General features: G+C 41.8%; 1 protein-coding gene across 4 annotated transcripts; it reads right to left on the reverse strand.

Annotated features, from left to right (window-relative positions):
• Positions 1 to 3958: 3958 nt before the first annotated feature.
• Positions 3959 to 231890, reverse strand: FBN1 (fibrillin 1). 4 transcript variants are annotated; one of them, XM_037054582.1, is made up of 66 exons: positions 231743 to 231890; positions 230772 to 231115; positions 200138 to 200220; positions 197837 to 197935; positions 185958 to 186053; positions 182665 to 182760; positions 127351 to 127548; positions 123837 to 123962; positions 116484 to 116609; positions 111022 to 111180; positions 106958 to 107137; positions 106179 to 106319; positions 104307 to 104426; positions 100926 to 101051; positions 98613 to 98735; positions 95279 to 95401; positions 94061 to 94216; positions 90461 to 90514; positions 88776 to 88901; positions 87195 to 87320; positions 86503 to 86622; positions 86275 to 86412; positions 85349 to 85399; positions 83578 to 83703; positions 81289 to 81516; positions 79272 to 79397; positions 79030 to 79158; positions 78104 to 78229; positions 77867 to 77992; positions 76550 to 76672; positions 75352 to 75477; positions 73255 to 73380; positions 65365 to 65487; positions 65092 to 65214; positions 62586 to 62711; positions 60709 to 60831; positions 58830 to 58952; positions 58108 to 58272; positions 56069 to 56137; positions 55846 to 55971; positions 54531 to 54653; positions 53719 to 53877; positions 50737 to 50808; positions 47153 to 47278; positions 44067 to 44189; positions 40056 to 40181; positions 37970 to 38086; positions 36785 to 36913; positions 36052 to 36171; positions 33552 to 33677; positions 29650 to 29799; positions 29210 to 29275; positions 28822 to 28938; positions 26944 to 27063; positions 25094 to 25216; positions 24406 to 24537; positions 22078 to 22203; positions 21305 to 21511; positions 19346 to 19471; positions 18742 to 18864; positions 15823 to 15939; positions 15432 to 15560; positions 14117 to 14236; positions 9454 to 9685; positions 6519 to 6693; positions 4865 to 5254 (listed from the first exon to the last, which is right to left on the reverse strand). In XM_037054582.1, the coding sequence occupies exons 2-66, from the start codon at positions 230933 to 230935 to the stop codon at positions 4865 to 4867; spliced, it is 8619 nt and encodes a 2872-aa protein (XP_036910477.1). In that variant the 5' UTR covers positions 230936 to 231115; positions 231743 to 231890. The 4 variants fall into 4 exon arrangements, with proteins under 4 accessions (XP_036910478.1, XP_036910479.1, XP_036910480.1 ...); XM_037054583.1 differs by lacking the exon at positions 231743 to 231890 and having other exon boundaries at positions 3959 to 5254; positions 230772 to 230935; XM_037054584.1 differs by lacking the exons at positions 76550 to 76672; positions 77867 to 77992; positions 78104 to 78229 and having other exon boundaries at positions 3959 to 5254; positions 231743 to 231889.
• Between the last annotated feature and the right edge of the window lie 56468 nt (positions 231891 to 288358).

Genomic DNA, 288358 nt, shown 5'->3' on the forward strand with positions numbered 1-288358 from the left:
TCTTTGAGGCGAGAGGCCTATGGCAAGACAACTTAACTTGGGAACAATGAACATTATAATTACTCAGGACTAAGGTGAGGTTCAGAGGGACTCTGCTCACAAGTGCTTTTCAAATGAGAGGCGTTAGTTTAAAAATATCTACAGCTGTCTGTCTGTCTATCCATTTATCTATCGATCATCTGTCTATCGCAGGCCACACTGATCCCTGTGAGCACGTAGGGAAGGTGCTGTTATTAATCCCAAAATACTGATGAGGAGAACAAGGCTCAGAGACATCAAGGAGTTGCCCTCAACAAATAACTTAGAAAGGGAACTAAGGCTTGAACACAGAGTTCTGACCTCAGAGTTCCCACAGTACCAGGACGCAGGACCGGGTGCTCCCAAGGACCTTGGGACCAGACTGAACCCTCAGCAAACTTTCTTAACAAGACAAGAAGAAGTCAAAATTCTGTGAACCAGAAATCACAGACCCTGGGGGGAAAATACCTGAGACTGAGAGCATCAGCCTTTAGGAATGGTGCCCCAGCTTCCACATCCTTTCTCAGGGGATGTGAGGCCAGTGTGGGTGGGCATGACCAGGAACTGTTTGCTCCTGGGAAGCTGGATCTGCAGGGGACTGACTCTCAGGCCTACTGCTTTATGTGAATAACTCACAAAAGACCCTGCTAGGGTCGACCTACAATCACATGGGAAGCAGTGGGTCTTGGAGACGCTTGTAACCCTACCTGGAATCGCTGGAGCTGGAGGCCAGGACTGCCCTAGAGAAGAACAGTGAATATGCTGACAAGGTACAGCATATTGGTGTAGCTGAAGGCAGAAAGGCTGAACACACGATGGCAGTTTTACGTGGTCTCGTAGCAGGAAGAACACACAGACACAAACCCAGACCAGCCTGCCGGGCCTCTGAAATGCTGACATGTCAAGTCCCATGAATCTTTCCTAACAGGCCTGACCCTCTACCTAGCAGAGCTGTTGGGGACACCCAGAGCAGACCTCACCTTGCAGGCCCAACAACACAGGCCTGTGACCTCTTTCTGTAGGTAGCTGGTGTGACTATTGTCAGGGTGTTTTCAAATGTCTCCATTTCCAGGAGAAGCCAGAGCGAATCATTTGGGTTTGATTCAATTCTCCCCCAGAGAGAATTTTACGTTAAAAACGAAGATCTCTCCTGATTTCTGCAGCTCCCAGCACAGCTGCGAGGCCCACGTCAGGTGGGGTACGGAAGTCGCCCGGGGAACTACTGAACAGAGTGCTGCTCTCTGCTGAAAGGTTCTACCTTGCTGCTGCTCAACTTCGAACCTGAGGTCAGATTTTAGAAACACCGAGTGCAATACCTTCTAGCTGACACTACTACCAACCCCTAAGAGGCCAGAGGGAGAAGAGAGAAGTTAATGCTGCATTTATTCATGAAATGGGAATAGTCACAGGGATCAAAAATAACAATGCATATTCCTTTATGTGGGACAAAAATGACAATGCAAAGCAGAGAGTGGAGCTATGACTTCATTCAGCAAAAGGACGCAGCTTCCACTGGCCACGGGTGAAAATGAAACTGACATCCATTTGTAGGGGCCACAATCCAGGCTTGAATCAAGGATGCAAAACAGCCCATGTCCTAAAGAGAGGTTTACGATGTTGTTTGCCAAAAAACCCATTTTGGATTCATTAGCAGTTAGTAGAAATAACAGATTTTGTGACATTGCCAGGTCCTGCCAAATGTATGCAGGATGTCAAACGTACAAGGCCATCATGTTTACACAGACATTTGTGAGAAAGTCAGAACCTTTCATTGAGACCCAGCCCTGGAAGTGAACCCAGTCATGGATACATATGGAAATTTGCAAAACAAAATTCACGGCCTTCTTTTTCTAATTCTAAACTCAGAGTAATACTGAGAACCCTCTCCCAATGGCACATAATGTTAGGCTCACCTTGGGTTTCAAAAAGTATAACGAAGCAATTTAGTTTGCTTTTTTTTCTTTTTTGAAACAAAAGTGTTATTTAAAATTGGCAAGGGGGAAATAGGTATCTCCAGCTATGTAGGTGAAAACTAATCCTTCTCCTAGTTATAATCTGCTAGCATTTAAAAACAATGTCCTTACACCATTTAATCATTACATTTCTGAAATAACCCCTAAGAACTATAGTTAAATCAGAGTAAAGTACATTCTGTGGACAAAGTTGATAGTGATTTTAAAGTTTCTGAGTTTATAGGTATATGACTCTCAGTGTATAATATAGTCTCAACTTAATTGTCCTTTATTTTGGCTCATCTAATTTACAAACATGATTTCTGAAGTTTAACAGTATTTGTAATGGCAATGTCCAAAGCAATTTTGGCTGAGTAAAGTGCTATTTGTTGAACAAAAATGTAGTTGTTTGTGCAAGTTTAACATTGCACAGGGCCAGCTGAGTTCATTTCAACCCTACTTACAAAAGAGCTGTTGGCAAATGAAATGGGTTGGGGGGTAGAGACAAGACGCTTTCAAGCTTCTGAGTGATTTACAAAACCAAGGTCTTCAACCATAGAAAGTAAAACCAAGAGGTGACAAACAATGAAAAGGTACAGGTTTAAGTCTCGGGATTAAAAGGGTTCCAATAAGAGGAATATTTACAATGGAACAATAAGGAAAATGTTTTGTTACAGTCAGAAACATGGAAAATATGCCGTTGAAAATTGTTGGCTCTGAAATAAATAAAAGCCAGACTGAGACTATTAAAAATATCAAAGTGATCTACTATGTGCCAACTCTATTTTCTTCTGTTGTTTGTTATAAAGAAAATCCGTTATTGAACATAATGCAGTTTTGGTTAAATTATCAAAGACATTTTCCATCTATGCAAACTGTCGTTTACCATATGCTGTATATTCTCTAACAATTTCAGTGCACTTCCATCATAGAACCGTAAGCACAGAGTTAGAAGGAAATTTTGAGTCATGACTTGAACTTCCTGACCAAGGTACAAATCCTTTCCAAAATAGTCATTTGACTCATCTCTGTTGAGCACCTATTATGAGCAAGATTTTCTGGATGGCAAAATAAGCGATACGAAAAATACTTGAAGATGTTCAAATAGAAGAAACCATCCTTGACCATCGGCTGACATCACACGTGGAACAAAACCCTTCCACTAGTGACAGGGAAGTCCCCACATTGCCAGGTAGCTCCTTAGCTAGGCACGTACGTGCTAGCCTGGGCTCTACACCAACTGACTCTGGTTTTGTCTTCTGGGAGATCCCCGCTCCATCTTCTTCAGCTTAGCTCTTCGCAGACCTTGAGAGGGCTTGTCTGTGTCCTGCATATTGCGATCTCGTCCACCTTTATTTTCATCACCCTTTACTTTACTGGCCTTCCAGATTTTAAAAATCATTTCATATCATTTGAACGAGCTTGGTTGTTAAATACTCAATATTGCGCTTAAACCTGCATTTTCAAGACACAACATTCAGAAAACAAGAGGTATAGCCTTCCATTGGATTCAATTTGGAATTATCCCTTTGTAATTAGACCAGCGTTGACGAACAACAGATGTTTAGCGGGAAAGGAGGGATGGAACACCTACGCTTGCCAGCACTGTGTGTATATTTGAGAGAAAGGGGCATGATAAATCTTGTGTAATGAAATGCATGTGCTCTAAGACAACGACTAAACTTGATATTCTAAAGCACTTAAGTCTAATAGTTTAAAAGTCACCAGAGCAATTAGACCATGTTTTAGAAATAATGCTACAATCTAAATTACTTATTGGTGAGAAATAATGTTGTCCTTAGTGAACTATAAAACAAGAGAGTGACTCAGATTTGTTAAATTGGCTTATAGAGGTTATACCTTTGGCGCTGTTAGCAGCTGCAAGTAACAGGCACAAGACAATTCAAATTCAGGAGACTTTCTCTAGCCTCCCAGTGGCCCCTCCAATCCCACATCCATGCAAGAACACAAAGCCAAGGGGGACACTAAAAAAAGAAGAGACTGTTTTATTGTGACATGTATGACATGGACCCCTTGTTGACAAGAATGGCGGAGGGTTATCTTGGCAGGTTGCGCAGGTGTGAGGAAGGATGCACTGGTCCTCTGGCCGCTGAGGCTGTTTCCTGGTCCTCCCAGGCCTCCATGCACGCACGGGCCAGTCACAGAAACTTCAATACCACTCGGTGTACACGTTTAACAAGTCTTTGGTCTTAATAAGCACCATTACAAACCCTCATATTAAGGGCATTATTATTCTAGTTTATAAATGTTTCAATGATAAAAAATAGCACGATTACAGTATACACACTCTTAATTTACATGTAATGTATTATACTCATAACTGAGATAAGCTACTGCACTAACTTTGGTTGATTGAAATTAATGAAGTATTTGAGCGGAATACTTGGAATTTGGTTCCTAAGTTGTGTAAATATTACAGTGCATTTATGAATCTAGTTTGAGAATTTACTAGCACCAAATAGATATTAGAAATGGCCAACCTAGTACTTTTATTTGGAGAAGCAAAGTTTAAAAATCTGAAAAGAATAGAACAGTCCATCAATTGGAAGCACAACCCTGTGCGTCTGCTGGAAGGATGGCAGTGAGCATGAACAGCACCCCCCACCCCCGCCCTGGAAATACACATCCCAGTTTTCAAGAATTAACACATATGACAAGGTAGCGTAGCTACACACATGAGAAGCCTGAGAAAGTGGTTGTTTTGAAGTAGGGTAATCATCTGTACCTTGCTTTCATAATACAAGAATAGTGCTTATTTATAGCAATTGATGTGGCGAAAGACTGTACCTATGATATTAAAATTCTGATTGGGGGAAAATTCAGTTCTACCTATCTATCTTTGTTTTTTAATTATTTGGTCTCTGGATGGTGAATTAATGAAGCAAAACCTGAATTTTCATCTTCAGATTATCACCCAGTTCACCACTGAGGTAGTCTTTGTCATATTCATCTTCTAGCTGATTAAGTTCTTTCTTTTTATAAAGTGGAGTACTGCTGATCTGTAATGAGTAGGTTCCAGCCACTGGCTTCTTCTTTGTGAAGTGGAGGTAGCTGATCCCTTCCTTTTGGTTGATTTTAAAGAAGCCATTTTCATTTCCAGATTCAATCAAGTATCTGTTGTGATTCGTCAGAGTTGTAAGAGCTGGAAGGAGTTCTAGGATTCGGACCTTGTTACTGATGTGGGAAATATTGAACGAGAACATGGCGGTCTTCTCAGCATCCCAACTGGCAAGACTCACATTGGCTTCTGTCTCTGGTTGATCCTGAAAAGACACACAGCAACATGTTAACTAAAATGTGTTTGTGTCACTTTTTCCCCATAATTAAAAAACAGTGACTCGACTCTCAGACTATTACAGCTCTCTTCTTGGGTTGTATAAACTATGTTGAAAGGGCATGTTCATAAAATACTTTGTTTAAACCACAAACGTGTGAAACTGGTACACATTTATAATGTTAAAAAATATGGAACTTATGCCATATGGGACTTATGCCAGAAGGGAGGCAAGTTGGTCACTTGTATGAGGAGGCCTTTCAATTCGGGGGGGGGGGGGGGAGGGGGATGCCCGGTGGTCTCAAAGCGCTGTCTCTGGGTGGCAGCATCTGCATCGCCTGGGAATCAATTAAAAAAGCAAATCCTTGGTGCCTCCCGGGACCAATCGCCAGCACCACGAAGCCTGGGGGTGGCCCTCCGAAATCCACTTCACAAGCCTCTCCGATGATTTAGCGGCACACTCAAATTTGAGAACCCCTGTTTTAAACAATTATTTTCTTTTCCAAGACTTATCTCATTTCCCAAGCTGCAGCCGATGCATGGCAGCACCGATGCTAAGAACGAACCAGTCTATTTCAATTTTGCTCACGGATGCAAAGCCCTTTCCTCTGAAGGACACACCTACGAACCTGCTTCCTGACTCTGATGATCGGCTAATATTCAATGCTTTACACCTGGCTTCTCGCTGGCCTCCCTGGGACCAGATGGGCTGGATTCTCTGGGCCAGGAGCCAGAGGTCTGGGTGAATATCTGTGCGTTTCTGAGTTGATGGAGAGGCTGCAGCAGCCGTAGGCAAAGAAAGCCAGGCTGCCTGAGCTCCGTGTTGTTTTTGTCTAGAATCCAAGTTCCCTCACGCTCCACATGGCCCTGTTCAGGAGAGGAGTCTCTCGTTTCAGAACTTGGCGACCCTGTGCCGGGAGCACCGTGTCTCTTCCCTGTTCTGCCCACCTGCTGTCCTGCTTTAGACCTTGTCCTTTCAGTGGACTTTGGGTGGGTGTCTGACTTGCTTTTTGGTGGGACAGAGGAAATGAGCACGTAGGTGAAAACCTTCGAATGGCCACTCCCTAAAGGGCAGCAAGAAGCTCCAGAGAGCCCCACCGACTCTGGTGAAACGCAGCCTAGAGCTCAGGGGATGTCTGGATTTTCTCCCCAGAATGACGTTCCTCTCCTTGGAGCAGCTTCGGAGGAAACCACAGGAATGTGCAAGGGCTTTCGGCAGTAGGTGACATCAGGAGAAGCCACTTCTGACCCACCTCAATGTTGACAGTGTCTGTTCCATTTGCACTCCTCCGTTTCCTGCCCCGTTTGGGGTAGCCGTTGATCTTACACTCATAGCAAGACTCTGGGGAGAGTGAATTGTCATCCATTTCTCCGCTGACGGGAGGCTCTGGGCCTCCTCGGCCCATGCCCATTCCAGAAACACAGTGCCTGTAGTAGAAAGTAGCACAGACATTTGTCATTAGAAGTGGACCAGGGAGGAGGGGGTGTGAGAGTTCTGGTGAAGCCTGGAGCCTGCCTGGCGACAGTCGACCCCTGACTGTATGTCCGTTAGATGATTGGCTGGTTCCGGGAACCACACTGAAGTCCTATGGTTCACCTCCACCTCCCAGTTCCCTGAGCTCATTAATTTTTCTCTGATCTTTTAAGGCCCTGTTTTGCATATTGATTTGCCCCTTCATTCCTCAAACCTAACATGGCAGGCGGTTTGCTCTACTCATACTGGGAAAGGGACCTGGAGTGGAAGCAAGAGAAGAACAGGGGATGAGGAAAGCCCAGGTGATTTGGCAGGTTAAATAAAAATGTCTTGTTATGAAATAGGCTCCACGGGAGTGAGAAAGGTGTCACCGTTCGGTCCCTGTCCTCTTCCCAGGGAATGAGCACCGTCACCACCACTTGGCCACCCTTCCTAACTCCAGCTTCTGAGCAATCTCTCCTATTATCTGACCTCTGGCTTTGGCTGAAGCTGCTGAAGAGACCTCTAGGTGATACCTGGGGCTGACCTAGAAATACAATGTGAAGATAGGACATTACAAAACACATGCATCAGAACTTGCCCAACTGTGGGAAACTGTTTCGGGTCATTTAAAACAACTAGGGCCTTTGGCTCTGACTCATGTTAGGCTGGACAAACAAACCCATTGCCCAAGAGAGAACTAATTCAGCTGTTTTTCTTTGCCTTTCAGTTATCAAAGCCAAGTTGTAGAGGGAGGCCTGCATATTTCACAAGTACCTTGTTTTCTTATTCCGCTTACTATTTCATAGGCCACTTGGAATGTATTTACTAGGTTCCCCTTTCAAAATGTGTTGAAATATTTGAATGACTCTAAAAGAATCTTTATTTTGGGGCCCGGTACACTCTAGTGATTCATAGAGAAGCCCAAACAGTCATAAATGGGGTGGATTTCTACTGATGGGTCAAAGTATAGACAAAATATTACTTATCTCTTTTTCTGTATTAGTTGGCCTACTTTTTATAACCAATCTTCCTTTGTGCCTTTAAGATTTAATACACAATGCCAATGAGCAGAATATTTCAAGAAATATTTTCCTACACTTTACTGATTCCTACTATTCTCTGTAACTCTGCCAGGGCCCAATACATTTCCTTTCCTCTCCCTTTACCTTGCAACATGAAATGTGTAGAAACAATAAAAATGGACGAAATGAGCCCCGGCCAGGTGGCTCAGTTGGGACATCATCCCACACAACAAAAGGTTGTGGTTCGATCTCCAGTCACGGCACGTACCAAGGTTGTGGGTTTGATCACCGGTCAGGGCATGTACGAGAGGCAATCAAGATTCATCTCTCACATCAATGTTCTGCCCTCCACCCCCGCCCTGCCTCGCTCCCGCCCTTCTCTCTCTCTAGAATCCGTAACTACGTCCTTGAGTGGGAATTTTCAAGAATGGATGAAATGGATGAGCAACTGCCCATCCTGTGGGTGTCTACGCTCACACACATGATTCAGTTATAGAAGAGCAAACCTCAAATGTCCAGGCTTCAGTTCCTTTCCCAGAATCCCCCCCAGTATTTTCACATCCCTGGAACACCACTCACAGGAAGTGTGACTACAGAGCCCCACTGGCCAGAAGCCAGTGTGGAGTGTCACAGTTTTTTGCTGGGAAAATGGTTCTGGCATTGAACTTTTAAAGAATGACTGTCCTGGGAGCTGACACAGGCATCTGGGACTCTGTGCCCTGTGGCTGGCATTCTGTGTGCTTCCCACAAAGCAGTCTTTCCACCTTCCAGTCCACACAGACCCAAAATGAATCGCTGGACGTTTGTGTCCCAAAATCAAAGACCACTAAATTAACAGTCTGACAAATACACGCGTGTGACTGCTGTGAAATACAGAGGCTGGTGTGTGGGATGGATGTGTGTGTCAGGGAGTCTATGTCTGTACATATTCTTAATGTCTGTGTGTTCCTAATTAAAAAGTTAAAATTTGAATCCTTCACAGAGTAGCCAAAGCTCAGCAGACATCCAAGTCTAGATTAACTCAGCACGGAAAAGATCTAAACTTTGACAAGTTACCACCAAACATTTTAAATACGGAGTAAAGTAAAAATAGGTCTTTCCTGTCCCAACTCACATATGTACAGGGAAGTAAAGTGCTTTACCTGGAAAAATAATAACTATTTTAACTCTCAGTTTAATACTCTTTTGGTAATTTTTATGTAAGTTTAAGTCCAAAATATAAAACTTATTTTAAAACCATAAAGGACCTCACAAAACATATCTTTTTGATTTATCTTAACGGGATAAATCCATTGCGGACAAGAAGGCGTTTTAGGTTAAGACAGAATCCTGCTTGCCCAGGAAGAAAGTGAATCAACAATATACTACGCAAGCCCGGGTCTTCCGTGGGGCAGCTGCCGTGTTTCCTGAGAAACGAATCACTTTCCCACAAGGGGTGAAGATCAAGAGAATGCAATAGAGTAGTCATATACTGAGGTATTCATAGTGCAGTTTCATTATTTTGTTTGATGTTTTATCAACTTCCAGATATCTAGATGTCCCCTTTCAAATAAGATATCCTGAAACTTCTGCACAGCTAACTGGAATCAACTCAAAGATTATAAAATGTATCATTGTCCTGTATGAGAGGAGGTCTTTTTGAGTTAAGTGTACTTGACTGTATTCTAAATGAGAGAGCCCCCACTCAGGACCACACAGGGCAGCGCTTACCCTTGGCCAATTCGGAGGTAACCCGGTGGACAGCCACACAGGTAGCCACCCTCTGTGTTGGAGCAGCCGTAACTGCAGGGGGCCTGTGAGGAGCCACATTCGTTGATGTCTTGGCACCCTCCGCTGAACTGCTCGTACTGGAAGCCGGCGGGACACATGCACTTGTAGCTCCCCAGGGTGTTGTGACAGGAGGCTCCTCCGCAAATGTGAGCACTGAGGCATTCGTTTTCATCTGCAGGAAGAACCAGAAGACAAGGCGTATGTCATCTCGGCCAGAGGTTTCTAGTGAGGAGTCTGGGCCAGCCCCTTGCTGCCGGCCAGCGGGCCCTTGCTAGGCTCTCAGGAAGGTAAGGCAAGTAGAGGTGGCTGGGATGGCGAGAGGAAAAAGAGAGAAAGACATGGAAATGGACACAGGCTTTTGTCAAGCGGCCAACAAATGTGGCCGACAAGATCACATGCATCAGGTGGAGCGCAAAAGAGGATGGCATTCTGAGGACTGACGGACTCCAATTTCACCTGAAGTCAACATTCCTATGTTCTGCTCCATGTGAGCATCCCAGGGAGACCGTGGGCCTGGTTCGTAGCTAAGGTTCAGGGTTCGGGGTGGAAGGGGAGGAATCCTGCAGTTCTCTGTGCAATGGGATGACTTTCTTCAGAGCAAAGACCAACCCCATTCCTGAAGGCTGTTTTCCCAGTCCTCCTTTCTCAGGATGGGAAGGGCTGGCAAGGGCTGACGTCCTGCAGAAAGTGTCTGTCCCACTTGGACTTCCTTTTCAAAAATCTGCAAAAGCCCCCTAGTGCTTGTCCTGGGGATGAATAGTATCTTTTGGTATGTCTGCTCCCGTCTCTAAATGGGCCCCTCTGTCCTAACCAGCCTCCCGTCCAGAGAGTCTGGGCCGTGTTAAAGCTAAGGATGGCTGGAAGAGATTCGTGCGAGCTTCGTGAGCAATAATTATGAAAAACCCACGAGAGAGACAGATGGTGCAGATTGGCTACCCGCAGGGACCTGCCAAGTCTGATAGTAATAAACAGGAAAAAAAATCTGACTTTGAAAAAATAAAGTGGAAGGGAGAGAGCCTTGAGTTTCTCATTATTTCTAATTTATACTTTTTGGAAATATACAGTATATTTTTATAGACCTGCCTCAGTAGGGCAGGTTGGAAGCTTGCTGGTAAGACAGTTGTTAATTGCTGCAGCCCATTTTCGGGCATATGTTCATTTCAAAGCAGGTAGATTAGCCTTCTCTTCACTTAGCAAATATCAACACTCCCAATGAAAGGGAGGAGGAAAAAGGTGATTCATGTTTATTAGATGCCTGCTGCCTGACAGATGGGACACTAGGTGCTTCACATTCATTTCCTTTACCTCCCTAGCAATCCCGGGACATGGGAATTATAGCCCCAGTTTACAGATGAAGAAAGTGAGGCCCAGAGAGTGGCAGCAGCAGCAGCAGCGTGGAGCACACACCAGGTCTGTGTGACCACAGCAGTCGTGTGTCTTTCTTCACGCCACGATGTTTCTCAATAGACTTGCCTCCATTTAAACTGGGACTTCCTGTCTCCTTTAGCTAGCTTTACCTTATTTGCTACACACAGAAAACTTTAAATCTTAGAAATGTCTTTTCAATCATTTGTAAAGAATAAGATTGTCTCTAAAAAAATACCTGCTATTTAAATGAGGGAATAGGTGAGTGACAGTGCTGGGGGCGTGGGCCTGCACATCCAGGGCTTGGCGGCGTGGGCTTGCCGTGGTCCGTGTGACACAGCCTGCTCTTGTGTTATTCTTTATCGCTGTACCATTCTCCACACAAACAGCAGCAAACCTACTTTTGCCCACCCCCGTATACATGATATTCATATTCCCTCCCACCTTCCCTCCTTCCCCGCCTCCTTCCCTCCGTCTTTCCGGTGTGTGGTTACCGGGAGGAGTAGATACATAATAAGAAAGCCATTCATCGGCCTGCGATGGCTCAGTGCCTAGCTCTGAATCTGTTTGAGGATCCTTTGTATCCAAGGACTCTCAAGTGCCCACTCAAGGTCACTTAGACTCCACAGTCATGAAATATGCCATTGTCTGTGTTCTCTTCCCCATATTTTAAGTTAGAGATGAGGTGTGAGATGGAGACCGATGGAGACTCGGGATACCGCAGAGCAAATGAAGTGTAGAGAGGTTCGCGGCCTGGCTGTCTTCACCTTGCCCCTCCATGCCCATCTCCGGACTTTCCGCCTGCTCTGTGTCCCAGGAAGCTGTGCGTAGAGTCCCAACAGGCTCCTCTTCCTTGTCCCACGCTTTTGGTTGGGCTCGGCCCTTTGTTTCCTGTTGGGACTAGAACTGATAAAATCCCTAAGGCACAGATTTGTGTGAGGAAAGACCTGTCAATATAGAGCTTAGACTTACTCTGTTTTTTCCCCCTAAGAGGCAGAAATAGAACCAATGGTTAAAAGTTGGAGGAAAAGTTCACTCTCCATGAAAAAGACATTTCTAGGAACTCGAGTTTTCCATACAAAGACTGGCCTACCATGGGAGAAAGTGAGTACCCTTCACGATGGTATTTAAGTCAAACTTGGATGACTAAGGAGGTAAGGGAAGGGTTTGTATGTTCGGAATAAGGTCAGACTAGTCCATATATATGGCTCTTTTTAACTGTGAGCATCTATCTGTGTTACTATAAATATCTATTCCAGTCAAGAACCTTCCCCTCCCCTTTCCCGTCCTTTTCTAGTTATTTTACATTTTTCCCTCCCAGAGTATCAAATAAAGTTTAAATTATTACTTGCCTATCTGGGTTTGGACTGGTATCTTTTGGACATCTAAGATTCCCAAACCTTTTCATGCTTCTTAACCAACGTATTTGTCTGTAACTCCCAGCCAGGAGAGACTCTCCGTGGCGCCAGAGTAGAGCCCTGAGCAACGAGGGCCTGGCCTGGCCCGAGGGTGGGGAGTGGAGGGGAAGCCCAGGCGTGGTAGACCTCAACCTGTCTTACTCTCTCTCTGCAGCTCTGGTTCCATTCACGGAACCCAAACAATAAGGGCAGACAATCAACAATGCTCATTCTGAAAGTTCTGCGCACAGTGTCAAAATCTGGTAATTAAAATCCAAGACCTCCCCGAGCTGATGATGACAAAATTATTTTTTATTAAAACCAAATTGCTGGTCAGCAAGACGTGCAGTCTAAACTCCTCTAGCACTGTGGTCATTTTTGCCAATGCTACTCACTTCTGCAAAGTTGTGTCTTGTTAGGAATCAAACCAGATAAGCAAGACGCAATTCTGATCCATGGAAACACCCCAAATGATGCGTCTTTATTTGGAGTAAAGTGAAGCATCGCACTGGGGAGCAGCCACCTCCACTCCCCAGCCCAGAAACAGGAATTCTCTGGTCTGTGCCAGGAGGACTCTGTACCCAGGAGTGTGGTGGGAAGAACAGGTCACCTGAGCGCCACGGTGGCAGTGGTGCTCCATGGACAATTCCGGAGTGAAAAGCAAGTGACTGTGATGCCGGAAAGCCAGCCCTACATCAAGAAGGGAAGAGCCTCGGGGCTCTAGGTCCAGACATGTCACCCGAGAACTGGCATCAGGACAGATTACTTTCCTCCCTGGTCCTCTGGGTCCTCAACAGGAAAACAGAGAGCCTGGGCTGCTCAATGACTCAGGGGTCCCTCTACACTTACAGTGTTTGGATTCTCTGATGTGCTTTAGGAGTTACTTTCCCATGACATTGTGCAATCAAAAATGACATAATTTCCATTTAATGAGAGAGCCTGTGTGTCTCCCTTAATTTTCAAAAGAATTTAGCAATCCTGAAAAAAACTTGCTGCGTCTGCTGCTTGTCCTTTGCCCCAAAGATGTGTAGAGCTGAATGGGACCACTTCTGTGTGTTAAGGTCAAAAGTTACTCATAACAGCCACTGGCTGGCTGATATTTTTCAGTCAGAAGTAGGCTCTAGTTAGCCCCTGATGTGAAAAGAAGTCAAGTGTGGGCTAAGGACTAGTGATGCAACAGAAGGGTGGTGGGGAGGGATATTGGGAGTCAATAAATTGACTTAATTTCATTTCAAGCCCTGGTCAAGTTGCTCAGTTGGTTAGAGCATTGTCCCAATATGCCATGTTTGTGGGTTCGATCCCTGGTCAGGACACATGCATGAATCAACCAATGAATGCATAAATAAATAAAACAACAAATTGATGTTTCACTCCCTTTCTCTCTCTTTCTCTAAAAATCAATCAATAAAGCAAACTTTAGGTGTGTCAAACTCATTTTCATCGGGGGCCACATCAGCCTCATGGTTGCCTTCAAAGGGCCAAAATAATTTTAGGACTATCTACATATAACTGCTCCTTAACTGTTAAAGAGTTGAAATTATATTCAGCCCTTTGAAGGCAACTGCAAGGCTGATACAGGCCCCCGTGAACATGAGTTTAACACCCCTGCTTTAGAAGATTTATTTCAAATGTCCTGACATGTACTCTATCATTATTCTCTTTCTTACTTTGTTATTTTACAAAGCCTATAATTTTTCTCTGCTTTCAACCAGGTTAGGGCAGTTTTCAATGGTATCCATTGCTTCCATGCCAAGAGAAAGTTTTCAGAAAGAAAGCAGCATTTGGATGGATGCACAGGCACTCACAGCAGTTCCTCTTGCTAACAAGGTGAAAGTACTTGCCAACACACTGGTTCCACTGGTAGTGCTGGAGGTAGCCCTGCGGGCAGCTGCACCTGTAGCCCCCGATGATGTTCTGGCAGCCGTGCTGGCAGCGGTGGTTCCCCTCACACTCATCCACGTCTGCAAAAGGACGTAGAGCCGCCTTTAAGCCACATCCCCACTCATCTCAGAGGCACTAACTGAGGCAACTTTTTAATGCATGCTAAAGCGAAAGGCAATTTTAATAAGAAATCTGATCCCTAAAAAATTATTCTATGTGTTTTTGGTTTCTGAGCTATGTTTTTTAAAATTTATTTGTCAGTTAGAGTTGAGATGCACTATTATATTAGTTTTAGGGACACAACACAATGATTATGACTTATATAACTCATAAAGTGATCACCCCAATAAGTCTAAAACCCACTGACACCATACATCCCTGTAAGTATTTTTATTTTTTAAAAAATTATTTTTCTGCCCTGGCTGATGTGGCTCAGCGGATTGGGCGTTGGACTACGAACCAAAGGTTTGTCAGTTCTATTCCCAGTCAGGACACATGTCTGGTTTTTGGGCCAGGCCCCCAGTAGGGGGCACTCAAGAGGCAACCACACATTGATGTTTCTCTCCCTCTTTCTCCCTTTCTTCCCCTCTCTAAAAATAAATAAACAAAATCTTTAATTAAAAAATTATTCTATCACCCCAAACTGTAAAAATATATACTCTGGAGATTTTGAAAAGTCCAAGGAGAAAAAACATTCAGATATCCCTGAATGTTTTTTTATAGTAGCTTCTACAAATAAAAATGATGAAAAAGGTAATGCAAAGTACAAAGGCATTTTATGGGTAAGCTGTACAAATTCTTTATATATGCTTACTTGTGCCAGAATTAGAATCCAAAATATGTCGATAAAAAGATAAAATGTTAAAAAAATAATTTAAACTTTTACTTATATATTATCAGAAGACTTATTCCTCATATGTTTAATCCACATTGGGAGAATCCTTTTATGACTCTGAATCCAATGACCAGAAAGTTAATGAATAAAGCTCAGGAATCTAGATCTTTTTCTTGGCTAGGTCATTTCTTAATGGATTAGATTACTAACTGGGCAGAAATACCTAGGCGTTATAGACACAATCAAGCATAAGAACAAAAGATGGGATCTCTAAGGTACGGGGCCTGTGCGCACCAGGCAAAACATTCCCCGTGTTCGCTTGGGTGTCCCCCTTGTGGTCAGTGGTGATAGCGCCTAGAGGACGGTGATGAAGGTACTGATGACACACAGGTCACCTGACCAGGGCCCACCAGCTGCATCCAGCTGAGGGCCTTACCCACCCTCACAGCTGGCGCCGCTCTGATCCAGAGAGAATCCCCGCTGGCATTCGCAGGTGAAGCTCCCAGGAGTGTTCTGGCAGATGCCCTTGGAGCCACACAGGTTGATGTCAGAGGAGCACTCATTGTTATCTATAAGGGACAGAGCGGGTAAAGGAGGGTGTTAAAATTCCCCGAAGGTCTCTTTGGGTTATTAAAAGGCAGAGAGGAGGAGGATGCACGTAGAAAAGACCAAGAAAAGCCTGTGACTTTTCATATGTGCATGTTCACATGCACGTACACACATACATGTACTCCCATGTTTTGTTTTGTTGAGTTTTTGTCTTATTCCAACAGCAGAAGAACTTAAAGGCACAGCTACCTCCCACCAAGGGTCTTTTCCTCTCCCACTTACCGATGCAGGCGGTGTGGTGTTGGGTAAAGCCAGGGGGACATTTACATGTGAAGCTGCCAATGGTGTTAACGCACAGGAACTGGCAGTTGTGCTGCTTAGTTGCACACTCGTCAAGATCTACGAGAAAATGCAGGGTGGGATTGGAGTGGAGCACACAGCACAGGTACCCAGAGGCTGTCCTAGGAAGAAGCTCTGAGTTTTCACTTGTAGGTCTCAAGTGACCCTGGCCAGACCAGAGCCACAGCAAATGGCTGGGAAGAACCCAGGAGCTAAAGTCTGAAAAATATGTGGTCTCAATTTAGATTTAAAAATGTAGCTCTCTGGGGGACCCAAGGAAAATCCAAGTCCCTTAGGTTATTTCTGTCCTAAGGAATGTGGGAATTCCTTAGGAAAGAAATTTCAGATAAGTTATAGAAATTTCAGAAAAGTTACAAAAGACTAGGGATTCTCAAAAATTTCCAGAGCACTGACAAGATCTATTCAAGTTGAAATATGAAAAGAAATGTCCAGGCTGGAAATCTGTTCACTTAGTTCTTTTCTGTTTGCTGTTTTTATTCTGTTCAAATGAGGTGGTCAACCAAACCAAACAAAACGGACTTCTTTGTTTGGAGATTCTCCTTGGGATAAAACAAAATTGAGCAATCAGGAAGAACCAAAGGAAAGAAAAGTACTGATTCCGATAAGCTGATGGCACTTTAAAAAACTGCCTACAGTCTTTTTCCAACATTATTCCCCCCAAATCCTCCATAAAATCCTCGACTCTGTCTTCACTGCTGGAACCTCAAGGTTCATTCTCAGTCCCATTGCTATTCCTAACGTCTGGAGATGCAAAGTATGTCTCAACTTGTAGCTGAATTTTAACTTAAAAAAATAGCTGCAAATTCAGAGCCCTTCCTGCATTCCTCCCTCCCTTCCTCCCTCTTTCCCATCCTTTCTTACGGTCTTTTATCACTGCACACAGAGCTGTGCTTACAGCTGCAGGCCAGTGCCAGTTCCTGGCTAGAACAACACCTGGAGTGCACCTCAAGTGACAGGACCCCTCTACGTTTCTCCCAGGGATGACTTCCTTTAAAATGGAGCCAATCCTGTGCCCCCTCCATGGCTGGGGGGTGCTGTTTCTGCCTTCCTGGTTTCTGTATTACTGACAGCTGTGTGCCTCCTGCCAGCACGACCCAAGGGGCCTTGCTAGGGCACCATCCCATGCTTGCTGAAGCTCACCTGCAAACAGGTGAAGGCGACGACTCAGTGATTTCTTATGTAGCTATTTTATAGCTATCACACATTCAGAACAGCATCACTGGCTGTTCTGACTCAGTGATTTCTTATGTAGCTATTTTATAGCTATCACACATTCAGAACAGCATCACTGGCTGTTCTTACCTCCAAGAACATCTTCTCTCCCTCTTATCTGGATCCTACCCATCTCAGGGTGAAGTACTGGTCCCACATTTCCCTGGGCCCACCCTTCTGGCCTCTTTCCTCTCATTTCAATAGTACATGTATCTGCATCACTCATTTTGAAATTTAGTCACATATGTCAAGTATGCAGAAGAATTGAGACCTTACAAGAAAAATAGGAGAAAGGGACTTGTAAGTGGATCTGTAAAAAATCATATCGCTATTTTCACATTTCTAAAACCACAAAAAGAGAATTACTGATGCTTTTAATAACTTGTGAAAGAACTTAATCACTACCATACATTTAATTTTCATGTCTTATCTTTTAATTGCTATACATTTTTGAGGATTTTCTGCCCTCGTGGCTTAGAAAAGTACTACAAATTTGTTTTGCTTGTTACAGAGAGAAAATTTCCCCCTGAATTTGGTTCTTCATTTACACGAAAGTGTTCATGGCTCTGAGTTACAGCCTCACCCTGCCCACAGCGCACTGTGCAGCCGAGATGTAAAGTGAGGTCTGTGCTTGAGAAGAACAAAGCTATGGGCAGCTCTTCCGTTAAGGTAGTCAGAATTTTTGAGTAGGTCTCTCAACTTCCTCTCCCGCAAATACCAGGAGTACACACAATCCGGGCTGCACAGGAGAACCTTGGCATTGTCCATTACATCACCTTGTGTCCCCGGCTTCTTAACCCTTTCCCTTCCAGCAAGACAGGGAAGGGCACGAGGGCCCTGCTTCTCTCTACGCTCCACCTCCGCCCTCCCACCATTTAACTCCCTTTGTTTCCCTTTTCCTCCTTTAACATTTCACGTCAGGATGCTCTGTTGTTCTGCCACCTGGTCTACTTCCTCCACATCCCTCATTTTCCAAATTATCCTTCACTGTCATGCCCCTGTGCTAGTCACAAAGCATACGAAGTTCTCACTGTTGGGAAATATGGTAACAGGAGTCTGTTTACATCAACAGAATTTTGTAAGAATTCTGGGTTGGTGAGGGATTTCTGGAGAGGCTTTGGCTGTTTCTGAATTCTTCGTGAAATTTATGTCTCAGAGGAGCTCCTGAAGGGCAGCAATGGCTCTAGGTTGCAGAACAAAAGCCTAGACAAAGTGCTTACGTACTTAGGCACAATGTCCTCTGGGATCATGGCATCGATTAGTAGGAGGCTGGACTGTGCTGGAGACCTAGGCTATTTGGTTGTTGAACAGTCCCATTACACAAACGTGGTAACAGAAGGCAGAAAGGAGGCAACCAAGCAGGGATCCACCATATGCTGAACGGTGTAGAACCGGTCCTGCTGCCTCTGAGACCCTCAGGGATGGTGCCCACCGATGCCTGCTGGGCAGGCCGTGAGGATGGCTGCTGCCACTGGTCCTCTGCCATCTCCCTGGCCTCGGCCTCCCTGCCTCCAGCACGGGAGCCTCCAGGGAGGCACTGACCCCAGGGAAGCACCTCTTGCTGTGGAGTCTTCCAGCAACCTTGTGCTCAGGAGGCAGGTGAGTGGGTGAAGGCACATTCTACTTTACCTTTGCAGCTCCTCCCGTCATCCTGCAGAATGTAGCCTTTGGGGCATGAGCACTGGTAACTCCCCTCCGTGTTTTTGCAGATAAAATTGCAAGGCTTGGGAGCCTGGTTGCACTCGTTCAGATCTACGATCAAAGAGACGCAGTGTGAATGCCTGTCTAAAAGGATACATAAATACTCAATACCCATGAGGCTAGCAAAGAATTTTTGTTTTGAGAAAAAAAGTAAACTCTCTGTAGTCTTTGATCCTTGTCTTATGTTTCCCTGTGAAATTACATTGTCTTTTTAGTTTTGTTTTTTCTCTAGCTTGAGGCTTTTATTTTTGTGCCACAATCTGCAATTTCTGCTTGGGTTAATAAATCATTGGAAACACCACACGATCATGGTTCGATTCCCAGTCAGGGCACATGCCTGGGTTGTAGGCCAGGTCCCAGCAGGGGACTCACAAGAGGCAACCATACACTGATACTTATCTCTTTCCCTTTCCCTCTAAAGATAAATAAATTTTAAAAATTTTAAAAAAGGGAGCTTCCTTTAAATAAATAAATAAATAAATAAATAAATAAATAAATAAATAAATTGAGCCCTCGGAAACAGAGCACTCACCTACGCAGGCCGTCCCAGTGATGTCTGGGGTGTAGCCGGTTTTACAGATGCAGTGGTAGGACCCTCTGTCATTGATGCATTCCCCGTGTCGGCAGACATCGTGGATAACCTTGCACTCATCAATATCTGTAATTTAATAAGTAGAAATGAAAACAAGAAAGACATTAAAGTGGACAACCTTAACACGTAGGGGTCATGTCAGTGTAAGCACCAGTAACCTGCGTTACTATATTATGAACCTACGAAATTAAACCAAGAGGATGACAGCATACGGTTTACATGTAATGGTAACTGTACTGAAAGGCAAAGAACAACTGTATCAGACTGCAGTAATACACTAGCCAGGCTGGGAGAGAACTTTAAAAATGAGTTTCCTTCTAAATGGGTACTCATCCCCCCTCCCAGGGTCCACAGAACAACTGCCCCATGGAGACACATTTATTAGCTCCATGCGCATCTCATGCCACGAGGCTTGCATCCTGCTGGCTCTCCACGGGCAAATCACAGTAGTGGATCCGTTCGACAAGGAAATCCCACTTTTTTCCTGACATTGCATATACAAACTAAGAAGAAGGAAAGTTCTTCTGTACACTTTTTGTTGCATTTAAGGTTAATCCTAGAAAATACCAAATTGCAGCCTATTGGGGAAGCTGACAAAGCTCCTCTCCTTCGGTGAGGGAGGCCCAGGGCTCGAGTGGGTTCCCGGGCTGCGATCGCTGCCTGCCTAGGAAGTGAGACCCTCACTCTGCTCCACCACGGGGGAAGGGGGCGATCCATACGCACCATCCAGCACTAAAGCCACTGTCCTCCCCACCCTGACCCCTCTATCTTCTCTCTATTTGATGGGGGGCCAATACCAAGGAAGTTCTTAGCTTTTGAACTGCCAAGTAACCATTTCATACCAACAGCTGATATTTTTCCTGAATTTTTCAAGTTTACTCCAGGATACAATTTAGCACACCCTCATTGGTCTCAAGAAATGAGTCGTTCCCACCACTTCATTTTATCCTTCAAAGAACCTTCATGACTTTGCTCTGGTCATCCCATCAAACCTATGCCTTTATCACATCCTGTTCTGTTACTTTACCTTTAATCACATATTTCTAACACAAATCCTCTCTCTTCAAATCCCCTCCCCCTCCAAGGAACTCAAAATGTCTCCTTGCTCATGAAACCTCAAATGACTGCAATGACTGTTGCTAGACCTGGAAGACTTCTTCAGATCTGCCTCGGGGGCTTTGACAGCCTCCTTCCTCTCATATTAAAGCAGCTGTGCTTTTTTTGCCCTGGCCAGTGCAACTCAGTGGATTGAGTGAGGGCCTGCGAACCAAAGCGTCACTGGTTCGATTCCCAGTCAGGGCACATGCCTGGGTTGCAGGCCAGGTCCCCAGTATGGGGGCATAAGAGGCAACCACACATGATGTTTCATTCCCCCTCTTTCTCCTTCCCTTCCCCTCTCTCTAAAAATAAATAAATAAAATCTTTAAAAGAAATAAAGCAGCTGTGCTTTTTAGAGGCTGCTGTGTGTTCTGAATATCAGGATTGTGTACAGTTCAGTCCATTTTAAGAGTGAAAGTACATATCGGTGTACTAGTTAAAGAATTTAATGAACATTTACTGCAATGCTTATCTAAAAATTATATTCTGAGTAGCCAACAGCACATAACAAACTTTTGTTCAAAATGTTGAAGAGTCCTTCCAATGCGGAGGCAGGGACCCGGGCACACCCAACCGAATCAGGTGGACTAGGGGCACTTGGGCGACGTGGCCTCGATGTCTAAAATACCATAATGAAGAATTTTCGTCAGCTTCAACTGTCCCACTCAGCGTAGGTTCACACCGCAGATTCCATATTCTCCTCTGTTTTTCACAAAGCACACAAACAAATTCCCTGCAAATATTTCTGAACTGAATGAAGTCCCTGCTCCACTGGTCATAAATCAGGACAAAATGAAGTACCTGCTCCATTAGTCATAAATCCTCGGCCGTGGGGGCAGAGTTTTTTGAAAGCCACGGTCCCCTGGAAAGGGCAAATCTCGCAGTGGGGACCCCAGCCTCGCCCGCCGTCACAGCAGCATTCAGACTTGGTGACGGGGTTCCTGTTGCTTGAGCCGATCTGACACATGTTCTGGAGCACCTCCGTGAAGCAGTACCCTTCCCGGTTGTCTGGAGGGGACATCCGATGACAGAGAGGATTTTAGGGCATTTTATGAGCATAGCAAGGTACCAAAAATGTGGTCAGATAGGAAGCCCCAAAGGGATGTAACACTTTACCCTGGGCGAGAAGGAGCAAGAAGGGGAAGCTGGAAACTGCAGTGAGACAGAAAGGATGGCATCTGAGGAAACAAATACGAAATGCAGTAAGTAGGCAGAAAGGCATCGGTCTAGCCAAGGTTACAACTCTGTCTGCTCCCAGAAGCAGGGGGAATAGTCACGCTACAGAGAGAGAGAGGAACAGAGAAACACAGGGAAACATCCGGAGCACCAGGGGTTTACCAAGGCAGCCGAGAAAGACATTCCAAACCAGTGACTCAGTGATACAATTAGCAAAGGAAGAATTGAGCTACGGGGTGGTGCTAAGCCCAGTGGACGTTTGGTCATTGAGTCATCTCCAAAATATGAACATTTTGAACCTCTTCTCAAATTCTGACCATCTCTGTTAGTCCCAACAAGAGATCTGGGTTTCAAGCCCCCCCGCCGCGCGGAGGCGGCCGGCTGCTGCTGGTACGCACCAAGGCACTCGTCCTGGGCAGGGCTGGCCGTGAAGCCGTCGTTGCACTCGCAGGTGTAGCTGCCCCGGGTGTTGAGGCAGCGCCCGTTCTCGCAGATGCCCGGCTTGGTCTGACATTCATTCTCATCTGTGTGGGTTCAGCGCAGGGCCGAAAACAAGAGGAGTCATCTGACCACTTTGTACAAGCATGGATTCTTTCTTTTTTAAAAACATTTAGTTTGTGAATACTAGGTTAGCCATTCACCTGGTTCCAAATACAAAAGGTACCAGAGTGTACTCCGAAAAATCCCCCCTTTCTCCCCATCCCCCAACCACGAAACTCCCTTCCAGGAAGTCAGCTGGGCTCCTGCCAGTTTTCCAACGAGTCTTCCCAGAGGTGAACTGCACACGTACGAACAGACACACATGGCTGCCTGCGTGCCCCTCTGCCCTTAAACAACACGGCTGATGGCACCTTCATGCACTTAGAACACAGATGACAGCACTTTATGTACACTTACAGTTTTTCACTTAATAAAATTGAAAACTTTCCGTATCTGTACATAAAGAAGATTCTCAAAGGATTATTTCAAATGAAGGAAGAAAATTCTTAATTTTAAAATCAACAAGTTAAAGAAATATTGCAATACCTCATTAGTGTAATATCTGAGATAGTTGTGACCTAAGTGAGTTTGTCTAGACTAATCTTCCAATGCAATATAGATTATGTTTACTGTAACACTTTGACAACATTATTAAGAAATAATTTAGTCTCCCAGGTCTAGAGAAAAGCATTAAGGTATTCTTAGAACTATCTGATGGTTCCTAGAAAGATCACAAATAATGTGCACGGGTGGATCTCTCTAACTGTCCCAAACCCCTGAGGCGGAGATCTCAAGAAGAGAGGCGGAGAGTTGGAAGGTAACATCCAGAGAGTGTTAAAACAGGTGTGAAACCCCAATGCCCAGACCGATTAAATCAGACTCTCTGGGGTGGGTGCTGCGCTCTCCAGCGGTTCCAATGTGCAGCCAAGGATCAGAGCCGCAGATCCCGGAAGATCCGGTGTGTGATCATTAGTGCACACAGTACTTCTTCTGTGCTTTCAGTCTGCTCTTTAATCACTATTTCATTCTGTACCTTACAGAGGAAGGGGACAGTGAGGTTTTTAAGAGACTTGACTGACCACATAAAATATGGCGAGCTAATGTCAGTGATTATTAAAAAGGAAAAGGACGCATGTGGGAGTTTTCTAGTAATTTTCCCCTGTATTTTTTGTGTGTGTGTGTGTATGTCTAAAGCAGTGGTCAGGAAACTTTCTGTGGGTAATAGTAATACTATAGTATTATAGTACATAGTGTTATAGTATATTATATTATATAACATACAGTAAATGTTTCAGGCTTTGCAGGCCACGTGGTCTCTGTCGCAACTGCTCTACTCCGCTCGGCCACTGTGGCACAAAAGCAGTCACGGACAAAAAATGACTGGGTGGTCAGAGCTATGTCCCCATACAACTCTACGGAAACAGGCGGTTGGCTGGCAGGCTGGGTTTGAACCTCCGCTGTGGTTTGCCAACCCCTAGTCCAACGCTGTGGTTTCTCATGCTGGATCCACATTATAAAACCTGGGCGGGAGAGCTATAAAATACCATTGCCTGGGACCCACTCTAGACAATGCCAGATTCCCCGGAGGTAGTTCTCACTGGGTTAGTGATATTCCTGGTTCCAAGGGACCTGCCATGGAAACTCTCTGTCAGGGTACTAGTAGCAAAGTTGGGTCAATAGGTAGGAATAAATTCCAATGTGGTAAACAGAACTGACCCAAACACAAAGGAGTATAAAAAAGTGAAGGAAGGATATAAAGCAGGGGTGTCAAACTCATTTTCACCGGGGGCCACATCAGCCTCACGGTTGCCTTCAAAGGGCTGAATGTAATTTTAGGACTGTATAAATGTAACTACTCCTTAACCAGGGACAAGGAGCTCAGCACTGTTGCTGGGTAGAAACAAGGTGGCAGGCTGGATAAAACCAGGTAGAGGGCCAGACTTGGCCCACAGGACTTGTGTTCGCCACCTGTGCCATAGAGGAAATACCTGATATTCCAATCCTGGCAGCAAAACAAGCTGAGAAGGTCGGCAGAGACCAGCTCAGAGAGAGATAACGACAGCACTGGTGGAATTCCTAGATAATCACAAGGCAAAGGGACCTCCACGGGAAGTGACGTCATACAGTTAAGAGAGGTAAAATGGCTCTGGCCAAGAAGAACACAGTGCCCATCAGGGCGAATCCCCAGTCCCTTTTTCCTGTGTCCCTTCGGACCCATGCAAAGCCTCCCGCAGGGATTCTCTTACCGACACAGCCTTCTCCGTCAGGTCTCCGCTGGTACCCAGGCCCACAGATGCACATGTACATGCCGATGAGGTTCTTGCATTCCATCTGTTTTTCAGCACAGTCGTGTTTCCCCTCTTCACACTCATCCTCGTCTGCAAAAGATGTGCCACGACAATGTATAGAAGAAACCGCATTCATTTCTTGCCATTCACACATAAAACCATATTCAATAACCTATTTCCGTTTGCATTGTTGGACTCTGTGGCCTCCTAAGAGTGGGAAGATGTCTTCTAACCACCTACAAACTTGAAGAAGTTGTTCCCTAACTAACTGGTAACTTCTTCAGAAGCAGGAAGCATGCTTTTCATCCTTTTTGATGAATAGACTATCTCTGGCTCAACCTCTTCATATTGAACTACTGGAATGTGGGAAATGTCTTCTTCGTACATTCGCGATTGCAGCATGGCTGGGAGGCAATGCAGAGGGAACGAAGAGGGATCTGTCATGCAGCCCTTGACTCAGCTGGATGCCTCAAGCTACAATTTACTCGGAAAGGTAGCAGTGGTGACCCCCATTATGCCCAAGGACAACAGCAGTGTTTCCCAATTTCCAGGCCCCCTCTACTGTTAGAAGCTTTGGAGTGATACCTCCCATCACAAATACTGCGAGAGCTCCCTGTTTGGATGACCTTGAACATGGCTATCTCACCTTTGCACATCCTCCTATCTTCTCTCAGAACATATCCAGCAGGACATTTGCATTCATAGGACCCATAAGTGTTAACGCATCGGAAAGCACAGAGCAGAGGATTCTGGGCACACTCGTTTATATCTGCAGCAGAAACAATAAGAAAACAATGGATCAAGGCCATCAACCAAAAGAAGGAATCTGCTTTCACCAGCAGTTGAAATGCTCCCTTGTTATAAACATGGATGGACCAAGCAGGCTCTGGTTTTCAGTGAATTATAAAATGAGTAGGGTAAGCACATATCCCGATCCTCCCAGCTTGCTGTTCCTGTGAGATGATGAATCATTTTTAGGTCGATATGAGAAATTGTAAGTCACCCTATCCAGGGGTGTCAAACCCGTGGCCCATGGGCCGCATGCGTCTCAGGATGACTGTGAATGTGGCCCAACACAAAATTGTAAATTTACTTTAAATATTATGAGATTTATTTATGATTACATGTTCCAATGTATTTAATGTGTGGCCTAAGACAACTCTTCTTCCAGTGTGGCCCAGAGATGCCAAAAGGCTGGACACCCCTGCAAGGAAGCCTAACATTCTGGCTTTGAAGCCTTGAGTTGACTACTTGCCACTCCCAAAGTGACATGCAGTGGCAACAGTTTTACCCCATTCGGCCAAAGCAAACGCCAAGCCAGTTGTTGTCAGAACAGAGGCAGACCCTCCAACATTGCTAACCAGCTCCTTTTCCCTATAGAAGAGAGGCTTCTGTGAGCTAACATAACTCTTATGCCCAAGAAGGTAGTGTTCTGAATTATCGTACCACTTTCAGAGACACTCAGGTCACAGTGATGGCCAGGTGAGAGCCTTAAATAGATGAGAATGACTTTACTGTTAATGGAGGAAAGCGATCCCTGTGGGTATCATCGTTTGAAACCATCAGAATGTGTTTTTGGAAAATTGGGGTTAAAACAGACCATCTTGATTATCGTGTTTTTCCCTGAGCCCATGAATGCCCCCTGAGATCATCAGTGAGATCCCAGATCATGAGTTAGTGACGACCTTGAAAGATTCCCCACAACTTCAACAATGGGTGGGTCATTTCTCTAAAGAAGAATTCATGATAATACCAACTTTGCCATCTCCTTTCATCTCCCCTTCATCCTTTCCTCAGACTCGTGGTTCTTAGCTTGGGAATACACCGGAACCACCTGGACGGCTGCTGAGCCTCCTGTCTCAGAGCTGCTGACTCAAGAGGTCTGGGGTCAGGCCTACAAATTTGAATTCCTAACGAGTTCCCAGGTGATGCTGATGTAGCTGGCCCAGGGACCACCCTCTGAGAACCACTCTGCTAGACACTTCCTGGCTTTTCTTTCTTTCCATATACATTCTTCCAGGTGCACCGGCAGATACTTAGAGCATACAGGCAATCTTTTTTGCTGCAATGACTAAAGGGTGTTGGTGGTTATCTTGGTGTGCAGATGCATCTATGAATAGAAAAGGAAAAGTAGAAGAAAAAGAAAAGGAGCACACAAGATGAAAATAAAAAAGAAGAGGAAAATGGAATAGGGGAGAGAAGATAGTAAACAAGACACATGTTGTATCCAAACATTAGTAGTAAGTAGGGAGACACTACCAAGGACCCTGCATGATCTGCAGCGTAACTTGGGCCATGAGCCACTCACATCTTCTCAGATACTCCCTGCAGAGAGGAGGCCCAACAGAGAAGAAATGATGGAACGGCCCATCAGGCCCAGGTGTCCTTTATTCGATACATCCTGAGTTGGTATTTCACACTGAGAATTGCAATCAACCAACCGTTGTCTCCAAGACCAGACCATATAACCAACTATTCTGCATTTAAGAGGCTTACCTTCACAAGTCATCATTGGACCAGGCTCAAATCCCTCCTCACAGGTGCACTCGAAACCTCCAATCACATTCTTGCAGGTTCCATTTCCGCAAGGATTGCCCACAGAGCATTCGTCAGTATCTGCAAGTGACCAGGCGTGTATTCAAAACAGGATGAATTGAGACAAGATGGGCTTACACTCAGATGATAATTTTCACACTATCAGAGTACTTCCATCTGTTATGTCTTCTTTTACTCTCATTCTGTCCTTGCAAAGAAGGAAGGCACATGTGTTGTCACCACAGGCTTACAGCTGTGAAATTGGCCTTGCTGAGTGGCGGTGGCAGTGGCATTGATGGCACCTGGGCTCCCAGCCCCCACAGTGCTCCTCTCCGGGAGTTTCTCCAACCTCCCACACCATAAAGAAGTAAATCTTCTAGTGGGAACAGATGCTCAATGGGTTAAAACCACGCTTCTCTCACAAGTCAAAAGTTTCCCCTTATTTAAAGCTAGAAATTCATCTCCAGTTTGGCCTTACATTACATCATTCTCCAAGAAGCCTTAAACATGATGGATCTCGGCCAGATATAAAATAGAAGACTAAACTTACACAAAATAAGAGACCAGAGGTTAAGCAAAATTAATATACTGGATAAAATCAAGATTCAAGTAGATTTTGTTGATTCTGTTGAAACCATATGGTTTACATTAGGCAGGAGAAAGTCTAGAAAGAAATATGTTTAGGGTATGCTCTCTCTAAATAACTGTGGAGAGCGAACCAGTCTTACCAAGGAGGTCCAAAAAACATATATGCCTCCCAACCCAGCCACCCAGAATCCTCATTCTGAAGCATCTCTGGGGGAGAATATCTTTCTTTGGAAAAACTTGAGAAGTAGCATTGTATTTTGCCTACGTTGGGCACAGAAAAGTAATGGCCTATCATCAAAGGTTCTGTTTATGTTGGGTTCTGAATTCAGCAAGTGAAGACGAGAGAATACGGTAGTGAGAGCCTAGGTGAGGAGGCTCCCATGTCAACTCAGAGTAGCATTAACAAAAGAGCCAGAGAGGAAACACAGACAACTTTGCTTTGGTTCTGCTATGAAACTGTGCTTCATTCACTGTAAGGAATATTAAATCTCCTTCAAGTTAATAAAAATCACAGTCTCATTGATTTTTAGAGCTATAAGGTAATCAGAAATAATTTAGTCCATCTGCATAACATTACACTCTAAGACCTAAAGAGCTTGCTCCACTCCCGTAGCTGTCATTGTGGCCGAGACCCCCACGCCCCAAATTCTTGTGTGGAAGGGACACTTCCTAATGTACACAGACAACCTCTTAATGTTCGTGCCATTATTAATTCAGGTCTGGATTTCTTAGATAAATAATCATAACACTTGGATTCCATTTGGAGTTAGTGTGGATTAAGAAGTCACAGGTCAGCCACAGAAGGTTGATTAGAAGCTTAAAACAAAAGGGATTACAGTGGTATAGAGCCTATTACTAAGAGTGGTAAAATCTGGGTATGTTTTGTATTTTATACATCAAGAGAATAAGATTATGACTGTTGAACTTTTTTTAAATTTCAGGAAGATTTTTGTTATGATTTTGTCCTTTTCCACCATCTCTTCAAATATGTCCAATGTCTGTCTTCCCTGTTAGCCTTAAGGTCCATGCAAGGAAGGACCGTGTTGGCTTGGTTCACTGCTGTAGCCACAGAGCCTAGCAAGGTACCTGGCATGTAGTGGGGCCTCAGCTATTTCATATTGCAGATACATAATGGAATGAACAGAACTTATTTCTGTTCCATCTCAGTACTTAAACTTCCTCGTGTGAATGCTGTAAGCTTAATTTTTAAGTTGTAACCATCCCAGTGGAAGGAGCCAATGTATTACTCACCCACACATTCGTTGCCTTGTAGAATGTACCCAAAGGGACACTCGCAGCGGTAGGAGCCATCCGTGTTGATGCACTGCCCGTGCTTGCAGACATCAGGTTCTTTGCATTCATCCATATCTTAAAGGAGGAAAAAAAAGTGAATAACGAAATATTTTTTTTAAAAAAACACAGAAGTAAATTGTAATCATTTCAGTGTTAATCAATGAAGTATCTATTATAATACAATATTGTATATACAATACAGTAATGCAACTGGTTATCTAAATGAAAAGACAAAGAAGCAGCTTAATTTTTGAAGATGGGCACGAAGAAACGAGAACAACCAGAAATGAGCGAGGGTGAGTAGCTGGTCTGCAGAAAGGCTGGGAGTCTAGCACAGGCCACTCACCCACCGCCGAGTCATCAGGGCCCACGATGATCCCACTTCCATAGGGGCAGATCTGGCGGAAGGCCTCTGTGGGAGGAGACACACTCATGAACAGACAGACCAGCGGCAACAGCTACGGGCCCCTTCCCAAGCACTACGGGGCGGCCAGATGGCCACGTGCTGCACGTAACGGGAAACCATGAACGAGAGAGGCCCAGACCCCAGCGACAGGTAATGAGGCTCCGAGAGCTGGTGTGCCTACTGCTCGGGCAGCTCCGCCTCGTAACATAGTTTGGAAGAACATAACCACCTTAGCTCCTGAGATAAGATCATTTTAATGACCATGTTGGTTAGACTGAAAATTAAGTTAAATTTTCTTAGTTTCCCCAAGGCCTCTGGCCTTCCTTCACGGCCAGTGTGCACTCTGAATCGCCCAGTGAGAAATGCAGACGGGAACGTACCATCGGGCTCAGTGGGGCACAGCTCACAGGGATCTCCCCAGCCCTCTCCCTTCAAGGCACAGCAGCATTCCTGCTTGGAGTGATTTCTGGATTTGGGTGACGAACACTTTCCTCCTTCAAACTTTGCGTAACAGTAGCTCATTCGCAAATCTGCAGCAGAAAGTCAAGAGAGAAACTTCCGGTTGCTTTCTTACTAAATCGTTAATGTGTAATAGCGAATAAGAAACAAGCTGTCCTGTTAAATGCGTTCTCTTTGTTATAGTAATACTCCTCAAGTGGGTATAACGATAACTGAGCTGACATCTGTAATGTCACAGGTAACTTTTGTAGTGAAAGCTGATGGACAAATCTATGTGACTTTTACCATATTACTTCTCATTTTAGCCAGTTTTCCAAAACAACCTGATGTGAATAATGAAAATGAACACCGGGTCACATTTCAAAAATGACATTACCAGTGACTTCAGCATGGGGACATCCAGAAATGGACTCATTCACAAGATCCCTTCCCTGGTCATTCTGCTTACACGTGTTTTGGATCACACTGAGCAAGCACACAAGGTAAAGGTGAACCTTCCAGTTCTAGCACTCACTGTGGTATCACACTGTGCCATTTATTTTGTGTCCTCTAAGCCCTGGAACCAAAGTAAAACTCCAGATTCTAGGCCCAATGCAAATAAAAATGTGACAAGGCAGGGGCCCCGCATAATGGTGACTTAGTGAAGCAGCTGCTCATACAGGTGCTGTCACCCAAGTGTCTGTGGAGCTTCCTGCAGACTGTACACACACACACACACACACACACACACACACACAAAGCCTGGTTTGCTTCTCAGAGAGAAGCAAGGTAAAGAGGGGAGCAGGGAGCTGAGGGACTGAGAGGAAGAACAATCTTTCTTTCAAAGAATTTATTTTTTAATATTGATTATTTCTTGGTGACTCCAACATGGAATATGGGATCTAGTTCCTACAAAATTCTCCAACATTGCCTGACATAATTTTGGCAATGGACTTTTCCATCTCTTATGGAGCGAATTGGGTGACTCTAAAAAGTGAGCTCATCCAAGAGCCTGGAGTGTGTTTTCCCTCAAACTTGACTTCCAAAGCCCTGCACACTCCTCTCGGGTTACACACAGGCAATATCTGCAGGTTTGAAGGAAATGCTTCATATCCATTTTGCACAATTCCCCTGTTTCAGTGTTGATCTGCTCTGCTCTTGCCCATCACTGGTTCCCAGTCTCGGGTAGCAAACTGGGATAGTCACCTTTGCATTTCTGTTACGACAATTCTGCCAACCTTTACTTCATGACAAATGAGACAGTGTAAGAATAATTGAGTTGCCAAAGATCATAGCAGCAAAATTTTCTTAAATTAAAGTAAAAATGTCTATCTATCTAACCTATCTATCTGTTTTACCAGGCTCTGGTAAGTCAAATCCAGTTGGCCCCTTCAGTGAACTTGTTCGACTTCTTTAACCAACTTTTCCAGATAAATTATCTCCTCAGTTTCTAATTCTCCTGCACCTATTATGGGTAGGACCTCACAGGCACCCTTCAGTCAACTACTCTTTGGAAGGTCAGGGGCAATTAAAGACCAGCCTTGTCCTGCCAACCAAATGTTTGCTTTGCTCAGAAGCTTCAGGATTTGCCAAACTACAGTTTCCTAAAGAATGCTTTTGATTTGCTTCGATCTTCAAGTTCACTGTTACATATGAAGTTTTGAGTTTACTGGTCCTGTTTTTATTATTCATGCCTATATCTGTCTTAAGATATAATTTAGTGATCACTCATCAAAATGTCTCAACAAATATATTAAAATTTAATTCCTTCATTTGTCTTGCAACTTGTAATGTTTCTTTGAAACCTAGACACATGCATGTTCTAATACTAGTCAAAATTTTCATTCTCTCTCCCTTGTACCACTGACCCAGTTCCCCAGCCCATCCTCCCCAACACCACTCCATCACCCCAACCTCTGCAAAACAAACGCAGGCATTGCACAAAGGCCCCAACACATGAAGTCTGGGTGAGCCCAAGTGACAAATTCCCTGCACTGCACTTTGTGAGAGGCAGTGGTTCCTTTAATCTGTGACCTTCACGTGCCAAGACCCATCACATTTGTTCCTTCAAAACAGTATCTATAGTTCTGTGGCATTTTCTCATTTCATGGGCAATAGAAGCCTGACTCCTAATTTGTCATCTTCTAAGAAAAACCCCGGTCTTAATTCCCTGGCTCCAGCAAAATCTGTGCTCTGTGGGAGATTTCCATTTGCTTGTGGTGATTTTCTAGAATTGGTTTACTAACCAAAGGTGCCTCGCATTGGGAAAGAGAGCCGTGCTTGCCCACATACTTAAAGTAGGGCTTGCTAGGATGCCCGTTTACCAGTCCCTCTGCAAAGAGCCCCTAATGACCTCTGAAATTTCATCAGAACTACGGCAGCCACTTTCTCTGCTTGCGTTCCTCAATTCTGGCTCTGCCTCTTGGAGCTGAGCATGTGGCAGGGCTGCTCACAGCTGGGCCGGTTCTCCCTGCAGCGTTCGCTTGCTCTGTGACAGGCCAGCGCAAATTGAATTAATAGCCTATGAGTTTCCTCTGGCCTGCCGCATCGGCAGATTCACACCTGGTTTCTCAGGGCTTTCTTTCCAAACTCAGGCCAAGCCACAGGCACACGAAAACCAAGGAGTAGAAGTTCGATTGTATCTGGCTGGTCTGAACCACACAGACCGAGCCTCTGCTCGAATCAAGCACCACCCCACCCACAACCTCCAAACCCACATGGGCCTCTGATAGCGACCTGTAAGGTCAGACCCACCGGAGAACTCTCGGCTCTCCCCTTTCTCACCTTTCAATAGCAGGTCACTAAATCACCAGTTACAAAGTGAAAAGTCAATCCATTAGAATGACAGGAGTCTACCAAGTACTCAGGAACTGACAAGGCTTTGTCACACGCTCCATAAGACTGGTGGGGCAGGTATCACTATTGTTGTTTCAAATGAGAATATTGGGCTTACTAAAGATAAAATGTCTTGCTCCAGGCTAAAAATTGCAGGGCTGAGACTTCAAACACAATTTTTAGAATTTTAAATGATATCCATTGCCTCTCATTTGGTAACATGGAAGCAAAACAAACACTCAAACATACACACACACACACTCACACAAAGAAAAAAAACCCTGACAGAACAATAACAAACAACAAAAAGGCACTGGGGCAAGGGAGAGGGGGAAGAAATGTGTGCTTGTGTGTGTGTGTGTGTGTGTGTGTGTTCAGGAAAGTAGACAGACACACACAATTGCATTGCTCAGTGAGATCTAAGCCATTTTCTGGGACACAGCACACCGTGTTATGCTGAAAGTCAGGCTCCCTTTTGATTCTGTTTAAGTGCACACGGCCCAGCAGGAATCCTGGTCCATTCAAATCTATTCTGTTTTCTTAGAAAACTTGTAGTATAAGGGATGGGCACTACATCCTAGGAATATGTGGGTTAATCTGCATTTTTCTGTCCGAAACTCTAGGTTTTGGCCCATAGTTACCTAGGTTACCTCTTCAGAGGCAGAAACTGTGTGTCTGGTGGCTGATTCCCCCAGGCCTTGCCCTACTCAGTGGCTCGGGGCGCATCCCCAGGCACTGACCTACCGGCATCTGTGCTCTTAGTGGGGGACAGCGGTCTGAGCGCCAGGACAGTTGTTGCACAAGCAACCAGAGCTTGATGGATGAGTGTTTAACCTTAAAAGTAAAAATGAACTTTCTCACATATGGTAATCATTAGACCTCTGGGTGAATAAAAACTCTCCATCTTCTCTTTCACAAAGGACCGCAGCTTTGCCATATTTTAAAAATAAAACCACAACAAATAGACACAGGGTAATGAAAGTCTAAAGCCTTCAAAGGCCCTTCTTACCTTGGCATCTTCTTCCAGTGGAGGACAGAGAGAACCCATCTGGACACAGACATTTGAAGCTGCCTTCAGTGTTACTGCACGTGCCCAAGGCACAGATTTCTGGCTCTTCAACACATTCATCAATATCTAAAAGAATTACGTGTGTCCAACAAAGGCAAAACACAAAGAAGACACGGTCAGGTACTAAATGTAAAGTGTGGGGACACAAAGTGCACTGACTTTCAAAATTCTCCCAATTATGAGGATATTTTCCCATATCGTAATGCCATGGGTAGACTTCTAGGCTGGGTTGACTCTTAAAAAATTAGCTTTGATAGTTCTCGTTCTAAAAATGGAATTTGCAAGTACCTTCTAAGGGATGCAATGAGAAACATCTCTTACCCAGACTGATTAGAAAAGTTTGAGTAATTTCATTCTATCCTCAGCTAGGAAAGAAGCAACACACTCCAGTCTGACTTCACCCCTGCGCACTGAGCAGAAGCTCTGGAGCGTGAAGCAACACACTGAGTTACTCAGGGAGAGATCCGGGCCTTCGAACCAAATTCCTTTCCCTCCACTCATTCACAGTGCTTTGCTCAGTATCTCATGGTACAGCCCTCAAACTGTGAATTTTACGAAGACACTAACACTAAGGAAAATAATCCTATAAAGTGTGAGCTGAACAGATCACAGAAGATGCAGCTCTGATCTCTCACATGCAAGTTTGTTTTTCTGAAAACACAAAAATATCTTCCTGTAGCTTTCCTTTCATCATGCAGACAGTAGGAATCTGATACACGTGGAATTGTGTTATGGGTCCTTCAGCATCTTGGCTATTACAAAGGGGTGATCAAAGGCGGTCCAAGGTAGAGTCTGAATAGCTCAAGCAGCCACAGGCCTTAGTTGGCCTGGGACCGCACTAGCTCACGCCTGCTGACCTGGCCTCATTACTCATGATGCCCACCTCAAAACTGTGCTGGTTTGGTCAATAGGTTACATGATCACCCTATTTACGGAAAACATATAGCCCCTCTTTGCAACAGATTTATTTATCACTTCCCCTTTCAGCAGAAATTTGTCATGAAAAACTTTTTAACTATTGATTGTGACCCATATTATTTTTATGGAAATACTTCCCCCACCCCCAGGAAACCACATATCTCTTATATCTTGGGACTCTTTATTCTTATGTTTGTGCAAAGAGTTCTACCCACACCAAAGTGTATTTGCATTACACCACTACTCCCACAAGGTCCAAATAAAGGGAAGTTAGAAAATGAACTTCTTTATCTTGCCTTAACATGGTAAATACCACACAAAAGATACTTTACAAAAGTACAATGCAAAGTGACTATCTTGTACAATGGGAAGCCAACGCTTCATCACTCCATGTTATCACATGGCATTTATAACTGCATTTATACCTCCTGTGGTTCATTCACAAATCTGCACTGCTGATGATGACCGCATTCCTCTCTCCCACACTCTGCACCGCAACATCCCACCTTTCCTTAAAGGTCAACTTTGGCAAAAATGCTCATACATTTCTTTTTGGCTACTGTTATGCTGTTTTGATTCTTTCTCTTACAGTAGAAATTAACCTGTAGATGCTGACTTCCTAAGAGTGGGGACCAAGACTGTAGGGCGGGCACATTTAGGGACTATTCAGGAAGGTGTTTTTCTGTTTACACATTTCCATTCTGCTCCTTCTGGGGGAAGTGTGAGTTAATCATCGAGTGAATGAAACTGATCTTTAAAAGTAAAATAACATGTTTAATAAGTTGCATTTAGGCCTAATTTTGATCATATATTTCCATTTATAATGTTATCACTTGACTACAACTTAAATTGGATATAGAATAAAATTTCTCACAGATGATATTAAAAGTGGAGAAATTTCTCACTCATTATGGAATAAATGCAGTCCTGTTTAAAGGCAGGAGTGTGGGCTAGGTGATTTCTTAAGAATCCTTTCCACGCTAGTTATTTATAAAGTTCTGACAATTAATGTCCTTCATTTCATGCAATGATATATGTATCGAGGAAGGTAGTGCTAAAAAATTTGCTGAGAATTTCCTTGTTGTAACACATTCCCCTCTCTCTCTAGAAGTCAAACCAACATACACAAATAATACTGCCTCATGCACCAACCTTGAATGTGGTCATTTAAATATTTTTAACTGGAATCAGGAAGCTACTTTTGCTTGCAAACTACTAGCATTTAAAAACATGGAATCCGAGGTCTTTTACAAGCTGCATACACACACATTGGAAAAGAGTCAGGGTCATCTGACCATCCCTATGCCCGGAGCAAGTAACTTCAGGGATTAGCATGAGAATTAGCTGCCCTTGCCTCACCATCTAAGTATGAGGCCGTAAGTCACACCCTCTGCTCTTGGATTTGTTTTCGATTAAGTATTCCAAAATGAAGACACCAGCACACCACCACAAAAGTTTTGACTCCGACAAGTCAGTGCAGTAACCAATACCACTTATTTGCAAATACTGATATCCCTCCTACCTTCGCACTTGTCATTTTGTAGACTGTATCCAGGTGGACAAATGCATCTGTAGGACCCATCCAAGTTCTGGCAGGTGCCTGGTGCACATTTTCCAGGTTCTAGAGCACACTCATTGACATCTGCAAAGAAAAAAAGAAGGCAGAGGTTTCTACCTGCATAATTTCCATCAAACAATTAAAAGTCAAAGGAACTGGAATCAAATCAAAGAAATAAATAAAACCAATTAACGTCCACAAAACTCTATCACAGAGAAAAATTAATGACTCAATAAAAAAAGCTTTAACAGCAATCAGAACTGTGTAGCATGTAGAAAGTCAACAGATAGGAAGATTTTCAAGAGCAGCCAAAAAATCATATGAGAGCTTACTACAAAGTTATTTTGAAGACAAAAATGTAAGAAAGGGAATTACAGTCACTAATAGAACAGTTTGTCTCTCTCACAGTTTAACTGTTCTCTGTGAGTATAACAACTTCACTTTGAAAGCTGAGGGGAAAGTGGTATATGTGTTTGTACGAGTGCCCGTGTGTGTCTCTGTGTGTGCCTCTGTGTGTGTCCTGTATGTGTGTGTGTATGTGTGTGTGTGTGTGTGTGTGCAGAAGGGCAGAATTACTACCCTTCCACTCTGCCTTTTCCCTCCGGGCTTCCGGAAGGAAGGGTATGATGGACACCGAGGGCTTCTCTGAGTGGGCCCCAGGGAAGCTCTCGGAGGGTCTCTCCGAGGCGGCACTCACCCACGCAGGTCCTCCCGTCCGGAGCCACCTCGTAGCCGTCGTTGCACTGACACTGGAAGGACCCCACTGTGTTGATGCACTGGCCATTTCTGCAAAGGTTCCCATTTCCAGTTGCACATTCATCAACATCTGCCAAAAAAATATCCTTTGATAGATCCCAAAGAAAATGTCATCATCCCAGCAACGAGCAAAATCTTTAAAGGGAAAAATACTTGTTCTGAATTTCAGTGGCCTTTACTAGCTCAGCCAAACGTAAGACATTTCAATGAAAATCTAGTTTGCAATAAAAGACCTGGCTTTGCCCTGGCTGGTGTAGCTCAGTGGATTGAGCATGGGCTGCAAACCAAAGGGTTGCAGATTCAATTCCCAGTCAGGGCACATGCCTGGGTTGCAGGCCAGGTCCCCAGTAGGGGGCCATGTGAGAGGCAACCACACATTGATGTTTTTCTCTCTTTCTCCCTCCCTTCCCCTCTCTAAAAATAAATAGATAAAATCTTTCAAAAAAGACCTGGCTTTAAGCACCTGTCAAAACCTAGTAACATTACACAATTCTATTAATTAGAGGTTGACAATTCATACTAGAATTTTATATGAGTTTACCTTTATCTCCCTTTAGGTTTAATCTGAATGGCTAAAACTGAATTACTAGCACACAATACAGCTGAGAGTATTATTAAGTATTCCCATAATTAGAATTATATGAAATTAGCCTCAAGAACAATACAAATTTGATTCATTACCCTCACTTATGAGTAAGGTAGCGTGTTTTACAAAGAAGTTTTAATACATTCAATAATTTACTTCTTTTAAGAGAGGCCATAGTCAAACATGTGGACAAGCAGGCCCACATGGTTCGTAAATTATGTAATTTGTATATAAAAATCACTTTTGTATGTTTTAAAATGTAATAAATTCAATTATTTTTAAATTTATTTAATTTATAGCATAGTAGACATAAACATTATAGCTGCTAATAAACATATTAATAAAAGTAATGGATGTAGTTGCTGTATTTGAAATTTAATCAGCACATGCTCTCTAGTTGACAAACCTTTTAACCACTGTCATACATAAGATGGCCTGTGTTTGAAAACGACAGTTGGCACCCTGGGAATGATGCCAATTACAAAGAACACAAGTAAGATTGACTTCCCCTGGGGACCCACGACGACTTCGCACACGCACCTATACAGTCGTTGTTGTGAGAAAGGATGAAGCCGTGGTTGCAGCGGCAGTTGAAGGAACCAATTGTGTTTCGGCAAGTTCCATTCCCACAGGCATCTCTTTCACACTCATTTATGTCTAGTAGGAGCAAGAGACATAGAAAAACAGGATTACCACCAGACAAGGCTGCACTGTTACCTGGGCTAATGGGCACTTCAGATCTCAGAGAGTGCCAGCCCCAGGCTGAGCACTTCTTGGTGTTGGCATGAGCCCCAGCAGCAGCCACTGCCTGTGAGAATCCGGCACTGGGCAAGGTTCTAATCCTTGGGAGGAAGTCACTGCCTGGCTGGCTTGGGAAAGGAGGCAAGCTGAGGACGCGAGAACTGGACAAGAATCATTTTATTCTATTTACTTCTAGAATTCTCCACCCTTGCCACTTTTCTCAAATATTTTCACTTGTAAATGGAAAATCCTGTGCGCATCTGGGTCTTTATTTGCTGCCTGCCACCTTTGGCAAACTTGAACCTTTAAGATTCACACCCCAGTTTCCCAGAAAGCTGAGGGTCACCTGATATTACCCTGCAATCAGCAACCAAATACATGAGCTTTCTAACTCACCTGGCATTGTAGATATCTCCCCCTTTTTCCCAGTCCACCTCTAAAACTCACCAGTGCTCCCACCAAAAGTGACTTGTCGTGTTCTCCAGAATGATCCCAAGGTGACAGCACTGAATTGGGCTCCTCTCAAACACGCATAAATTGCTGTTTGTTTTTTCATTGGTCTACGACTTTTCTGTTTGACTATTTTGTAAAGCTATGTTGTCTTTACATCTCACCACAGCAGCTGACACCTTTCATACAGAGAGTAGATGTGCATTATATACTAAGGTGGAAATAAGGAATTTAAGTGAAACAAAGTTGATACTGCTGGTTTGAAAGAGTGGGGCAGAATGAGGAAGCCCAGGACGAAGGGAGGGGGAGGGAGTGGAAGGTAACACCTTAGGTTAGCCAGGGGCAGTGTTCAGAGGTAGGATGTCCTTTCCTTTCAATTTTGAACAGGAAGGTATATAGTCTATGATCCTAAATCAGGAAGCTAATGCTGACTCCAAAGTGACTCCAACTGCGTGCCTGCGGTTGCAGGTGCGTCCTTAGAGGTCGTGCTGCCAGTGATGAAGAGCTTCTGCCTGACCCCGCACTTGGGTAGGGCAGGTGCTCAGGTGGGGGGCTGCAGATAATTCCCATGAAAGAGACTGAAAGAAACTTGGGCAGGGTCACATTGACATGCAGAGGTTAGCTCCCCGGTGATGAGCAGGGCTGATTATACTCCTTTAATTTAAAACGTGTCTGCTCTGAAGAAGAGGGAACTTTATGAGAATGTTCCCTAATGGATGAATCCAATTATAGCCAAAGGCAAGCACTTTAAACATCACTCTATGGATTGTTCTTTCTCCAGCTGTGAAACTCATTCATGTTCATGAAGTCCCCAAAAGACTTAATGGATATTGCTTTAAAGTAGAAAAAGAAAGGAGGTAAAGAGAGAAAATAATTGACTACATATTTGAAGTTTATTCTAAATTAACCTCCTGATTCAGTACTGAAACCAAGGGAGAGATTTAAAGTCATGAGCTCTTTTCCTCTAGGAAAATGTTTCTTTACTTTTTAGGCCCGTGTAGGGCCTGCCAATGTGCATTTGAGTATCGGTTTAAACTACAGACTCGCCTCGAAAACCATTCACATTCAAACACTCAAAAGCTACACTCCGTTCCAACCAGGCAAACCCACATAAATATCATAAAACATACTAGGCCGTTAACATTAATAAAAAGTCATTTTTTTTTATCTAAATAGCTTTCTAAATGTATCCCTTCGTCAAAAGTTTTTCTGGACTGACAGCCAAATGAATATCAAAGAAGAAGTTTATGATGTTCAGATCACCAAAGATTAAATACCAAAGGATGTTAATGCTCCATGCCTGCTTGTGTTTTTATTTTATAAATGGCAAAGCAACTACTGAGAGGTTTAGCATTAACTACTGTATATATTCAGACGCAAATGAATCTTTCAACAGCATAGGAAGAAAACAGGGAAACGATAATCGCACACTCACCTAAACACATGGTTTGATCAGCATTTGTTTTGAAGCCAGTGTGACAAAGGCAATAAAAGCTTCCCACCGTGTCGATACACTGCCCATGGCTGCATATGTTGGGGATTTCTTGACATTCATTGCGATCTGTAGGTAAAAAGCACGTTTAGCATCTTAAGTGGAACCTTAGAAGACAAAATCAAATTGAATAACTTAGTCCTGAGTACTGCTCTCTGGACTACTCTGAGCTCTTTATAGACTAAGCCTGTAAAACAAGTACCAGCATTCTGTTTCTTTTTGCCTGAAAGTTGGTTCAAACTTATTCTCATTTACTGGGCATATCCAGAGTATGTTAACACTACATGAAAAAAATGAAAAACAGGGCGGTATCCAACAAAGGTGAGAAAGATGAGAAACTTAGAAATAGCAGGGGGCAGAAAAATCCAGGCTGGGAGATAATCCATTTAAGGATTTACCTAAAAGCATCATCACAGACTGTGGAATTAATTGAAGTATTTTGTCTGGTCAAAATTTGGTGCCTCAGATCACTGACCCCTCACGGTTTCCGCTGGAAATTTACCTCACAGTCAAATCTCATCAGTAAGATAGATTTTCTTGATGGACAACCCACACAGTCCCTCGTTCCAGTTTCACCTCATTGTTTTGTCTCATTCCTATGAACTTTCGTTCCATCTTACCCAAGTCTTCATGTCTCCACGTGGCTCCTATTAGCATTTGACAATTCTAATGATATTTCTTGCTTTTTATTTATACTCATTCAGAGGAAAACCCTGTCACCTTGTTTCTGCCAGCCTTTAAGCTCTGAACTATTTTGATCGTCAACTGAATCTCTGTTGCTCTCCTGCAATCCGGTAAATCTTCAGGGCAGAATTGATTGCACGAATCCACACATGACGTAATTTCGTGCCTACTTGTGTCTCTAATTTAATTTTTAAAGCTCTCGGGATACGTTTCAGGCAAATATAATTTTAAGAGCACTGATTCATCCTGATTTTCCTATTGTTACAAAAGAAGGCAAACAGCAGACTGCCCCCTCGGGTGTGAATGCCACAAAGCAGAACAGCACCCTGCTCTCAGCTGAATGATCCCAACTGGCCGCCTGCCTGTCTACTGAGAGGACAGCAACTGGGACGGGGCGCTTTCTGCTGCACAGAGCAGTTGTGCTCAGCAGAGACGAATCCCCTCCATTTCATCCCCTCAGGCCTCCATTTTCACAAGTGCTTTCTTCCAGGATACAGAACATTCAGAGTTGTGATGAATAAGGTCAAATACTTCATTAACAGGGGGGATTGGTGTAGAGCAGTTTAGGCTACTAAACTGTAGCATAGGCTAGCAGTAGCATAGGCTATTGCTAGCCTATGCAGAAATGCTAGTTAACTCAACAAATTAGGATTGTTCCTGCCCTGGCTGGTGTGACTCAGGGGATTGAGTGCCAGCCTGCAAACCAAAAGGTCACCATTTAGGTTCCCAGTCAGGTCACAAGCCTGGGTTGTGGGCCACGTCCCCAGTAGGCAGCATACAACAGGCAACCACACATTGATGTTTCTCTCCCTCTCTTTCTCCCTTCCCCTCTCTCTAAAAATAAATAAAATCTTCTTTAAAAAAAGTAGGATTGTTTCCATTGGAGAAAGTGGATTTAAAGTGAGCAACCTGCTCCCCGAGATAGACAGAGGAAACAGATTTTCACTGCCAAGCTTGGTGAAGGAAGCTGACTCTGAAGGAGTGTATCTTCGGGCCTATCCTGGTTGACTCAAAGCCGTGGTAGATCGTGGTAGATCCAGGAGTGTGTGAGGGGTCAGCTCTGTCTCATCTTCAGGGCCCACGGGAAACGGAGAGCATTAAGGATCTTAGAAATGGATCCCCAATCAGGAATTTTCTTTTCTACACTGCCTTCTTCATGATGATTTTTAATGAATAAAACATGGACTATGTATTTTGAGATTCTATTGGTGAAACAGGAAGTTACAATTCTCTAGAACTTAATTGTGAAGTTCAGTTTGTCTTGGGACCAGAGAACTAGGTTTCTCAAGCATCAAGATTTGAACTCCCAGGAGATTATGTCTGAGGTTGAGACAGGGGATTTAAACACGGGTTGGGCAAGTGGCAGGGAACCCACTCAGTCAGTGGAGAGAGAAGAGACCATGAGAAAGTGGCTGGAACCTGTCTCTTGTGTTCAGCTGGTTGAGAGAGGTCAGGGGGGGCTGCAGTTTGCTGTAACTGCGCAGCTCCGAAGCCCGACCTGTATCCCAGGCTTACATATCTAATTAACCGTTGTCTCGGATCTCTCAGCAACAATGCGGGTATTACGGCCAGCTATGATTTGCAGTTTGAAATGATGTACTTAGGAATTCAAATAAAAAATTCAGTTCTCATTTTAAACACAGGCAAAGAGCAGTATTTTACATTATGTCTAAAAGAATGCCATGTATAGGACAGCATTCAAAGACAAAACATTTTTAAAGATGTAAATGAAGACATCTCCAGAATGAAGTCTTTAACCTTAGAGACTAAAGAATTGCAAAATTGAAGTACATTCCCTTTCTTTGATTTCAATGAATGAGGGGAAATTGAGCTTGGGCTTCAAACAACTCACTCCTAGAACTTATGGCTGGTTAATGCCTGATGGGTTTCATTTGTTAATGTTCTACAAGAAAATATGACGGGACTGAAGGCCCAGCAGGCCCTGGCTGGACATGCTGTCTTGATGTATAAATAACTTCTTGCCTGAATGTGAAATGGTGTGAAATGACATGTTCTATATTATCAGCAATTCTTTATTTTGATTGGAATTATTTCATCCAGTTTCAAAGAAATATAAATTAAGACCAAAATGCAAGGAAATGGCCTCAATGCCAAGTTTCACCGGGGTATTGTGGCTCCTATCAGAGACGTACCAACTTTTCCTGTCATTTTTTTTAATACATGGATGAAAACAGCTCTGTTGACAAAATGCTAAACACTTGCACATGTTTCTCTAAACTCAACAAAACAAGTCTTGATTCTCTAAGTGAGTTTCTGTTCTGCTAATACACCCTCTTCCCACCAAGGTCTCATAAAACAATGCAAAATTCCCTACAGAGAGCAGTGTACTTCCTACTGCTTAATCATGGGTAGGCAAGGAACCCCAGGGAAAATCTGACCATGCTCCCTTGTGGTGTTTCATTCACAAACGCGTAACATGTCCAGGAAACTCCCTGTGAAATGAACCATGAGCAAAACAACACATTCTTCCTGACCTTTTCGCTAAATATATAATGGTTTATAATTACTCTAAAACATACAAGAAAATCATTCTGAAGTATTATTTTGCTTCTGGGCTGAAATACCAGTGTTTCAATTTGATGCAAATGGCTGGAAGGTATCATCAATAACCTTACCGTCATTTTAAGTCAAAGACACACTCCTTCTCCTCACTTCTGCCACGGCCCTGACAACAGTGAGCCACAAGAGAGATCCAGCCTCTGGAAGACACTTTCTGATTCTCCCGTAGGTCACTTCCAGCTAATAAAAGACAGTGACTAGATGCTGCCTCCCTCAGTGAGTGATTTCTCTTCTGTAAATGGTTCAGGAGGAAGAGTGGTTTTGCTGCTTCTCGTGTGTCTCTTTTGGCAGGTCAATATCGTACAGTCTAGGAGAGCGGCCCTGTCGAGATTTGGGGGTGTGTGGCTGAGGTGGCAGCAGCCTTGCATGCCTCGGGAGGATTATGTGAAATAAAATAAAAAGCATTTGGTCTTGAATACTGGTTAGGGAAGTGTGTGTGTGTGTGTGTGTGTGTGTGTGTGTGTGTGTGTGTCTATTTGTGGCAGAGTAGCAGATCGGTAACCATGACATCTAGGTACATATAAGATTTATTTATTGTTTCAAAAACAGCTCCTCTATAAAGAGGGAAAAAGGTTAAGTGTTTAGACATTTCAGCAAGTTTCCTTTTTCGTCCAGTTCAGTTACTGGAACTCAGCAGTTTAAAGGAGACCACCCACTAGGAGGGCGTGTCCGGCCAGCGGACCGACTCACCGTTGCACTGCCCGGTGGAGGTGAAGCGGTAGCCGGGTTTGCAGTCACAGCGGTAGCTGCCGGCAGTGTTGATGCACTCGGCATTGCGCTGGCACACGGGGCCGTTCTGGCACTCGTCGATATCTACCAGCAGAAGAGAATGTCATTAAACAGAGAAAAGAACCTGGTATCAAGTTCGTGGAACCTCTCACACGAAATAAATTTATATTTTCTTAGTTTGCTCCCTTCTATTGAACAATGTAAGCCTGAAAAATCACTTTCTGATTTGTCTACTTTACTAACATTTTTCTTAAATGTGAGTACCTGATCTATGACCACATGTGGCTTCTAATGACACTCGCGTCTGAAAATGGTCATGAAACTCAACTGCTATGGTGAGGACTTGACACAGGTACAGAAATGGCACCAGGACACCTTGTGTTTGCTCAGAGCTCCAGGGTCTTAGGATTTAATCGGGTGGCTGTCGTCAGGAAGGCTGAAGGACCTGGGGAGCACAGAGCACCTCCAACCTCAGTGTGCACATGAACTGCTCGGAATCTTGTTGGAAGGCAGGTTCTGACTCAGCAAGTCAGGGGAAAGGCCTGGCATTCTGCATTTCCAACAAGCTCCCTCCCAGGTGAGGCCGCTGCTCCTGGTCCACAGATGCCACTTTGAGTGCAGGGCTGTAGAGGCTCCTGCTTCAATTGCTGCCACACGGCAGTCAAGTCAGGGAAATGTAGCACATTGCACATAAAACTACTGAAAACAACCCCATTCACATTATCAAAGAAAAGAATAAAATGGATATTGTGTACTTCAAAACTGCGACTGCCCTCAGGGGGTTGTTTGTCTATATATACTTTTAAACACTTAATTTAAATTCATGTAAATGTCATTATGTAGGTCAAATTATGTAGTAAATGTAATTAAAACGGAGTTCAAGTTCATGGCGTAACAAAACTTACTGCACGGTCCAGTCTTACCATGGGGCAAAATATATGTTCATTGTTCCTGCTCCAGTGAAATAATTTGGTTCAGTCTAACTCCAGTTTGAAACAGCCTGTCACACAGGCAAGAGGCAGTTCTCAGCACCAGGATTGGGGCTTTACAAAAGTTGGCTCAGGCGAGAAAGTTCCCACAAGGGGGCGGCAAATACATCTGCCTCTTAGGCCTGTGCTTTGTGGTGGGGAAAATGTTAGAACTACTGCCAGTAGGAATTTCTGTCTTGTGTGTGTGTGTGTGTGTGTGTGTGCACGCGCGCGCGTGCACGCGTGTGCATGTGTGGTGGGGAGAGGAGCTTCTCCATGCAGCTGATACGGGAGCAGAAGTATGCTCACCTCAGGTTTTAGCACACAGCACCCCCTCACCCACCAAGTCCGCCCTGCTCGTAATTGAGGGTGTACAGAAATACTGAGGGTAGCTTGTGTCCTCGGAGAAGCCCAGTGGTGTCCCAGACAAGCATTTTGGTGAGGCAACAGACACCTAACATCTGATTATACTCGAACTTGGGAAGAGCAGACGCATAGTAGCTCCCTCTAAATCACTTCTGGAATTCATTCCAACTTCACCGTTGCTGAGCCATGCACTTAATCAGCCTTCATTTTCTGATTCTGAGAGCTGAGAGTGTGCTGGGGAGTGGCTGACCCTGGATTAAACACTCATCCTGCAGATGGATATCCTGTGAAACGGAAACCCAAAGCTGGAGCTCTTTGTAATCTCGGTAGCCACTGAATGCTGCCCTGACAGCAAAGCGGCTTACACTGGCCCAGCCGTACGCTTCCAACCCCAAGTGTGAATCAAGGTCTAGGCTGACCTGGTGGTCATGGGTGGCCTTGCCTATGGGTTCTGGCCAAGAGCTGCCACTTCAGCAAATATAAGTGCTAAAGAAGCACCTGGATAAAGGAACCACCAAAGGGATCCCTGAATGAAAGCAAAGGGGAGATGCCACAGGGCGGTGGCTGGCACCCTGAGGCCTGCATGGAAAGTAGGAAACTGTGGCTAAGAGAGGCAGCCAACCCTAGCACCTTATAACCATCTGCTGTGGGCTTCCTCTCTCTCGGCATCATGCCTCCTCCTCAGACACCTGATCCTTAACAGCCTTCCCAGTACAGGGCTGGGCCAAGGTCTGAAATGACTGTGTCCTTAGGAAGGCTCTGAATGGCCATCGCCCCACTCTCCTGCCTGGCAGGCCGAGTGAAGGACATGTGCCGATTTGGCGATAGTCACAAAAGCCTGGTGAGGAGAATTTAACAAGCATGTGCTTAGAACTATAACTTCACTCATGGTCTATAATTGTCCCCAGTCTAGGAGAAAAATATTTCGTAACATTGAAATGTTGACATATGTGCTCTAATCCATGCTCTAAGGGATAATAACACTCTCAAACATGAACAAAACCTATGCTAAAGGCTCCAAGTTCAAATATTAAATAGAAAATCCTTCCAGCCATCCTAGAACCCATGGTATATTTAATAACCAGTAATGCCGCTCCTTTTACTAAAATGTAAAAGGACACTATCTGCCCCAGACGTAGGGAAAAGATGAAGCGCTGTAAGGAATGTGCAGAATCACAGTACAGACACACGGGAAGAGGAGGTAACTTGAAAATGAAGAAAGTACCATGTGCACGCATGCCAACATTCTTCCTATAAAATCACATTTGCTGTTCTAGTCATTTGGAATTCTCTCCTGCATCTGGAATATTTGCATCAACCTTGTTTTCCCCTGGGGGCAGCAAAGGCTCCATTTGGAAGAGAACACTGATTTTGAGATTCAGCTCCAGAGGACTGCCCACCATTCATGCTCGCTCTCAGGCACCGAGAAACAAAAGCAATCGACCTGACACACCCAGGAACGCGAGGCTGTTTCGTATCAGCTGGGAAATCTAATAACACTGTGTGTGGGGGGAGGGTACACCCTGCTTCTCCCCCTGGGAGTTACTGAATTATTTTGCCTGAGATTTCATGCTGTTCCCAGTGGTGCCCTTCACTATGCTAGAGCTTGATGGATTTCTGAAATTCCAGTGTTGTGAAATCGGCCAAGCGTGTGGGCGAGGAGCTCACCAGTTAGCTCACTCCTGGACATGATACAGTGAAAACATCACTTACCTTCACAAACTAACAGCTTGTCATTATAGAAGAAACCCACTGGACATTCACATCTGAAGCTGCCAACCATGTTGATACACACTCCATTCTCACAGACACCGGGGATCTCCCGGCACTCGTCAATATCTGGAAACAGAGTAGCCACGTGTGAGCGACAGCATATGGGCGGATGGCCCCTGTGCAGGGTCAATCAGGTTTGAAAGTCAGCTACTACTAGCTCCATGTTCAACAAAGGCGTAAAATCAAAGGAGAGAAAATGTGCACACATGTGTGTGCATGAGTCTGCATGCATGTGTTAAGGGGTATGTTAGGGTGGTGTCGATGGGCATGGGGGATGTCAATGACTGTCAGATTGAACAAACTGAATCACTTTCCAGACACTCACATGTCTATCTGGATTTAGTGTCTGTCTTTTTCACATTGTTTCAAAACATCCTCTTTGTCTACGTAGGAGCCATCTTTGTACCCACTGGACGCTGCGCAGAGAGTGGAAGAGGTGACCGCTGAGAGTAGACAGCCTCCCTACCCAAAGTGCATGGTAATGTTTGACTAGGGTAGGAGAGGGGGTCTGGGAAAGAGCAGAGGGGGAGCCCACGGTCACGGCCAACTCTGATCTTTCAACTTTAACCTCAATGCCCCCTACTTCTTTCGCAAGGTTTTGGGTTCAGTATGGGGGTGTAATCTGGGTCCCAGCTGGCACTGAGGGAGGGCTGTTGTAATAGGCTGTGGCTTCCTCAGGCTAGGGGCTGGACCCAGCTGCGATACCACTGGTACAGACCCCTAGCATGCTCTCTGACAAATGTTAAGTGCCCATTAAAATTTGTTAAATTAGGACCCAGTACTTGGAAGTGGAGTTGGTGAGCATTTAAACAGAACCAAAGTAGGAGGAGAGCAGAGCCACACTCAAGTCTCAGCAGGACTGGCCAGCCAGGCAGGTCTCACTCCCACCAGCCTGGCTGGTCTAGTCTCTGTGTAACCTGCTCCCAACTCCCATTCATTCCATGTCATCTAGGACAATAACATTAATAGCAGCGTCTCACTTGCTACATGCCTGGTATGTATCCCAAGCAGTCTACATGGACTTAATGAATCATCAGTTACCCTACGAGATGGTCTCTAGGTATTACGACTACCTCCACTACGCAGATGGTAGAGCTGAGGGCTGGTCCGAGGATGGAACTTGCCAAAGACTACACAGCCAATAAGAAGCAGGGTTGGGATTTGATACCAGGAGTCCCCTAATCAGCTTTCCTGCCTCTCCAGTGTTTTCTCACACCACAGTCATAGAATCCTCACAAAACCTTTACCAGAGGTGCTTGTTATCCTGCAGAGCCTGGCCACCGGCCCGTTGGCCAACATTCATAAAACACAAGGTAGAAGGGGATGTAACGCTTTGGTCTATCTGCACCACAATCCTCTCCGGTTCACGGGGTTCCTGTTACTGCTGCTGAGGTACTTTCACTTACATACTACAGTCAGGAGCCCTTGCGAGGGACGTAGCCTAAGTCGTAAGAAGATGGCCATAGACTTAAGTGGCACCTACAAAAGATTCTGTAATTTCAGAAGCATCACAGTCTAAAGCCATGTGTTTTAAAGGAGAAATTTGACAGGCTGCAAATTTATTTTAGACCCTTTCTAAAAGGCTTGATTTTGTTTGAAGGAAAATTCATGTCTTTAATAGGAAAAAAAGCTTAAAATCTCAAAAGATATATTGCTATTTTGAATATAGGTAATAATGTTCTTAGATTTTTTCACACTTTTGTCATTTACATTGGTAAAAAATTATGCAAAGTAAGAGACAAATGTGTCTGATTGTTAAACAAACAAACAAAAATTAATCCAGACGCCATTCTTATAGTATGGGCGGAAACATGAAATACTATATTCATATTTATTTCTTTTAAATATAAGTGATGTATTATCATGTTTAACAATAACAGGCTGGGTCAAATTTCTAGCCATTGTTCGGCATAAAATAGCAAAGAGATATATTAAAAATTTATATTTTCTTTTCCTGTCTGGATTTCATTTGAACTTCAACTTGGAGAAGTTTATATTTTAAGACAAGATTAATAAACTTGCTATAGTTTTAACCCCATGCGAATGGGCTCTATATGCCAACAGGCTCAAGGCCTTTCAGAAGGAGAGTAGAAAGCTTAAATAAAACAAAGCTTCCCAGTCATCTAAATATTTTGTCACGGTGGAATCTGGTACAATAAGTGTACTGCTCACTATCACATTTCCAGCTTTCCAGAGCTAGAAGCAAAGCAAGCTGTGAGTCAGGACTGGATTCTGGTCCCAGCTCTGTTATTAATTAGCTAGGTGACCTCGGCCGAGTCCCTTCCCCTCTCTGGGCCTCTGTCTCCCCAACTGCAAAGCTAGGCGTTTGGACTGGATGATGTCTGGGACCTTTCCAGCCCTACTAGTGGGCCATGCTAATGCTGTCTCGGGTCTGACCTCTGCCAGCCTCGGAGGGCAGGCCTTGCTGGGGTACACGCCTGGTCCGACAGTGGAGACCCGCTGCTGTTAAACACGACTTATCTTCGGATCAGAGATTCAAGGGAGATGAAAATCTGTTGCAGGAAGGGGAAAAACAAAGCAGCGAGGGCCAGGTGTTTTACGCCAATGTCGTTTAGTAGTTTTTCTTTCCAAACCATGAAGTTTCTTTGGACGTTGACTAGAGACTAGACTGTGGAGCCATATGGATTTGGCACTAAGGGAGCCACGCTGATTGCTGGACCAGACCCTTGTTTTCTTAAACAAGGTCATTGGAAAGGCCGATGTGGATTTCAGTTTACTTATTAGGAATAATGTGGAACAAAGCAAGGGGTGATGTTTGCTACTCTACTCAGTTGCTCAGATCGAAGAGGGGCATCTAAGGATGCGTCTAAATCACACGGGGGGAAACTCAGAGAATGCAAGAGCTTTCTACTTTGATGTTATTTGGTTTTAAGCCACAAAGGCATTGCCTCTGTTGGCTGACCACGGTGCAGTCCTTTTGAATCCTGCACAAGCATCTGTAGCACTGTAGTGGTCCCTGCTCCAGCTACCAGATGGGGACCTCAGATTGGAAAGATACATATTTTTTAAATTTCATATCTGAAATGCCCAAAGCAGATGACCAGAGGAGATTCCATGAAGGATAAAATTGATCCATAAGAAGGGCTTTATGTGAACAACCTACACATGAGGATCAGCGTGAAAAGTCATATTAAACTCATGTCTTAGAAGGGGGGATGGGGAATACAGTCAAATCAAACGTCACTGGCCCTACTCCCAGATCTCTCTTTCTGTTGATGCCTACGCTGGTTTAACTAAGAAAGCCTGACTGCAATTTTGGGAAAGGCTTTCCAGGCCCCAGATCACGAGCAACAAATGCTGCTGCCAATGAGGCGGAGCAGCCCAGGGTGTTCGTGCCGTTCGTTTCAAACTTAGAATCAGTGTTTCAACAAAGTGAAATGACATTGTTTAATGGTTTTTCCTTCTAAGAAAAAGAAACCAAACCAAGAAAATAACAATGTGTAGACCCTTCCCTTAACACAAAGGAAAAACCAGAAAGTTCCACCAATGGCGTCATAACTTACCAACGGGTAAGCCGGTGTAAATGTCAATGACAAAGCCGGGCCTCTGACTTCCACAGAGTGTAGCAAATTCATCTGCGGTAGGCAAACAAAGGTGGGGTGAGCTGGGTGGGCACGGGGGTCAACGAAGAGCAATGATTAGGCTGAAAGAAGTTACTTTGTAAACAGTCTGGAAAAGCATCTATCTGTATTTTGAAGAATGTAAAATGAAAAATAAATCTGAAAATTGCTACAGATGTTATCATTTTGTTCTTAGGACAAATACTGAAGGAAGAGTGACCTCCTGTTGACGTAATAATGAGGGAGAAGCGGAGGTCTCCACATCACGTGACACTCATTTGTAGGAGCTTGCCTGTAGAAATGTGGTGTCTCTTTTAAACTTCACCCAAGGATCTGTTTGTTAATTTTAGAGAAGAAACGGCAGGGTGGCAAGGTGGAGAGAGAGAGAGAACCATCCATGTGAGAAAGAAACATCGATCAGCTGCTTCCTGGACATGCCCCGACTGGGGATCAAACCCGAAATCTAGGATGCACCCTGACTGGGAATAGGACCCACAACATTTTGGTAAATGAGACGACACTTCAGCCAGCTGAGTAATCTGGCCAGTGCAGGAATTTGGGTTTTTAGAAGGATGTTCACTGCTGAACTCAAGGACTGGCAAGAGAGTCTCCTATTCTGCACGAAGGGGGATGCTGACAAAAGCCACTTCCACAAATTGAGGGAGACCATAGTAAGTCTAGCCAAGTTCTTGACATCAGGTCTATTAATGGCTAACTCAGGTCAAATAACCAACTTATATCATTACTTCAGTTTAGGGGGACGGATTTCTTTGCGCGCTACCCCCCTGTTCTCTCTCTCTCCCTCCCTTGACCCTCTACCTTTCTCTCTCACACCTGAGTTCATCAAGTTGATAATGAAGAATGAACTAAATGTCATTTGCAGTCCCTTCGGAGGTTTTGTCATTCTGGACCGTGACTGTAACTGCTATAGCATGACATAAACTGAAGTTCAAGGTGGCCATTGCCTTATTGGTCGAACCCACTGAAAATTAGTCTGTGGTTTCTGAAAGTAAACACAGTGTGTTCTTCCAGCAGTGCTTTATTCCTTAACCTATGAGTATCCACTTCCAGCCAGTGTCACACCCACTGACACTGGCATCCAGACAATTGCCACGGACTCCTGAAATGTATGCAGACTTCATAGCTAATGGAAAGTATGGTTGGATTTGGCCACTATTCAACATGAGGAAGTCTTACATTTGATATCAAGAGTATGCAGATCCTCACAATTTAGACATTTCTGAAAGAAAATGATAGGTTTATCAGGGGTCTCCAAAGTGGTCTCCAGAAGAACACACAAAGATCCATTAAGATAAAAAAAGAAAACACTAGAACTTCCATCTTTGCAAAATCTAATTTAAAAACTACTTTCTGTATATTTTATAACGGAAAAGTTCATAAAAATAAATTTACTTTTCAATATAATTAAAAACAAATCTATGGAGCCATATACAGATATACTCATTCTTCCATTAAACACACACACTCGGTGTGTGCAGCTCACAGGTTGTCAGGACAATCAGACAAGATCAGCAAATTTTTTCTGATAGGGTTAAGAGTAAATATTTTAGGTTTTTCGGGCTGTGCAGTCTCTATTAGAACTACTCAACTATCTCCTGAAAGCAGTCATAGACAATATGTAAATAAATTAGTGAGCTGGATGCTAATAAAATTTTATTTACAGACACCAAAATCTGATGTTCAAATAATTTTCAGGTCAGAACGTATTATTTAAATTTTTTTCTAACCATTTAAAAATATAAAACTCATTCTTAGCTTGTGGCCCATACACAAATAGGTGGCGGGCTCGCTTTCACCCATGGGCTTTAGTTTATGAATGCTGGTCTAGCGATATCCTGCAGAATAAGGTAACTCATAATTCTAAGTGATAGTTACCACATTATTTCTGGAGTAAGCAATAGGTGAGGTGGTATATTTCACTAAAACAAATCTGTTTCATGTCTTGTCAGGTAGCACCAGACAACAGATTTACTGTACTACAGATCACTCTGGGGAAGGGAGTAGGTTCTACAGAACACTCGAATCAACACCTGCATGAGAGTTCATTCCGTCTAAACCATCATGTTAGTAAACAATGTCATCATGACAGATACAATCTATATCATCTACCATATGATATACGAACAGTGCACCAAAGTTTTCACTTCATTTACTCCAAGGATATAAATTATACTTTAAACAAAAAAAAATTATATAGATTTTTCTCTATGAGAATAGAAAAAGAAATTTCTCTCAGGTCTCAACGTCAAGAAGAGTTGCACTTCCCTTTAGTGCTGAGTGTGCTCTATGGTCATAGGGGCTCTTAGACTGGATTGTGTCTCCCTTTTTCATGTGAGCTGCTGGAGAGTTTGGAGCCAAAGTTACCGCTCATCTCTGGAAAGTGCATAGGAATTCCTGGCTTGGGTTCTGTGTATTAGCCTCGCTCCTTGCTCCAAGTTTCTTGCCCTTGTTTGCCATTTGCCTTAGGCCTTCTTATTTTACATTTGAATCTTTGTGGGCTGCCTTAAATTCTTTTTGGAATAGGACTAGTATAAATAAGTTAAAATAATAGGAATATGGTTTGCTTATCTGTCATATTTATTGCTTTGCATAATGTTTCCAGTCTCCTAGTTACATGGCAAACTCCATAACAAAGCTAACAATATTTATACTTTTGTGATATGCTGAGTCTGTAAGTCTGGTGAATGAACTAGTATAAAAATTAGAAAGCATATTCTGTAACTTAATTCTCAGCTGGAAGGACCAGGCCCAACTGTGAAATGAAATATTTGTGTTTGTGAGCTCATTTTTTCTTACAAAGATAAGTGAGGCAGCCTATTCTTCCCTGGCTGAGACTCATTTCTCCAACGATTTGTGGCTCATTTATTGGCCTATAGTTTTAGTAATGGTGAAACTAAAATTCACCTGTGCTTGGGATGGGACACTGTTCACAGGGCTTATTCCAGGCTCGGCCAATATTGTAGGAACAGCAGCACATCTTCTTGGTCATGTTGAACAAGAGCTCTCCATCACAGGTCTGGTTGTCAGCATAGTAGTTTCTGTAGCACAAACTTCTTCTCATATCTGGAAGGAAGGAAGGAGGAGGGGATCAGTGATGCCATGGGGACATCACGACAGACTTCTAAGGGGGCACTGAAGGAGCGAGTTTCTTTTGAATTGTATTGTAACTTGACTTTGTTGAGGACAAAGCCCGCTCTTACACAGCTTTTCATCTGTCTATGCCGCTGTAAGAAAAACCTTTGAGAAATGCATTCCCTGGTATTTTTTTTTTGCCACAGAACTAAGTCATTATGGAGCTGCAGCATTAATAAACTTTACATGACTCTCCACCCCGTCTCCTAGTAACAATTCTCCACTGCTATTTGGCAGTCATTTTCTCATTTCCGACTCATGATGTTTTAATACTGTAGGTCAGTGCTGTAAATATAATTGTATAAAGATACACCCAAAATCAAACAAAAGAAGTACTATGAAACCATTGTTTGGGGTTTTCCAACATTACATTTTAAAGAAAACTCCCAACCACCCACACGAGGTGGTGAGAACAGGCCAAGCTCAAGGTTTCAGGGGAGGGGTTCTCACAAAGACAGTGGCCGGGCGGCAGCACTGGGCCTGATGATCACATCACACTGAGGACTGAGAGCTGGACTTGTCTGCTCTTTCCCTCTTTGCAGATGAGGACCAACCCTGCATTATGAAGAGAAGCTCGGACTTACCCATGCAGTTATTTCCCCCATTCACTTGCATGTAGTCTGGAGGGCAAATACAGGTGTAGTTGCCAACGGTGTTGTAACACGTCCCTGGACCACAGATTCCGGGAGTTTCGCATTCATTCACATCTATAATCCAAAGCGAAAGTGGCATGTGAATATGGAAACTTCACTCTGGGCAATGGCCTGGCACTTAGTGTCACTATAAATAATGACGACAGAGGAGAAAATCCACAGGGCACTTTGAAATCCGGCTAAGAGAAACAGATGTCTAGTTCATGCACATCCTTTATCTGTGACGATATATATGTGCATTTTTTGAAAAGGAGGTTTCAGACACAGAAGCTTTGCTTTCTGGTATGAGTTCCTAATAACTGAGTCCATAACATCCCCAGAGGCTTATAGAGACAGACATGTGGAGAAAATACAACTTTCGAATGTCCTTCAGAAAGACAAGTATGTACACAGTACTGCACATGCTCACAAGAGCTTTAGATGGACATGATGTGTCCTGAAGCCATGGAGAGCTGGATTCACGTGCCTGCACTGGCCAGGGGGCATGGAGTAAGTCTTCCACACCCCTTCCCTATTTTCAAACACAGGGGTTGATTCTAGTTTTTGTGAGCTCCATGGGTCTTAGAGCTGCATCATACACACCGTGATGGCCAATTGATACTCAACAAGGTTGTCACTGCGTCACGTAATAAGCCTTTTGGAGAACCAGAGGACTATTTTTCCCCCAGAATGCAAGAAGTCTCCTCCCTAACTAGTCATGTGACTCCTCTGTGCATGTGAAAACCATCTTTCTCAGCCTGGTCTATAGTCCAAGCTCTCAGAAAGTTAAAGTGGTCAACACTCTCCTCTTCCAGTAACACAGATGCACAGGAGTCAGCACATCAGGAAACCAAAGGGGCTACCTTTAAAAGAAGTTCATCTAAATGCATTAGCACCAATGATAAGTGGTGAAGAATAGGAAGGAGGTGAGCCCAGAACTAGCCAGAATAGAGAAGTCACTGAAATGAAACCTAGGCTACTCTACATGGTTTTTCTGAGGAGCACAGAGAACCCTTCGTAGGCATAAATGGGACCATACCCAACATAACAAAACTACCCTTTTCTCAGGCGAAGAGGCAGACTCGGGGAGTACTGGCATTACGACAATAACATTACGTCAGTAATATTAGTGCAAGCTGCCGCATGTCCTATTTACCTATGTTCACATTTCGACCACTGTGTTCTATTGCTAAATTTCAGTTTTCCTGGCTTTTGAGGTCAGTTCTCAGCACTGGGAAGAACTCGTCATCCTATAAGGGCCATTTACCATCACACACTCGGGTGTCTTCATTCAGGAAGTAGCCCGTTGGACAGCGGCACTGGAAACTACCAAAGGTGTTGATGCACTTCCCGCCCTGGCACAGCCCGGGAAGCTCCTGGCACTCGTCGATATCTAGCAGAAGGAAAACAACAGTATTTCTTCAGCGCTATAAACAAACCCAAGGCAGTTCAAAATGCATGCACTTTAATGATAAAGGAGACAGAATTACCTTCCAGGATAACAGTGATGGGGTTGGGTCGAAAACCTTCTCCTCCAGGACAAAGAATTTTGTACTCAGCTGTAAAAAAAAAAAAAACAAAAAAAAAACAAAAAACAACCAACCAAAGTGAGTCCTTTTGCACATAAAATTTCTAGAAATGGTATCCTCAAGAGAAAAAGCCAACTGAAAATATCCATTTTCAGGAATCTTTGGCAGTCACCCCCACCCATCTGAAGCAGGTGCATTCCCGTATTTCCTGGTCTATTTCCTTATCCCTGTCATCACTCCTTCTTAAAGATTTTCTTTCCCTTTTTATTTTCTAACAGAGTCCTTTGCCACTTTTAGGTTTTGGTCAGTCTTGCTTTCTGGCAATTACAGCTTCCCTCAGTAATGCTAATCAGCCTGTTTCCAAAACCCTTTCCAAACAGAGCCTTAGGAAAAGCTGCTTTTTCTTGGTTTCCACGCTACTTCTCCCCTTAATGACTAGAGATCTCTGCTGTCTAACTGATAGTAATGCCGATGCCCTTGCTTTCCAAAACCAAGTTTTTACAGTGTCCCTTGATTTCCCCATTCATTCTGTCATCCAAGCATTTTATTCAAAAACCTTTATTCCAGTGCCACGCACCGGCCGTGAGATACACACAGGAACATGTGAACAAGAATGGCCAAGACCTGCTGTGCCATCCTGTGAGCATCTACAAGGATCAATTCTTTCATCGTCATCATGGTCTTCCCAAATCTGATAATCTCCCTCTTGGATTTCTGAAATTCCATGTATATACATGCATGAATTTATATTTGCATTTATTCCAGTTTTAGCTCAGAACCAGTTTTCGGTAAGCTGGACCTCTATTTGCTAATCATTATTAATCAATAAAGCTGACTCCCCCACTTAAGCATACTGGTTTGCTCCTCTCATCATCAATGAAATTAACTACTGTCCTCTTTTGCTTTTTCTCTTTTCCCTCCTTTTAAGTTCCCACCTTCACATCACGACCTTCCTCTAAGGCCCAATTAAAATATGCACAGTCATCACCACCCTCTGCCAATCAGGACTGATTTTCTTTCTGAAGAGAGAAAAGAAGTCTGCTAAGCATTCATCGCTGTGTTGAGTGCTTTACTTAGGTCATTTCATTTAATCCTGTAAGGCATTTTATGATGAGGAAACTCAGGCTTGCTAAGTAACTTGCCCAATGTTACGTGAGTGGCAAATTCCAAGGAGCCCTACTTGGAACCAGGCGTGCTGCTCCTCCCACGCAGGGCACTGAGTTTGCCCTTCTTTTCTCTCTTATTGAGGCCTACGCTGACTTATATGTTTGGGTCACATTTTACTAGACTGTATACTCTCAGAGGGCAGGATCTGGTGTAATTCATCTTTGCACACCCTAAGTATGTACTCTAGGCACTCAAAAACACTTTCAGAAAAAGTGAATAGATGACCCTTCAGCAAGGAAGAATCAATGCCTATCCCAATATACCACATAAGTAGCAACCACTGATCTTTGCCCAAGAAGCTACATCTGACTCTGAATCATAACAGCGGCCCACTAAGAAAAACTGGAAGCCTTTTCATTTTAGAAGTTGTTGTTTATGTCCTTAAAATCACATCTAGAGTTTTCTTTAAAGTCATACTGTAAGGATGGGGTCATTGCCTATCTCATATTTGTTTATAGGGACACTTAAGTCTGTCCTAGAGATTCCGAAACTAGCCAACAGATGAGAAAGGAGAGATCAATCACTGTGTTCCTGGAAAGTAAGCAGTGAAAGTGACTTGGCCCGGAAGGTGTTCTTCAACATAATGCAACCCTCTTTTCACTCAGATGGAAGTGATGTGACCTGCCCGTGGTGTAAGCCGAGTGGTGACACTTTCTGACTACCAGGTTGAGAGCAGGATCCCTCACAGAGCAGAGAGGACTGATCTCCCTTCCCTGATTGAAGGGTAGAGACCAGTGGCACCGCCCTCCCTCTGTGGTCTCTATTCTGTGATCTAGCAAGGAGAACTGGCCTGAGGTAGAATAATAATAACAAATAAGAGGATGTCCACTTACATGTGTTCACAGCAGGGCAGAGCTCACAGGGAGTACCCCAGGCTTTACCCAGGGAACAGCAGCAGGAAGCCTTGGAAACACCTACTCCAATCTCATTGGTACAGGCTGTATCTCCATTGTCTCCTCGAGGTCGAATATCCAAATAGCAATTTCCAGAGCGGGTATCTATTTACCATATACAAACAAAAAAGTGTCAGGCAGATTGTTTCTACGTGATGGTTGAAAATGTAAACCCACTTCAGAAACTCTCTCAGAAACTGTTTAAAAACCAAAATTGACTCTAAAACTCTCTAAAGCCACCGCATCATGGCTTACTGAGAAACTTAAAAGTGCCCCAACACATATACTGGAAATTTACTTAGAAAAAAGGAACCCAGAAGTATAAACCAGATTTAGGAAATGTTTACATTTTCACATTATTAATTTGTTAAGATTTGAGAATGAATATGTAATACTTTAAAAATAACAAACACCTGGCTGGTGTGGCTCAGTGGATTGAGCATTGACCTGCAAACCAAAGGGTGGCGGTTAGATTCCCAATTAGGGCACATGCCTGGGTTTTGGGCCAAGTCCCCAGTTGGGGGTGGGCACATGAGAGGCAACCACACATTGATGTTTCTCTCTCTCTCTTTCTCCCTCCCTTCCCCTCTCCAAAAATAAATAAAATATTTTAAAAAGAACAACAAACAGTATGCTTTCCTGAAAAGTGTTTAAGATCTTACCGACACAACCAACTCGAGTTGGGTTCAGCTCAAAATCGGGTGGACAATCACAGGTATAGCTGCCTGGCGTGTTGACACAGTTCCCACTGATACATGTGGTCGGATCCAGACATTCGTTAACATCTAAAACCAAACAGCAAGGGGAAGAACTGTCACCTGGGCCAACGTGGGGAGGACAGCACCATAACACAGCAGCACCACAATCCAGGGTTCCCACTGAGAATTTTTAAGAGTCACTCATTACAACACCTAGAAATACAGTCTCCCACGTCTGAAATAAAACCCCTCAGGAAGGAAGTATGTCACAGTCTTTGGTCTTGTTCCCCCTGGAACACATTTAGCATTCAGATTTGTCATCAGGAGAAAATATGACTTTGGAATGAGGAGAAATATTCCAGTTGAGGTAACAGAAAGCAAAACATTACTGTGACCTTGGCCAACCGAAAATTCAGACACAGGTTTTAAGAAAATATATTTAATATGTGTGGCTTGTTATTTCTTCAAATTAGAGCAAGATGTCTCAGGGAGCCCTTGGGAGCAGGTGGCTTCTGCTGCTTCCCCACTGGGTGTGCCGGCCTGAGAGCAGCCAAGGGTGAGCACAGGCGCGTGCTTGAGGCTTCACGTGTTTCCCCAAGCCTGCTACCAGCCTCTCCCCCATCACTGAGGCTGGGCTGAGTACTTCCCTGTCAGTTTCTAGTCCAAATATATGTACAGAATCCCAGATCTTTACGACACGTGTTTTGGCAAATTCTGACTCTGTATACAGTCTTTTGGTTTGTGTTGAACACTCGTGAAATACTCCAGAATAGGTGAACTGATTCAGAGGGGAGAGACTGAAAAATGAGGATGACACTTTTCCCTTGGGACCGGCCCCTTGAACCAGGAACCTATAGGTTCAATTACAGAAAATTACTTTGCTCCCATCTCATGTGAATTGGGAGGGACAGGGAAGAACCACAGAAATGAGATGAGACAGAGTTATGCTGATGGTGATTTGGGGCACAGAGGACAGGGTATGCTACATGGAGAGGCAACTTCTTGTGGGATGCTAGAGGCCCAGCCTGCTGTCATGATACTCTTTAGATAAATCAAGAGAAGAATGAGTGCCTAGTGCAGAGAAGTTTGGGGAATATGCCAAGGTTGTCCATGCAGCTTACGGTCATAATCTAGGAAGCCACCGCATCATGGCTTGTTCAGGTTGATGGAAACATCCCTTTCTTCCTGAGATCCTGACAAGCCCATGCAGAATGGAACTTGTTTCCTCAGTATCCCTGAATGGAAGGGTGGGCTATGATGGGCAACAGCAAATGGCTTTCAAAGTCCCCACTCAGTCCAAAGTAAACAGAGAAATAGTCTATGGGTGTTCCTATAGCTTTCCTAATGTTTTTCACATGCTCCCGGAGAGTCCCTTGCTTTACGAGAGGATGACTGACATACCAGAAATGGGCAGCTGAGTTCTAGGTACCACATTCTCTGGTGACCACTGGCAGGGCAGGGGTGGGAAGCAGTGAGTACTGTTATGGAGGACTGCAAGGACAGACCCCATGATCTCCAAAGGAAACTCTCTGAAAATGCCCCCAAGGAGGAAGGGAATGGCTGGGAAGCCTTATAACTGCAGCATCTCTGGAACATTCCTCTGGAGCCACAGCTCGATTCTAAGGTTACAAACCCTGCTCCTTCAACTGCTTTCAACTCTTTCCTCTACATCCTCATATCTAATTAGTTCCAGGTCTCAGAGATTTTATTCTGTGATACCTAATGTTTCACCTGGCCTTTTGTTTGTGATTCTATGAATATCCTAGCGGAATCCCAGCAGGCCCCAACAACCAAGTCCCCTTGGACCCTTGGGAGCACATTTTGATGCAAACAGATACCTTACCTGTGCAGTTCCCGCCACTTCTGTCCAGTTCGTAACCTATCTCACACTCACAGCGGAAGAGGCCGGGAAGGTTGTGGCAAGTTCCAAAAACACAGATGTTCGGAAGGGAGCACTCATCAATATCTTGGAAAAGGGTTAAAAAAAAGGCAGGTATTAAATTTATTTATTTTTTTTGCTAAAGACACTGAACAATGTAACCAGACAATTAATACTACCTGGAAAATGACAACTACCAGATATCAACCTGGGCGCTTCTCCTACAGACTTTTAGATGGTGCGCTACATATAGCGAAGTCTCTTGGGTGAGAGCCTAATTTCTCTCCGCCCTTATCACACACCAAGTACTAAGTGGGCTGAGCATTTTACATATATGTATATCATTTACGGTGTTTCACACAGGTCCAAATGACTTTCATGAAGTAAGGGCCAAAAAGACCTCATTGGCCTAAATTATTTTTTTTATCTATACATTCACTACTTTTGCTGTGGGTTAATATTTGAAGAATCACAAGGCTTTCTGGCAACATTCCCAATCAATTTTATAACCCCTGTAGCCCTAGTACTGTGGTGTGTGTGTGCTACTGTGGATGGAAATCTAAAAACTGCAGGCCCTCTCCCAGGCCTCCGTCCCCACCCCACATTAGCATTCTGCTGGTGTAATTGGCACGTGGGCGCATTTTCGGCCTTCAGACCAGCTTTAAATAGCCTGGACCACTCTGCCAGCGATGATTTATATTAAGAACTAACAAACAAACAAAACCTTCCCTTGTAGCATTAAGAGAAGCAGAACTTTCAATGCAACTATTTATGTTACCAGAGGTGGCACAGTACCTGTTTTCCTTGGATGCCCGGAGGAACAAAAGTAAACAAGGCATTAGGCACATGGTCAAGAGCATAATCTGGTTTCTTGACTCAGAGGAATTTTATATCAAACTTTGCATGTTTAATATAAACTGTATAAAGAACACCCAATGATTCCATAACAAAGAAAAGTATGTATAGAACTATATGAGGAAACCAGCATAACGTCATAGCTAAAGACTGATTTTAAGTTAATGTCTTATTAACAAGCAGTAACTATTAGTTAAGACATTCATCAGGATCTTGTTTACATTTCTACTGTCAATTGTTATCATTTATTTATTTCTACTGCAATCTTTTTAGTTCATTGTAGCTACTAATTCGTCTCAATGAGGGATAATGCAAGTACATTTTACAAGGGTGGCTAAAGGAAGAATCTTGCATCTCCTAGTGGGACACATCCTTGGCCAACAGGCTCTCAGGACTCTTCCTGTCTGACCGACACTTGTCAGAAAGACAGAGTCCTGAGCTGAGAGATGTCATGACATTTGGCATTATCCCGAAGGGCTTCCTACTGGACAGATGTGCAAAAGATATTTACAGACCATGTGAGACATATGTACCCAGGACACTTTTCTACATGTGGAAGAGACTGTCTACTCCGTTATTCTAAGGCCTTGGTTTCTAGAAACCAAACCAGAACAGACTCAAAGCTGTGTTTCCATATCTAAAGAGAGTCCTTCAACAGGACATCAGCAGGGGACCAGCACTTTGAGTTCCTTCCCCCAGCAATGGAGAAAAGAGTTGACCGCACGTGGCAACCTTCTCTTGCCTATGACCAAGAGGTGTATTCTTGCGCACCATCTAGCCAAGGCCAGATGTGCAGTTTATGGCCAGAGCACACTGTCTCTGCACAAAGAGAAACGAATGATCTCACTGGAAACCTAATCTCTCCACAAACGGAGGTGATGAGGTGGAAGCCAAAACACACCTAGTTAAAAGATCAAATCAGGACTGTTTAGACACCCTAATCGCCTCAGGCCTGCAGGACCCCCGGCAGCTCCTCCGTCAGTTACCTTCACAGGCTTTCCCGTCAACACTGGGCACGAAGCCCATGTCACATTCACAGCGGTACCCTCCGGGGGCGTTTAGGCACTGGCCATTGCCACACAGATTCAGATTCTCCGAGCACTCGTCGAGGTCTACAGCCGGAAAGAAATAACAGGTTACCCTTTCTCAGTCAGGAGGTTCCCCATTCCACAGATCCAACCATTTTTGCAATTGTCAGCTTGATGAGTGTCGTGGTGTTTGGTCACACTTTCTACTTGACACATTCAACCTCATTTCTTTCTCTCTCTCTCTTTTCAGTTTAAAAAGAAAAACTAGATGCTTTATTGGCTTTATTTTTTAATTTAATTTATATTTTGTTGTTTACACTATTACAGTTTATCCCAATTTTCCCCCCTCGCTCCCCTCTACCCAGTCCCCATCCTCCCTCAAGCAATCTCCATACCATGGTCTATGTCCATGGGTCCTGTATGTAAATTCTTGGGCTACTGCATTCACTATGCTGTACTTTGGATCCCCATGACTATTCTGTAACTACCAATTTGTACTTCCTAATCCCTTTACCATTTTCACCCATCCCCTGGATCCCCCTCCCATCTGGCAACCAGCAAAACGTTCTCTGTATCTATGATTCTGTTTCTGTTCTGCTTGTTCATTTATTTTGTTTTTAAATTTAATTGTTGATAGATATGTATTTATTGCCATTTTATTGTTCATATTTTTTATCTTCTTAAAGAAGACCCTTGAACATTTCACATAATACTTGTGTGGTGGTGATGAACTCTTTTAGCTTTTTCTTGTCTGGGAAGCTCTTTATCAGATGAACCCAAAGAGGAACACATTAAAACACATCATAATCAAAATGTCAAAGGTTAAATACAAAGAGAGAATCTTAAAAGCAGTAAGAGAAAAGCTTTTAGTTACAAACAAGGGAGCTCCCATAAGACTGTCAGCTGATTTCTCAAAAGAAACTTAGCAGGCTAGAAGAGATTGGCCAGAAGTATTCAAAATAATGAAAAGTAAGGACCTACTAAGTAGATTACTCTTTCCAGCAAAGCTATCGTTTAGAACTGAAGGACAGATAAAGAGCTTCCAATTTTTTTTTCTTTTTGGAATGCCAATAGTGAATATTCATTGAACATCATACTCACGTGCTAAATTATCACTAATGATGTAAAATGAATAACTTAAACAAACCATCTAACTGAGGCTTTTTCAAGCAGACTCATCCACTGTATCCATGAGGATACACCCATGACAGGAAGTAACACGCCATGGTTCGGGCCTATTTCTCAAAGTTCAGTCTCTGCTCTAATGGGCAGCAAAAGAACTAGAACGACTATAGAGAACACTAATAATTCCTGGATGCTTAATCTTACCAAGTTCTGTTAATATAATCATGGGCATTAAATGTCAAACACAAGAACCGTATGTGCCTAACACATGAAACACTCAATATTTTCTAAAAGGTGCTGGGAAGTTTATGATGAGAAAACCTCACCAGGTTAGGGAAAAAACAATTTCAAAGATAATAACACTTTCAGGGAGTTAAAAAAAAAATCCAGGCACATCCTTTAGTGGGCCTCAGCCTCTTTTATGTTTAAAGGACTTCTTGTGAGCAAAATGCACCAGATAAATGAATACTCCTAGTTATGTGAGCAGCTATGCTACTTAATGGCCAATGAGGAACGAATGTCAGTATCTTATTTAATACGAAAGTCCTTACATAAAAAGTGTTCTCTGTGTATAGATGTTCATGTAAGTGAATGTACCAGGTAGGGGTGGGCAAAAGTAGGTTTATAGTTGTGAGTACACAAAGTAGTTTATTCTGGTATTACTATTTATTATTTTAAATTATATAATATTATTAACCAACTTTTGCCTACCTCTATTTACTTGATCATAATGCTAATCATAGATATTCAAATATAAGTAGCAATTCATTCCTGTTAATTCTATCACTATCAATTATACCTAAAAAACATGTCCTTGACATATTGTAAACCTGGAAGTGAATGAATTCCCAGCAAAGCAGATACAAAACCCTTGCTTATGCCAATGTGAGATGATGGATGATGACCCGTGGGAGAAAAAGACATACTGTTGTCACAACCCAGAATACCTAATCCCTTTTCTTTTTGCAGATTCCTACAGCAACCTCACTCTCAAGTGTGGGACGGAGAACGAGTCGACAGTGAGAAAAAGGCACAAAAACATAAAGGCTAAGGATTATAAAAGGCAGTGTGTGACTCATTTTAAATTAACGGCATCATGACACACAGCGAGATATACTGAGCACTATGAACTATATACATATATAACTGGCTTCTGTGCTTTCCCTAATTGATAGTTCCCAATTTCCATTCCACGAGGATCTGGTTTCAAATAACTAATCTTTTACATTAACGTTGTCCATAACTGACCCAGCCTTCAGAAAGAATTGAGGGTCTGAAAGACAGGGCACACTTTGCTTCTCCGACTGCTGTGTACACAGCTGTCCCCACCCAAACGTACCTGTGCACGTGAAGCCGTCACCCGTGTACCCTTCCTTGCAGAGGCAGCGGTAGGAGCCCATGGTGTTCTTGCAGTCAGCGTGTTGGCTGCACATGTGGGTCCCATTGGAGCATTCGTCCAGATCTTCGGGAAACAGATCACATCGTTGTGAACAGAAAGTGTGCCATTTCTCATCAGTCATACACAAATTAAATTTTTCTTTACAGAATTCATATTTTCATATTCATAACCTCTGCCATTCCTGAGAAGCACTGTCTGTTATTCCCAACGCACCTGTGCACTTAATGCCATCTCCAATCCACCCCGGGCTGCAGCTGCATTTGAAGCTCCCTGCTGTGTTGGTGCACACGGCATGTCTGTCGCAGTTGTGCGCTCCAATCTCACATTCATTGATGTCTGAGAAGATAAGCAGCAGTTTGAAAAGGCTCAGCACAGACGCCGTTGTGGTCTTGTAAGTAATGTACAATAGCAACTCAGCAACATCAAAAGTGGACTCACTTTCACACTTCTCACAGTGTAATACAGACTGGGTTAGCAGCCACGTGCATACTCTACATATACAGAAAAGCTTCAAATTTTAATTGTAAAGAAACAACAGTGTGATGCCACTTGCTAGTATTAACTAATTATTTTCCATTATTTTATGCAAATGTCTAGTCACTGCAAAACAAAAGGAACCTTTTCCCAGTGGATGAGATTAAAAAGTGAGTTGCCTAGTGGTCTATGGTATTAACTCATGGTCACGCATTTCCACAGCCAAAATTTTTATTAAGTCAACCATACCGACAAAGGAATACAGTGGTGTTGGCCTATAAGAAAGCTTTTTTGGTTATATTCTATATATTAAATATATTTTATTCTTAAATATAAGACACTATTATTTAATTATGCTTTATTTCTTATGAAAGTTTTACTGGAGGTATTGCTAATTTAAGCATTTACAGAGAATTGTCCTTAAGGCAGTGTGAGAGCCTTCTCTTCTCTAGCTTCTTAGAGTCCTAGCATGTTGGAGACCCAAGCCTTCTTGCACAGCTCATGTGAAAATCAATCCACTGGATATTTATCTGTAAAAGGAGTGCCAGGTTAGGGTCACACTACTAAAAGACCCCACATTCTTGAAAATTCTCCCTTCTCTGCAATTTCATCCCCCAATTTAGCCAAGACAGATTGTATAATATGAAAGTGTTATAATAAAGAATATAAAGTATAAAGTGAAATATGTTTGTTTTCTGCAAAATTGTTACTTATAGTAAGATATATATATATATATTTGGTCATTGCCTCCATTTTTGGCACAGAGCTCCAAAACCTTGGCGTTTCCTAAGTGATGAGAGCCAGGAAGGTGTCGGTCATTATACGAATGAGACGGCTTTTGGACCTCATCTAAGCAGAGGGCTGCTTGCAAGGAGAACCACGCATGCCACCAGAGGTTAAAACTTGCAGTGCCACTCCCCCGACCTTAGGGCAAGTTATGGGAAGAGGGGTTGAAGGTTGAATCAGTCCAAGGCCAGTGATTTGATCACTCATACCTATGTAAGGAAGCACCCACAAAACTCCAAAAGAACAGGATTCAGAGAGCTTCCAGGTTTGGGAACACATGAAGATTCAGCAAGAATGTGCTCTCTGGGACAGAGTTCCACACCCCTTCCCCATTTCTTGCCCTACACATCTCTTCTATCTGGCTGTTCCTGAATCACATCCTTTTATAATAAACTGGTGATCTACTGAGTACAGTGGTTTCCTGACTTTGGCGAGCTGCTCTCAAAAACCAATCAAACCCAAGGAAGCAGCTGTGGAAATCTCTAATTTATAGGAATTAAGACCAATACGTCAGAAGCACAGGTAAAACCTAGACTTGGGATTGGCATTTGAAATGGGGGCAGTCTTGTGGGACTGAGTCCTTCACTATTAGAAGATAGTGTCAGAATTTAGTTGAATTACAAAACACCTAGTTAGTGATCAGAACTGGAATGGGCAACATAATCTTATTTCCTAAAATTAACCCATTATTATTAAAAGCCAGGTACTTAACCTCATAATAAAGTTCTTTAAAACTAAGAACAAGAACTCACAGTGATGGATATTATGACTTTATAGGGAAACCAACGCCTAACACAAAACTTAGGTGAAGAAGGATAATTTTAGCATACAAAATGTTGCAAGAATTTTCAGTGATTGCTTGAATAGTGGCATGAAAAAGAAACTGGGCAAGTAACTTATGTTTACCCTTTTGTTTATTTAAGAAGCCCAATGAAATAATTTGAAAGTGTTTGGAAACCTGCTGTTTGCCAAATAGTTTATCTGAAGCTCAGAAATGGTCCCAGGATCTTTGGCTTCTCCAAAACGTTTAGAACACAAAATAAAATTATAACATTTTCCTACAAAAACATTTTGCAGTATCACTAATAATCACAAAGTGAAAACATGCCGGAAAGAGTGTTCTTACAATTATAACGTATCATAGGGTAAATTTTCATGCAACCTTGGCAGCCACCTGAACCTAATGAGTTATTAAAGGCAGGTCAAGGGAAGCACACACCAGGCAGCTTTAGACTTGTGACTGGGAGCTTTAACCAACTGAATAATTGAGCATGGCACATTCCAAGGAAACAGGGAGGCAGGCTGGTCCAGGTATAACAGTGGTAAGTAGGCACGGGAATTCAAGAAAGTAAGCCTGACCTAACGGGCTACCAAGCAGGGCCATCAATACCTGTCTCTTCCTCAGAGAATCGACCCCCTCAGAGTTACTGATGCAAACCGGCACTTTAGCTGTCATTTTAATTTCTCTCCTTTATTTGTCATGATCTCTGACTTAGGTAGAAATAATGAGCTTCAACTGCCTAAGTATTGAAGCCCCCGAAAGTTATAAAATCAAGGAATTTTCTAAATGGAAAGAATTTAGAATTCCACCTACCCAATCCTCACTTTCTCAGAGGAGAATACAGAGTTTCTCAAAGGTATGGGGACTTTCGAGAGCCCCAGAGTGAGTGAGGGGCAGAGCCAGGACCACCAGTAAGGAACTCACCCTCCCCGGCCACTGCATAGTGCCCTTTGCCCCAGGCCACAGCTGCCTCCCGGGGCTGATTTGTTCAGATACATTAGGACTTTAGGACCTGTTCTATGGAGTTTTCGAAATCTTGGTTAGCTTAACAGACTGATAGACGTCTTCACTAATCTTTTCACTGAGCATAATTTTCCAAGATTATCCTAGCCTTTCAACCTAGTAATTTTGTAACCTTTCTCTTTCCTGTTTTCTAATGACCAAAGTTACCTCATTTTTATACAGATCTTCTCTATCTTCCATAAATAGTGTTGCAATTAAGGAAATTACAGGTTCTTTTAAAAGGAGAGTTTCCCTCCTTTTCTATCATTAATAATATGCTAATATAAATTTTTCATTCGAGAAAATATGTGCAATTTCACCACACTTTTTCAAGGTGAGAAAAAATTATATTTGCAAGAGGCCCTATATCGTGGGCTTTAGGACACTAGGGAGGAGCAGTTCAGGGGCCAATATTTAATTCCCCACTTGGTGAATTTTTGTATAAGCCATTGTCTCAATGACTTATACACTCAGTATGGGACAAGTGAATTAGAAAGATGTGCTCATAAAGTATAAAGACATCCCTGAATAAAAAGTTTCTGCGTGTGTGTATGACTGCACTTCATTATGAAAACAAGCAGAAGGGGAAACTGAGCCATAAAGAACACAAGCAAACAAAAATGCTGTATTCAAACACTGTAGTCTTCAATGATGTGAAGGAAACACAGCGCATGCTTGCCAAGAACATCTCTTTCTGTACAAATGTTCTCTTTCCCCCACAAGTTTGCTCCAGACAGAAAATTCCTTTTTAAGATTAAGAATAAGCACAAGCCAAGAAAAGCAAAGAAATTCAAATTTGGGGCTGATACTGTAACCTCCATAAACCCACCAAGCTCCCTCATAGACTCCAAGGTCCCGAGTGCATGGCTCTTTTGAAGGGGAAGGGTGTGGTCAGAGCAGACCCCAAGCACAGCTCTGGCTTCCTCTGACAGTTGTGCAGGGAATGGCTGTATCACCCACACGAACACCTCTATTCCCGCCACCTTGGCATCAGTCGCGTGGACCCAAACCCAGCAGAGCTCCTTGACTAGGCATTGGGGAAGAGGACATCTGAGTGGAGAGGCCAAATGTGAAGGCTGCACGGATTTCTTAATTTAGATCCACATTTGAGCCAAAACCATTTAACTGAACACCCAACGAGTTTTCATAGGCTGAGCGCCAGGGGAGGACAATTAGCAGTGATAAGAAGCTGGAAGGAAATAGGTGCAACTCCTGAGTGCAGGTGGTTTTGAAGTCTCTCGTTCTTTCTCATGGACGAGAAAGAACCAGCAACATTTCTCAACCAGCAACCCACCAGCAACATTTCTCAAGTGAGAAGCAGCCCACAGTTTGAGAAATGGAACCACCAAGAAATCCTGTTTTAACTAAGAGCAACTCTGATTTTAATGGTGTACCTTAATGACTGAATTAGCACATAGTGGGTGGGAGGGTCTTGCAAGTCAGCTTGTAAAAGCCAGGGCCCACCAAGAATGGCCCCTAGCAGCAACCTAGTTCTTCTTCCAACTGCCTGTCTGACTACAGTTAGGTAAAGTGAGCGGCAAAAGCCTTGCATGTGGGTCACAGGTTTCTGTGACCCAGCTCGCTCCCTTAAGCCAAGGACAGAGAGCTGTGTTCTAGATTTCAAACAAATGTACTTTCTCCCTCCATTAAATTGAACATTCCCCTCAATCCAAGATTTGGACAAGGCTGAAGGAGAAAAAAAATCCCCTAACATCTGTGTAGGCTGGGAATGTAAGTCAGTGGGTGGATTCTGAACACTGCTAAAGTGATTGGGGGAAAAACATGTTTATTCGTTAAAATGGAAACAATCAGCAATGACAAGGGAGCTGAAATATTTAGACAAAGCTGTAATGGAACGCAGAGAACATTTTTTTAGTTCTTATGAAGCAAAGTTCTTCCCTATAAAATAGCATGCATATTTTTATAATTCTTTTACAGGCTACTTATTTTTTAAATGTAGATATTATGTGTATTACACATATTTTACATGTATAGAAATATGTGTAGGGTATTTCTTTTGTCTGTCCTCAAAACATAGTTCCAGATCTGTTCTTCACTGTTATTGGTTGTGGACTTGTTTATCTCATTAGGCAAGATAATATCTGTGTTTGTATCAGTTGCCATTATAAAAACTTGTCTCTAATATGGCTATCACCAAGGTAACCTTCTGGTATTCTAAGTTGTGAGTGACACTAATTTTAAACTAAAAGCAGGCTAAAAGAGCCCTACTTACATGAGATTAAAAAATGTTTTGGCTCAGATTTTTAAAAACTTGTTTTTAAGTATACCAGACAAGCTGCCAATTCCTGTTTGTGGAAGTCATTATCAATCAAGTGTGATGCCCTTGGTTGTTAATAACAGTATTTACAGAGGACCTCTGTTCCTTTGCTCCCTAGTGCTTCCTCTCCTTCCACACTTCACTGCAGGCTTCTTACCCAAGGGGAACACTGCGTGACTGCAGAGCACCCTGGTGATTTCTTCCAGCTCATGAACCAGTGGGAGAATTAGGAATAAAACCCAGAGTCCCACTGCTCCGTGTGCAGACACTACACGCCGTGCTGCTGTGATGTCAAAGGGGCCATGAGACCAGTCTTCTCCCTGCAGTGCTCTCTGGGTTTCACATGGTTAAAGATCATTTTAGACTACTATTTAAAAGCAAGGGGGATGCTGGCCCTTGGGAGAAGACAGAGTACTTCTTGGACTTGAGATCTATGTTTATGCTCACATCATTTACAGAAAGATTGCTGTTCTTAAAGTAGAAGTGGTGTCATCTCATCCAGCATGGAGGACACGGCTCTCCCCACCACAGTCTCAGCGTCTGTGCAAACTTGATTAAAATCTGTGTCTAAAGCAACCTTTTAATATCCAGAGAGAGAGTTTCTTCCTTTAAACTGATTTCAAGAGTGTGTCAGTAAATAGCAGTGTAAAATTTTGCTAGACTAGAAGTTATGTCTTCAATTAAGTGGCTTCTAGACACGGTGTCTGTGTCTCATTTTATAATAACAACAGTAGCTACTATTTATTGACGAAGCTACTGAATGCCAAGCACTGTGCCAAGGGCATTATATACATTATATCTCATTTACCTAACATGAAATTAATGTCACATGAAAATTTAAGCTTTCTTCATGGTAAAAGGCCTAAAATAATTGGCTTCCGCACATGCCTCTGTTAGCTGAAATTCAGAGCATAAAAATTAGAGCAATCTCTTTTTCTTATAGGTGAAGACCATCCCATTGGGTTAACTTCTCCCTTCTTAAACATCACCGTTCTCTGGGGTGAATTTAGTGAGTCTAACTGAGCCAAACACTGCTGGTATTAGCCTCTATTCGGTAAAACACAACTTGGAACTGTCCCACCTTTCCCTTCATTCCTGCCTGACCACTGCCCTTTATTCCCAGTTCTATATTTAGACTGCAAGCTGAAAATAAAGTCCGAACCATAGATATAGTGAGTGAGCCATAGTGAGTGAACCATAGATACAGTAAGATTCATTTGAATCCTGGAGACCACACGAGGAGTCGAGACTTTAAACGCTGCGCTGTTGAGAGTGGACAGACCCTTCACCATGCTTCACATGACGTGCAGTACAGTGAGGATTAAAACATTCCAGCTTCATGCTTATTTTTATAATTTGACTAGAATCTGTCATTTTGGAACTCACAGTTATATTATTGGTGGTATTCTGTATATATGTAACTTTGAAACTTGGTATTATCACACGGTTTAAAATGATTATATACTTGGGGGTTTTCTTGAAAAATGTTGATATAATTTAGAAAAGGATCAGTACATGTACCACATTGCCAATCTGCAAATATTTTATTGCTCATTTTAAGTCATGGAGGCTTGCCAAATTGGCTGTTGGAATTAAAGTCTGTTATTTGTGTAGAAATTATGCAGTTACCTAATTCAAGCTCACCACTGGCTCCATTATGTTTTAAATTATGTTATATGCCGCAATCTATTATATTACTATATGTAATTACAGTAAAACTTTATTTATTATTCCACATACTTAACAGCATGGCCCAAGTTTGAAAATACCAACTAAATATTTGAAAACAAATTCACTCACACAGAATGACTTCTTTTATTTGACATTTAGCAGATAATCTAGAAATACTGTGAAAATATTTTCTTACTGGTATAATTAATGCTATTGGCATTAGACAAGCAAAATTACAAAGGGCTTAGTCACCACTACATAAGATTTATTAAATCCGAGGAAGAAAGACTTAATTGGGCTAATGCAACTTAACACATCAAAAATCTACTAATGGAAGGAACTAGGAGACTGATGAGAAATGAAATATATGGATCGTAAAACAGGATGTGCTTCTTTAAAAACGTAGAAGGCCTTCAGTAGAGTGGTGGCCATGGAGATTCTACAGCAGGGTTTGCTCTCATACAGTCCCGAGCCCCATAGTGACGGGACGCCTTCTGGGAAATGCGCAGTGAGACGATTTCATCACTGTACGAACATCGGAGTGCGCCATACAGACCTGGATGGTATAGCCTGCTAGTGGAATTGCATATGCTGGACTTTTACATGGTTGGCAGTGTGGTATCTGTTCACACCAGCATCACCACAAACACGGTGAGCTAAGGCGTTATCGCAGTGAAAACATTACTAAGTGACAGGAATTTTTCAGCCCCATTATAATTGTATGGGACCTCTGTTGGATGCGTGGTCCATTGACCTAAACATCAGTATGTGGCACATGACTATCAAGGAATATGAAGGTTTGGTAATTAGCATGTTAACCACTTTCATATAAAATGTGACGTTAACCTCATACAAATGTGATAGTGTTAGTTATGGTGGTAATTCATCCAATATATCTTGTTTCATAGGTAAAGAAAATACATTCTCAGTATACATCTAATCTAAAGTATGACAAATTTCAAAAAAGTGCAGGCTAAGTTAATGAAAAATGTTGTGCAAAATGCTCTATAATGTCATTAAAATGTTAATAGCTCCTAAAACTTGTATTAATCTATAATTGTGGTAGGGTCTCCTAATCATTTGTTTAATTGTCCAGTTTTTAAAAACATACCTGTACAGCCAGTTTTTCCCTTTTTGCCTGAATATCCCATATCACAGTGGCAGATAAATGAGCCTTTAGTGTTTTCACAGGATCCACTTAGACAGATGTTTGGATTCAGGTCACATTCATTAACATCTGTAAAACAGAGATATCATTAACACGTATAACCATTTATTTCTATCAGTGAGTACTTTTCCCCCAAGATAACACAACTGTGCTAAACAAATCAGAAAAGGTAAAATACTTTCACTCAAAAAAAAAGGTATCATTTGTGGAGCTCAATTCACATGTGCTTTCTACATTGCAGGCTACCCATGGACACTGGCGTCTTATCCGGGCCCTAAGCAGGAGGTCAGGTAATCAAATAAACTGACTGACTCCACGTAAGTATAGAGCCCGTTTATGTAAGTCTAGAAAACTTTTCAAAACAGTGTATTATGTTGCAAGATGAAACTTTTAATTCAATTTGCATGATGCCAACAATTTAGTTTCCATATTTTAAAAGAAAGGACAGATACACGACTAGTCTTAAGTGTAGGCAGTTACAAACTTCACATCTTCCCCAAATGAAAAAAAAATATTTTTATGACATTTACTTGAATTTCTGGGACTTCAAAAATATCCAGTAAGGGTTTTCCTAAGATATAAATGTGATACAGTTTAAATATATTCCATTTTAAATTCTTGCTTTGGGCCAAGATAGAGTAATAGGCACAGAGTCTACCCTCCCACCTGAAGCAACAACAAAAGGACAATCTAGGCAACAAAAGACAGTGATTCTCAGAGAAAGAGAACAAACTGGATGAGTTGTACAAAGGCTCAGAGGACTACAGAGGGAGAGTATAAGGCCGTGGCATGGGGAAGGGATGACGGGTGAAACCAGAGTATTGTGTGTCCTGGGTTGAGCAGATAAAGCTGAAAGTCCTGAAAGGCCCAGGTCACTGGAGGTCACAGGGCAGAGAAAAGGACAAATGGGAGCTGCAGAGAGAAAAAGCTAGAGAGATCTGCAAAAGATCCCAGACAAGTATTCAGATGAGTAATGATTAGTGGATGCACGTAAGGAAGCTACTCATAACTGGGAAAGTACCATCCGCAAGAATTCAAGGGAACGATCATCAGACTTCACAGAAGGCCTGGGATTGGGCCTATTCCCACCAGTCAGTTTGGAAAATCCCATAATTCACAGGTGTTTGAGTAACATGTCCAGAAGGGTCTTGCCTCAGTAATGGAGCAAAGTTAGCCCAAGACTAACTGCTGCTTAAAGCATAAAAGCAAGACTTTGAAAGGATCAATCTGTTTCCAAACAACTGGGTCACAAAATAAAGTTCGAGAATATTTCTAGGAATCAAAAAATATCTAGCACCTAGTAACTCAAAATTTATATTGTCTGGCATCCAATCAAAAATCACCAGGCATTCCATCAAGCAGGAAAATATGAGCCATAATGAAGAGGAAAGTCAATTTACCAAAATGACTCAGAACTGACACGGATGACAGAACTGGTAGAGCAAGCCACCAAAATAGCTATTACAACTGTGTTCTGTATGCTCAAAACGCTAGAGGAATGGCTGGACATACTAACCCGAGACACCAAAGTATAAAAAAAAAGACCTAAATCGATCTCTTGCAGATGAAAATTATAACATCTGAGATAATAGGATTAAAGGCAGATTATACACTGCAGAGGACAAGTTTAGCAAATTTGAATACACAGCAATAGAAACTCTAAAACAAATACAATCAATTCTAGAGTTTATTGCCTTTTGGCAGAAATAAATTGTGCTTGCCTTTAGTTAAACAAAAGCCTAAACTCTAGTTACAGAAAAAGGAGGACTGAGTGAACATAAGTAACGCATGGGCAAAATAAACTCTATCTGGAGTTGACCACTGGTAGCTCAGTCCACATAACATATCTGACGAGAGCATCATACCATAGTCATCAGAAAGTGGCTCTTTGAAATGCTAGTTTTGGAATATTAGCATTACATCCCCAAGTATCTTTACTATTCACATAGAATCTATCAGCTATCCAAAGTCATTTATATATAATTTAACAGTACTTGTGAATAACCAGAGAAAATGGAAAATTGTGTTTTCTTTGCTCACCTACACAAGTCTTCATGTCTTCGGATGCCATGAATCCATCATAACACAAGCACCTGTACTCTCCAGGTATGTTGGTACACTGACCACCATCACAGATATTGGGGTTATCTTCGCACTCATCAATGTCTGCAGAGAATGAAACAAACAACGGCTTGATATTGGTTCCGTTAATTCAGTGATGAAAAAGTTAACTGACCCAAGTCACATGAACTCAGCCTACTGGCATAAGATCATTAGTTCTCAAATTCAAATAAAGCTTTACATAAAATATCCCATCAGCTTATTGCAGACGAAAAGGGAGAGAACCATTTTCAAAATTCACAACCTGATGTTCAAGGTCAAGAGCCACATCCACTTAAAAGTCCATCATTTAATTCACAATTTTATCTCTGTGAATTTATCATTCAAAAATGATCATGAACCTTATATTCTCATCAAATTTAAATGCCTAAGATCTGTCATCTGTTTTACTATTATTTTGGAGTAAAAACTGGTTAATAAGCATATCTACTCAGATGCATTTTTAGTAAAAATATTTATTTTCAACATTCAGTTTATACAGTCTAATTTGCACCTAGGGCTTTTAAGGGAGATTCTTCTAAGTTCTTTTCTTAACCCAAGCCAAAATCAATACCTCTATTACCTAACTCATTTTCCATCCCTAGCTGCCTACATGGCTCTCTAGCCCAGAATGATACAACAGGAAGTGTAAATTAGACCAGCATTGCTCACATTTGAGCACACGTCCAAATCACTTCGAGGGCTTGTGAAAACAGATTACTATGTTCAACCCCCAGGAGTTTCTGGTTCAGTGGGTCAGGGGGTGGGGGGCAAGATTTTTCCTCTCTGACATATTCTCAGGTGAGGCTGGTGCTGTAGCTCCAGGCAACACACCCCAAAGAGCACAGATAGAAGCCAAGAGAGCAGCATCTTCAAAGCTCTGATCCATGGAGAAACTATTTTTACGTTCCACTTACTGAGCACGTGCCAGGTACTAGACTGAGTGCCACACAAACTCTTCCACACAGGGATCGAAACCCCATTTCATAGAAGAGACTTTCTCAAGAACCCACCAATAAAATATGTGAAAAAATGAAAATTTGGACTCAGAACTACCTAAGTCCAAAGCCCGGGCCCTGAACCACTCTTCCCAGGGACCTGTACTGAGAGATTTCACAGGAGGCTAAAACTCACTTACCAGTACATGACCTCTGGTCAGGCATGAGTGCGAATCCTGGCTGACAGCTACATTCATAGCTACCTTCGGAGTTTGTACAGAAGGTCTCACAACCACCGTTCATTATGCTGCATTCGTCAATGTCTAAGAAAAATAAAAAGAATATTACCTTTCTCTGTGTTTATGATAATGGCCTGTGTTTATAGTTTTTAGGCATGGATCAAGTAAAGCAAAAAAAAAAAATTAAGAGCATCCTCGGGCAACTGGAAGGCACTACATGGTTTGACTCCTTCAAAAAGATGAACTACATACCTACTATGTGCTAGGAATATGAATCTAATGGCGAATGAGACAGACACAAGACCGGCCTTCATAATGGCCGACTGCAGCTGGAGAGTTAGAGGGACAATTACTTCCACAACACGCAGTGCACCACACGCTCTGTGGGAGAAGTGCTCGGTGCCATGAGAACACATATGACAATGGCCACACAGGTGAAATTCTCTGGGTCACCGATTCAGTTATACACTTGACATTCAGCTTAATTAGCTGAAGTTCTAAACCTTTTCAAGAACCTGAGTTAGAGTTCTGAGTTGTCCTGGGCTACGTTTCAGAAGGATCCGGGCTGATTTATGACTCTGGGTAGAAACCATGTGAGACTTGGCAGTTCCACATGAGGTACACCCCAAACCAGGCAAAAGCTGGCAGTTTCTACAAAGTTTCACTTTGACTCTGGGCACAGTGAAGCCACGGGGCTCTCTGTGCCACTCTTTCCAGCATGACTAAACCTACAGAGGGCCAGCCACAAAGCACAAGGCCTGTCCCACAAAACCCCATCTTTGGGGAACGCCAGACCTGGCGGCCTCTATTTCAATGTAAGACATCGTGGTCTTCCTTCCAATAATTATTCTTTGAAGTAGTTAGACTGATCTAAACCCCCTAACGGCAGAGATTGCACCCTATGCTCTTTATCTTCTGCATGAGCCTCACCCGGCTTCATTTATCTCAGGTGGTTAGTAATCACTGGCTGATCTGCCCAGCTATACACGTGCATAAACAAAACAGGCACTGCCACTCACCATCAAAGCAGCATGTGTCAAATCACAGTTGTTAAAGCTAAAACAGTCCACATCTCTCATTTAACTGTTCTTTAAACACACAAGGGAGGTGAGGCCCGAAGATTGTGAGCCACTGGGAAAAGAATTTCGCTTACAAGGGAATAAGAAAGATTAAGTAAAAATAACTAGTGATGGCAACAGAACTCAGAGATCACAGCTGCATGCTTTAGAAAGAGACTAATCAAATAAAATATAAACCAACATTCGATATACAACTTACCAACACAAAACAGCCGGTCGGGGGTTGAATGATAGCCGGGGTTGCAGGCACACTGGTATTTCCCGATGAGATTCACACATCGGCCGTTTGGACAGAGGTTTGCACTCAGTTCACACTCGTTGATGTCTGTGCAGAAAATAAGAATGGCAAACATCCAGCCATCAGCTCCCGACTCTGGAAGACATGTGGGTCGAATGACTGACCACAAGTAAGTGGTCTGAAAGTCTTCCTCCTTACCTATACATGCAGAGATGTTGGGGGACAGCTGATGGCCAGGAGGACATTCACAGCGGAAACTTCCCTCGGTGTTCAGGCAAACGCCTCCTCGGCATAGGAGAGGATTCCTCTGGCACTCGTCAATGTCTGCAAAGTGGAAATGGTCCCTGGTAAAGATGGTGGTGGTGTCCTGCCCAGATCCCCACAACCAGGCCAGTGCACTCATCGCCCGGTTTGGGGAGATCCTGGCTGCTAATGACTTCTAGGTGCCCTTCTTGAAGAATGGCTGTCCATTTCATTCAGAAATACCTGGGAGACGAGAGATTATATTTCCCTCCATGCAGGGGGCTGCCCATGGCTGATAATTGATTGAACTGATGTGGAAGTCCAAATCTTGGCCTCCTTGTCTCAGGGTGGGACAATAATACCATTCACACTCCTGAGTCACCTGTGGAATCCAGTTAACGCCAAAATGGAGCTGAACTCTGTTTCTCTTCTTCTCCTTCCCTAACCTGCCTCCTCCTTACTTTGTTACAGGTTCCTCCTGAGAGCATCCCCTCAAAATAACCTCTCTCAGAGAACCTAATCTAAGGCAACCAGTTTAATTAATCTCCTCTGTAGAAATGTTGAACAGAGACCCTACACTCTAACCTTAAGTATAACTTATGTTCGATTTGTTCTCTCTTCCCTGGGGTTCCTATCCCAGGCTTCACACTCACTCCTTGGGGACCCATAACCAGTGTCCGGAGCCCCCCACCATCCCACAGCAGGAACTTCCTCACCCCTTCCACATGTCGGTCCCCCTGTGTGACAGACTGATTCCTGATGCACTGGTGAGGAGATGAAAACACTGGGGGAGCAGGAAGAAGCGAGGACACGGGCTACAAGTCCTCAAAGCCTCCTGGAATCCCTTTTCTCCTGTGACGACCAAATGGGCACACACTTACCCATGCAGTTCTTCATCATCATGAATCCGCTTTCGTAGCCTTCGTCACACTTGCATTCGAAGTCCCCTGGGGTGTTCACGCACTGGCCATGGCCACAGAGGTCAGGGGATATGCGGCACTCATCGATGTCTGCGCAAAAGCAGCAAGTGGCAGCAAGTGAGTATCAGGACAGCCTTCGTTCTTGCGGAATAAAGATGAAGAGCTCCACAGGGCGTCCCTCCAGGGTGAGCCCCTCCACTGACCTGTGCAGTTCCTCTCTTCAGAGTCAAGGGCAAAGCCACTGTCGCACCGGCACTTAAAACTGCCAATGGTGTTTCTGCACTTGCCATGGGTACAGAGGCTGGGGATCATCTTGCATTCGTTGATATCTTCGAAAAAAATAAAATGTGGGAAAAGTTTGTGAGGAACCAATTCGTTTTCAGTGCTCACCATTTTAAACTGAGGAGGTTGGAAGTTCTTGATATAAGGTCTTGGTAATATTCATTTTAAAGAATATGTGATAATCCACAGGGAATATGATTGTGGAAACATTTCTAGTCTTTTAAACTTCTATTTTAGAAAGCACTATCAGAGAAGTAAAGCGCGTTTACTTAGACTTGTAGAATCCAGCACCCTGTCTGATACATCCTGAACATTTAACTGTTTGCTGAATGAATGGTCTAAACCATTAGTGTCTAGACTTAAAGCACATAAGTGGTTATTAGAATATATTCCCCTCAGCAACCAACTGAGTGTGTACAGCAGTGATTTTCAACCTTTCTCAGCTCATGGAAGACATATCAAATCACTAAAATTCTGCAGCACACCAAAAAATATCTTTTTTGCCGATCTGACAAAATTGGGCATAATTTTGATTCATTCACACTCAATAAATATTGTCGTGTTGGCTGTTGTCATTTTTTCATTTGACAGTCTAAGGGAGAAGAGGTCAGTGCCCCAGACTAAGGTGTCAGGAACCGCATGCTTTAAGGACGCTGGCTGCACACCAGTGCGCCTCTGTGGCACCGGCTGAAAATCGCCGGGGCAGAGAAATGAGACGTTCATTTATGCTTTTTCACGCTTTTTAAAAATACACTTAAAATACATGAGCTTCAGATAGTGTATAGCCTGAAAGGTTCATTAATATAATTTAAGAAGTTGTGTGTACTGGGAGATAGCTTCTGGAACATGGAATCTGAGTTTCCCCATTTAGGGGCCTTTCCAAAGTAAGACCTAAAGCTCAAGAAATACAAGTTCATTTCTACATAGTGTCACGAGAGACAGAATTGGCAGATTAAATTTCAAGAACATCAAGTCCTTCCGTGGCAATGGATTTCCATAGCCTTTGGAAGCAAATCACTCAAGTTTCTTAAAATTAACTTAAGAGACATTTAAGAGGGCTAGAGACATCTAGAAACTGTCTCTCTAGACACAACAATTTAAAACCCCAAGGCTTCTTGGACCAAATGCTCAGCAGAAAAAAAGTCTACACATTTTTCTATAAGGCCAGTTAAGTGATATTTACATACTCATTTCCCGATTTAGTTATGAAGTTTGGATTAGTACCAGACACAACAGGCAACCAACAGAATACTCCATACTGGGAAAATAAGCTGAGCCTCTTTGAATAATCAGAATTCTGAGGAACCAATTACGACTTTCCATATGCTGAAGTAAACAAGTCCTGTTTCACTGTGCATAAAAACTAAAATTAATTTTGGAATTAGTTAAAATCTGCAACTTCAAATGTTTTGCACGGATTTTAGATTACAGCATACAAAACTTAAACAATATTTGACCTATCATGTTACTGGAGTGTGTCGGCCACAGACGAGAACTGCACTGAATCTGGACACCAAGGATCTGCCGCTGACTGTCGCGTGCCACTCACCCCCACTTTCTACGCTGCAGTCACTGGCTGCTCAAATCCGTGGATAAAATGTCACATCATAGTGGCTTTGGCAGATGGCATACAAATTCCCCATTTCCTTTCCTTTATGTTGGGCTTAGTGTGGCATTAAAACCTACTTTAACACTTAATAATGGCTCCATGGGAGAGGCAAGTGACCTCAGGAGATCCTGAGATGTGGAAAAGAAAATCTATTAGAAAGTGAATGTTTGGTTACAGAGAGTTCAGAAGGCCAAGAACGCACGCTGAGGGGATGGGAGGATGACTGCACTGGTGATGTGCATTGTGATTCCATTCATAGAACTCTAGGCTCATGGACATGCACCTGCCAGTCTGAAAAGAAGAGCAATCAACCCCTGAAACCATCGTACCTTTGAAGAAAGGTTTCCCGTTTGTAATTTCCTTTGTGGCGAATCCGGGGCCTCTGGGACAGAGCTCTTCGTACTCAGGTGTGTTCTTCACAGGACACTCTTCGCATTCCTCGGTGCCCCAGGCCGCCCCCACGGAGCAGCAGCAGGCGTCCATGCGGTGGCGGCCAGATATGGGCAGGGTGCACTCCTCGTCATCGTACCGCAGGAAGCAGGTTTCCACGCGGTTATCTGCCGGAGAGCAGAGGGAGGCTGAGCAGAGCCACTCTGGTCTCACACCCCCAAACTGCCGGTGTTGTGTTGCGCAAAGTACAATACACTCAGTAATTTCCTACATACTTACTGACTCGAATTATTTTGTCCTCAAAAGAAACCCAGGCTTTGTGATGGGTATCCGTGCCTAACACAGACCCCTCTATTGGGCAACTCATACATATTTGTACCTACTCTCCGTGCAAAGTTTCCTTTTGACATGAGGTGTTTTCTGATAATCCTACGTAAGGAGCAGCATTCTGAAAAGTGCGGGGACAGGCTTTGGGGAGCTGTTTTCCAGACTTGTCTGCTCCCAATGTGTGCCCACCGTAACGTCCTGGCAGCTCATCTGTAGCTAAATAAGCAAACTGCAATCTTTGTCCTCGACATCTGAACTAGCTCCAGCCCCTTTTCCTCAGATTCATGTCCCTGTGGAGGGGAACACCCCAGCTGAAATTAAAGAGGAAAGGCAGCAAAGAAAAGCTGTTCACTCCTCAACTACGTCTTTCACTTTAACATGTGCTTATGTATACATTCTTCTGAGTACACGTGGGGTACATCTAGCCCCAACCCCAGATTCAGGGGATCATGGAGAAGAGTGAAAAGGGTGGCCAACCGGAGGTCAGAAGACCTAGAATTTGGTCCTATTCTGTGACTAAGAAGTCTGCTTGTCTTAGACAATTATTAACCCGGAACCTGAATTTCCATATTTGTAAAATGATGTTCCACCCATCTCTCAGGGGGTTACTATAAAGCTCAAATGAGATTATGCATCTGAGCATGGTAAAGTGTAATTAAAACATAAGGCATGCCATTCCCTCTCTTTCTCCTTCACAAGGTGGTTGTTAACCATTCACCTAAGTGCCTGAGCTTCCTTTGATGTCAGGAAGCTTGAGGCCTCCCGGGCACCTTTACACAAGAGTTGCCTTTATTGGGATGGATACTTCTTCAATGATTTATAAATTAAATATTAAAGCATCTTTCAGCTAAAGAACCTGAAAGAAGTGTCTCGCTGTATGTTGACTACTTTTAAACAAAGAAGCTAAGATTCAGAATGGCATTAACAGGCCTCCACAGTCACACAAAGACTCAAGCCTTTGAATTCCAACTTTTCTCTTTCATATTGCTTACATTATAAACCCAAAAGTTCTATATTTAAAGGCTTGTTTATTCTAATTGGTAAATGATCCAAATCCCTTCGCTGCATACCAGTCTTTTAACCACTTACACTGGTCCTTCACTAAGAATGCTCTCTAGTGTAATAAGGTTTCAGACACACAATGAGTCTGAGCCTTATTTCCATAGTCACGGACTCAGAAACCCATGGTCCAAGAGACACACCGCTAGCAGTCAGAAGCCATAGTATTAACATCAGAATAAGTCTGCCAGACCCCACAAGAGTGGCGATGGGATCTCAAACCTCGCGCCACTACAGACCCTCAGGGCAACTTTCTAAGACCTCGGGGTTCTGTGCCCAGTCTCTTCTGTACTACGGCCACTTGGGCTGTAGCCACTGGCTTGGAGAAGCCCACCATGACTGACGGTGACAACGGCCCTGGGCTCCCTCAGGTTCACTGTTCAGGACTGTGGCACTCTTCATTCCTGATACTCATGAGAGTTTTCTGCAAAGATCTGTCATTCTGGCCAATAGTAGGGCATGCCTAGCAGTTTCCAATGGAAAGCATTCTCCCTACCATTCACTTCATATCCTGTAGCCCATGACACATGGGGGGAGGGTCCGGGGTGGCTTTAGCAGCTCTGGGTTAATAACTAAGATGGCAGGGATTTAGGGAACAGCTACGTATCAATTACAGTTTCTCTTCCATAACATGTTCTCTGCTCTTCATACAAGGAATAAACAAAGAGCTTAAATCAGGAAGGCTCTTCTTCCAAGAAACCATCATGGATTCTAGTGGAAACACTGAATTTGGGATGTATGTGTCTGTTCTGGGAACCAAACATTCAGCTCTATCTCATCAACTGAAGTTTTAACAATCTTAAAGAAATGATCATTAGGAAAGTGATGAGCTCAGTACTTACCCAGGCAGATCCTCCCTGTGATGTCCAAACTCATCCCACTAGGACACTGACACGTAAATGATCCCCTGGAGTTAACGCACACGCCATTTTTGCACACTCCAGGGAACACTTCACATTCGTTTATATCTATGAAGGAGGAAATAAAGCATGAATTAATATATCTCTGAAACATCATTCTATTTATTCCATTCTTGGAGTCATAACTATTCTCATAACAGAAAAGGCCATTTGAACCTGGTAAGTTCACAAAATTAGTTTGTCTCCAAATAGTTTAGGTAGAATCTCTGGGACATCTGAATAGCAACAAAGAGAGCTCACCTGCCACCAAAAATGTAAGAGTTTCTCCATGGACTCAGGGAGTAATTTTGGAGTTTCAGAGACAGGGAGCTGGTGCAAGGTCTTGGGGACAGTCCTGGGTAGTGTGGCTATTCAGGTAAGTCTCCCAGGAGCCATATAATTAGCTTTATGAGTCCAGATGTTTGGATATCAGTAGAGAAAGAGAAACCTGGTCTTCCAAACTACTAAAGAATAAAGAACTTGAAACAGCACACCAAAAAAAAAATCCTACTAAGGAATATGTGGGGACAGCAAAAAGATTCTCTTTCAAGAAGTGCTCAGAAGTCCCTAGAAGTGTATCACTATTTCTGACTTAGCTATAGTCTCAGACTTCTGTCAAAACCTTGGTGGTCCCAATTTGAGTTGTGGAGAGTCAAAAGATGCTCACGTTCATCCACTTATCCTTCACTCAATCTCTCTCAAATGTGCCGGTCCATCACTGTTTGCTTAATGCAGAGCAGTATGTTCTCTGCACTTAATTTGGAAAAACATTAGCCATCAAATCCATCCAAAGAAAGGCACTTACTTGTCAATGTCAAAAACAGTGTAGCATTATTTAAGAAATTCACATACACCGTGTCTGTATTTAGAAGAACTAACTTCCCAAACCAAGGATGTTAGGGAAAAAAATGTTTCAGAATTTCCTTGTAAGAGAGATAAATGGAAAGGGGAAAATTTACCATCTTGGGGTTTTTTGTTGTTGTTGTGTTCTGGCCACTTGTACACCAAAATGTGCTGCTGAGGTCAGATAACTTATTAACAATGGGTCTGGACCAGAGAAAGGCCAAAGAATTCAGTCATCATTTGGAAAGCAAGACCCTGGGTGGGGGTTGCAGTGTTCCTCCTTACTTTAGCAGGGGAAAAACTTCATTTCATCCCACATATGGGACTAATTGCTGTTTTTAACATTTTTCAGCTGCCCTGTCATGTCAGGTTGTGTTAGTCACCCTGACCTATGTCTATCTGGGACTCCACAAGAAAGAACCACAGCAAACTGACGATGAGCCACACAGACTTGCAGAAACAACAGCAGCAGAGTGTGTCCTTCTCAATCATCCGTGACTATGAAACTACCCAACCCACAAACAAAACCCAGGACAAACCAAGAAAAAGGCAAATTTCACAGCCTCGTTTAAAAACTCCTATTTTATCTTCCGGTATCTACAGCATTTGGGAACTGCAGTCAATCCAAACCATGGTCAGCCTAAAACATTTTCAGCTACCCTGCCCTGCACCCTGGGCACAGAAGTTTGAAACTGGCCATAGGGTATATATTCTGGGGAAATTAACATCTGTCATGTTCTGTAGTTCCCATTATTTTTTCTCTGCTGCATATTTCTTACTGTGAAGTTATGGGACATCTATACCCAGCCCAAAATAACACAAGCATTCTTCTAGCACATGAAATTGATGGTTTATAAATAATCAGAAATACCTTCACACTGTGTTCCTTTAATTCTTGAATAGCCTTTACCACATATGGGATCTGTAAAAACAAATCAAATCAAAACAAGCAAACAAAAAACAAATTTGAGATAACAATAGCCAGACTGTAATTATGACCTAGTACAAGAAACATGAAAGAGGACCTGGAACATGAATTAGATTTTGTTGCTATGAATAAGTCTGAGATAACAGTGTTTCTGAGATTGCATAAGTGAAAAAGAATAATCATGAAATATCCCCTTAAATAAAGCCCAATTTCTTTGGGCTTTATCTACAAAATGAGCCAAAGGTCCCCCAAAGATCATGCTAAGCTGAAGACCAAGAAGGAAATTGACTGGATCTCTCTCTTGCTGGTAGCCCCGAAACAGGAATCACCCTGCGGCAGGGTTGCTGTGATGTGGATATGGGAAACAAACTCTAGAACTTCGAGATCCCATGCCCTGTGGCATTCACAGTATATAAGTTCACACATTTATATACCCAAACATCAAATCAACAAAATCATCAGCAAGGCTCTCAAACCTCAACTTTGCAACAGATTTAGAAGTGTAGCCATGAATACTGTTTCCTTTACATTTATCCATTTTTGAAAGAGAATGTGCACCTATAAAAAGCTCAGGACCCCTAATCATTAGGCTCTGCAGAGAGCGTATAGGAATTGCTGACCCAGAAAGCCACACCAGCTAGCTGTATTACAATGTGGCGATAGAAAACAATAAATGGCCAAATTCCCGGAAATCATTGTCTTTGATACTTCTCTTACTTTCCTATTCAGGGATATGCTTCACTGAGGTCATCAGAATGAAATCTTCTAAAATCCCCCACTTGACCCAAAGGTACAAAGTACTAGGCTTCCCCTTTCTAAGCAAAACAAGCATAGGAACAGCACGGGAGTCACGCAGCCGCTTCCCTTACCGACTTGGCATAGGGTACAGGGGCTGCCCCAGGCAGCACCCAGGGACGAACAGCACTGGGACTTTAAGGTGGCTCCATTGATGTTGATCTCACAGCGCCCATCGATGACAGTCTGCCAGCAAGTGCCCTTGATGGTTTCTGTGCAGGGCAGGGGGGAGATCTTTACTAGACACCAAAACACAGCACCCTTGATAAACACAGGAAAACCATTCTCAGAAAGATAAATACCTATGCAGATGGTTTTTGTCGGATCCAAAGTACTTTCAGAAGAGCACTCACAAACAAAAGAGCCTTGGGTGTTTTTGCAGACTCCATTAATGCAAGGATTTGACTCACATTCGTCGATGTCTGAAACAGGAACGGGTCAACGTTACTGCTGAAAACTAGCCTTGGGCATGAATGAATATTTAAACTTTGGCCTCAGTTGCTACCATGTATTCTTCATTAGATAGTAAAGCTGGCCTAAATAGAATTTTTCTAGGCTAGATGGAATGCCAAGATAATAATTAAGCGCACCTCTATAGCTCAGAATCTGGTACATGGATGAATCTTTTTATTCAGAAAATCTGGAGCAAATGTAAGTGCAACTTCTGAATAACTAACTCAAACAACAAATATGTAATGCTTTCTCTGTCTATTAAATGATAGTTAACAGAATGCCCAATTTCAAGCAAATACAAAATGAATGCTTTAAAATGGCACTTGGACTAAAAAATAAATGGCAAATAATATGCTAATTGCAGGTAAGTACCATCAGCAGCTTGCAAAGTATCTACAAGTGCTGTATAGGACCAAAGAATCTCAACTACAGGGGCATAACTGTCTAAAATAGAAGAAACTCTAATTTATTCTCATGGTTTTCTAGCAGCATTCCAAAAGACAGCAAAGAGCATAGTATAAGAACCAAAAATATAGTTTACCTTCACAGGTTTTTAGGTCAGGTTTGTATATAAACCCTTTGGGACAGGTACAGACAAAACTTCCAGGAGTGTTCCTACATTGCCCATTGTCACAGAGAAGACTGTTCAATGCACATTCATTAATATCTGGAAAACCAACAAAAATGAACTTTTTAAAGACCTCATCACTTGCATGCAACATCTCTGCTCTTTTAGTTAGGGTTTCAGATCATACTGGCATGATTAATTCAAACAAAGAGGCAAAACCTCTGAACCACTGGTACAGAAGTACCATTGATTTTTGGTTAAATTGCTTAATTTTAAGGCCTGATTATTTGTACTTGATATGTACGGAGTCTAGACTCACCACACATTATTCAATATACTTCTTTCTTTAGCAGAAAGAAAATCTAGATTTACTAGAAACCACAAATCTTTATTTAATTGCCTCATTGTACCAGAACTCAAAGGTCTAATCCTATTCATTTAAGGAACTAAATAAATAGTTAGAAAGCATGGTCCACCTTTCACACGTGTTAGTTCCAGGATGTGTGTTTCTCCTTTTGAATAACTTAAAGGGTCATCGGTAATGTTTATCAAGTATGAGGCAATCTCTAGAGTTTATAGTTGTCATAAGGAATTCAGCCTCGAGATTTAGAGAGCTGAGAAAACCCCCTCGATTTCAGCTGAACAGTAGCTATCTAATGCAAAATCTGCCTTTTGATATGTATGACTTAGATTAGGAAGAATGGAAATTACACAGCTTTTTTTTTTTTAGTATCTATTTGGGCTATAATATCACCCAGCCCACAGAATACATTCACAAGCCATTTTTTAGACATTGAGAGATTCTGCTTAGATCATCATTTGACAAGCTAGTAGCCCTGACAAAGGATATACACATTCAGCACTGGAGAGCTACATGGGTCACAGCATTAAATCCATTTAAATCAGCAACATATTTATAAAGTGTCTATGAGTATGAAGTTGTGCTGAGCAGGTAGCATACTGAGAATTCTGTCAAAATGGTATAAGGAAACACGAACACTGTCCAAAAGGCTCACATTGCAATTCTTAAACTGATGATGTCAGAAAACTCTGGAAACTTAAATTGAGCAATTGATGAGGAAGCCAAAAAAAAAAAAAATAGCCAGTCTTTGGAACCCCGTGCGGGAAATGGCTGGAGTGGGTCTTTGGGTTCTAACTTCATACCTCTGAACAGGATCTGAAATATGAACATACTTCTGACCCGACAGAAATGGCTCCAACTTAGAGTATGTGCCAAAGCATGAAAGGAAAAACCCCTACAGCTTCTCAGACTCTCCCTTTTGCTTCCCATGGGGTGACTTCTGGATGAAGCGAAAACATCCCTGTGTCTCTCTCTCTGGCCTGCCCAAATAAATAGTGACATTTTTGTGTCTGCCAGTGAAGAGAGGCCCCCAAAGAAAAATGAAATAATAAAACTTGTTTTCAGTGGAGTCTCGTTTAGAAGTGCCCAAAGTGTAGCCCAGTCCTTGAAGGCCTTCAAGAACAATTTTGTCCAAGCATCAGAAGGAAAGCAATCTGCACGAAATGTCTTGGAAAACAGGTGAAACTTCTCACCGACACAATTTTTCCCAGATGCATCCACTTCATATCCTGAGTTGCATATACATTTGTAGGTCCCACGGAGATTTTCGCAAATTCCATTTGGACAAATATCAGGATCTAATGCACATTCATTTATATCTGCAGCACAAAAAAATTCACAATCAGTAACATTCTAAAGTAAACACCAAAGGAACTGTCAAAAAATAATGTTATAATAAATGCAATGACCTTAGGACCTTGTGAAAGAAAAAAAGATTGCATTTTGATATGAAAGCTTGACCCTTTTTTCTCAGCACAAGATATTCGGAGTCGTATCTTCCTTCCCTTAGTTCCTGAGGGGAACTGGCATCTGAGCTGGACCTACAAGATTACCAATCCTTAATCACGCTGAAGGAGACCCCCTGAATTTTTCTTCCAAACACCAGATGGAAAAGTGGGTCAAACGCAGAGCTCAGAGCCTCACAACTGGTCTCTCTGCCACCAGCTGTCCACCTTCCATCTACTTTCCACATTGCCACCAGCCGACTGTGTCATTCTCATGGTTCAAACTTTGTAAGTTCAGTAATATCCTCAAACTCAAATGAAAACATAAACGCTGTTTATTGACTTTAAACTCTCACTCCTGGGTGAACATAAAACACCCTCTTCACTCTGTGTCAAGGGTGTCCGGAGCAGACCCACGCACTGGTCCAAAGCCCACTGAGACACCCCCTGCCCTGGAAAAGGCTCTGCCACTCTGCCCAGAGGAGGCTGGGTTCCCCTGCCCCAGTGCTCTCTCAGACCAAGGAGAGCTCTCATAGTCAAAGGTGATGAAGAATGACGATCAGTGAGTGGTGGTCTCAGATCTTGGTCCCTGACTCCTCTATAAATCAGGGTTGACCTTTGTTCACTTCCGCAGGTCCCTAGCACAACTTACTTACTCCCAACTCTTTATTAATTATAAATTTCCTTACTTTTCCTCTCTTATCCTCCAAATATCCTGTTGGCATCTTCACCCACACAAAATGATGAAATCAATCAACTTGAATGAACTGACAATCAGTTCAGCCCGTGCACTTTATTCAGATCTCTCCTAAATCAAATTACTTAGTTTTATATTAATAAAAGAATCCTTTCCTCTTTCATACCACCCATTTTATACTTACTCCAATTCTCCCTTTTAATTGTAATTCCTTTTATAGCACTGATATTTCTCTAGTTCTTACTCCTACACTTAAGTACTTCATTCTCATCCGACTCAGTTAATTGCTGTCATTGAACGCTACAAAATATAAGATGAAAAATATAAAAGATAAGATAGCTCCTAATTGCCATCTTACAATGACTGAGCACTAGACAGTTACAAAATAACAGTTCACTTGTGCCCATGACCCTGAATTGTACTTCATAGAGGGAGACCGAAAGGGAGGCCAGGCTAACCCTTGTTGTATACCAACAATCAGTCACTGTATCTAATCTGTCCTCCAACACCCCCCTGAGTGCACCCAGCCCGCAGTTCCAAGCCCCACACCCACACCCAGCAATCCCAGCACCCACTGTGCCATGGCTGCTCTGCCGCTGGGGGGCTTCTAGGGGACCCAAGTACACCATGCAGTGATGGCCGGGCTGGTGCAAAGGGACCAGCTAGAAACCCACAGGAAGGCCTGGTCCTGCCTCTGCACATGCTCGAGGTAGTAAATTCTGAAGCAGGTCCTTACCACTGCCTGCTGACGTCATCCCTGGCCCACTGCTGCAGAGCGCCTGATATTCCGCTGCAATAAATTAACAGATAGTAAATGATTCCCTTGTTTGCAGAACAGGTCAATCCCGCTTTTGGCTCTGCACACATCATTTCCTCCTAAGTGAGTGGAACTGAAATAAGTGGCAATGGAAAAAAGCATCTCCTGGGGGGAGTCGCCATTCATTACACCAAGCTCCCATTTTTAACGGCTCTGCATCAAGGAGGAAAACAACTTTTAAGGCTATAAGCAAGTTACAGCATTCCTTGTGCAAAGCACTTTCGGAAAAGGTGTTTTTCCTATAACTTGATTTTGTTCACCAGGGAACAGTTTACACTCACAGTGAAATGTGCCTGTTAAAGTGTGGTTTCTTCGCTGTTAATAAAACTTTCTCCCACCATCTTGGGAATAATTTTGTTTCTCAGTGCAAGCTGTTTTTCCAGTACCCAGTTCTTAACATTTTCTTATTTCTCTCTGTAAATTCTCTAGTCTCCACTCACAAGAACAGCAGGGTATCTGTGCTTGCATTAAAAATGTACTTTTAAAACGACCGTTTTCCAGAGTACTAGACTCATTCTACATGATAAGTCTGCAGGAGAAGTATGGCATGATATTAAAACTGTGAGATCTTATTGAAGTAACTGAAGTTTATAGAATATGTTCCCAAACTTGTGATGGATCAGGTTTCTACTTCTATTTTTAAAATTAAACTTATTGGTTAAAACTGATACAATATTTTACATACAATCCAACAACATTTCAAGTGACATAAGTGCTTCATGGTCAAATGCAAGTCATTTGCACTTAAGTGGCAGGAAACTGGATACTAGGGAAGCTGGATACTAGGGATGGGCCTTTTTATGGGGGTCAACTGCACCTCACTGCTGAAGCAAACAGTCCATAAACTTTTGCTAAAAAATTATTTTCCTGATGACAGTGATGCAATTGAGTTATACTGTACAGACAAAAACTTAATGTTGAATCCTTCAGAGCCTGTGCCTTCTAGCAAATGTAAATTTGAGAAAAGTGGGTAAAATCTCTTAATTTTAAATTTTACAGGGGGTGAAAAGGGGAAAAAAATGGATGGTGTCTACACTGTGTGTTTGAAAGACAGGAACGGGGAGCAAAAATGAAATGCATCCTCTTTTTTTTCTCTCACATCAGCAATTAACTGAAACATCTACCAAAAAGCAGAGCAATACTGCAAGTGATAAAAAAGGAAAAGCGAAATCATACCAGTTATATGAGAAGTACTTTTACAGTCAGTGCTAAATTAGCTGATGCTTGGCCTAAATGAAGGTACATTATTGTCCTCATTCTTTTCCATCTGGGCAAGCTCTGGCACTAGAGAATTCTCTACGGTGGATTCAGGTTAGCACGGGCTCGGATGCTGATGGCAATGCTTATTGCCCGAGGTCCTGGGAACATGGCATTCCCCCCTGTTAGTTTTCCTCTTCTATGAATTGGAGACTGTGACACCCAACTCACACTGTAGCTCTATGCATTTAAGGAGGGAATGCATGCAGCGCTCAGCACGACACCTGGCGCAGCTCAAGCACTTAAATGGCAGGCCCTGTTGAGCTAACTTAGCATGTGCCATGGAGAGCGCAGTATGGAAACAGAGGAGAAATGTCTGAATAATTATGCTTCCTGCGTAATTAACTGACCAATTTCTGGGAGCAGGAAATGATCAGCCAGGGAGAAATAGCTTCATATACAGCCTGTCGCTCTCCAGAGCACAAAGATGAGCTTTAGATGTGGTGTGGTTGGGGTTTCTCATTAAACTAACTAAAGATATTCATTCTGGATACTTGCAATACTTCGGAAGGTGCCCCTTCTCCCCTGCAATGAGGGCTTCCCACATTCAGGTCCTTCATGATTTGGCATTGTCATCTACCAAAGAGGTGGAGAAGCCCAACTGAATGAAACCCCTGCCACACATGGGCCTCTCCAGCAAATCCACTGAAACATCAGACAGACGCCAGTGAAACTGGACTTCAACTCTAACTCTAAGCTTTACTGCCTAAAGAAATCTGGTCTCTTTCAGTCATCTTTTTATAAGCCCATTTTATTTTCCTATGTGCCATAAAAATGTTTGGAGGTGTACTCCGTCCAGAGGGAAAAGGTGAAAACTAAGAACCATATGCACCAAGGGTCTCGGGTTCTAAGTTTGGCTCCTCCACCCACTTAACATGTGAGCAGTCACTCATGGTCTTGTGCACCAGTTTTCCTGACACTTGTCCATCTTCTACATTCCAAGTATGCGACAGAAGTACTTTAAAAAGTTCAAGTAACACACAAAAGGCTGACAGTGACAACATACAACCGTGCAGTTACCTGAAAGTGTATCTGCCTATTATGTTAACTGAAGCATTTGTTCATATCTATTTAACTGATTGGTAACCATGTATATAATGATAATTTGTGTGTTAGTCACCAGGTAAAGTAATGAGCCAGAATAAAGCTTTCTTTCTTTAATTAGTGTCTCCTATTTCTTTTAAAGTCTCACATTTAACTTTAATTTTTCATAAAATACGTTAATTTCTAACTCCATAATTTCAAATATCATCATTTTCAAAGTGACAAATGTTTTAAAATTGTGCATCAGTCTTTAATGAATTAATTTTGTCTAGTCAGAAATGAACTAAGTGAATCTTAGATGTGAACCAACCAATCAGAGCTACATTTTCAATATTAGATCTAACACTATTTTAGGACATTAGAAGTCAACAGCCAAGCTACTTTAAAATTATATTCAAATGCAGACAGCCTATTGTGTTCATTTCAACAAACTCTTTTTGCCTTACAAATAGAAATGATTTACAACTGGATTACCAAAGACAAGTTATTTTCCGATGAGAAAACTAAAGAATCCCCTTTCAATACTATTCTAATTTGTACTTATGCTTACTAATGTTAGCCATCACAAGTCTTTTTGAAAGTAGGTGAGAAAAATTCCTAAATAAACAGAAATCCACAGAAAAACTGACCCCCTTGAATTAAGTGCTTTGCCCCTGGCTCAGAGCTGATCTGTAACTGGGGGACCAGTTTTCTTCTCACTACACCACGTTGTTTCAAACAGAAGTAATTACTCTTTCCCTAGGGTTGAATAAAATCATTTAGGAGCAGCACACTTAAAACAACACGAGGATTTCAACAAAATTCACTAGGCCTTTTGGAGAAAAGCTGGAAATATTCAGGTAACCTGAAAATGATTTACTTTTACACTGCGTAATAGTCTGCTCCGAGGGAGTGCCTGCAAAATGCAAACACTGTAGAACTACGTTAGAAAACAAAGTGAGGGGCATGGATTCCAAACAGCATGAATATCACTGAGGTGGAGGAGCTCTGATGGGAGGCGTGAATGTGCTGCCTGCTCCAACTGGCTGTTAGACCTGGGTGAGCAATGTGGGTCAGCCCCCGACTGGCCCCTGCCAAGACCCCAGGAAGGTACATGGTGTGTACCTGGAGAGCATATGTAATCTTTCCCTGTGACTTCTATAAATTCCATAAATGCAAGACTGCAGATGGTGGCAGGAGGCAGGCAGTACCAGGCAGTACCCCCAGGACCCCACTTACCTGAATTCTGTGCAGGACATGGCTGGCAAGGATCTTCTCCAAATGCATACTCAGTGTTGGCGCAACAGCATTCAGATTTAGTAACAGCACCGAACAAGGGCTTGACACACTGGCCTCTCTTGTACCCACCATAGCAGGTGCTCCGCCTGTGTGTGTCTAAACAGGAAGAAGCATCTGTCATCACACCATCACTTCAAAGAGATGAGAACCCCCCCAGGTCAAAGTTGAACCTAGCTTTATTTAGCCATCGTCCCTGTTCGAACTCACAAAGAATGCCCCTGGTGTTAGGTCTCAATAAAATGTCATCACAACTAACTATATTCAGCTTCCAAGCACTGGAAACCAATGGCCAGAGTCCTGTTTTCTAGGGACTTTTGTGGTGTACCCAACTGTGAAGCATGTAAGTGTTGGAATGGTATCTCATTCATTTTTGTCTTCCTCAGGCCTGCACAGAGCAGACACTTAATAAATGCTGAGTGAATGATGGATGGTTGTTGAATCTCACTCCATGATAAATAAGATCTTTGTGAAATGTGGCCTACCTCAACATAGACATGTAATTATTGAATGTCTGAATTAGATGTACTTTCCAAAAAAGGAAGTTTGATCTGTAAAATGTTCCTTATATAAATCCGCAGATGTTGGTCCATGAACAGTGCTGCCATCAGGGAGGGGGTTTCCAGCTATGCCCAATCTTCTCCCAATCCAGAGGGTTTCCTAACCAGCTTTCTTAAAAATAATTTGGATAAAATTCATATCTATTTCTTAACAAAACTCAAACTTCTTATAAAGCCGCATAAAACTATTAGCATGTAAGTTTCTTGATTATTCATATCCTCCTTCACATTCTACACTTCCCTTTGGACATTAATACTCCATGAATGTGTCTGCCAAGAGATAATGAGCATGCACAGGCCAATTTCAAAGCCATTTTCAACAAAGGCAGGCTGGAAGAAACTCAGGACAGCTATATGATTGGGCAAGAAAAGGGGGGGAAAAGATGAGGGCTCCCTTGCTTTTCATTTATCTTGGCTCATCTTTCTAGCCCTTGGATTAATATGCAATTTATCCAAGAGGAGAACTGACCCTGTTGGTTTGTTGCTCCATAAATACTAATGATATCGTACCCACTACAGCAGAGTACATTTGTTACTGGCGGGTTTTATGGATTGGCAAAGCATGGACCTTTATCTACATCTGGCTGCGGCATAATCTTACCCACACACACTCGTCCGTCCAGCCCCACGGCCAGTCCGGGAAAGCATTCACATTTGTAGGAGCCGTCGGTGTTGACACAGCGCCCGTTCATGCAGATCCCCGGCGTTTCACACTCATTAATATCTGTGGGGCGGAAAAGCACTTATTAAAGATGAAGTAGCTTCTGTGGAAAACCATACCATGCTTACAATTCTTTTACCAAATTTGAAAATGGAAAAGGTGGAAAATACTCTGCAGTATCAACAATAAAAGCTCAATGGGATGCATTTTCATTTTTTTTTTTGAGAGACTAGTAACAAAAAATCTGGAGAAATAAACTGGCTGAGTTTATTTCTTTTCTATAGAAAGCTATTTTGATCATCTTTTCTTGATATATATTTTTAAGCCAAAAGGAGAAAGGACTCATGGACATGGACAACAGTGTAGTGACTGCTGGGGGCTAGGGGAGGAGGTTTAAGGGGACTAAATGGTAATGGAAAAAATACAGGAAAGATTCAAAAATACGGATCACAAAGGCAAAAACAGAATTGGAAGAAGTGATGGCTAAAATATAAAGTGTCTTGTGTAATCTTTCACAGAGCAAGTTTTTTTTTTTTCAGGACTGCTGGAAATGTCACTTGGTAGTAAATGGCAACTTTGACCTGGGCAGAAAGCTTTTCTTTTGGCATCCAATATCCAGATGGGTGTTCATTCTAAAACCACCCATGCCTCAGCTTTCTAGGACAATTGGCATGGCACTAAGAGACACAGAATGAAAGCCTTGGAGACACACCACAGAAAAGGGATAGAAAAGAATACAGATGATTTTGATGGCTATTCTTGGCCAGCAACAGCACTATTAGCAACTGGAACCCAGCAAAGAAAAATCTTTTATAGGCATTACAAACATTTCATGGCATCATGTGTATACTTAGGTAAGCCTAGTAAAATTCTTTAGTGGAGACATACTAATAATAGTAGAGATGTCCCCCCTTAATATAGGGGAGTAGAAGCGGCCCAAAATTGTGTTTGGGAAAATATATAGTACTTAGAAGTGAGTCATATTATAACAACTCATTTTATAATATACAAATAGTGTATGTGACTATTTCCATTCTTTTGACCTTAAAAAGGCAAATTGAGACTGAAACACCTCTGCGTCTTACTTGTGTTGTTTGGCACAAAATATACACAGACAGTCCAAGATTCTGTGTACAGATTTATATTTTACAACAGCACTTATATTTAAGTACATGCACTCAGATGGATTCAGTTACTGGAGTCACCTTTTTGTTCAAGATGAGAGCTACAGTAACACAGAGGCAGCGGCAACCTGAAAAAACAGCATGAAGGCTCCTTCGCTGGGGACACAGCTGTAACTGGGGACACAGCTGTAACAGGAAGCACTGCTCAGAGTGCGCAGCCTCGACTTTCAACAAGCGATCAGAGCAGTTAACTACAGGAATTAAATTACTGCTCAGCTTTGAACAGGTGCATCTTTGTGGGCTCAGAACTAAGTGCCCAGCACTAAGAGAAAAATCTTATCTCATGATGTCAAGAGAAAAACTATGGGAAAGGAGAAATTCTGCATACAACAGATTTTTTTCTTTATTGATTCTTATAACAGTGTGTGTGTTCCATGTTCTCTATACAGCAGAAAAAAGAAGATACAGGTAAGAACATGAAGCATTCCCCCCTCTCCATCTCTGATTCTTAAGCCAGAATGGTAAAGTCGGAGCAAACCTTCCAAATCGTTAGGCACTTTCAAATGAATAGAACTATCTATTTATTGATAAGATACTATAGCACTGGTTGCACATAGTTGCAAAATCACCTATGAGGTCATAATGTCTTCGAAACCATTCCACAGGCATTATATATTGGCCACACTCAAATGCTGAGAGGGCTGGGTCACTAGCAGCCCGTAGGCACTGAAAGGGAACCTAAGCGTGCTCTGTGGGTAACTAAGAGGAATATGGTTTTTGCAAAAGGGCTGCTCACAAAGGGGCCTTCATGTTTCCTTCTGTTACTTTGTTTGGAAGTTCCGAGTATTCCAGCAAACATTCTCTTTTCCTTTCATTTTCACGTGCAGTGCTTCACTGGCCAATTTTGGCACTCTGTTATGCTGTCTTACACTGTAGAATATTTCCACGCATTAATCTTGTCTTCCCAGCTATAAGGTTCTTCCTGCACAGGGCTCAGAAGTACAGAAACCAATTTCCTACTTCAAATTTGAAAAACTCTAATGTTTTCTCTTGCCATGAAGACAGACTTGCCCAACATTAAAAACCAGTGCTATGAAGGTCATGGAGAATGTGGGGAAATAATCAAGAGCTAGAAGCTCTTAAAGGTCTATAGAAAATGTACATCTTGCCAAAGACTTCATACAAGGCTTTCTTCCATAACTCCTTGACCAAAGCTGTCCACCAGGGACAGCTGGAGAAGAAGCGTCATAGGACTTTATCCAACTTTCACAATCTGGAAGAATCTGGCATTCTATGCTTCTGCACCTATGAGCAAAAGGGTTTGCTTGCAGCATTTTAGCAGACATCCTGGACCTGTTTTGAGTATGAGGTTTCTCAAGAAGTCTGATTTCAACTCATATATCTTGAACCCAAGTTCAATAACCACTCATCCCTGACTACAAAAGGCAAGAGACACTAAGCACAGATTTATCTGCAATGACTCTTCCTAGGGCCCCAATTTCCAAAAGCACAAATAAAAATCTTTACTTTTCCTTCAATACCTGGAGCAGTGAGATCACTTCAAAAGCTACGAAGTTACACAGTGGCTCTCAGTTCATTTATTTCTCCTGTTTAATACTTAACACTTAATACTCCCCTTTGCTTCTGTGACTTGATAAAGCCTACAGAAATTTCCCATTAAAATTTTCCGGTTCCTTAAAATATCTGGTGGCAATTATGAAGAAGAGATACCACAATGAGTCTACACCATTTTGTGCAGGTAAAGATGTAAGAGGAGGCAAATGGCAGCCACCAAGAAACCTAACTGCCATTATTCCCCAACTGCAAGGGAAAGGCAGAACTCGGCTTTTTTAAAAAGGCACTCTCTCTTCTGCTGTTGGTCATTTGGCTTCTCATTCATTTGCTCCACAGCCCCCAGCCTCCTTTGAGAAGACCCCAAACACTCTTTCTGAAATAAGAACAGCCTTCTGGGCATAAACTGTAGGTCTCTGGATGGCTGGATTGAAGAAGGTGTTCCAGTCCGATTTCCTAAACCAGAATTAGGTATAGTTTAAACTAGGAGACTCATTAAGGAAAAATGATACCTCTAAGTAAGCAGAGAAGAGGAAAGAGCAGGAGAAGAATATGATATAGAGTTCCATAGCACACACCTTTGCAGTAACGCCCATCTGATGCCAGCTGAAATCCAGGTTTGCAAATACACTTAAAACTGCCATCTTCGTTGATACACATCCCATTAAGGCACATGTTCCTTATGCTGCATTCGTCCATATCTGAAAAATGCAAAACATACATTTTCTTGCAACCAGAAGAGTAAGCTTACCAAGGAAGCCAACCTAGATGAATATAATTTTGTTTCTTTACATTTCTTCCTTTTTCTGTTATTACAGTCTAAGGCTAATTATCATCCATATCATAGCACACAAGGAGAACAGGGGCCATAGGAAACATGTACCTCAAGTTGTCAAGTTTTGATAGGTGCATGCAAACTATAAGGCTAAATTCATTTCATGACATAGATGGTACACATACATATGTAGTACACATGTATACATGTGTATGAGAGGGATCCAAGAAAACCCCAGAATTTATTCATTAAAAATTGTGTATTTATTCTTACATGTTTAAACTGAAGTCACCTTCAAAGTACCCTCCCTTTGATGCAACATTCATACACTTATTGAGACTTTTTTCCACTGCTCTAAACAGTTTTAGAACTAATTTATTTTGATGCCTTTTAGTGCTTCTTCCGTTTGTTGTTTCACCTCTTCCACATCTGCAAAACATTTCCCTTTGAGGACTTTGTCCATTCAGGGAAACAAACAAACAAACAAGGAAAAATGCTTGGGGTGAAATTGGGTGAACAGGGAGGGTGGGGAAAGGGGGTCACATCATTTTTGGTCAAAAACTGCTGAACACTCAGCACAGTGTGGACAGGTGCACTTATAAATCACCCATCATGAAATGGGCAAAAGCATTTAAAGCATCTTAAAAAAATTCACTGAAGCTGAACACAGCCTCTCACAACAACGCCAGCTGGTACACTGATACAGATGGGTTTCTAGAACACTCACCTGGGGAGGGGGAAAGCCTGTACCACAAGGGACCTGCCCTCCAGAAGATAATGCCAGTCTTTTGGGTGTCCCCCCTTGTATATGAAACTCATATATAATTTTTTGTAATTATACATACATATATATGAAATTCAACCCAATAGAAGCTACCAAGACTCTCTTAAGAAACAATAGTTAACATACTGAACAGTGTATTAACAGCCTAATGGTTATATTTATTTCACAGATCCAAATTACTTCTAATATACTGAAAATAAAAACAAAATCAAAACTAAAAATGATAGAGTTTGAAATGCATTTAGAATACTTTCTGACTCTTGAAAAAGTGGAAACCAGACAACAAGAAGACATCTTGTAGTCTGAAGCAATTTCAAATAGGGTAGGAAAATGTATTTTTAAAATGTAAGATTTACCTATGGATTATAGCCATGCTGGCTAACTTTCAGGATCCTTTGACCATAGGTATATTTCTTTAAATTCATCAGTGTGTTATTTATTTAATGTTAACGCTGACTGAGGAGGCATTTGATCTTCTAGACATGGTGTGTTTTCACTTACCAGGCTTTTACTCAGACTAATGTAATTTACAATTTTTTTAACAGGATTCTGTCCCAACTGAGAATTTTGGCATTGAGTCTTTGAATTGAATCACTGAGATAATATTCTGCCAAAAATGTTTCTAAGAACAATTTTGAAATTCTTTTAATGTATGAATAGATTCTTGGGATCTTTCCCAAAGACATTGGGAAAGATAAGGGCCATTCTTCATTTTTTGCTAAAGGTCTAAGAAGTAGAAACTCATCAACAATTGTCATAGTTTCAATTTAGGAAAAAGTGACAAGGGGAAAAGACAAAATATTTGAAACAGCCCAGCCCAAAATGAGGCAATTCATTCAAGAGGCAAAAGTATGGCTATCTCTATAGTCAAAATTACTCTCAATCAAATTTTACATTTTCACATACCCATTTTTATTTTCAGGTGCCCTAGTATTTTATTACTAGGCAAATACTTTAAACAAAAGGATCACATATGACTAAAGAATAAATGGGATTAAGTGTGTCCTTTTTTAAAAAAAGTGTACAAATTCTGATTATATAAAACTAGAAAGTAATGAGTTATGCCACCAAATTTCACCATCACCAGGGATTTTTAAATGGAAAGCTCTCCTCATAGATTTAAAGTGTATGTGGCCCACCAAAATGTGAATTAAAGGCACGGATATTGTTGAAAATCACGCTCGTCTCCCAGATAACAATGGTGAAATATATGTGATACTCTGATCTTTCGCTCGGTGTTTGAGTCGGTCTTGTGAAAGACTTTTGATACTATACTGCACTGAAGAGGGGGAGTCAGAGGGTTCTAGGCTTATCATCGTCCGCCTGTGTTACCTTCACAGTTCTTCCCGTCTCGTGTAACGTGAAAGCCCGCATTGCACACACAGTGGAAACTGCCATCTGTGTTGATGCAACGTCCATTATTGCAGATACGGCCGTTCTGTAAACATTCATCAATGTCTAAAACCAGAGTTAAAACAGAAGAAACAGCTTTAGTTAGGGCATTCAAAATTATTTTGTTTCTCCCTCCCTCTACCTCCCAACTCATTATCTGAATCTTGGTTTTTAATTACAAAATAGTATTGTTCAAATACAAAGTTAGTATCAAATAATGTGAGAATTAGGATTACTAATTAGGGTTTGAAAGACATGTGGCAGAAGAAACGGGCTAACATAATAGCATTCAGTCAAACTCTAATTTCTAATAAGACTCCTTAAACCTTAATTCTGTAAACAAAATAGACTTTTCTTCACCATTTTCCTAGTTGAGTTAATGAGCCAGTATATATATACCATTAGTCTTGTTGGACTTCGGCTGGCACCGTTCCATACAGGGTAGGGCAAACTAGGCTTACAGTTGTTCTTGTAGCAAACAATACAATTATCAATAAACTGTTTCATGTACTCAGCATTTTAAATCTACTTTTGCCAAATTCTGTACATAATCAAAAAGGCAGATCTTACAGTTATACAGAGTAAGAAAACAGAAATGCTATTTAAAATATTTAATTCCATCTGAAAGCCACCAATCATATGACTCTGAAGTACCTTCCCAGTGGCAGCGCTGGTCCAAGTACAGTTTTATTGTTTGTTTATTCTTCGTAGCCTTTATAACTTTATGAGTAGTCTATCTACCAAACAAAATACTGGTGCTGCAGGGCATTTCCTTTTTCCCCCTATTGTATTCAATATTATGCCAAAGTAAACAACCGAGCTAGATATAGAAGTGCTAATAACTTGAAAGACCTTATATTTGAGTTTTCCTTTAAAGATTAATAATTCACCTAAATTGGACAACACGGTGTCCCAGATTATCTGTTCACCTCGGCTTCCAGGCGAGATACCTGGACGAGCATCAGCGAGAACAAACACAAACTGCCTTGTCTACATACCACAACAGTCTTTGCCCGCACTTCACTCCCAGAAGGCAGAGGCTACGGAACCTGTATGGAAATAGATGGGCGCAGACCCACCTACGCAGAGCCGAGGCCACCTGTGCCTGATTATGAGTGCTCTAAACTTCCTCTGGAGGACAAGAATGTGCACTCATGGGAGAGCGGTTGCCCTGACTGTCTACCCTGCGTCTGCTCGGTGTCTTGTGGTTGACCCTCGGGCGCACTTTCTTTCTGGGCAGGCCAGCCGCGGTTTCCACACGAGTCACTGGACTAGCGGAGGCAGTCTGGGCTTCTCTCCTGTCTGATCTCTGTGCCAACAACCTGAGAGCTTTTTCTCTTTCATTTATTTCTTAATCCTTGCTAAAATCTAACTTGCGCCACACTCCAAAAAAAATAGGAAAACTCACATATTCTGGAGAAGAGGAGGGGTTTTTTGTTTTTTTTTCTTTTACTTTTTCTTTTTATTTTTTTAGGATTCTATAATCTTTTGAGGCCTGAGAATAAAATAAATAGGATAAACAGTTCAGCATTTTTTCTCCTCACTAATTTCAGAATCCCATCAGGCTCCCTGCTGGTTTACAAGATGAATGAAAAGCTTGCCATTCAAAGGTGTCTTCTGACCTTCTCTATTCAGCCTTTCATGTGCCTGTCAGTTAAGCACACAGCCCTTCTGACCAATCTGTGGCAAGTTTCATCTACCCCCAAACGTGAGCAAGTTATCAGTGTTTACACTTGTGATAAGCTTAGAACTAGCTTCTTTAAGAAGACAGTGTTGGTAGCTTCTGAGTATTCCTCGGCCTCAGACTAATGACCACTACATCCATCCACACTGCCTGGCCCATGCCCCAGCTGAGTGCCCTCCGCAGTGTCTTTAATTTGCTTATTCAGTCCTGCAGTTGTCTGAAACACTGGTTTCAGTTTATTTTCTACTACTGCAAAAATGTCTAGTATACTGTTTGTGTGTGCTAATTATTTTAAACAACAGTTCTAAAATCAGACAAATATTCAAACTATCCTACTTACAATTTAGTAGGTAGGCCATTAATAGAAATATTAGCAGATTGAAACATTACATACTCCAGTTTTCTCTGCTCAAAACTGCCATTTCCAAGTAGTGTACTAAAATACACCAATGGGAAAAAAGTCTCTAAGTCAGAACTAAATTTAAAGATTTTGAAAACAGTCACTGATAAAAATAAAATTTCCTTATACCTTCAATTCAGAAGAGCTTTTGCTAAAAGAGGCAATAAAATTAACTCATTAATGGCTTACAGATTTTTAAGTCATACAGACTTCCTATCTTTCCTTGTATTGAATTTGTTTTTCATCCTCACCTGAGGACATATTTACTGATTCTACAGAGAGGGGAAAGGAAGGCAAAAGAGAGGGAGAGGAATGTTGGTGTGAGAGAGAAACACTGATTGGTTGACTTTCATACACATCCCAGGACCAAACCTGCAACCCAGGGAACCAAACCATCCACTTTTTAGTTTGCAGGACAGCGCTCCAACCAACTGAGCCACATCAGCCAGGGCTCTTGTATTTAATTTTAACAAGGAGTTTTCCCTCTTTTATCTGGCTTTATAAGATCAGTGCTACAGCTCGATTCTGTGCCAAGTTTATAAAGATGCAGACGTTGGATTTCCCTGAGGGTGGGAAGTACATCTTACTTATTCCTGTTTCAGGAACTCGGTACATCACAGTCATTTAATGACAGGCATACTGGGTGACCTAGGAAATTAATTAATAAACAAACCGGCAGGATAAGTTGTATGAGGAAACATTTGTAACAGTGCTCCAAACACTTTAATTTGCATATGGGTCCTTGAAGGATCTTGTTAAATGCTGGTTCTGCTTCAGCAGGTCTGGGGTGGGACCTGACATTCTGCATTTCCCACCAGCAAACAGGCGATGTAGCTGCTGACCACACCACTGAGCAGCCAGGACTTAGAGGCCACCTCTTCATCCTTTAATTGCACCCAACTTCCCCTGAAACTTGCCTTGGTTTCTATGTCAATCAAAGAAAACCCAGTTCCCCAACTGCCGGATTTAAAAATGAACAGGCGATAAGGATGAGGCACAAAGGTAGTGAAAACAGGATATTCCTGCAGGCACAGAAGCATCTTTTAAAATAATTTGAATGTTCACCAGATTTTATGACATCACCCTTTGAAGTAACAATATCTGGCATTAAGTGCAAAAGTCAGCGTGGCCACATTAGCCTCTCCTGGCAAAGGTTATCGAAACTCCATTGAGCTCCTTCAACGCAAGTCACCTACTTCGCTTATTATACACCCCCTCTTCCAAGCGAGGACCATACCTCGGCACTCCGTCCGGGTGAGCGTGCTCTGGTAGCCAACTCGGCACTGACAGGTGTACGAGCCCTGGTTGTTAATGCACTCTCCACCAGCACAAGGGTTTTTCTCACATTCATCAACATCTGAAAAACACACCATGTTTTAGTAAAAAAAAATCACTAGCAATAACTCGTAACTCCAAGACCATTTTATTGGTTTCCTGTACATGTTAAAAACTTTCCCTTTAAGAAGTAAATCGCCAAATAAAAGGATCTCTTTTCTTCCCACTGCAGTGTGCCATGTCACCAGCCACTTGAAGACTGACTGATTGAGCAGGTAAAGAATATTATTTCCTTGTGTCATTTTTCAAAGAAAAATGCCAAACACATAGCAGCTCGACACTCCAAGCTAATAAACATTTTATCTTCCTTGAGTCTGGCCCAAAGGAATCAAACAGACTAACACTTGAAAAGTAGCTTCTGGTTAGGATTCTGAGTCTCTCTTGGAGCTTGATTTTTCCCGTTAAAACAAAAAGAAGTTTAACCACACCTCAGCATCACCTGCTGAATTCCACTGAGAACATCAGAACAAAACCTGCAGCCATGGTCTTATAAGGGGCAATTCTCACCCACTGTACTGTCTTCTACCACCTACCTCCACCATGTACCTGGAATAGGCTCCCACCAGTTTAACAGTTAATGTAGAACTGCCCATTTACTTAGAGGTAAACTGGTTTATATTCCCCTGCTTGGAAAGAGGAGTGAGCCAAGTGCTTACAGAACATAACCTACTTGGCCGAGGTCGCATACTTTAGTGGCAGGGGCAGGTCAGACCTCATTCTCCCCAACCCTGAGCCAGCTGCTCCCTCTTCCCCCAGCCCTGGGTGACCTCTAAGGACTGAATGACTCTCCAACAGGCTTCTAGGAGGGGCTTTCAAATCATCAGGAAACTCCTTGGCATGAGAAGCCAAGAACTACTTGTTTCTGCCTGATTCATAATTACAGAACTGGAATTTGAACCAGAATTAAGAAAGGAATTTATTTGAAAAAATACTAGATGGCAGTTGGGCATTCTTATCCAATAAAATGAACTCATGAGACATTTCCTCCTTTCACTAGCTGAAATGCCTTGTCCAATGGTCAAAGTCTCCCTCTTTGAGTTTTAATGACGAACTAGAGAGAGTTGGTAAGTTAGCCATTTAAATTAGTAAAATGGGCAAAGCTTTCATAATTTTGAGATACTTTTACTGCTTTGTTTTAATGGTCAGGCATTTGGTAAGACGACGTAAGTTGGAGTTCCCAGCAAAGATTTGAATATATTTTACAATAAAAGTGGAAAGTCACTATGGGAGGTTCAATAACGGTCCCCCAAATACATCCATGTCCTAATCCCCAGACCTGTAAATATGCTGTATAGCAAAAGGGGAGTTAAGGCTGCAGATGAAATCCGTGCTGCTAACCAGCAGACCTGAGATGGGAAGAGTCCCTGGGTCCCACAGATCCACCCACGGTAATTACAAAGGTCCTTGAAAGTGGAGGGGACTGGGAAAGAGACCCAGGGAGTTAGGGAGAGATCTGAAGATGCTACACTGCTGGCTTTGAAGGGGGAGCGAGAGCCCCCAGACAAGGAATGCACACACTCTAGGAACTGGAAAAGGCAAAGAAACGGACTTTCTCAAGAACCTCCAAGAGGATCACAGCCCTGTAACACCTTGATGTGAGCCGAGTAAAACCTGTGTTGGACTTCTAGCTTACAGAACTGTAAGATAACAAATTTGTATTGTTTCATGTGACTAAGTTTGAGGTGATTCACTAACAGCAGAGTAGAAAACTTCTACGGTCAAGGAGCAGGACTGCAGTAACCTCTTGGTACCAACCCAGCGATCTGCTACATACCGATGCACTCCCCACGGAGGTCCAGCTGGAAGCCTTTGTTGCACTCACACCGGTAGCTCCCAGGGGTCGGAATGCAGCGCCCATTCTGACAGAGGTAACGGAACAACTGGCAGTAGTCGGTGACGTTGACTGGCAGCACCCCTAAAGGAGTAACATTAGGACCCATTAAAACCTTTATAATTAGAACATCTTTCATCCGCACTTAACCTGGTAAAAATGGGCGAGATGCTGGTTCATAAAGGAAGGGGGACACTCTCTGGGCAGGGGTTATCCGGCTCCAATAAAGCCTGCGTCCATTCCTGCCTACAGAGTACGCACGTGCGCTGCGGCGCACATGGCCGTGAGGCCCCGGCGGCCACCTGCTCTTCTGCCTCCCCTCCCCACCCCCATCTACACCTCCCTCCCAGGTTGGAGAAATCACATGGGCAATGAGTTATTGGCATTTACTTGCAGAGCTGCTTTGTATGATATATAACCCAAAGAATACTTTTATACCTCCTGTACAAATTCATCCTGTAAATCAGATTTAAATCTCTCCCGAAACTTGCTCACAGTTGACTAAAAACATCAATAACAAAAGGACATTAATCTCTGGAGAACGTGAAACCTCCTAGTTTTCTCTAAGCAACAGGAATATTGAGAAAGTTTTTATACCATACTTGGTAAACTAAAATTTCATCTGAGATTTGGTAAACTTAATGACTAAAGCAGCATAAACAACAAGAAAAGTTAACCTGACTAATGCAAGAAAAATTGCTAGATGACTGTCCAACTCTTACTTGGTGGTTCCCGAGATGGATACGGATATTCCACTGGTGGTCGAGGGACAGGGATTGGAGGTCCAGGAGGGAAGACAGGAACAACAGGGTGAACTGGAGGAACGGGGCCAACGGGTGGGGGAGGATACACCGGTCTCTCGGGAATTATCATAGGGACAGAGCACAGTTTGTTGAAATCCTCTGGAAAAACACAACACAAAAGAACACAGCAGCTGAGCTGTACCATATGTCATTGATCCATGGAGGTCATCCTTATTTTTCAAGGAAGCCTTCAAATAACACTGATCTTCAAACTGCACAGGTCAAATGAAGAAAAGCAAAAAAGCCAACTGATTTTATTCCCATCCCTGATACCTACAGCAGAGCCACACTGGAACAATAATTCGAAACCCCAAACAAACCCCCCAGGGTATGTACCAAGGCCCTTCCCAAACTTAGGCAGTCTTTACTTATATCACAATTCATCTCAAGGAAAAATACCTAAATGCCATTTTCTCCATCTAGTCCCGCCTGTGAATTCCACAGGGCCCTAAGAGTACCCTGACAAGCCTGCATTTTATTTTACGTGCAATGGAAAGCCACAAGAGGTCTTCAGCTGCATTAGGACACAATCCGATGAACGTTTCAGAAGCTCATCCTTGCTAACGTGCGGAGAATACATTGAGGGGCTCCAAGGCTGTTGCGGAACCAAGAAGATAACAGTAGCTGGACATGGAGGCAGTGATAGAATTGGACAGAAGTGGACAAATGTGAAGCGTACTTCTGAGATACATGGGTAGTGCTTGGTGCAGGAGTAAATGTCAGAGCAGGGGGAGCAGAGAACTGAGAGTGACTTCTAATGTCTGGGTGAACAGCTGGGTAGATGCTGGCACAGACTACTGAGGCGAGGAAAGGTACAGCGGGAGCGGGTTTGGTGGGTGGAAGCTAGGTTCCATTTGGACAGACGTTACACAGCGTTTGGATGAGAAAGTGTGAAGCCTAGAGAAGAAGTCAGGCTGGAGAGAGGCTTTGGAGTTATCAGTAGAGAGGCGCTCTTCCAAGCCACGGGGGCGCATGAGCTCGTCTCAGAAGGGCGTGGAAAACGAGGAGAAGGGAGGATGGAGACAGGGCCCTGAGGAGCACTTGTCTGTAAAGCACAACAAAGTCACGGTGGGGAGGAGGCTCATGGGGCAAAGCGGGGTTGGGGGTCAGGTGCTCATGCTGCACAATGATCCTCCCGACTAGGACACCCTGACCTACGATGATTCCTATTGTTCAAAAGGCCAGGTCCCTGTGAGAAGAAATCATCTCTAGGTTTGTGACACATTTTTTTCCTGGGCTTCCCAAGAGAGATTTTTAAATGGTACCCAGGTTTCAGGGATGTATTTACTTAACTAATCTCTTTCATGTTTCTTGCAAATAGTAATATTTTGTCATAGCTACCTTCTACAAGTAAATTAACAATGTGATTTTTAATTTTAAGTTTTACTCTCACCAGAATAATGATAATTTTATCATCTCTGTCACACGGAGATTCTCCCAGAGATACTTTTTGTGTTAGTTTAATCCATTAATGGGAATTAGACCAATATCTTTCATTTCCTTATGGACTGAAATCTTACTTATTCTAGGGCACCACGAAATGTCTGAATGAGATGCATTCATAGCCCAACCTTCCACTCTCGGTCTAGCCCTTAAATTGTGTCCTACATCACACATAAGAGGGATTCATTGACTATGTTGGATTTAATTGAATGCCCATTCTATTAAGGGACTTCCTTTCCTTCTAAGCAATTAGCCTTTTTTTTTAGTCTTCTAGCATTTATCTAAAAGAAGTTGCATAGCTTATCATACTATCTGCTAGTTAGGTGGGTAGACTGCTTTAAGCAGGCCATTAAATTCATATTGCCCCCTCCAGGAAAGTGTCCTGTACTCTTTCCTACTCTCTCCAGCCTCATAACTTTTCACTGAGTCCCTTTATAGTCAGGATCAGCAACCTGGGGCAAATTTTGTGCTGCTGATGTCCATCTTGCCTATCTCCACTAAATCCAGAGGTGACACTGATTTTAGTTTTTGAAGGGTTAAAAGCTGGCCAGTCTAAGATATTCCTTCCTGTATCATCCCTCTCCATTAGAGGCCCAAGCTCCGTACCACTGGTCCTGGGCCATTTGAGCAAGCAAACAAACCTACCTGCAAACTAGTTTTCTCTATCAGCCTGCTTTGCCCTGGGCCATCACCAGGCTGTGCACCTTTCCGGGGTACCCCTGGGGGAGCAGCTCCCTGCAAAGCTACACGAGGGTACCAGGGCTTCTGCCCCGTGAGTCCCAAAATAGGTCTTCAGGCACCTGAACCTACTATAGTGTCCCCTCCCCTTTATTTAAGGCCTCCCCATAGGAAGACAAGCACATCAATGCTACTGACTCCTAAGTCAACATAGGTATTTAAAAAGCAATTTTTCTGATACCCAAGCCATATGTCTCCATGGGGAGTCATGTGTGTCTACACAATGACCTACTAAGTGGTTCGTCCCCCTAGGGAGTGAGGGAAGGGGGGTTTTATTTTTAGGCCAGAGACAGTAAGCAAATCAAACAAAATATATGACTTGGTATATGTAAAAATATATTGAAAGATTTTACTGCTTTTTTAACCCACACATATAATTCTCAGCAATAAACAGAAATTTTATAGTAACATCTGTGAGCAATTATATAAACCCTGATAATGGGAAATGCACATTCTGTGAATAGTGTACTCTGAAGTATTTCATTAACCCAGCATCATCCATCCTCACCTTTGTTTTCTCTCCTAAATTTCCCTGATTGAAACACACTTCCCAGGAATTGGATTGAGAAGGAGATATAACCTCAGTTTTTACTTAAAACTGGTGGGAAAGGTGTCACTTGATAAATTGTTCACCTGAATGCCTCCTGTAAGTACAATTTTGCTACGTACTGTGGAATTGTTTTAACAAACACCTAAGGAATATGGGACTATAATGATGGATGAGACCCCCTCATGAGACTCATCAGCTAGTGGAACCCAGTCCATGCACACACAGACACAAAGCAGAGCTGGTGGGGTTTGTGCCACAGCACTGAGAAAAAGGCAGCTCTTCCAGCTCATTATCTCGGGAGACTCGGGGGTAGGTTACACTTGAGCCAATCCTCTACAGCCAAGAGGGTGCACCACGGGCACGGGTGGCAGGGGTGGAGAAAAGGGAGTCAGGGCCTGAACTGGGAGGAAGGATCAGGAGACCAGAGCATTCGAGTTCAGAAATCCCGTGACTACGATCGAGGAAAGCTTGATCGTAAAATTTTAACTAGAATATAAAGCTATTAGAAAGAATGAGAGTTAAAAGATGGACTGGGATCACATTTGGGGACTCTAAATGCTAGGCTAGGTAGTAAAATTTTATTTTCAAGAAATAAAGTGACTTAGGCCAGTATATATGGCCTGTGAGCATCCTGGGAAAAATTTTCTGGACATCTTTCCCTTCCCTTTCCCCAGACAAAATTTTTTTTTAAATTTCGGATGAGTTATGCTTTGGAAAATGTATGTGGCAGCTGTGGATTTCATTGAGGCCAGTTAGGAGGCTACCACAACAGACCAGGCAAGAGAAAATGGACATTACATGGAAATGAATATGACAAATAAAAGAGATATAGTAAAAAAAAATCCACAGAACTTGGCCACGAGGAAAAGGAAAGTGTCAGATGTTAGGGAAGGAGGAAATGTGTATCCAGGGTAACTCACCCGAAAGGCTCTGAGAGAGTTGTGTTTTACTCTCCCGAGCATTTGAGGAAGACATGAGGGTCAAAAAAAATAGATGAGAATAAGAGGAAACAAGTACTTCCTGAAAATGTTGCTATTCAGCAGTCCTAAGCAAGCTAAGTGGAAAGCAGTACCTGGAAACAGTGTTACTTATGCGGACCTCGGCAGTTTCCCTATTCTTTACCCAGGGGAATCTCCCTGAATGTCACCTCTTTGATTGTGGGGAATCTTACCTACCTGGATTCCCATTAAATCCGCACGAGGCATGTGGGGCTGAGCTGGGGCGCCCTGTAGGAAACGGGAAGGGCTCTTACCGGTTGCTCTGATGGGACACATCTCGGGAGCGACGCTGACCCCTGCAGACCAACACCGGCCCATGTCACAGCAGCACTGCATTTTGGTTATGGACTGTGGCAGCTGGTTAGAGCAGCGCCCATTTGCCAGGGCCGTGTAACAGTATCCTGGGCGAACATCTGAGAGAACAAAAAACACACGCACATCACTGAGTTCAAACTTGTCACGACGCTCAGCTGCCCCATCACCTCCACACTTCACACTTGTGCTCTGGCAGAAGGAGCGGACGGACGCTCCTGCCCCCTGGAAGGGAAGCGGCGTGCACCGCCCAGGAACAATGCTCCGTCAGAAACCCCTTCTTCGGCTCACACCTTTTGCCCCTGTGAGCTGGTGCACTTGGCCAAAGTCCCACATTCCAGTCCCAAGGTGGGAATGAATGATTACAACCATATGTGCCATAGGAAAAGAGAGACTAAGAAAATCACTGGCGGTGACAGTTAATTAGTTATAAAGACATGTCTCTCTACTGAAGGGAGACTGTGTTGTCCTTGGTTTCAAACTATTTAATTCGAGCCACTTTAGGCAAATATTGATATAAATCTATTTTAAAATAACATTAAGTCTGTACTATAGTTTACATTTCTAAAAGATCTTTCTTATTTTTCAGACTGAAACTGTGAGTCAGACTTGCGAGATTTTTTTTTTTAAAGAATGAGACACTTTGTAGTCAGATTCAATGCTTGTTAATCAATATTTCCTTTTGTCCTGGGGCCCTCACAGATTTTATAAGGCACTAGTTATTTACAAGTTCAAAATGCACGCGAGTCCAAGTTCTTAGCCCTATAGGAAACAATGGTTATTGAAGAATTTTTTTTTCCTTTGGCAGAAGGCATCATCTCAAAGCAACATGAGAAGAAATATTTCTTTCTATATATCACTGTTATTGGGTTACATCATGTCTGACTGTCATGACAACAATGACACACTGAAGTACAACTCTGGGCCACCAAAAGGAGCCCAGGACACAGGAGAAACCTAACTGATTCATGGGCCTTTGAGGTAGAACCAGCAAACCGAGGAGGCAAGCAGCCCAGTGAACATCTTGCTCTATCTGACATACGTTAGATATGGTATGAGAGGGGATGTCTCTCTTCGAGTACACACACCTCTATACAGTTGATATAAAATAAAGTTTTGAAATGTAAATAATATTTTAAATAAGCCTGTCATTTAAAAGAATATAAGTGGTGAATCCCTCTGTAAAGTACAGACTTTTTTACTAGCCAAAAATCTATCTGCATGTTTCCTATGAATCTAAACATTAAATATTAAGTTTGCCCAAAGAAAGTTATACCTATCATTGTTTCTTTCTACACCCTTTTTAGGAACACAACGGCTTCAAACCTTAATGGTTGCAATAAGTGAATAAAGTGAAATAAAATTAAAAAACAAGGCTAACTTAGGAACGGGTGAATTACTAACGTCACGTGAAGGAGGCTACAACAAAGCTGGACAAACCACAGAATTATGAGTCAGCTTTGAAGGGGCCAAGATTATTTCCCAAAACTACTTCAAACCCCTAGCAAGAATACATGTGCTTTCCAAAAACTTTCTGTGGCCCCAGTTTCTACACCTCTGGTCAGACTGACATTCTCAGCCAAGAGGCGGAACAAGTTTTCTTCCAGCCTCGCCCAGGGTGAAAGGCTGGAGAGGGGTGCAGACAAGGTACGCTCCGTGAAGCCAAGGGTGGCACTTCCTCCTGAAGAAGGGGGAGAGACTGAGTTTTCTACATACTAATTTGCTTTGCCCGAAAGCCACTGGTACTTTGCATATTCGGTGATTAGTAAATAAATATTTGGGGCACAGAAACCAGAGGCTGTTAAGAATAGAAAGAGATGTTTAAAACTGGCTTATGTCCCAGCTTCCAATGAATTTGGTGATCAAAACCCAGTATAAGCCCTTGACCAAAATGTGTGTACATTGTTTTCAGCATGGGCTATCTTACAGAGCAAAGCTGGCACCTACAACTGCCAACAGCAAACTCTTAATGGGCTAATGTCTATTACTTGGCAAATTAACTATGGCACTATTTTACTGCCCAGCTGGCTGACTTATATGTTCTATCCGTGGGTCTGAGGCTCTTGATCAAATTGGCGAATGCTGAAAAAAATTATCAGCCACGTCTGGGTTGCCACAGTCCTTGATTTACAAATGGCACCTGTACGCACAGCGATCGTTTTGCTCTATTTTTTTTAAGAAAGAGAGTTTGTTTAAAATGCACATTTACACAACTTAAAATTTTGAAGTAAACCTATGGGCTAATAGAACAAGTGAAGGAAAATCTGTGAAAACCAGGAAGCATGCAGAGGAGTTAACCTCTGGACACACCAGCCTGAAGTTTCCCATGTCACCAGGCAGCCACACCACAGTGAGTGGGAATGAAGCCACTTTGGGGCTTGGATCACTTTGCATAGAGGGGGAGGGGCAGCTTTAGGATAATATGAAGACCTACAGGAGCCGAGGAAGAAGAATGTTAGGATTTGGAGGAGATACAGGGAGGTAGCGGGAACCATAGGTAATGCCATCTATTTCAAATCTGCCCTGGCCAAGGCAATTGGCAGAAGAGGAACAGGAATCTTTCCTCCTTTCTCCCCTTCTGAAACACTGGGTTCTTCCCCTCAGGGCCCAGAAGTCACATTATATCAGAACAAATACATTGTTATAAAGAGCTGTTTGCAGGTCATCCTAGTCTATCAATAGGCCTCTCCTATCCAGTCACTAACATTGTTGAGTCTAACCAGGAGCTAGGAGCAGTGAGGCCTCAGCTAGGTGCAGGACTCTGCATCGGATGCAATAGATACACTAATAGGGAAAGACAACCCCACACAAAGCATTAAAAGGGGCCAAAGAATCATCAGAGAACACAAAATGAAACAAAGTAATACTGCCAGAGCGCACAGGACAAAGGGGGCACTGGGTCCAAGGATGTCCGAGAATCTCAGAACACCGTGACAGGAGGTGACAGAAGTTCCTGTGTCGAAGAGATACATAAGGAAATACTACAGATGGGGTTTGCCATTGGTTACATTTACTATTCCCAAACAACCAACTTACCAACAAACCTTGGATCTGTATATAAGTTGGAAATTATATGCATTTTCCGGCCAACAGGGATAATTTTGGAGGGGGTGGTATCTCTCTGGTTTACCATGGCATAAAATATTAGCATTAGCAAAGGCAGAAAAGTTATCTGGATAATTTTATATAGTAAGTTGCTAATTATGGGTACAGTAAAGTTCCCAAAATGGAGAAACAGCACTCCCCTAGGCGTATGACAAGAAAGAGTTACTGTATCAGGCTTGGTCTGGGAGAAAGCAAGAGGAGGAGTCCGGGACCACCGAGGGAGGCCCAGCTGGAAACCCACCTCCCTCCCTTATTAGTGACTGAAATGACTGGACCAAATTATTTACCTGGACGCTCAGAACCTCAGCTGCTTCCCATCCACAGCACCGTTGTGAACATTAAACCAGGTAATTTCCATAAACTACCTCACACTGAGGAAGGGACCCATAAATCTTAGTTCCCTCCCTGTTCCCCTTCCTCTGTAAAAAATTACAAAGAATGGACATATTTAGTAAAAAGATGAGAATTTTTTAATGTAAACAATCTGATATGTAAGTGGATTTTAATCATTTTAATGTAGTTTGAGGCTCTCTTTGAAGGTTAAAAAAATCTACCTATTACCTATCCAGGAAATAACTTCCGATCTATCTTTCTGCTAAGCACGTCCATTGGAGGTCATGCACTAGCTGGAGTGCATGACCCGTCTGGGTGGGAAAGGAGCTACATACATCTTGCACTTTCCATCTTTCACTTCGGTCCCTGTACCTTCAGATAGATCCTGGAAAATCAAATAGTTTGGGCATCACCACTGATTCTAAGGAAAGGCCAGATATCCTCCCTCACTAGTGATATTTATCCAAATGTCAATGGTAAGAGACTGCTTCGGCTTTTATTATATGTGACTAAGTAAAAAGGAATTTAGAATTTCAAGTGCAATTTTGTTTTGGTCTGAAATCCATGGCCTGTGGTGAGGATGTGAAGCTGAGTGTCTTCAAAAATATGGCCAGAAACAAACATCAAAAGATCGCATTCACTTTTCTCCGAAGCCGTATGCCACAGGCTTCCCAGCTTTGTCCTACTAATAAAGACTCGCTCACTTTGATACTCTGCAAGCACTTACTGAGCACCTACAACACGCAAGGAATTGTGCTGAGAACCACAGGAAGTTAAGGACAGCAGTTTCCAGTCTTTGAGGAGTGCTTACAACATACTTAGGGAGACAAAAGCATGCAGACCTAAAACTTCCCTATAAGGCCATTGATGAAAAGCATGTCCTCAGGTAAGGGAGAAATTGCTTCCAGGTAAGCGGATCTGGGACATCTTCAAAGATACAGAACCTGAGAGGAAGTGTGAAACCGGGCTGGAGTTGGGAAGAAGTATATCCTGAGTGGTGGGTACAACATGTATGATTACAGACAGGAAGGAATGATGTTTTTTGAGTTGTACATTTGAAACCTGTATGAATTTGCAAGCCAATGTCACCTCAATAAATTCAATAAAAACTTTAAAAAAGCTGAGATTTTGCTGACAACTCAGCAAGGCTGGGAAGGGTGAGAGAGTGAAGCTTCTTAGCTGTTAGGCTGCACAATCTGGAACTTGAACTTCATTCTGGAATTGAAGAAAGTCTTAGCAATTGTTAAATCTGGCAGCTGTCAAGTCTGCTTTTTTAAACAACAGAACCCCTTATTTAATTGACATTTTTCATGGAAGTTTAACATCCACTCACATAAAAGCAGAGTTGCATTGCCCGGATGGTGTGGATACGGGGGTTGGGGGACGGGAGCCCCTTTTAGGCAGGCTCCCTGCTTTCGAGACCCCTGTCCCAACCCTAGCAGCTCTGGAGGGTCCATGGGACTGAAAACCACTAGTTTCCAAATCCTCATGGAAAACTAGCAGAAGTTTCTGAGCAAGAGAGTTACATAATCAAAGCACTATTTTAGGAAGATAAATCTGACCACATAAATTATAGAGAAGCCAGGAAGCAGGAAGACCAATTAAAAGATTATGGCAAACCTTCAGACCTGAATTATCATAAGGTCCCAGGTAAGGACTAAAGGTAGGGGTCAAAAGAGAGAAGAGTCAAGGGTGGCTTCATGGTTTGAAGTTAACTTAGGGACTGAGGATATCCGTAGGGTCTCCCGGATCATCCCTCTTTATGGGAGGCATAAACCCCCAACAAAACAAGGCCACAGGCACTCTGTACTTTAAGAGGATGCTTCTCTGTTTAATAGATTTCCGTAAATGCACGCTTTACATTAAGTGACAAATTATATGTCCCATTCAACAGACTCATTTAGAAGAATGTTCATTATGGAACTGATATACGGAAACCAGGCACGGTGCTTCTAATTAAACCTACCTATGCATTTGGTGCCATCAGGAGAGGTGTAGAAACCAAGCGGACATTTGCAAAAGTAGCTGCTGACTGTGTTTGTACATTCGCCCCCGTCACAGATTCCAGGAATGGTGCTGCATTCATCAATATCTAGAACATAAAGAAGAGTTTCAGTGCTCATAGAACACAATATAAATTGTCACTTCACAGATTCAGATACAACGTTAGTCAAATCATGTCGCCAGAAACAGCAATCTTTAAAGAATAAAAGCTACACATAACATGGTGAGTTCAAAGAGTGGATGCTTCTCCTCTAGACATAGGCGCTTACTCAAGGAATTTACCAAATTCAAGTTATTAGCGCAAAATAAAAGAATCTGCCCCTCTAAAATCTAAAAATGTAATTCTGTTTCTCCAAGTAACTACAGCATGCTAACATTCCAAATGTCATTTATTTTAAAATTCTCTTTTTCCTTCTCTCTCTGTGGTTTGCATTGAGTTAAGCTCCCTTTCTACGCCATCTACATTCTGCACCAGTTCCTGTACTGCGTTTCAATCTGATGTCCCTGCAAGCAGATACTAAATCCCACAGAGAAGACCATGTGGTCTGAGTGCTGACCAGCACTTGGCCAAGCTGGTGTTCTCAGGGGCCCTCGGGCTGCCACACAGTGCTCTTCTATGGGTTTGGCTGGAGAACTGCGGGGCCACTGTGATGCTACCTCCCCCAGAGGGGTGGCATGAGCAGGCAGTCTCCAGCTCTCAGATCATCCCCGGACTGCCTGAGCCACGGGAGACATCTCACCCGACGCTACACCTTCCCCAGGAGCCCACACCCAGTGACAGGTTGTGGATGAGAGAGGATGGATGGTCCGCTCATTTCACCCCATGGGGACAACTCTGAAAACCACTCCAGTCCCCCAACTGCCTGTGGGGTCGGCTGAGGCCGTAGCTGGGGTTAGCCTTCAGGGCCGGTGGCCACTTAGGACAAATCTGATCATTTCCTTCGAGGGGAGATTTTTCAAGAGCCAGAATCAGACACACGGTTTTCAATAGACGTGGCATCAGCAAGGGACGAGAAGAAGCTAAGCACTCTCTGCTTAGGCTGCAGGTGAACACAGGGCACGAGGTATCAGCATGGCCTCGTCTCTAAGATAGGTGGGGCTCTCTGCACTGACCGAGGGAGATTGCGGATTGACCCAAATCTCCCGCGAGTACTGCCATGGCCAGACTAACACCACAGGCATTCAGAAAAGCCTTCAGGTTTAAAAATAAGAACATTTATTCTCCAGTTTAACTACTGCTCTCTGCACTTACAAAGCTAGAGTGTTCTAAGTGGACCAGGTTCAAGTATCTTCTGACTCAAGTCCATGCCATTAGTCAGAAAGGCAACAGTGACACTTCATATGCAGTTTAACCTTTTTAAAAGCAAAATCCCCTTTCCTCTATGCTGGGTTAGAGGCTAAACCAAACAGTGTCTCACTGCCTATACTAGAGCCAATGAGAACATAAATGCCATTGTGGGGTTGTGTAATGGTGAAGGTGCACATTCTATTCCCACAGACATATATTGCACTGAGTTGGTGAAAGTCCAGGAGAGAAATAGCCAAGGACAGAGCTGAAGGTTCCAGAACTGGCATAACATCTCAAAGCATACTTTAAGTCACTTCTTTAACTTTGATCCTCCTGTATTTATCAGCCACACTCCTACTTATAAGCAACAAAAGCCAAACAAGCATATCAAAGAGTGTAAAGGATTTAACAACTTCATTTAAGGATAGAGGAGGATATAACTTAACACAGAGGGATTAAGAAGAATGTACCTTTCCCAAAGCGTCCCTAAAAGTTCATGTCTAAGTCATATAATATCTATTAAAGATCCTTAGGGAGATAGTGTCTATTAAAAGAAATATTTTTTCTGCCTGTTAGTATAATGATTGCTACCATTCCTACACCTAGCACACATCAACACCCAAAGAGGTCAAGTGACAGCATGTAGCAGAAAAGAAGTTGCGTAACAAACAGCCAATTCAGCAGGAGGGGCCTTTCCTGAAGATGATCCCAACAGTAATGACAATGAGTTAACATGTACTAAGTGCCAGGCATGGTCTAAGTGCCATGCGTCTGTCAGCTCATCTAATTCTCACTGTTGAGCGATGATCATAAGACCTGATTTCTACAATTCTGGTGCCCAGGAGGCCTTCACGAGTAAAACTACCAGAAGTAAAACCCCAATTAGAGCCAAGAGGTCCATTTATAAAGTGACGTTAAACCCAAGTCTCCACTGCTGAGGCGGGGTAGGGGGTAGGGGGTAGGGTTTCCACTCAGGTGCATGTCCTCCAAGGTCAACAGGTTAGAAAACACACTGTAGTACAATCTCCCTAATTTCTACACTGATCAAGGTAAAACTACCAGGCCACATTGTTCAGTTTGAAAAGGCGTAAACGGCTCTGAATTCCCTCCAGGGTCCTCCCCCAACAAACAGCCTTTCTCCGGCACGTGCTGAGAGCCTTTCTCCTTCCCCGCACCGCCTTGCTTCTTCAGTCCCACTGCTTCACAGCAAAGGAGGCAACAGTTCTGACTGCATGACCAGGCTGTGGTGGACGTCCCTGACAGTAAACGGCTGGGATAAAGACTTTGAATTGGAGTCACTTATACTCTGAAATTCATCCACACTAATTTAGTACTTCTTCAGGCTCTTATCACTCTGTGTTTATCTCCTTTCAATAGCATTTCGGGGATCTCAAATAGGAGAGAGCCTGAGAACAGTGGCTTTCTGGTTTCTGCAAGTCAGTCTGTGTCGAATGCCAGCCTTAAAAGTAGATCAGTTTCAGGGCCTGGTAAGCAGTGTGGCTTGGCTGGGAAGAGCTACTTCTGTGCTCTGGACATTTCCCGTTTCCTTGGGGCAGGAGGGAGAGGCAGAGCTGCTGGGAACAGCTGTCCCTTGGGAGCTGTCTGGGCCATCGTTGGCTTCTTGCTGTGAACCCAAGAAGGGACACAGATGGTGGGTCCTCTCCTCCCTACTTGCTGCCCTACCCTTTGTTCTTGGTCTTCCTTTCCTCCATCTGTCGCATCTGCCCTCCCTGGGAATTATCCCTGTCGCTCAGCCACTTTCCTGTTCTGGGGCTGCCCTTGCAGGGGGTAGATGGGATGGAGGTTGGTCCAGGTTCTGGGATAGGTATCATTGGGACACTCAGCTATTCAGGGGTTCTACCCAAGGTCATGGACATCAGCCATGAGTGAGACACAGAGGAAGCCAATTCACTTGCTCTGGACTGTCTAGATTATTCACTGACTAAGAAAAAAACCCTGAAAATCAAGGTAGCTGTTTAAAAGAAACATGTGAGACTAATAGTTACAAATATCACTGAGCCTGTGAGATGAACTTTGTTCTATTATACACATGAAATCCAGTCACATGTTTCATGTGACTAAAAAGTAAACAAGCTGATTCTTCAAGTCATGTGGAAGGAAACACGGGCCACACTCTCTTACGGTGGCGCCAGGTATGTCAGCTGCCTGGCTTCTCACTCATGCAGCACCAACAGTCTGAGCACAGCTGGAAAACAACAAGAAATGTGAAGAGGGAGTCCAGAGGGTAGAACTGGAAAGAACCCCAGATGCCATCTAGTTCAAACTCCTCCTTTGAAAGTTGAAGTAACTCAGAGCTGGTAATGACTTCTCCAAGATCACACAGAAGATGAGCAACATCACCAGGACTAGGGCCAGGTCTACCTTACTCCCAAGGCTCTTACGTCTCTACCATAGAGATTTTGTTCAGCAACTGTATAGGGAGTCAACCAGCTTGCCCAGTGAAAGCCAAGGGCCTGCAACCAGCTGAAGAAGATGGAGCCCTGTCCATGGTGACCTCCATCTATGGCAGAACCCTGTCTGTAGCAATGGGTTGAATAGCCCAAGGAACTCTTCTCGATGCCTGAGAGATAAGAACCCCTAATAGCAGGCAGTCATCAGATAAATATGCCATTATTTCAAAAAGAAAAAGCCTCAGGTTTTTGGCTCACATATTAGGGAGTGCACAAATCTAACAGCTACATTTTTTAAAAGTCCTTTGCATCATGCAGTGCTATTATAACAAAGGCTGTACTGGTGATAATCTAAATCCTAAAATATTAGTGGTTAATTAGGAATCCAAAGGACTTCTTCCAGAACTAAAACCTAATCCTTTAATTACACTTTTTATTTTTTTATTTCCTCCCACAGTGACCTATGCAAATACGGACTTGGTTTCCACAAAGAAGACGCTCGTGCTCTTCCAAAGCGCAGATTGCAGAGTCATCCACAAAGTTAACAGTGGAGGTGGCCGTGAACTCTGTTTCCCTCGGCTCAGAGGGAAACAGCTCTAACTCCCAATCTTTTTCTTAAATTTGTGGAAAATTAATAGTTATTATTTAATCACTTCAGCTAGTTAATTCACACTTCAAATGTACCTAAATTGTGTGTTGATAGAAGACTTGGTCTGTAAACTTTTTTCAATTTTGAGGAAAGGGGAATATTTGAAGAAGGGAGACCTTTCCCAAAGGAAGAGCTCAAGAAAAACTGCTTTTACCGTCACAGAGGGAGTGAAGGTTAGCATCTTGTAAATTTGCTAATGCATAGTTTTTATTGGGTTGGGTTTTTTTTATTACTGTGGGCTTCCAGGTACCTAGTTCCTTCCTCTCCAGCTAAAGAGGAAGAAGATACATTTTAAAAGTCACCCGAAGTAATGAGCAACATGCCAGACCAATTTTCACGAGGGCACAGAATCCCGCTGCGACCTGACCATCTTCCTAGGGCTCACAGATAGTCTCGTCATCCTTCCAGCAATGTGGCCAGATTTGCTGGAATTCCTCCTCTTGACCATCTGGAAGCCATCCTGTGCCCGGAGCTACGCCATCTCCATCGTGAGGCCCTGCAGGGAGCCTGGCAGGGACCCAGCTCACCAAGCATTCTCAGAGGACTTCCGATTCCTTTCCTCCCACAGTGAGGCAGGGCACCGGTGCCCACAGCAGCCTCCAGGCCAGAGTACACGTAGTACGAACAGGACATTCTCTTTCAGTAGCAATTTTGTGTAGAAAAATTAAAAGGAAGGAGGAAAAGCCATCATCTGAATTTAATGTAACATTAGGTGGCAAAGAAAGCAAAAAAAAGGTCTAGCCAAAAGTATTCTGTCTTTATCTTGCTACTGACTTCAATATGTAGCCAGGGGAAAAAATATCTGTGGAAAAGGATTAAGTAATTCTCAGTCTAAATTTTTGGTCCATTAGATACACCCCCATAATAGGTTTGCTAGCATTAATAAAAAGATTTTGAATCATTTTTCTTTCAGTCTGAATATTAAATCTGAGTGTCCACTTTCTAGTTCACAACCGTAGAAGGTGATCAGTCCTGACCGATGTTAACTGACAGGTTGCAGTGAAAGGTAAGGAATGCAGGAGAACAATTCTACTCCAGGCTGGAAGCTACCATAATGCCAGAAAACAAAACAGCCTGGACAAGTCCTGTGGACCCTATTCCTCTATCTTAAACCTGATTCTATCTCTTGAAGTTGAATATACTAAGCTGAGAAAGCCTAAAAATGTAAGACACAACCAGCCCATTGTCAATGTGGAGTTTACAGAGATAAATCTTAATAGCATATTAATGCCATAAAGGACATGTCTGACAATAACTAAAAATCCATACCATAATATTTTGAATATGTTTAACTATGAATAAATATAGTTGTTAAGGTAGAGGTAATGGGTTACACTGAGTAAAAAAGACAATGTAAGTACTGGAGCAGTACATCAAAAAGGCAGGAGGTGAGGGGGTGGAGGGACTGAGCAAAAAGGAAAAAGGACTCATGGGCATGGACAGGAGTGTGGTGATTGCTGGGGGGGGTGGAGTATAAGGGGGCTAAATGGTAACGGAAAAAATACAGTAAAGATTAAATTTTAAAACATCAACAAATAAAAGTTATTTCCAGGTTGAAGAAAAAAAGTAAATATTAGCACTTCCAAATGACCTCAGAGAAGGCACTTAACACACCCAAGGTGCAGCTCCTTAATCCACGATGTGGAAGGGCAGAACTAGGTAGGTCCCTGCTCCTTTCAGGAACAACATTCCCTTCTTCTCACTTACTCTACGGTAAAACTCTTGAAACACACTTGCCTATAGAGAGTCAGCTTTATTGGTTTCTTTTGTTAATTTACAATGTTTTTGAGAAGTCCTACTTGTCAGAAAGAACAGATATTTTTCACAGTTTTTGAAACTGTGTATAGCATGTTGAAGAATACATCACCATAAATTGTATGATAATAACTTAAAAACAACTCAAACAAAGATAATTCTCTCAGGGCAAGCAGATATCAAACTTCTTATATATAATTTATGAATTGCACCTCAAATTTCAATCTATCTCTCATCTGTGTGATACACCACAGCTATCAGCAAAGAACGATTAACAATCTGAGCCCAGACAAATGACTTAGAATGAACTATTTCTCCTTGTGAGGGTCTGGGCATATAGAAATGACAGCAAATGCTTTCAGCAAGAGTGCATCCTTCTAAGTAGGGCCTCAGGTCACACCAGGTAGAGCCAGGGGAGATCGAAAGGTTTTCCCTGCTGGGCTGGATCAGAGATGCAGCCTTGGGAATGGCGTCACGCCATCGTCACGTGTTACACAGGAGGTGCGTGTGTGCCCTCACCAATGAAGAGAGCATTCAATGCTGCCTACTTATTTCCTGGATGCTTCCTTTTCATAAAAGATGTATTTATTACACATGGAAGCCAGGCCTCCTTTTGGCATATAGCAGAAGTAGTGAGTATGAACACATTCTCTGTGTGGATATTTTTAGAAACTTGATCTATAAACTAAACGCAAATCAATAAATCTAGTTCAATTTATTTTTCTTAGATTAACATTGAAAGGTGCCCTTCTTATGGGCAAAAAAGAAAATCCTAAACTAGTACTTGGAGAAGAAATGAGTTAGTAGATCACTTTTTAAAAAGAGTCAAACATACATTTTAGCTAGAAAATAGAGGCAGATATCGTATTCTGAATGATACGGAATGATCACATTTAAATCCCCAAAATGATTCAAAAACATATGTCTTGAACATTTTAACCCAAATATCAGTTCAAAAATATTTCATGTTTTAATATTTAATTCAATTCAGATGAAGCTCTTACTTTGGGTCCATAAAAGTGGAAAAGGCTGCAGGGTTTTTCTGGTTCAGTAGCACAAAGACATATTATTCCTGGTAAGAACATTATATGTACACGTTCATAGGAATGACAAAGACAGAAGAGGAATCAGGAACAATTTACAAAAAAGCTTGTCACTGATTTGGGTTCCACTTGCCCCCCACCCACAACTGCAAAGCCTGATATTTCTTACCTTCACATTTTTGTGACACTTCATTAAATTTGTGTCCAGCAGGGCATTTGCACTCGAAAGACCCAACAGTATTAATGCAATTTCCTCCTTGACAGAGCCCAGGGATGGCCTGGCATTCATCCACATCTGTCAGATTTTAGGTGGGGCGGGGACAGAGAGAGAAAGAGAGAGAGAGAGAGAGATTTATACAAAATTCACTGATTCATCTAAAATATTCTTATAATGCTTTCTATAAGAAGTTAAAAGCATTTTTTATTCTTCCACCTTCCCTCCTCCCCCATGCAGAGAGGAATATTTACGCTGACTGTGGCGGGTTTATGGAGCACGCTGCCCAGCACAAAGATACCATGAAAATGGTGGCTGACAGTACAAACTAGGTTATTCAAGAAACCCTTAGAAGCAAAAGGCAACACATTTCTATCACAAAACTGTCTTTGAGTTGTGTTGAATAATTCAGTTAAAAAAGAATTAAATCAGACTACACAAGACAACTAATGCTTTTATACAAATTAAGGGCAACATGTTCACCTTACATTCTGTAGAGATGTTCCGTGCAATAAAATTAAACAACCAGGAAATTAGGTCGATCGGTGAGCGGAACCTCCAGATGAATGTACCTTGCTTGCAGGGCGGTGGCTTGAGGGAGCCTTTTCGAGTCAGACCATAGTCAGCTCAAAAGTCAAATCCACACCAAACCCTACGAAATGCTACTTAATCCTTATACTCTTTGACCTCACCTCCTAACCTCCTTGCTCTCTCACTCTTCTCCATCCACAGTGGCTTCCTTGCCTTTCCTCAAACACACCAAGGATGCGCCTGCCCAGGGCGGGGCTTTGCAGTGGTGGCCCCCTGGCCCAGACTATTCTCCCTCTGTAGAGCTGTGTGGATCACGTTGTCCCATCTATCAATCAGGTCTCTGCTCCAAAGGCACTTCAGAAGTGGACCTTTCCCTGACCAGTCCAGTAGCAACACCTCCCACCATCACTCACCACCCTCTTTAGTTACTCTGCTTATATTTCTCCGTGGGACAAGGCGCCAAGTGGCCGAATAGCTAGGTTTGCTCTGTTTTGATTATAAACTGATTGCCTTCAATAGCGCAGGTTCTCTGTCCACTTTGCTCACTGCTGTATCCCCGCAGTGAACAGGGAGAAACCTGTGGGTCCTACACTGAACCTCAACTACGAACCTTCCAGAAATAAGGGTAATCATTCCAGGCTCATTGTGTTCAGCTAGAAAGATGGCGAACATGATATATATTCTTTCCATCTCTTTATCCACAACATGCGAAGAACCCCAGAAAGGTGGTCTAATGTTTCATCCTCTGCTTCGGGTACTTATTTTAGAAATCTAAAAGACTAGTATACTCTTTAGTTTTACTCTTCACTGTGTGAAGCAAGAAAACCATCGACAATTGTAAGACCTTGAAATCCTGTGTTCTTGAAAAAAGGAGCATTAAAGGAACAATAATTTATTTTGTTATAAAAGTACCACTTCCTGTTTTGAATGGGATGTCCTGACCCACAAATTAATGACTGTATGTGAAGTATAATTAAATTATGTTTTATAGTTGATATCTTAGACCAGAATTTTCCATTCAATTGATAGGCTGAATATGTTTATTAAGCTGTTATTTAAGTCTTGGCCGGTGTGGCTCCATTGGTTTGAGTGCTGTCTCATGAACCAAAAGGTTGCGGGTTCAATTCCCCATCCAGGCACATACCTAGGTTGGAATGCATACAAGAGGTAACTGATCAATGTACCTCTCTCCCTCCCTTCCTCTCTCTATAAAATCAATAGGTATGTCCTCAGGTGAGGATTTTAAAATGCTATTCAAAATTAAGATTGCACATATAAGCAAAATGAGATAATCTTGTTGATTACGATTTTTGGCCAAAAAGAAATAAAGATGAGAGCACTCCTGGCCGTACAGTCCCAAATGAAGACAGAGTAAGCTCCCTGACGAACAGAGTTTCCCACAGCCCCTCACACCTGCCCAAGGACTGAAAACACCAGCGACAAGACAGAGCCCTGAGCTGACAGCAGAATCCCTCAAAGGGGAAAAATATGAAGAATTCCCTTCTCAAAGTGGCAATGCAACTACCATTTGGACTCCATGGCTTTTCACAAATTTTTCTTGGAAGTTGAATAACAGAGTCAGGAAGAGCCAGACAGAAAATGCTGAAACAGTGTAGATTGCACAAAATGACTAGCAAAGCTAAGGAGCAATAGCTCTTTCCTCTCCCTTCACATTCTCTCTGCCCCCATATATCTTAGCACCTCAGTTGCTGACTCACGGACGGGTAGCTGGGCATTCAAAACCTGGCTCTCCTGTCAGCCAGTGAGTTCATGGGTGTTAGGTGACTGCAGAGCACCAAGACCAAGAACTTCCTCAAAACTGACTGGGACATTCTAAGGAGGAGAAAAGTAAGAAGGCACCAAAGAAAGGGGAACTAAATTGACTCTTTATCTTATAAAATTGCACAAGTGACTCCTTTGTAATTCTGGGGTTTCCAAGCGACTTTTTGCTGTTTCTCACACTGAGAGGGTTGCGTTCAAAGGCATGCAAAGGAGCTGTATGCTGTACGTGGAAGCCAGGGGCCAGCACCAGCAGTGTTTATCAGGAGTGGACTTTATGGAAGTATAATTTAATGGAGACCCACAGAACTGTGTGATTAAGCTCAAGTTCTGTTTTATAGCATATTATCCTTAGAATTAACATACCAAAGAGCACAAAACCAAACTGGTCTCTGTTGGACTCAGAAAACATACCCTGAATTTTCTGCAAATATTGCAACTTGCTAAAAAAGCACTGAAGATGTCTAGAGGAAACAGATTCAGCCTGGGAGTTTTCAATCCCATCAGTTTAGTGCAGGGCTGCCTCTGTTCACTTCCTCCTGCTTCCTGCCAGACAGCCAGACAATAAAAGAATTTGTACAGCTGGAAGAACAGGAATAAAAGCCAAAAACAGAGTAAGGGCTTCTATGGGAGGCAGGAGAAAAAGCAAGCAGGCGACATCTGGGGATATTTAAAACTGTGAAACAAATCCTAATGTATTTCTGACTTGTAAAAAAAATCCTAATGTAGCGTGTAAAATGGAGAGAGACCATTTTCTCCAGGTCAACTAAGTACAACCTGTGAGATAGAGGAACTCGGATGATTTCAAATGAAGGGAAAAAAGGCAAGAAAAACACACTACCTTGTTCACAAATTTTGCTTTGTGTTTATCCACAGCGTTGCTATAAGGCACAGCATTGCTGTTAACCAGAATCATAGCACCTCATGGCAACCTCTGGGGTCCGAAGGAGAAACTGCTGGCAGGGGAAAATCCAGGAAGACCAGCTGCTCTCTGGTGAGCCATCCTCCTAATGCCTAAGTTGGATATCATGCCGTCAGCGAAATCGTGAAGTTATGTCTCTGACGCTGGTTTTCCATTCTCTCCAACTTTGCTGGAGAGAATGGCTCTCCAGAGCAAATAAGATGAAGCCATTAATAACTCCACCAGCCTGGGGTTTACCTTGACAAGCTCCTGTGCGGACATTGGGAATGAAGCCACGGCGACAGGGGTGGGGCTGGGCAGGGCACATCTCACAGGGGTGGCCCCAGGCTCGGCCGACGGTAGCACAGCAGAGCGTTTTCGTGCAGACGATCCCACTGAGCTGTCCCTGGCACATCTGGTTGCTGATCACGGTAAAACACGGGCCTGTCCTGTAATCTGGAAATAAAGAAGGAGCATCCCATGAGTGCCCAGAAGACCAAGACCACCATGCAGAAGAAAACCTGTGCCCCATCTTGCTGAATTCCAAACTGGAGGATGGTCTTCAGGAACAGAACCATATGTCACTGACTTCACACGAAGCCCTGGAGAGACCACTGTACCCCCGAGCCCCATTTTTCTCACTTACAAAGCAGAGCCAGCTCCTGCCCATTTTGAAGATGTTGTTGTGAGAGGATTGGATAATACAACGGTGATGTGCCACCATACAAATACAACACGTTCATATTCATTCACTCAAGAAAATGTTTCAGTGCCTCCTGTGAATCAGCTTCATGTTTGATATAGATGCTTCAGTAATCAGCAAATAAAGCCCTTGCCTGCCCTCTCAGAGCTTAGAGTCTATTAATATTCAGGCTGGAGAAAGCAAAGAATTTCAAAACTTTCAATGAGGCAAGTCATGGCACCCTCTTCCTCAGCGTTCCTTAAACAAAATCATTGGTTACCAGTTTCTTCTGGATTGAGTCCATCTTATTTTAAATATAAGCAAACAACTGAGAAAATTTTTAATTTAGCCACATAAAAGACATTAGGTATAGAATCTAATGAGTAAGGACACTGGTCTGAAATCACTGCAGTCCCTGGGCAGAAGGACCGTCTTACAGCAAACAGGAATGAGCTGAGGCCACAGGACAATTTCCAAGTAGTCTCATCAAATACAATACAAGATCTGCCTTCTCTTCTTTTTCCTAAAGGGAGAAAGTCCATCTGGAATCAGCAACCAATAAACAAGAAAGCATAAGGTGTAGTGAGCCCAGAAGACCAAAGCCAGGCTGTCCCCAGTGTCCTGGGAGAGAAATCAGGGCCATGATACCCTCTCTGTTCTACAGTGGCCTCAACTGATAAGGGAGGCTGGGCCATGGCAGGACTCCGGGGCTCCCATCCAATGCCCACCATCGCATGCTTCCTTGTGTCAATTTTGTAAGTGCAGATACAGATAGAGTGTTTCCTGCAAGTCTCGGGATGGACTAGGTGACCTCAGTAAGTTCTTTTCACCACTGGATTCTACAGTTTTATGAGAATCACTGACATGCCATTGAAATCACTGAGTTATGTTTTCATTTTTATTTTCTTCTTTCTTTCCCCAAGGAGCTCATGGGACATATACGTGCAATGTATTACAGACGACTCTTCATTATAGCAACAGCAGGACTAACATTAGACCTTTGTTCCCCTCCGGGCTCTCTGTGCCCTGGCCCCGCCCACCTTTCCAGCCCTATCTCCAGACACTTCCTCAGTTTGTCTTTTTACTGTGTATGTGTGTTTTATTTATTTTTTACCCTACTGGTTATTTTTTATTTTCATACAGTAAAATACTAAGCATATTTTAATATTCTTCACAATGCCAGATCTATTGAAAATATGCTATCTTCTTCCACAGATACTAAATTCAAACAAGAATACAAGAATTAAATGCTTGAGCTGTTGAATAAAATCTCTGCCTTCATTTCATTCTGTCAGGAAAAAAAGTCACTCAGCACCATGGCTGTTTGCTACAAAATTGCTCTTAAATGCAGTAGCTATGTGGACAAGGTACAATGCTAAAGTCATCTTTCTGTACTTGGATCTTCTAAATGCAGGCATTTAATAACTACTTCTGTGGTATATACTGTTGCTTTGTCTATTTTAATATTTCATCACATATTTTTATTTAAAAATAATTATTAGGATGAGACATTAACATATAAATTAGAAAATAAAAATCCAATTTTCCATAGCCCTTACATGTAATTACACATAAAGAAACCCTTTATATCATATTGGTTATATTACGTTACATAATTTTATGTGTGTGTGTGTGTGTGTGTGTGTGTGTGTTTTATTATAAAACATGAGTTATACTAAATATACAATTTTGACTCCTGCTGTTTCTTCACTTGACATTGCCAAAAGTATTTTCTTATGTAATTAAATACTATTCCAAAATATGATTTTGATGGCTGCATAATTTTCCAGCAAGTTATAGAATAATTTATTCAATAATGTTCACACTGTGTGTCATTTAAATTGCTCCCAATTCCTCATTATTATACACAACATTCAGGGTACATTACTGATGAATTCCTTTGGCATGAAAAATGTTTAGTCTCAGGCAACAGCCATCAAGACTTTTATGACTCTATACATCTTGAGTCAGACTAGAAAGATCACAGCAACATAATCTTTTACTTAAAAAATAAATAAAGCCCTCCATGTGAGGTGACAAGAAAGAAAATTTAGGTTTATTTCTTTTCTTCCCTCTTAATTTATTGAGACAAGTGCTTTAATCAGATTCACATTGGCATGCCATTTTCAATCTTTAAAAAACATAATGAAACATGGATTTTAATTTAAAATTCCCTCTTCAACACCCCTTGGATTTGTTTTTCCTTTTCACTTTCCCATGATACATACGCTGCAGAATTGCCCTACACGTGAGGACTGCAGAGAGTCGGGGTGGGTACCGCACTGTGCACTGTGAGCCATACCAGCCAAACCAGGACACAGCACAAAAGGCCTAGGAAAACCTGACTCAGTCCTGTCTAGCACTGGCTTGTGGCTTCAGACTCGCATTCCTCACTGGAAGGTCTTCACAAAAAGAAAAATTACCCTTAAGACTTTTCCAGGGTCAACAATATCTTGCTCTCATTGCAATATGAAACACATGGACTAGAAATGGCACTTGTTAATTCTGACAATATTTATTAGTCATCTCTAGAGCCCATAGGGACCAATCTGTATTAACCATTCTGGATATTTGGCAAATAGTTGGAGTGTGTATAACAAAATTTATGGACTTAACACATTTCCACTCTAGATCCTTATCGCCACGGACAAAGACCCAGCACATTTGCCAGTGAAGATCAGTAAGTGGACATAAATGTATTTGTAGCGCCATATTTTCGGCAAAAATTGCTGATCGCAGAGGGAGGGAGAGGCACAATCTGGATGAAACAGAATCGGATCTAAACACCTCTTGGAAAGTCGAGGCTGCATTAACGTGGTTTGCCTGTGCCAGTCCCATGTGGCAGCCTGTGCTCTCTGCCCCATACTGTGCTGAAGCTGCCGACGTCATGCTGTTTCTAGTACAGTCCTCCAACCACACAAAAAAGGTCTGTCCACACTCCCAACACCTTCCTAATAATCCAATTACGTACAGTGATTCCCACAGCACTGATAATAGACTCAATTTACATACTCTTTGTATTCACTTTTTCCAACAGTCCCAGCACTAGACAGGGAACGTGCCTAATTCAGTGCTTGAACAACGCCTACCGCATTCCTTCAATGTAAATCATTATTCCTAATGCAACTAAAATATAGTATTAAAAATACTTTCTGGTTGCAAATTGCTCTGCAATCACTTCCATATAAGACCTCCATGAACTGGGGCAACAGGCCAAGCCTTTCCAAAATTAAAATGCAATTTTGCTTGTTTTTAACTGGCTTCCCCTAGTATAGCTGGTTCATGGGAAATTCTGCATCTAAATGTTCCCATTCTGCGTGGTTAGGCTCAAGGACTGTTCCCTGGTCCCAGAAGATTTGGCCTCAAGGCTTGAAATCTAACCGATGCCTGTCTACAGCCTCCATCCTCGGCTCCTTCCCAGCTCTGCAGCTCAGGATGCTGTGAAGTGCACTATTACCTCACTTTCATTGTAATCAGACTCAACCTGCAACAGATACACCTTTCACGAAGAATATTCTGTGGCACAATGAATTCCCGTCACTCCTGCCTAGTCACTAAACCACAAACTGCAGGGAAGGCACGAGGATGTCATTTTGGGCCCTAGGCTCCAATTCCTTTAAATCCTTTTCACAAAAACGACAAACTAAAGGATGGAATATCAATGTCAGGACAGAGAGGGTTGCTGCATGCTTCCTCCTTCCAGGTAGGCTGCCCTGGGACAAATTGGTTTGCCGAGGTTTCCAATATATGGAATTTTAATACGACCTTCCAAGGAAGGAGTTCAGAGAACTTTTAGTCTGAAGAAAATCAAAGCCAAGAAGTTCCATGATCACAATCAGTCTCCTAACTGCTGATATTTCTTCTTGCTCCAGTCATTCTTAACCTTAGAACATAACCAGACAGCCAGGGGAGGCTCTACAGAATACTGACACGCAAGCCTCACCCCTGTTCTCTCACAGGCTCCCCCACGGAGCCCGAGTCAGCAGTTGCAGCATGGGCTAAGGGCATCCGGGTTTTTGCATCAGTGTCCAGAGTGATTTTGCCTTCTAGTGCTCCAAGTTGGATGTGTCTCTATTTCTTTTTAAAACTTTCTTGAGGAGTACTTATGTTCCATCATTAATTAGAGGTATATGCAAGATAGCTGACTGCTTACCTCAAAGTTTAGCCTTAGAAATGTGAGAAAGCCCCCAAACTGGGATCACTGTCATTCAACATAGCCCATTATTTCTCAACCAGGACCACCCTTCTAATCATGCAAAGTAGTGTTCACTTCCATAGTGTTGACTGATTAGGGGGCAGAGTATCCTGTTCTTTATCAATTATACTATGCACAAACCCACTAAACCAAATAGCAAATCCAAATTTAAGAAGACTAATCAGCTACTACTCCATTGTGCTAAGAGTCAACTGAACTCACAGTGTGAGAAAGCACACTCGTTATATACACGATGTCACTCCACTACCACAACCTCCCGCTTCCAGCTTCCACGTCCAGGGTTGGAGCTGGTAGCAGAGTGAAATGCCAGGGGCATCCTCCGACCAGCTTCCTGACACAATGATCCGCCTTCGCATCAGTAACAGTGGAATTTAACTTCTAACTTCCTATCACTGTCAGAGATCACTGAAACCCTTCCACTGATTCGATGGAATAGAATGTGCTATCACAATATCATATAAAGTGCTAAGCATTATCTGTGAATTGTATGCCCTAATAGTCAAACTTTAATCAAAGCAAGCTTCCAGACCTAACTTCCGGTTGAAAGGACACACAGGGATAGAAGAACGAGATAAATGACACCATGAGGAAACAACCAGAAAACCCAGGATTTGTGATTTTTCAAAGACAACTCTCCTGAACTTTTCCAAAAGTAAATTACCCCCAGCATACAAAAAAAGGTACAGGGATTACTTTACATTTTAAAAAACATAATAATCACATCTTAATTGGATACTGTTTCGAGAAGAGACAATGGGGAAATCTTATGTGGGCTGCTAATACATGATGTTGTGGAGTCACGGATCTCCCGAATGTGGCCATGATGCTGTGCGATGCATGAGCGCGGCCTCACTGTTCAGAGATGAAGTGCCATGAACAGTGTGACATAATTTTCAAAGGATAAAGCAAAAGAAACAGAATACAATGTTACATATGTACACTCATAATACATAATGATATATACAAAGACATATACTGTATATTACATAACATAGAGTCTGTAATAACGTATACGTATAACACCACAGGATAGGCAGAAGTTAATGCCATTGAGTGTGGTTGGTAGGAAACACGAATGTCTCCCACAAGACGGACAGCAATGTGAACATTTGACCTAAAATGTCACATGGTGTGCTTGGGTGTGATATTGTTATGTTACAGAACGACAAGCTTATGATTCTGTGGTAAAAGATTTTTAGGTAATAAAAAAGAGTCTTACTTGTGCCAGACCCTGTATACACAAATATTACATAGAAATATATATTTATAGAAATATATGCATACATACTTTCATTCATATAGAGAGCATTATGTGTATAAAAGTAGAAATGTTATCAAATATTTAATATAGGGGGCAAGTACGTAAGTACACTTTCCATTATTATTTCAACTTTAATTTGAAGTTTTTCAGAATACACATTTTGGGGGACAGGGACTTCCTTTTCTGGACCACTTTCACTAGGAAATATTGTCTCTCCCATTTCATTCAAGCTATATGCTGTTTTTTTTTTAATGATGATAAATTTAAAATATACTTTCCAATCCACACATTTCTATAAAATACTACATGCCAGATTACCTATTGAGCATGGTCTGTGGTCAACACAATGTTACTTAAAGAATATGAACTTTTGAAAAAATTCACTAAACTACAATATACAAAATGTTGATCTTTAAGCAACTGTATCTGAGATATAACTTAATTATAATGATTTTTAAAAAGCATTTTGAAATAAGGCAAAACTATTTCTATGTTAATATCTTCCCTGACTTTCAGTTTCTCTAGTTCATAAATTAGAAGCATCACCATTATAAATGTTCACATCAAAACTGCAGATGCAACGTGACCTGCTGTGCACCATCTAATCTAAAATGCACCCCCTGCAGCTCACCCAGCCCAGGCCATAGTGCTCTGGAACCCAATCAACTACAGAAAATCGGTACCACATTTCATTATAGTCCTTGATGAAGAAAACAATACACAATCTTGTTCACAGAAGAGAACACTTCATTTATGAATAATCCTTTACCTGGTATTATCTGCTCCCTCACTGTATCTCCTACTGGTCATTGCTAATTTTCCTTTCCTCCCAAATTTATCCCTACATTACCTTTACTAGGTGAGAAAAATGGGTGGAAGGAGAATAGAAGTTAAATTCTGGTGTCTGTGATATAGTTACCATCGAGATAATAAAATGATAGAGATTGCCTTCCTTTTTAATGGTTTGAAAATTCCATTCCAAAGAACCAGCTGGTTCTTATTTATCCACTTTTAAAATGGCTTGTGTGAGCGCCACATTAAACCAAACTGCAATTTCACCACAGAGGGTCAGCCATTGAACAGCAAGACAAAAACAATAGTATTATATAACCATTAGATTTATTTGTTCTTTTACATTTTTTCAAAGCCACCAAGTAAGAAATATTCTCTACAATCCAAAATCAAGATGAATGACATAAGAGTAATGGACCCTACGATCAATGACATTAGATCAACTTCTATATCTTAAAAGTGCCTTGTAATAGGGCTTAATTTCCAAACATAAATTGGAAGAATTGGCACTTTTACCAATTCTACCAATTGCCTTAATTCTACCAAAAGTGAATTAAATTTATGAAATATCCTAATAGAATGTGTTATCATTAAACTTGGAAAATTATTATTTTGAGTGAGATTTTTTCTATATAGAGGGTAAAGTCCTATATTAGTAAAGGGGCAATAAAAATAAATTAGCTAAAAATATTCCACTGCAGTTTCTACTAATATGAGGTACACAGAGGAGTCAAGTCATAGAGACAGAATGGTGGTGTCCACAAGCCTGGGGGAAGGAGAAAGGGCACCGATTGTTTAATGGGTAATTTCAGTTTTGCTACATGAAAAGAGTTCTGGAGGCAGATGTTGCCAATGGTTGTGCAAAATGTGAACGTACTTAAACCACATGGGTTTCCAGTCTGCTTGGGGAGAGAGTCAATGAGTAAATACATCTAAGGTAATTTTGGATTTGAAGATGTGAGTCAGTCTGCACATGGAATAAGCATGCTACTGTGATACAGAATAACCGAAACACCTATCTTCATAAGACTTATCAGAGAAGACTTCTTGGAGGAGGTGACATTTAACTGGAGCCTAAAGGATGAGCAAGCCAGATATGCACAGTGATAGTAAGTGCGTTCCAGGTTTAAGAGACAGCAAGAACAGCGGCTCGGAGCTGGGAGACAGCCTGGCTTCCCCAGTAACAGAGGAGGCCCCTGTGACCAGAGCTTACAGAGCAAAGGCGGAGGGGAACTCCCTGAGGTTGGAACATCAGGCAGAGACCAGATTACACAGCACATTCCAGGCCACGGTAAGGAGTTTGGAATTGGCTCCAAGTTCAACAGAAAGCCACTGAAAACCCACTGTGTTATTTTTAAAGAGTGCTGTGTAAAAGGTTCAAGAATGGAAATGGGAGGGCTTGCAACAAGGCTACTGAAATGTTTGAGGTGAAAGGTGGTGTGGACTAGACAAAGATGGTGGCACAAAGAAATGGAGAGAAGCTGGCAGGTGGGGTTGTCTTTGGGGGCGGGGGGGGGGGAGAACCAACAGCACTTGAAGATGGATTGGATGTGAAAGCGAGGCAAACAAAATACAAGGATGGCTCCAGGGCGTCTGGCTTCAGTAGCTTTCAGTAGCTGCCTATACCGCCAGCCACTTACTGCAATGGGGAATCTGTGGGAAGATGAAGCTCTAACTACCAATATCAGTACGAAAGTTCTTCACACTTTTACAACCAAGCACCTAGTACCAGACAAGTGATTTGAATTGCTGAGGCTGGCCCAGCATAAAGCAGCATTACCTGTAATCCTGGGTGCTATCAAAATAAAACAAAACCTAGGTGCAGTGCATTGTATCTTGGTCTGTGTATTTTAGCTTTTTCACAAAATTTCTTGCCTTCCCTTCCTCTTTGTGAGTGAGCATTTAGTCGTATCACTTTCAGATATTTATATATGAACTCCATGGTTAAAATTCTTACTTCAAACACATTTGGCCAGTTCTCACAGAAACCTGAGTGTTAAGTACACATGGCTCAGAGCAACACTCTGTGACGGAATCCTGGCGCGGTGGGTGGGATTCCCTCCAGGGCAACTTCACTGCTGCTTCTGTGAAATGACAGCGCAAGGGAATCCAAGACCACGGGCACCCTCGCTGCCAGGCCTAAGTTCACTCCACAGGGAAGAGATACCCACCACATTCCAGCAACAGTATCAACTGTCAGAGATCCGGTGGGAAACTTAAAGCAAGGACCAACGTTCAGTCACTTAACCACAACTGAGAAATGCCTCCCATAAATAGGATCTTCCTGTAATACCAAAACAGGAAAATGATGGCGAGATCATTTAGACATATTGGTTGGGAAGTGTTATTTCTATAATTGCCTTTTTAACAAATATTCATTTGCTTATGGGTCTGTGATGTAAAGGTCACTCACTTCTCTCTTCCTCTCTCCCCCCACCCTCTGGCACACACATGCAGGTACACACACAGACACACCGCTGAACTATGCTAATACACCATCAAGCAGTTCTCAAGGTGACCCTTCCATTCTCTGAATTTTCTTTGGCAGAAAATGTCTTGATGAATAAAAAATCCCCGAGGCTCATTCCAGCTCAGGGTCTGATGCTGAACTCAACTGAAGGACAAGGAAGAAGGAAGTACAAGTGCCGTTCAGAACATGTGGGTGAACTGTGCAGAAGACCAGCACAGAAGCCGAGGGGGTGGGAGAGGCAGCAGCCGCAAAACCCGACTGTATAGCTTTAATTAATCAACAAAAGAAGATTCCTGACAAAACTCTGTGTGTGCTCAGATATCAAAATGTGACAAAAGACTGATTTCCTGAGCCCAAAGACTAAAAGCATCAGAACCTCAAAGCCACATTTTCACTGGTATTTTACAGTCACCCATCCTTAGGACTTACCACATGGACAAAAAGCACGCCACCAGTGAGTGTGCGCACAGAAAGGTGTGTCTGATAGGACACCAGACCTGCTCGCCCCACACTTCTTATTTGGGGGAAGGGCGTCACCACAACCTGACAATCATGGTGACCTCTCAGCAGCTTCCCTGGCAATATAGGTTTTGATCTTCTGGGACATGCATATGTTTTCTTAGGTGACTAATGTCATACAGCACAGGATAGCAATTTAACAGAAATTCATTATGCCCTCTGGAAGTAATAATTATGTTCCAGCCACCCCAGGCTAATGATCTGAAGAGCTGAATATTAATACCCTACAACACAGACAGGCCGATCTAGTTTCAGTGAAGCTTTGCTGAGCGCAGCCAGTGGCAGAATAGCATACTGCTCAGAAGTTTCCACTCTATAGAACTGGAAAAAAAAATCTAAAGTCATTCCTGAGACTGAGAGGTCTACAACTATTAAATTGTGAACTATCTAAATGTTAAAGGGGCACTGCTACTCTGTTCTCTCTTACCACTTACTCAAGATTTACACCAGCTCAGCCAGACATTGGGGTTTCATCTGAGGCCGCTAGTTAGATATGTGTGGAAAGTGCATATGGTTAGAAAATAAGAGACAGCATTAAAAGTGGTTTAACATGCCCCAGGAGGCAAGCCGAACACCACAATTTTCTCCAACTGTGGAAGAAAAAACAACTTGAGGCAGATTCTGGCTCTCTGGATGTATGAACAGGTCTATATTGTATTCCCTTGGATATTTACGAAGCATGTTAACAATAATTAAAATTGAATTTCCAAACACTTAAGGGTAAAAGTTAGGAATAGAATACCAACGACCTTGGAGAGAGTTATAATTCAATCTACATCATACTCACCATCCTGGGATGTCACTACCGATACTTGAAATCCAGAGCCCCTGCCTGCAGCAAGTGTTAGGCTCCACGCTGTGCAAATACCTTCTACGCAAATGCATGTTCTGTTCTCTGCAGTGGTTTTATGGCTACCAGATAGTGCTGCAGGGCTATTGGCATTGAAATTTCTCTAGTTCAGGGTGCTTGACCTGAAGCTCAGTTGGCACTCAGGAGGTCCAAGATGCCCTGAAATTGTGCATCATAAGTCAGGTGCCCAATATGACAGATCTGGACACAGTGAAGTGGACCTGGGATCTGAGTGCCAGATCCAAGTGGGACAATCACACAGTCTCATCCAGAAATTTGGAACTGGGATTGAGAAACACTTGCCTTACTCTTTCAAGGTGTCTGGAACCTCAAATAATGTTACCTCAGGAGCTGTGGGCCAGTATGTACAAGAAGCAGCATAGAGAAGGCCATTTACATGCAGCAGGGCAAGGTCTGCAGGAAGGACATAGAGCGTGTAGTTCCAAGGTAAGGCTGAGAAAGCCCTTGGCTCCTGCTCCCAGCCCTCAATAAAGCCACAGTGCACAACTTCCCTTAGTTCCTGGCACACTCCGGGTTCCTTACGATAAATCTCCCTTCTGCCTAAGCCACTTTCCTTAGCTGCAACCAGCTGAATAGATCCGATCCCAAAATACGTATGTATTTGCACCTTTTTGGAGGAAGAGAGTCCACTGTGTTCATCAGATTCTTAAAAGTACCCATTGCTCAAAAAAAAAAAAGGAATTAGCCTCTGTAATGTTTAGTGAGTCATTAACGAGTGTGGCACTATTTAGACAACTTGTCCAGATTTGTCAGGAAGAGTTTTATGAAATATGTAATGTTTCATTCTCAGAGTAAAGAGAAAATATAAAGCCCCTCCCAGCCCTGGCTGGTGTGGCTCAGTGGATTGAGTGTCAGCCTGAAAACCAAAGGATTGCCGGTTCAATTCCCAGTCAGGGCACATGCCTGGGTTGTGGGCCAGGTCCCCAGTAGGGGGCATGTGTGAGAGGCAACCACACATTGATGTTTCTTTCCCTCTCTTCCTCCCTCCCTTTCCCTCTCTCTAAAAATAAATAAAATCTTTAAAATAAAAAAATAAATAAACCCCCTTCCAGTTAATAACAGAAGCTCAAACAAAACCCACTTCAGCAAGCTATCCTTTTACCTCAGTTGAAACTCAAGAGGGGACCACTTGATAAACTTACAGGAAAATGGTTACAGACAGACATAAATCAGTAGCCAAAGATCTCAGTAACACACAAAGTTTTAGTTGATTTCCCCCGCAGCAGCCAGGCACTGCCGTATGCCTCACCAGTTCGAGTAGAAGACACATGGGTAGAACTGAAAGGCAGAAGCCCTAGAAAGTCAGGAAGGCTGATTTCCAGTCTCAGCTCAGCAACTCGTCTGCTGTGTTTTTGGAGTCAGACACTCCACCTGTTTGATGGACACTAAGTGGCTAAACCATGAACCACTCAAGATGCCCTGGTAGCCATTCAGCTGGCCTGGGCCAGAACAGCAGCAGGCAGGTTAGGGAGAGGAGGCTGTTTTCATTGTCCAAGAAGGGTGGTGTGCGCACAGAAAGATGTGTCTGATAAGAGGTTGTTTTACTACCAGCCTTGCTCCCCCTCCCCACACACACACACTTCTTATTTTGGTGAAGGGCATCATCACGCACAGCCCAGATCATCAAGTCTACACACTTGGTTGTGGGTATCACAGACGCCCTCACACCACACACTCCATCATCACTGCAAACCCTGTAAAATTTACCACCCCAACAGCTTCTTTTTTTCACATTTTTTAAATGTATTGTTCAAGTACAGTTTTCTGTCTTTTATTCCCATCCCAGCCCATCCCCCAGTGCTCCCCACCTCCCTCCCATTTCCACCCCCCTTAGTTGTTGTCCACGTGTCCTTTATACTAGTCCCTGTAAACCCAACAGCTTCTTATTCTGCCCCTCCTCCTCTGCCACCCCACTGCCGCTGCTCTACTATAGAACCCCGTTTCCTCTAACCCTGCAGGCGTGAACTTCTTAAGTTGGACCCTAAGGCACTTTGTGAAACTGTGCAACCCAGTTTCGCCTCCTGCCACTCCCCTGAGTGCGGTCCCTCGGTAGCAACACCGAGCAAGCTGCATATAGCTCCTCAACTCACAGGGCTGTCTCCAATCCATGCGCCCAGCAAATTGCTCTCTGGAAGTCTTCCCTGACCACTTTCCTCTTCTTCTGTGGCAGTAACTAAGCTCCATGGTAATCGCTGACTTCTATAATTGTCTTTCGTCAAACTGTGAGTCTGAAGGATATAGTTTGTGGGCCCATAACAAATAAACAAGTATTTATGAATGAATGAATGGACGTAATAAAATCACACATCTTTAATTTGATCTAAATCCATAATCTTCTGCACTATTCATTCACTTTTCCCAAGCCATCATTAACTACTTGTGATTCCCTGAATCTATCGCAATTGATTTGAACCCTAAAACTCTGAATATCGGTGTGACGGTGAACTGTTGTTACCCTTGGAGTCAGTTCCCTGTACGTCCCGGGTTTGCATGAGTAGTAAACAAACCCACGTAGGTGAAATGCCTACAAGGGTAACTAGTTCTTCCCTTTTTCCCTCCCTTCCACACATAGCATAGCTACAGATAACTGGTGTGTTCTGCAATTCTTAAAAACATCATTGACTGACAGTCTATATAGTGATAAGTACTTTTCAGTCTGTTCACAGGGTTGACAGGTTTATCATAGATCATCCCCACTTTGTTGCTTGCCCTCTCTTATGAACAACACTTAGGATTTGGAAAGTACAGCATAGTGATAGGTCGACATGCAGATTGAGCCCTAGCCTGGATTAATGAAGTCCTTGCTCTGAGCAAGTTGAAAGACTGATCCACCTTTGTCCTCCAGAATCCTTTTGTCCTTGGCTACCTTCCAGCTAGGAGTGGACAGATGCCCAGGTCTGGTCAGTAGGATAAACAAGTGGACATCGGCAGGGTGGACAACCAAGGAAACCTTTCCGTTTTCGGATATCATGGGACATGCTCATCGGGATTACCCTCTTGTCCTTCACTCCTTTCCCTTTTCTAGGCAGACGTGGTGCCTGGAAGTCTACCAGTCAACTTGCAATCATGAGGACAAAAGTTTATACACTCAGGGTGGTGAAGCAGAGAGAAAAGAGTCTTGACCTTTAATCACACTTTTTGTATCTCCAAACTCATTTGTGACATGAGAAAAACTGGCCCCTACTTGTCTATGCCACAGTGGTCGGGTTTTCTATGACTTCATCTCAACTCATTCCTAACTGAGACATCACGTGCATGGGTTTGGTGGTCATTTGACATATAAGAATGAATGACCCACGAGTAAAATATTTTATTTTGGGACTTCTTATGTAGCATTTATTTTTTTAAAGATTAGAGCAAAAAGATTGAGCAAAGCAGGTCAAGTGCATAAATAAACACCTAAATTCAAAAGAGAATTCCAGATATTACTCCTTCGTGAACTCATATCCTAAAAACCAACCAAATTTTCTTTTTTGGCAACTGGATAAGGTGTCTAATGTTGGGACATGACTAGACTCTGCTAATCTGCCTGAATACTCTGCTCTCTGATGTACACACATTCTAAAAAATTAATCAGCACAGGCACGGCCAAATGCACCATCGCCATCACAAGTTACTGCCAGCATTCACTTGTAAAATGCACTCCATTTTTTTTAATTAGCTCACTAATACCTCTGAAGACCATGTTTCTCCATTCTATTTTCTAAACAGTAGAGATATTTTTTAATGTGATATGTCCCATACACTACACTTAACTTGAAAATAAAAAGCCCACCACTCCTCCCCTTGATTCCCAAAGGTTATATGTATTTGATTTGTTACCATAACAATCATAAAATATAAATAAACACAGTGGACATCTGGAACTAATGGAATTCTGGAGTTATTCCCAAACAGTGGCAATTTCAAACTATATGTCAATAAGAATGTACTGAGGAGAAAGCAGAGAACTATGTAAATGCCAAGGAAGTTCATGGGTAGGGAGAGACTGGAAGGTCACGGAGAGGTAACTACTGCATCCAAAGCAGCAAGGGGATTGTTCAATCTTTAAATATGGTAACAGTAGTGATGCTTTATGCAAACACAGGTCTACACAACCAATAAAAAAAGCATCGGCTTTGTAATCTATTGCCTTGACTCAGAGAAGGGGGAGGGAAAGGGTGGCAAAAGAACTTTTACCCCACGTTTCACTTCTTTCCCTCACTGTTGTGTGTACAAAAGGAGGGGTGTGTGTGTGTGTGTGTGTGTGTGTGTTTAGATCCCTGGTGCTGTTGTTAATTTGAAAAGATTCATCCAGACCTCGAACAGTCTTCTGATGACAAGTCTGATTTGAGAGAAACGCTTAGCCTGTTAATACAGGAAATTCCATAATTATGAGCTGGTTGTGCTTCGAAAGTTGACGTATAAGAAGACCGTTGGAATCTCTCTTTTTGGAATTGAAAAGAAACTTACAGAAGAAGGAAACGGAAACACATTTGTGGAGCATTGTACTAGCTACTCTCATGAGTTCTCCCACCTAACTCTCATAACAATTCTCTGAGGGACATTTTCTTCCCCCATTTTACAGAGCAGGACACTGAGGCTGGAAGTGAAGTTAAGATACTTGCCCAAGGCTGTACAAACACTAAGTAGCACAACAAAAATTCTAATTTTGGTGTTTCTGAAGCTAAAAATCTGTGCCTTTCCCACTACACTACTTTGCCTTTCTCAAAGAGAGCATACAATTTACACAAGGGGAAATTAAAACTCAGAGAGGCAGAGTAGTTTTCTCCACATTACAAAGCCAATTAACAGCAGATGGCACTGGATCTCTCAAATCCTGAACTGGGCCCTGTCTGTGACTTGCTATCTTCTCTTAGGTCTCACTGTCTCCACTGCCCCATACCCTGGGGTTCAATCAGGTACTCACGGTCAGGGCGCTGTTTGTGTGAGTATCAGGGCCCTACTTCTCAGACTCCTAAACCTCGAGCTACCTGTGAACGCCCAGTACAATGTTGAAATGTTTGCATGAAATGCAAATTATTTTCATTTGGTTTTTCCTCATATACTCACCCTCACCCACGATAACACAGAAGGAATTCTAATGTCAGTTTAAAAACACATGTATTCAGATTTCCAACCGAAGCAGTTACCTCTGCAGAATGAAGGAGACAGGGGGGTGGGTAGCTCAAGCAGCCACTGGCATTGCTCTAGTGTTTATGTGGGGCAGTGGGTATGCTTTTATTAGCTTCATGATTAACACACATATATTCTTTAATATATATTAAAGACATATATTCTTTAATCTGTCATACACTGCAATGCAAAAAGTTTCCTAAATAGGAAAGGCTAAGCTGAATCCATACGCACACATTGCATCTGCAAACTGAGATGGAAGTGCCTTAGACACCTGAGCGATCGTGGGCAAATTATGTGCTGTCTGATCTTCAGTTTCCTTAATTATAAATAGAGATAGCAATAGGCAGGGTATTTGTAAGAACAACTGAGGCAGAGCATGTAAAATATTTAATCTTGTGTCTAATAGTAGCTCTCTTTATTCTATGAAAATGATACTGTGAATAGATCTATTCATATAAGATGCATCATCTGATTGGTCTCTTCTACACGAGATAGAACTGCCCCACGTGTATGCACTATTCAAGTACAAGGCCATATAGAACATATGTTAATTTCCCCTATATGTTTGTGGTGTTTATGTTAATTTTTATGTAAATTTCACACACTGTTCCTTCACACCTTGTTCCCTTCCTGGCCTCTTTCCAGTGTCCTCTCTTGATCCAAGACTAAGAAACCCTCCCAGCACCGCAAACCTGTGTCCCATTAAGGGCTGCCTTGCTAATCCCAGCTGCTCATCGCCGAGAGGGGTGCACGACCCCTGTTGGCCCAGCAGGAGCTTCTAGGAGTCCGGCCCCCTCTGCAGACTGACCCCAGCCCACTCCCACATGCAGGGCAGAGACCTGGGATAACTGCTTGAAATGGTATTGCTCAAGAACAGGTTGGATTGTCTCATCCCAAAATGCCCTTCCCCCTTCAAAAGACTTCTCGTCCCCAACTTAAATACCTCAACTTGGGGAAAACCTGTCCAATCTCATCATTGGAAATAAACATCTTCATCTTCTGAGCTCCCATGGTGCACTGCCCGCACATCACCTACTTGGCACTCATACCATTTGGCTTTATGGCGTAGACAAAAGCATACAGATCACATAGCCAACTGAATGGTATATTCCCAGTCTCTTCTTTTACTCAGAACTCTCACCCTCTATGTCCAAATGCCAGGGACAGAAGACAATATATATATATATATATTCGCAGAACCAAACCGTTAACTGGGAACAAAAATTGTTCTTGCCTCCCTTCAGACCATGCACAACTACCAACAAGTATACACATTCCTTAGATGAACTCATGTGAAGTTGATTAATTCTCCAACTCAGCAGGTTACCAGAACTGAATGTATCCAACTCATCGACACGCTGAGATAATAAACAGGTGTTTGCCTTCCACATTTCAAATGGTAGTCTCTGAAAAAACTTTCCACCAGCTACATAACTCAAAATACTTCCAGATAGAAGATTCTGAGCTAAAAGGTTTTTCCAAGGTAGTGATATACCTAAGTTCTATAAATACTTTATCTCTGAAAGACAATTTTGCTCTATGCCATTGTAGGTAAAAATGCAGCACGTAGGAATTTCATGGTGTTACCCTCCTAGGGCACATCCACACATGGTTCAATGGCTTAATGGGGTGAGGTTGTAGGTGAGCACAACAAACCCGCGGGGCTAGTGGCACTCTTTTTCCATCGGTGGAATATTGGTGCAGGTTTGGAAGAGACATCGTGACTCGCCTTCAGACTCCATCCACTCCCAGAATGAAACCACCATAAAATAGTGGTTGGAGAGAAGGACCTAAAACCAAGCATGGCAAATTGGAAATCCAGCCAATGCCAACCAAATAGGAGCTCTGAAGTGCTCGTGAGAAGAGGCTAACTTTCACAAAAACAGTCCTCTGATGAGTTAAGCACAAATGAATCAGAAACATATGGGTTAAATTCCCCTTGAAATACCCATGGATTTAAAATTAAGTGGAAAACTGCTTGGCAAAGCGTAAATTCCAAGCATCTGAAATGCAGTTAGAGATCATTTTCTTTGAGACCTTAGCGAGAGGCGTTCCCCGAGATCTCTTGCACAAAACACCAGGTTCTTCTTGTGTCGATGGCAGGTACTTTTCATAGCAAAGGGAATGGCTGGGCTCAGGCTGCAGTCACAGGTAAGTCTGATGGGGATTCTGGCCACTCCCATTATCAGCACCGTGTCTCTGTGTGTTCCTCAGAGAGATTCAATGTTCTCCTGTGTCAAGTGGAGATGGTAAGTCCTTACAGGGCTGTTAAGGTTTTGGTCAAATATTATACAGGAGTGGGCAAAAGTAGGTTTACAGTAATTCATATGCAAAGTAATACAAAAATTAATAAATAATAATAATGCAAGAATAAACTATGTTTTGTGTACTCACAACTATAAACTTACTTTTGCCCCACCCCATACATAAAATACTGAGAAGTGTCCAAAGTACATAGGTTTTAAAAAAATACCAAGGATGTTTATTGATTAGAGACAGAGAGAGAGAGAAATATCAGTGTGAGAGAGAAATATCAATCCATTGCCTGACGCATGCCTAGACCAGAGATTGAACCCACAACGTAGGCATGTGCCCTGACGGGGAACCAAGCCTACAAGGTTTTGGTGTACGGGGATGACGCTTCAGCCACCTGAGCCGCTTGGCCAGGGCAGCACACAGCTTTCATCCATGATATTTTTGAGATCATCACACAGTAAGGAATTGATAGCACTTTAAAAACTTTCTTAAAGTAATGTAAAATATCCAAGAGAGACAAATTAATAAGCACAAGTGCCTACGCCAACTAACCAACCTTTCGAATACCCTTCTTTGTAGAAGGAAGGGCTTTAAGGTTCCCACGCTGAAGCTGAAGAGGTGGGTTGAGTGCACACCACAAAGCTACAATAGAGAGGGCCCATGTTTCCATGTGGAAAGATGCAGTGTGGCAGGTAGAAAGACTAGCATGCGGAACCCAAATCTCTAGTCACTCCAGAATTCTGCTAATGTAACGTGAATTCCTGATGTTTAGGATCAGAAAAGTCCTCACTTTTCTTTACAGACAAAGAAAACCCAAACATACAAACTGAGGCTAGAGAGGGGAAGTGATTTGCCCAAGGTCACACGACTGCTGAAAAGCAGAGCCAACACCAGACCTCAAGTTTCCTGCCTCCTGCTCCAGTACTGTTCTCACTAAATCACGTTGCTACTCTGGAAGCAGGCCTGATAAACTCTGGTGCCAAGTGGCAATTAGTTTCCCCTCTAGGGGAGCAATCAAAGGGGCAGCAGAATCCTTTTTCACCTTGAAACATGCCAGAGATGATGTCAAGAAAGCCAGGTTTAAACCAGGTCAGCCAGAAGGATTTGTCTAAAGCACAGCTGAGCAAGCTCCATTCAAGCCAGGATTCCGTCAGTACAACGGGTGTGTCAGCGACAAAGTTGAGTGAACTAAGTTCAAGCCAAGTATTCATTGAGAAGGCTAGGCTAGATGGGTCCAGGTTGTGGAAGGAAAGAGAAAAGGATTAGGTGAAGGTTGAAGGAAAGGTACCAGGCGACCGGGTTTCCTTTACAGCATTTTTCCTCCCCTGAGGTTTCTCTCAGCCAACTTAGCTGTTTGTGGAGGGTCCCTATGACATTGACCATCACTTGATATATTTGCATTTATAAGATTTTCACTTAAAAATACTTACACTCACCTTCAACACTATGCCTTAAATATAATTAAGCCACCACCAGGAGATGAATTTATCAGGATTAAGACTTCAAGATCTGAATAACTAGGCTTTTGTTTTAGTAGCTAAGTCAAAAGTTAGACTGTTTTTCTCCATTCAAATATGTTTTTCTAGAAAAGAACTGTTAAGCAAGCTGGACATAAATAATAATTAGCAGCCCAAGTCCTTGTAGCTAGGCCAACCTACCATCCAAGCCCATTCCCAGCCTCCCTATTCGAATTCTTTTTCCTTCATCCGAACTGCTCAATCTTTGATTATACAACACATTATATATATTTCCATGCATGTACCTTTGTTTTCTTCAGCTACTTCCCAGAATATCTTTCCCTGGTTTATCTCAATACTACAGTTTAGAATATAAAATATTATAAATACTTGCATATCATTTTAAACATCATTTCAACATTATTAACATGAGGCCTAATTTTGGTGGAGGTTTTTTTCTTTTAATGTTTTGCTAATTCTAGGAAGGAGGGTTTAAATGATCAGACCTATTCCAAGCCAAGATGCAAACCCTTTCTAAGCAAGTACTCCCTCAAGTGTAGTGAAGGGAAGCATAAATTATCTAAGTCATCTTATAGTGCAGTCAAGCAAAGCACAAAGCTATTTTGCTACGCTAAAGGCTATTTTGGCACACTGACAAACTAGCTTTGGAAATTCTATACCTAAAAAGTTGGGGAGAATTATGAAAAGTCAAAAATCATATCAATTAGCAAAATAACTGGCTATAGTATATCTTAGTTCAAAAACAGACACGTATGAATAGCGGAGGGGTCACATTTAGAGAGATTATGTAGGAATAGATATCAAGTGTGTTTTCAGAGATCAAAGCCTGCGGGGCGATAGGGCCAGCTCTGTTTCTCTGAGAGCTAATTTGTATAAAGCCACCGCAGTCTCTGAAGTAATGTGGGAGCGGCTATAGGTGCTCTGGACTGCGATTTTCTGGCTAGAGCCTACGCAGTGAGCTATGGAGCGCCGTGCGAGCGTACATCCACAGGCCACCCTTGCAGAGAAACTCCCCGCTTACCTGATTTTCCATAAAGAATGCTATTTCAGAGCTCTTTGAGTTCATACTGGGAGCAAAAAGTGTTGAGTATTTGAAGTTCAGACGAGGAGGCAGGTGAATAAACAGGCCTGCCCCCCCTAAACATATGCCCCAAGAGTTTTGGTAAATGCAAAGAGCAGACACCAAAGGACTGCTTGGAAATAGGCTTTCCTTAAAGTTACTGGAAATATTGAAGGCAGAGCACTAGAAAAGGGAGTAAGAGGATTGTGTACTGAAAACCAGTTTCTCTATCTTAGGTATGTGTTCCTTTGACAATTTATTGGCTGGAACAGCCTGGTTCCTTTCTTAACAAATTGTAGCCACAAATATATTATGTGTAAGGAATTTTGAGACCCCTTCGAAAGGGAGCTCGATCCAATCCTCAAGGCTCCAGGCACTTTCGGCATCGACAGAGAGCTCTCCAGGAAGTCTGGCGGGTGGAGGCTGGGTTCCCCCCAGACTGAAACCCAAGAACGCTCTCATTATAGGAGTCTGACTCCAGTAAAAGGCCTGTTGAGGACACAGACCAAGGAGAGGCCGGCAGAGCTCTGCGAGGAGCCAGGGTCCCGAGCAAAGCACAGTTTTTACAATCCTCAAAAACCGTCTGCCAACCCAGGCAAGCTATGAACCTTGCCGTGTCCCTGTGCACTAAGAAAATGATGGAAATTCCCTTCGCTTCCCAGAATGACTGGGTAAATGCTAAGACCCCGAAATGCCAAGAGGTTCCTGCTGCATTCATTGCAGAATGAATCCGCTCCAGCAATGGGCAAGCGGTTGAAAGACAGAACGGCGTACGAAAAGATGAGGGTGATAGAGGAAACCTATCATGTCTATCAGCAGAAAAATAATGGACAAAATTTATTGAAAACAAAGACTCAAAGTACGTAATCCACCAAACATTTCTTTTGTGAAGAAGATAAAGCCTGTCAAATTGTTTACTATGCCTATTATTTGCTTTCAATCACTATAATCTGGAAGAGTAAGTTTCCCTATTTCTACTTCCTATATGTAGGAAGCAAAATTACGCCATAGATACTACCCGGGAGAAGCCAGGTGCATAGCACAGACAGTTCTGTGGCAAGAATATAGAATTCTTCACTGATGGCCCTTCTTTACTGATGAGGCCTTCTTTGGCCGCACCAAAGGGTATTCAAGTTGCCACTGTCTGAAACCAAGCTTGCCCTGAGTGTTGGCAGGGGACAGTTCAGCTTTCTCTAAGACATAGCCTTATCTGAAACAGGCTTTCTCAAACATGAAGATGGCACAGGCATGAACTGAAGCTCACAAGCCTAAAGTCAACAGAGGATCCTGGTTAGTGACCTGGTGTTGCCACCCGCAAGACAGTTATTTCAATCACTTCATCTCTAAGGCTAGGCTTCCTTATCTGTAGAAGCACATACTAACATTTTTCTGAGGGTTTGTGGTAAGGATTAAATGAGATAATATGTAGCAAACGCTTTCCTCCATGGGTGCTCAAACAGCAGTCCTACACAATGGAGAGAGGAGGAGAGAGTTAAACGTTACTTCCTGGGAGCTGGAACTGCCCACCCTCTGAGCATTCAGATGCACAGTCTGTGCTGTGATAGGAGAACTTGGAGTATATGTATAATTTGCACTTAGTATGTGCTGGATTTGTACGTATTCCCTGGTCTTCTTCAGAGGAGCATGTTCTGAAAAGCTAAAGACATTGCAAGCTCCTAACAATGAGAACTCATGGCTTCAGTTTCTTTGGGATTTCCCAGAAAGACTCCAGCAGAAGTCACCTGAGTCCTGAGTAGCTCTTATTCTCACAGACTTTAATTCTGGAAAGGCACTGGAAAATTGTCTAATCCATGACACCTCACGTCACATTAAAAAGAACCCAATAGCTGAAGTTAGACGTCCCACCCCTGTGTAACCCTAAACCGCAAATCTCTCTGGGCAAGAGTCCCTTTACCTGAACAATAGAGGTGGCGCCTTACTATCTGCCCCGAGGGTTGTTTTCAAGGCTAAATAAAGTCTTCAGAAACAGTTAGTAAATTGAGAAGCATTAAGTTTTCATCATTATTATTACGGATTGGAAAATTTAGTCCCAAGAGGGTTGAGTAGTTTGCCCAAGGCCACCACATTTCCCAGGAATTAGTGGATGTGGAGGAGCTTCAATAATGTGGGTATCTGTGTGACTTATCTTTTCAAGCCAATTAGTGATTTCCTTCAAACTAGCTGAATCTGCAGGCTTTCGCTTCCTGACCTTGACCTTCGGAAATGCTCGTTACCTTCTGCTGCAGAAAGATCAGCTTCCAGAGGGTGTGTTCGTGGATCCCGGGCAGAGTCACAGCGATCACCTGCTGAGGTCTGACAGGGCGTATTGACGCTTTAAACTTCTACATAATCTTAACATTTAGAATAGGCAATACATTCAGATTGCTTAAAGCCCAAGAAGGCAGAAAACATTCACTATAAATTTTAATTTCCCCCTCATTTACCTCTGCTCAGTTCCTTCCACAAAACAGGTAACCACTTTATCAATGCCCTCGACACCCATCCAGAGAGGTTTCATGATAAAACAAACAGATGTGAACATACTAAATGCCAACTCAAGCTCCATTAGACTCAATTCAAATTTTTTTAAAATTCTTTTTGTCTCTTTAGACTTTATCAACAATCCCCAATTGGTCTACGGATTCAACAACATTCAAACGAAATTTTTCTACTGTTACACTGCGGGAAAATAATCCATTTCTAAATTAGAGACTTCACCTCTTAAACCAGAGTAATGTTCTAGGGCAGGGGTGTCAAACTCATTTTCACTGGGGGCCACATCAGCCTCATGGTTGACTTCAAAGGGCAGAACGGAATTTTAGGACTGCATAAATGTAGCTATTCCTTCACTAGGGACAAGGAGCTCAGCACTGCTGCCGGGTACAACCAAGGTGGAGGGCAGGGCCTTGTGTTTGCCAGGTGTGCTCTAGGGTCACTGAAGCTCATCTTTACATGGTACACAGCCAAGTTACTCAGAGGAGCAAAATATGAAGGCAGATAGTTGCGGGCAAGCAGACTGCTTGAAGTAAGCCCCAGTGAGGAGCTTATTAACATGCAAATTTCTGGACTAGACTCCCAGCAGTTCTGATTTCACTGGGGACCAGGAAACACTTTTCACTGAGCAACCCCAGCAATTAGGATGCAAGTTATTGGCAGACCACATTTGGAGAAACATTGAACTGGAAGTTAGAAAAATGATTTCACATCTAGGCTCCCATCAGTGAGCTGTGTGACCCCTGATAAGGAACTTCGATTGGCTGGACCTTCAGAGCATCCTCTACAAAAGGCAGACACGGGGCCAGGAGGCTCTAAGGTGGTTCTCCTCTTGAGGTCCACACTGATGCTGTGACATCTTAGACAACTTTGATGGAGAGTAGGCCACAGAGAGACTGGGTTATAGTGATATATCTAGTTCAGAGAAACTATATATTCTAAACAAGCATGCAACACAGTAACTTATGGCTTTCCTTGCTTGCTTGCTTGATTGATTGATCGATTTATCAAATGGTGGTCTGGTTGGGTATTACAAATGAAGAACTGAGTCAGCATTAAGATACTCTAAGTGAGACAGCCCTCCACGCACAGGCATAAACATTTTGCTTTTTCACATCAGCAGCGGGAAAATGTGCGTGCCTTTAAATAAATCCAAGCTTTGGATTCATTAGAAACAGAAACATATTTTTAAAGCCAAAGCATTTTCATTTTCAAGGATAAAGTTCTGCTATTTTTAGAGATGGAGCTTGGTGATGGTCGGCTGGTGGATCACCACGTCAACCCTGGCGCGCCAGCCTGCACGCAGGCAGAAAACGTTCTGCCCACGGTTTGGGGAGAGTGTCTTCCCTGCACCGGGGGGTCCCCTGTCTGAGCCAGGCATAGACTGTGGCCCACACAGGTCTGTGCTCACCGTGTCTCTGAAGTACTTACATTAGAAGGGAAATTCTATTTACTAGATTAACAAATATTTTGAAAGACTAAAATTTTTAATGAAACATTTTAAATCCAGTGTTCATTAGCTTGCTCTTTCTTTAATGCAGGGGTTGTACAACATTATAGTTAAATGTGTTTTTATCTATTTGTAAATTCTTTTAGAGCAGGTTTACCTAGTAAGCAGTCCACAGTACTTGGTACGTGCCAGGTCCTCAATAAATGATTGTGGGATTAATTAATTAATTAATGAACGAGCCAAGAAGATCTTTTCCTCATAGTCCCATCGGGAGTTCCTTAATGGGCCAAGTTATATCATCAGTGCTTATTGAGAACCTACTGTGTGCTGGGCACTGTTTTTGGCCCTGACGATGTAAGAGAAAACAGGTGACCAGCTTCTGCTCTTTTTAAGGCTAACTTTCTAGAGGAAAAGATATGACTTTAGGTTAAGTATGTTTTTTAGTATAGTAATGTGATAAAGAGGGACTAGAGCAACACAATTAGACAGGATGGTGAAAGGAAATAATAGGATTACGATAAATGAATTACTAAGCCTCATAAGAAGAAGGTGTCTTCTCATAAATCACCTGTCCTGAGTGGAGTTTTGGGGGGAGAGGAGGAGCCACGTCTATGAAATCTGTTTTGAACAAAGCCAGAGACCACCGGCTGAACCACTGCAAAGCTGCCAAGAGGTTTAAGTTCCAAACATACATTCACGTCCAAAACATGTATAAAGTGAAGCATTTTAAAAACGTCCAAGCAGTTCGGCCTTAAAGTACAATAAGTGGTCTGCATGCAGCCAGCTCTCTCCTCCCATTTTGCAAATGGGAGCTCCACCTGTATGTGGTGCTCTCGCCTGGTAGTTATCACTCTGCTATGTGATGCCCCCACGCTCTTTCTCTAAGGAACACCGGGGAGAGGTGCAGAGGCTGGAGAAGCACAGAGACCCCTGAATCAAATACACTCTTAAAAGTGTGCATTTTTGTGATAGAGTTTATCCTGATACCTTTAAAAAAAAAGTGCTCCGAAAAGAAGACTCGGAGACGAAATGTGATCTCTGCAGTGAGCCAGCTCTCAAAAACAGTGCTCAAAATCTAGACGGGCATCGGCGAAGGTATCACACATGCTCTACACCTCACCCATTCTCTTTCGGAGCATCTGGATCCTTTTACGCACTGTATTGTTACAGTGGGTGGTCTGGAAATTTTAGGGGACGGCTGTAATGTTTGGTATGGGAGGCAGGCATTTGGAAAGCTCAAGAGTGATGCTGTGGCTGCTTAACTGCGGAACAACAAATCCATGATTAGCTGAACTGTGCTCGTCCATTATCCTTGTCATCACACAGACACCGACGGCACCGTTAGAAGATCCCCCAAGAAGTCTTTTTGTGGTACAGGATTATTGGTTGGACAGCGCCCCTTGCAACCAGATCGATTACGCACACTTATTGCGATAATCTGATCTGACAGGGAAGCATTTCTATGACGCGAAGCCAGTGGGGCTCTGTGTGTGCTTTGTTGTGAGGTCAGAGACAAGGTATTTGGAGGGAACCGATTGGAAGTTTCTAGACCCCATGCCTTCTTCTGAACTGCTTTAGATGATCCAGCAGCTATTTTTTCTAGTTTTACCTTTCTTTTCTCAAATGTTTATCCTCTATTAATAATAGAAAGCATTTAGTTAATTAAAAGGCTAACTCCCCAGAAGGCCCTTACATATCTACAAAATAACTACATACAGTTGCCTAACTAGAACATAAAACTCTAGTTCCTCACTATCCCTCATGAAGCAGAGATGCAGTCTCAGAAAAAAATCCCAACTGTAACTTGGCTTGAAAGGATGGAAGGTAGCAGCTCAAACTGCCAGCAGTCCGTGTGTAATGGGATGCCACTGGGTCAACAACTACAGGAGTGGGGAGGCTCCTGAGAGACAGATTTCAGCAGGGTGGAAGGCCTCACTTTCTCCAAGCACGGACTGAGCTGCCTCTGGAGGTAAGTTTCCATCCCCACGAATGTGTCAAGCACAATAATCATGACCAAAGCTTCCTCTGTGCCTACTATCAGACCAATCACTTTGCTTACACAATCTCAATCCTAGGAAAGAGGCATGTGACTACATTACCGCTTTCCAGGTGGTAATAATCTATTGGGAGGTACCACTTATTGGTTCCCCAGCGACCACACCTCAGTGCGATGATGAACCAGAGCCTGAGCTCCTCCAGGATGACAGCGGGGTCTCATCTGTCTCGTCACCCCAGACCCAGCAAAGTGCATGACACACAGTAAGTGTACCTATGTGCTACACAGACCCATGAAACATTCCCTTTCTTTAGAGAAAAATAAAGCTAGAAATTTTAGATGTTAATTGCTGCACCTGTGGTCCTTTCTCATTAAAAAAATATTTAACTGTGGGTTTTGTAGACTATTTTAAAAAATACAAAGAATTAGAGATGCCCTTCCTAACATTAACGGATGTATCATGCAACACAATAAGGGTTAGTCAATCAAAAATAAAAATGTCTGCCTAGCTGACCCCATTATCACTAAATGAATAAACGGAAATCCACCAAGTAAAATCTTTCAGACAAGCCAAAAATAACACAAATACAGTAAATGTATTATTGATGTAATAACCGGTGTGTTAAATGGAAAAAAGGAAAAGAAAATTATAACTTTTGACTACTCTCTCAGCAAGTAAAAACTCCTTTATAACTATTCTGGAGATGTCAAATCTCTTCACTGAGGGAAACAATTGCTCGATGGTGTAAAATACTAAAACAGAACTGTCTTACAGTATGAGGTCGCTCCACACTTAAATGTAACAAAATCCACACTATTTCTCTTCAGAGTTCTAAACAACAATGCTAAGAAGCTCCTTGGGGCAGAAGTCTGTGTTTGTATTGCGTAGTGACATCTAATGCATGGCCTGCGTTTGAGACTAGTGGATCAAAAAGTTAATAGAAGGGCTGAGTTTAAAAATTTTTTGGAAGGACTGAAAAAGGGATGTGAACTCTTGCATACCCCATAAACCACACATATATATTTTTTACCCAAAGATTATGTTATTCATGTGCTCTGTACATTAGGTCAATTATTAGTCACTTTCTCTGGAGGCTGACCAAATGCCTCCACCCTTCATTGCAGAGTTTGCTGTAATCCTCTGTATTAAGAACAGCAGAATCACAGTAATATGTGCTGAAAACTGAGGATACCGCCCCTCGAGGCTTTGACAACACATTTCTACCGCTGATTTACCACCCTCTTTATTTGCTTTTAAGCAGTGGGGGCGGAGGGGGGTAATATTTTAAGTGTCTCAGTAAATAAAATGAAATATAAAGAAAAATGAGATCATTTTAACTTGGCTGAAATTGAAGCCTTTCTGCTAGTTTGTGTCAACTTGAATTTCATAATATAAACACCTATTTAACTTGTCCTTCTACAGTTTAGGCAAGCCAATTATTTTTTTAATTGGATTTCTAAGTATACGGTTAAGTGAGACTCCCACCCACTTTTATTAAGACTTCAACATGAAAAAAATTCTTGAATGTTGATATTAATCTTTCTGAATCATCCAAAACTTAGCGAAGCATGTTTACTGTTATTTTTAAACATCGTGTTAAGAAGTGTTGTAAAATAAGACTTTGACTTCATGTTTTATTAGGTTTATGTAATAAGAAAATGCAAATGCGGTCATAATTGTCCCTTGACGTGGATGCTTAACACAGACTGAGATGGAGAAGGGACTTCACAGATCTTCCCGTTCAAACCCTTGATTTACAGATGAGCAGTTGGAGGCCTAAAAAGGTCACAGGCCAAGAAAAACAACTGATTTCTAGAGAATTGTGACCATTGAGCAACAACCCAACAATCTCTGAAAACCCAAAATACGCCCCAAAGCGATTCATGATGGGGTCATAAAACAGATCATGTTTATTTCACCATCTGCATTGTATTTCGTAGCCTTAGTGCTCTGCGCATGGTCTGTGGAGCAACAGCATCAGGGGGACCTGGTCGCTTGGCAGAACTGCAGACACTCAGGCTCTATCCAGCCCTATTGAATCAGAATCTGCATTTCAACAGAATCCCCAGGTGATTTCCTCGCATGTTAAAGTCTGAGAAGGCTAAGTCTACACCAGTGCTGACTCAAAGTTGGTTCACAGATTCGTAAGAACTATTTGTGCCCAGGCTGTGAAGAGGCAAGTACAGAAATTAAGAGTTAAAAACCTTTACAATTTTTTATCAATCTGATAGAGAATCTTATATAAACTGAATCTATTTTATAAATGAAACTTATATTTGTATATTTTATATAATTTTCCTAGTGATTTACTTTTATTATATTTTATAAAAGTCCCAGTTCACAACAGATTAGAAATGATTTTTAATGGAATTTCACCATAGATTTAAAAAAAAAAAACACCGTTCTACACTATACTATGCTCCTGAAACTAGTTAAAAAAAAATCAGTCAACTCACTTTTCAACTTATTCTCAGCCAAAGATATCACAAGAAAATTACAGACCAACATCTCCTACTAACAGAGACACAAAAACCCTCAACAAAATACTAGCAAACATAAAAAGATTATCACCATGACCAAGTGGGATTTATCCCAGGAATGCAAGGTTGGCTTAACATCTGATAATCAGTGAAATACATTATATCACTAGAATGAAGAAAAAACACATGATCATTTTAATAGATGCAAGAAATGCATTAGACAAATCCAACAACCATTCATAATAGAATTCTCAACAAAATAGAACCAGAAATACAAGTTAACTTCTTCAACCTACAGCTAACGTCATAAATAATGATAAAATGATTAATATCTTCTCTAAGATCAGGAAAAAGGCAAGGACATCTGCTCTCCTGCCACTTCTATTAAACATGGGATTGTAGGTTCTGGCGAGTAAAATAATGCAGAGAAGAGCATACAGTTTGAAAAGGAGGAAGTAAAACTATCTTTATTTGCAGACAACATAATCTTACATGTAGAAAATTCTAAGGAATCTACAAATATAACTAATACATAAGGTTACTGAATATAATAAAATCAATAAACACTAAGAATGAGTAAATTTTATGGTATGTAAATTATACCTCCGTAAGACTGTTTTAGAATCAATCAGCTAATCAATTCTTTATTTATCTGAAATAGACACATACTGTCAACTATAAACACCATATACGAAAACCTATAAGACTGCAGTTAGATTTCCTAGTCCTATCTTAGCTGTATGAACTCACTACTCTTTTTTGTTTGTTTACTTTACTTACTAGACGAGTAAGCTTTGTATTTCTAACCACTTGGGGCAGATAATTAACCCATTTCACAATCATATTTATCCTACATATTTTGAAATTATTTTTTCCAAACTGACTCTAGAACTTGAAAATTTGTTTTGAGTCTCTGCTACTATGTTGTTAGAAGGACTTTAAGGGACAAAACAGGAGGTGGGAAATGAGATGCTTGTATAACTTCAGAACCTTACAGTGAGAAGGTTATTGAGAAGGTAAGCCCCACAAAATATCTGACTCCCTGACACACCATTTCTTAACATGTGTTCCCATCTCGAATATTTTGTGTGATAAGGAGCTCATTACATTCAAACTGGGCAATTCCAAAAGCTGTTCTACCCACAAAGTCTTGTTTATTTAAAGTCAATTCTTCATCATTTACTTAATCACTTGCCCCATACTCGTTCCTTAGAAAAATACAGGCAATGTTGTTGCTATAAACAGAGTTTATGTTTACTCTGAAGCGGTAGAGCTAGCAAAGCAAGCCTTTGAGCCAGCTAAGGAGGGAGAGCTGGCCTGACTGTGCTGGCCCCGCCAGGCAAACTGGCCTCCGCTGGCCAGGCCGCGCAGATGGGTGGGAAGATCCTGGAGGAAAGGTGACTGGAGAGGTCTGCCTGCAGATGGATGACCCTCTGCTTTAGCCCTCCCAGGGCCCAAGGAAAATGGGTTAGTTGACTAATGCTGAGTGTGAATTATCAGGTGGAAGGTACAGTTTACAAGTCCAAGAGAAAGGCCAAAGACCCAGCATGAACTAGCTGGAGAACAATCAGAAAACATGGGCAATACAGCCTTCAGGGACAAATGCCAGCTTTCCATTGAGCCACAGAGGAGCAGCGTGATTACAGGAAGTCCAAAGTTAGCCCAACGCTTTAATAACACCCATTGGTATGATTTAAATAACACTTCTAATAAGAATCAGGAAATCAAAAATGTGAGGTGAACCCTGGGATTTATGTCCCAGCCACGGCATTCATCACAGTTTAAACTAGGCATAGCAGAACAATGGCACTTCGGTAGCCTCTATTTTAAGCCTACGACAAACCCTCAAACTGAACTAAAGCATGAAATATATTTTCAAATCAAGCCATTAAAAAAAACTAGGAAAGCATAAATCAAAATATTTACCAAATCTTTGGAAGCAAGAGGGCTATTTACTCTCAAAAGCCCTGGATGGGCCTTGGCTGAATAGTTCAGTTGATTAGTGTTGTCTCCAAAGAACCAAGGTTTCAGGTCTAATCCCTGGTCAGGGCACATACGAGGGATGTGCATAAATGAAAGCACAAATAAGTGGAAAAACAAATTGATGTTTCTCTCTTTCCCTCTCTAAAATCAATAAATAAAAGCCATAGGTGAAGTCACAAGGAAAATGTCCATATGTCACATTACATAATATCTGCACACTAATAAGCAATAAACATATCTGGGAAAATATTTAAAGCAAAGATCATCAAAGACTTCAGAATTTTATTCTATAAAGAGGTGATGCTTATGGATAGGAATGAGCAAAGATTTAATTTCTTTTTGATTATTTTTTTAAAAGAACACTCGTTGGCAAGAACGAGGAGAAGCCAGGACGCAGACGCACAGAAAAGGCACAGTTGCCCGCATTGGCAATACGCATCAAGAGCTCTAAGGTACCCAACGATTCCACCTCGTCCTAAATGCAGAGAAAGTTCTAAATACAAAGATATTACACACAGTGATATAACAGAAAAAAATTTAAAACCAAAGGTAGAGGCCAAATGCTCAACAACATTTGAACACAGGGTTATAGAATATTTTTGAAATGCTTACATGTGGATAAACATATATGGCAAGCACATTTATGTCCTGATTGTGAAGTAAATCACCATGTAAAAAAACATAAAATTAGAAGGAAATAAAAGTCAAGCAAATACAAACTGTGATTATATTAGAATGGTAGGTACTCATTTCCACTCACTTCCCTTCCCTTTCCAAATTTTTTTAAATGAGCATGTTAAATATTCATAGTAGTTTCCCAGGGACCTTTGAGTATTCTTCACTTTTCACTTTTCGGACTTTTCGGACTTTTCAAAAATACTTTTCACATTGTCTATGTGAATATGTATTGCTCTGATATCAAGATACTTTTTAAGTAAAGAATTAAACTTTTAAGTGTTTAAAATTATGAACATTACAAATGAATATGTATCACTGCTAAAACTACCAGTTTAGTGAAAAGGTAATACTATTTCTGTAAAAAAGAAATTATATATAGTTAATATCTATATTTTGGGGGGGATTAGAAGACGAACGGTCAACCAACCTTCCAATAAAGTGGAGAATCAAATTTAAAATTTGCAAGACTTTCACAAAACCTCTGAAAGAGCTCCAGACCAGAAGTTTTAGAAAACTTTAAAAAAAATAAGCAACAACTGAATTTGTTTAAAACACAAACAAAAGAAAACAATACAAAACAAAGAACCCTCAAACCACAGGAAACACAGAGCTCCCAATGGGACTCTCTCAATCAGCATTCTCTTAGAAATCTGGGAGAGAAAGTGTACAGCCAAATCTACACAGTTACAAATGGCCAATGGGCTCATCTGTCCAGTAATGTGCTTCGATGAAAAACTACAGGCCAAATTCATGATGGCAGTTACCTCTAGAAAAAAAAAGAATAGCAAAGGAACCAGGAAGGAAGAAAATAGATGTCAGCTTTATCTGAGATGTTATGGTTTATTTATTTCAGTTCAAGGCCCAATTCATGAAATGCTAACATTAGTTAATCCTAGGTAGAGAGTTTACACACAGTTGTTGTATTAGGCTCTATATTTTTCTATGTTTTATAAATTTAAAAAAAAACAATAGGCAAAGGGCACTGAAAGGGGAGGAAGCGACCAGTTTTGGAAAAGCCTTTGGTGCGACGGCAGGACAAAGGCAGGAAGTGGGCAGGGCACCTGCTGGCTCAGGAGCCCCAGCACTGTCTGAAAACACAGTTAATAAGGCTTTTCAATGAAGAAAGGAATCTTTGAGATCTCTTGGGGTCATCTTAAATTACTTTTAAAGTTTGTATTTTTGCATATTACTTATATCTACATAGTCTGAGTAATGTCACAATTATGGCTCAGAATGTACAATACAATTCAAATTACTTGTTGGAACTGCATGTCTGTAGGTCCTGTGAAGACCATTGATCTCATACGGCACATGAACAACATCTGATCATGCTTCTGTACTCAGTACCACCATCGCTCATGATATCCTAAGAGCGTCTAATAAATCATAAGTTCACAATGTGGCTTATTGTGTAATAAAAATATATATAATAAAGGCACAGTGCCTGTGGTTATAAAACAGACACCTTTTACAAGTCTAAGAGGATGAGCAGTTAAGTATTAAATAAGCTTTGGCAAACATAAAATCATAGCTATAAGAAAAATATTCACCATTACGCTCCCAAGGCACGGCTCTCAGTTATGGTGGGACCTCAGATTGTCTTCAGCCCCTTAACCAGACACCTGGGACACAACTAAAGAGACCCTGAGGGCTGGATTTCAGGCTTCTGACTGATTCTGATCTCTCGAGACAGGCTCTTCCAACAGCAGCACCATTCCAGGATTCCTCCAAAGAGGGCCAGTTGAGCAGACAGGCCAGGACCACATTGCTTTTTAGAAGCTGACAGTGGTCACTCTCCCTACAGATGCTGCGGCTCTGGGTTGGGCTTCTTCTGCCTAGTGCTCATCACAGGGTTCCTGTCCTCATGGTGTGGAGCAGATCCTACAGGAAGTAGGTCATCCTCAGGCCTTGGCACTGGCCCACTGACCCCATTTATTCATTCAAAACACATTACTCAGTCCTTTCTACAATCAGAGGCACAATATTAAACATAGAGACACCATGGTAAGTAAGACAGTACCTCTGTCTTGAGTGTACAAGCTAGACAAGGAGTTAAGTACATAAAGTAAAATGATACAACGGGGGTGATCACGGAAGTACATCCAAGATGTCTTGGAAATATTGAAGAAGTTTCTCTTCTGCCGTGTGACTAGGGGAAGCTTTCACATCTGGTGAATCAGTAAGAATGTGTTGGACAGAGGGACAGAATGAACAAAGGCATGGAGCTGTGAACTAGTATCGCAGAACATGGATTACAGTCTGTGACAGCAGGAGATAAAGCCAACTATATCTGCAAGTGCCAGATTGTAAATGGTATGGTGGCTCTTGCAAAGGAGCCTGGACTTTTTCTTAAAGACAGTGAACAACTGCTAATGATCGAATGTACGCTGTAAAAATATCACTTATTCATTCACTCGATAAATAACTACTAAGCTTCTATCTTGTGCTGGGACCATTTTCAAATACATCTACACCCTAAACTTTTTTCTTCTTATCATTATAAACCAAGGCCAATGTAAATGCAATGAGCTAGAAAATACTCAAAGAAATGTTAACAAAATGATTAAGAACATGGGACGGGTTGAGATTATTTCTACACAACTTCAGATCAGGACAATGAGGAGATCCCCATTTGGAAACAAGTAAGACACAAAACAGCATCCAATTTAATGAAAATCACTGTTTTGTTCATTTCATTTAAAATATCAATTTAAGTAAACAAATATGGATGACAAAGTCATCATATGTAAAGATACTAACACTAAAACTACTACAATGTGAAGGTTATATTAGATCAGAGTGACAGAGACCCACCACTTTAATGAACAGATGGCCAGGCCTTCCTAGGAACCAAACATGAAGACAGGTTCTTGAAGAGAACATGTGGAGATTAGAGATCAGAAATAATGCACGTGTATTCGTCCTTTCATTCATTCGGCTTCATTCCTTCATTCTTTCATTCATCCAAGAAAAGTGAGAGTATAACCCTTGACCACAAATACAAACAACAAAATTAGGCTGAAAGGGCCATCATCCTAATATAGACTTTACAGCCTTGCAACCAGTTATTATAGACCAAAACAAAAGTCTCCAAGGATGTGCTGGGAGAGAAATGGCAACGCTGCTTTAGGGCTCTATTAATTCTCAGCCTAGGATATCTAGATGGGTAGGGGCAAATGGGAAGCTGGGAAATAAGAAGGTAAGCTGACCAAAGATGACTGAGTGATCTCACCCATTCGTCTGAAACATTATGAAGTCTCAGAATATTTGACTCACCCAAGGAAAACACCAAAACACCTCATAAAGCCAATGATTTTTAAATTATTCTTTGTTTTGCTTACTTCCAAACTCCATATACTCTGGTATCATCTCTCCATTCCTAACAAGGTTCCAACAGTTTCCCTGAAAATGCTGTTTTGTTCTCCTAGGCTTGTGCTTTCATTCAAGTCTTCTTCTTTATTAACTCCTAAATCCTTCTAGGTTTTATAAATCCTTAATTTTCCACTCCTCTTAAAAAGTTTTCCCTTCACTTTTCAGTCTGATTTACATGTTTTTTTCCCTCTATTCTCAGGGCACCTCATGTTATATCATTTAATCACCCTGTACCAGGCCCCCTCATTCACTCATTTGCTCTACTGTTTAGTTCACACAATTGCATTTGTTCCAGTTGACTACGAACTCCAGGAGTTCAGGAATCTTGTTTTGATCCATCCTTGGGCCCTAGCACATCCTAATAAGCAACTGTTGAAATAAGCCAGGGAAGGAGGGAGGGAGAGAGGGACGAAGGAAAGATAGACTAAAACAAAGTTTTGGCTAAATTCATACCACTCATTCAACAAATTTTTCTTGAGAGCCTACTATGTATCAGACAGAAGTCTGGTAGCTGAAGATACAACAAAGTAGCTGAAGGTGGGTGGAGCCCCAAAAGTAGCCCCTTTCCTCACAATGCAGTAGAACGGCTAGACCCTGTACGAGCGTTAGATGGAAGGATGGCACGGAGACCCATGAAGCAGAGAAAGTGGACAAGGGGTCTCAGGGGCGGCAGTCGCTGCGAAAAACAAACCACCTTGCTTCCCATTTAATACCTCATCATCAATCTTTATTATTTTTATTTCCCTTCTTATGAGGAATTCATGCTTTCCTTCTTCAGCACCCATTCCAATGGCAATTCTTTTAAAGTCATAATTCTCAAGTCATTTTTTTAACCTCAGTCTTTTTTTCTGATGCCCAACATCAATTGGGCTATAAATCTGTCACGTACTACTACTAGTTTAGGCCTCTCCAAGTTATAACCCATGTGGTCCAGCCAAGATACAGAGATTCACAAAAATGCTTTCATCATATCCCAGCTGGAATCTCTTAATTCATTATTTTCAGGTCTAGCCAGTACCTCCTCTGAGCACTCGTAGTACAGAATAACTGGGGTCAGAATCATGTGCACAAGACTGGAACCCCCAATTACAATTTTCCCATGATAAAGGCATCTGTGCACAAACTTACGTGAACCAAGGTTTTTCCTTCCTTGGGCCAGCTAATATTTTCTCCTGTATAACTTGAATCAGAAACTCAGTTCTCAAGATAAAAAAGTATTTTATGAACCACTGATTAACTCCAAGGAAACATGCCAACATCTACCACCACTCTTTCCTGGCCCTCTTAAATTAATCTTTATTTTTTTCCTCATTTTATCCATTGTAATACTTTCTGGCATTTTCACAATAAGAATGCAATCAGGAAACAGACAAACTAGCCTCTTAAATAAACAGAGCCTGTTCTTTCTTAAAGTAAGTGGTCAAAAGAATGCTCATTGCCCCTCCTTCCCTGGAGATTAGTCAACAGCTTGTGATTACTCAACAGTGTGATTTTTACTTTTATATTTCATGTGTTGGTGACTCTCCATAACACATGAATTAAATTATGAAAGTTGGGAAGCAAGTTGGCTAACACAGCATGGTCATCCAATTTGCAACCCCTTCCCATGAGGTCTATGGTGGCATACATGAGTAAGACTAGTTTATTCATGACCGATATCTGGTAAGAGCTGTCTTCAGATGGCACCAAATGATTAGTTTGTGTAGCTTAACAATTCAATTCAAAAGGAAATTAAGCTGTTACCATGGACTTGTTACTAAAATAATATTGCTATTTATACCAACAAACAATGTTGGAACACTCTGTCTACAAAAAGAATTTGAAGATTAGAATGTGTATTTTTGGCCAGGAATGGGATTAGGGAATCGAAAGTGGTTCTATTGGTTCAAGAATTTGAGGAGAGATAAATATTTTTAAATCATACCTTCTAAGTTTGGCACCTGGTTCAAATTCATTTTCAGTTCATTCATTAAAAGGGGAGAATAAGGAAGAAAATTTAACTCTCTAAGGTGAATAGAAGAGAGTACCTACCTCCATGTGTATGCTCAGAAAATTCACAGGGCAATGACAGAAATTTATGGACAAGACAATACTTTTGCTGGTAACGTTATTTTCTCAGGCTTGTGTGGAAATACTTTGAATTGGATGGACTTAGAAGTATTTGTGGTTTGATGTACCCTTTGTTAATGTTCCATTCCTAAACCTGTGCTCTCCAAAGTGCATCCTGTGCTCTATTTTTAGGTAAAATATGTCAGCTGCAAAAGGCATCTTCAACGTAGATACTTTCAGTGACCATGTACCCAAGTGGTGAATACGGCTTTGAACGGAGGGCAGGCAGGGCAAATGCAATGTGAGGACCGGAGATTTCACCAGGAGCACTCCCAAGACTTGTTGGGAGTCATGATAAACGTCTGAATGTAGCAATTACAGTAGAGAGCGACAAGCAGTTACTCTTTACATGTTCATAATGGGTACTTTCTTGGCAAAAATCCATTCTCAAAAATACCACATTCATTAGATTTAGGCATAATTCCATGTACTAAGCAAATTAGTTATATGATTACTGCTAGGCCAGTTGCTTAATTTTAATAACGGCCCTTCTTTTTTCTTTTTACATTGTCATTTCAACTACAATACAGTTGAACCTATCATTCTACCACCCTCTTAAAGAGAGTTGGTATTTTTATTTTTTAATATTCTATGTAAGCTCAATTTCCCAGAGGCTAGCTCTCTGAAACCTCTGGATATCTGGAACAGCTCAGGACTCTGAAGAACAAGGAGGAAATATTTTGGCAGTCTTCTGCCTCAGCTGTGACTTCTTTGAAGTAGGGTCAGAGTCTTATTTCAGTCCACACCAACCCAGAGGAGAGCCACACAAGGAAAGAGCACCCAGTGTTCTATTCCTTGACAAAGCACCAAGGAGAAAAAAATAAGTGATATATCGGGTTCTTTCAGGCTTCTGTGCCACAGGAAGTATTCCCATTCAATAAATACCTGTTCCACACCTGCACAAATCTGTACACATTTGGACTCTATCCATCTAACATGTCCTAAGTGTGACAGGGTGCACATATTTTTAGAAACCATTGGGACTAAGACAGGTATTATCAGTTTTAACTTCCCAAGGTCAAAATAAAAGAAGTCCATTAAATAAAGAACTTACTTATCCTGAAATCAGTTCACTCTATACTAAAACCACTGTTATTCTAAGATGGAATGAACTTGTTAAAGATAACAGGGTGAAAAGAGCCCAAGCAATGAGAGCCCAGGGACAGATTTGCGAGGGTAAAGGAACGAGCTCCTCCTCGTCTCCCAAGGCAGTAACTGGCCTGCCCTGCGACTCCTCCGAAATGTTTTGGATGAGAACACTTGCTGTGATAGCGTAGTCTCATGTTAGGGTTTTCTACTCACTTAGTGAAGAGGAAGTTTCTGGAATGTGTTGAATATTGTATGATGAGAACTTCAAGAAGAAATGAGAGTCAGTGAGTGGATAGCTATAAAATGTAAGTTTAAAATTGAAAGATAGATAACAACATTTCTATGTATCCTTTTTTTTTTTTACTTACTGACATTACAGAAGAAAACCTGAAATATCCGTCTTTCTTGGTATTTCTCAATCCAACATTTTATTTTTATTTTTTTCTTCCTCTCCAGTTTTTTCATTTGCTTTTCAGCCAACAGATCCTCATACCTACCCACTTGCTATCAGAGAAGAACAAAAAACCAGTATGCACACACAATGGATTAAAACACACACACACACAAAGTTTTTTGACCATTAGTTCTTAAAAATCTAACAAACGTGACATTTGTATTATTCCTTGAGGCAATTGAAAAGCATCCGTTAAAAGCCTGCAGTCTCCTAGCACTGTGAAACACGAAATATACCCCCTGCTCTTTGGAGATCAATCAATCAGTCTCCTTCCCTCCCAGACTCTCCTTGGAAATTCCACAGTCTATCCCCTCTGACATCAGCTTTCCAGGCTTTCCAAAGTGCTTCATATAGTAATATATTCTGCACAAGTGCACTCTACAAGTTGGCTTTTCAGTGGAACTTGGCAAGATAATGCACAGCCTATGGAAAACGGATGACTCCACAGTCAGAAGACCACGTTGAGCCTTTCTGAGCAACCGTGGTCAGGCCTGGGAAAAAGGAAACAAGACCTACTGTGGCCATTCCAACGACACTAGACTATGCCAAAAGCTTCACACCCAAATTTAAATTTCTTCTGAAAGCCAGATCCCCTTGTGACCAAATGTTTCTCAGGGGAAGAAAATTGATAGCATATTAGTCAATGTCACTTCAGGGTATCCAAAGCAATCCACTTTAATTCTTTTCATTCTTATACCCCTATTTTCAGCCACAGATATGCTACAGGCACTATTCTATTTTGTAGAGTTAAACTGTAGCCAATTACAATATCATAATCAAATGCAGTGTATCAGAGGGGTAGGAAACCACCCACTGAAACAGTGACCAGAACTGCATGCACAGTATCACAGAAAAGACTCAAATGCCAACTCCACCTCGGCTAGAGCTTGCTGTCATTAAGTAATTGAGGCAGATTTAACTCAGAACTCCGGTAGACCAAAGCACCAGCAAATCACATGGTCCACCCAGAACCCGGTCCTGATGCTAAAAGTGAAAGTCTGGAACCACTGCTAGAACCACTGAGTATTCACCACTGGGTAAATACTTGTTTACTCAACAAGTATTTATTGAGCATCTATCATGCACCAGGTATAATCCTAGGCACTGTGACAAGCAGGCAAAAGTTCCTGTTCTCGAGGAGCCCATGCTCTAGAGAAGATGCCTCTTCCAAAAACTCCCAGGCATTTTTCTGAGTGGAACTAACTGCAAATCGCCCGACATGTCCATCAGTAAAACACACTGATCACAAAAGAAAACCAATTCTCAGCCCTTCCCTCAACAGGCACTCCAATAGCCTGGTCTAACTTCACCCTTACAGAAATCACACCAGGACGGCATCCTAGGCAGAGCAACACGGCAGCAGAACATTCATTCGCACACCCAGACGCTCAGTGCCTGCACGTCCTCGGGCTCTGTCAGGACCCCACTGTCTCCCTATTCTATTTGCAGCTCAGTGCCAGCCAGGCTCCCACACCCACCCGCACACTCCACACAGCCTGGGCAAAAGTGTTCCTCATGTTACAATATCTACTTACAACTAAAGATAGGCTCTCCCCACAACAAATTCAATCAAATAGATTGGCTTAGTCACTTCAAATTCAGACTTTCAAAACTTGATCTAGAGACTAAAAGACACAGGGAATGGCAATAGACAAGTATTAGCAGCCCAAAAGAGAATCGAAGGGATGTGTGAGATGGAGAGGAAGAAAAAATAAAGTTAGAAAATAAAAGGATCATGAATAACAGCTAAAAAATAATGCCAGAGCTGACGGTGGTCCTAAAAGCCAGGCAAATATTTGATTATGGCACACCACAGTCCAGGGTGAGTGAAGAAGCACAGACCTCACTCCTAGACACTTGCCTTGGAAGACACAGAGAGGGTCCTTCCACGGCCAGTGTCCTTAACTACAAAATACATCATTTCAAGACTACTCCAAGGACCAACGGAGACCATGTGTGTGTGTACGAAGCACTGCGTAGGTGGAAGGGATGACGAAACCCGGCTTCTCGGAGGTACCGGCACTGCACAGCATCCATTTGGCTGTATCTGAAACTATTTGTGTTTTAAAAGATCAAGGAAAAGCTATCCATTGAAAATAGAGATGGAGGGTCATTCATTTCTTATCTGAGTTATAAAAATGTAAGAAATAAACTGAGCCTAAAAACTATGTATTTGTTCATTTATCTAGTCAACACATACTTACTGAGCTACTCTGGGTCCCCTACATTGCAGACAAAATGAGAGCAAGACAGATCAGTCCCTTCCCTCATGGGGCAGAAAAGTAATAAAAAAAAAAAAAAACAGCCCAAAACACTGAGGATCACTCTCACATAAAGCCACACACGGTGCAGCATGATTCCATGGATTGTACACAGTGGGCCTCCAACAATATTGACTGTTTAATTTTCAAGATATATTACAGACGGTAAGAATTTATCCTACCAACGCTCACAAAACTACATGTGATTATAAAAATGACATGACCAAACACTATGTTGCTAGGTGGTTGTTGTTATTGTTCATAAAAACCATTACAAATGTATCTAGTGACGGACATGGTAGCCATGACTTATCCAAATAGTAAATGATTTATTGATACCAGAATTGCTATTATGACATCCAAAGGCCTTCCTTGGGGACAAGTCTACATGCGTCCACTTGAAAGCATGCATTATCTCAAAATGCTTAATGCCTGAGAAAACCATTTTTATGGTGTACTTGTTTTATGTATTTTAAGGGTTTCTAAGTTCCAGTTTAGTCCCTTTCCTGCAGGAAAGTTAGAGGTCAGATTCTTTATAGAAACACAAGGATTAGAAAGAAAGCAGTGTTAAGCGACAGAAAACTCAAGATCCCTCTAGTTTTGAAGGGCAGCAGAAACCTACCAAAAGAGCTCTTCCACCTTAACTGAGCCAGTCCTGGGGGGGCTCATCACAGCAGATTCTCACAGACAACATGCGCCGTCAGGCTCCTGAGGCGCTGTGAAAAAGTCTGCCCTGCTCTTCTTCCCCCCAGAGTGGCACCCCGGCACCACTGTGCTTGTGCGGCTGTGCTGTGCCGTCCCCACCGCTTGCTTCTCGGGCCTCAGGTCCCATGGCCCCCCTTCACTGTCTGAACTCCATCCGTACCGGCAGGCTTCCTTCTAGTTCCTCGAATCCTGGCACCATCCTAGAACCTTCACACATAGTCTTCCTTCTACTTAGAAACCTTCCTCGCACTATTCACACAGCTGGCAACTTCTCATCCTGCAGAGAGCCTCCCCATACACAGGTCCCCGTGTGTCATTATTCTCCGCCCTCACACCTTCCGCATTCCTTCGCTTCCTTCAGAACCACATGGGCATGTAGGAGTTTCTGTGTTGACTTGCGTACTCCCTGCCTCCCTCACTAGAATGTAACTCCAGAGGGCGGGGTGTGTTTCACGTGCACAGTGCCTGGGACAGAACAGACGCGCGTGCACAGACCTGCGTCTCTTCTCATCTTCTTAGAACAATGTCTCTCCATGGGGGAGAGTAGTGAGGGGAAAATGGGGACAACTGTACTTGAACAACAATAACAAATAAAATATATTTTAAAAAAGAATCATTTTTTTCAGCTTAGTATATCTTTTTTTATGGATATATTTAATAAAATGAACTCTCATGAGTGAGGTTTGAAATTTCTAGTTTTAAAATAACCCCAATGTTTAGGCTTTTCTGGCTTTAGTCCTCTGGGACCAGGGCTCTCAGTCCTTCTTTACAAAAGTTGCCTCAAGAATGGCCATGTGATTTCACTTACATGTAGAATTCAAAGAACAAAATTAACGGACAAACAAAAATTGAATCCGACTCTTAGACACAGAAAACAGACTGATGATTGCTGGAGAGGAAGGGGGTTGTGGGACTGTGCGGAAAAGGTGAAGGACTAAGAAGTGCAAACTGTAGTCACGGAACAGCCAGAGGGATGCAAAGCAGAGCAGAGGGCAGATAGTCAATGATGTAACAACTCCGTACGGCACCTGCAGGATACCGGAAATACTGGGGGAAACGCTGTGTAAAGCACACTGTTATCTAATCACTACATGGTGCACCTGAAACTAATACAAAGTAATATAGAATGTACACTGTAATTGGAAAAGAAAATTAAAAAAGAAAAGATAAACTTATGTACAGATCGATACATAAATACATAGATGGAGACATAAAAAAAGAATGACATGTGGATTTTCTACGTAACAGCACCACCCCACATTTCCCTAAGCTGTTCAATGTCATATTTACAGACACAGTTCTCACACTAATCTACAAAGCTGAATATGTACTTTATAGAGGTGTGCGTTTTATTTTGCTGATGGCTAGGTTTCTACGATCTCTTGTTGGTTTTAGAATGCCACGTTTCTAAAACAGCCGAGTGCTTTTACACGTCACTGCAGGCCTTTTTTGAAGGGACAAGTGCACTTCCCCTCCTGTGTCTGTGCACCGGGCTGCGTGGGTAAGCCTTTCAGTGGTGTCCTCGGGGGAGCTGCTGTGACAACAAACGCTTCCCTGAGCTACAGTCATCACTACATTTCATGGAAATGGCTGTTGCTCAATCCTTCACTTTCTCCTTCCTTTACTACAATTTGCACCCTTGGAGTTTTAGCCTTTCTAACAATTGCGATAATTGGGTGTGCATTAAAGAAAAGCATGTGGTTGCCCTGGCTGGTGTGGCTCAGTGGACTGAGCACTGGCCTGTGAACCAAAGGATCGTGGTTCAATTCCCAGTCAGGGCACATGCCTGGGTTGCAGGCCAGATCGGACCCCCAGCTGGGGGTGAGCAAGGGGCAATCACCCATTCATGTTTCTCTCCCTCTCTTCCTCCTTCCCTTCCTCTCTCTTTAAAAACAAATAAAATATTAAAAAAAGAAAGAAAGAAAAGCACACGATTGATATGATATACAAATAAAAATGTTGGGCTTAACCTGAATGGGAGAAACAAAAACTATGTTTTTCTAGTAAAATAGCAAGACCTTCCAGTGGGAAACAAAGCCATAGTGGGGCCTCTGGTTTAGGTCTAATGCTGGTGACAGCTGAAATGCTGTTTATGAAACAACACCTTCAACCAAGATTACACTCCCTTTCATGAGAATGAGAATGTTAGTAGCAAACACTTCCCAAACATGCGTCACGTGTGTGCTAGGCCCTGTGCTGAGCACTTGGCGTGCTATGTCCTTCCGTCTCTCCAGCAGCCTCACTAGACAGACGGAGCCGTCCCACCGCACAGACAGGGGAGCTGGCTGAGCCCCACACAGTCACTGCCCCACCACCACCAAATGCAGCACTTTCCCCAGAAAGTCCTGACTTCTTAACCGGCGTTCTGGGGATCGTCAGGTCATGTTTTTAAGTGTGTCTCTTAATCAGGCATTTTAATTGAAACATTAAAATTGTTGTCATGTAATACTGACTCCTTTGCTATAAAAGTTAGCCTTGAAAATAATTCCCCTACCATTTCCTCTCATTCATAGAAAATAAAGAGTAACAACCCAGGAGTCACGAGAACAAGGGGGGCCCTGCGCACGCTTCAGGCTGGCTCAGTGGAAGGCAGCAATGACTTCTCGGGATCATTGCCTTTGGTTTGGTTTTCTGATAGCTGTTCGGCGTGGCAGTGCGGACAAACACTGCACGAAGAAATGAAGCCTAAATAAGGTCTGAAAAGAAATAGCTTTATCTAGTTCCAAATCATGCTATTTTTTTTTAAATTAGAGACTTTTCTATGGAGTTTAAGGGTTGTTTTCCTGAAAGAGGGCAATTCAACTTCCTATGACATACTGCTTTGCAAAGCGAGTTTATGTCCTTAAGATTTATCCATGCCTCTGCTTCTCATTTTTCCCCTAATACAAGAAGAAAATTCCAAAATATCCTCAACTTTTCAACTGACACTTTCAAATCATTATACAAAGGATAAATCAAAATTTATGTCTGGAGGACCATGGCTTTGCCTTTGTCTATCAAGGTTCACTACTTTATAATTTAAAGAATATATCACTGAAATTCCTAATAAAATATGAGCTTTTTCATTGGACTTTAGGGAAGAAATGATCCCTAAGAGCTAATGCACAGCTATTTAAAAATTTGTTTTCAATTTGGGTAAAGTTTGTCCCCAAACCTGAAAGCCTTCCCCTGTGGCCTGGCTGAGTGTCCTGCACCAGTGAAGGTCAGCAGTGTCTTCAAGGGGAAGGCGGGCAAGAAGGCAAAGTTTCTCCAGGGACACAGAGAGAGATGGGCCCATTTCATGAATTGCACCATTAGAACATTCTTTATTTCCTGAGGAAATAACTATCCCAACGTACTGTCTACTTATAAAGCTCTTCTGAAACAATTCAGACAGAAGGGAGTGCCGCTAGGGAAATACGGAAGGAAAGCTGGAGAGCAGTTCTTTTCATGAGCCCCACAGAATTCACTTCCCACACATTTCAAGTATCAATATCTACACTCATGTTCCCTGATGAAATATAGGCATATGTGTAGGTATTGCTGTTCAAGAGTACCTTTTAAAAAAATGTTGTACTAACAAATATGTTTAGCATTTAAATACTATGTCTCATCGGCCTCTAGACCCCACAGTTAAATTAAGTAAACCAACAGAGATTTACTAAACAACTACTCTGTTCACAGCTACTCTCTTCACAGCATTGGGCTTGGTATTCATGACCCAGGAAGAAGGACAAGACGTAGCTTTTGTTTTCTGGTCTTTGGGAAGCACCATAGCCTGGCCGCAAGACTCAGATAGAAATCGGCATTTTATCAGCCCCAAACTAGACCGGGATTAATCACATTCATAATTCCCATAGCATGGGGTCTGACAGGCCAAATTTACTTTGTAGAGGTAATACTGAAAAAATATATGTCATTTATATTTACATGTATTCATATTTGTGTACATGTTCATGTTTATGTAACTATATATATTTGTTTTTAAATTAATAGGTCATTAGTATTTCATTTGATGAAGAAAATGTTCTTAAGGTAACTTAAAATATTATAACTTGTTTATAAGGCTTCCCAAAAGCCATGAGAGCAGACTGATTCTAGACCATTTTATTACAATGTAAGCATTTGAACACAAGGATCAATGAATGTACATTTAAAAAGGTGAATATGCTCATTCCTTACCTCTTAGTAAATATCATTAAAAACCATCATCTCCAAAGACAAGGACTGGGTCACCCAATTATTCTAAAGTGCAACACAATGCAAGAACAACAAGAGTTCATTAAGGAACAAAAGTACTAAAATAGCTGATGTAATCCATAAAGTAAGTGACAAAGACCAAATGTTTAATGCATGCATTGACTGTCAAATAGAAACGTGGATGGGGTCCAGGCGGCCAGAGGTGGTGATGTCAGCGAAGTGGCATGGAAACTGATGGGCTTTCATGAAAGGATTCAAGAAGGAATAAGCCTTCAGCCTGATCTTGAAAGAAAAGGAACCACTCTAGAAAAGGGAGCTCTCGCTCCAAGAATATCTGATACTCCCAGTTCCTGTAAGCAGAACACCCGAGGGCTGGTAAGAATCAGACAGCACACATGCCAACCACACTAAACCATTCAAAACTAGGAATGTATCGGTATTCAATACATTCAGAGAGAATTCAGCTTGCCTTGGTGATACTTCAGAGTATTAAAGAACCAACCCCCAGAGAATGGGTGCTTCCTACTGCCCTAATTTATGGTCAAATGCATCCTCTTAGGAACACAAAAAGTTAGTTACTCTATGACAAAGATCTTACTTCAAATCCTCTAGACATTTGGACAAATATTCATCTACAGATGACAATCATATATGGATTTAAAATACCTATCTAGAATACAAAGAGGTTGCCATGGCAATGACAAATGACTTTTAAAATAACTGTCAAACTCAGAATCCAGACCTTTAGGCTGAGGATGTCAAAGGAGTTGAAGGAGAAAGGTATGTGTGGGTGGGGGGGGCGGGGTGAGGAGTGATCAGATTAATTGATTTGAATGTGCTCGGTTAAACTAAGTACAAACAGTTACCTTCCTGTAGGATCCCCAAGGGCTAATGTGCTAATGCCTCTCCAAGAATAGGACATGGTATAGAGTTTCCAAAATGTGATGGACCACGGAAACTTCATTTCATGGAATCCCCACAGGTCTAATGTTCTCCAAAAAGTGCATCATCTGGACCACAAAGTCTCACATGCCTGCTCAGTGGATGTGCGTAAACCAAAGCAGCAGACTCTCTGGAGGCCGTAACTCCTGGGAAACGCAAACACTGCACGTTCTCGAGGACTCTCAACTGAGCACGTAAAATTGAGAAGGGTCTCCAGACTGCTATCCAGGATTAAGCCAAAGCAGTTTCAGAGACAGACCAGTCCACCCACTAATTTATATACGCAAAAGAGAATTTTTAAAAACCCCACATTCTGATCTTACAGGTATTGTGCTGAAGCACACAGTTCAGTAGAATAGAAGGGTACCACAGAGAGGTTTGAAACATTCCCTTCATTCTCTGAAACAAGCAAGATGACACCACGCTTCCTTTCCTGCCCGTGGACGGAGGGCTGGCAGGGCAAGGGCCTCCTCAGGGTGGCTGTGGCTCCCTCACCCCAGTCAGTTCCAGCCTCTGTACCTTCACACTCTCTTTTCCCTTCACCTGTACTTTCCCTCCTCCACTCTGTCCAGTTAAATCTCCACCATGTTTAGTTATTTTATTACTTCCTATATGCATTTCTATCTTTCAAAAAAAAAACAATTTGAAGACTCTGATGACAAAAACCTTGGTTCCATCACAGTGTCTAGCTCAGCACCAAGCCTTTATGAATAGTTGCTATCATTGTTATATCTAATAACATGACTGCAAAATATTTTGCTTATCACTTATGTTTCAACAGAATTCCACTTGGATATCCTGAGAAATTAGATTCTAATTCTGAGGTCTCTAGGTTTTTTTGTTGTTGTTGTTTATTTTTAAATATCAACACAGGTTCTGATTCTCTAAGATGTTGCCTTCTTAAAAGTTGAAAAGCAGCAGGGAAAAGGAAAAGTGGAGACTTAACTGAGACCTCAGGTGATGTATTGATGTCACTAGAAGCCAAGTTTTAGGGTTGTGCTGTCCAAGAGACTCACACGGCTATCATTTGGCGCAAACTGAGATGTGCAGTAACACACACACTGGAGTAATACACACACTGGAGTTCAGAAACTGAGCATGGATGAAAGAATGCAAAGTATCTCCTTAATAATTCTCAACACTGAGGAGCAATCAAAATAAAACTTGGATATATTGGGTTAAATAAAATATCTTGTATCTTGAATTTCAATAAAATTGAAATCAATTTTAGCTGTTTCTCTTTATGTTTTCATGTGGCGACCAGATAAATTAAAATTATTTATGTGGCTCACATTACATTTCTGTTGGCCAAGGCTGTTCTCGAGTTTTGAGCACCGAAGACCAAAAAGTGGTCCAAATATTAAATATGGCTACGAACTTATAAAAACTAGTTTCACTTTTTTAAGTTCGTAGTGCTAAAAAACAATGAAGTTGAAAACAAATTGTCTTTGAAGGTGAAACCATGATGCTAAATCTCTGACCAAGTTTAATAGCTATATTAAATTCTTTGATAATAAAAGAGGATGTTAAAATAGATACTTCCATTGATGCACCAAGAAAAGAGATACCACATTCTAAATCCAGTGAGATGTTATGATCAGAATTTGCAAAGGAGGTGATCACAATGTGATCACAGACCTGTTAAAACCTCGTGCATACTGACAGTATGAAAGTGTCGGAGGTAGGAAGAGATGGAAATAGGGTCACTTGGACAAGAGCTGAGCTATCACTAGCTCTCCCTGAGAAACTGGGGGAAGACCACATTATGACAATGAGTCATGAAGGATGGTGGGGGGGGGGGATTCCCAGGAGACTGCTCAGACTATGTGATATGTATCCACTGCAGTTTGGACGTCCCCGGGGACTGTCTAATGGTGGAAACCAGCTGGCCAGATGCTCAAACGTGGTGCAAGGGAGAGGCTGCTACTGTCCAAGCTGGTTTGTATCCCAGCAATATACTGTGGCAGAAAAAAATGCACGTGTTTTCTGCCAACCAGTTGTGTGGTTCTGCAAGGGAAAGCTGATGTGGAGTGGGCTTAGATCCTTTACCACCGGACGAAAGAAACTGCGGACAACTGACAAGAACTTAGGCATCTTTGCTCACATTATCCCATGAGGGAGAAATTCTGAAAGCAACCAAAAACTTTCATCTACCAGCAGAGGAATAACTGCGTGGGCTAAGAGGGACAGAGAGTGGGAGATGAAAATTAAACTGCTTCACAATAGCATCCACCAGTCCTGTGTATTCGTACCAGGCATGTGCAGCCTCAAGAGGCTTGGTAGCATATGTTCCCTATGTGCATACAGTTACTCAACCACAAAAACCGAATGTCTGGGTCAACAGATGTATTTCCTGGAACTATTCTAGGAAAATCAAGTTTATTCAATGATCCACCAACTGCCAAATGTTGCAATTTAGATGCGTGGTAACATTTAGGGCATTCTGTCTCTGCTATCTGCACACTGGTATTAAGTTTCCATTTAACTAAATACAAAAAGTGAGGCTCACAGAGGGCCTCCACATACTTTAGTAACAACAGTTTACAGACTGTTACCTTCAAGAGAAAAAACTGCCCAGTTCACAGAGCTCTGCCCTCCAAAGGCACTGAGAATGGGAGCTGGCCTGTGGCATTTACTCTGGGAACTTTAATAATAGCCACTAAAATGTAAAATCATGTAGAAGTAGTGTTATAAATGCAGCTCTGTAAAACTTACTTGCAGAGAAAGAGAAAGAGAGAGGAATCTACATTTCATTAATGCCTCTGGGGGTTGGGAGAAGCGGTGAGAAAGTCACCTCCTGATTCCAGGAGGCATTCTGTACCGTGCTCTGTTACCACGCTCTGCGAGAAGGTCATGCCTCTACTTTCTTTTTATGAGGTGAACGGATATGAAATGGATTACCTGGTTACTACGTATTTGGATCATTATATGTTAGTCCTCTCCATCCATTAGACACGATGACGCTTTCCCGGACTCACAAAAGAAATGCCTACCGACAGTTAAAGAACTGTCTTTTTAAAGTGGTTCAATAAAACATTTTAAAAATCATTTTCATCATCAGAGAATCTAAGTTACGATTTTTTTAAGTTTCTTAAATACCAACTCTACATATGAGAATAAAAAATTTTACAAAATAAATAAATAAACCTTGTCCAGCTCCATTAACACTGGAACTCCATAAAGGTGGCAAATATGAAGAAGACTAACTTAGGTCCCCTTCCATTCTCCTGCTTCTCTGAAGAGTGAGAATTATCACAATACTTCCGTTTTTATTCTACTCCAAGTTTGCACCATTGTTCTTTTTCTTAAAGCTATCAGTTCCACGATGCTTTCCCCTACACTTTACCAACTAATAGCCAGCAAACTAGCCAACAGACTTTCTTGACTTGGCAAAAATCCAAATATCGTCTTCACAGTTTAGACTTGGGTGGAAATTTAACACTGAACAAATGAATTGGAATTTAGAAGAATCCGTGTCCCCGCTTACATTCGGATGGCACATGGTGAACATCCCCAGATGGAGTCACGAGAGAAAACTTTTTGTTATTAGCAGTTATTCGTCCAAAAGGCTTCATCGTCTGGTTCACATAAAGTCTGACATGAAAACATTAATCTGATCCCATGTGCTGTAAGAGTCGTGCGAGACGATTCCTCTCACTGCTTTCTAATCTAAATCAGTGTCTGACCCCAAACAACTGAAGTGTCTGACTATCCACTGCAGCTAGTAGAACTGGCACTATTTTAGGTTGTTTCTGAAAACACAATGCCTCCCACAAAGAGAATTAAAAAGGTCACATGCTCATTTGAATGTATTACTGACCCTGTAAAGGGAGTCCCAAAAATGCGGTTCCAAATATGGCTCAAACAGTTGTAATATCGTGGACAAACTATATAACCTTCCATGGTAACTGCACTAAGTGGCAATATTCGTGTTGTATGTCTACATTTAAGAATGTCAATTCAGGCCTTTACACTCCATTTACATGCACTGAGAACAGACAGGAATGGCCCTCTTGCCAGGAGTGGGTTGTTCATCTTTAAAATATCAAAATCAATCAAACAGAAAAATATCCCAAAACCCTGCATTAGATGCACCCAAGCAATAGTCAAGATTCCCTTCCCTTGGTTTTTAAAATAACCTGAAAGTAACTTAGTTCAACTCTACCAAAGATTTTTAAAAATCACCTACCTAGCAAAATTTCTTGGAGGGCTTTTAAAAAATCTGTTACTTCTACTTTAAAACGCATAGCTCGAAGTTTCTTCTACTGTTCAGAAAACTCTCTGCAGTTACTAATGACCCCTTCCCAGGGAAATGCAAGGATAGCAGTGATTCCACATACAGGCTTATGAGCCAAATTGGCAGGGTCCAGCCTTTGGTTGCACCATTTATAAGCTGTCTGACCTTGAACAAGCTATCTGACCTCCCTCTGCCCCTGTTTACACCTCTATAAAATGTGACTCATTATAGGCCTTTCCTCATAAAGTTGTTGCAAATCACGAAAGGGAAGAGTTCAGCACACTGCCTGACACAGCCCCAGTATCCAGTACACATCACCTGTTCCTACATCAAAGGGCCTCTTGAGGTTTTTATTCTTTCTTAACCCTTTGAAGAGTTGAACAATTGCCAAGCTATTTCTTGAACTCCTTCTTGCCTTTCGTCTCTTTAGCTCAGTGCTCTCCTGGTTCCCTTGGGTCTCTCGCTGTTTTCCCAATGTCCTTCTTTTATTCTCTTCTTCCCCAAGCTTATCCATCATTATCCCTCCCCGTCACCAAGCTCAGGTCTATCTCCCTCATTCTCCCTTTTTTCATTACCTTGAGATCTCTCATCCACACACATGATGCGCTGTGTTTAAGAGAATTTAACAAGATTTTAAATGGTCTGCATTCTGAAGCAAGATGGCAAGAGAAAGTGTGATTCCACATAGTCTTGTTGACAGTAACTATGGTAATACACCACTAGCTTGTGTTGTCGTTACCACAACAGGAACTGAACTCATTTGAATACTAATAACAAATGCTAACCCAATGTACCACTGAGTTTAGGCAATGAACAGTTTTACTGGTTGCACAAGGCCCGAGCAGAAAGAAGACAAAAATGGTCCATGGATAGTGGGGAAAGGAGGGAGCAGTCAGGAACACCGTAAGCATAAATTTATAGAAAATAATTATTAGAAGAAGAGCAATGAAAGAAACTTAGGGTATAAAAGGAAACATGAGAGATTCAATCTTCGATAGAGAATATGGTAGGCAGTAGGAAACTCAAGTGCTCACAAGGGCTAACAAGCAAGCTAAAAACATTAAGTAGGCAGGATGTATCTATCATAATAGGGAGTGGTGGAGACTGTGGCAAACTGAAGAATGTAACTAAAGGTATACACATTCACTTTGTAAAAAGTAAACACTGCAAGCCAAACAAGTTATGAGCTTTTGCTTTTCTTCCTCTGAGGGTAGCGAGATAGGAAATAATGTTATTGTCACCTGCCTGATGAGACTGATTAGCCAAGAAATTTTTAAGTATATTTGTTTTACTGGCTAAAAGCTGCAAGTAACGATAAATTTATTTCATGACCTGATTGTATTTGTTGAATAAAAATTATAATGAATTATAATTCATAATTCAAGCTTGGATTCACTACTCATCTCCATCACAAACCAAACCACTGTGTTTGTGGATTAAGATTCATTTACTAGCTTAAAGTAAGCCAGATCCTGCCAGGATCATCCCCAAAGGGTACTCCACACTTGTGTCAGCTGTTTGAGATAGTCACAGGTAATCCAAGATTTCCCAAGAACAAAGCTGCTTATTCTGGGGAGTACTTGTAACTGACATTTTAAGTGTTGCTCTCCATGTGCGTTACAACACGACAGGAAGTTGCCTGTTTGTTACTTGTTTGTTTGTTTGTTTGTTGCCATTCAGTTTGGGTCAAAACACACCTTTTCTGCATCCTTGCCAACTGAAAAATGACAGTCTTGTGGCCCTAAAACATCATAGTTATGAAAGATGGGGCTGAATTCAATTAGGCATCAAGACTGTAAGCACCTTCAAAGCAAAACGAATAAAAACTATCCAGGACTGGCACAAGTGAGCAAACAGCAACTACCCCCAGGAGATTCTCATTCAGATCCAATCGTCCTGTCTCCAGATTCTCTGGTACTTAAAAGTAAGTCCAGTTCAACCCACATTGACCAGGTACGATTGTGCATCAGGCATTGCGCTCAGTGCAGGAGTTAAAATGACCAAGCCACAGATGCCGCGGAAGGGCTTCCTCTCCACTGGGGCAGAAGCACGGGGACCCCCCTGCTGTTTCAGCGCCATGTGGCACGTCCTACAAAAAGGGGCATGGGGAGAGTGCCAAGGAAGAATGCAGAAGGAGCTCCAGGAAATAAGAAAGCCTTCCAAGAGTTCATTTTTAAAAATGAAAGGTCACATCTCAATTAAGACATACTACAACTAGCCTAGGGAGTTAACATAATAAACTAGCCAAGGTAATAAACAAGGTAAGCAGTGTACTAACTGGCCGTCCAAAGTCACGGTGAATGCTTCCCTACACTTTTGGGTGTATTTGTCCTGACTCAGTCCTACATTTTTATTAATGACTCTTGAAATCACAAACACACGTTTGGGTAAAAGGATATATTGCCTCTAATTCTTTAAAGAAGTAATCAAAGGACTCTCACAGGAGCAGAGAACAGTGGAGATGCTACAATTCTAGAATCTAAAACACTCCCCTCACCCATGCGCTGAAGAATCGGTACTTTGCATCACCTCTACCACTGAAGGTCTGGGACTATACGCATGGGTGGACCAGGCAGAGGGTAAAGATTAGCAAGCGCCTGCTTCCTGTTCCCCAGTCTCAGCTACTGCAAACACCTGAAAACCTGCCATTTAGGGATTAATTTTATTTAGACGCTGTAAAGATTCTATGGGACCAACATATATTTACACCTCAGTGCAAATTTCAGGAGGGAAGCATTTAAAGAGACTCCAGAAGTTGGAGAAACCCTTGAGTAATATGCTAGTTTTAACTAGTTTAGTAACGTAACCCATTCATATCATTTCTTCATTTTGATCAAAAATCAAGTCTTCAAAGAAATAACTGTGGAAGGATTTAAATACCATGCCTTCTTTATTTTTATTGTGTTATTGTCAATATCTGAACTGTGGGCATCAATATCCTTTGCAGCAAATTATTAATCACTTCATTAGATGTAAAATAGCCTATAATTTCATCTTAGTAATTTTTCTAAAACAAATTGAACCTAGTATTGTCTTGAAATTATTTTCATACATCATGTCTCAAGGCATACATTAACAATTTTAATCTAAACTACTTAAATCCTACAGCATCTTCACTGAGTGAATAATAAGGCCACAGACTGATACTACCTAATGGGAATATTTGTCTTTATTACTCTGGATACCACTAGCTCCAAGTTAATAAAAATACATCCGTGCGAGCTGTAAAGAGAAACAGGTTTAAGGAAGAACTCCAACATGATTGAAAGGACTCCAAATGCAATGTAAAGGCCCAGAGTCCACAGTGCATCCATCACACATCAGTACCACACAGACAGACACAACGATCATAGTAACTACCAAGAGTTACTTGCTAAAACATGTACAATTGCCTGAATTTAAACACACTTATAAAATTAGAAACAGAGAACAATTCCTCACATGCCACCTTATGCTCTTTGTTTTTAAATAACATATATTCAACATCTACTACTGAATCTTTACTTTCCACCTCAGAATAAAAAGGTCTTTGTATAACATTGGATAAAAGGGATGATTGCCATTTAAAAGGTTTATGGGTATTTTTCAATGAATACTTTTCATGAGTATTTTTGCAGTTTTGTGTGAAACGAACCTGCTCAGCCTTCCATATAAAACGAGGAACAATAAGTAAGTGGCTGAGAAAGTGGAGACGAGACGACCAGAAAAGCCCTACCTCAGAGGGCGGGGCGGACACCCACGCACACGACGTACTCTGCACATCTCAGCGTCGTATTTGCATCTCTAGGTCAAATATCTGTTTTAATTGGGAGCAGCAGCGAGCATTAGACCCAAACACAGAAAATCCACATTCAAATTAAAGTGTATTATTATATGTGCTCCCTTCTCAAATGCGAATGGGAGGGCGACTGCACGCCTCGGGAGGCTGCGGCCAGTGCTGGACAAGCCACACAGGTGGCGGCAGCCGCTGCTCCGTAATTCTACCGTGAATTTTGAACGCGGAGCTTGTGTGCCACCACGGCCCCCAATAGGCTCTAACAGGTCTTTAGGTATGTTTCTCTTCACTCTAAAGTTTTCCCTTTCCATACAGATGTTTTGTTTGGAGCCATTTCTTTAATTTACTAGGATAATAATGAGCTCAATCATTACCCTTATGGAAGTCTCCTTCTTTTATTCTGATGCCAACGGGTACTTGTGCACATGCTCACTACTGAGTCCCTGAGTCCACCGGAAGGAATTACTGAATAACATACATAGATTTAAGGCCACTGTCTTGTCAGGCTGGGAACCTTCCCAGTGACAATGCAGACAGCCCCTCAAAGTTCAGCAAAAGTCCTGAAGTAGCCGCACGAACCCAATGAGGGTTTGAACCAGTAACAGCCTCAGCCACCGGAACCTCTGATTCATTTGTGACACTTACCTCTTTCGCACTGGGGGCCAGTAAAGCCATACGTGCATGCGCATCGGTTTGGAGCCACGCACCTGCCTCCGTTGAGACAGCCGCTTTCACAGACCGCTGGAAAACAAGGAGGGAGAAGCTGAGCACCTTTCCCTGCCAGGGGATGCTGATGAAATCACAGGTACAGTCCCCCAACGGACATAAAAAATCTAAATAATCACCTGGTACATGTTTCCAACAGTTACCCTACCATCCCAGCTCCTCCAACGTCCCTCCAAAACTCTTAAAGCAGCACCGCCTGGAATAGGTGGGTCTGCACCTGTGTGCACGCTGACAGTTTCAATCCGGGAAGCATACGAGCAATGCTTTCAGTTCTGCATCTAAAGTGGTGGTTTATGAAGGGCATCCCCGAAATCACAGATGCAGGGACCACTGTGATGGCTGCCAGATGGGCGGGGAACTGAGGGGATGGCTGAAAGCAGGGAAGGGATTGAGACACAGGAATCGCGAACTACAGAAACAATCCCAGGGATGTGAAGTGTGACATGGGGAATACAGTCGATCACACTGTAACAACTCAGTGTGGGGTCAGACAGGTCCTGGGCTTGTCGGGGGGAATCACTTCGTAAGGTATGCAAATGTGTAATCATTGTTGTACTTGAAACTAATACAGTATTGCATGTCAACTGTAACTGGAAAAAATCTTTAATCTTTTAAAAGAGACATAACTGAATGGAAACTGTACGTTAGCAAGCTGACTCTTAATTGTTTAAGATTTACATTTAATTTCCAGAGGGAAACTTTGGACCCTCTGCTGTCACCCTACAGAAAGGTGACATGTGAAAGTCACGCAATTAACCACAAACGACAAAACAGTCATTTACTGACAATCGTTTGTTGTTTACTGACAGTCGTTTGTTGTTTACTGACAGTCGTTTACTGACAAAATGACAATACTGACATTCAGAAATTTACACACTATCCTGGAGACCCAATGAGGGTTATAACAGAATCTGTGGAAACTATTGGTGAAATAAGTCCAGAGATGCTTGAGAGACATTTTTACATGTCAAAAGATGCAATAAAGCAGGAATGGAAAGCCCGTGTCCTGAGCAGCTCTCTCTCTACATTTTCCTGCCACACTTTCACACATGGCCTCTCCCTAGGCATCGTTTTCCGCAGGTGGTAGGTTCTTCCCCATCAAATGTGTCAGTCCCACCTGCGCGTCAAAGCCCAGCTCAAATCTCACTCCTCCATGAGCCTTCCCTAATACCTCTATTTAACACCTTCATTCCTCCTTCATAGAGCCCCCTGCATTTTGCTTATACCCACATGGTGGTCATGCAGTTGAGCCACTCAGGTCTCCCTCCAAGAGAAGCCACTCCAAGGAGCTTGGTTGGCCAACAGCCTCCAGCTGCAATACCTGCTGTGTGGCCTGAGAGTTTAGGCTTTGGGCTAAACTCTCTCGGGGACACCAAAGGGAGCAGAGGAGATGCATAGCAGCGCCTTCTGATCCTTTTTCCAAAAATGCCTTGGAAACCATTCCCAGCCAACCTTCTTTCTAGCCATGGTCTTGATAATAATCTTCCGTCTTCCTCTCCAGTCCAACCTCCACACCCCAGCCCCAGTGATCTTTCTCACTGTAGGCCTTTGTGAAGTGAACCAGCAGTGTTTCATAGCACTGAGCGAGCGCATGGGCTGTGAAGTCAGACTGCTTGGTTTTGAATTCCAACTTTGCCAGTTACTTCCTGTGGAGCCTTAGACAAGTTACTAAAGTCCCAGTGCCCCGGTTTTCTCAACTGTTAGAAAGCACTAAAGGCCTGGAACTCAAAGGGCTGTTGTTATTGTAAATGAGTTAATACATGCGAAGAGTTTGAAAATGTGTTTAGCACAGCGGAAGCATAGAGTAAATAACTCAATACATGAATGTTGCTGGTCTGGCCATAGGCTGTTGTTATCTCATTCTCTTTCCCTGGCTCCACTTTGGATAAAAATATGGTATGCATAAAGACCCTTGAAACCTGGCCCACGACCTCTGTTCTGACCTGACCTCTCTTCCCATCACTTCCCTTTGCCTTGAAGTTCTAGCAACACCAATCACCTGCCACATTCAACATCCCATGCTATGTCATGTTCCAGTATGCTGGTCCCTGCTGTCCATCGATGTAGAAGGCCCATCTTCCATCATCTGACAAGTGTACCCCTAACTGACCCTCGAGGCTCAGCTGGTCTCGAGCACTAGGTAGGCCATCCTGTCTTTTCTCCAGGCCACTCCAGTGAGCTGCATGGTGCTCAGTCACTACAGTGTGTGGGCATCATGAGGACTTTATTTTTGGTTTATTTCTAATAGCATTATTAATCATACCAACTATACATATACACAATGGCAAAAACTGGAAATAACATGTATAAATGCTCATCATTAAGAATTCATTAAATAACAGTAAAACATCCATATAATGGAGTCTTATGTGACCACTAAAATGTATTTTAAAATGCTTAATAACATGGAATATACTTCTAATAAAATGCTGAGTGAAAAACTAGTATGAAATAGTATGCAAAGGATAAGATCTCATGTACCAAATATGCATTAAAAGACTAGAAGGTAATATCTGAAATGCTGAAGTTATGAATAATTTTATTTTTTATATTTTTAACTTTTCCAAATTTTCTGCAGAGTATATATATTTATCTTCATGTAGTAAAAATTAGCTTTTAAAAAGAAATTTGGGGCTTCTGTAAAGCACAGGGACCAACAGAACAAACACTCAGTGAACAGTACTCATGAATGAACCAACTAACTGAACACCATAGGTATCATACCTACTACAGTAGTGGAATCAAGACTGAAAAAATAGACATGCAGATACCATTAATCAGGAGAAAGGACATGTTTGAGGAGGAGATGAGACTGATTTTTGAAATACTTTATTTGAGATGATTCTTGAAAATTCAGGTGGAGATGTTCAGTGATCAAACGGAAGGTACACAGATGGAATGAACAATTCTGCCCCCTTGGTGGTGATTGTAAATCAAAAAGATGAGCTAAGTCGGGTGGTGAAGATAAACAACAGGAAAATGAATCAAACAGCCCATTTCCAATGTTCCTGTCATAAATCTGGTGCTAAGTGTGTTCAGTAAGTGACCTGTTCACCTGTGAGAGTCTCTGGACATCTCTAAAAATATCAGCTCCCAGGTAATCAAATAAACTTCACCAGCACTTATCCCTGTATTCTTCTGGTCTACACATCTGTGCGCATACTTGTCTGCACAAACCAACATCTAGAACACTGTAAGTACGGTTTACTTACGTTGTCCGCAGTGAGTCCCTATGTATCCTTTCTGGCATATGCAGTGGTCATCACTGCAGCTACCTCCATTCATACAGCGAATATTACAGTGCTGGACTTGAAAAGGAAAAAAAGAATAATTAATTTTGCAATTTAAGTACATACACTGCAACAGTACACATGGGTTGATTTGTAGCAATTTAAAGAGAAAATAAAATGATTTATCAAGATTCATACACTTATTCAGAAGTGACTTAATTGGAATGCTAAACATGTTATCTTTTGTGTGTACAAAATGATTTACAGTGCATGTAATTGTTTCTTTGATATTCACTCTAGTCATGCTAAATAACTTCCCTGATTTAGCAGAATTTATCATTCAATATCATTTCTGTAATTTATACTCAGAAAGTAGTGTTTCTGAGTAACCATATGAGACAAGATTAGCATGACAATAATTTTTATTTTAAAAGATTTAGAATCCCAGGTAGGCACCCAGGAGAACAGTCGGAGTGAAAAATTCCAAGGATCTTTGTTAAAAGACATTTTGGTGGCAGCAAAAAAGAAGGTAAAAAGACCTACGACAGCATTCAATAAAACACTGCCTAACAGTGGAGATGGCTACCCTTCGCTCAGAGAGAGATGCTTGTTTCAACAGCAATCCTAAACCAAGTAAGACCTGCAGTGTTTGAAATTCATTCTTTATCACACTGTCACCTACAGAACTGGGGGCTTTAGGGCCCAGGACAGAAAGACCACAGGCAGACAGGTAGACCTGAAGCAAGGAGACCCTAGAAGGAGCTTGAGTACAAGACACCTATTGTTGAGAGTGACAGTGGGGCCTGGGCTCTGGCTTCTCTATTGTTCAGGCTGAGTCTATGTCAGTAATTCAGGCATAAGAACACTTTCAAAATCCTAGGCTGTTCCTTAGTCCTGCAGAACCAGTAACTACCCCCCTTGGAGAAGACTGAGGCTTCATCATTAATCCTTGTTGACACATCTCTCTACAAGGAGGCCAGGACCGGGCATGGAAGGTTTGGCTTACACTGTCCTGTCCTCCAAGCTGTGGCAGTAAATTCCTAGAGGCAAAGGCTCTATAATTTCTCATAAGGAGAGAATCTCTTCTGTGCAGACCAAAACTCAGTGGCTTATGTTTGCTCCTCTGCTCAGGCTTCCTGGAGCACGGAGGCCAAGTCTCCTCCCAGGAGCCGAGAGCAGACTCCTCCAGTAGCCACCTTCTTGGCACCCCCTGTTAGGAGGCTCAGCACAGTACCAAAGAGTGGCTGGTGACGTCAGGAAGAAAGAGACATTTCCACAATGAGCTACACAAGCCTCAGCATGACAACAGGAAAAGGAAGGTGCCAGAACTCAATACTGATTAGGACCCTCCCAGAGCACCAAAGAGTTAAGTCAAGTAGAAAGCGATGCACCATTGCAAGAACATGTCATGCACATACTGAAACACCGTCAAAGGCTCGCTACCCCTCCTGTATGAAGAACGACCTCCATCTCTCAGGATTCAAAGCCCCCCTCAGGGGGGTCCCATCGGCCTTTGGGAGCTCCTTTGCAAACTCCTAATATGTCATATGACTCAGTCCCCAATCTACCTCATCAGTCATTCATTCCTTCAACCAATGTTTCTGAGTGCCTACAACGTGCCATACAAAATGCCAGGCACTTTGTTTCTGCTGGTCTCTTTGTGGACTCTCCTCTTTAACCCGTCTCTCTGTCTCTTTTAACTCCCAACCCCCAACATAAAACAGACAGTTCTCACCAAATACTGAAATCCTACTTATCTCCAAGACCCATTGCAAATGTCTTTTTTCCCTTCAATCTTTTCTGATTTCTGTTCTCACCTCCCTCTAGATATGAGCCCTCTTTTCTCCGACTCCAGAGTACTTTATACATCTCTTAGGAAATGTATATTATATATCCAAACCTATTTTTTAAAGTTATTTCTCCTATCCTCAGCCCATTTGTCTAAAAGCTTCTTGAGAGTGGGAAGCAAGAAGACTATTAACTAGATCCTCACAAGTGCTCAGTGTAGCCCTTGTCCATTTGGAGATGCTCTACAAAACTTGACTAAATTAACATCTATTTATGTAAATCATACTACCTGATAGTGATATCCAGAGACAGGCTCAAAAATTAAGACTGAGAATCCGCCCTTTGTGTTCTAAGCACTTACACAGCCCCAAATGGGTTGCTATTAAATACAATTTGTATCTTCATTTCTCCATGTATGAAAGCAAAAATAATTCCTGTGTTGGAGAATTGTTATAGAATTCAAGAAACCCAGGAAACTGGTGAAAACAAACTGTTATTTTTAGGTTCCTATGATTCTATTAAAACGTCTCAGCCAAAATGCTTTTTAAGTAAAAAATTATCTTCAAATACACAAAAGAAATGATTCGGTGAAAAATTTGGATAGTATTCTAAGTAGGTCAGGAAAAGGTGTATAGTTGCTTTAAAATTTGAAGTTAAACTTAGCTTCATCCTATCTTAGCAAAACAGAGAGGACTGGGAAAAGCGCAGGAAATGATGTCATCTGTCAAGCAGCATTGGGCCTCAACCCACAAACTGATCTCAATTAAAGCAGCTCATGCCAAAAGCTAATTTCCATTCCCACATGAGCAACAACGCCATTTAGCTACTTCGAGATAAAAAAGCTAGCAGTAGTTTAAATAGTGACTTTACATTATTTGTTCAAATTAAAAAATAGAATGAATTCTTCTTTCCAGGAAGAATGGCAAGTTTATATTTAAATGTAACAAATACAATAAAAACCTCTCTAACTTGTTTTTATATCTTTTCTGCCCTGCCTTTCAAGTGAACCTTTTCCAGCATAAAATATTCTTTCTCCTTTAAAATATAGTATCACTTGGTCAGACTTATGAAAAATAAGGCATGTTAGTCCAGGGGTCCAAAAAGGCCAATGAGTCACGGGTCCCTGGCCCAGGGGCACAAGCTCGCCAACAGAGAATAGGATCTTAATCTCACCTGCTTTGCTATAAACATGTTTACCAAAGACACTGGGTTCTTTGTGAGTCTTAGATCTTTAGGGGAGAGCAAGTACTCAAGACTTCGCGACACAGCAGGGACAGTTCGGAGTTTAGAGAGCATATGTACACAAATTGGTTTTCTTTCTGATTGAGTGCTGTCATGGATGCACATTCTAACTTTGATGTCAACAAGAATTCCAGATGTCTGACCATTTGGAGGAAAGTTCAATGTCTCTAAACAGGCCAGTTGAAAAATAAGAACTCTACTTAAACCCATAAAGATGTTGCATCTTTATTGGATGCTCTACATAAGTCCGAATGTGTTCCTAAATTCAGTCTGTATAGAGATTTGACCAGCAACTGAAAGTGCTGGCGGAGTCCAAGTGTCAGCGTACAGGCCTGTGCTCCCACAGGAGGCACCGGAGGCCGCGGTGGGGACTTCCCCTCAAAGGGTTTCAAGTAAGGCTCCGCATCCTGGAACTCACAGGAAAGGCCACCATTAACCTGTATCCATGTAGGATCCCAAATGAACTTTGTTTGTTCCAGACGCCAGTCAGTCTCTCAACCATTCAAAAAACACTGACCGAACAGCCTTCTATTTGACAGGCTTCGGGAAGAGGAGCGGAAACTCTCCTCTTTCTTTTCCACATTTCCAAACCATACTTTTTATTTTGGGGGTTTTTTGCTTTTTAATTTTTTATTAACCTTTATTGTATTTTTCCATTNTTGGATGCTCTACATAAGTCCGAATGTGTTCCTAAATTCAGTCTGTATAGAGATTTGACCAGCAACTGAAAGTGCTGGCGGAGTCCAAGTGTCAGCGTACAGGCCTGTGCTCCCACAGGAGGCACCGGAGGCCGCGGTGGGGACTTCCCCTCAAAGGGTTTCAAGTAAGGCTCCGCATCCTGGAACTCACAGGAAAGGCCGCCATTAACCTGTATCCATGTAGGATCCCAAATGAACTTTGTTTGTTCCAGACGCCAGTCAGTCTCTCAGACATTCAAAAAACACTGACCGAACCGCCTTCTATTTGACAGGCTTCGGGAAGAGGAGCGGAAACTCTCCTCTTTCTTTTCCACATTTCCAAACCATATTTTTTATTTGGGTTTTTTTTTGCTTTTTAATTTTTTATTAACCTTTATTGTATTTTTCCATTACTATTTAGTCCCCTTATGCCCTCCTACCCCCAGCAATCACCACACTGTTGTCCATGTCCATGAGTCCTTTCTCCTTTTTGCTCAATCTCTCCACCCCTTCCTTCCCCCCTCCCCAGCTGTCATCCTGCTCTCCATCTACAAGTCTGTCCCCATTTTCCTTCTAAGTTCAGTTTGCTCATTAGATGCCACATATGAGTATTTGTCACATGGTATTTGTCTTTCCCTGGCTGGCTTATTACCTTAGCATAATGTTCTCCAGGTAAAGTAGCTTCAACAACCTTTGAAAAGGGTCAAATGTCCTTCTTTTTTGCAGCTGAGGAGTATTCCATTGTGAAAACTTTCCTTACATTAACGCCCAGTAGAGATTAATTCTTTGTTTTTAATTCTATTTTATTGCTTATGCTATTACAGTTAACCTGATTTTTCCCTTTGCCACCCTCCACCCAGCACCCCCCACTCCTTCAGGCAATCCCCCCACCACTGTTCGTGTCCATGGGTCATGTGTATAAGTTCCTTGGCTACTCCATTTCCTATACTGTACTTTACATCCCCATGGCTATTCTGTAACTACCTATTTGTACTTCTTAATCCCCTCACCTCTTCACCCATCCCTCACAACCCCCTCCCATCTTGCAACCATCAAAATGCTCTCCAGATCCATGATTCTGTCTCTGTTGTTCTTGCTTGCTTACTTTGTTTTTTAGATTCAATTAGTGATCGATATGTATTTTTTGCCATTTTATTGTTCATAGTGTTGATCTTTTTCTTAAATAAGTCCCTTTAACATTTCATATAATAAAGGCTTGGTGATGATGAACTCCTTTAGTTTTTTCTCATCTGGGAAGCTCTTTATCTGCCCTTTGATTCTAAATGATAGCTTTGCTGGGCAGAGCAATCTTGGCTGTAGGTCTCTGCTTTTCATGACTTTGAATATTTCTTGCCAATCCCTCCCAGGCTAAAAAGTTTCTTTTGAGAAATCAGCTGACAGTCTTATGGGAACTTCCCTATAGGTAATTAACTTCTTTTCTCTTGCTGCTTTGAAGATTCTTTTTTTATCATTAACCTTTGGCATTTTAATTATAATGTGTCTTGGAGTCTGTAGCTGCCCACTGGGTACACTGACCTTGGGGTTTCCAGTGTTGCCGGTCAAGTTCAGTCCCTACTTTTGTTTTTCCTGGGGCTACACTGCCTGACTTATAAAGCAACCTGAAATGGCTGCTACTCGTGCTGGGCTTAAAGATTCCAGCGTGAAGCCAAGCTATGAATCCAGGCTGGCTGCTGCTGGTGCCCAGCCTGGGGCTCACTGAGGCCAGCTATTGCTTGTTTGAGAGGATTTAGGGTGTTGTGAAGCACCAGCTGAAACCAGCCATTCATATGGAAAAGCAGCTTGGGTGGGCCCACAAATTGAGTGGGGCAGATTCTCTGGGGACCTCTAAGGTAGGTCAAACAGTGTTAGCCAGGTTGATAAAGTCTCAGACAAGGCACCACCTTGCTTCCTCTGTGGGGGGAGGACTCATAAAAGGGACAATGGCCTCTGCTTGCCTTGATGCCAGACACTTCAGTTCCTTCCTATATGCCACTGGTGCCTTCAAACTGCTACCCCCATGCTAGAACTCAGAGAGAGTGAGTCTGAGTAGGTGAGTCCATGTGTGGGTTCCTTAAGAGGAACTGCTTGGGGCTCCAGAAGTTTCTTCCACCAATTCAATCCCCACTGGTCTTTGCAGCCAAAAATTGTGGGGACTTATCTTCCTGGCACTGGAACCCTGGGCTGGGGGCCTGGTGTGGGGCTGGGAATCCTTATTCCTGAGATAGCTTTCCTGAATTTTGATCCACCAACCATGGGTAAGGGACCAGCCCATTCCATGTCTGAGCCCCTCCTCCAAGTCTGGATGGATGTGGTTTCTTTAATACCATAATCATCACACTCCCATTCAAATCGATTTCTGATATTTCTGAGTGAGGATTGTTCTATATTTTAGTTGTAATTGTGATACAGTTGTACACAGAAGCAAGCCATGGCTGCCTACACTGCCATCTTGCCTGGAGGTCCAGATTAATTCTTAAAATAACCAGTCAGAAGAGAACAATGTGAGCATACTATTGAAACAAGAGATGCAGGGCTACACTTGGGTCTAAATACCCAGGCAGTGATTTTCTTTGGGATGCATGAGGTTGACAATGATTCTAAAGACCTGCCATTATCTTGGCAGGCACAAGGGGCAGACAGAACACTGGGAGCAATTTGCAAGTAAGCATCTGTATGGCAAGGGGTGATTTTAATTTAGGAACTAGGAAAAGCATGAGACAGACACATCAAGCAACTGGGCTCACTCGTGGACTCCACACCTGAGCCTGCGCCAGGACAACCAGAGTCACTGCAGGATGAAAAGATTTTCACAGGAAGAGGCAACAGCAATAACATTCTTCTTAAGTGCATAAACATCCCATGCTGCCTAAAGACACACCACTCAGAAGACCAACTTCACTAAAATATATCAAAACCCCCCCTCAAAAAACTAGCAGAGCTGGAAAAGGTCCAGAGAAAGGCAAGTTATATGATAGCAGTGATAAAGGCATTTCCACACAAGGCGGATTAGAAAGCAAAGAACTCAACTGTTTCTGTGGACGAGTCCGGGCAGATTCTTCCCGCTCATTTTCTCCCTGTCCATATGAATCCCACACATCCCTAAAAACTGTTTCAAAGAGTCACTTCTTGCAGACTACCACCTTCCCTTGCCTTCAGTCATCGTGCTTTCAGCACGTGGTCGCCCCACACTCCCTCAGAGGCACTAACACGCTGCTCCACAGCTGTTACCCGGCCTTCTATAGCCTTCGAGGTTGGATTCGTGTTGGAAGTACAAACGACCCAAATTCTCACGGAATCTGAAGTGGATTGAAAATGACAAGATTTAACAAAGTGACAAGGAGTTCCACAGAGTCAAGATGTCAATCCTTTCCAACCAAATGGACACACAGATTTAACATAATTCCTATCAAAATCCTAGAAACGTTTTTTTGTAGATATGGACAAGACTGATCTCAAATTTATGTGAATAAGCCAAGGAACTAGAAGAGCTAACAACAATTTTTTAAAAGGAGGATAAAGTGAAAGGAATTAGTCTACTCAATTTTCAAGACACCTATGGCTGCAGCAATCGAGACTGTACAGCATTAAAGAAGGGACAGACACGGGGGTCAGTGAGTAACACAGAGAACCCAGAAATAGATCTTCACAGATATGGCCAACTGATTTTTTTGGCAAAAAGTAATTCAATGGATAAAGTATAGTCTTTTCAGAAATAAGTGTTGTTGGAGCAAGTGGACATCAGTACGTCTTAATTAAGCCTAGATCTCAACCTCACACCTCACACTTAAATTATCTCAATGTGGATCACAGATGCAAGTATAAAATGTAAAACTATGTAAATTTTAAGGGAAAAAATAGAGAAAACCTTCAGGACCTAGGGCTAAGCAAAGGGCTCTTAGACTTGACACCAAAAGCAAAGTCTGTTAAAGGAAAATTTGATACACTGAATTCATCAAATTTAAAAACTGATACTTCTGTGAAAAACTATTAGAAAATTGAAAAAGCAAACTACAGAGTGGAAGAAAATGTTCACAAATCACATATCTGACAAAGATTAGTACTTCAAATATACAAAGAACTCTCAAAATTGTAAAATAGCAAGCAATCCAATTAGAACCTAGGTAAAAGTACAAAGAGATACTTCACACAAGAAATATAAAGGTGGCAAATAGGTACACAAGAAGATACTCAACATATAAGCCAGTAGGAACATGCAAATTAAAACCACACTGAAATACCACTACACACCCATCAGCATAGCTAAAATGAAAAATAGTGACCACTTCAAAAGCTGGTGAGGATGCAGAGAAATTAGGTCATTTATACATTGCTGGTGAGGATGTGAAATGGTACAGCCACTCCAAAAGCAGTCTGACAGTTTCTTAAAAAGCTAACTATGCAATTAATGTACAACCCAGCAATTGCATTCCTGGGAATTTGTCCTAGAGAAATGAAGATGTATGTTCACACAAAAACCTTACATGAATGTTCATAGCACCTTTGTTTAAGTAACCACAAAAAAACAACTGTAAACAACCCAGATGTCCCTCGGTGGGTGAATGCACTGAACAAACTGTGGTGCATAGCGTGTAACAGTACTCAGCACTAAAAGGGAACAACTATTGATATACAACCAGAATGGCTCTCCAGAGAATTATGCTGAGCAAAAGCCGATCCCAACAGGTTACATACTATGTGGTTCCATTTATAAAACATTATTGAAATGACAAAATTATAGAATTGGAAAATAAATTAGTGATTGTCAGGATTCAGGAGAACAGAGGCAGGAGAAAAACACTATAAAAAGGTAACATGAAGATCCTTGTGTTGATCAAAATGTCCTATATTCTGACTATATCACTGGCATTACCTTGGTTGTGATAGTCTCCTAGTTTCGCAAGTTGCTAACATGGGGGAAGCTGGGCAAAAGGTACCCTGGATCTCCATGTGTTATTTCTTACAACTTGATGTGAATGCATAGTTATCTCAAAATAAGAATTCAAAAATTTTTAACAACATAACGAATAAAACAAGGTGAACATGAAATTGGTCTCCAAATTCCAAAATATAAAACGTAGAGACCATATTTTATAATGATATATTATTTAAGAAGAAAATTTTTATAGGTACATATATTTACAAGGAGTTTGAGTAAATTCATGGATCAGTCCACTGTGACAAGTCTCTACAAGAATTAGGATCCCTTGGGGACCATCTGGCCTCAGAGTCTAATAGAGCAGAGAAGGGTCCTCACAGAGCTGGAACTAGGTCTAGAAAACCCGCTGATCTAACCCATTAATCTAAGATTAATTAATCTTCTCTGTTTGCCCCAGTGCCTCAATGCCAGTGGCAAGACTCCAAGTAGATTAAGGGAAGCCACATCCTCCTGATTCCTGAAGGAATTGCTGACTTGCACTCTGGACCTTCTGGAAACCCAATCTCTCACTCAGGCCACGAAGAGATCATTTCCTATTTTCAGAGTCACAGGATATTCAAGTCAAAAACAACTTTAAAATAACCATCCTTCTTTCATTCTTTTCATTTTCAAATGAGAAAAACTGAGGCCTCAGAGGTCCTACAACCTGCCTAGACTTCCTTAACGTCTATCACAGAACAAGCATAAAATCTCTAATAGGAAATAGTGGTGAGAAGATCTAAATGTACCCTCTTTTCATGGAACCACAGGTAATGAATGCAAACAATTCACTGAGTTCGGTTATCCTTCTGCTAGCAAGAGAGTTAGCAAAAGTGGTCTACCCACATTTGCTGTCTACCACGCCACGGCCAGAAGATCAATAGGAAGGTACAGGTCTTCCCTAGAACATCAGTTCAAAAGATGAGAAATGGGTTCTGATCATCCCCAAGTACCCTTAATTTAAAATGTTCTGCCATCTTTAATTCTGCAAGTTGTTTAGACAATATTAGTTTATGTAAAGTCCAAACTGATGATATCAAAAGCTCCAAATGCCTCAAAGGTCCTGATGATCCAAATCCTCCTCTTCACACTACTCTTATCCACAAGCTACTTGGGGACATTTTCCCAGTGTCCCAGCATCATAGATGGACCCAACCCTCTCCAAAGAATATTATCCGCAAATCTTAAACTCCAATCTCTAGCCTAAACCTGGCCACTGGACTTCACCACCCTCGCACCTCACTGCTGGGTCGAGGTCTACGAGGACCACAGCTTCCCCCTCTGGTCTTGTTAAGAGCTTATGGTCACATCTCATTAGAGAGATGTCATTACTTGGCAGAGAAATCACTAGTGACTCACACTATCATTGAAACTTTCCAGCTGGATACTCAGTTTTGCCACCTGGCTATGTTTTCTTCTCCCAGAGGACTGAAGGACCAATCTGAGAGATGGGTCTATTCCCAACATGATATGCAAATTCCTCCTCCAACCCAGAGGCTCTCACTCCTCAGCAGCAGCCTGAGGGCCATCCTGATGGGGATGGAGACATCCAATCTGTTCCTGGGCTGCCAGATGACTCCTCTGCTTCCTTCTATTCATCCAGCTCAAATGCCCTTGATACATGGAATGAACCTTCTGTTGTGTGGAGAACATACACTCAGTGCAGTAAGCAGATGAGTCCCAGCCTGCAGGGAGAGGGGTGGGATCTACTCCAATCTACAACTGTCTGTATTTAGTGCTAGACTGTTTCTGTTTGGTTTCCACCAGAAACAAATTCTGAGACAATAATTTGAATGTGAGTAGTTTATTTTGGAAGTAATTTCAGGAAACACTGATAAGAGAGTGGGGGAAAGTGAGCCAGGAAAGAGAAGGAAGCTAATAAAATACATTATCAAGCCTATTCCTACTGTGGGCAAGCGGGAAACTTCAGGAAACAGTGCAGAACACACCTCATAGTTATGCGCACTGAGAGGCAAGGAAACTAGGGCACTTTCCCAGCACTCTCCATCCGTCATTGGTTAAAAGTTGCTTGTAGGACCATTAACCAACCCCCTCACCCCCAGCCTTTCCATCTTGCTCTTCACACAGACATGGCATGCTCCCAGGCCAGGAAAACTTTACAAAGGTCTCAGCCAGAGTCATCCATGTCCACCCATGAATGCCAAGGCTCCAAGAGGGTCTGCTACCAAGTACTAGTTGCCTTGTCCTATTAAATGGCTTATAAGAGCCATGCTTAACTGTTAGGACTCAATGAGTAATGAACATTGACCACCATGAAGCTTCTACTTGCAATAGACAGATGAAAAAAAGAGAGAGAGAATTTCTCAGAGATTCTACAGAGCACCAGCGAAAGGTTTCTGTTGTTAAGTTCATTTAGGAAACTCCAAATACCATTATATCCCTTTCTTACTGACAGATTCCACAATATTTTTCCTTAAAACTTTGTCAAAAACAGAACACGCAGAAGAAGAGTATATTCTCTCACTAAAAATGGGAAATTGGAAAGGAACCTGTTTTTTGCCTTGGTGATGGTCAAGGTGTTGAGGAACATGAACTTCAATTTTGTTAACAACCAATAATGACTCAACTCTTTCCCAATCCCCACATTTCCCCTAATTCCCTGCTGAGGACCCCACATTTAGAGAACAAGCAAGCAAAGGTTCTGAGGAATGAACTGTAAATACTTGCTTGGCTCACAAAATGAACAAAGGGGCAAAATTCTGAAAGGGAAAAATCACTGTGCTTCATGATAGATCATCCCCCAGAAGCTGCCGGAACGACTTCTTAGGTTGCCATAACGACCCCTTCTTGCAAAGGCAGGGGTCTTAAATTTTCAAAAAGGGTTTAATAAGATTCACATTTCAGTACCACAAGGAAGGCTGCCTAGTTTTCTTGAGCCAGTATGTTCATGAAACAATCATTTCATTGAGCATCTTTTATGGTGTTTACATTGGAGACCCAAAGATAAATAAGGCAATACCTACACAGAAGGAAGTCATAATCTTTATATTACTCATAGTAACTGTGTCCCATATAGCAATTTCCCTATAAAGAGTGAAGAAGGGAAGTGGGAGGCCAGATTGAGAAAAGTCATTCCAAATATTTTGGGCAAAACAGAGAAGGCAGATGTTCTAGTGAAAAATGTACTGCAGGCAAGAGAAAAACCAAAAGCAAATTTAGGAGAAAATGGGGTGTAACCACATAAAATAATATTATATATAATGACATGTTATACTCACTGGATCTGGAGCCACAGGAAGGAGATATCTGACCAGATGGGCAAGTGCACATATTTGGCCTAGAACAGAATCCGTCCCCACAGGAATGCCGGCAAATGGCTGTGGATGAAACCAGAGGTCTGTGAGCACGTGGCTTCGGTGCACGGTGATTGACAGGGACCAGGTCCTCAAGTGAGGAAACCTGGGCTCTCAGGCTCCTCATTAACTCCGCCATCACAACTTGTGTGACCTTAGGCCTCAGGTTTATTCCTTTACCAAATGAATCTGTTGGGCTAAATAAACCCTGGCTATAAAATTGGCTAACTCCCTCAACCACATCAGTGCTGCTCAGCCTCTCTCTGCTTATTCCTCAGCACTCAGCCTCCCAGAAGCCCCACACATCCTATGAAGGGAAAACAAAACAAAGAAAAATCCTGCACCTAAACATATTTATATATCTATAGGCATTCTGTTTTTATATTAAACTCAAGATTTAATGACATAAAAATTACCACAGCATTCATGGAAGCCTACTTTTATCATGAATGTCCAATGTTTAATAATTTCTACAAAAACACTGTGGCCTGCTAAGACTACCTCTCTGTTTCGGATCTTGCTAGTTGAGGACATGGGATCTACGTAGCAGCCTCTGGCCTACATTTAGTCTGTGAATTACATCGCCAGTCTGAGAGACGTCAGAAATCCACTGCATTGTCCTGATTCTACAGTCAGAACGCTGTTCGCCTTTAGAGAAATATTAACATTTTCACGACACCTGCAGACTGATATCATACTGTTACCAAATGCTTTGCTAGTGACCAAAGGAGTAAGTTTAAATGGCAAATGACTCATATTTATCATCAAACTAAGACTTGGTCACTACTTTTTATACTTATAGGCATGATCCTTTCCTCAAACTCCTACACAACCTTGCAAGAGGCAAATGAGATGCACAAAGGCCAGATACAATACACCTGAAAGGAAATTCATTGAACCATTAACACATCTATGGATGGAGATAAAAAAGAAGCTGTCAAAGGACCCTATAAACATTTATTTAAAGACTTGAAGACAGCATTTCTCAGAGATTCTACAGAGCACCTCTGTTGTTAAGTCCATTTAGGAAACTCCAAATACCATTATATCCCTTTCTTACTGACTCAACTTTGAGTTTGAAATGCACCACAATGTGACAAACAAATAAGTTGCCTTTGGTCAAAACCAAGAATTGGGAAAACGGTAACTTTTTTCAGGTCACCAAGAGAATATTGGTTGAAATAGTCTATCCTTTTCCACAGATCACTGTTGGCCAAGTGAGAAGGTGGGTTAAGTGACTCCTTAACGTCCTTTTAGCCCCGAATTCTGCCTGTTCTACTAACAGAATATTCTGGAAACTGAAGATTATTTCATAGATATGAAGACTATAAAAGTTCATGGAGCCCTGGCTAGTGTAGCTCAGTGGATTGAGTGTGGGCCTGCGAACCAGAGGATCTCGGTTCAATTCCAGGTCAGGGCACATGCCTGGGTTACATGCCAGTTCCCAGCAGGGGACTCACAAGAGGCAACCATACATTGATATTTCTCTCCCTCTCTCCTTCCTTTTCCCTCTAAAGATAAAAAAAAAATTTTTTTAAAGTTCATAGAGGGCAGACACCATAACCAAGTGAACTTAGTCTCTCTGTTGAATATATCTTATCTGGTATGGGAGGTGTCACTCGACATGTGGGGGATATTTTGAGAACGAGGCAGTCTGCCACAGCGGCACAGTCCAGAGAGGAATCTCTGGGATCATTTGCACTCCCCCCTAGTCTTTCCACTGGTCATCATCTGATGCCCTCTCTGCTTCCTCTCCCTTTGTCTAACAGTGATGTCTGCCTTTGGCCTTCACCACCCTAATTCAATGCACAAGGTTTGGGTAGGCGTGTGGGTGGCCAACAAAGTCAGAAGTTACCGTAAGGAAAGCAGCAATGGTAGCATTTTTTCTAAATCCCTCCAAAGTGATTCCATATCTGTGCAGCCAGGCACAGCATACGTAACGGCATGCAACACTGACCAAAGAATCCCCATACTCTATGGCTCTCTTCCTTATAGCTCAGAAATATCCTAAAAGAAACCATTGGACTAACGTATAACAGTGGTTTGACCAAGTCAATGTATTTCCCAACCTGAATTTGAAGAAAGTCAGAAAATCTTAGAGCTGGAAGACTCTTCAATAAGCACATTACTGGTATGTGGTTACAAAGGACCGAGTGCTAAAAATCACCGTGCAACCAAAACAACAAAAGGAGAACATGCAGAATGACAGATTGTCTATTTACTTACGAACAATACACTGATTTCCACCAGGTAAGGTTTTCCACCCAGGGCAACAGTAAACATTAAACCGTGATCCACAGACATTGGGTCTGAAAAAAAAAAGTGAAAAAAAAGTTCCATTACAAGAAGTCCACAGTTTTTTTTAAAAAAAACATAACTTGTGACCAAATAAAAGCAAAAATTCCTGAGTTATAAGAAGAAGATGAATCTTTGCAGACAGAGAAAAGCAAACTCATGGCACTCAATGCTGGCTTCTTAGTGTGACACACTTTAACAGGATGGTATCAGTAAGAATATTCCTTCCTATCACATGTGCGTATAGCACATTGGGAAGGTAAAAACCAGGGATGCGAGCTGCAGGGACTTCTGTCACAATACAGAGTATGAATCATTTGTGTAGTTACATGAGTGTAATTGAAACAACAAACTTCCTACTAATCTAGTTAAGAAAGGTCATCATAAAAATCTATTGCATGTAAGGCTTTAAACTTCTATTTGTTGAAGTTTGGTATATTTTTTCCTATGGCCCAGCTCACCTCTTAAAAGAAAGAATGGCCACATTCCTCCTTTCACGAGAATTACAGGAATGCAAATCCTGACATTAGTCAGAATAAATAAAAGCTGAAACGCATAAATATTTCTTTAGCCAAAGTTTGGAGACACGGTTAACACCAGCAGTTACGGGAAAGTAAGATCGACACCCCTCTGGGTTTCTTGTTTACAGACAGTTCACCACCCGACTTAGTCCACAGCCTTCATTCCAAATCCAGATGACCCATATTTAAAAATTTAAGGGGCCAGCTGGGTGAGGATCTAGCTAATTCTACAGTGGAAACTAAGGCAGAGGATAGAACACAGAGAGACCCAGAAGAAACCACTCACTTTACTTTGCCATATCTACAGGCCTAAACATTAGGGCTAGTGCCTTGAGTTCAGAAGGAAGTTCAATTATTTTGCAATCAATTCCACAAACTAGGAGCTATTTCAAGGCTTGCTGGTATAACAGTCCCATAAGCATAAGCCTTTTAAAAATGCATAGCTAAAATGTATTTTCAGTTGGGGTGCACTCACATATTCTCCCTATACATGCAGACCATTTGTAATTGGACAGAACCCTACTGCATTTCCTCTGAACTCACTTCATGGACCACATGCAGGACTGAGAACAAAGGTGAGGTCGTTGCCCCATCCTGTGCTCCTCTGACAGCCCAAGAGAACCTGGAACACTCTGCAGGGCAAAATGCATACATCAGACTGACTGATGCTGAGGTCAGAAAGAGAAGTGTGAAGAATGACAGAGGGGCCAGGCAAATGGCCCTAAATCCAGACACAACTGCCCAGCGCTTCTCCAAGGGTAAACAGAAAATAATTGACTAGAGACATAATGTATGTATATTAAATGACTTCAAGGCCTCTCTGTGCCTTAGTTTATTTCTCTACACACTGGGATAATAAAATATCTGCCTGGTATACATCATTTGTTTGTGTGCATCAGATGAAATGAGGGATGGGAAAAGCTTCATACATGAAAAGGACAATAAAAATACCATGTGGCATCTTCTGACTTATAGTACCTACTCAGGCAAAGGAACCATAAGAAATAAAGGAAGGAAGACTTTATTAGGAATTCTTAACCAATGGCTCTCAATCCCTCACCCCTCCTGTGACAAAGCTGTGCCCCAAACTTCAGATCAGAGTGCAAAGAATTTCCTAGGGCAACTCAAAATCTCAGAAAGAGAGTGAGGGGAGAGGGAAGGTAGGGGGCTGGGGTGGGGTGGGGTGGGGAGAGGCACTCCACCTTTCTAAATGTCGTAAATGTTCTCTTGATCTAAAACAACAATCTGGGCTAAAGTCAACCACCTCAGAACCTTGCCCACCAATGGCCTGTTTACAAGAACCCCACTGCACCCAGCCCAGTCCTTCACTAAACCCTGGAATAGCTGCAGAGACCCCCCCACACCTGGGCAGGGGGTCCTGTGCTTGGGATCTCTGTGTTTTTCAAACAAAAACCAGGGCATATTGTCTGACAAGAATGAGTATATTTGTGGAGTAACAATGCACCTAACAGGGAGAAAAAGTTGAGAAACAAAGAGTCCAGAATCAGTCACTTCATTCCTACAAAGTGTGACATTCAAAAAGTTTTTCCAAGGTATATTAAAAATCATAGAAATATAGTCATTCTTTATTATGTTTGCGACGTTTAAAATCAACCCACAGACAAAACATGGTAGAAGTTACATCTTAGTGAGCTACGTCCCCACCTGTCATGGCAAGAAGCCAGTGGTTACTGTTTAATTCTAGGCATCAGAGTGCAAGCAGAGCAGATGGGGTCACGCAGATAAACATGGAAAGAACGAAAAACAAATGGTGGAAACTGGTTGCCTTAGGAGGTGGCGATCCGGGGAAGAATTTTCTGGAGAGAGAGTTCTTTCACTGTCTCACTTTAAAGTCCACCTTAATTGTTCATTTTTAAATATACACTGTTATACTTGGATCATTTTTTATTTAAAGCAAAAACTCACCTTAAAAGTATGAACATCTTCTCTCATAAACAGGTGCTTTCTGCTTTATTAGATAATTATCACGGTTCCTTTCATTGATTATCACATTTTCACTCCACTGCATTCCTTAAGGTTCTGGGTAATGTTGAACTGTGACTTCAGTTTGCATGCTCTGGCATTTTATTATGAGATTCACAACTTTATAATAAGTCATCTATAATTGACCTTCAGTTGTTTCAGCCAACATCCTCATAGGATGACTGTTTCAATCTCATCACCATCTACCCTCCAACACTAAACACCACACGTTCCACAGCTAAATGCAAAGTATTACAAAGGTGTAAGGTCTCTCCTCTGATGAGTCTGGTCTAGAGAACTGCAAACTAACAGCTCATTCAGACAAGCTGGGTGGCATCTGTTCTACTTACACATAGAAAAAAAACAGCTCTAAAATGGAAATAAATGAATGTCTTATTTAAGTTGGAAAGCACCAAGACATGTAAAGTCAAAAAGTAGACATATTGGGCTATTTCCATTATAAAAGACTTGAAGGTTTCAGCACAAAAAGAATTAACAAAAAAGGTAAGTCTTTAATGAAGTTCCCTTTCTGTGGAAGTGGAAGTGGAGGATTCTTACACCACTTTCTCTTCATTTTCACTGCATCAGACGTACCCATTAGTCCGCCGCCAAAAACAAACGAACAAACAAACTCAGAGTTGAAGCTCCACCCAAGGGGCTGTAGTGGTATTCAGCAAATTAAAGGGAAAAGAACTTCACACTAAATGCTAAAGACACATTACTTCATTTCATCCTCATAACAACCCCACAGGTAAGTTCTATTATTATTGTCCTTAACACAAAGGAAACTATGGTTTAGGAAGTTTACATGCCCTAGCCAAAGTCCCATAGCTTGGAGGCAGAGAACGGGGCTTTGAACTCAGGAAACCATACCTAGAAATATGCCCTCTTTACCCCTATGTTAAGGCACAGATGTAGTTCAGAAAGATGACATTTCACCCAATAGTATTCATGATAGCACGAGTAACAAAAATCACAAAAAGTCTATCAACAGACCAAAGATTAAGCATAAATCATTTCTATCTGTACTCTTAATAGTTCATGGGGGAAAGGGGAAAATACATTTAGATTCCACATCACCACTGTACATTACATTTTGTAAATTGCTAAGTCTCTATCTGTAACTTCTCTTCCGAACTGCTGTGAATAGCATGCTCTGAAACAACCCACTTCCAGCCACTCTGGGGGATGGGTGAGCCTCCGCAGGCTGGATATTTGGATCCAGTTCAGACGCAGCACTCAGAGATTGTGTGGGCTAGCTAAAGCCCCTCTCAATGGAGCGAACAGCTGGGCTCTACCACATCTGACCACATCACTGCAGGAATTGGCCTCTGCGCAAAATGTCTGCAGTGTGTCCAGATCCCTTAGCCAGAACCCACTTCTGCAAGTCTGGCCTCTCTGACAGTGAGATAGCCTTCCTGCTTCCTCTCCCAAGTGCAAACTCCTTTCAGACAAGACTGGGAAAATAAAACCAAGTTCAGGGGGCTCTTACTGCACATGCATGCGTTTCTCAGCCTGTGAAGTGATTAAATCCTTGGGCCAGGAGAACGCTAAACATTAGATAACAGGGAAGGAGGTGAACACCTCCATGAGTTGCCTGGTTTTTTTAACTTCTGGGGGAAAGAATGATGATTCAGTCCCCTTGAGTGTAATTACGGAGGGATATCAAAAGGCATATGCTCCCACAAAGTGAAGAAGGCCCAACCGCCTGTGTAACACACCTCAAGGCAATATCCTGACATGCCTCTGTTCTACGGTGTTACAAGCAATTAATTTTCAGTGTCAACAATGTGATAGATGATGCAAAATTATATTGCGATAATACACAAATAAGCTACATACATTGTGAGCCACACATACTGGTTGTATTAGTCCTCTGACAAAATGTTTATCAAGAGAAAAAGGATAAAGAAAAACCATGTGTACTATCGGATAAAAGGACCCCACCACTGCTCCAATAACTCTGCAAAGTCTCCTCCTTGTTTTGGTGCCTTTATTCTGGCCCCCTTCACTGAAGAGAGAGGTCAGATCTCCCAGAAGTGATTTGAATACCACATGTGACTGTTCCAGCCCATCTGCCAGTCACAACAACTTGAGTAATGAAACTTCAACCCCTGGTAATGAAAACAGCTTCAATGGCCTCCTCAAGCTTCAGCTGGGCAATCCAGACCCAGGGTTTCATTTCTGGATTGTCTGGGTCGACACTGGCTGGCATGTGGACAATCCAGGTTTCCTTCTTTGAAGACGCAAGCTAGCCAATCTCTCTGACCTACTTCATGCAGTTAAAAAGAACAGAAAAAAAAAGAACAATTTCATACTCTGGTGTGTAAGCCTTTAACCTCTTCTTGCTCTCTTCTATCTCCAGTAGATTAGCGACTCCATTACCTTTTCTTCTAAAGCCGATATCCAGATGGATATTGCAATATAATTTTCTCCCTCCCTCCCTCCTTTTCTCCCTTCCTTTCTCCCTCTCTCTTTCAGTTCCTACTCTCAGGGCATTTAAAACCAAGCATTCTACCTCAAACTCAATGTAACCAGGATTACACAGTTCATCTTCCTGTGTAGCCAGTAAGTTCACTGCCAGGCAGGAAACAGCGCACATAATTTAATCACCTTGCCCACAAGTCCAAAGCTGCTAAGCAGTATTTAGTGAGAACCTATTATATGCCAGGCACTCTGTTATTACATAAGGAAGAAAAATGACAAAGATGAGCAAACCTAACTCCCAGATCTTGTTTTCTGATACCATTTTCCAGTAGGAGGAACATCTGTCCTGGGACAAATGGCTGATTCTAGAACTGGACAGGAAATACACAAGATGAGCCTGGAGCATCTTGCAGTAACAGAAAATGAGAAAGTACTAAACAAACAAACAAAAACACGGCAATGGAGGCACGTCAAAGGACACATGAGCCAAATGAAAGCTCCCTATACCCAAAGCTGGAACCATTTGAGCAATAAAATAACAGAAGTTGTATTGGATTATAATCCAAAGTATAAAATAACTGTCCATGAGGCTATAGTGATAAATAAATGGCTGGGTACATAAGCAAACAGGAGAGAAAAATCAAATCTCTTATGCTGGAAAATTCCAAATAATTTATATAGATACTCTGCTTTTGAGGAGGTTGAGAACTCCCTGTCCCTTGTGCGTGGGCTGTGCAGAGTGACTTCCTTCCAAAGCAATTGCAATAAGGGGACCATGTACAGAATTCCTGACCCAGATTCATCAAAACTGTCAAGGTCATCGAACGCAAGGGAAGTCTGAGAAATTGTCACAGCCTCAGAAGACATGACAACTAAATGCAATGTGGGGTTCTGGATGGGGATCCTGGGCATTCTACAAAAATGTGAATAAAAAAATGCACTATAGTTAATAATATATCACAATTGGTTCATTAATTATACTAGTATACGATGTCAATTGAGGGAAATGTGTCCAGAATATGAGGGGACTCTCTGTAGCACCCTGGTGAATTTTTGGAAATCTAAAATGAAAAGTTTACTAAGAAAGAAAATAATAATAATTTTTAACTATGATATTATGAAGAAAATTGTTACCTTGCCCCCAAAAGTGATTAAGACAGTGTTTGCTCCTGACAGAAGACAGGCATGTATGTCAGTACAGCACAGAGTGTCGACAGAAAAGGTAAGACATGGACATCAAGGCCAGCCTGGGAGATGAAGGAGTCCAGAGCAAGGGACCAGCTCCCTGATCCAGAAGGAGCCTGACTCCAGGCTCAGAAGGAGACCATCAGAGCTATGAGTTAATGTTTCCCAGCTGCTGAGAGGAGTCACTCATTTTATTTCATCCCACTGCTAAAATTCCTCTTAAATTCTCTAACTCCATTAGCAAATCCCTTGTCCAAATTCTGGTGTTTCATCGTAGACCAACACCACGTTCTTTTTTTCCTGACTCCCTAGTTCCTCTCTGCCCCACTAGGACAGTGTAGCTAAGTATGTTTCCATGTTCACCACGATTGATTCTGTTCTACGATCCGAGGACAGACCTTTACCCTCCACAGAATGTGAAACATCTCATCAGCTTCAGTTCTCTCCCAGGCAGGCCTGCTCTTCCTGCCCCTCTCGTCTTCACCAATCTCCACCTCCCCTGGGCTCCTCCTCCACCATCTCAGCCCTCACTCAGGCGCAAGCCCCAGCCCCATCACACACGCCCTAGATCTGAACTCTCCTTCCATCGTTCCCTCGGAACGTGTCATCTCATCTCTGTCCACAGTGTTAGTCCCTACTCTCTGGCTAATCCCATCCACCTTGCAACCAACCAACACAGTGCCAGACATACCTCTCGAAAACCTACATATGCCATATTGTAATTATGTATTTTAAGTAATTATTTTTCTACATTCTCATCCCTGAAACCTGCCCCCACCCACTCTGGTCCCAGACTCATAGTTCTTCAAGCAGAGAAACAGTGTCTGTTCTGTCTAGAATATCCTGGAATCTTTCTAAAAGCACACAGAACTAAATGCCTTATTAAATACAAAGTACAACGAACAAAGATCAATACTATCCGTTTGGTGTCATCTAGAGACCAGCTGTAAATGCCACCAACGTAGAAATCTGTCTAATGGTGAGAACTATTTCTTATAAATTAATCGATTTAAAGGGAGAAGGTTTCATGCATATCTGAAAGGCGAGAGGCATTTAGACAGTAACATATAATGGTTTCATGCCTGGGTTACTTTGCTGACATGCTGATCATTAATTCATTCTGATCAGTGAAGTTATCAGTGTTTACAACTCAGGACACAATACATTTCCTTTGAGAAAAATACAAAATCAATGTAGATAAAATCATATATGAATATCTGGTTGTACCTATTTCTTTGGCAAAAAAAAAACACAAAAAAACAAAAAGCAATGAAACAAAAGTTTTCAGTTCACAAAGCAGTGCATATTTTATTTTAGCAGGTTGGTGCCACTGACCAAAGCCATAGATGGAGGCTGCCATTTGTGGCCAGCCCCTAACGACACCCACCACAAATTCACATGGTGGCCTCAGAAGGTCTGTCTGGATGTGCTGTTTGGACAGAGGCTCATCCCACTGCTGAGTTGGGTAACTCACAGTACAGGCAGCACAGAGAGGCTGTTGCACCAACACTTTCATTTGCTGTCTGGCCCAAGCCATGTTTTGGAGGGAACTTTGTGTTGATCAAAAACAATAGCCCAAGGACTTAAAAACCAAAGAATTTAGGTCACCCTATCAAGGACACACACACACACACACACACACACACACACACACACACACACAGCCTAAGAAGCTAAAGAAACAGAAAACAGCAAAGGCAGTTCTCCAAATCTGGGAGGTCATTTTAGACTGGCAGACAACTTAATCCTGTGGGAACCTTTTATGGGTGACCGAAACATGTGTGTGTGATGTGACTGTCTTTGAAAAAAAGAATGGAAGGATTTAAAGCCAGGTGCAATGTCATAGGAAGGAACCCTGAAGACCGGAAGCACACAGCCGGTGCAACAAGTCCTGATCCCGCTGGAGCACTGGGCTCTTTCTACTCCCAGTGCTCTGGGTTAAGCAAAACTGAGAACACCAAAGTCTGTACAAACCACTAAACCAGCCACATGGCCCCCAGACTTCTAAGGGCAACGACCTGGCTAACCTGCTGTCACAGTCTGCACTGGACCTACTGCTCTCGAGGGAAAGGGTCTATGCTGGCCTGCGGTGAAACACCCCGGTTGGTTATGCAAAAGGTGCTCCCATCAAAAGAAGGAGAGGGGTGTATCTGTTCATGAAGTTTGGACTTTACTATTGGAACCCATATGGATAAGGAAGGGTTTCCTGAAAACATAAAGACCAGCCTGCCTCAACTGCGCATCTCCCCAGCATCTGAGAGGGTCTGTCCAACACCATGAAAATGCATAGCTTCTACAGTGCTACTTCCCAGGACCCTGCAACCCCTTGGCTTGACCTATGACTTCCAGGACTAGCATGGCATTTTCTTTTGCTGGAATATTTGCTCCATTTACTAAAGCTGAAGCCATACTGTACTCTCCCAAAGGCTGGCAAAGTTACAGAAATTACTGAAACACAAACAGGAAAACTAAGGAGGTGGTCCAGATCCGCCTAGTGAGAGGTCGGCCTAGGGCTGTGTCTGCAGAATTCACTGCTCACCTCGGCTCCCTTGGCTTCTTCCCTCCTCTTCATCGCCCACAGAAGAAACTGGGGACAGAAACCCTGACTCTCGCCGCTTCCCAGAAATTCTCAAAGCAAGAGCTCTGTCCAGGGCGATGATATCTTCTGAGTGTCCTGGCAGCCCCAGGAAAAGGCAGGGAGACCAGCCAGTGGGGTCAGGCTCAGGGGAATGAATGGGGTTCTTCAGGAGCTGGGAGTGCAGGGTGATGCGATATTCCAGTTCTGAGTCCTGGCAGCTCCCAAATGACAAACAGGAAGGGCTCCAAAAATGTCATTTCTATATTGGTATTTAGAACTCGGAATGGCTTTTCCAATAGAAACAATGTTAATAGGTGGTGGTTTGGTCCCCGGGCTAGTCAAATAGCAGTCTCTGTGCTACATTATCAGCTAAATAGGCTATTACAGGCTGGTCTGGGAACCTGACCACAGCTTAAAATGCTGTTTCTATGGGAAAACACATTCCACGGCAGGCAACCAGAGGGAAACTTGGCCACTCAAATCCATGGTCCCTGCAGCTATCGTGAGCTGCCCAGAGAACGACGAGAACTAAACACCTTAAACACCGGCCACTCCGCACAGCCCTAAGAGAGCAGCCAGAACCAGAGCTCTGTTAGCCCCCCGGGGCCCAGCACCATCCCCTGTCCCCAGCACGAGACCGTTAGCGTCAGTAGGGGACGCCTGTATGTCCACAAAGTAGGGACTTAACAGCTGGGGAATAACTGGCTATTCTCAGTGTATCTGACTTCTCTCGGAGACCAGAGGACCCCACCCACCCCAGCCCCAACTACGGCACAAAAAAGTCGGTCCCCCGGACTGGTTCACAGGACAAGGTGAACCACTTTCAGAGTCGCTTCCAGGTGAAACAAGGAACCAGGTCTGATCTGAACTCTGTTTGGTGGCTTTAATTTCATACCCAAGTTATTTGAGCATTTCAGATCCCCTGAAACCAAAAAGTTACCCTTTCTTTTGCAATGTGAGTTCCTTAAAGATAAAAAGTTCAGAAAATATCTTTACCACCCAGCATGATACCTGAATCTCAGATGGTAAATGAAGGTTTAGGGTATCAAATGTACATCTAACAAAGAAAACATAAGTTAGAATTCTGTCAGAGTAGTGAGTATTGAATTTATTGAAAAGATAAATATGCTTAGAAGAAACTCAATAATAAAATAAAGAAATGAAAAGGATAATTAGCACTAAGAAATAAATTCATTTTGTTCACTCTTTTTAATTATAAAAAATTAAAATCAAAAATCAAAAACATAACAAAAGATACCCCTAAGTGGAATTCATGGGATAGAGAGTTACATTTCCCCATGTCTCAGATGTATTGTTTAGAAAAACTGTATAGTTACAGAGTTCCAGAGGTCTTCTATTTCTGATTCTAATTCATAGGTGTCAAGAGGCAGTGAGTCTCTCAAAACACTTCTCTTCCCAACTCTTTCGTGAGAACAGAGACAACATTGTTCCTAAGGAACAACAACAATGAAAAAAAACATTGACAGAGTTTAAGTTTTTAAGAAGTAACAGTTCAGAACATTAGGTGTCAAAAACTTGAGAAGTTTTTTTTTCTCACTTTCCAATTACATTTGCCACAAAGGTATAAGTATTTATTTCTAAACATTTACATATCTGCAAAACTTTTAATGAAAATAGTCTAATTTAAATTTGAGGGAATCTGACTAAATTGAGAATTTATCTCATCCATGTGAAATCACACTGCAGAATAAAAATTATTAGCAAATTTTAGAGAGTTTTATAATTTACAAAATAGTCATGTGACCCTTCCCCAAAATTCTATCAGGATAATGTATTTTTGTGCTCATTTTTAGATGAGGAAACTAAAATTGAGAGAAGTAATTATTCAAAGGCTACACGATGGAAACATGTCATAAGTCACTAATTAAAAACAAAAAGAATTTACTCATAAACATCATAAACATCCCAAGGTTAGTACTGAAGATTTTTTAGATTAGCAATTAGACAGATGTTTCTACAAATACCCCCAAAAGAATGTGTGCCTTCATACAAAATAATTTGTGCATCATTTGTGCCCTCCGGTTTTCTTTTCTTGGGTCTGCAAAGTCAAAAATTTGAAGACCAACCTTACAAAGTAGATTGGAAAAGGAAAACGATGACAAAAGAAATAGCAGTTGGCTCTTACCATCATCTGTGTTCCGGGGAGTGGGTGGGTGGGGAGCAATGTGCAGATTCAAAATGTAGATAATTCAAAACCTACTCATGGCTCCACTGGAATGTGTTTTGTACGTACACTTGAACAGGGGCGTGTCTTGTCTTTTGAAAAGCTGCTTCAAGCAGAACCATCAGGTCATGCAGGCAAATATCTGACCCAGTGCACAAAGGCCGAGGTGACCAAGATGATGCTCTACAAACCCCTAAAAGTGTCATGGCTCTGATGATGAAGAGGCCACCGGAATCTGTCCAATGTACAGGGAGAGTGGCAGCTCATTCCAAACGCCAGCAACAGCACTTCCCTGAAATCCAACCCAAAAGATCTCCCTCCCTGCCTGAGTGATGCCAGCACCGCCCTCGCAACACCTTCTGAGCTCTGGGGAAGGTGTGAGAGTTTTCGTGCTTCAAGCTATAATTACGCACAGGGGGTGATGTCAGCGCAAAACTTCAGCATAGCGGCAACCTCCAAGAAAGAGATGGTGCAAGCAAAGCAGCGAAACATATCCACCCAATCCTGCCTCCTAACATACCTAAAAGTCTCTGCAGCAGCTCCCAAGGACAAAGCCTCTGATCTAAAACCCTGTTGCTTTACCCGCAAGTTTGACTTTAGGTAGTAGAAATACATCAGCCCGCAGGCACTGTGCACATCTTTCTCAGTGACATGAAACTCACACAGGAAATGTGACTTACACATACACATACACACACACACACACAGTTGCCCCACAAACGTTCAGAAGGAAGCTGCTGGGGCTGCTCTTCTCGCTGCATTTTCCCCATGGGGATCTGCATATACCAGTGTTTTTCCAAAAATCTCATTTCATCACTAAAGTTTTACTATTTCACTGACTGGTTTATTCCACTTAGCTTAATATTCTCTAGTTCCATCCACGCTGTTGTAAAAGGTAGAAGTTCCTTCTTTTTTTCTACTGCATAGTATTCCATTGTGTAAATGTACCACAGTTTTTTGATCCATTCATTTACTGATGGACACTTAGGCTGTTTCCAGCACTTGGCTATTGTAAATAGCACTGCTATGAACATAGGGGTATATAAATTCTTTTGAATTCAGGACTCTTAAGGTATAATTCCAGGAGTGGAATTGCCGTGTCGAAAGGCAGTTCCACTTTTAGTTTTCTGAGAAAATTCCATACTGTTTGCCACAGGGGCTGCATCAGTCTGCATTCCCACCAACAGTGCACCAGGGTTCCCTTTTCTCCACAACCTTGCCAGCTCTTGTTTGTTGATTTATTAACAATGACCATCCTGACCAGTGTGAGGCACCTCATTGTGATTTTAATTTGCATTTCTCTCATGGCTAGTGATGCTGAGTATCTTTTCATGTGTCTTTGGGGCCTCTGTATGTCCTCCTTGGAGAAGTGTCTGTTCAGGTCATTTGCCCATTTTTTAATTGGATTGTTTGTCTTCCTGGCATTGAGTCAGATGAGTTCTTTATATACTTTAGAGATCAAACTCTTGTCTGATGTATCATTGGCAAATTTATTCTTCATACAGTCAGTTCCCTTCTCATTTTGATGATGGTTTCTTTAGAAAAAAAAAAAACACCATATGATCTCACCTATAAGAGGAATCTAATGAACAAAATAAACTAGTGAGCAAAACAGAACCAGAGGAGTAGATACACGGAACAGATCCACCGCATCCAGCGGGGAGGGAGGAGGGGGACGATGGTGGAAAGAAAGGGGAGGGACTAGTCCAAGCACACGTATGAATGACCCAGGACATGGACAACAGTGTGGGGGTTGGTGTGGGAGTGGGGGCTGGATGGGGGAGGGCAAAGGGGGAAAACTGGGACAGCTATAACAGAATAACAATTTAAAATGTTAAAAAAATTAAAACAAGTTTTACTGTTCCTTTTTGTTTGTTTTCCAGTTTTATTGACATAACTGACATGCAGCGCTGTATAACTTTAAGGCAAACCGCATAATGATTTGACTTAAAACTATTGTGACATGATTACCACAATAAGTTTATTTAAAAGTTACTAGTTCTGAAATAAAAAAGAGTGCTCCTGAGAAACCAATGAAGAAATGGGAATACAAGCAGTCACTTCTGACTGTTAAGATATCTACAAACATCTTCTTTCCACCCACAGTCCAAAAATCTTACCACCTTTTCATAAGACCCTGGCCTGAAACTCTTACTCTGAAATAAAAGTAACACACCAAGTCTCTCCATCTTGCCTTTTAAACAAAAAGACACTGGGTAAGGGGAGAGCAATAGACACTTGCACAATTATATCCATGTTCTCTGCCCCCTCTAGTGCTGGGTTCCTCTGTGTAAGTTTTCCACAATTTTATACCTAATAATTGCTAATCCTTAGTATTAGATAGTAAACAATTTTCCCAAACTCTCAAAGTCCTGGGTCAGTTTGGACGAGTGCAGAAAAATCAGACCTGGCAGCATCATAGACACTGCTGGTTGAGAAGCAATGAGTGTAAGTTCAAAACTATGTGTAGAACTTTACAGCGTTAATAATAAATAGGACATGACGACATTCAAATATGCCCATTCTGCTACCCTAAACAATTAATGGAGCTAGACAGTGATCATCATGGCTGTTAACATCACAAAAAGACATACGAGCAGGCATGGAGGGCCTCCTAATAGGAGTACACATACCAGTTACAAAGCCTTCTAGCCAAAAAGATGATTCCGAACTGGGTCTGCCTCTAGTGCTAACATGCAAGTCACAGCAAGCTCAGGAGACAGAGGAACCCGGTAAGTACCACCACCCCCGGAGTGCAGTCATCAGTAGCCTGAGAAGCTGAACAGCAGTGCGCTCCAAGCATGGTCCCAGGACTGGCCGGTGCTGGTCCATACCCTATACATCCAGGTCTATAATGAAATAAGGCACTTACGATAGAATATCACCCCACCGCTTCCTTCATGGAGAAAGTCTTGCTATGAAAAAAATATCAGCTGAGCTAAATAGTGTGCTTAGTGACACACTGAATTTCCATTCTGGCACACGCTTCTCATCTCATTACAAACTGGCAATAAACGGTTTATGGACTGGCATTTTAAGTAGCAGTGCTCTACAGAACATGAACCAATTTCTTATTTTCCAGCTTTAGCGAGATGTAAATGACATGTAACGTTGTATAAGTTTAAGGAGTACAATGTATTGACTTGATACATTTATATACTGCAAAATGATCACCGCCATAGCATTTGGTAATATGTCCACCCTGTTGCACAGTTACTATTTCTTTTTTGTGGTGAGAATGTTTCATATCTACGTTCTTAACACTTCAAGTATATAACAGTATTATTAGCTATAACTGCTATGCTGTACATTCGATCCCCAAATTTGTCCTATAACCATAAGTTTATACCCTTTGAGCACCACCCCCCACTCCCCCGCCCTCAGCTGTCCCTGGTAACCAGCACTCCACTCTGAGCTTGTCAGGCATTCAGATTCCACATATAAGTGACGTCTTACGGCATGAACACATTTATTCAATAAATAAGTTATGAGATAAAAATGACAAAGGGACAATCTACATATTTAAGAACATCTAAGAAACATGTCAACCAGTTACAAAATATGAACTTTACTTAAATCCTGATTTGAACAAATTGTAACAAACAAATAAATGAATAAATAAAATGTATGACCTGACAGTAAAACTTAAATCCTAGATATTTGATATTTTAAATTAATATTGTTAAATGTGATGGTGGTATCATGTTTATGTCTCTTAAAGAGTCCTTATCTTTTAGAAAATACATACTGAAATGCTCAGTAAATTATTTTTTAGGAGTTTACTTCAAAATATTTTGGGGGAGGGGAGAAATGGATAGAACAAGATTGACCATTAATAGGTAACTGTAGAAGCGGGAGCTTTATTGAACCATTCTCACTAGTTTTGTATATCTACTGGATTCTCCGCACTAAAAGGAAAGTTACAAACAACTGTGGAACTGCATTTCGCCCCGTCCGTGCCCATCACCGCACTCTCCTGCACGCCGTCATGCCACCATGAGTTGAACGAGCCATGTTTACCCGTATTCAGTTCACCATTCTTAAAAGGGGTGAGAATCTCCATTTAGAGGTGATAACAGTCCAATTCCAACACATTTGCCATCTTAAGTAAGAGGCGAAAACTAACTCCAGTGCTTTCACAAATTTTGAGTGTGTGGCAAAAATAAGGTTACTGTTCATTAGGAAAGGAACCCAATAGCAAATGACTTAACTATACTTTTGTACAAATAGTTAAGGGGGTCAGCCCAGGAAATGGGCTCCCTTGGGCATTACAACTACTTTTTGACACGATTCGTTTTCATAAGAATGCTTTCACTTCCTTAATAAAAAACATAACAAAAGTCATGTTAACATCCGTTAACAAAAAATAATAATAAATTTGAGGGGCTGATTTGTATCAGGTCTATAAAAGGGCTGAATTTTGGTTTTTCTATTCACAAATGAAAGAATTCTTATAGTCATGGGATGTATAAAACGAATGAGGGAAAACCATTTAGCAAGAAATCCTGGTATGTTTTCTAATTCTTCACTGTAAGAGGATATGTGTTAACCTATGTTCAAGGAAGGGCCCAAAGGCAAATGAACAGATAAGTCAACCCAGGGTCAAAGGAAACCTGTTGTCTATAATTCTGTTGAATAGTCAACAGAATCTCTTAATATTAAGTCTTACTATTAAATCAAAAAAGAAGGAAAAAATGGCTTGCATATTCTTGTAAAATTCCTGAAAGGTTTCGAAACTTTGAAAAGTTTGTTTTCTTATTTGAGGTTTATTTCTTTATTGAGAAGTCAGTAGAATATAGAAAGTACCTGGTATTTGTTGCCCTGTTTTTTTATATATTTTTTTGCTTCTTCATAAACTTTGATTGTATTAGTGGTTGTCTTATTAACCCAAAGGGGATGAGAAGTATCAGATAGTTTGAACATTTTTAATGACAATTAGAAAAATACGTATTATCTGTTGAAACCACTGCTTATTGAAAGCACTCTTATTATTACAGGCTGTGAGTGAATATGAAGCAACCACAACTTCATAGAGTTTATTGCCCATCAGTTAACCAGGGGCTGGTATGTAAGGGGGCGGGGCTTAGGAACTCTGCCAAGGCTTTGCCTCAATTAAGATAATGTATGTTTTGTTCCACTTTCCCGGATATTCAGTAGTTTAAGATCTCTTGAAAGTCAGCTCTCATTAAAACCAAAATGGGAATCATTAAAAGAAAATAAAAATATTTCCAATTTCTCAAGAGAAATGGGGCACAGAAGAAAAACAACAACAAATAAGAATCCCTTTGTACTGAGTGAACATTACGTTGCTGTAAAGGGTGAAACCAAAGGAAGGGAATGCTCAGTTGGAAAGTGAAGGCCCTGGCTCTTCTCAGGGGTGGCCAATCCGTGTCAGCTTGACCCCAAATCACGCAACCGAGGCCTGCCCACAACGTGCCCAGAGAGAATAGTAATAGGGGAGTGAGCTGAAGAAGTGCTGGGTGGATGAGAAAGAGAGCTTTCTTGGTTTGGATGCAGATGTCTTGCTTATCCCCTAGCATTCCTTCCCCTTCTGTGCTGGCCAAACTCCTCTTTCCTAAGAGGAATTCATTCCACAGAGCTCAGGCCTGGCCAGTCCAGGTGCCCCGTCTCCTTGGCCACAGGGCTGGGCACAGGAACACAAGCAGTGCCAGGCTTCTCCTGGGGACCGATGTGTAGAAGCTGGGAAAGGGTGCATCTCTTTACCTCCAAGATCATGAGCTGAAAGGTAGTGTGGCTTCTTATCTACTTGATCATAACCAATGAAAGCACATTTCAGTAAATGGCCAACCACCTCACTGCAAAACAGTATTATCTTTCAGGTGCTCTTTGCACTCCTGACAAAAAAAAAATGGTTTGGGGCCAGTCTTTCCATTTCCTAAAATACAAATTCCTTTCTCCAAGGCTCTTGGGGAAAAAAAAGTGTCCCTTAGGAAAGAGACAAGGTCTATTTGTGACATCTACCAGTAAAACAATGCAAACTTCTTTGGAGGAGTTGAGACGGGCATATTAATAAGGAATACTACTTAGTCAGTTTATTTCCCAATGAAGGCAACACAATCTGGGGAGGGGGACATTTCAAAATAAAAACCTCAAGTGCACACTGCCTTTAGCTATAACCAGAGCTCCACAAAGTAAGTTTATATTAAAATTGCATTTTTTGAAAATGTTGAAGTTCAAATTTACTTCCTTTTATTCCCAAAAATAATCATTTCCAAGAAGAGGAAGTGGAGACTGTGGTATCCAGATACTAATGATCATCTAACTTTTTGCATTGGCCATAAAAATCCAGCCGCTTTATATGACTTCATCCCTCATTTTCCTAATTTATATCAAAATTATTACCAACTTCATCACCACGGCTGAACACACCAGGCACTGTAGTAGGAACTGGAAATGCATGATTTCATTAAATCTCAGGACAACACAGAAAGGCATTACAATCCTGTTTTACAAGTGAGGAAACTGAGGCTCAGACAGGCCAAGCCACTTGTCTGAGGTTCCTTCCTAATAGACCCCAGGCATGTCTATGTCCACACTCCCAAGCCTCCCTGAAAACATGGCCAATGCTTATTAGCGTTCATCGAAAATGACTCCTTGGTTCTTTAAAATACAGCCAGTCCCACAAGCCATACCACGCTACCCAGCTACCCACAACCAGGCTCAAATAGGAAACAGTGCAAGGTAATTAGAATGTATACCCCAGCCACTAGCTCTGGATTTTTACGACTGACCTGCCAAATTGCTCCTCGCCAACTCTTCAGGAAATGTTCAGACACTTTCTCAGATTCCAGCTAAAACATCAGCTATGTGGCCCTGGAGAGCATAAAGCTCACAGGGTGGTAATGGGATATAAAATTTGCAAACCTGAGGTCAATGGCCTAAAGTCTGGGGTGTGAAGCAGCAGCAGTCCATGAGAGATTCAAACCTTTTTGTCCACCTAAAGACTGCATATCAAGTCCTTCCTTGCAAAGCACTTGTCCACATCATCTCAGATGTTAACCTCATCGGCAAAGGCATAGAAAGATATTACCAATACAGGGCTGTCTGCAATCGTTGGAAAGAAGATCACAATATCAACAGGCTTGAGACAGGGTGTTCACTCTGAGAATTAAGCATTAGGTCCAATTCAAACACAGCTAATGCTCAATAAATAGTTGTCAATTATGTTAGGCAGATGTTCTGCAGAATTACTGGGAGAGATGATATAGAAGAGAAGAATTTGAGCTTTTTCTTCATTGGCATGCTTATTACACAGAATCTAAATGTGTAAATTAGTAGTTTCGATAACTGAGTCAGCAAGTTTTAACGAAGTCCAAGTCTACAGACCTAGAATTGCCATGGCCCGTCCCAGAACATTTCACATTCTAATCGCTAATCAGAAGTGAGACCATGGGGTGGAGGTGGGGGGCGGCTGCCCTTCAGACTCTAAGAGAAAACTCCCTCTGCTCCTCCTCCCACCCTCTCCCTGCTACCCCCACAGATACCTACCTTCCTTTAAAAACCCCATCCCACTGAACTCCACCTCATCCGGAGACCTCCACCGATTGTGAAGTGGCACTGAGGAGCTAAGACTCTGGTGCCCGGCCTCCCACCAGGGCTGACCACTGAGAGACGGATCGCTCTACCTGAAGCCCAATCAGTGAGAATGAGAAAATGCCCGTGCTCCCAGGATGCAGGTGTGTTTATTGGCAGCCCAGCTGAGGACTTGCAGATACCTATCACCCTCTCCGGGGTATGAGCGTGAAGACGAGGCATCGTCTCCAACGAAACGACACACGCCTACTTAAATCAGCTGTCGCCACTGAGTCACTCAGCTTCCACACCTTTCTAGTTCATAGAGAAAAAAAATCAAGTAACTGGAGCACTTTTCAATGAACTCTCTCTGGGCCTTGGTTTCAGCATTTATAAATTTTTAATGTCTGTCCTACTAGCGTGCTAACTTGTAATATTTTTACAAAGATGGATGGTCTGACACTAGAGAAGGATCTGAGTCATGTTTCATATGCGAAAAAAGTTAAAAACAAAAGAGTCTTTAGAGGTGATTCATCAAAGGCACCTATTAAGGTCTGATTACACAATAATAAATTACCGTCCAATGAGTCAGGGAAATGGCAGGCGATGACCCATTATTCATGAGGAGAGCAGGTTGCATCAAACTTCATGCAATGCCATATACACAGGTGCATAATCGTAAGTGATGGATTGATCTGATTAGAGGAAACTAAATTCCTCTAATTTCTTTGTACAGGAATCCTTTCTGGCATTCGGGTGTCTGTCTTTCTTCCATGCCCTGACGCTCCTCCAAAAGCCCTTGGTCCCCTGAACAATCAGGTTAAGGCCACAGGTCACCTAGCACTAAGCCTGCCAGGGGTGAGGGAGCTGTCATTAGTATCCGCCAGCACCCCGGCACCTGCTGTGTCCAGCCCAGGTCACAGGCTGACCAGTGGCTTCACTCCAGAACTTTCTCCCAACTTTATCTTCAGCTGCCTCCCGCCATCTTTCTCCTTTTCTCCCCTAACAAAAACCTGACCCCTGTTTTTTTCTTTTTGAACACCCCCACAACCCCAGGTGGAAATTTAACATTCTACTTAGAATTTAATTTTTGTAATGTTTTACCCTCATTTGATATACCTGTCATCTTTATTTTATTTGAAGCTCAGCTGATGAAATTTCAAGAAGAAAGAAAAGATGAGATGGGATGATGATGATATAGCGAGTAAAAAGGAGAAGATATTGATAACAAAGAAGGAAGAGAGGAAAATAGAAGAAAAGAAGATGAAAAAGAATAACAAAAGAAAACAAAACAAAAGCCTGTCTCCAGAATATATCCTCTTTATTACTAGAGATATCAGAATAGTTGAGTTCAAAACCACGGACTTAAGAAGTCAACAGCAGACATAATGGGTCTATAGGGCAGACATAAATCCTGTCTCCCAGCACCAACAACATGAAGTGGTGGTGCTATATTTGGACTTAATGTGTTTGGATACTTATAGTTGAATGTAAGTATGACTGATGGTCTAGGAATTCACAACCCTTCAGAGCTCTGAACCAAGTTCTCGTCTACTGGAGCAGCTCTCCCGCTCTGAGCCCACCTGACGTGCGGAACGCGTCTTCGCCTGGGAATGGCCCTCTCTCCTCTCTGACCAGAGGGTGCTGATACATGGATTCGGCAGTAGCTGCGACTAAAAAGCCAATTGTGAAAGTGGTAAAGTCACAAGGACTTCAAACTAGAATTTGATGGTACTGGATCTACGATGAAAACTTGTATTCCTCATCCAGCTTTATTCTATTAGCAATGTAGCTTCTCCATTTATTACAAAAAGAATAGATTTCAGCTCCATACAGCACCAATTCTGTTGGCAACTACATATTGTTTATTTATTAATTATAACCCCTGTTTCTAAAAAAATAAAACTTTTGAGGTAAATTACAACAACAGATATATAAAATTAGGCTATTAATAGAAATTGAAAGTAAAATCCCATATAAAAGGAAGGCAAAACAAACCAAATACCTAAAATAATAAGTTAAAGTGACTGTACATTAAATTTGTTCCTGAGAACAGAATTACAGAAATGGAAGTCACATGGAGGGTTATCAGCAGGGAATGAGGGAAAAGGTACAGGGAATAAGAAGCATAAATGGTAAGCCTAAAATAGATGGGGTGGGGGGGGGTAAGAACAGTATAGGAAACGGAGAAGCCAAAGAACTTATATGTACAACCATGGACATGAACTAAGGGTGAGGGTGGGAAATGCTGGTGGAAAGGGATGGTGCATGGTGGAGGGGAATAAAGAGGAGGAAAAACTGGGACAACTGTAATAGCGTAATCAGTGAAATATACTTAAAAAATAAAGTTCTTCCTGAGTTTCTTAGAAGCTAAAGGACAAGGGGGAAATTAGCAGTTTCATGATTCTTATACACAAAATAAAATTGGCCAGTTTATTAGGACTATAATATTATTACTAGGGTTTGTGAATTCTTTTTTTTTTTAAGATTTTATTTATTTATTTACCTTTAGAGGGGAAGGAGAGAGGGAGAGAAACATCAATGTATGGTTGCCTTTCGTGAGTCCCCTGCTGGGAGTTGGCCTGCAGGGAACTGGCCTGCAACCCAGGCATGTGCCCTGACTGGGAATCGAATTGCGATCCTCTGGTTCGCAGGCCTGTGCTCAATCCACTGAGCTACACCAGCCAGGGCCTGGGTTTGTGAATTCTTTAAATATGGAACTGTGGACAAGCTAAGAACAGAGCCCTTAACATTCACCTAACACAGGAGGTCAAACTCGTTTTCACCAGGGACCACATCAGCCTCGCAGTTGCCTTCAAAGGGCTGAGTATAATTTTAGAACTACAAATGTGACTACTCCTTGACAGTTAAACGAGAGCTTGGCGCTGCCACTGGGTAGAAACAAGGTGCTGGGCCGGATAAAACATGGTGGAGAGTGGGATTCAGTCCTTCGGGCCCTGTGTTTGCCACCTGTGACCTAACAGAACATGGAGACACACTGTTCATTTTTCATTATGAGGTCACAGTAGCAAAATACCATGAAAGATCTTTAGTAGGGAACTAAGCTAATCAAGTTAGAATTAAAACAGAAAACATCAGTCCTTCTCAAAAGACCTTTCCTTCACTTTGAAAACAAGTCTCCAAAGATGTTTGCCCAAATTCCTCCTCCCCTTCCTGCGGACACATGCTGCTCTTCACAAGGAGGACATACAGAGGGCCCAGAGACGTATGAAAAGATACTCAACATCACTAGCCATCAGAGAGATACAAATTAAAACCACAATGAGATACCATTTCACACCTGTCAGAATGGCCATCATTAACAAATCAACAAACAACAAGTGCTGGTAAGGTTGTGGAGAAGAGGGAACCCTAGTACACAACTGGTGGGAATGCTGACTGGTGCAGCCACTGTGGAAAACAGTATGGAATTTTCTCAGGAAACTAAAAATGGACCTGCCTTTTGACCGGCTATTCCACTGCTGGGATTATACCCTTAGAATCCTGAAACACCAATTCAAAAGAACCTATGCACCCCAATGTTCATAGCAGTGTTATTTACAATAGCCAAGTGTTGGAAGCAACCTAAGTGCCATCAGTAAATGAGTGGATCAAAAAACCGTGGTACATTTACACAGTGGAATACTATGCAGCAGAAAGAAAGAAGGAGCTCCTGACAGCAGGGATGGAACTGGAGAGCATTATGCTAAGTGAAATAAGCCAGTTGGTGAAAAACAAATACCATATGATCTCACCTATAAGTGGAACCTAATCAACAAAACAAACACATGAGCAAAACAGACCCAGAGACCTGGAAATAAAGAACAAACTGACTGTGACCAGAGGGAAGGAGGAAGAGGATAATGGGGGGAAGAAGAAGAAGGGTCAAGTCAAGGAACGTGTGTAAAGGACCCAGGGACAAAGTCAACAGGGCGGGGAAGGGGGAAGGACTGAAAGTAGAAGGTAGGGGGTGTGTAGAGCAGAGGAGAGTAATGGGGGGAAAGTAGAGACAACTGTAACTGAACAATAATAAAAACGTTTTTTTTAATAATAAATAAATAGAAAGAGAAGTAGGGCTTTTTGTCCACACCCTTGAACCTGGGCACGGCCTATGACTTGCATGCAATTCCAAGCTAAGTTTGAGGAAAGTCGAGTAGCTTCCACTTTCATGCCCTTGGGATCCTGAGCTACCATGTAAAAAGTCTGGCTATGCTGCTGGAGTCTCCTTATCACAAGGCCATGTGGAAAGGGGGACGATCTGAGACTATGTGAAGGAGAACTGAGGGGCACAGCCAATAATATGAACACATGGGCCCACTGAGCCCTTCCAGCCAGACTGCAGCCATTTGAGTCAGTTCTGCAGCCAACATATGAGGTCAAGGCAGGTGGCTCTTGTTCGAGATCCAGCTCCAACAGACACCCTGAGCAAGGCCTGTTCACTGCACCTGTGGCTCAGTAGCCCCCCATTTGAAAAAACACACTCTGTGGCTCTATCCCCAGGGACAGGCCTAGGCAGGAGATCACATAGGAGAGAGCTTTAAAACCTGGAAGTCCCCCAACAGAGTCAGACCAGTGACCCTTTGCTTCCTTTACTCCCCTCCTCTATCTGTCCACTCAGTTAAACCACACCAAAGTAAACAGGCCTGTAGGCGCCGGTCCACAATCACAGAACCAGAAACACGTGAAGAAGGCCCCTTGCTCATTCCAGCCCCAGTGACACTGTAGACAGCAGAGGCAAGGTTCCCCACTGTGCCCTGTCCAAATTCCTAGCCTGCAGAATCATAAGAAATAATAAAATTGTTGTTCTTTTAAGCCACTCAGTTTGGGGCAATTTGTTACATAGCAGCAAGATAACCAAAACACTCACATGAAAATAGCTGGTTTCCTTATAGGAGAGGGACTAGGAATGATTTTGCTTCTCGTTAATGGTGCTACAATATTTTTATGTGTAGGAAGTTTTAATAATATAAGGAGGTGGAAGCATCCTCGGTGCCTTGCCCCCTTTGCCTCTCACGACCCACTGATCAAGTACTACCCGTGTTCCTCCTGGAACACCACTTGGGCCTCTCCTTCCCCCGCCACTGCCGTTGCTCAGGCCATCGTCCCCACCCACCCTGACCCCTCTATTAGCCTCCCAGATCTCCCTGCCTCTGGTCTCTCTGCTCTCTCAACCATACACCCTTCACAGCCCTGCCAGAACAGCAAAGACCTGGTCACGTTCCCACCTTAGAATCCTCTAATAACTCACCATCGTCACCTTCCACCACAATCAGGTAGTGACGCTATGTGTCTGTTAGTCCCTCTCCCACCCTGACAATGTCCCTACCTGCAGACAGGCTCACAGGGTTGCACTCCGTACAACTCCGGGGGCACCTTGCTCACAGGCCACATGAAGAGCCGGGCCCCCGAGTGGCCCGCAGTGCACACCCTGCCTCACTGCACTCAATGTCCCTCAATCACAAACACTTCGTATTCGTTTCACTTCATGCCATTTTCATTCAAATTTTTCTCTCATATAATTCCTCCAAGTTCTAATTTATATAATTTACCTTACCCACACAGTACTTCAGAACTGGTCACTCAAAACCTGTCTATTGAATACCTACTATGTGCCCAGCTCCTAGGTATCCCTAGTAATAAATAAAACAGACGAGAACCCTGCCTTCAAGAAGTTCTCGGTCCTAATAACTAGGCGTTAATTCGTCACACTGACCAGAGGCCAGGCTATACAGTCCTGCTCTGAACTCTTCCACTCCATCCCCACAGTGTGAAAGCACAGGCAGATAATCGATAAGCAAGTGGGCAAGGCTTTGTCTCAATAAAACTTTCTTCCTAAACACAGAAAGCTTGGTCCACAGTTTGCTGACACCTGGTAGAAATTCTGAGAAGTCTTTCCTAATTAATCCCATTTCCACAGTGATTCTTCCTTTGCCATATGACTGCATCTGTCTTCAATAAATGTCGAGTCTCCCCCACACAGCAGTGGCAGGCGGAGTTGTTGGGGAAATGAAAGTATCAAGAGTGTAGAAAAAAGAATAAACTGACCAGGTATAAGACTTATCACAACAGATTGTTACAACAACACTGGTTAAGAGCACAGACTATGAAGCCAGATCTCCCAGTTCCATCCCTACTAGAATATATCTCTGAAGTAATTACTAAAAGTCTGCATTCCTCCGCTTCTCCATGTGTTCAGTGGGCAAGAAAATATAATCTCTCATCAAGAAGGTTTGTGTTAAATCAATATATATTAATTAACTAATATATTAAATTAGTATATCTGAAGGGCAATAGTAAGCGATATATCTTTACCATTGCTATTCTTCACCATTATTGCAGCAACTTAATGTAAAAACTATATATCACAGGCAACCAAGTTAAAAAAAAATGATTCTGAAAGCTAAAAAAGAACTCAACATATTGTGTCTTAAGGACTTAACATGCATACCAGCCTCACCTGGGAAGAGAAATCTCTCTTGCAACTTTATTCTGAGAAAAATTTCTCACACGGCACATGAGAGCAAGAGATTCTGAAGGACACAGTGAGATGCCCGCGGCACAGAAGCCTGGGGGTGCAGGAGCACCTGAGACAGTTACCTACCACTCTCAGTGGCAGTCAGGGGTCAAATTAAAACACAGAGTGTGTGCCATCCAAAGACCCCACCAGTTCCGACACTGTTTCATTCCTCCTGTTTTATTACGCTGTTGTAGAAAGGTTAAATAAATAGTCTTGTTTGACAAAATATTATCATGTTAGTAACTATGCCTGGGATTAATGGACAAAGAAATATTAGGAATTTTAAGTGGAATTTTACAATGTCGTAGTCCCACATTTTAGTCCCATGGAATGAAAAACCACAACCATAACTAAAATTAATTGGAGAAATAAAATTTAATGTTGAGAATTTGTCGTTAAAACTTAACCTCTGTGTGCCTCAGCTCTTATAACTGTAAAAGGAAGCTAACAGAAGAACTCATTTCATAGAGACCCTGTGGGCATCAAATGCGGTATCATATGTATTAATGAAACGCTGAAAGCAGTGCCTGGTACATCAATGTCATCTGAATGTCATCGGTGACTGCCACAATTGTATGCTTCTTTGTTTTCACTCCACCCTAGACCCCACGCCCTCTATACAGCCTTTCCGTTGATTCTCGCTTCCTGTGATGCACCTGGCTCTGCTGACAAACCCTGAGCCCCGCTAGGCCATGGGCTACACATCTCTGGCACTCCGCACAGCTAAATGCAGGATGGCACTCAGTGAAGGCTTCCTGAATGAACTTTTTGAAAACCCATCAAACAAGTTAGTGTTAAATGCTTGCAATATGTTTCTTGCCTTTGGTGATTTTCTAATCTAATGGGAAAACCAGCCTTGATACTCTTGAAACATTAAATTCTCATATGCCTGTCATATAGCTCAGGCCTGATACATTGTTGATTTCAGCTTTCTCAAAAAAAAATCATGGAAAAAAGTTCTAAGTTGCTTGAATGGGCCCATTTATTGGGTTAGTTTCTAGAAAAAGAGAAATTGTTAGTAGAACTTATTTCTATTTTGAGAAAACATTTAAAATCTTACTTTCACATTGAGAATTAAGGCTAACATTCCCAAATTAGTTAGGTTGGTTGTTTGGTAGATTGTAGGAAAAAGCAAACTAGTGTATGAATAGCCTAATAATTTGTTTGGTGTTTTGCTTGATCAGAGTCATTGGCATACTACTATAATCTATTTAAGTGTCTGCTACACAAGACAAGAAAAAAACATTTCACTATTCTTTAAAATTCCAAATCAGCTTGGAGAGGTATCTGTACTTCCATTTCCATCATGCTGACCTCACCTCACTGGAGTCTAATGCATGTTTTAATTAATTAGTCATACCAATAACTTATGCATCTTTGTAAACGACCTCTATGTCTTAAATGTTATGAAATGAGTCACATAAATAAATATTTTGTCTCCATCTTCTTGTTTAAAATGTGAAATTGCTGAAGGCTTCCACTTAAGAGCATCTTTTTCAATGGTGTCTCAACATTTTAACATAATTTTTTCAATAAATACAAGGACAAACCATAGCACTGCAGGAGTCTTTTACCCACATTTAATTATTAGCCTATCTGACTTCAGATGGAGTCTTAAAGTCCTCTTTGTAAAGTAAAATGGACTTTATAAAGTCTACAGAACTTTTTCTGTGTTCCCTGTTGATGTTCTTTATTTTAATAACAGACTTCTGTGTAATTAATCCCTAGGAGTTCGCCGTCACATAATCTACCCTGTGTATGAACTGTTCCATGTGTATTTTTCTGGGAACAAGACCTCTGGAAAAAATAAACAAATAAACAAAGACCAAAAGGAATCACGTACAAGGGGACAAATTGTGTGAAATACCATCAGTCTCATACACTTATAAACCAAGCAACAAGGACAGAACTTCTCAATCCATCTTACCAGAGATTTGGGGAAATGGGGTTCCACTCTAACTGTTTTTCCCTTTGACAGGGAACTGTAATATTTCTGTATCTGGGAGCTAAAGCAAAAAGGCAATCATAAATAAATGGTGCATAACGACTGCTCTTCAAGTCGAGTCGTGTGTGTTTTCTTAATTGGATCATTTCCCACAGTCTGTGCCTAATCACACAAGTTAAGAATTTGGCTGAGAAAACTTCTGATGGACTAAAATTTAAACAATAAAGCTAAAATTTTTTATTTCTCATAAAGTCATTTCACACATGTAAAGCAACACGCACGCAAAGGGAAACTACTATGCTTTTATTACTTGAAAACACTGTGAAACTTGCAAAATCCTCATTTCAAAATTGAGAAAAATGTAATTTTTGCAGAGTGAAAGTGGACCACACTCGTTCCATTAAAAAAATCCTGTGAAAACAGAAATTGGCGATCTACTCTAAGAAAACACAGCAAAAACTGGGAAGAAACTTGAGGATGCTTAAATTTCCACTGTGGAACAACTTCTGCAGCCCAGTGGGAAGGGAAAAAAAAAAACCACCTGCAACAGGATGGGAGGGGAGGAAGACAAGCTAGGACTATATACCCAGACAGGGAACCACTAGGCAGTTCTCTATAGTGTGCGAAGTGAGGCACCTGACAGGGCAGGCATACATATACCAAGACGAACCCCAAGGCAAATTCTGTAGTCACCTGTCACATCACAGAGAGACAAGAAGGCAGTATTCGTAGGAAAGACTAGACCAGTGCACAGCAGACACTGATGAGCTTAAAGTACCTTTTAACTAGAGGAAATATTAGCGAGGTGCTGAAAGTTGCTGCCACCAACTGGGCACCAGGCAGACTTGGGGTTACAAATCACTTTCACTTCATAAATGGTGCGTTTCCATTAAAATGGTAAACAGGCTTTACTGTAGTCCGAGAGGTGAGTTCTAACGCTGGTAATAGTTTAACTAGCAAAAATAGACATTTTCAGCAATAGCTGGAAAAATGTAACATATACCGGCTTCCCCTGATGATTTATGCAGCAGGGTAGGGTTCAAAGACCTATTCATGTGAGACTGTAATAGCAATAAGCAGAGAGAATACATTTTAAATAAATACCACTCAAATTTAACATCAGAATTGGCCATTGTTTAAAATGAATCCGAAAACTTTTGACTGGGTAATTCTATTTTTATTAATGTAAACCACATGTCACTTTGCACATGTACATTACACACATCATAGTCATATAGAATGTTGGCAATTGCAAAAAATTAATATGAGCTGAAGATTATATTAGGGAACTATTCCAGCCACATTAAGGAATTCTATATGCCAAGAGAATGCCTGAGGTATGCCCACACGATTTAATAGATGGATGCACTGAAGATATTTAAAAGTGAACAAGGTTCAAAACAGGATGTATGGTACCTTCCATGTATTAAAAAGGATACATGTATCTATGTATGTATGTATATGAATATATTTATGTGTATATGTATTTGTATATGCATGCATATATGCCTATAGTTTTTTTAACACACAAGAAAATAGTTTCTCAGTGGTAGGTAGAGAAATCCTTTTAACTGTGTATCTTTTCAAATTATCATTTTTACCTATCTATATAAAACCTTAGAGATAATATGAGAATGATAAAAATAAAAACCCTTACATTATAAAGGTTCATTATATTAACACATAATATACTATAAGGGTCATTTTAAAAACCTTTATGTATGTAAAATCTTAAAAAGAACATGAGAATTAGGAATAGTCATGATTGGTGTATTTAATATTATGTTTCAGGGAAGGCTTTATAAACAGTTTGCCATACAGTGACATCTGTTTTAGTGACCAAACGCCATGAAGGACAGAGAGGGTAATCTCTCCACAGTCATAAAACATGTAAACCCCAACAGAAGTAAGTGCTGGTGTGAGGGAAAGTGCGGACACGCCGTTAAGCAGCAGAGCTTAGTTTCTGTTTGCACACTGAGCTGTGCCTCCCCAGGAAACATACTGGCTGGCGATAGCATATAGAGATGAGACAAACGTCTGGCCAGGCCCAATGTCTCCCTGCAGAGTTCCATGCACAGAATTAAACCCCCACTTCCTCTCTCTCTCTCTCTCTCAACAATGGAAGCGAGCTTAGATATTAAGATAATACTAGATACAGCAGAAATGTTTTCCAAGGAAAAATGCTGGAGTAAACGAGGTCCTTTCAAGAACACATGAAAATCAGAGTGTCGGTCCCCCCACTGAACTTGCCTTGGGCCTCACACACAGAGCAGTAAACGTCCGCTACCCTGATAGGGTCCGGTTTACTGTGATAAGCAAACTGTCTTTCCAACACTGTGGGATACTTGGGTTTACTTTCCACAAAGACCAAGGTGGAACTAAATCAATCATTACTATTTCCTAGGGCCAGAAAATCATGAATATCTTACCACAGCCTAAAAGCTGGCTCTGATTGATAATCACCTTGTCCCCAGGCTAGACCAGGACTCGAAACTCGGTCTGTGGGTTTACTGCACCTTTCATTCCCCACCTGGGCTATACAGACACAAATTTCACTACATATATATATATAATTAAAACAGCTTATAGCACGCACAGACACACACAAAGAATCAATGCAATGCTCAGCCACATGGCCCAGCAAACATCACTTGGTCACTCAAAGCCCTACGATCAAGTCACAGAACTACTCAAAAAGAGAGAGGGGGGAGGGCAACAACGAGAATCATAAGAACTTAATAGAAAACCTCCAAGTATTTTCTGTGTGAGTTCCTTTAACAGACTCCTCCAAGGAGATCAAATGGGTCATTTATGGTCTATCCTGCTACTTCCATGGAGGCTTGAATTTAATCCCAGGAAGATTTCTTTTTCAAGTTGAATAATTGTAAAACAAGTGTATTCCCACCCTTCTTCAATTCAGGGGACTGACAGTCCCGATACAGTCAGTGTGCCTAGTTTGAGTATTTCCTGCTGAAACATTTTCTATAGTAGGGGCGTAAGCAGCTGCTGAAATGCTCAATTGCATATCCATAACACACACCCACCACTGGTTTAAAACACGCGTTTAACGGTGGGTCACAGCAGGGTTACTGCCCCAGTGAAATGAAGAGCTCCTTACAACCCCAAAACAAATTCTCATAAACTCTCGCCCTGCTGTGCTTCCAGTGTAGACATCTGAAGGGCAGAACCACTCAGAAAAACCAGCCCCTGGTTTTAATAAGCACAACGTAGAGGACAGCCAACCGTGAACTGTGTGTCTTCTTTGACAGCCTGCCATTGGAATCCCTTCCTTTCCTTGCTGCCTTACAAATGGAGCATCTGCAAAGGCGCCCACAGGAAAAGCACTTTCCCCTAAACCCAACCGGAATTGGTGTGAAGGGAAAGGAATGGACTTTTCCTCTTCTCTCAGTCGCAGCAGCTCCTCCCCTTCTTCCTCAAAGAACCCTTCTGGCCTCCCAAAATCTGCCTCAACAATGGTCCAAGATTCCTTTTAACCATGACCTCGCCTCTGGGACAGAAATCCTTAGAGTGTTTATCCTTGGACGTGTTGAGGATTGGGTAATCCTTGCCCTTCTAAGGTGCCTCCAGGAGGTCTTGTCAGGGGTCCTTCACCTACCGTGCATCGACCCGGTCAGTTTCTGGAGAAGAGGGAGGGGAGACCCACACCAAAGGAGCCGACCCGTTCCATTACCCTTTAAGCGCGTCGTGTCCTCCACCGCCTCTTCTCTTGGACCGGCTGGCTCTGGTTTCCTTCGTGTTCCCAGCCTCCAAATTGGTATCCGCCCCATGGCTCGTGTAGGACGCTAAGAGTACAGTAAATCCTAGGGCGACCTCCAGCAGCCCCCCTCGCCGCATGTTGTCGAGCGGCCGCGGGTTCCCGCCGCTTCTCGCTGCGCCCGGGGCTGTTCCGCGGCCGCCGCTGCGCCCTTAAGCGCGCCGCGCCGCCCGGGTCCCGCTCTCCCGCCGCCCGTCCCCCGGGCCGGGCTCCTCCCGCCTTCTCCAGGCGCTGCTCCCACTTCAGGCGGCCCGTGCCAGCTGCAACAGACAAATCGCCCAGGCGGGGAGACATTCAGTGCATCGGGATGCTGAAGCTGCGTGGTCCCCATTCCCGAGCCCAGCCCGCGCGCGCCTCCTGCGCGTGGCGCATTTATTTTGGGTAAGTGAAGACCGTTTGGTCCCCAGCTGGCTGAAAAACCCAGGCCCCCGGCGGCAATGGATCCAGTCCACCCCACGCGCCCCTGGACGCCTCCTGAAAGGGGCACTGCAAAGCACCCGTGTCCAGAGAGGTCCTAAGCCCCGGGGCGAGTTCACTGGGTTTATTTTAATGGCACAAATTGCGCGCGAGGCGCGCTCTGAACGCCCTAAGCTCCCTAGTCTGTCCCCTTCCCAAGCCGCGGGCTGGAGCCCGCCGCGCCGTCCCCGGTCGGCTACGGGCACTGCCACCGCCCCCCAAACATCTGACGCGGAGCCCGACACCGGGAGACCCGGGCCAGGAAGCTGTCAGGCAAGGGAGGGCCAGCGCCAGCTGTGGACGTTCCGGGACAGCCCCTCACCCCCGTCCCTATCCTCGGCGCGGCGCAAACGCAAACGCAAACGCCTCCGTGGCTGGAACTCTAGCCCCCGTGGCCGCCCGACCCCTGTCGGGACCTCGGCTGAACCCACTGGAAAAGCGGCGGCTCCGGCTCCCGAGGCGGCGGCGGCTGTCCCTCGGTCCTGACCGCGGCAGCCGCTGCCCGACTCCGCCCGCAGCTGTCCCAGCTGTGGCCGCCTGTCCGCCCGCGGCACCCACAGTTTCTGCTGCGGCTCCCGCGCCCCCTCCTTTCCCCACCTCTTCAAGTATCGTCTGCGCAGCGGTTTCTCGCGAGAGAAATACTTTTTTAAAAAAAAGAAAGAAAAAGAAAATGACACCCCCTCCTACATCCCCCTCATCACCACCCCACCCCTCGGCCCCATCCTTCCCCCCTTTCCACTCCCCTTTGCCAGCCACCGCCTCGGCGCAGGGGCCTCCCTCGCTCGCAGGATTAGAGCAGTGGGAGGAGGCAGAGGTGATCCGGTCCTGCCTGGCCTGGGATTGTTCGTTTGGGGGTGAGGAGTTGAAGGAATGGGAAGAAGTGGAGTAGCGGTTTAGCCCGCTTTGCAGCTGGGAGATCAAGACCCAAGATTAGCCTCTCCCGTGATCTGGTAAGCCTGGCCCGCTCTGAAGGCTGTGCCACCTGCATCAAGAACGCGCGCTGGAGACTGCGGCTCGGGAGGCCCAGGCGGCGCCGGCGCGGGAGGAGACCTGTCGCTGCCCGAGCCTCCTCGCTGCGCCTCCCTGGCTGGGCACCAAGCGGAGGCTGGAGGCCCGGAGCCTGGGGCCGGGAGCGTCGCCGGCCGCCGCAAGGGCTGGTGTGCGGGAGGGGGAAGGGACTTCACTGCTGCCACTTGCCTCCCGGGCGTCGAGAGGCTGCTGCAGCCGCGGCTCTTCCTGAGGCACGGTTCAAGACACCCGGGCTGGACCCGGGATACTCCTACAGACTGAGTGCGATTCTGACTCAGAGGCCTGTGAATGTGGGAACCTGGGACTCTCGGGGTAGGGGCGGTGAATGGATGGTTCTCTTGTCCAGCCCAAAGCTAAGACTGGAGTTTTCTTAGAGGAACCTATTTCACCTCCCCCAAACACACACACACACACACACACACACACACACACACACACACACACACACACACGTGCACACACACTGTCTGCTTCTCCAGAACAGCAAAGCACAGTGACTTTGGAGAATACAGTATTTATGGCATCTTTATATGGACAAGGCCTGGTGTCCTCTGCACCCTGTAATGGTTTAGGAGGGCAGGAAATCACACCCTGGCCTTGGTCACTGGAACTGGAGACCCCCAGAAAATCCCCGTCTATCAACCACCAGTTGTTAAGCCAGAAATCACAACCCGACACAAACCGGAATCCTGTTGAACGGGGTTTTCCTTACTTGCAGTTGTTTGTGCCCAGATAATAGACTATAGGCACCTGGGCAAGTTATTGAGCTTCTTTCCAATTGCAAGATGGAAATGACAGTGTTGACCACAGGATTGTAATGGCGATGATGAGCCTGCTGAAGTGTTACCGCACATGAAGATGAGGAAGAAAGCAGTAAAGTTGTCAAAACTATTAGCCCATTTGAAATCATAGTCCTACAACTACTTGTATGTGGGGTCTAGTTTAAGGTTAAAAAATTCTCTTAGCGGAGTCATGAATGGGAGCCTTGATCGCACACGTTTGTTTGAGTCAAGGTGATCATTCATTCAAGAAATTATTTACTGAGCACTGACTATGGACCACTTGGTACATGGTTGAAACAGGCTCCTTGGTGAGCAAGGCAGAAGTGTTTCTTTCCAAGCAGTCTGCAGGGAAAGCCAGGCTTGAAATAAATAATGACCTAATTGTTAAATGCCAAGAGGGACAATGTACTGGGTGTTTGCTTGGAGGATATATATAAGGGGGACTTGACCTAGGTTGGGGCCTGTCAAGGAAGGCTTCCATGAGGCAGTGATCTTTAATTCCAAACACTTGACTAGACTTTACTTAAGGTAGTGATTCTCAACCCTGGCTGTACAGTAGAATGATCTAGGAACTTCAAGAAAATACTGACATGACACCAGGACCCAACCCCTGCCGGTTCTGATTTAAATAGCTTGAAGTGGCACCTTCACTAGAGCATTTTTTTAAAAGCTCCCTGAGCAGGAAGAGGTATGGGGATTATTCAGATCGGGAAAGGGGTCTGAGCAGAGGGACCATGGCTTAGGAGAAGCAGGCCTGCTGGAGGTCCAGGGAGGGTCTGTCCTGTCCATCGGTTTTCTGGGCTGTTCTGCACCCTCTGGGGAAACCTGGGGATTCTAGAGGCCTGCTTTCCCCACACTCCACTAATGGGGGAGACACTCTGCACTCGCTTACCTTCCTCCACCTGGTGACATGTTGCACAGCAGCAACCGAACGCAGAGCTTGTCTAAGACTTCTGCCCATGAAGCACAGAGCTAACTCTGTGCCCTGCAAATCTCCCGGTCCAACATTTCTGGACATTTCTATTAACTCCTAAACTACCTTTCAGGATTTCACCTCTAAGGGAGAGATTTAGATTAAATGTTGCTTCTGCCTTTGCCCCCTTTTTCTTGTCTCTCCTCCCCCTATCAGAGGAAAGACTTTCCGCATCCTCTTCATCTGGGGTGGGAGCTGTAGTCCTTGTCCTCCCTTCTTTAGGCAATAAGTCTCATGACTTCCACCGGTAATCATAATGATAAAAGATATGCAGCGGAAAGGGGCCAAAACCTGATTATGCATTTTAAATATATAAGAAATACTCCCATTATCTAGGTAGCCAACATATATAAGATTGCTACTAGTAACAAAGTTCAAAGAAAATCCATGTCTTTGCAATAAGATTTTATTGATGCCAGATGATTCAGAAGCCAACTGTCTTGTACTTATCGCAGTTCATTTGGCTATGAAATAGGCAAAATAAGTTCATGGAGGAGAATGCTCTTATTCCTCCCCTTCATGTCAAAGAACTCCATCTACTCTAAAAGCATCTGCTGAAATTCTTCCCTGTTCATGAGGAGTTTTAGCTCATGAGATCTCTCTCTTATTGCACTTAATAACTGAATTATTCATTTAATAATTTCTTAATTGTAGTATATAATTCTAGTATACCTACTGTGTGCCAAGCACTTGTAGGTACTGACAATTGGAGTATTTATTACAGTGTTATCGTGAACTCTGTTTTTTCTACAGTCGTTATACTTGTTCTCCCCTAGCTGGATTAGGGATCCTTAAGGACAAGGTTGCATTCCTTATTCAAGGAGACTTATACAGTTTCCTAAAAACTATTACAAAAGACAACTAGTTAATTGGTGGTGGTTTGAGCAACTGGAATTTTCTGGCATTTTAGCTTCAAGACCACTCTCATCACTTGATATCTCCTGAATGTTTGTGTCAGCAAGGGTTCTGTCCACAAGCAAGGAAACTAACTCTGGACAATTTCAGTTAAAAACTTCTTAAAGTATTATCAGGTCATAAGATGGCTCATTGGACCTGACTTGTAGAGAGTAGCTCAGTTCTGAGTAGAGGCAGCAGCAACAAATGGAGAATTCCTTCAGTGTGACACTCTGAGTGAATCAGTTGCAACCATTTGGTCCTTCTGCCACCCTTCCCAGGGTTTACATTCAAAGGCTAGGGCCCAATTGGCTTGCTAGTTCAAGGAAACTGCCCACAGTTCTGGCCAGGGGATGATGGATAATCTTGTTGGATGCTCCCAACAAGAATGCAAGCTATGGAAAGGGTTTTTTCCATAAAAGGTGACCAAAACTCTTATTACCAAAAATTGGGGAGGAGAGGCTTGTCTCTCTCTCTCTCACACACACACACACATGTCCCAGATGTCCACTACAGACAGCCTCTCAAGAACTTTTGAGGATGTTTCATTTACTGAGATGAAGCATTTCTAAGGGTATAAGAAGTGTACTCTAAAATCTGATTCTAGGTTTTCCAATGCAAGCTAAAGCATTACTTCATGAAATGAGTTAACTAGGCTCTTATGTAGCCCCAGTTCCCTCCACTGATGGTGGCAAATAGGTCATTCATGGTCTAATCAGCTATGTCATCAAGAACCACCTCTTGACTCTTAGTGAGTGTTATAGAATTTTGCATTTGTGAAAATACAATGTATGCGTAACAGCTATCAGAAACCATGCCTACTTAGATCAGAATACTAGTGCTTTCACATAGTCTCATTTAATCCTCACTGCAACCTTATGACAGATTGAAAAATACAGCCACAATAATTCCTATCATCTTCCATCAAGAAGTGGATATTTCCCAGCCCTTTGGATCTGAGCTGCTCTTGTGACTTCTTCTGACCAATAGAATATGGTGGAAGTGACACTGTATGACTTCCAAGGCTGGGCATTAAGAGACCTTGAAGCTTCCTCCTTCACCCTTAGACATTGCTCTGAGAATGTTATGCCTTGAAGAAGTGCAGGTTGAAAAACCATGTCTCGTCTAAGCTGAGACCCTTGCTAAGCTACCAACTAAACACAGCCGCATGTGTGAGTTCAGCAGGAGCATTCCCCAGTAAACCCAAAGAATAAATATATCTGTAATTTTAAGCCACTTCATTATTTGAAGTCTGCTATATGGGAATAGATAACTAATACAAACCTAGGAAGGAAAACACTTCTGCCTCAATATTATATAATGAATCAACTCACATGCAGAATAATTGAGAAATTTGTTCAAATCCATAAAACTAGTGCTAGAGGCAGGGCTGGATCGAAACATGCCTTTAAAACAAGTCAAGGGTACCTTTCATTTCATCACACCTACCTCATCCATCTACCACCAACATCTCAGTGAAGACCTGGGGTTGATGTAGACTGGAGCCCCTCCCAGTATCCATGACACTTCTCTGGTGTCTTCTGGGAAGCTAAGAATACATCCCTTACACTTCGTTGCTATGTGAACCTACATCGCAGCCTATTTGCAAGCTCCATTTATTCCATTTTCTAGTCACTAAGTCACCCCAGGCAATGAAGGGATCATAACAGCGGCTGCACTCAAAATATCCCTGCCTCTGCCTCAGTTTCTAGTTCCCAGTCACATCCTCATCACACAGAACAATTCCTTGTATATAACAGATGCTCAAGGAATATTTGCCAAATGAACAGATTTGTCAAGATGGTGATAATAGCAACTTTAACAATGTACCCTCTTCTTCCTTATTACTTTGTGTGTTAAAGAAAGGCCCGAAGCTCTCCAGCCGCTGCTGGTGCCCCTCATATACCACATTATCTCATACCTCACATGTTCCATCAGTCCCTCTTCAGAGGTGGTATGAATGAATGGGTCTTAGCTATGAAGAAGAATGCAAGGTCAAATTAAGTTGCCTGTTTGCTAATGGAGCACCTCTATGTATGTCTCATTTCTTTTTTAAAAAATCATCATTTAGTTCATTTACTCATTTAACCAATTTCAGTGGAAACCCAGGCACTGTGTGCCAGGCACTGTGGTAAAAGCTGAGGCTTGAACTGTCAAGGAGAAGCTATTTCCTGCAGTAGTAATCACAAGGTCTAGGGCACTGGAAGAGTGCCTTACGGTGGCAACAACCGTGATTAAGCCTTGGTTGTACAGGAACTGTGTTAAGTGGGGCATCAGTAATGTTCTTATTTTACAGCTTTAGAGAGTTCAAGGTTTAAGGAAAAGCAGTTTAGACAAGCTGCTTTTGGGAGAACGGAAAAGATATTCACAAATGATACATCTGATAAGGGGACAATATCTAAAATAAGGAATTTAGACATTTGAACATAGGAAAACAATTTGATTAAAAAATAGGCAGAGGGCCTGAATAGACATTTCTTCCAAGATGTACAGATGGCTTACAGACACATGAAAAGATTCTCAACATCATTGATCATCAGGGAAATAGAAATTAAAACCACAATGAAATATCACCTCATACCTGTCAGAAAGACAATCATCAAAAAGTCAACAAGTCACAAGTATTGGGGAAGAGGCAGAGAAAAGGGACCCTCAGACACTGTTTGTGGGTTTGAAGAGCAGTTTCAAATGACACATTGATACTTGTTTTAGGGGAAATTTGTACATGTTTTTGTCTATCCTTACACTCAAGATCCTAGGAAGTTCCTACTTCAATGTAAAATTCTGGTTTTGTGAAGGGGACAGATGGAAAAAAAATTATATGTTGGAGAAGAAGAAATGTTTTCATTTTTAGATGTGTTAATATAGAACTAGTTTAGTTTTACTTAAAGTTGTTTTTAAGTGTTTTCCCCACAATTCTACCATTCTAACACAACTTTTTATTCTTTTGGTCCCCCCTCTAGTTTTTGGCCATGTAGCGCATCTTACACAGTGTAGCCAAGGCGCGTGTATAGTTTCATGTTCTGCTGAACAGGGAGGAGAATTGCTCAGCACTTCAGTGTTTGACCTTTGCGCTTTGCAGACGGGGTTTCTGGGTGAGGTTTGCCTAGTGGTTCTTCTGGCAGAAAGCATGTACAACTGTTAAATTATGTTATTGAAATAACTTTCATTACCTCAATCCCCAAAAGCAAACAGATCCTCTCCACCCAAAACAAAAGCTCTAGTTCCCAGACTTTATTTCACTCGTGTTTTCCATGAGTTTTGGGACCCACCCTGGTATTCCCTGTCATTTTTTCTACCAGACATAACAGATACCAGCCCAACAGCAGAGGGAAATAAAAAAAAGGCCTGGACAGCAAGAAAGGACATAATGCTGTATCCATCACAAATTAAAAACACATTCTCTCTCAGCCCCATTCATTCTGGTGAACAGTATCACCAGACACCAGCTCTGCTCCAGACTATGAGAGACCATGCGGAGCTACCAGAAAGTGTCAGTACTGTGTCCTCGTGGAAAGAAAAAAGCAAGTGCATGTAGCAGGGGTCAGCAAACTTTCTATAAAGCAACAAATAATACATATTTTTGGCTTTGTGAGACTAGAGGCAAAAGAAAGAAAATCTCTACAAGTGTTTTGTTGACAAAAAATTTGATTTATTGACATTGAATTTGAATTTTGTATAATTTTTCCTTATACAAATACTATTCCTCTTTTGAGTTTGTTCAACAATTTTAAAATGTAATAACCATTCTTAGTCTGTACCACATGTAACAACTGGCAGTGGGGTCAGATTGGCCCCCAGGGACTGATGAATAAGACAAAGGAAAGAATGGGAAATGGCTGGGAAATTATCCCCAAAATGGGTGGCACCAAGACAGAAGCTCAGAGAGGAGAGGTGGGGTGGGCTGGTCTAGTAGGGGAGACTCAGTGGAAGAGGTGAGATTTGGGCAGAGCCTTGAAGGGAGGGTAGGACCTTGCTGCCTGAAAGAGTCAGGGGAGAACATTCCAGGTGGAAGTGATGAGAATGAGGCAAAGACACAGAGTGAGAAAAGATCATGGCCAATGAGACTGTTCTTTACTGTGTATTTCACCCTTCTTTATTGTGACATACTTCTAGCTCTCCAAGGTTTCTATGACACACCCTGAGCTGAGTATTTATGAAGGGGAAGAGTATTGTGGGCCCATGGGAATAGGCCTTTAAATGACTGTAATTAATCATGTTATATGAATATTTATAATATGCATCACCCAAAACTGGTTGAAAACACTGAGATCCATCAGATCTGTACTTTAAAAATGATGAAGGACAAACTAGACTTTATTTTTCATCAAGAGATTTTCCAGGTTTCAATTAGTCACCTATTTTAAGGAATTGTTGTGGAGAATGAGCTTGTTCTCAGAAACTTAATAATATTCTAGTCATACCGGAAGATGCCACATGCACTAACCCAAATTTTTAGCGCCAATCTGAAAGTCTTTTTTTTTAATGTTATTTTGTTTTGTTTTTTTTTTGTTTTCTCATTGTTTTTATTTTTATTTTTTAATAATGTTTTATTGTGGTTCAAGTAGAGTTGTCTCCATTTTCCCCTCACAACTGCCCCCCACCCCACCCATTCCCACCTCCCATGCTCCATCTTACCCCACTTTGGCTTTGTCCATGTGTCCTTTATATATGTTCCTTGACAACCCTTCCCTATTCCCATCCCACTATCCCTTCCCCAGTCCCCTCTGATTACTGTCAGTTTGTTCTTTATTTCAATGTCTCTGGTTATATTTCACTTACTTGTTTTGTTGATTAGGTTCTACTTATAGGTGAGATCATATGGTATTTGTTTTTCACCAGCTGACTTATTTTACTTAGCATAATGCTCTCCAGTTCCATCCATGCTGTTGGAAGGATAGGAGCTCCTTCTTTCTTTCTGCTGCATAGTATTCCATTGTGTAAATGTACCACAGTTTTTTGATCCATTCATTTACTGATGGCACTTAGGTTGCTTCCAGCACTTGGCTATTGTAAATAACACTGCTATGAACATTGGGGTGCATAGGTTCTTTCGAATTGGTGTTTCAGGGTTCTTAGGGTATAATCCAGCAGTGGAATAGCCGGTCAAAAGGCAGGTCCATTTTTAGTTTCCTGAGAAAATTCCATACTGTTTTCCACAGTGGCTGCACCAGTCAGCATTCCCACCAGTTGTGCACTAGGGTTCCCTCTTCTCCATAACCTTACTAGCACTTGTTGTTTGTTGATTTGTTTATGATGGTGATTATGACAGGTGTGAAATGGTATCTCATTGTGGTTTTAATTTGCATCTCTCTGATGGCTAGTAATGCTGAACATCCTTTCATATGTCTCTGGGCCCTCTGTATGTCCTTCTTGGAGAAGTGTCTGTTCAGGTCCTTTGCCCATTTTTTAATTGGGTTGTTTGTCTTCCTGGAGTGGAGTTGTGTGAATTCTTTATATATTTTGGAGACCAAACCCTTGTCCAAGGTATCATTTTCCCATACAGTTGGTTCCCTTTTCATTTTGCTGATGTTTTCTTTAACCATGCAGAAGCTTTATGTTTTGATGAAGCCCCCTTTGTTTATTCTTTCCTTTATTTCCCTTGCTGCAGGGGACATATCGGTGAAAATAGTGTTGTGTGTAATATCTGAGATTTTCCTGCCCATATTCTCCTCTAGAACTTTTATGGTGTTACAACTTATATTTAAGTCTTTTATCCATCTTGAGTTTATTTTTGTGTATGATATAAGTTAATGGTTGAGTTTTGGGGGGGTTTGCATGTAGCTGTCCAGATCTCCCAACACCATTTGTGGAAGAGGCTATTTTTACTCCGTTTTATGCTTCTGTCCTCTATATCAGATATTCATTGACCATAGTGACTTGGATTTATTTCTGGGCTCTATTCTGTTCCATTGATTTATGTGTCTGTTCTTATGCTAGTGACTGACTGCTTTGATAACAGTGGCCTTGTAATACAGTTTGATATCAGGTATTGTGATCCCTCCTACTTTGTTTTTCTTTCTCAAAATTGCTGAGGCTATTGGGGTCATTTATGGTTCCATCAAATTTTTTGAACTGTTTGTTCTATATTTGTGGAATATATCAATGGTAGTTTAATAGGCATTGTATTGAATCTATACATTGGGTAGTATATCCATACATTAGATAGTATGGACATTTTGATTATGTTAATTCTTCCAATCCATGAACATGGTATATGCTTCCATTTGTTTGTGTCTTCCTTGATTTCTTTCTTCAATATTGTGTAGTTTTCTGAGTAAAAGTCTTTTACCACCTTAGATAGGTTTATTCTTAGGTACTTTATTTTTCTTGTTGCTACAGCAAATGGGATTTTTTTCCTGATTTCTCTTTCTGATATTTTGTGGTTGATGTACAAAAATGCCTTCAATTTCTGAATATCGACTTTGTATCCCACTGTTTTTCCAAATTCACTTATTATGTTGAGTAGTTTTTTGGTGGAGTCTATAGGATTTTCTATATATACTATCATGTCACCTGCAAACAATAACAGTTTTGCTTCTTCCTTTCCAATTTGGATTCCTTTGATTTCTTTTTCTTGTCTGATCACTGTGGCTAGGACTTCCAATACTTGTTGAATAGAAGTTGTAAAAGCAGACATTCTTGTCTCATTCCTGAACTTAGTGAGAAAGGTTTTAGTTTTTTCCCATTGGGTATGATGTTGGCTGTAGGTTTCTTGTGTATGGCCTTTGTTATGTTAAGGTATGTTCCCTCTACTCCCACTTTGCTGAGTGTTTTTATCATAAATGGTGCTGTACCTTATCAAATGCTTTTTCTGCATCTATTGATATGATCATGTGATTTTTGTCTTTCCTTTTGTTTATGTGACATATTACATGTATTGATTTGAGAATATTGTACCATCTTTGCATTGCTGGGATGAATCCCACTTGGTCATGGTGTATGATTTTTTAATATACTTCTAGATACAGTTTGCCAATATTTTGTTGAGGATTTTAGCATCTATATTCATCAGTGATATTGGCCTGTAGTTTTCTTTCTTTGTTGTGTCTTTATCTGGTTTAGGGATTAGGATGATGCTGGCTTCATAAAAAGAGTTTGGGAGTTCTCTTCTTGGGTTTTTTAAATAGTCCGTGAAGGATAGGGGTTAGTGCTTTCTTAAATGTTTTGGAAAATTCTCCTGTGAAATCATCCAGTTCAGGGCTTTTGAGTGCTGGGAGTTTTTGATCACTGCTTCAATTTCACCAGCTGTTATCTGTCTGTTCAGGCTTTCTGCTTCTTCTTCACTCAGTTTTGGAAGATTATATTTTTCTAGAAATTTGTTCGTTTCACCTACGTTTTTCAAATTTCTTGGCATACAGTTCTTCCTAGTAATTTCTTACAATCCTTTATATTTCTATGGTATCAATTGTAATCTCTCCTCTTTCACTTCTAACTTTGTTTATTTGGGTTCTCTCTTTTTACTTGATGAAGCTACTTAAAGACGTCGATTTTGTTTATCTTTTCAAAGAACCAGCTCCTGGATTTATTGATCTTTGAATTGTTGTTTTAGTCTCTATGTTATTATTTCTGCTCTGATCTTGGTTATTTCCTTCCTTCTACTCTCTCTGGGCTTTGCTTGTTGTTGTTCCTCCAGTTCTTGTAGATGTAGAATTAGGTTGTTTATTTGAAACAGTTCTATCTCTTTTAGGTAGGCCTGTATTGCTATGAACTTTCCTCTCAGGACTGTCTTTGCCTTGTCCATAAGTTTTGGACTGTTGTGTATTCATTTGCTTGAAGAAACTTTTTTATTTCTTCCTTGATCTCATTACTTACCCACTTATTGTTCAATATCATGCTACTCAATGTCCACAAATTTGAGTGTTTTTGAGATTTCTCCTTGAGGTTGGTTTCCAGTTTCACGCCCTTGTGGTCCAAGAAAATGCTTGGTGTGATTTCAGTTTTTTTTTTAATTTTTTGAGGTTTGTTTTGTGTACTGTCATGTGGTCTATCTTCGAAAATGTTCCATGTGCATTTGAAAAGAATGTATACTTTACTTCTTTGGGATGAAAGGTTCTATATACATCAGTTAAGTCAATTTGATCTAGGGCATTGTTCAATGCTGCAATATCTTTGTTGGTATTTTGTTTGGAAGACATACTAATTTTTGACAATGGCGTGTTAAAACGCCCCAGTATAAGTGTGTTGATGTTTATATCTTTCTTGAAGTCCTCCAAGATTTTCCTTATATATTGGGTGCTCTTATGTTGGATGCTTGTATGTTTATGTTTATGTCTTCTTGAAGGATTCTTCCCTTGAGTGTTATGAAGTGTCCTTCTGGGTCTCTTTTCATGGCATTTGTTTTTAAGTCTATTTTGTCTGATACAATTGCTACCCTGGCTTTTTTTTTCCTGTCCACTTGCTTGGAATATTTTTTTCCAACCCTTCACTTTCAGTCTGTGTAGGTCTTTTGTTCTTAGAGAGGTAAGCATATGTGTGGGTCATGTTTTCTTATCTTTTGATAAGAAAGATATATCTTACCCTATATCTTTTGATTGGAGCATTTAATCCATTTACATTTAAGGTTATCATTGATATTGATAGGCACTTATTCATTGCCATTGTACCCACTTTGTACCTGAGTTCCTGTCTCTTTCACTCTTTTTCTTCCTCTTCTTAAAGCAGTCCCTTTAGCATGTCTTGCAGTGCTGGTTTGGTAGAGGTGTATTCTTTGAGCCTTCTTTTGTCTGGGAAACTCCTTATTTCACCTTCCATTTTGATTGAGGGCCTTGCTGGATAAAGTAGTCTCAGTTGCAGGCCTTTCATTTTATTACTTGGAATATTTTTTTACCATTCCCATCTGGCTTGTAGTGTTTCTGTTGAGAAGTCAGCTGCTAGCCTTATCAGGACTCCCCTGTATGTTACTGTCTATTTTTCCCTTGCTGCCTTTAGGATTATTTGTCTTTGAATTTTGCCATTTTAATTAAGTTGTGTCTTGGAGTGCGCCTCTTTGGGCTCCTCTCGATTGGGATCCTCTGTGCTTCCTGGATTTGCTTGACTTTTTTTCTCATCACATTAGGGAAGTTTTCCATCATTACTTTTTAAAACAGGTTTTCTATCCCTTGCTCCTCTTCCTTTCCTTCTGGTATCCCTATTATATGGATATTATTATATTTCATTATGTCCTGCAGTTCATCGAGTTAGGAGTAACCAGTGGCTGTGGTTAGTGACATTTATCTTTTTCTATGTATATTTTTATTTTAAATTTCAATCTGAGCTTTCTCTAAGGATTTAGTAATTAGTCAATGCTAGTAATTAGTGGATACCTTTAAAAAATATTCTTTCTGGCTGACTTATCTATTCCCATGATTTCATCTCCTATTCATGAAATGCTACTAACTCCCAGATCTGTATCTCCAGTAGACACATCCTTAGAGCTTCACACAGATGTCCAAATTCCTGCAGGGTGTCTCCACCTAGTCCTCCAGCTGCCAAGTTATCCCCCGGTGATCAGTGATCCCCACTTCTTGGTACTCACGCCCTTGGGTAATATTCTTCTCTTGAGTGTGGGCTGGACCTAGTGACTCAGTTCTAGCAAAGAGAGTAAAGCAGAGATGATGGGGTGTTGCTTCTAATATTAATTTACAAAAAGACTAGATTCCATCTTGCTTATCCTTTCTTACTCTCCTGGGTCCTTACACTGCTGGGAGCCAGCTGCTGTATTCTGAGCTGCCCTATGGCAAGGAACAGAGGGAGGCCCCAGGCCAACAGCCCATAAGGACCTAAGGCTCTCAGTCCAACAGCCCTGGGTGAACTAAATTCTGCTGACAACCACATGAGTGAGCTTGGAAGTCTTCAGCCAGGACTGCAACCCCAGCCAACACCTTGACTGCATCTGTGAGCGATGCTCAGTCCAAGGCACCTAGCTGAGCAGTGCCTGATGGGTGATCCACAGACACTATGAGGTGATGTGAGGTTTTAACCTGCTAAATTCTGAGGTAATCTGTTCCATAAAAATACTTTACTAATGTATCAGCAAATTCCCTAAACCTGTTCCTTCCCCTAAATTCTCTATTTTAATTGCTAGGACCACCATGCATCCACTCACTCATGCTGACAATAGGTTTGTTTGAGGCCCTTAATTTGTGTCTCTTGCATCTACAAAAGCTCAAAAGCTTTTGTATTTTCCAACCACAATCCATATAACTTAGCAAGCTTAAAATTTGCCCCCGGTGAGTTCTATCTGGAAATCAAGCCATTTGTGCAACATCACATGCTGCAGCTTGAACTGTCTCGATTTCTGCATGATTCTGTTAGCAACAAATATGACATCATCCTGGATGTCTTTCTGCAGATAACAAACCCCTGGGAAGCGTCCAGATGATAGACTAGGCAAAAGAAGAGTCTAGGAAACTTGAAAACTATACCCATAGCTTGAAGAATCAACCACATTTTATGTGGGATAGAACAAGCATGGGATTAGAAGACAGAGATGTGGGTTCTGGTCTAGGTTTTGCTACTAATTGACTGTGTCCTCAGCAAGTAGTTTTACTGACTCTTTCTTTAAGAGGCACCCTCCTCTTCAACAAAATGAGAGGGTTAGATCTCAGTGGACAGCAGAAGCATGGATGGATTGCTTCAGGACAAACTGGGAGTTTGTTAAGCCAGATTTTTGTCCCAACTTAACCCATACTGATTCAGTAGGTCTGAGGTGGAACTTAGAAATCTGTGTTTATAAAGTGGCCAGCTCCTTGAAGTTTATCCAGGTATGGAAATGCTGAACTAGATCCTCTCAAAGGATATTTAAAATCTAATACTGTAATTTCCAAACACGTTCTCTTATATGCCAATTCTATTTTGCATGTATATTATAAAACAGACAAAAATAGATATTAAAGGATAAACTTGTGCATGTGTGTATATGTGTGTGGGAGTTGTTTGTGTGGGTTTTTTCCTCATTTTATTCTCTTCCCAAACCCCAATGGATTTCTTTGCATGGTCACTGGGACACATGCACATCACTGGGAGAGCCACCGCAGGCCATGACAGGTGTACTGGAATTGGGTGAAGAGGGACACAAAGGTCCAGGAATACCAGATAAATGGTCAGGTTAGGTGTGCTTCTTATAGTCACAGTATTGCTTGGCATTGTATGGGATACTGAAAAGTAAAAGCTATTGTTCCAAAAGAATTTACAGATGACACAAGGATATGTGTGTCTGTGTGTACACAGAGCTAGGCCTTCTTGTTCCCACCTGAAAGCCTGTCACAACACAATGTCATATTGTATTAGTCTGTTCATGTTGCCATAACAAAATACCAGAGACTGGGTGGCTTAAACAACAGACATTTATTTTTCACAGTTCTACAGACTAAGAAGTCCAAGATCAAAGTGCTGTCTGATTCAGTTCCTGGTACGGGCCATTTTCCTGGGTTACAAACAGCGGTCTTCTCTCTGTTTCTTCACATGGCAGAGAGCCAGTGATATCTGGCTCATCCTTTCCTTATAAAACCATGAATCGTGTCATGGTGCCCCACCCTCATAACCTCATCTAACCCTAATAACTTCCCAACAATTCCATCTCCAAATACCATCCACTGGGGGTTAGCGCTTCACTGTATGAACCTGGAGGGGACACAAACATTCAGTCCACCACACACATGAAAAAGAAACACTCTAACTAAATAAGAAAACATCTGACACAAAAAGTCAGTAAAACAATGTAAGAATTTCCTGAAACCCTCTTAAGGTGTAAAGGGAATTTTGTGCCACATCACATACAGCAAGACTTTCACTATTATAAACCCCTCCCACAAACCATATTTTCCCTCTCTCCAAATCTCTCAAATCAACCACTTCGCCAGCCCTCACCCTGGTTCGCTCCCTCCCCTCCCCTCTCCTTTCTCCTAGGATTCTCCAGCCTGTCCCTTTGGCCCGCAAGACCTTTGTTAGGTAGAGCTCCCCCACATCTTCTCTCAGCTTCTACTATGTTTTCTACCAAAGAAAAGCCTGGGATCCATTTCATTTGAAGGGTCCTAGTTATGGCTAGTAATAATACTTTTTAACCCAGTACACTAAGGACATGGAATTAACAATCTAAGGCAATACATATTTAAATTCTAAGTAAACAGAGAATTGGATTTCTCCTTGTTTAGAGGAAAGAAAGAGACCTCTGTGCTAGAGAGGTCTCTAGCACAGAAGAAGAAGCACATGGAGAAGGGAGGAGATAAGCAGCCAAGGTTGAAAACTTGTTCCCACCTGAAAATCTTTTACAAGTGAACAGTAGAGCCCTCCTTTCCCAAGGGATGAAAAACTCTTGTAAAAGGAAGGCCAAAGACAGGCAATTAATTACACAACCTGTTTAGAAGGTGGACAAAAACCAGTGGGCTGTATAGAAGGAAAGAAGAGTAAGACAAGATTAGAAAGTGAGTTGGAACCAGAACATTGAGGACTGTAGGGAACTATATACCTCATTAAAGGTTTTAGAGCATGGGAGTGATATGATTTAGAAAATTAATTTTTTGTCATCCTGCTGCAGGGACCAAAAAACAGAAGTCTTTTAAGAAAGGAGGTCAGGATGCTTGCACCAACTTGGGATATTGGTGATAAGGGTGTGCTCCAGGGATGCGACAGCACAATGAAGCAGAATAGAAAAATTAGTATTTGAGTCCATGGTAAAATGATCGTGGCTGGGGGAAGCCAAAAATGGCATGGAAATGTGAAACTGATTGGATGGGGTACGAACAGAAATGAGGAATGGGGGAAGAAATTGGAATGTGGCAGGAAGTGGATGTCTAATGTGATGCTTGTTATATGCAGCAACTCTGAAGGCAGCTCAGCCAAGGTGGAGTAGCCAGTAAGGAAAGGAGATGCAGAGAGGGCTGCTTTGAGGCACTTGGAATTTAATCGATTTGGGAGCATCTATAAGAAATTATATTTCACTAGCTAATTAAAATGGCACTTTCCACAGGCTGGAGTTTTGATTTCTAATAAACCTTCAAATCAACCTGGAAGAGATGGAGAACCCTCTCGCTAACCAGCATTTGTTCTTTGAGTTTCAGATATATTCCTGGGAAGAGATTCTGAAGGCAAGCAGGGTAGAAATTTGGAGTAATTAAAGAGGCAGGGAGGGACACCTTCTGAATACCAGAAATGGACTCTGCTCCTGGAAAACACCAGCAGAAAAAGAGACCTGCACATCTCCAGTAGGACTAGTGGTTGGAATTCTGGCAGATGGTTAAGAAATTGCATCCATGTATCACATTCACTTTGGGATAATCTGTGAATGACAAATATATCCTTTGGATATAGCATGTGGATAATCAATTGAATTATGCAAAGATTATGCAAATTGAGCTATGCAAAGATTTTTTTTATTCTTTTGAGATAGAAGTCTTTGTTTAAAACCTTTCTATAATACACAATAACAAATTTACATCACCAGAGTCAAATTTGCAGCTTTGTACCTAAGATTTGAGAACACATTGGAACTGCTATCTTGGTCAGGAACCTAGAACTAAATTCCTAGCACTGATTTTAAACCAAAATGCTTTCACCTAAGGCTCCAGGCCAGTGACTTCCAACTTTTTACCACTAATGGCTCCCTTTATTAATTTTTCACCGGAGACTTGTGCTTTAAATGATTTTATTCTGTATTAGGCAGAGTAAATATCCATTTCTATTAGTCTGTTGCTCAGCAGCATGAAATAAACAGCATTAGGATGTAAAATTGGTATAGTTAGCTGGGCAGAGTTACCACTGTTTCTAGGATTGACATGATGAGTTTCCTAGGTCTCTAGAACTCAGAAGCCCCAGACAGTGGGCATGGTTCGGGGCCATCCCGCATTACCTTCTCTGCCCCGTGGCCCTCACCAGGACAAATTTGTATTGTCTCTGCAAGTCTCTTGCTATTCAACGCCTTGCTTTTGCTCAAACTTTATCTTATACTCAAAGTGGGTTTTTTCTTCCAAAGTGAATAATGCTATTCTCTGCTAAGTTCTCCTTTTCAAGGCTCATGTACCCACCCCACCAGTTGCTGGGAATGTTAACTGCTAACAGCTATGTCCCTAAGCGAACACGGCCCTGGCCAAAGGGAACAGCCTAACCCAAGGTGACACCCTTTCCCGGGATGTGGTCCAATATTTTCAACATTCCTAAAAGCCTGCTATGAATGATATAAGTTCAACATTCTTCAAAAGAAGAGAAAACATAAATTACCAACATCAGGAATAAAAGAGTGGATGTTATTAAAAATCCTACAGACATTAAAGGATATTATGAATAATTTGTGTCCATAGTTACATGAAAGTCATAAATTACCTAACTGATATGAAAATAGTAGAAAAGGTGAAGCTATTTATAGCTATGGAAGAAATTAAATTCATAATTAAAATATTTTCACAAAGAAAATATCAAGTACAAATAGTTTTACTAGTATAAAATTTAAATGGAAAAATATTAACAATCCTGTAAAAACTCATTCAGAAAATAGAAGAGAAGCAAACACTTCCCAATTAATTTTATGAACTCATTCTCCTGATACCCGAAACAAAGACTTTAAAAGAAAAAAAACACAGGTCTACCTCTTTAAAAACATGGGACAATAATCTTAAACAAAACTTAGCAAATTCAATCAAACAATATATAGAAAGAAAAATATATCATGTAAATGGAGGTTATTCCAGAAGGTAAGATTGGTTTAACATTCACAAATCAGTGTAATAACCCTGGTCAGGTAGATCAGTTGGCTAGAGCACTGTCCCAGTGCTCCAAGGTTGGGAGTTTTATCACCATCAAGGCACATGCAAGAATCAGCCAATGAGTGCAAAATAAGTGGAACAACAAGTCTCTCTCTCTCTTTCTCTCTTTACCTTCCCCTCTTTCTCTAAAAATCAATCAATAATTTTTTTTAAAAAATCAGTGTCATTAACCATAGTATCAGATTAAGAGAAAATCCTAACATGATCATCTCAACAGATGTAGAAAAATCTCTTGACAAAATTTAACACCAAATTATAATAAAAAGTTTTGGCAAACTAGGACTAAAGGAGAATGTCCTGATGAAGGGCATCTATGAAAATCCTATACTAGCATCACCTTTAACTTTGAAAGACCAAATGTTGTCACCTTTAGATCTGGACAAAGGAGGGATGTCTGGTCTCTTCAACTTTGCATTGGAAGTTGTACCCCAGTGTTATTAGGTGAGAAAAAGGAATGAAGAACATATGGACATATGGATTGGAGAGGGAGAAGCAAAAGTGACACAGACAAAATGATCAAGTACCTAAAATACACTACGAATTTACAAAAAAAAGTGACTAAAACTATAAAGTAAATTCAGCAAGAACACAGACACAAGGTCATTAGAATTCTATGTGCCAGGGAAAAATTATAGATTAAAAAAAAACATTTTAAAAACAATATTCTGGGGTAGTCTACTTAAATAGTTTGGCTAAGTAGGCTCCTACTTGACTAACCCTTCCACTGTTGATAACAATAAACTCTGAAGAAATACATAAAAACAAAGCAATGATAATAACAACAAAATTATCTAAAGGACTGGAGTGTGAACAAAAGCAGGCAGATTCTGGAAGGAAGTTGTCACCTAAAAGAAGGAAATGCACAGGATGAGTTTCCCATTTCTTATGGCTTTAGGTCAAAAGACAGGCTGCAAACGGCAATGTGACTAAAACTTTGTTTAAAAAAAACCCACAGTCTTTCTGGAATGAAGAAACGGAGCACAAAGGGTTTGTGTTGGGTTTCGCCCAACACAACCCCTGAAAAGTGAGGATGGAATTCCAGAAGTGCAGGACAAGAGAGGGAGAGCCACGCATTTTGTGTATGTACTCATCCCAAATAGCTGCCTAATTCTTGGACAGATTACAAACAACCCAGTAAAGACATAAGAATTGAACTGTGATTTGAACTACTGCCCAGGAGACAGAATTCATTGTTTGGGTCCAACAAAGTTAATTGCCTATTAAACCAAACAAAATAAAACCACAACTCTCTTTGGAGAAATATAACAAAATCAAAAATCTTCTCAATTTAACTCTCACCATGTTCAGGATACATTCCAAAATTCTAACATACAAAGAAACAGAAAAATGCAAGCAATTTTCAGGAATAGAGGCAATCGATAGAGTCAAAGCCCAAGATGATCTAGATGATAGAATTAACATAAAAGCATTTTTAAACCAGGTATAATTCTGATCAGTGAAGCAAATGAAAATGTTCCCACAATGAATGAAAAGGCAGATGAATAGGGATGATGAAAAAGAACCAGTGATTAATGCTAGGATTGATTAATATAATATTTGAAATTAAAAATGTACTGGATGAGCTTAACAGTAGAATTGAGATGATAGAGAAAAGAGTCAGGAAAGTTGAATATCAACTTTTGAAAGTTGAATAGCAATTTTTGAAAGAGTCAAAAGAAAGTATCCAATATGAAGAATACACAAAAAAACAGACTGAAAAAAATTACAGAGCCTCAAGGACTTAGAGGAACACATCGAAAGGTCTAACATGCATGTATTTGAAGTTATAGAGGAGGAGAAAGGGAGGAGAGATCATAAAACTTCTGAATTAAAAGTGACCAAAATTTCCTAACTTTGGAGACAGTTATATTTATAGATTGAAAGTGCTCAGTGAGCCCTAAGAAGAATAAATATGAAGAAAACTATGCTGATGCTGGCGAAAATCAAAGATACAGAGAAAATCTTAAAATAAGACAAAGAAATGACATATATCAGGGAACAATGACACTAATGAATAGTGACTTATCAGAAACAATGGAGGCAAGAAATATATGGAACGATATCCTTAGAATGTTCAAAAAATTGTTAGTCCAAAATTCTATACCTAGCAAAAATAACTTGAATACCAAATACACTTTCATTTTAAAAAGATATTTTAAATACCATCAAAAATATAAACTAGCCCTGGCTGATGTGGCTCAGTGCATTGAGTGCCAGCCTGCAAACCAAAGGGTTACCAGTTCAATTCCCAGTCAGGGCACATGCCTGGGTTGCGGGCCAGGTCCCCAGTGTGGGGCATGCAAAAGGCAAGCACACACTGATGTTTCTCTCCCTCTCTTTCCCTTTTCCTTCTCCTCTCTCTAAAAATCAAATAAATAAAATCTTTTTAAAAATATAAAACAAACTTAATAAAATATATGCAAGACCTTTTTACTAAAAATAATAAAACATTCCTACAAGAAATTAAAGACTTAAGTAAATGGAAAGATATCACAGTCTATGCTAGGTTGAAATACTCAACATTAAAAAGTCAATTCTTCCTAAATTGACCTATAAATCTGCAACTGATAAACAAAATCCCGGTAGACTATTATGCAGAGACTGAAAGACTGACTCAAAATTTAGAGGGAAAAATACCAAGAACCTAGAAAAATCAAAATATTTTTCTGTTTAGTAATTCTATGAATTGCTAACAGTGAGTTATTGAAGTCTCCAACTAGAAATGTGAATTTGTCTCTCTCTCCTTTCAACCCAGTGGTAACGAGCACTGCCTGGCGCTGCCCAGCACTGCCTCCCATTGTCTCCTTAATTCTCGTTGCTTTTATGTGTGCGTGAAGGCTCAGTTCACCACTGGACTCTGCAGACACCACCCTGTTGTGGAAATCAGAGCACTGTTGGCTTCCACTGGATGGGAAATGAAGATCAGCATTCTGCTCAGCCCTGCTGACAGACTAGGGAATTGGAACACACAGTCTGCTTTTACGGGGTGAGAGAGTGGGCTGTGGGTTTTCTGTTGGTGTTTGAATGAAGTAGGGTGGACATTGCCAAAACATACTTTTTGTTGTTAGGCCACCCTTTTTTTCATTCTTTGACAAAGGGGACTAGAGTTATTTGTTATTTGCTTTTTTTTTGGAGCAGGAGTTTGGAGAGTTTCCTTGTCTGTACCTATCGGTGGTTCTTGGTTAGAGGTTTCTGAGCTCCCTATCCAAGATATATAAGCATCTGTAGGGAAATTCCAAAACTTACCACCTTGTTCTTCCTTGAGTCCTGAGGCCTCTAGGTAAGCCACCTTCCTCCTCCTACCTTTCAGAGACTCCTTGTGCTCATGGTTGCATCATGTCCTGGAAGTTTTAGTTGCGAGGAGAAAGACCTGGGTGGAATGGGGCTACACAATCTTGGACAAACTAGAAGTGCACCCCAATAATTTCAAAACACAAATTTCAAACTTAAAGGATGTATACTGTAATTAAGCAATCAAGACAGTAAACAAAACGGGAATAAACAAGAGTATAGAAGTAGGTCCACACGTATGCGAGCCATTAATTTTTGATAGAAGTACCAATGTAAGTCAAAAAGGAAAGGATAGTCTTGTCAGTAAATGATGCTGGAAGACTGATGGCTACATGGGCAAAAATGGGCCTTGACCCCTATCTCACACCATATGAAAAAATTGACTCAAAACAGAGCTATGTAAAAAAGCAATTTCTCAAATTTTGAGATAAAGATATAAAGGAATATCTTTGTGAACTTTGGGTAGGCAAAGATTTTTTAGACAGGGAAATCAAAAGCACTAATCAGAAAAGAAAACAATTGATAACCTGAACATCATAATTTAAGACTTGTTTATCAATGACATTGTGAAAAAGGTTTAAGGACAAAAGGAGAAATGATGAAGAGATATTTATGACATAAGGTTTATATTAGAATATGGAATGAATTCCTATAACTCAATATAAGAAAACAATCCAGTTGTAAAGTGTACAAAATATTTAAATTTCATAAAAGAAGGTATATAAGTAGCATATGAAATGATATACAGCATCATTAGTTATCAGGGAAATGCAAATTAAAACCACAACCTGATCACTACATAATGCAATTTTAGTATATATAATAACAACACTGGTAATCCCATATAATACAATAATCACACTCTACTTAAAAACTTATTCCACACAAAAACTTACACATAAATGCTTATAGAAGCTTTATTCCTAATGCTGAATCTTGGAAGCAACCAAATTTTCTTCAGTAGGATGGATAAATAAGCTGTGGTATATCTAGAAAAATGGAATATTATTCAGCACTAAAAATAAATGAGCTATCAAGCCATGAAAAGGCATGGAGACACCTTAAATGTTATTACCAAGTGAGAGTAGCCAATCTGAAATGCCTACCTACTATCTGATTCCAACTATTGACATTCCAGAAAAGGCAAAACTATGGATACAGTTTTGAGATCAGTGATTGCCACATGTTCAGGGGAGAGAGGGATGAATAGGTGGAGCTCAGAGGAGTTTTAGGGCAATAAAACTATTCTGTATGATACTATAATGAAGGAGACATGTCATTATACATTTGTCCAAATGCACAGAATGTGTAACACCAAGAGCAACCCTAAAATAAATGATGAACTTCAATTTTTACAAAGGTCCCATTCTGCTGCAGGACGTTGACAATGGGGGGGGGCGTTATACATGTTGGCAGTTGGCAAATACATAAAAGCTCTCAAAATTTCCCTTAATTTTTTCTGTGAACCTAAAACTTCCCTAACAATTGTCTATTTAAAAGAAATATAGGTAAGCCTGAGCAAGTAGTATAACTATTTCTGATGTAGTCTCCCCAGCACACCCTGCTAGTCACGGCAAGGCTCATTCCACCAACAGAAATAAGTAGAGCTTCCATCTGTTCCAGGAGCCAAGAAAATATTTTTTTTCAANTGGGGGGGGGCGTTATACATGTTGGCAGTTGGCAAATACATAAAAGCTCTCAAACTTTCCCTTAATTTTTCTGTGAACCTAAAACTTCCCTAACAATTGTCTATTTAAAAGAAATATAGGTAATCCTGAGCAAGTAGTATAACTATTTCTGATGTACTCTCCCCAGCACACCCTGCTAGTCACGGCAAGGCTCATTCCACCAACAGAAATAAGTAGAGCTTCCATCTGTTCCAGGAGCCAAGAAAATATTTTTTTTCAAATTTCTTCCCCCACTCTTCACCCTGGTTCTCTGACCAAGTCAATCCTGATTTTTAGAGTCTCAAAGTTCCACAATTAAAATTCATTTATTCATCACTTTTAAGGAGAAGTAATACCTTAAACATTAACAAATACCTCTCTACTGTGAGGGTATAGACTCAGCTCCCTTGCTTAGACCAGATTTTGATAAATGATACTTGGTTGAAACAACACAAATAGGCAGAAGTGGAAAACAGGGGGAAAGCAGGAAAAATACAGAAATTGACATACTGAAGATATATAAACTGGACATATTGAAGATAAATTTTGAGGAGTTCACCAAAAGTCAACCCCAATTTAAATTTTAAAACTTTCAAGTATACCTGATTTCAAAACTTTAATCATCAAAATGAATAATTTAATGTTAAAAGTTCTTTGCCATTCTCTCCAATTTTTGATCTAGGATAAATTCTGAATTTTTCTATGAACCACTTCTTTTTTTTTCCCAGCTGTGTAATAAAAGCACTGCTTACTTACTTCCAGAATCATTCCTGGGAGAGGGTGAAACCTGGAATAAATCATGGTAGTGTGGTCCCACCCTAAATATTCTGACGTAAGTAAAACCTAATTCCAATGAATATCAAGTGTAGCTTTGAAGGAGACGATGAATCACAGAAAGGCAACCTGCAGCCTTAGGGGTTGCAAGTGGATGGTATTGTCCACACAGGTGGATGGTACTGTCCAGGTGGCACTTACAGTGAAATCACATGAGAAACACAGACTGCACATAATATAATTGTGTTTGCTATTAGAGCAAACTAATAGCACCCCCTTCCTTCTCTCTACATTGTCCTTAAGTCATTGCCACCTGGTTCTGTGTTGATTTGCCCTTCTCAGCTCCCCAGGGTTCTAGGCTTTTACCATATCTTCTCTATCTAAGGCACAAGGAAATATAAGTTTTAGTTAGAAATATCTAAAGGTTTTTCAAAAAAGGTATCCTTATCAATTCTAGAAGTCACCATCATTTGGAGCTAGTAATAAAGATAACTAACTTCATTGAAAACTGAGTCAGAAATGTGAAAAACCAACACGAGGGCGTACTTCAAAAAGCAAAGAATTTTTTTTAAAAAAAGAGAAAAAAGATAGATGAGAGAGAAGATAACAGCCAGGGAGAACAGGAAATGAACATTTGTGCCAAAAACTTATAAGTGTTCCTAGGGGAGTAATGAGAGAACCTGGTACAGAAACAACAGCCAAAAACACCACTGAAAAGACTTAACCTGGGCTGAGAAAAGAGGGAGCCAGCAAATCAAAGGGATTTACCTTATCCTAGGCTGAATAACAAAAACAATTAAAAGAGGCTTGCATGTAACATAAAGAATGAGCTAATGAACACATAAATGCCAGAGAACATGAAAATATGTCCTAGCCTAGGTTCCCCAGAAAACACAGTGTGGATCAAAATCCTATATGTAGCACTTTATTGGGGATTGTGATTCCAGAGAGTAAGAGTGAAGGTCTGGGGTAATACTGGGTCTAGAATGAGTTTACTATTTATGTATTACAATGCCATATTACAGCCCCAGACTTAGCTACTTATAACAATGCATCTCTTTTCTCACAGTGTCACTGGGTCAGAGAACCAGGAGCTGCTTAGCTGAATGCCCCTACCTCAGGGGCTCTCACAACACTGCAGTCCCCCACCTCAACACAGGTCTGGGGGAGAATATGCTCCCAGCCTCACACCGGGTTGTTGGTAGCCTTCACATCCTCACTGACTATTGGTGATGACTTTGGTTCTCTGCCAGTGGGCCTCTCCACGGACTGCTCACAATATTACAGGTGGCTCTCGCCAGAACCGGGGCTTCCAAGGGAGAGAGAGAACAAGAGAGCACAAACAAGACCAAAGTCAGAGTCTCCTTATAACCTAATCTCAGAATTCTACCACAGTTGTCGTACAGTTTGGACTCATGAACATGGACAACAGTGTGGTGATGGTGGTGGGGAGAAGGGCTTAAGAGGACTAAATGGTAAAGGGAAAATGCAATTAAAAATTTTTAAAAATAATAAAAAAACAGTCACTAGGTCCAGCCCACACTCCAGGAATGAGAATTACCTAAGGGCCTGGACACCACAAGGCAGGACATGGAGGCCATTTGGGTGGGAAGAGGGCGCAGCATACGGAAAGGGAGTCAGTACAAGATGTTAGCAAGTGGACGAGAACACTACAAAACGCTTCTCAGAACTGTGTCCAAGAAAAGAAAGGGAGAGCATTTACCCATGTTGAAAAAATTTTCCTGGGTGTACTGAAACCAATCTCCAAAGAAGGACTAGGCTGAGACTGAACAAAGAGGCTGAAAACTCCAGAATCAAACAAAGTGTTTATTAGGGGAACTTAGGGACACAAGTAGAGTTTGGGGAGACTACAAGATGGTGGATCTCTACATGAGAAAAGGATAGGGGCTTGTAGGCCAGTGGCACTTGCTTGTTAAACACTGTACATTCCAAAGCATTCAACAACTTCATGGGCCTACTTTTCTGTGTAGGGACATTCTTTTCAGATAATACGAGCCCACCTCTCCTGGGGTGAACTGGCAGCCACTGAGAGCAACTTGCCTCTAAGATAGCATTGGTCACGTTGTGCACTAGAAACTACTTTGCCTAACAATCCGTAAGTGTTTGCCTCATAAGGAATTAACTCTTTTATTCTTCTAAGAATGGGCTTAGAGTGGGCTTTCCTGGGAAGCAGGTGTGTGCCAGAGGTTAGAGGCGCATGAAGCAGCGTGGGGCCCACTTGATGGAGAGGCTATACCACTGCAATGGCAGAAGCTGAAGGGAGTCTGCACAGAGTTGCTGCCATGCAGATTAAGGACACAGATATTGCAAGCGTTGCTTAAGTACCATCTGTCTGACACAGTCCAAACTCTACGGAAGTAATAGAAACCATCTTCTAATTCGAGGAGTCAACACAGTCACATTTCCACCAACCATAACCAATTATCAAGTCTCAGTCTCCCTCCACTTTCCATGACAGCAGTGGCTTCTATAACCACAGGACTGACAAGGTGTAAATTTATATATTTTATTTAGCAATTAAGTAAGCATCACCATCATTCACTTAACCGAACTCTTTTTGGCCTTGGCCTTATAACTATATTGTGTCTTCAAAAGCAATAAAGCACAGGAGTCCAACCTTTTGGTGTCTTTGGGCCACACTGGAAAGTGAAGAGTTGCCTTGGGTCACGCATTAAATACATTGTGACATGTAAGCACAAAAAAATCTCATAATGTTTTAAGTGACCTTATGATTTTTGTTGGGCTGTGTTTTTAGCCAGCCTGAGCCACCTGTTGCCCATGGGCTACAGGTTGGACACCCTGCTGAGTGCTCAGTTTTTACCTGGAAATTTATATGACATTGAGAAATGGCATAGACTCCAAAAATTTAGTAGCTAGAAGAAACTTTAGTGAGTTATTTAATTTAACCACCTATCTCCAGACAAAACTATTCAAACTAATATATATGTATTATAGATATATAATTTTTAAAGACTTCCAGATATACTAAATTTAGATAGCACTTAGTGACTCATTTTAGCAATATATTTCCATCTATTTGTTTTCATAATCTAGATCTACATATAGTTACATATATAATCATATATTATATATGTCATTTTAGAAGACTCCCAGATATACTAATCTTAGATATCATATAGTGACTAATTTTAGCAATATATCTGTTTTCATACTCTAGATATACAAGGTCTGTCTGGAAAAGTCCAGTCACTGTTAATATAACAAGAACAGTTTGCACAATACTGATGTAAACCAATAGCCAAGGAGAGTGGACTGGAATGCACATGTGTAAACAATGACAACTTCACTGGACTAGTCCATAGGGGCAGTAGGTGCCATCGAATGAGCATGTGTACTGTGTGGCCGTCACATTCAAAATGACTGAGTGAATAGTGAAAACTGACTGATGCAATGAATCTGCATCAGATTTTGCGTTAAGCTTAAACATTTCCCACAGAAACTATTCAGATGATTCAGGTCACAGCTATGGGCAACTGGTGATTGGCAGCTTCCTCAGAACAACACACCTGCTCATGCATCACATTCATGCACAGTTTTTTGGCAGACTACCAAATCACCCAGGTGACTCAGCCCCCATACAGCCCAGATTTGGTGCCCTGTGACTTCCAGCTTTTCCCAAAACTAAAATCACCTTTGAAAGGGAAGAGATTTCAGACCAGTGATGAGATTCAGGAAAACACAACGGGGCAGCTGATGGTGATTGGGAGAACTGTGTGAGGTCCCAAGGTGCCTACTGTGAAGGGGACTGTGGTGTCATTGTCCTATGTACAATGTTCCTTGTATCTTGTATCTTCTTCAATAAATGTCTATTTTTCATATTAAAAGGCTGGATACCTAATGGGCAAACCTTGTAGATAATTTTAAATATTCTCCCCATTTATCTATCAAGAGATTACTTGTTGTTTGTTGCACTTAACCTCTTTGAAATAAGTTGGGCACATTTTACAATCCCTTTTTTAAAAAATATGCTCAACAGGAAAGTTTAAAGAATTAGACAAGATCAATTTACTATGTTTTATAGAAAATAGTCTTAAAATTGTTATTAGAAGTATTAGATATTTACCTTAAGATAAGTCGTCAAGAGCAGGAGCAGGGAAACCAATTAGGAAATTACTGGAATGGTCTAGGCAAGGGATGCCTACTAGACGGGAGTAGTACCCATGGAGATGGAGAGAGTGGACACAGTCAAGGAATATTTTGGAGATAAAACCAGTGGAACATGCGGATGGATCACTGTGTGCAACCAAGGCAAGAAGTCAAGGATGAGTTCTTGGATGAAATGGCCAGGAGTCTGGGATCTGCTTCAAAATAACAGGGGGAGGGGGTCGGATTGGTGATGGAGAAGTGAGATGCTCATACGTTGACCATTGTTGAAGCTGAGTGATGGGTACACGAGTTATACTATTCCGCCACTTTTTAAAAATAAAAATATACCTTATAAGGCAAATATGCCTTTACCCAGTGATTTCAATTCCAAAAATCAACCCTAAAGAAACACTCAGAACTAAAAATGGATTTATATATAAGAATGGCCACAGCATCCTTATTCGAATATTTATCATATTGAAATATTAGAAATAATCTTGTTAACTAACAGGAGGGCAATAGTTAAAGGCATAAATATGACTATATTATATGATGTGCCTATTAAAAATCATGCCATTAATGATTTGGGAAAATGCTTACAGTATAATGGGAAGTTAAAAAATACTGTATTAATAAAATAATTCATATTTCAGATTAGTTAAAAAGAAAAGAGAAAATTTGCAGAAAGTACAAAAGAAAAAATTTGGTGTTTAGAGAACTCAAACCAACTTTCTAGAAAGACATTGTGTTCAGTTTGCAAGAACTCAAGTTCAGTACAGTTAATGACAATTCCCCGCCCATTTCCTTTATGGCTGTTGCCTCAATATGGTCTCAAACCCACAGGGAGAAAAAAAAACTTCCTGTGTCCCCCACTTCAATGAATTCTAACTTCATGATGAAAACTGGGAGAAAAGAATCGTTCAATGACAGCTGCTACAAAAATGTGTCAGCATTACTTGTGAAACCCTGGGAGGCAGATATATACCCTTTTCTGGGAAAATTTGGGGAAAATGAATAAACATTACAGGAATTTGTCATAAAAGTGCTGAAATTACAATCCAAGCTGGCAGGATTTCTTAGAGTTTTCCTAGCCTTTGTGGCCTTCTGGGAAGGCTCAGGGCTTCCTCCACCCTGAGACTGGGCATCTCTCTAGCAGGCCTGACCAGGATGAGTAAGAAGATAGCCAGCTACCTTGGACAAGATGGTCGGTGAACTCCGATACACAGCCACTGATTCCTGGATGGCAACAGGTGTCTCAGTGACATCCTGGACCTCAGACCACTTAAACACACAAGCTTTCATCCTTGGCCTGAGGGTTTTATGTCAAGAAGCACAGGTCCTGCTTTTTAAAATAAGAACACGTACGGGCCTCCAAGGAGTAAGGACTACTTCTTATTCTTACATCTTGTTGTTCTATTGCAGCAAGTTTTCTGGGGAGGAAATTTTTTTATTTTTCCCAAGGCAGGAAAGAGACTCTTAACTGTTGTCAACACAGAGTCTCCCCAACATGCCCAGCCCACGCTATCCCTATGTTTTTCAGACCCTAATGCGCATGGGAAAAGCAGAGGGTAAGGAAGGCATGTCAGAAGAGGTGACTGCATGTGGGGTGGAGGAATGTGTTTACAAGGCTGTGCCTTGGGTGAGTAAGGGACATGCTCTAAGCCATGGGTCAGAGCTCATGCTCTCTGTGCTCTAAGCTCTGGGGATGCAATCACCCCACACGGAAAAGATAATGTGGCTGAGTCACACCACCCGCTTTTCTTCCCTGTTCTCCAAGTCCAGGGTATTAACTTCCTCTGAAGCAGCTCAGATCCCAAACAGCTAGCATTTCAATACATCCATGAGATTTGTGAAGAAAATCAGCTCTGTCCTCTATCTGCAGATCTTTCTGTCAATCACCTCTGGACTCTCCTGAATTAAAGGGAGTATGACTTTTGCTCTATGGGGAAGAAAGGGAGCTTTTTGCCTCTGGAAAAACCTACAGTGGATTAAAATGGTGACTGGTTCACATGCACTAATTCACAGTTCGTGAACCTATTCCATATGAAAAGGAATTGCTATTTGTATCATCTTTTAAATTGCTCCAAAGTGATATTAGAAAAAAACAACAAGAAGTATGTTTGGGAGAAATCCAGATAACCAGAGAATAGCAAACTAAGATAGTAGGATTTACTACAACAGGGCATTCATGCATTTAGACTGACTTCTGATTTCTGATGTTGGTATGTTCTGAGACAAGAACTAGAAACAGTCTGTAAAGTAAGTTAATTAGACTTGGATGGCTTTGATATCTAGTGGGACGTTCATGATGTATTTTATGTATCTTGCATGTGACACTTGATGATTACAGCATATGAGGTAATGTTATACAATACATGGTGTGCGTGAATTAAGAGAGAAATATGCAGCAACATAATCATTTGGTACACAGATTCTTGACAGTCAATTTATATTCTGAGAGGAACAGATTTTAGCTTATTGAGTTTGAAGCTGCATATATTGCCAAAAAATAAACAAGCATGTTCCCATTTCTCCCAGGCAAATTATTTTTCATGTTCACCGGCATAAAGTGACTGTTCTTCTGTGTAAGTGATTATAAAATTTTAGCTCCTTGACAGGAAATTATTTTTCTCCTCTGACATCAGATGACAAGAGGATTTTAAGAAAAGAGTGAGGGGTTTAATTAATCAACTGATTTAATTAATATTTTCAAATGAATATAAAAGATATGGCTAACAACACCAGAATAAGCCTTTGCCTGAAAATCTATAATTCATCTGTGCTTCTTGTTGTTAATAAATAAGGGTTATCAAAGATGGGATGAACATGGCTAGTTATGTATAGCAAAAATCAATAGTTATTTAACTTGGACGCAGTGAAGTTATGAGAGGACATTGAAATGCAATAGCATCCTATTTCCTGGAGGAATGTAGGGTGGGGTAGAATCTACCTAAATACAATCAACCCAAAACCTCAGGCTCAAAAGCTTAGATACAAAACGAGTATATCTAAGCTTTTGATACAATAGTGTTATGCAGTGTGGAAAAGTGCAGCAAAATAGAGTATACACATTACAGTATAGTCTGTAGTTCCTGGTCAAGGGACACTGATTCACTTAAGGAGATGTGACTAATATGTGAAACAATGGGCAAACCATTAAAGATGAACCTAAGTGATTGCTAAGCACCATAGGCAAATTGTAGACCTGTGAAAGTTCACAGGAAGAGAGTTCTTAGTTGGTCAGCAACTGCTCTGTGGAGGAGATGACATTTGAGTTATACTCCAAATGACAGAAGTGTGATCTACATGGGCTAAAGGAAGAATAGGCCATCCAGGCTGAGGAGGAAAAGTGTGTACGTGGAGTGAGCTTTGGAAGCTCGAAGGGCATGCAGAGACCCACCTGATAGAGAGGAGAGAGTATGTGTAAAGGAAAATGGAAAAAGCTGTTGGACCAGTAGAGGGAAGTGAGACCACAAGGGGCCTCAGAAACCTGGCAAGGGATTTATGTTTGATAGTAGGGAGTGGTAAGATGAAAGCAACGTGTAAGGAACACTCATCTGGTGTCCACGTGCAAGACAGATTAGAGCAGGGGAGGCTGAAGCTGGGGAGGCTGAAGCTGGGGAGGCTCCCCGGGAGTTGATTTACTGACCCAGGAATGAGCTAGAGAGGAGCTGGGGTTGGGGGCGGGGGACGGTGACAAGAGAGAGACAGAAACAGACACAAGGAACAGGATGAAAGAAGTCAGTAAATTAGCTGACTGAGTATCAGAGATACCAGAAGTGACTGAAGACAAGGTTTCAAAAGTATAAAATGAGAGAAGAAAACCTAGTGTTGATAACAGAGATATCAGAACCAGGATGGATAGCTGGTTGTCGAGAGACCAATTAATTGATGGACCTCCTAAGTGTTCACACGGGCATCCAAGAAGTATTTTTAAGCTCTAGATATAAATCAGGGGGGTTAAAAATCCTATCTTTGGCATTCATAGGTCAAGGGTGAGAGTTTAGCTATGATGGTTAAGCCTTGAGGCTCTCCAGTGGTTATAGGATTAGAGGAAGAAAAGAGCCATAGAATCTGGAAAATCGTAGTTTTGCTCCTCACAGTCATTGTGGGTGTGAGAAGGAAAGTGAGTGGGAAAAAAGTGTTTTTGACCCTTAGTATCCTTTAACATGCCATCAAAGAGACTGTCAGATAACTGAGGTACTCGTAAAACTTGAGCTCTTTTTAAAGATCCGTACAGAATAGTCACCTGTTGCATAAATAAACTGTAAGCACTGTGAGTGCAAGATTTTCTTCCTTGATCTGTTCATTCATGTATCCTAAGCATGAAAATAATGCCAATACATTGCAGACCCTCAAAAAATATCTGTTAAATAAAATGAGTAAATAGGTGAATGAAGAGATCAGGTAGATGAGATATGATAAAACCGATGTTTTGTTGCTTGGGCCTCACAGGGTCTTGACAGAGCAAACCACGCAGACCACATCTCTACAGCAGAGAGACATGAGGTAAATCCTTCCTGGATCCCAGGCCAGTGTCCTGTGGGCAGGGGTACGGCAGGGCTAGAGAAGGAGCTTTGCTCTGTGGGGCAGGAGAAAGGCTTCCTGGGATATCTAAAATCATTGTTTTTCCTAACTCCCTTGTTATAGATAACAGGCTGTGTGAAGAAAACCCAGCACAGCCAGGGTGATCTCATACTTAGTAAAATTCCCTAAAGCATGCATAGTCATTGTTTCATTCAAGGCCAATATCTGTAGCCAACATGGCTCCTCCCAGCACTAAGCTTCAGATTGGATCCACTGGGACACCGCCATCCCAGGAAACAGTGTTCCAGCCTCACATACTTTCTGGATGTGTGATGCAGGGGTCTCCCTGAAAGGGTGGAGTTACAGCTACAAGGAGGCCTTCATTTCTGAGTCTAATGGAGTTAGCCCTCTTAATCTTGTTGGGTGGTTGTCTATGAGTTAAACTTAATAAGCTGAGGCTGTCTTTAGTCAGACTTTGGCCTCTCTGGGTTGAGATGACTAAACTTTTGTAATTTCGCAGTCCTCTCTGATTTGATGGGTGATATTTCTGCCAGAAAGGGACAAAGTCGGTCCAAAGGCTTCTCTTTTCCCATCAGAAATCCTGTCTGTTGTCTAGAAGTGTAAGAGGAGAAGACTCGGGATCAGGCATGTTCAAGGTTAGAAGGGATCTTTGAGATCCTCTGGTCCAGGGTCCTAATCTCATGTAAACAAGGGCCAGACAGATGACAGGGAATGGTGAAGGGGAATGACAGGATCTGTATCAAACTGCAGTTGTGATAACCCACCCCAAGGACTCATATCAAAGGACTTGACAACCCCATGCTGGCCAGGTCAAGTTCATCTGTTCACTGGTTAGGCCCCCTGAGCCAACTCAATCCTTCAGTTTACAGATGGGCTACCTAAGGCCCAGAGAAGGAGCAAGAACATTTTGTAATAGAACACGGCACTAGAAATCATGAGATCTGAGGTTGTAGACCTGACTGCATATACCAAATGACCTTGAATGAAGGCTGACTGCTTGGAATTTCATTTCCTTACCTGTAAAATGAAGAATTTCCCAATGATCTGGTTGTGCTATAACATTTTAGAACTCCCCAAGGGCACCCAATTAGTTAGTGACAAATCTCTACCTGGAACTCAGGTCTTTGGGTGGAGTTCCTTTTACTAAAGTGAACTTCCTGACAAGGAAGAAGGAGGAAACAGCAAAAACACCTGGAAGCCGATGTTGGCTTCTTAGGCAATTTGCTCACAGCTCATGCGGGCTGTGAAAACCAAGAGGGAGGGAGACCCAGAACACTTCAAAGACACACAGGGGGCTTTCTCATTCCTATTAAAGCAGCTTTGGGTGCCCTGGCGTCCTAAGCAGGCCTTCTGAAGGTGGAGTCACGTGATCCGGGTGCATCTGCTCCTTCCATTGAGTGTGGCTCAGCCAACACCAAAAGGATGGCTCCACTGGGAAGGGAGGTGGATCTCATCATTTTGTTTCAGGCTAGAGAATTTCCTCCCTAGTTGGAAGACGGAGAGAAAAATCTGTGAGCCTCTGCTATGGCCCAAGGCAAATCCTCATTCTAAGTTTTTCACTTTCACTGTTTGTTCTTACCCCTTCTATTTTCTTTGTCTGTGTATGGAGTTCCCTAGAAGGAGAAGTTTTCTTGTTTATCTGTTTACTTTTGTTATCTGTATCACCCCTTTAAATGTGAGTTTGAGGAGAGCAGACACTCTTTCTGCTGCACTCACCACTGTATTCTCAGTGCGGCGAACTGTGCCTGGTCCACAGTGGGGCAGCATAAACACCTGAAGGATAGGTAAAGGACTGTTCTAGGTTTCACAGCTAATTAGTGGAGAAGTTAGGTTTGGTACCAAAGTCACCCAACTTTCAGTTTTTTTCCCAGAACTACTGGGCCTCGGAGCAGTACCTTTGACAGTGATTTATCTGAGGAAGGGGGCACTAGGGCTGGGCGTCAGGACAGCACGACTTGGAAGAGAGAGCCACTTACCCAACTCCAGTCTAGGCTCTGCGGCTCACTGGCGTGAGCCTTTGACCCAATTACACAAAGTTAATTTTAAATGAGATCTTAGAGATCACATGATCCAAAGACTGCAAACATTTTATAATCATCAGGAACCTTTTCCCAACACAATTTTACAAAGAGCCCCAATAGATAAATCAGGTAACAAAACAGTGCTACAGTGTAAAACAGTGTAAAAGCAGAGAGGGGTTCAGGGCCTGCCACTTGGGCCTCTCCTTAATACTGTTCACGTCACCTCCGAGCAAGTCTGTCTAACAGTTTGAAAACCACTGATTTAGTCCAGTTGCCCACCCAGATCAAGAATCCTCAGAATCAGGACACTCGCTCCATCAGGGAAGCCCGTTCTCTTCTTGCAGCAGTTATGAGGAAGCCCTAACTCTTCTTGGCCCAAAATACCATTTCACAGGAACAAGATCTACCCCACTCCAGTTGTACATCAGCTCTCAAAAGACGAAGACCAGTAGATATGGTCCCCATCTTGAACGAAACATATCTGAGTAGGAAGACCAGCTACAAGCTACTTGTCTCTAGCCTTTAAGTTCTTTTTTCGTAGGTTAGGGAATGATAGTACTTACCCCACAGCAAAACTATAGCAAACATTAAGGGCAGTAATGTGAAAGACTTAGTGCAATGTCTGACACAAAGTAAGTGCTCAATAAATTTTAGCTCTTGTCATCAGGATCATCATCTGTGTCACTACCTATGACCACCTCACCCCCTTACCACCACCACCACCATTACTTCTCCCCAATGAACCTGCAGGCTGCTCAAGGAATCAGCACAGTGTTCAGTAAGTCACAATTCTTCATGGCAAGTTCTATTATGGAGATCTGCACTACATCTTTTTAAATATCAGCCTATAGCACCAGGATACTAACTTAGCAAACATATGATGCCCATTTATTGTGCACTATGCCTTGAAATATTCCGATTTTTTCCTGCCAACCACTGGCGTCCTGTGAGATCTTACCACTTATAGCAGCATCAGTGTCATCTGGAAACTTATTAGAAATGAGAAATTTTGAGCTCCACTCTGCACCTACTGTAGCAGAATCTGCAGTTTAATAGAAGTTCCAATTGTTTTATACATATGTGCATTAAAATTTAAGAGATACCCTGAGGTTTAAACCTCAATTTCTCCATCTGTGATATGGAGACACAACTATTTGCTCTGCATACCTCACTAGGGTTCATGAAAGAACTGAATGAGATACAAAAAAACCCTTAGAGCAAATTAACTCTGAATTCTTCAGCACCTACCCAATTCCTTTACACAGAGAACATGTCAAACACTGATTTACTGTGGCAGGGCCATCACAGCCAGCCATCCTATTTGACCTCTACATCAATTATTAAGTATCTGAACCTTCATACCATTTTTGTCTACATATGTTCTCCGTGAACCTTGGGAAATTGCATTAAAATGATTTCTGCCTCAGACTATATTCATGTTCTTGAGCCTTCCTGGTCCCTGTGTGGTCATCTTTCAGAATTCAATTTGACCTACAGTTACTACTCGCACTCTATTTTATGGAACACTTTCAGCCAGCTACATGATTTAACGATTTTAAACACACCACTATTTCGTAGTTCACATGTGTAAAACAAATACATGACATTTTTAAGTGCAACTGAAGACACTTTAACATTTTATTATCTAGGCATTAATAAAATCTACTTATTAAATTTTGCCACCCAGGACGTCCAAGTCTTGGTTCTAGCTGTCAGTTGGATGGCCAAAAGAAATTTAGGGGGGATTTACTCTGAGGTATCACAATAAGGTTGAAGCCAGACCCCACGGGGAAAGAGAAAACTTAGATATCAATATAGCCAGTGCCCTCTTGGGTGGCCCAACATGAAACAAATGATTCCACAGTGCAAAGCCCCCAACTGATTTCACAGAAGTGACTAGTGCACATGTTTAGTATGAAATGTTCTTCAGACTCTCTAGAGGGTCAGCTATACATTAGGTATTATTAGGGAGACATGGAGGGGGGTGGGGAAGGATGCAAGGCAGGGACTCACGGAGTCAGGAGAAGAGGTCATCCCTGCGGGTGTTCAGACTGGTTCTCTCCACCCCATCTAGCCTTCTCCTCATTACAAAGTGCTGCAGAAGTAAAAGCAGGTACGTAAATGCCAGAAAACCAGGGGGAAATGTGCTATGTTAGGGACACCACCACGAAAACCCTCCCTTTGTCTGGGGATCCTCCCTCCTGTTGCAACATCGCCCCATTGCCTCTGATCACTTCCTAGCATGGCTCATTCCACCTGCAGTTTCTCAGCTAGCCTTGTCCGGGGCCCTTTGGCCACCCAGTTTAAGGCATGGTGGGGCTGTTGTCAGCAGCAACTGATCTCTGTGGAGACACAGCCAATGTTCTGGCTTTACAGTGACCAGAGGGGTGCCTAGCTCTCTGTGGCCTGGTACTCATGAAATGGAAGGCAAAACTTGGACTGAGGAGTCTGCTGACCTATACTTTGCTCCCCTTGAGCTGTTCCATCTATTATTTTATGGTACCTGTAGCAGGACAGGGTATAGAGTTCACTTAGTTCAAACTCTCGTTCACATACAGCTTACTCTCTGAGGTCCACAAATGTGCCATCTGCCCTCCTAAGTCTCTGAACTCCACCTGCTCCTAACTTCACAGAAAGCTCAGAATTCTCCTCCTCACCAGGCATTAAACAGATTCTGAACAATCAAAGCAATTCTACCTTTACATAAAAGTTTCCTGGGCCTCTGGGTTCACTGCTAACTCCATTATAATTAGAACCTTTTACATTATTTTTAATACCATGGTGCACCAGGAAACCAGTGATGCAATGGGCATACAGCACAAATTATCCAGTTAGATGCAAGACATGACAATGCTTTGGATGCAAATTATAAATCCCTGTGGAAACCATAATAAAGGCTCCTGCCAACAACTCCTCCCTTTCCCACTGCCTCTTAAACAACCCTGGTGCTTCCCCATGTGTCCTGCCGACCCCACCCTGGCCATGCCATGGACTGCCCCCTCCTCTTAGGAGCTGTGAGTAATAAACTACCTTTTCAATGGCAATCACTTCCATATATATTTGTCTTACTATACCCCAATTTTTTATTGGTAGGCTGTATTTTAAAGCATTAGTCAAATCTGAGCCCAAGTTTGATTGCCAACTAATGGAATTGCCTAAGGAAAGGAGGCAGACAGTCCTGCCTAAAGCTCTCCAGGAAGAGCACCGAGAAAGGTGTGGACCCAGAGAAGACCACATTGCCCACCAGGCCACCTGCTGCTGCGCTGCCACCTCACAGGTCACCTGTGTTGCCCCCAGGCTCCAGCATCAGACTGTTGCAACATGTGTTCCCTCCGGGCCCCTGCCGACTCATGCTCCCGGATGAAATTTCATGGCTGCTCAGAGCATAAATACCTGGGCCATGTTAGGGGGGAACCCTCCAGAGCCAGAAGCCATTCCTAAAAGGAAATGATGGCAGGGATGAGGGAGGGTAGAAGGAAAACGTGAGCACCGAGACTATGCACCAAAAGCACCAGGCTGGGCTTGTTGCGGAAAAATGGTTCAGGCCACACTCCTACCCAAATACACACAACTATTCCTCTCTTCCCTGTGAGAAAACTTCATTAGGGTTTGAAGTTGGACAGCAGAGGTCCATTTGGCTTTCCCAGACCTTTCTAGTCGTTACAACCTTCATAGAGTCAGGATTAGGAAGCCTAGATATATCCCTCAACTTTTTTGAAGACCAGAGGTGTTATAGGTCTTTTAGGTAAGTCATCTTTCTTTCCAGGTCACTGACTCCTCACCTGCATGTACCTAGTGCCTCAGCTGACTCAGCTGACACAGAAAGTTAGGCAGCGGCATCTCTTAGGGGTCTTCCGTGGGCAACCCAACTTACCAGCCAGCCTGAGAGGTCGGAGAAGATTCTTACATGGAATTTGAGGCATGCTTTTTTTTTAATTTTTCACTTTTTATTTTTAAATAATTTTAAACATTAAAAATGTAAGAGTAGTACAAAAACACACCCATATGCAACAATTATTAACATTTTGACCAGTCTGCTTTATCATTCTTTCTCTCTCTCCCTCTCTCCCCCTACACACACACACACACACACCAATACAGAAGAGTCCCATCAGGAAAGGGTCAGCAGGAAACCCGGAGACAGTGAAAGCTTCATGTAACAGTAAGAAGACTATCACTGCCCAGAATCTGCATATAAGCTCCCCTTGTCCTTCCTCTCCCAGGTAAGAGAATGACTCTAAAACCAGCGAACAGCCGAACAGGTAGGTTACAACACCTTGGAAACAAGGACATAATGAGGAAAAGTAGGGTTGTCCTCCTCTATCTCGAATTTAAAATATTTAATTTAGAATTGTTGAGGTTTGGCCAGAGCATGGGCTATGTGCAAACTGAGTTTCAAGGAATAAGGAAGAGGTCACAGAGTTGACAGATTAAGAAAAATATTTACACACGTTGAGGAAAATTGTGTTTCTGCATTGCATTTTAGAGTTAATGTGTTTTAGCCACTTTTATATGTAAGGTAAATTTCTCAAACAGGAAATGCCTAATGGGCTTTCAGTCACATACCAGTGCAGTTACTTTGTACAACAAACCAGTCAAAATGGAGTTAGTGTGTTGATTTTCACTAGGTTGCTGTGGTGGGTGGTATCGGCCTCTTAAGACATGGTTATCATTTTAACTGAACAGTTTTCCACATATACATTTTAACAAATATAGTTTTCTATAATAAGCATTTATAGTCACAATTCAATAGTTCTTAAAGCATTAAAACAAAAATTTTTTGCAAACAGATGAAAATAGAAACTCAACTTTACAATAGCAAGATTGGAAGTAAATTTTGAAGTAATTGGTATACAAATGTTTGCTATCTTTTCTCAAAAAAGTGTAATGACTGACAGTGCTTTGATAATATTTTTATTGAGACTTCATTTTTAGGGAAGTTTTAGGTTCACAGCAAAAGTGAGGGGAAGTTAAAAAGATTTCCCAACCCCCACCCACCCACACATGCATAGCCTTCCCCACTATTGCCCTCCCCCAGAATGGTATATTTGTATTTACATTACAGTTCACTCTTGGTGTGGTGTGTTCTATGGATGTGGACAAATGCACGATGACATGTAGCCATCATAAGGGTATCATACAGAATGTGTTCGCTGCCCTAAACATCCTCTGTGCTCTGCTTATTTATCACCTGTCCCCGTTGTCAACCACTGATCTTCCAACTGTCCCAGAGTTTTTCCATTTCCAGAATGTCAGGCTTTATTTCTTGTTAACATGCTGCTTCTTGGTCTTAAAATTTCTTACTTGAAATAATTTATGGGCCTCACTTTAATTTTAATCAAAGCTAAATTAAAGCTACTAGAGCTTTAAAAAATATATTTACATAAGAGGTTTCTATGTGCAAAATTCTATTAGAGACATCTCATATGTTCTCAAGAAGCAGACGTCATCCCTGCTTTAGAAATGAACAAAATTAAGATTCAGGAAGGCTAATTAAGTAACTTGTCCCAAATCATACTACTTGTAAGCATGTTACAGAATTGGGACCCAGATTTTTTACTCCAAAGCTCATAATGTTTTGCTACATGTCCTTAGCTTCCTTCTCGGGAGTGCAACCACTGTGAACAGCGCATGTGTCTGCCCTATGGCAACGTGATTTGTTCCCTGCGNCTGCTTTAGAAATGAACAAAATTAAGATTCAGGAAGGCTAATTAAGTAACTTGTCCCAAATCATACTACTTGTAAGCATGTTACAGAATTGGGACCCAGATTTTTTACTCCAAAGCTCATAATGTTTTGCTACATGTCCTTAGCTTCCTTCTCGGGAGTGCAACCACTGTGAACAGAGCGTGTGTCTGCCCTATGGCAACGTGATTTGTTCCCTGCGGGCCTGCTGAAGTGCACAATAGCAACTTGGGTTAGCACTGGCCATCCTGTTTTAGGAACATACTCCAGGAGAAATGTACTCTTGCCTGTTTACCACATGTGGGCTCTTTCTGGCCACTTCTCAGCAAGGAGTCTGCACCAGCCACTGTGGATGTGTCTCTTACTCTGCCGGCTGAGAGAGTGCGATGCCATAAACTGCCAATGCCTGGGAAGGAGCCTTGACGCTTTGGAGCAAGCATGGATGCTGATGCCTCATTTCCTGATGTTCTCACTACAGATCCAGCTTCTCTGATCTTCTGCATAGCTTCAGTGACTTCATTTTTTTCTTCCTTTCAAAATCCCTTGACATATTTCCAACTTCCAAGTTATTCGTCAAGAATCTCCATCTCCTCCAGCGCCCCCAACTTCCTACTCTGAGTTCTTGATCTGTCCTAAGAATCTTTTCATCTCTTCTAATAAAGCAGAATATGGTTGCATCACAAACCTTACCATGCTATCTTCAAGCTTCAATTACAAGATTAGTAATTGCCTCGTGCACAAAAACAAACACAACACAAACAAGGTCACTAAGAAAGTTTTGCATGTGTGTTCAGACTTCTTGAATTCTAATATATCATCATGGTTTGTCTACTAAAAATTAAAAATAAAACTGCCTGTTTACTGCTAAATTAATCACTCAGTGACTTCTAGCAAGTGTCCTATTGAACACTGCCCAAGTACTTAACAATATACCACTTTCTATAAATTTATTATGAATATTAGTATATTAAAATCTTTTAAAGTTATTTTAATACAATATCTCAAAAATATTTTAGCAATAAACTTTTGTTGCAAACTATTAACATTTATAGAACATTGATTTAGGAAACGTTAGTCTAATTGTATGAAAGTATCTGAGTATATTAAAATATTGGAAAATATTTAAAATGTCCTCCAGAGAACTTGAAGCTGTAGTAATTTGCAATGATACTTTACAATGATAAACATTTGATGTTTCCCTGAAGGCAAATAAACTAACCAGTATTTGTTCAATGGATAATAAAGGCAGATCCTTTTTTTAATTTTAATTTTATTTTTTTTGCCTAACAGCCAGTCTTGGAATCCCTAGGAAAAATTGAATGGTCACAACTGGAACTTCTGTGTCTCAGGAATGTTATAACATGAGGCATCCATCTTTCAGTACTAGAAAGCACACTTTTTGTGAGCAAGTTAAATGCTAATTTTACATAGGGCATGCAGAATGGACTCAATTAAGTGACAAATAAACATGAGAGTGAATCATGTGCATATCTTTATGGTGACAAAATAAGCATATGTTAATTTTACAGTAAAAATGGATTAAAATTAGAATATTTGTAGAGAAAGAGGAGGTGGAAAGGCATGGTCAGAAGGATATGCCTGATGAAAAATAGCATCAGTATCTTTCTGAAGGTCACATCCTGCTGAGAAAACTTTTACTTCCTCTATGTGAATTTCATTATGTCAATTAACCATGGTTGTCCAATGACCACTTATTAGATCGATATCAGGTCTTTAGGGTATGTGCTTTACAGCAAAACTGAGATTTAATAAGTGCACCTGGAAATTAAACTATTCCAGTGGGGGAGGCAGGGAGCCAGAACTCGCTTGTTACTCTCCTGAGTTGCTGGTATCATGGAATTCCAGGATATAAATCAGACGAGTATTTCCCTGAGGATCTATTGTCATTGCTACATGTATTAGCTTATCAGATAATTCTCAGCGAGACATCTTTCCTGAGGGCTCTAAGGGGCAAAGGAATGAGTAGAATAGTAATTCTGGCAGAAAGAACTCCTCCAAAGTTGGTCCAGAGTTTTCCTCTGGTCTAACATGGGTTCCACTCAAGTCAGTTGTGCAAAGGAGGCAGCAGAGGAGCAAGAGGCCTGGGAACAGGCAAAAGAACCTGAACTGAGGTACTGTCACTCCAAGGGTCCCACAAACATGCGGGTGCACTCACCTCCGACCTGTTCAAAACTGAGATCTGGAAGGTAATGAAAAAGTCCATTTAAAAAGGCAAGGGAAAGTTCTAAATATTCTACCTTAACCAAAGGGATGTATGTAAATTTATTTGTTGTGTTTATAACTGTTTTATATTTACTGTGTTTGTTCTGTTCCTTTTTTCCTTTCTTTTTTCTGTCTTCTCTGGTATTCACTGAACATTTTGCATAATTCCATTTTATCCATTTTCTTTACATATCAATTGTATTCCTTTCAAAGAAATTTATTTCTTCTCTGATGCTTTCCCTTTCTTTACATATAGACAAGTTTCTGACAATATCAATTTCCTACTCCTTAAAGAACTTCCTTTAAAATTTCTTGTAGGATAGCTCTGTTGGCAATCGATTCCCTCAGTTTTGTTTTCCTGAGAAAACCTCACTTCTTCTTCACTTTAGAAGGATAATTTCACTGGATATAGAATCTAGATTGGTGGGGGTTTTTTTCTATCATTACTTTTAAGTGCTTCACTCTCACATGATTTCCGATGAGAGGGCTGTTGTAATTTTTGTCATTGCTCCTCTGTAGGTGTTCTTCCTTTGTGTTCTTTCAAGATTTTCACACCCTGGCCAATAAGGCTCAGTTGGTTGGAGTGTCACACCGTAAACCAAAAGGTTGCAGGTTCAATCCCTGGTCAGGTCATATACCTAGGTTGTGGGTTCAGCCTCTAGTCATGGAACACACAAGAGGCAACTGATCAATGTTTCTCTCTCACATTGATGTTCTTCTCTCTCCCCCCACCCCTGTCACTCACTTGCTCTTCCTTCCTCTCTCTCTAAAAGCAATGGAAAAATGTCCTCAGGTGAGGATTAAAAAAAAAAGATTTTCTCTTTGTCTGCAGTGTGAATATGTGTATAAGTTAGTCTTTTAATATTTATCCTGTTGGTTGTTCTCTGGGCTTCTGATTCTATGCTCTGGTGTTTGCAATTAACTTTGGACAATTGTTGGTCATTACTACTTCAGATATTTCTTCTGCTCTCTCTATGATATTCCAGTTACACGCATGTTACACCTTATGAAATTGTCCCACAGGTTTGATATATTATGTTTTTATTGTGTTTTTTTTCCATTCTTTTCACTTTGTATTTCAGTTTGGGAAATTTCCACTGCCATCTCTTCAAGCTCATTGATTCTCTCCTCATCTGTGTCTAGTCCACTAATAAGTCCACTGGAGGCATTCTCCTTTTCTGTTATAGTGTTTCTTCCACTTCTTTTTATTCTTTCTTAGAGCTTCCCTCTTTCTGCTTCTACTATCCATCTGTCCTTGCATATTTTTTTACTTTTACCACTGGAGTGCTTAATATATTAACCATAGTCACTTAAAATACCCTAAATGATCATTTCAAATCTGTGTCATATCTAAGTCTGGTTCTGATGCTTGCTTTGTCTCTTCAGATGGTGTTTTTCTTGCATTTTACCATAAATTAAAATTTTGTGTTGAAAGTATGCAGTATTGGGTACTGTGAACTGAGGCCTTTAGTGTGAGGTTTTGTGTTTATTTGGCTAGGAGTTAGGCTGTGTTTAGTGTTTGCTATAGCTATAGATGCCAAAGTCTTCAAATTCTTTTAGAGTCTGTTTATGTATGACCTGGGTTTTCCTAAGAACTTCCATTCTGATGGACTCTGAATCTTACAGCTCTTTCAGTCATAATCCACTGAAGCCCCATTGGTGTGATGGCCAAGTGACTAAGTCTGTCTTTCAGCAGGCCTGTGTCCCTGAGCGGGAACCTTCTCCATGTTCATTTCCTAGCTCCACCATCTTGCTCAGGTGACACAGGGAAGAGACAGCAGGGGTTATATCCTCAAAGAAACGCCCTTCCTCCTGGTACGTTAAGATTCTGGTAATGTTTCTCCCTGCCTTGGAGAGTAGGTTTTTGTGATGGAGAAAGTTTGGTTGTATTTCACAATAGTTGTTTTTCCCTTCTCCCTGTCAGAGCTACAAGGGAATCTCACTTGGCCCTTTATCATGAGACTATGGTAACATTCCATGACATCTAGAGACAGCCTTCTTAAGACTACACCCTCAAAGAGGTTTTAACTCTCATAGTCCACAGTCAGCCTCCAGCTCAAAAATCAAAATGACCACTTAAGAATTTCCTATCAGTCTATGATCCTGGTAGCTCCCCAGGTACGCAGATGTCAGTTATGACTCTCTGGGTTTGCCTGTCTTCAGATTTCAAGGTGGTGATTTGTCAAGTTTTCTGGTGGGTCCAAAAAGTTCTAATTTTTAGTTTGTTCAGGTTTTCCTTGTTGTAAAGGGAAGAGTGACAACTTCTAAGCTCTTTACAATCAAAGCTAAAAATGAAAGTATAAGTGGCATTTTAGTAAGTACATCAGAGAGCCAACAGGAATCAGATAAAGAAATACGGACTTTTTAAAGCATCATTCCTCACTTTGAGAACAATTAACAAACACTTGAGAAATTGATTATAAATAAGTCACCTGGTTGCTCAGTGAAGAGAAAACCCTGCAGAACACTGCCAAGAAGCCTTGAGTCAATGCCTCTGAAACAAGTTTCTTAAATAGTCTGCAATTTAAAGTTTTCACTCATTCAGGATTGTCTTTTCCACAATTTGTTTTCACTAAGTGACAACAGTGGAGGTTGAAGTGAGGAGATGTATGTATATGATTGTGGCTCTGCTAAAATTAATACATCTGGACAAGTATTCAAAGGGAATTCAGAGAAATGAAGCATTTAGTACTTTAGCAATTCCTTTTATAGTTGGAAAAGTATGTACAGCGGGTGGTGGAAATCACACACACAGAAAGAAACACACATGTGTGCATGCACACATAGACACAAAGGAAGTCAAGAGTTAGTCAGACTGTCAAACCAAAGAATTATTAATCTGGCACCATCATCATAAAGCATTCAATGTCTTACTGTAGATGGCCATCCAGTTAGTGCTATGTCAATTTGACTTCATCACTTGTCCACTAGCCACTGATGGGAAGAAAACTCTGCCATTTCAATCTTGCTTTTAATATAGGAAAAACACAAAAAACACACAAAAAAACACAGAAAACTATGGTACATTTACACAATGGAATTCTATGCTGCAGAAAGGAAGAAGGAGCTCCTACCCTTTGCAACAGCATGGATGGAACTGGAAAGCATTACGCCGAGCGAAATAAGCCAAGCGGTGAAAGACAAATACCATATGATATCACCTTTAACAGGAATCTAAACAACAAAACAAACAAGCAAGCAAAATGTAACCAAAGACACTGAAATACAGAACGTGCTGACAGGATCCAGAGGGGAGAGGGGAGAGAATCACAGGGGAAAAGGGGAAGGACTCACATGAACAAGTATAAAGGACACATGGACAATAACTAAGGTGGGGGGCAGAGATGGGAGGGAGGTGAGGAGCACTGGGGGGGAGGCAGGGCTGGGAATACAAGAAAGAAAACTGTACTTGAACAAGAGTTAAATAAAAAAAATTAAAAAATAAAAATAAAGAATCAAAAAAATATGTAGGAAAAACATCAAACCAAACCACAAAAATAGTAACATTTTTACATCATATTTAAATGTAGAAGTGTACATAGGTAAGAGGAAGTTCAGTTTGGAAAACCCAATATTAAAATAAGGGACTCAGAGGAACTATTCAGCCTGCCTTAGATTGTCCAAGAAAATAGAATTTTAACACTGATAAACAAAAGTAGATGTTCAAAGAAAGAAGACTCCATGGTGGAGATACAGTCCTGCAGTAGATTTGACACACACTTCACATTTCCCAGGGCATATAGAATTTAGTTGAATGCCGAAAACATGTACTTGGCTCTATGACCCAGGATATTAAACAACAGAGGAATCAGAAACAGACCAGGCCATTAACAAAAAACAGTGGACACTTATGACAACTCAATGAGGCTGTTAAGACATTGTTAGATTTTCTTTAAATAAAAATGAAACTATGATGGGTTTTGATTAAATATGGTTTTTAAATACTTTGTTTCCAGAAGAGACAATGAGATAGATCTCTTTAAAAGAACCTGCTTTGGAAATGGTCTGGAAGCCTGCAATCACTGTTGGCAAAGGGGCCCGTCATATTCACACTCAGGAAATCCATCAGTAAACATGGATCTGCTAAATATCTGAGGCTAGAAGGTTTTTCTTTTGAGAAGAAAAACATGTTTTTATGACCAGAAGAGAAGCAAGAGGATTTCTTTCTTTAGATGTACCTTTAAAATTTACTTGAAATCTATATTGCTTCATTATTTTTTCAGGCTACATGAGAAGTGATAGATGGAAATAGATCTAGTTGGAAGAGTGAAAAAGTTCATTGCCATGGAGGATCTCTCAGGTGAAATAGAAGTTGAATAACTATTCTAAAAATGTAAAGTTTAGCTATTGATAAACCTAGGAGCCCTGATCAAACTAAGGATAACTTGGGATAAATTGTTCCACTCAAGCTTAAGGGAAAAAACAGATTATAAACAGGTCGTATTTGTTAATAGATATAGTTTACTACAAATGTAGAAATTTTCAAATAGCACTACTGTCTGTTTTAACTTCTAATTTCAAGAGTAGTGTATGCTCAATTAAAACTCTAGAATGTCAAGGATGATCTCTTTCACAAAGAGGAAAAATATATCTTCTATAATGCCACCAACCTAAGTTAACTACTGCTATTATTTCTGCCCAGTATTCTTATGTAAACAGACCTATATGGTTTATCAAAAGTCTCATAATATACCTCCTGCTTTTTTTAGTGATGTATGGTGAATAGGAGTATATCCCACGCAAAAAATATTTCTCCATAGAGTATTTTAGTGTCTTTATGATACTCCACTGTATAAATATTCCATAATATATTTAATCAATATATGGGATAAAATATTTTAAAGCCCAAGGCTTTAACCCAAATTTTGCTATTATAATTAATTTTGTGGTGAACAGTATGAATATACATCTTAGTACACATCTCTAATTATCTTCCAAATATGGAATTCCTGGATCCAAAGGAAGTCATTATGTTTTTTAAAATATTTTATTTAAAAATTTTTGAAAAAGGACTCAGTAATACAATCATATTAAGTTCATACTCTTTGACAATATTATTTTCATAATATAATATTTCATAAAGTAATAGTTTTAATAACCAAGTAGTAGGTTGTCTGCAACTACGGAACTATTACCTGACTACTTTAACATTATGGGCCATTGTTCAAGAACAGCCAGGTTTCAGTGTAGCCGAGTGTGAACCATTACCAACGATCGGGTCCTTTATAATCTCCGTCTCCGCATTCTGTTCTCTGACCACCAAATTCCCATAATTCCCTTGGTCTCTCTTTAGCACCTCAACTCTGTTAGTTCTTCCCCCCCACCAGGACATCCGGCCTATTGAGCCTGTCACCCATGTACTGTCCATCAATCTGTTGACTCTTATTTCCTTTCTTACCCAGCGTGGACACCATGAGAAAATCATTATAACTATTCTCTCACATTTACTCTAACTCCCATCCCCTCTCTCTGTCTGTAAGTTTTCTGCCTGGAAAACTTCCTTGTGCTTGCCTGACTAACCACAATCCTGACAAATCCATCTCTTTACCTACTACCCCAGGCCTGCACCCAAGCAGCTGAGTAGAGGTGGAGAAGAATCACACCACCATATTGATCTGTCTTCATTTTAATCCCTGAGCCATCAGTACTGCCTGGCACTCCTATATTTTCCTGTTCAGTTCATTTCCACACTTTCTCCTCTCTTCTCAAACCTGCAATGCTTTGCCCTCCTCCTTTACTCTTATTTTCTGATCTTGGTCATTATTTTATTGAGAAAATAAAAGCTATCAAAAGGGTAAACCTACATGCACCCCTCCACTAACTCTATCATTTTCCTGCATTTATGACCCTGGATATCGCCTTCTCTCCCATTTCAGAGGTGGACAAACTGCCTCCTGTGTCTAACACTGACATCTCTGTGTTGGATCATCCCCAGTCAGACATGCTATATTTCTTCTCTCTTTAAAAACCAAGTTTAAAATTTCTTTGTCAATATCCTTCTCTGGTTCATTTCTCTGTGAAACCCGGAGAAGGAGCCACTCTACCTGCTATCTCCGTGCCTTCTTCTCCCATTCACTCAACGCCACTACTTCCCTAAACAGCTCTTACCAGTTGTCAACCACTGCAACATTGTCAACTCCAATGGTCAATCCTCAGTCATCCAACCCATCCTACTCCATCCCTAGCAGTATTGGATAGTAGTTCAGCTCTCTCACTCCTTCACGAAACACTTTCTTCACAAGATGCCAGTGTTTTGGTTTTCCTTGTCCGTCCCTGTCCATTCCTTCTCAGTTATTGTGGCTGATCCCACCCCGCCTTTCCAACCTATAGTCATTGTGGAGTGCCAGAGGTTGACTCTAGGACCTCTTCTTCCTTCTGTCTACATCCTCTCTTCAGACATCTCATTCAGTTCTAGCTCTGTGTGACAACTGCCCTTAAATATCTCCAGTTCTGTCCACTCACCTGAACTCCATATCCTACAGGCTTATCTTCACACTGTGTCCAAGATCCCACCTCTTTTCCCCAGTTCCACCATCACTGTGCTAATCTAATCCCTGTCACACCTGGTGGGCTGCCATGGCCTCCTCTGGGGTATGGCTTCCATTCTTGCTCCCTTTTATAGCCTTCATCCAGCAACTTGAGTGATCCTTCCAAAAAACCAAATTGGATCATATGACTCCTTTGATAAAGACTCTCTATAATGTCTCACTTTGAATAAAGGTAAAGTCCCATGAGACCCTATAGCTTTATGCCCTTATCTTTACCATTTCCCCATCACTTACTTTATTTCACTTACATTGACCTCCATACTCTTTCTCAAAGAAGCCAAGTACAATTCTACATCAGGGCCTTTATAGCAGCTGGTCCTCAGCCTAGAAAATGCTACCACACATACCCACAGGACTCTCTCTCTCTCTCTCTCTCTCTTCCTCTCTCATTTTTTAATGCCCTTGCTCAATGCCATCCTGTCATAAGTCTCTCTCTCTCTCTCTTCCTCTCTCATTTTTTAATGCCCTTGCTCAATGCCATCCTGTCATAAGTCTTTCCTGACCACCCAGAAAACATATATTACACACTGACATACATGTACAGCTGTCACTTATCCCCAAAATTGCTTTCCTTATTATTTTACTTATTACCACTTTTCATGTTATATATGTCAAATTTAAATTTGTTTATCTCCTTCAATGAGAAAGTACTTGGTTGATATTCTCAATGTCTAGAATTCTTCCTGACACACAAGCACTAAACAATTTTACGTAAATGAATAAGCAGAATAACTAGGACGGCTTATTCATTCCAACCATAAATGAGAGCTTAGAGAGTAAAGGCAAATGTTTCCCAGTGATTGCAATCTGAAGGGGAAGTTTTTCTTGGCCATCCACTTAGGTCTTTTGCAATTGTATGTGGACCATCGACCACAGGAAAAATTAAAATAAAGCTCAGGCCACAAAGAAGCAGAAAGTAATAATTAAGGGCTGGGGAAAGGATTAGATAATTAGTCACTACTGGCCTTGCCAGGTGGTTGAGAACACAAGCTCAAGAGTCAGACAGACGGATCTGGGTTTGCATCTGCACTGCCTCGCACTTGCTCTCCCACCTCAAGCAGGTGAGTTGCTCTCTCAGAGTCTGACTTTTCTGATCTAAAAAATGTACTTGAACAACACTAAAAAATAAAAAATAAAAAACTGTGGTTAAAACTTTCCAGAGTTGTTGGACATAATGTCCTTAGCACAGTTCCTGCTATATAATGTGCATTTAATATACACTGGCTTTACTCATTTATTATTTTGACACATTATCACACTGCTATTCAATTTGCCACCAGTACATTTCATGCAGCAACAGAGCAGTTGCACACACATGTCCTCCAACAGAACGCTTTAAGGAGTAAGGGAGAGTTCAGATTTACGCACAAGATTTTAGATACACCCAGCACATAACCATTTAGAGGTTCATTAGTTCACACTTACCCGAGAGCACCTAAAGGCTTGTTAAAACAACTGGACTGACATTTAGATGTCAGCCCAGTGAAATACACATGCCCATTTGGAATGTGTTTCTTACACGTTTCCTAGTCCACTGCACTACGGAACTTGCGACAAGCCTCTGCAGTGAAGCCCTGGGAAGTCTCTATGCCGATCTGGTCAGTTTTTCCTCTTTGGGTTCCATGATGCTCTTGCTCTACATTACCTGTTGGTCTGTGCTAGGATATCTTTTACTTTGCTTCAGTTTCTCCCATTGCTAATCTCTTTTCAGGTGTATGCATTTTTTCAGTCTTCTCTGAATCTTAAGTCTATTTATTAGTCCTCAGAATAGTTACATGATTCAAAAGTCCGTAACAACCCCTTTCTTCTCTATTCATTCAACAAAGGTGTACAAAAGCTACAGTGTGACAGATCTCATGGCAAAGTAACAAAAAGAAAGGTAAGCACAATATCTGAGCTCTCCCCTGGGAGCCAGTCTAGTGGTGAACACAAATATTGAACATGTGTGTATGTATAATAAGGATTATAAGGAGTGAATGACAGAGTTACCTGCAATACACAGAAATATCACAAGCAGACTTAGAATACCAGAAAACCAAGGGAGTTACACATAAGCAGATCTTTTTCAAGCCTTTTGACTATGACCCACACAAAAAAATACAATTTAGAGTACAACACAACACACACACATATTCACACCAAAAAAAAAACAACCAGACATTTCATAAAACACTTATTTTTCTACTTCATTCTATTTCATTTTCTCTATACTTTTTTTTTCTGGTAAATACCTATTAGAGTAGGAACTGAGGGTAGCAGACACATATTCCAGGCAAAAACACAAATGTAATGCACAAAGTCCTGGAGTAAATGCATGTTAATCCATCCCTCTTACCTTCATGTTTTGATTATGGCCTATTGGCAACCACCTTCTGTTTCCTCCTCATTTTTGGGTGCCTTCCTGTATTGCCAAGACTTGGAAGTAAAAATTACATTTCCAAGACTCCCTTGCGGCTAAGTTTCTACATTTGAAATAGGCTGTACAAGTTAGCTACAGTATTATGATGAGAAAGGTGGAATTTTAGAGTATTTTAACACCCCATTAACACCAACAGCATATCTTCAAGACAGAAAATCGACAAGGAAACAGTGGCCTTAAATGACCCACTAGACCAGATAAATTTAATTAATATCTTCAGAGCATTTCACCCCAAAGCAGCAGATGATACATCATTTTCAAGTACACATGGAACAGTCTCTAGGACAGATCACATGTTAGGACAATAAAAACAAGTCATAACAACTTTAGGAAGATTAAAATTATATCAAGCTTTTTCTCTGAACATAATGGTATGAAACTAGAATATATAATCACAAGGATAAAACTTAAAGACATGGGAGCGAAATAAAATGTTACTAAACAATGAATGGATTAACAATGAGGTCAAAAAAGAAATAAAGTTACCTTGAAACAAATGAAAGTGAGAAAACAAAATCTATGGGACATAGAAAAAGGAATTCTAGGAGAGAAATTCATAGCATTATAGGCCTTCCTCAAGAAACAAGAAAAATCTCAGATAAGCGCTCTAACTTTATTCTTAAAGGAACTAGAAAAAAGAGTAAGAAAGCCCAAAGTGAGTAGAAGAAATGAAATAATAAATATCAGAGCAGAAATGAATGAAATAGAGTCTAAAAAGCAAAATGTCAATGAAACCAGAGCTTGTTATTTGAAAAGATAAACAAGATTGACAAACTTTTAACTAGATTCATTAAGAAAACAAGAGAGAGAACCCAAATAAATAAAATCAGAAATGAATGAGGAGAGGTAACAAGTGACACCAAAGAAATACAAACCACTGTAATAAAATATTATGAACAACTAACTATGTACCAACAAATTGGACAATCTGGAGAAAATGAATAAATTTCTAGTAACATACAAATTTCCAAAAATGAATCAGGAAGAATCAGAAATCTGAATTGACCAGTTACAACTAATGAAATTGAAGCAGTGATCAAAAAACTCCCAACAAACAAAAGCCCTGGACCGATGGCATCACAGGTGAATTTTACCAAACATTCCAGGAAGAATAAACACCTCTCCTCAAACTATTCCAAATAATTCAAAAGGAGGGAAGACTACCAAGCTCAATTTATGAGGCCAACATTGTCCTAATACTAAAACTAGATAAAGACACTACAAAGGATGAAAATTATAGGCCAATATCCCTGATGAACATAGGCCCTAAAATCCCCAACAAAATATCTAACTGGATCCAGAAATAAATTAAAAAGATCATACATCATGATCAAATGGGATTTATTCCAGGATGAAAGGTTGGTACAATATCCATACACCAAAAAATGTGATACACCATATAAACAAAATAAAGAATACAAACCACATGATCATATCAATAGATGCAGAAAAGGCATTTAATATAATTCAGCACACTTTTATGATAAAAACTCTCAGCAAAGTAGTAATAGAGAGAACATACCTAAACATAATATAGGCCACATATGACAAACCCTCTGACAGCATCATACTCAATGGGCAAAAACTGAAAGTGTTTCCCTTAAGATCAGGAACAATGATTTGCTTTCACCCCTCTTATTCAGCATGGTATGGAAGTCCTAGCCACGGCAATCAGAAAAAAAGATATAAAAGGCATCCAAATTGGAAAGGAAAAAGTAAAACCATCTTATTTGCAGATGACATGATGCTGTACACAGAGAACCCTAAAGCTTCCACCAAAAATACTGCTAGAACTGATAAGTGAATTCAGTAAAGTAGCAGGACACAAAATAAATATCCAGAAATCAGATGCATTTTTATACACCAATAATGAACTGTCAAAAAGGGAAACTAATAAAATAATCCCATTTACAATTGCTTAAACAATAAACAAACAAACAATGTAGGAATAAATTTAACCAAGGATGTAAAAGACCTTGGTTAAACAATACCTCAGAAAACAATAAAACCCTGAAGAAAGAAATTGAAGAAACTGGTAGGTAGGGAAGGGGACACTAGGGAATATTGAAAGGAACCCTCAGAGGAACAGGGAGGCCTGGATCCTCTGATTTCTGTAACTTAACCAAACCCTGACAGATACAATCAGCAACAATGTTCACAAGTTGCTGGCTACTCACTGTCAGGTAGGTCATAATGTCATTCAAGTTAGACTTGAAACTAAAATAGGCTTGTTTCCAGAACTGGCATTATGTATGTAACCGTTATTAAGCAAAGGCCTAAATTCAGCCCTTTAGACCTCAGATACAGGATTTTATCAAAATGTGTTGGCTTTTTCTGTTTTTCTTTTTTCATTTTCATAGGCATCTAGCAATAAAAAGAAGAAAAACCTGACATTTGTGGTTTTATCAGATCTTGGCATCTTAACCGCATGGTGGAAGGGGTGCAGCCATGTTAACCTCAAGTCCGATTTACCAAGAATTCACCAAGCCTATGCACCACTAGGCCCCCTGGTGGTCTCCACCGTGAATGTGCAAAGAAGTATTTCTCAGAGAAAAAAAGAAGAGAGGAGTGGGAGAGGGAGGGGGAGAGGGAGAGGGAGAAGGGAGAACAATAAATAATTTTACCTTCTGTTTACCTATTTCAGAGTCTAGTGAGGATTTACTTACTGTTCCACAATACTTGCTTCTTCCAAAGAACTTTTCCTTCTCCAAATCATCAATTTGACAAGTACAATTTGCCCAGCTTATTAATAAGCCATCACTAATTTCCTTTTCCTAACCTTTCATTTTAAAACCTAGCAAAACTGGATAAAATACCTTACGTGTTTTTAAAGGTCAGAGGTAACAAGAAGAAAGTAATTGTATTACTGACAGTGAAGAGGACTGAAATTCTTTTCATTTTCTGATGAAAATTTCACATCCAGTCTTAGCTGACAAAGATGAGACGAGCTGCAAAAATATCAACTAGGACCATGGCGACATACACCAAGAATATAACTTGAATATAAGGCAGTCATTTGGATTTAGGCATGGATATCTTGTTTGCTGTCAGAATATCATCAGAAAGCACTGTTGGGTTACTTGCAGCTGGGCATCCTCAATCATTAGTGCCTGGCTGTTCTCTTTAGAAATCATGACTTCCCACCAGCCACTGCACAGGGGAAACCCTTAGCTTTCTCCCCAGCACATCCAAGGTGATAGAACCCACATGCAGGCCCATACATGACCATTACACCTATTGGCAAAATTGCTGTCTGTCCCCAAGTGACATAAATCATATTCTTTATGTTCCCATGGGCTAGGGGTGACTGGGGGTCAGGGGCTAGAACTACTTCAAGGTGTCTTTGGATTTATACAGTCCTGAGTCTTTGTCCTTTGTGCAAAGCCCACTCAGAGAAAAAGAACCTGCTCACACTTTCTTCTTTCACTAAGCCAGATCATCAAGGCAACATTATCAACCAAGACTGAGACTGCCAGGCACTTCTCTCCCCTCTCTGCTTATCCTGGCAATTCCATCAGCGTTTCTTACACTGACTTCCCATGGTCACTTTCTAGTGTTAGAGTTCTCCTGGATAATATTACATTAACTACTCAGCGTACTACTGGAACCCAACCTATAAAAATTCTCACATTTTATTAATCCACAAGGCTAATAAGCTTTTGTTTGAAAATCAGGGGGGTTAGCTTCAAAAAGTAATACCATCCCAGGCCACAAAAAAGAAAAATCTCAAGTTCTCAAAATTGTAAAGACCACATTCTCTAACCATAGTGCCATAAAATTGAAAGTTATAACTAAAGACATGTGGAAAAAGTAAAAGACACCTACAAACTAAGAACTCAGTTTTTATATAATTTTTAGTGAAATAAGAAATTAACGTGGCTAAAAATGACCAATTTAGATACAAGAATGACAAAATTCCAAGGTGAGGTTCTGCCAAACCTGAACTGAGGGGAAAATGTACAATCTTAATTCATTTTAATAAAGTAAAAAATGACACAAATGATGCCTAAAAATGGGACTATGTACTTTTTTCATATAAAATTCATCTAATGTAAGATATTCAGGAGGGGATTATTTGAAAAAGCCAATAAAAGAGACAAAACGAACTAAACACACACTCATACACTAAGGCAACAAGTCATACTACAGATAAGAAGAAAATATAGCAAAATCATGAGAAAATGCCATGTAAAACTATCACAATAAACTTGAAAATCTCCTTGTAAAGAATGATTTTCTAAAGAAATATAACTATTAGTTAACTACTGCTCCCTAACAAACTCAGCAGCTGAAAGCAGTAAGCACTTATTACCGGTCACATGTCTGCATCAGCTGGGTGTTTCTTCTGGCCGCGCAGGCCTGCTCACCAGTGTGCGGTCAGCTCGAGGTTAATCAGGCAGCTCTGCTGATCTCACTGGGATCCTGCGCAGTTTAGGAGATGAACACCCACAGGCTGGTCTAGGATGGTCTTGGATGGGACACTGCAGTTTCCTCTACATGCCCTTTCATTCTCCAGCAGGCTAACGTTAGCTAATTCACATAGAGGTGGCAGGGTTCCACGAGAAAGAGCAAAATCAGACAAGGCTGTCTGAGGCCAAAGCTAGGAAATGGCACACTGTCACTTCTATCAGAATCTATTGCCCAAAGTAAGTTACAAGGTCAGCCCAGATTGAAGATGCAAAGAAAGAGAATCCACACCTTATTTTTTAATTTTCTTGTAAAATTAACTTTATTAAGATGTAATCTGTGTATAATACAATGTTCCCATTTTAAATGTATGTATTATTTTTATTTTATTTATTTATTTTTAGAGAGAGGGGAAGGGAAGGCAAAAGAGAGGGAGGGAAACATCAATGTGTGGTTGCTTCTCACACATCCCTGACTGGGGACCTGACCCACAACCCAGGCATGTGCCCTGACTGGGAATCGAATGTCAATCCTTTGGTTCGCAGGCCAGCACTCAATCCACTGAGCTACACCAGCCAGGGCTTAAGTGTATTTTTTTTAAGTTTTTTAAATTGTTATTCTGTTACAGTTGTTCCAGTTTCCCCTCCTTTTCCCTCCTCTACCCATCCTACTCCCCCACTCCCACAGTTAGTCCCCACACTGCTGCCCATGACTGTGGGTCATTCATACATGCTTCTTAACTAGTTCCTTCCCCTTCTTTTCACCATTATCCTCCTCCCCCCTTCCCTCTGCTCACTGTCAGTCTGTTTCATGTTTCCATGCCTGTGGTTCTATTTTGTTCATTAGATTCCTCTTATAGGTGAGATCATATGGTATTTGTCTTTTACCAACTGGCTTATTTTACTCAGCATAATACTCTC

This window comes from Sturnira hondurensis, unplaced genomic scaffold (assembly GCF_014824575.4).
Source record: "Sturnira hondurensis isolate 20B ecotype Veracruz unplaced genomic scaffold, ASM1482457v3 Scaffold0008196, whole genome shotgun sequence".
In the NCBI taxonomy this organism is placed as follows: Eukaryota; Metazoa; Chordata; class Mammalia; order Chiroptera; family Phyllostomidae; genus Sturnira; species Sturnira hondurensis.

Excerpts from the sequence above, each read along its gene's own strand:
- FBN1 (XM_037054583.1), bottom strand. The coding sequence starts at position 230,935 with ATGCGGCGAGGGGGGCTGCTGGAGGTCGCCCTAGGATTTACTGTACTC. Across the intron at positions 76,673-77,866 it reads CGACCGGCTGTTTTGTGTTG|ACATTGACGAATGCAGCATA; the intron begins GTAAGTTGTATA and ends TATTTTTCTTAG. Across the intron at positions 33,678-36,051 it reads ACAAAATGACAAGTGCGAAG|ATATTGATGAATGTGTTGAA; the intron begins GTAGGAGGGATA and ends TAATTCTTTTAG.